The 280789-nt window shown below is 43.8% G+C and overlaps 4 protein-coding genes and 2 pseudogenes across 9 annotated transcripts; 4 read left to right on the top strand and 2 right to left on the bottom strand.

Moving 5' to 3' along the window:
• The first annotated feature begins 33398 nt into the window (after window positions 1-33398).
• LOC308515563 (putative protein BRICK1) lies at window positions 33399-33673 on the top strand (annotated as a pseudogene). The gene has a single exon. The product of its transcript is annotated as a putative protein BRICK1 (transcript).
• Window positions 33674-50110: 16437 nt separating this feature from the next.
• Window positions 50111-153955, top strand: ZSWIM5 (zinc finger SWIM-type containing 5; the record flags this gene model as incomplete). The annotated part of the gene is made up of 14 exons (XM_081085836.1): window positions 50111-50699; window positions 105883-106239; window positions 108455-108603; window positions 111270-111420; window positions 123404-123583; window positions 129548-129724; window positions 132305-132451; window positions 132997-133134; window positions 134529-134789; window positions 134992-135127; window positions 136227-136384; window positions 149692-149855; window positions 150333-150414; window positions 151095-153955. The coding sequence occupies 14 exons, from the start codon at window positions 50111-50113 to the stop codon at window positions 151955-151957; spliced, it is 3552 nt and encodes a 1183-aa protein (XP_080941962.1). The 3' UTR covers window positions 151958-153955.
• On the bottom strand, window positions 141583-142432 carry LOC308516939 (protein PIMREG-like; annotated as a pseudogene). The gene has a single exon. The product of its transcript is annotated as a protein PIMREG-like (transcript).
• A 759-nt stretch (window positions 153956-154714) lies between the features above and the next one.
• Window positions 154715-179188, bottom strand: UROD (uroporphyrinogen decarboxylase). Of its 2 annotated transcripts, none has more exons than XM_081085835.1 (10): window positions 179140-179188; window positions 157472-157584; window positions 157054-157133; window positions 156915-156977; window positions 156529-156726; window positions 156245-156406; window positions 155718-155855; window positions 155456-155556; window positions 155309-155375; window positions 154715-154977 (listed from the first exon to the last, which is right to left on the bottom strand). In XM_081085835.1, the coding sequence occupies exons 1-10, from the start codon at window positions 179151-179153 to the stop codon at window positions 154816-154818; spliced, it is 1098 nt and encodes a 365-aa protein (XP_080941961.1). In that variant the 5' UTR covers window positions 179154-179188; the 3' UTR covers window positions 154715-154815. The 2 variants fall into 2 exon arrangements, with proteins under 2 accessions (XP_080941961.1, XP_080941960.1); XM_081085834.1 differs by lacking the exon at window positions 179140-179188 and adding an exon at window positions 158207-158296.
• On the top strand, window positions 161344-171462 carry HECTD3 (HECT domain E3 ubiquitin protein ligase 3). The gene is made up of 21 exons (XM_081085833.1): window positions 161344-161793; window positions 161952-162112; window positions 162359-162451; window positions 162528-162663; window positions 163176-163291; window positions 163377-163490; window positions 163626-163708; window positions 164147-164312; window positions 164530-164611; window positions 165269-165451; window positions 165601-165653; window positions 165831-165895; window positions 166035-166138; window positions 166401-166520; window positions 166636-166725; window positions 167664-167870; window positions 168141-168270; window positions 168364-168438; window positions 168535-168616; window positions 168747-168818; window positions 168976-171462. Exons 1-21 carry the CDS (start codon window positions 161425-161427, stop codon window positions 169058-169060), a joined length of 2586 nt encoding a protein of 861 aa, XP_080941959.1. The 5' UTR covers window positions 161344-161424; the 3' UTR covers window positions 169061-171462.
• A 564-nt stretch (window positions 179189-179752) lies between the features above and the next one.
• On the top strand, window positions 179753-272092 carry EIF2B3 (eukaryotic translation initiation factor 2B subunit gamma). 3 transcript variants are annotated; one of them, XM_081085829.1, is made up of 12 exons: window positions 179753-179814; window positions 184240-184396; window positions 194773-194918; window positions 212864-213023; window positions 224662-224773; window positions 238232-238321; window positions 246190-246317; window positions 247849-248039; window positions 250075-250152; window positions 250658-250806; window positions 264217-264320; window positions 271933-272092. In XM_081085829.1, the coding sequence occupies exons 2-12, from the start codon at window positions 184249-184251 to the stop codon at window positions 271983-271985; spliced, it is 1359 nt and encodes a 452-aa protein (XP_080941955.1). In that variant the 5' UTR covers window positions 179753-179814; window positions 184240-184248; the 3' UTR covers window positions 271986-272092. The 3 variants fall into 3 exon arrangements, with proteins under 3 accessions (XP_080941955.1, XP_080941957.1, XP_080941956.1); XM_081085830.1 differs by having other exon boundaries at window positions 179780-180184; XM_081085831.1 differs by lacking the exon at window positions 238232-238321 and having other exon boundaries at window positions 179769-179814.
• The last annotated feature ends 8697 nt before the right edge of the window (window positions 272093-280789 follow it).

Raw genomic sequence — 280789 nt, 5'->3', positions numbered from 1 at the left:
AGAATAGTGCTTTCATGGTCAGGATCCTAAGTGAGCAGCTCCAATGCCTCCAGGCCTTTGCTCCAGCCAAAGGGGTTTCCACTCAAGGGTTCTAGACAGAGGGAGCAGGAACAGGACCCCTGACCCATCTTGGCTGGGATACAAGAGCACCGTTGTCCTGCTTAGGCACCGTGCTTGATCTTGACCCAGGTCTCAGACTGGCCTCTAAAGAGGTCATCTGGGGGTAGAAGTGGTCACGGATATTGGTCTCTCTCTGTCTCTCTGGGTCAGACTCAACTTCCTGCCTGGCTGGCATCTGGCAGTGACCAATATAGGATCCCTGTACCCTTGGGGTCAGGACTTTCCAAAGATGGGTCCTTCGAGCCTGGCCACAATTGCTTTCTTGCTGGGGCTATGGATACAGAGGGTGGGCATGCAGGTCGAGACCAAAACAAACTGTACAAAGCCACGGGAGGGCACGCAGGTGGAAGGCTCAAGGCAGTGATGCTGCGGGCCGTCCTGCTGTATCTGCTTCTACAGCGACTAGGTCAGCAGAGGTGGTGGCAGGGGCTGTGAAGGGCTAAGGAGCTGAACTAGGGAAACCACATCCTTCCTGCAGGTGTAGGCCCAGGCTAGCTCCTCCGAAATACTGACCCTTGCCTCTACTCAATCTCTCCTCTCCCAGAAAGCAAATCGCTCTGGGAACTCACGCCTGTCTGCTTCTGCACCTCCCAGATCCTGCCTTTTTGAAACCCCCTCCCTTTTCCCTTCTCCCAGAGGTATCCCGGAAGTTCCCAGGTTCTGGCCCTGTCCCTGCCCTGCCAAACCAGAATTCCATCCCTCTTCCAGCCTGCCCAGCAGTTGACATTTTATAAAGGGTGGCTCAGAAGACTTCACGATGAACGTGACTTTTTGTTGTGGTGGTAAAATATGCACAACAATATTTACCATGTTAACCATTTTTAAGTGTAGAGATCAGTGGTATTAAGTACATTGTTCTGCAACCAGCATCTTCATCCATCCACTGAACTCATCTTCCCCAAATGAAACTCCCTACTATCCCCTCCCCGAAGTCCCTAGCAACCTCTCTTATCCTTTCTGCCTCTAGGTACCTCATGTAAATGTCAAAGTAAGAAATATTCAAACCTATAGAGAATTTTTGTGAGTTTATTTGAGCCAAACTGTTGGCAATTGCTGGGAAGCAGAATCTCAATGGATTGGGATAATGCTCCAGAGAATGGACGTTTGTTTTTGTTTTTAATATATACTTTATTGATTTTTTTTTTTTTTACAGAGAGGAAGGGAGAGGGATAGAGAGTAAGAAACACCGCCGAAACCGGTTTGGCTCAGTGGATAGAGCGTCGGCCTGCGGACTGAAGGGTCCCGGGTTCGATTCCGGTCGGGGGCATGTGCCTGGGTTGCGGGCGCATCCCCGGTGGGGGATGTGCGGGAGGCGGCTGGTCGATGTTTCTCTCTCATCGATGTTTCTGACTCTCTGTCTCTCTCCCTTCCTCTCTGTAAAAAATCAATAAAATATATTTTAAAAAAAAAAAAAAAAAAGAGAGTAAGAAACATCGATGAGAGAGAAACATCGATCAGCTGCCTCCTGCACACTCCCCACTGGGGATGTGCCCGCAACCAAGGTACACGCCCTTGTCTGGAATCGAACCTGGGACCCTTCAGACCGCAGGCTGACGATGTTTTTAACCTATTTTTATAAATTAGTCAAAGGAGGAGATGTAGGTGTGTTAAATGAAATCCATTGGTGATAGATTAGAGAGGCGGGAGAAAGCAAAGGTGAGGGGACTTCTGGGATTGGATAAAAAGTGAAATGATAGCCAAAACCGGTTTGGCTCAGTGGATAGAGCGTCAGCCTGCGGACTGAAGGGTCCCGGGTTCGATTCCGTTCAAGGGCATGTACCTGGGTTGCGGGCGTATCCCCAGTAGGGGATGTGCAGGAGACAGCTGATCGATGTTTCTCTCTCATCGATGTTTTTAGCTCTCTATCTCTCTCCCTTCCTCCCTGTGAAAAATCAATAAAATATATTTAAAAAAAAAAAAAAGTGAAATGATAGACACATACTGAAAGATCAGACGGAGGCCTAAAACCAGGACTACAGGCTTTATTAGAGGAGAAGCACCTGCCGGGCTGCCTCACAAGGGGAAGACAGCAACACGTGCAGGGGTGGGCACGCCTTTTGAGGGGCGGAATGGGAAGGGGTGGGGGGCTTAGTGTACTCGGCGCACACTGATTGGTGGTTTACTGTATTGTCCATATAGGACAAGGGCTTAGGGTATTTGGCAGGTGTGGATTGGTGGTCCAATGTATAGTCCATATAAGGTACCTGGTTAGTCACTCAGGTATTTCTGGGCTGCAGGTTACATCATACCCCGCCCACCAGTTGGGGGAAGGGAGGATCTATCATTCCAGGCTTTTGGTAATAGTAAAAAAAAATTGAGAGTCCGGGCAAGGTCAGGGGGCGAAGGTCTGTCTTCCATAGCTACTTCCTGCTGAGAGGGGACGTCGTCAGGGGCATCTGCCCGGGGTCTCAAAGATTCCGGTGACATAGGTGTCTCTAGGTTCTGAATTCAAGGCCAGATAGATTTCTCCCACCTTCTGGTTGGCGAACGCCTGCATTCTGTTCTGCAAAAAACTAGTGAAACAGCGCATGAGACAGGGGCCAAAGAGCAAGATTAAAAGAATAAATACCAGTGGGCCTAATAGTGGGAGGAGCCATGGAGTAAATGAGCCAAAGATGACATACCCCCCTTCTAGCTGGTTATGTCCTTTGGTCAGTTCTGTCCCGGAGGGATTTAATGTGATCTTTGACAATTCCTGATTCATTTACAAAGTAGCAGCATTCTTCCCCAAGAAAGACACAGGTACCTCCTTTTTCAGCTGTCAAGAGATCTAAAGCACGCCGGTTCTGTAGGGCTACCGCTGCTAAGGAGTCTACCTGCCTTTGAAGGGATTCCAGGGAATTGCTAATGATGGAGATATCTTCTGAAAATTCAGCAGACAATTTGTGGTAGAAATGAACAGAGGAGGAAATGCCTCCTACGCCTGTCCCTACTGCAGTGAGAACTCCCGTGCCCACTAAGAGGGGAACAAGGGCCCCCCTTTTGTGGTGAGACCTGAGAAGACCAAGAGAAGATTCGAATTCTCCCTCTGTTCTGATAGAAAGGTTGGGAGTTAGGAAGACATAAAGGCAGAGCGAGTGTGACAGGTCCCGGGGGACACAGGTGTAGGCTGTAGTCCCACAGAGGAGAAAAAATACCCAGTGGAGGGCAGGCTAAGGGAGGGGGTAAATTTATAGATTGTGCACAGTAGTAAGGTGCAGGAGTAGTTGAGGTAGTGATTTGAGAGGTATTTGTTAAACAGGTAGTGTTTTCCGTATTAAAGAGAGAGATGTTGTATAGGGTGCGTTGGGGTCTGGTATAGGAGAGAGTTAAGTTAGTAGTCCAATAGGTTGGGATTGGAGTGGAAAGTTGTGTTGATGAGGGTGGGCAAAGGAGTAGGCCCAAGGTTTGCAGGGTGAGAGAAAATGCCCTTTAGTGAGGTAGGGATAGGTCGGGATTAATAGGGTTCGAGCCAGTGACAGACAAATTCAGGAGGATGTAGAGAATTGATGACTCCCTCATCATCCCAAGTCCATCTCACCTGAAAAGACCAAAACCCTTCATTGGTGCACTCATTGCTAACTGCCTGTAGGAGGATTATGGTGAGGAGACGATACATATAAAACCTGAGCTTCTTCCGGTGTAAAAAATTGGAGGGTCCCTTGCCAGGTAAGAGCCTGTGAAGAGTGAGGAGTCATCGGGTCCTGGATGGTGTCACCGAGTCTTCTTCGGGGATGGTGGGAGGCACTCGGTGAGCCTGAGAGAGGAAGGTATTGCAGTGAAAGTGGGAGGGAATGTTAGAATGGGCTGTATCCAAGGGAAAAGAAAATAGGAAGGAAAGGAGCAGTGGAAGCCGGGGACCTGGATGGTTGGATAATAAGTAAGACACTGTGCTGGCTTAACTTCTAATTTTTACTGAACCTTAATCCTTGCAGTTTTTCTGAATATTCTGGTTTAGCTTAAGAAGTATTCAGCTACCTTGTCCTGCCAGGCTTGGAGACCGAAACCTCACTTTCTTGCTCAGAGAAAAATGGCCCTTTTACACTTCTTGTAAATAGTTAATTTAGAACTTCTTTCTTTCTTTCTTTCTTTCTTTCTTTCTTTCTGTCTTTCTTTCAACAGTTCTCTTTTCCTTCTCATCACATACACAACCTTCGTAAATTTCACACTTTCAAATTAGCCTTCAAACCTTCTTTCTATGTCCTTCAAAAATGCATAACCATGCCTCAGACCTTCCATTACTTTCAATAAAGTATACATTCTAAGAGCAGGCGAATTCATTTAACCCAGCAATGCTCCAAAGTCTTTAAGTTAATAAAGACTTTGGAAAATTATGTATAGGTATATGAGGCTGGAGAAAATGCAGGGGGAGGAGGGAGCAGGCCCTGCAATCTGTTCTCAGGCCTCTAGCCGCTTGGATTTTAAAACTGCCACATTTTTCCTAGAGATAACGATCTCAGTTTCTGATAGTAGCTGGACTGTTGAGTCCTTTGGAAAGGGTGGAGTGGGGGAGAGGGGTGGGGTGAGAAGGCGCTGAGGTCAGAGGAGTTTTCAGAGCATTAAAGGGGTGAGAATGTTGGCCTTGGGATCTAAAGGCTCAGTGAGGGGGGTCCCTTCGCCATGTCATGTCATGGAGGAGCTTTGCAAGAAGACCTCAGTTGTGAACCCAGAGGCGAGAGTACCCAGAGAGCCTGAGAAAGAAGATTTCTTTTTCAGAGGAGGGGACAGTCACAGAGGAGATAAGATAAGGCATTTACAGTCCCAGGAATGGCGCAGCCTTGTGGGGTGAGACAGTGAAACTGAGGTAGGTGACTGTGGTTTGGGCTTTATGAGGGGATACATGGTAGCCTTGGCTGGGCACCAAGGTAGAAAAAGAAAAGAGGGAATAGGGGAATTTAGTAAGATGCAGTGTAGACATGAGGTGGCTAATGGCTGTGAGACTAATCCATCAACCCCCATAATAGAGACTGAGGAGTGGACAAGGGTCCCAGCGAATTCAATGAGGGCAGAATAAGTGGCCCAGTGTCAATTAAAAAGGAGATCGGCTTACCTGTCGCCACATTTGTTACCCGAGGCTCTGTCCTGGTGATGTAAGTCTGTGGGGCCCTATCAGGGCCTGGGCAGCTTCTTCAGTGGCCAGTCCCAGGAGGTCTGGGAGCTCCAAACCGGATCCAGAGGGCGGCCATGCTGGACTGGCTGAGGCCTGGACCGGAGGCCAGACTACAGTTCGATTTCCAGTGGCCTTTCCTTCCACACCTTGGGCAGGGCCCAAGCGGGGATCTCGGGTTTGAGCAGGACTTGGCTCACTGTCTTTCCTTGCTGCATTTGAAGCATGGGCCCGGAGGCGGCTTAGCCCCTGACTTACCTGCAGTTGGAGGACCAGCACGTCGTTTGGGATTTGAAAGCGGTGGCTAGGAGCTGGAAGGCAATGGGCCTCAGCCTTGGCCTGATCTCGTCTTTGATTTTGGATATGGGCTTCCTCGTCTCTATTATTAAAGACCTTAAAGGTTAACAAGGTCTTCTTGAGGGGTTTGTGGAAGTTTGCTGCGCATGTCGGGGGAGTAAAGGTGGTCAGGTCAGTGGAAAAAGAAACCTGAGGTGCCTCTCAATCTGTGAGGCTAGACACAGAGAATGGGGCATGGACTCAGACTATGTCCTCAGTTCCTGCTGCCTCCCTCAGGGGTAGAATGGACGCAGGAATAAAAGAGGCTGTTGAGGAAGGCAGTCTGTGGGTGGCCTGAGAGTGAGTGTTAGTGGGAAAAGCTGTTTTAGAGCTCACGTTCTCAGGATTTGGGCTCTCAGGGACTGGGGAGAAGGTGGCGGCTGGTTAAAGGGTCTGAAGAGAAAGAGCCGAGGTGTTTTTCGATTTAAGAAAGATCAGAGAGTGAGAGAGAAATGGCTACCCGGGTAATACCCTCCCCCCTGCGACTTTCCAGCAAAGGGAACTTGCCAGCCACCTGAATTCGGTTGCTGGCGGTCAGTGGGCGGAGATTCGGCAGAGAGCGCACAGGGGAAGGCTGGCGGTTAGAGATCTCAAAAGGTAGAGGATGCAGGTTTCTACGGCAGGGTTGTAAGAGTCAGAAGACAAAGGAGCTGAGAATCAGTTTGAGAGGGCAAAGAGGACTTTGCTAGAAGGATCTGATGAATGGAACATGAGAAGTAAAGCGAGGAGCGAGAGCAGAGGGAAAAAGAAGCCTGTTTGTAGGGATTTCGAAAGCCTTCCCTGTCCAGTGGCAAAATTATCTAGATCTCGGAGGATATTGGAATCGAAAGTGCCGTTTTCGGGCCACTGAGAACCACTGTCGAGTTTATATCGTGGCCAGGCAGTGTTACAGAAAAAAAACGAGCTTCTTTGGTTTGATATAGCCAGAAAGACCAAGGGTCGAGAGATTGGCGAGGAGACACCCTAAGGGTGTGTTTCGAGGGGGTTTGGACTGAGAGGTCCCCATGACCGGAGGGAAGGGCGATTGGAAGTTGGGGAAGGAACAAGGAGCGTCCTCCTGTTCCCTCAGCCAACCTGTAGCAAGAGAGAGAGAGAGAGACGAGAAAAGGTTCCAAGGTCGTCACCCCGAGACCTTTCCCGCGGAGTAGAAGAGAATTCCCGGCCAGGTACCTGGGCTTTCGTAGAACGCACGAAACGTGTAGCAGAGTAGACGGGAAACTCTGTAGGCCCTAATGCCCCTCCAGGTCACAGGGAGCTAGCAAAAAAAAGTGGCAGGGCGGGGCGGGGGGGGGGGAGGGGGGGTCCCTGAAACCTACCGGAGAAGGGAAGCGACGAGATCCCCACGTGTCCTGGTGCGGCAGGGTTCGAGAGGTGTCCGGAGCGGGCCAATCAACTCAGAACCGTACCACCGAGCAGAGACAGAGCAGGAATCAGAAGCTCGGGCCTAGGTTCAAGGATCGTCCACGCTCCTGTTCACCTCTCCCGGGTTTTGGCACCAAAATGAAAGATCAGATGGAGGCCTAAAACCAGGACTACAGGCTTTATTAGAGGAGAAGCACCTGCCGGGCTGCCTCACAAGGGGAAGACAGCAACACGTGCAGGGGTGGGCACACCTTTTGAGGGGCGGAATGGGAAGGGGTGGGGGGCTTAGTGTACTCGGCGCACACTGATTGGTGGTTTACTGTATTGTCCATATAGGACAAGGGCTTAGGGTATTTGGCAGGTGTGGATTGGTGGTCCAATGTATAGTCCATATAAGGTACCTGGTTAGTCACTCAGGTATTTCTGGGCTGCAGGTTACATCATACCCCGCCCACCAGTTGGGGGAAGGGAGGATCTATCACATACTTCTTTTACTTAGGTAGTTACTGGTTAGTTAACAGTCAACAATTAACATGATGACAATAACAATGAAGGAATTTGTGGTATCTGTCCTGGCACCCAGGACATTTGGTTGTGCCCTGAGGGGTCTGGAAAAAAGGGAAGTTACAAGTAACCTTGACATTTCTAGGATATGTTATCATAGATGCAAAAAGACTAAGGTAAAGATAAAGGTTAAGGTAAAGATTGACCTTGTCAGGGAAGATACCAGCCTAGGAGGTGACTACCCACCATAACTGCTTTCAGTTAAAGTGTAATTTCAGACCATCCTTTGTGGTTACTTTAGGTCTTATGTAGGCCTTCCCTGAGCTTGTCAGGTTAGCATGTGGCCCCTTTCGTCCACACAGGCTTCTTTCACTTAGAATAATTCCTTCAAGTTTCATCCATGTTGTAGCAGATGTCAGATTTCAAAAAGGTGACTTTTGAGTTAATTCCCGAAGGAAGTGAGGAAGCTAGAGAAATGCGAAAAGGCCCTGAGGTAGGAATGGAGCTGGTGTTAGATAAAAAGGCCAGTGCATCTGGAAGAAGATGGGGGGCGGGGGGGGGGGGGAGGGGGAGGAGAATAATAGTGATAAAGCAAATTTTAAATGAAAGTTAACAAAATAAAATTTATTTGCTTTGAAGATCTAATTGTCTTTTTTTTTTTTTTAAACGTGCCCTTGACCAGAATTGAACCCAGGACCCTTTGATTCTAAGGCTGATGCTGTATCCACTGAGCCAAACCAGCCAGGGTGAGCTAATTGTCTTTATTAAGCGATTCATGAATTGATTGGGCAGCATCTCCTCTAGCAACTAAAAGGGCCACTCTGAGGGGTTGTACAAAATGGAAGGTTTTTATAAGAAGAGGAGTAGGGCAAGGGGGCTATTAACAAAAGAAAAGATGATTTGGGGGTCAGTATCTTTTCTTTTGGGGAAGGAAAAGGGGAAGGGTTTTATCATGCAAATTTCCTCTTTGTGTGTGTGTGTGTGTGTGTGTGTGTGTGTGTGTGTGTGTGTGTGGAGGGCTGGGATGGGGGGTGGGGGTGGGGGTGGGGGGTTGGAGAAGGCCTCTATGACAAATTGCCTTTCTGATGCTTGACCAGAAAATTCCAGACCAACTAGTTGATTAAGATTATGTTACTGGGGGAAGTTGGAACTGTAATTAGATCAGGTATTAAATCTAGGTTTGGTATCATAAGCTTTTTAGCAGAAGTGATGCTACCCCGGTTCTGTGATTTTTATCTTTAACAACTCTGAGTGAGCAGGAAGTCATTGGAGGGTCTAGAGCTAATTCTACTGAACATTTCTGGCTGCTGTGTTGATAACAGAAGGACGGGAAGCAAGGGCAGAATAGGGAAGCCATTGAGGAGGCTGTTGCTTCTAACATTGGCTGGAAGATTTTCACTGGTACATGGTGCAACACTCAACAACTAAGCCACACCGGCCAGGGCTGAGGGGCACCTTTACGTGCTGGAGGATGGGAGTGGAGTAAAGTATTCCAGATGGAGGGCACAGCTTATCAAAGGCTCATAGATGAGAGGTGCCTTTTCATTTCCAAAGCCCCAGGGCAGGGCCCTCTACTGGCCCTTCCTAGCTGTAGAAGGAGAATTGGAACCATTTCTTATTATTTGCAGTACCCCCCCCCCCCCGCCCCGCATCCCCTCATCTGTGGTTTTACTTTTCACTGTTTGATTTACCTGCTGTCCACTGAGGTTTGAAAATATTAAATAGAAAATTCTAGAAATAAACAACTCATATGTTTTAAATTGCATGCCGTTCTCAGTAGCATGATGAAATCTTGCACTGTTCCACTCTGCCCCACCCAGCACACGAATCATCCCTTTGTGGGGCGTATCCAGGCTGTGTACATATAAGTTAGTCATTTCTCTGCCTTCTCCGTTATCAGATCCACCCTCCGGTAACGCCACCTTAAAAGGATGGCAGGTCACTAATGATTTCCACGTTGTCCAATGGGCAAGTCTCTGCCTCTCAGAAATGTTTTATGCAGTCAACTCTCTCTCCTTCCTGAAACACTTTTTCCTTGGGTTTCCTAACGCCGCATTTCCTCCGACGAGGTTAGCTTCTTTCCCCACTTTTAAGAGTTGGTGCTGCTTTGCGCTTTGGTTGCTGTTTACATGCAGACGATCCCCATGTTTATGTCCCCCTCCTAATCTTTTTTTCTTCTTCTTTTTTCTTCCTCTTCCTAATCTTTATTCAACTGTTAACTTGCCATCTTGACTTGCATGCGCCATAGGAACCTCAAGTTCAACATGCACATTGTCCTCCGTCTAGTGCTTCTATCTCACCAGTTGTCCCACTGTTCTGCAGTGGTCCTAGCTAGCAACCTGCAAGTCATTTTTCTTTTCTTTCTCATCGAACTTATTGGGGTAACACTGGTTAACAAAATTATATAGGTTTCAGGGGCGCAATTCCACAACACATCTGTGCAATGTGTTGTGTGTTCACCACCCAAGTCAAGTCTCTTCCCATCACCATTTATCCCCCATACTCTCCTTGCAAGTAATTTTTGAACCTCCCTGTCCCTCAACCTTTACCTCCAGTCATTCACCCAATCATCATGCCTCTGCCCATTTCCATATCTCCCAAACTATCACATCTTGCTTCATTCCTCCTTCTCCCCTCTCCCCCTTCAAGTCCAGGTCCCTACTGTCTCTTCACCACCTAGGCACTGCAAAGACCTTCTAATTGCCGCCCTGGCTTCAGGTTTTCCTCCCCACAAACCAGTCTCCATCCTGCAGCTAGAGTTAGCTTTGAGAAATGCAAATCTGATTATGTTTCTGTCAGGCTTAAAACCCTTCACTAAGTTCTGATTGCATTTGAGATAAAGAAAAAAAAAATTCCTGTGGCTGATTAGACCCTGCCAACATTTCCAGTTTTTTGGGTTTCTTTGGTTACACTATCCAACTCCCCTATACTATAATTAGTGTCTTGACAGTTTTATGCTCCCTCCCACCCAGAGCTTTTGTCTTTGCTGTTCCCTCCTGTCTTGACCTGGCTAACATCTTCTTCATCAGTAGGTCTCAGCATAACTTTAACTTGCTTCAGAATGCCTTCCAAGATCCCCCCGTCCCCACCCCAAGACTTATTATCAGTGCCTAACACAAGGGTTGGCACAAGTTGAGAGCTCAATACAGTAAACTTAATGAACCAACTCAGGCCTCCAGGGCCAGGTGGGTTATTACCAGACGGTGCAGTTTTTCACGTTACCTCTAGGTGTCAACCTTGGCCTCAGCTTAACCGGGCCTTGTCTGAGAAGGGCCGGAGTAGGAGGTGCCCAACCAACAAGCTCTGGGAAGCTTTATGGAAACACAGCTTCTCCTCCACCTGCTCTGGCTCAGCTGCCTTGATAGGGTGACCAGTCATCCCAGTTTTCCCCAAACTGAACTTTCATGCTCCCGGGATGTGGAACTCTCAATCCTAAAACTGGGACAAGCCCAGGCTAATTGGAGTGGATGGTTACTCAACCATGGACAGAATGGCCAAACCCCCCATGTCTGCACCAGGTGAAGTCTAGGCCCAGCAGGAGAGCTCAGTTCCAACCTAGACAAGCCCTTCAGAGCAACACCACTGGCGGGCTGGCCTGGTAGCCTGAAGATTGTAAGAATCTAGGAAGAGAAAGTATATATACTTTAAATGACTATAAAAAGACCTCCCTCTGTGTGACAATAGCTACCATTTATTGAGTGCTACTGGGTATAACACACCTATTTACATTGTTTCTCGTCCTCACAGAACCCTAACAGTACAGATTATTAACTTTCCAGAGATAAGAAAAATGAGACTCAGAGAGGTTCAGTGACCAGCCCAAATCACACAGCTGTTAAATAACATGGTAACATGGTGAAATTCCAACCCATGTCTGCCCAACTACAGGGCCCCTTTTATTTTCACTGAATCTGCAGCCTGGCCATTTCCCTCCTGCTCCAGTCTTCATTTGGGAGTCCTAGGGCTGTGAGTAAGAGGCAAGGAGCAGGTGTGGGTCGAAGCGATTGAGGAAGAAGGCCTGTGACCAGGGCCTGGGGGTGGGGTCCAATAGCATTGCCAGCTGGCCTGTCCACCCTTGAGTGGGCTCTGCCACCTTGAACTGGGACAGAGCCTGGGGACCTCCAGGAGGCCCCTCCATAGGCTTTTGTCGTGACACCAGGCTGTGCCCTCATGGCGAAGCCAGGGCTGTGTTTCCCAGCGCCCAGGATGACCCCAGCCAGCTCTTATCTGATTGCAAATGGACATCTGGACATGGGAGAGGCCCAGGGGAAGAGCCATCAGGAGCCAGCCATAAACTAGAGGGACACGGGAGGAGTGGGGGGATGGGTGGAGGCTGTGACAAGGGTCACCCTAGCACAATGCCTTGCCTGAAGTTTGGTCTCGGTGAATGGGCGCAATGAATGATGCAGCCAGCTGCCTCTCTTTCACAGAGATATTTAAGACTGAGTTTTGTTTTTGCCCAGGTGGTTGTTTAGGAGCGGAGTTGCTTTTGAATATTAATCAAGAGTTGGTTGTATAGAAGTGTGAGCAGTGGACTGACTTTGGTTAGGCAGAGGCCTGATGGGCCGGTCAGAGCCCTGGTGGACATTCATTGGTCTGACAACCAGATGTTTGTTTCACAGGAGGTATAATGACCCAGTCTCTGGGATCCTTTACATTAAGAAACAAAATGCAGACATCCCTCAAAAATTTCAAGTTCTCTGGCCGGAAGGTACTTTGGGCCACGCAGTTTCACTTTATTTCCTTGGTGATATCCAAAGACAAGGATATCACAAGGTCTGTCCTGGGCCATCTTGGCCTCAGACCTGCCCAGCCTCAGAACCTGGTGAGACCTGGTGCCCTGAGGCCAGGTTCTGCCCTCTGGCCCTACTCTGCCAGCCAAGTAATCAGGGGGATAGAACTTGAGTGAGTCCTCACCGATCCGGGCCATGTTTCTGCTCCACCCTAGCTGGCCTTCCACCTGAGAACTGGGCTGTGACATTCTAGGGCAGGTTGAGGGCCTTGGCATACAGTTAGGAAGGAGAGGAGAGAAACCATTGATTATGCTGCCTTATATACAGGACTCTTCTGTCCTTCACTCTGAAAATACCTAGTGTGTTCCAATTGTGACTAAAGGGAGGAGGAACTTGTGAAGCAGTCACCAACAATGTACTGTCACAACTGATGTGGGACCTCTTGCCAGGAGCCCACGGAAGACAGTGAGCTGATGCAGTGAAAAGCACATGACTTTAGAGTCAGACAGAATCGGGTTCTGCTACTCTCTTGCTGTGTGACCTGGGGAAAATTACTCAGCCTCTCTGAATCTTGATTTCCTCAACTGATAAATAAGGATAATACTAATAATGTCCATGTCACAGGTTTGAGGTCTAAATTTGCTGATCAATGTACACAAAGCCCTAAACAAGTATATGAAAATGATATTTATTGAGTGCTTATTATGGGGCAGACCATATTTAAATGCCTTATAAGCACAGTATGAACTCACATCAACCTATGAGTTGTGCACTTTCATTGTCTGTGATTTAGATGCAAAACTGAGACATGAGGAATTTGAGTAACTCGAGTGACTGACTTGCTCAGTCCCAGGTCTGGTAACTAGCAGAGCCTGGATTTGGACCCAAGCAGTCAGGCTCCAGCTCACACCTACTTACTACCAAGCCCTGATGCCATCTGGAGTAAGGCTGAATAATGAGTAGCTATTATGATCATAGCAATTTAGTATTAAGTGCTTTTTATATCCATGGTGCTAAGTGTTAATTATTAGCATATTTGGATGCAACGTTGATCCTTTTTGTTCCTATTTTTCTCCACAGCCATGGCAACAAAGGGCCTTGTACTCACTACAGCAGTGTCCTGCCTTTGTCTGATCCAGCCCTGTGCTTCACTCTCTGTAAACAACAAAAGATGTGTCCACCCAGCTGCCTGTCCCTGCCCCCACGAGAGCACCAAGGGAAGCTGAGGCTTCTCCGCCTGGAACCGAGCTAGGAGAGCAGCAGACAGGTACAGATCTGCAGGCGGGGAGCAGGGCTCACAAAAGAGAGGTCATACTTAATAAACCTGATTAATTTCTTTGAGTGGCAACAAAGCCAGCAGACAGACAGGGGTGAAAGGAGGGACAGTAATTCATTCTGATTCCGAAGCACAGGAGTGTAGCTAAAACCAACAGAGATTTTACAGAGATGCTGCCGGCGTCTGGCCGGGTACTGCTCACGGTGACCCAGTGAAGGGGGAACCAGAGCAGGACGGACCCCAAGCTTTCTAATCAAGACCCAAGTCTGACCAGGACACTGGCCTATTAATTCCCTTCCAACGGCTTCCCACCAGCTAAATAGGATAACAATGTGGATGATAATCCAACAATGATAGCTTCGTCTATTTGATACTTACTGTGTATAGGGTACTTTACAGAGAGGAAACGGAGGCAGAGAATTTAAGTAACCTGCCCACTCACACAGTTATTAATGTACAGCGGGGACTCCCACCCAGTCTGCTCTCAGAGGCCCTGTGCCGACCCCAGCTGTCGTTCCAGTTCATGGGTAACTGTTTAATGGTGAGCTCATCCATGCTTCAGTTCCTGCCTCCTGGAGGAGGACTGCTGGAGAAGGCGTTGTGGAGGACCCCAACCTCTGTCCCCCCCCACCCCCCCCAAGGGGACTAGTCAGAGCCCATTGTATCAATTCCATGCTCCTTGCCAGTGATTGGTTTAGGAACGGAGATATGCTCTGGTCTTGCCCAGTGTGACTAAGGGGGCATTTGCTGCTGCTGGTGGTGGTGGTGGTGGTGGTGTGTGGGGGTGGGGGGGAGTGGTTGGGAGTTCTGGGAAAGGTTTTCTCACTCCTGTGGGAGAGCCCTGGGAGACAGTGCCTCTTCTTCCTCGGAATGTTGTCCTGTAACTGTTGCCACTTTTGTGCTGACAGCTGAGGATGGAGCCAACAGCAGTCTCTGCTACAGAGGGCGAAGTTAAAGATGCAGGAGATGGGGTGGGGCTGAGAGAAAAGGATAATGGGAAGAGATTCTCTATGAAGATTCCCTCTGTCCTCTGTGAGGCTAAATGGGTTTGGGGGCTTTTGTTGACAGAGGCAAAGACAAAGTAGTTGAATAGGTGACGACCTTTAAATTTGGCCTTTTTAACCTCAAAGGGCAAACATTTGGCCCAGGCGGCGTGGCTCAGTGGTTGAGCATCAACCTATGAACCAGGAGGTCATGGTTTGATTTCTGGACAGGGCACACGCCTGGGTTGCAGGCTCAATCCCCAGTAGAGGCCATGTAGAAGGCAGATGACCAATGATTCTTTCTCATCATTGATGTTTCTCTCTCTCTGAAAAAAAAAAATATATGTATTTTTAAAAGATAAACATTTTGTAAAAGCATGAAATGACATGTAAGTCAACTTTATTGGCTTAAAAACTGGGTAAAAATCTACATATAAGACTTAAAAAATAAAAACAAAACTTCTCTTGACCAAAATTTCACCATGAGTTGATGATCCTTAAGAGTTTTTGCCTTGCCTGCTTTACTTTTAAGGCAACGAATCCTTGGCAATGTGTAAAGAGCAAACATAATTAATCTTTCCTCCCACTGAAACCACTCAGCTGAACACAGTCTTACAAGGGCTGGTAGGATGCAGCATCCATTGTTCCCTGTTGCAGCCGCAGCACAGAAGCAATGCCTGACACATGCAAGTGTTCAGAAAGTGTTTGTTGAGTAAACAAATGAGTGAATAAATCATTTTACTCATTATAATAATTCAAATGTTAAAAGTTGTTCAAGTTGCCTAAGTAGAAATGAATACATAGCTAACACTATCTGCCAAAAAACACCCCACAACAGAAATGTCTAAATTACGTAGTATCACTCTGACAAATGATGTGAACTACTGTGTTATTGTTTGTTTGCTTATGTTTACATTTTCTTCACAAAAATATAATTTTTGTTTTACAACTGTGGGACCAATTAGGGGTGTGGCAGGTTCTGTGGGTTCACTCAACATCTGTTGGAGTCTCATTATGGTGTGTCTTCCTGGAATGCAGGCACTACAAAGTTTAAAATGACATTTTCCAGACTCCTTTGCTGCTAGGGTTCCGAAAGAGACTTAGGTTCCTGCAATCAAATGCATTCACCTGAGGCCTGAAAATGAACTGAGTTAAGAGAGGGAGAGCTTGAGGCATCTGTCTTGCTGGTCTTCATGATGGTTTAAGAGGGAAGCAGTTTGGTCTGGACCTGAAGTAGAGGTAAGGCCTCTCTAATTTGGCAGGTAGCTTCCTGATGTGGAAGAGGTGGCCTGATTTCAGAGCTAGTGGCTCCTAGTAGTTACACACTGAATCAGCAGGTTGACAGACTCCCGTTCTTGGCAGGAGAAGTAGCCTTCTTCTCAGCCCGGCTCTGCAGTGTGGCTGGAGAGTTTTTCCTGGGAGATCAGCCTTGAGTCCATCTAACAATATTGTGAGCCATTTAATGCCTTGCAATAAATCCCTTTCTGTCCAAAGGATTAGTTTTTTTCTCTGCCACTGACCCTAACCAAAGCAAGGGGCTGAAAATTACTATACAACTGACAAAATGATTTATGACTATGTAGATCATTAGAATACAGAGCACTTTAATATTTATGAAATATCACATACTCTATTGTCTGGGAGATCCAGTTTCAAACAAAAATATGTGCTCCTGCAACTATCTGTACATTGATTAAAAAAAAAATAATCCTACCAAATTTGGATTCTACTGAAGTATTCTTCTGTTGTTTGCTAATGCTATTAGGACTGTGGTTTGCACGAAACAGAATTCTACTAGATTTAATCAAAAGGAAAACGAATTTATATAAGAATACAGACCCTCTCAGAGAACCCAAGGGCAAGGATGCATCTGGACCTCAGGAATGGCCTGGGGCCAAGGACTATAGAGCCACTGAGAACCCAGGAAGCCCTCTCACCACGTCTCATCCTTGTTTCTCTCTGAATATATGCTTCATTCTTTCTCACTACTAATTTTCTCTGTATCCCAATTGGCAAAGTGAGGGGGGAAAAAAAAGAAAGGGTGTCATTTCCACATACATATCCTCAGTTTAAAAGGACAGACAGACAGACTGAATCAGGAATTTCCTAGACTCAACTCCAGAGTCTTAAGGGAAGATATGAGTAGCCCATCTCAGTCAAAGTTGTGCAGCTCAAAGGATGCCGTTCCCTTGTTTTTAAGCAAAGGGCATCCCTGAGTACAACATTCTGTAGAACAGAATGTGAGTGATGCTTATTGGAGTCGTACCACCATCCTGAACCAATCAGCTGGAGCCTGAAGTCAGCGCCCTGACGTGGGAGCCTGGCAGTGGGTGCTCTGCTCCTGGAACCACTGTGTGTAGTGGGCACTGACCCATAGGAAGGGGAAGTCACCATATCTGAAGGGATTTTTGGAAGCTCAGGAGACAATCTCATTGATGTCCATTACAAAAATTATATACTGATTTCATTTCATTTTATTATTTACATTTTTAAAATTGATTTGAGAGAGAGAAAGGAAGGGGAAGGAGAGAGAGAGAGAGAGGAGAGAGAGAGAGAGAGAGAGAGAGAGAGAGAGAGAGAGAGAGGAGAGAAGAATTATATACTGATTTTAAATATAGTCAGAAAACTATAGCCTACAGGCCCAAACCAGTCTGCCCTGCTTTTTGTAACTACAGTTTTATTGGAACACAACCACACCCATTTGCTTGTGTTGTCTGTGACTGCTTTGTTCTATACTGGCAGAATCGAGCATAGAATTCATAAAGCCTACAATATTTGCTATCTGGCCCTTTACAAAAAAAGTCTGATGACCCCATATTAGACCCCTGCTACTCGAAATGAGGTCCGCAAGCTAGCTAGCAGACAGCATCACCTGGGAGCTTGTAGGGCCTCCACTCACAGGCCTTGACAGGACCATTGGGATATTTATAACATTATTTGTGGGCCATACAAAACTATCAACTTTAAAATTAGCCTGCCATATTTGGTCAAACATTTAACTAACTCACCCTAATGCCTTGGCAGGGCCAGACCAAATGATTTCTTGGGCCAGACAAGGGCTGGACGTTCCCCACCCCTGGTATAACTACTGAATCAGACCTGTATTTTTTGTTCCCTGGCAGCATTTTATTTGCATGTAGGTATTACTTCTCTAGAAAAAGAATCATAAGATTTTCTCTTCCTTTGTGTTTTTGTCTTGCTTCTTCGTGGTCCATGATGCTAGCTGAAGCCATCAGTATAATGAGACCAAACGGATGAGAGAGGAGCAGGGTATTCTGCCATTTTTGTAGATCTTCAAGTTGCACATCAAATCTGGGGCTGATCACTGCACACCATGAGGTGCACAACAATTTTCCCAGCTCTGTGATCCATGACTTCAAATTCTCCAATGTAACTGCGCTCCATTACCACAGCTAGAAATTGGACAATGACTTTGGAGCAGGGCCTAATAAGATTCTAGTGTCCACCTCTCTCATTGGCATTGTTGATGCTCTTCAGAGCATCAGCCAGGACATTCGTGCATACCATATGGTGGCACGGAAAGATGGCGATGGAACCTGCTTTTGAACACGGTCCCAGGTGACTGGGAGGCACACTAAGGTTTGAGAAGCACTATATTCAATTCCTCAATAGGGACAATCAATATTATTGAAACTTTTATTTCACACAAGCCTTTTTGGGGGGTGCAATTTCCCAGGCACATTAGACTAGTGTTTGCCCTGGGTTTGAAGTAGAGATTTTAGAGATTTTTTTTTTTTTTTTTTACCATGTCAGGACAGAGTATCATTACCACCAGCCAGAATCAGCCCAGACAACGGAATATGGGCTAATTTCTTAGGTGCCTATTTATTCATTCAATTGTCACACATACTTATTGAGGGAATACTCTGTGCCAAGCATTGGACTACAAATGGTGAACACACTGGCACAGCCTCAGGTCTCATAGTTTGTGGACCTTTCACACACCATCTCATTTAATGCTTCCTATAACCTGTGAGGGGGGCACTTTAATCCACACCAGGAAACTGAGGCTCACAATCATACGCCAGTGAGTGGCAGAGCTGAAAAATCAAACCTTTGCCTATCACACCACTGTTTATGCTCTTTTCTATGCAGCACGGCCGAACATGATTCTAGGAGATTATCATCTAAATTAGGTTTACAGCCAGAGAGCCAGTGTTTCATAGATAAGAAACCAAGAATTCTTATCTCCTGCTTCCCAGGTACAGCCAAGATGCTGCTGCAGGACTGGGGTAGGCTGGAAACTAGAGGATCCGAGCTCCTCTCCTAAGACCTTCTCTTCAGAAGTGACAGACCTGCCACCTTCATGTGTGAGAGAGACAGATGATGACTCTAGTTCAGTTATTCCTTCCAGACACTGGGGTGAGGGATTCACCGGAGGCCCTAGGATAAGATGTGAAAAGCACTGTCCTGGGGAGAGAAGGGGTCAGGGCTGACGCTCCTTCCTCCACCGGACTCTCAGGATGAACCCCATCCCCTGGGTCACCCTGCCATTCTGGCCTTCTCCCCCACCTGTTCTGTGCATCTCCTCAACTGGCCAGCCCTCCTTCCGTGCCTTGATCCTCAATTATTCCATCTTAAACTTCCATTCTGCAACCCACTAATATACCTCTTCTTTATATTTAGATCCTCAACTGGAGGAGAGAGAGGAGGTGGAGGAGACGGAAGTGTGAGAAATGGGAGGCCCAGGACACAAATTGCTTGATGGAGAGGCATGTTGGGCTGGACTCCAGTAGAGAGGGTTGAGGATGAGGTTGAGGAAGTGGCTGGTTAGGAGAAGGAGGAAGGACGTGCAGAGATGAAAGGCCGGAGGAAGAAGATGGAAGGAATGAGCCAAAAACACACAAACATCAACACTATCATCCCCATTCCCATCTCAATAACAGCAACCTTAGGAGGTAGGTACTGTTATTATCTCCAATTTATATTTGAGGTAACTGAGAAATAGAGGGGTTGGGCTCATTGCTGCTGGTCACCTGGCTGTAAGTGGTGGAGCCAAGATCGAAGCAGGCAGGCTGGCTTCAAAGTCCATGAAGTCTCATAAGGGCATCTCACTGAAAACAATAAGACATGTTTCTCTTTAGATACCTCTGGTCCTGGCTGGCCTGCTTTTGTTCATTCAAGCAACGCATTTTCTTAATAAGCAGATATTAATAAACAATTATCTCAGTTCATCTATACAACCTAAATCAAAGCATCCAACATAAGCAGGTTTTTATTTTAAAAGAAAAACTGTCAGAATTAATACCTAAATCTAATAAATTTCTGGATTTCTTTCCAGCTCATTTCTGATTAGAGCCGAGGAAGAATTTAGTCTGGATTTGTTACAGCCTCTGTGTGTTGGTTTTAGCACTTGTAAATAGTTCCAAACCTAAAGGTAATACAGGCACTCCTCACTTTAGTGCACTTGGCTTTATTGCACTTCCCAGATGTTTCTTTTTTTATAAATAGAAGGTAAGACCCTTTCCCAGCAAAAAAGAGTACAACGGCCTTTATTGTGAGACTTGTTTTATTGTGAGACTCGCTTTATTGAGGTCAATGGTCACCTAAGCTGCAATATCTCCAAGGTATGCCTGTACAAGGTTTCTCGGGAGGCGGTGAGGATTAATCAATTAAAATGTAAGAAGGACTTGCAATAATTCAGCTCATTCAGCGACATTCAATGAGCAGGTCTGGTGTGTTGCAAGTAAGAAGGACAAAGAGCCCTAACCGGTTTGGCTCGGTGGATAGAGCATCGGCCTGCAGACTGAAAGGCCCCAGGTTTGATTCTGGTCAAGGGCATGTACCTTGGTTGTGGGCACATCCCCAGTGGGAGGTGTGCAGTAGGTGGCTGATTCTCTCTCATCGATGTTTCTGGCTCTCTATCTCTCTCCCTTCGTCTCTGTAAAAAATCAGTAAAATATATTTAAAAAAAGAAGGACAAAGAACAGGGCATTGACCCTGAACTCTTCAAAATGGGCTGGTCAGACCCGCAATTAGAAAGGCTCCAGGAGAATAATTATGCAGGGAGAAACCAAGATGGCGGCATAGGTTAACACCGGAGATTGCTGCCTCGAACAACCACTTCAAAAAACAACTAACCGACGGAACGGACATCATCCAGAACCACAGGAAGGCTGGCTGAGTAGAAATTCTACAACTAGGAGAAAAGAGAATATCATACCCAGACTCAGAGGAGGCGCAGTGCTGAAGTGAAATACTCAGGTGCAGAGTGCACGCAGAGTGGGCTGGCGGCGGAGGGCGCGGTTGTTGTTTTCAATCGGGAGGGAGTTTCAGACTCTGAGCTCCAGATCTGGGCGAGTCTCTAGGGACCCAGACTCAAATGGGAGAAGCGGGACTGTCTGGCTTCGGTTGGAACTCGAAGGCAGCTTTCTCTCCGAGGCTTGCAGCGGTTGCTGGGACTCTGTGAGGCAGAGCCCCTAGGGATGGAACTGAGAGCAGCCATAACTGCTCCCTCCGGCCAGCCCTGTAGATCCCCAGGGACCCGCCCCGCCCAAGCCCTGCGCAGAGCCATTTGCCAGATAGCCTCAGGCAAACACTAGATTAGCACCGCCCTAGAGATCCAGCACAGAAGCCCTCCCACTGCAGACACAGCGGACTCTCATAGCCAGTTAGCCTGGAGGTCAAATCACCCCCGGTATTGCCGACAACAATCAAGGCTTAACTACAACAAGACTGCGCACAAAGACCGCTAGGGGGTGCACCAAGAAAGCATAAAAAATGCGGAGACAAAGAAACAGGACAAAACTGTCAATGGAGGATATTGAATTCAGAACCACACTTTTAAGGTCTCTTAAGAACTGTCTAGAAGCCGTTGATAAATGTAGTGAGATCCTCAAGAAATCTAATGAGACCCTCGATGTTATGATAAAGAACCAACTAGAAATTAAGCATACACGGACTGAAATAACGAATACTATACAGACTCCCAACAGCAGACCAGAGGAGCGCAAGAATCAAGGCAAAGATTTGAAATGCGAAGAAGCAAAAAACACCCAACCAGAAAAGCAAAATGAAAAAAGAATCTGAAAATACGAAGATAGTGTAAAGAGCCTCTCGGACAGCTTCAAGCGTACCAACATCAGAACTATAGGGGTGCCAGAAGATGAGAGAGAGCAAGATATTGAAAACCTATTTGAAGAAATAATGACAGAAAACTTCCCCCACCTGGTGAAAGAAATAGACTTACAGGTCCAGGAAGCGCAGAGAACCCCAAACAAAAGGAATCCAAAGAGGACCACACCAAGACACATCATAATTAAAATGCCAAGAGCAAAAGACAAAGAGAGAATCTTAAAAGCAGCAAGAGAAAGAAAGTCAGTTACCTACAAGGGAATACCCATACGACTGTCAGCTGATTTCTCAACAGAAACTTTGCAGGCCAGAAGGGAATGGCAAGAAATATTCAAAGTGATGAAAACCAAGAACCTACAACCAAGATTACTTTATCCAGCAAAGCTATCATTCAGAACTGAAGGTCAGATAAAGAGCTTCACAGATAAGGAAAAGCTAAAGGAGTTCATCACCACCAAACCAGGATTATATGAAATGCTGAAAGGTATCCTTTAAGAAGAGGAAGAGGAAGAAGAAAAGAAGGTAAAGATACAAATTATGAACAACAAATATGCATCTATCAACAAGTGAATCTAAGAATCAAGTGAATAAATAATCTGATGAACAGAATGAACTGTTGATTATAATAGAATCAGGGACATAGAAAGGGAATGGACTGACTATTCTTGGGGGGGAAAGGGGTGTGGGAGATGCAGGAAGAGACTGGACAATAATCGTGCACCTATGGATGAGGACAGTGGGTGGGGAGTGAGGGCGGAGGGTGGGGTGGGAACTGGGAGGAGGGGAGTTATGGTGGGAAAAAAGAGGAACAAATGTAATAATCTGAACAATAAAGATTTAATTAAAAAAAAGAAAGAAGAAAAAAAAGAAAGGCTCCAGGAGAGAGTGACAAAACGAAGGGGAAGCTGGAGCAAAGGGCGTGGCGAGTAGGGAGCATGGACGGTGCCTAGGCCCGAGGGAAGGCTTTGCAAAGCTGCACAAGGAGGGCCTCTGCCTTAGTTTGGGTCCCCTACGTGGACTCTGAGGCTAGTGGGAGTAGTTAATTTGAGGGTGATCCCAGGAAGTTTGGTGAGGGAGTAGGAGAGAGAGACAGAAAAAGGAAGAAAGCCAGTAAAGGTACATTAACAAGAGGGTTGTAGCTCTGGGCAACTGGGCTCCATCCTGCAGGATGGCCTCTGAGGAAATGCATAGAATGTTCCTCTGGATGAGGAAGCAGCTGGAGTATTTTTCACCAACTGCCACCCCATATTGGTTGAGGATTACTCCTGCAGGTGCCAATTCTCAAGCACCTCAGCCTGCCTCACCCATGGGCCTAGAGTCCTGCAGCCAGGTGAAGCCTTCAAGCCAAGAGATGCAGGTGTTTGAGGCATAAGCCATCCACAGGCTTCAGAAGCTGCAGGTGTCTATAGGCTGGGCACCAATATTACCTGTTCTACCTTCAATAATTGCGTGAAAGAATAGCCATGGGTCAGAAAATGAAGTGACATCTGAGGGCTGGGGACTGAAGTGAGTGTGGCAGGGCCAGGGTGCCATAGGCGGGGCAGGCTGCTGCAGTGGAAAGACATGTTAGGGTCAGATGGACATGGGTTCAGTATCAGCTCTATCATTTTCTGAGTGACCTTAAACATGACATTTACAAAAATATATGTTTTTAAATTGATTTCAGAGAGGAAGGGAGAGGGAGAGAGGGAGAGAGAGAGAGGGAAAGAGAGAGGGGGAGAGAGAGAGAGAAAGAGAGAGAGAGAGAGAGAGAGAGATATCAAGGATGAGCCCTAGCCAGTTTGGCTCAGTGGATAGAGCATCGGCCTGTGGACTGAAGGGTCCCGGGTTCGATTCCAGTCAAGGGCACACGCCCAGGTTGTGGGCTCGATCCCCAGTAGGGGGTGTGCAGGAGGCAGCTGATCAATAATTCTCTCTCATCATTGATGTTTCTCTCTCTCTCTCCCTCTCTCTTTCTCTCTGAAATCAATTTTCAAAAGAAAGAAAGAAACATCAATGATGAGAATCCTTGACCGTCTGCCTCCTCCTGCATGACCTCAACTGGGGATCGAGCCTGCAACCTGGGCATGTGCCCTGACCAGGAATTGAATAGTGACCTGGTTCATAGGTTGACACTCAACCACTGAGCAACACTAGCCAAGCTGAACATGACATTTAAGTTCAGTTTCCTCATTTGGAAAATGAGAATAACAAAATTTACTTCATAAGTCTATTTTCAGGATTAAATAAAATAGTATCTGTAAAGTTCCTGGCACATGGTAGGTGTTTTATAGAGCCAAGATTGCAGCAGGCTGACGCAAAGTACCCTGTATATCTGTGGTTTCATTACAATCCATGGTTTTAGACATCCACTGGGGGTCTTGGACTGTATCCCCTGTGGATAAGGAGGGACTACATTTATACCAAAATAATATATGGTATATTTTACATATATTCAAACTCTATGTAAATGCTATCATATTATACTTATCCTCCGTCACTTGCTTTTTTCATTCAACATTCTAGTTTTAAGATTTATCTGTGTTGCCCAGTCAGTGTGGCTCAGTGGTTGAGCATTGACCTACGAACCAGAAGGTCATGGTTCGAATCCCAGTCAGGACATATGCCCGGATTGCGGGCTCAATCCCCAGTAGGGGGCGTGCAGGAGGCAGCTGATCAATTGATTCTCTCTCATCATTGATATTTCTATCTCTCTCTCCCTCTCCCTTTCTCTCTGAAATCAATAAAAATATTTTAAAAAACCATTTATCTGTGTTGATGTATGTTCCTCTAGCTTAGCCTTTTCTGTAGTACTCCAAATGTAACCAATACTTTGAAAAATCACAACATTTGGGAGGACATTTTAAAGCAGCATTATTTTTGTTTTCCACTGACCTCTTAAATTTATTCTTCAGAGTTAGCTCTTTTCCCCATATAGATAAAATTTTGTGTAGGCCCATAGCTTTTCTGATTACTCTTAGTAAAATGTCTTCTGGTGTCTTTTTAAAAAATATATTTTTATTGATTTTAGAGAGGAAGGGAGAGGGAGAGATAGAAACATCAATGATGACAGATAATCATTGATTGGCTGCCCCCTGCATGCCCCCTACTGGGGGTCATGCCCAACAGCCGATGCTCTAGCCACTGAGCCAAACCAGCTAGGGCGCTTCTAGTGTCTTTAAATTACAAATATAGTCTCCACAGGCATTTGAATTTGACTTTCTATATCATGGGGTACTTTTGTGAGTTCTTTGGAGACTCTCTGCCATAATGGAGATCCCTCATGGGCACTTATCTGATGTGGGTAAAAGCGTCTTTTCCAGCCAGTCTCTAATGACTCCTGCCTTCTTCAGCCCTAGGCATCTGAGTTCTTTTACTTCTCTGGGGGTCCCTCTTGGACAGACTCTACAATGGTCCCAAAGCAACTCTCTTCCATGTCTGTGGTTCACTCATGCATCCTTGGCTCTGACCAACTCAGAGAGCACAGGCCCATTCTAACAAGACTTCCATACCTCTCCCTTTTTGGAATAAATTTAAGAGGTTAGTGGAAGACAAAAATAATGCTGCTTTAAAATGTCCTCCCCCCCCCTCCCTCTCCCTTCCTCTCTGAAATCAATTTAAAAACATATATTTTTGTAAATGTCATGTTTAAGGTCACTCAGAAAATGATAGAGCTGATACTGAACCCATGTCCATCTGACCCTAACATGTCTTTCCACTGCAGCAGCCTGCCCTGCCTATGGCACCCTGGCCCTGCCACACTCGCTTCAGTCCCCAGCCCTCAGATGTCACTTCATTTTCTGACCCATGGCTATTCTTTCACGCAATACAGTTTGTGACCGAACTGTATTTCCATTGTGTTCCCATGACACTTAGAGCGGTCATTACCTCTTACCATAATTATTAGTTCACCCAATGTGGTGTGAACTAAAATCTGTGGACTAGTATTAAAAAATCTCATTTGTAAGTCCTGCATGGTAATTTTCCATCTGAATTTGGAATGAAACTAAAATGCAATAGTTCAATTTTAACATCTTTCTCACATTCATAAATATACTATAGCTTATTTATCCAGTTCCCTGATAATGGACATTTAGATTGTTTCCAATTTTCTACTGTCATGAATAATCTTCAAGGAATAGTATTATCTTCTTTTATTCATATCTCCTCATGCACATGTACATATATTGCAATTTTATTTTGCATATGTATCTAAAAGTATAATTGCTTCACCAGAGGATGTGTCTTTATTTTTACCAGATACAGTGGGGCCTTGACTTACGAGTGTCCTGACTAATGAGTTTTTCGAGATACGAGCCGTCTCTCGGCCGATTTTTTGCTTTGAGTTGCGAGCTAAAATTCGGGTTACGAGCCACCTGCAGATACCCCACCGCTAGTTGGCGCAGCGAACGTCACAGTGAACGCCACAACATCAGCCCAGCATCACGTGTCTCACTTGTTCACTTTATGATTTGACATACGAGTAATTTGAGTTACGAGCTCCATCACGGAACAAATTAAATTCATAAGTCAAGGCCCCACTGTATTGTCAAATTGCTCTCCTAGATGGTTTTATGAGATTTTACTCTCTGCAGCAATGTATGAGAGTTCCAATTTCTCCACATCTCCAAAACTTGTTATTGCTAGACTTTCACATTTTAGCTCATCTGATTTGCATTTTAAAAAATGTCTATTGATTTCAGAGAGGGAGAGAGAGATAGAAACACCAATGATGAGAGAGAATCATTGATCGGCTGCCTCCTGCACGCCCCACACTGGAGATCGAGCCTACAACTGGGCACGTGCCCTTGACCAGAATCGAACCCAGGACCCTTCAGTCCACTGAGGGGTCTACCACTGAGCAAAACTGGCTAGGGCTGATTTGCATTTTGATTTTCAAATTTATTAACCTTTTATTTTATGGTTATAACCTTTGGAGTCTTGTTTAAGAATTCCAAGCACCATTCTGAGGTCAAATATATTCTCCTATATTGTCTTCTAAAAGATTTATATGCTTTTTTGCATATCAAGTCTTTGATCTCCGTGGGGCTGAGTTTTGTAAGTGACATGAATAGGGATCTATTTTCCCCCCATATGGGTAACTTATTGCCCCCAAACTAAATATTGAATAATCTATCATTTCTCCCACTGATTTGTAAGGCTACCTTGCTACATATCAAGTTTCCATTTAGGTGTAGATCTGTTTCGGGGCTTTTTATTCTATTTTCTTGTGGACATTTAAGTCCTTACCTTACTAGACTCCTTGGCATTGGATCCTGCTGACTCTCTCCTAAACATTATACTCTTCCCCACTGGATTGTGTGTTCCTGAGGGTAGGGACCATATATGATTCAACTTTGCAGCACTTGCCACTCAACATGGTGCCTGCCAGTCAGACTGAAGTTGCTGAGAAAATGTTTGTGACCGAACTGTATTTCCATTGTGTTCCCATGACACTTAGAGCAGTCATTACCTCTTACCATAATTATTAGTGAAAATGCCTGGCCCGCCACTGGGGAGGTGAGCTCCAGGAAGACAGTCTGAGTCTGATCACCCCACAGGCCCAGCGTTTGGAATACAATAGATGCTTAATAACTAATGATTGGGTGGATGTTCAGCGCAGGAACATTTAAAACGGAATTGCTTTTTTCATGACTCTTCAGCCAAATATCAGCCAAACCGTTCTAAGGGAAGTTTGGTCTTTGTCAGGAAGGTGTTACCCAATCTACTCAAGTCCAGAAAAAATACATGGCTGATAATGGCACAAAAATGACTAAAGAGGTAATGTGAACATCACTGGATGAAACTTAAAGCTAACTTATTTCTCATAAATATTACAAAATAGGCATCACTTTCCCTTAGCCAGCCACAATAACACACAATTGGATAGTATTCATCCTATGCTAAAGCATCGCCACTCAGGAAGAGTAAGACAGGTAACTGAGATGTTGCAAAATCCAGCAACTGGAATCAGGAGAGCTCCAAGAATCGGGACTAAAGGAGACTGAGGGCCCAGCACCAAGAGAAGCAGAGGCGGGGCATGAATGGGGAGAGAGGAGGGGAGGGGTGATGTAAGATTAAGGAAAAGAAAGTCTGGCAATTAGGAGAGAAAGGAAGTAGTTTGACATTGGAAAGTGCCTGGCAAGGAAGATGAGGACCTGGCAAGGAAAGGACAGGTGACGAATCAATTACAACAGATCTTGCCTGCTGTTGTCTGGGCTTTGGAAACAAGTTGATGAGGTTTGGATTTAATAAATATTAAAATTCTGAGAACACTTAAGAACTGCCAAGGGAGGCAGTGCAGCAATCATCACAGGAGTAGATTTCTAAGGCTAGACTAGGCATCCATCTATTATGGATGGTTTGAGACTAACACATCCATCCTTCTACCACAGAGAAAATTTAATGACCCTTGGGCCTTCCTTCCAAACTTCAGAAAGGCTGGGGTAGGTGGGAAGTGAGGTTAAATGGTGCTAACTTTCATTCTGCTATTTCATCACAGACTCCTTGCTGTTAATTCAGGTGTAATTGACAAACATTTTCTCTAAACAAAAGAAGAGATTTTATTATCTTTTTATGTACATTGCCGTCCAATCTTTATCCACCCTTATATACTAGATATAGTTAATGCTTTACATTTACATACCTCTAAACACAGTAAAATTCCATTTAATAAGTTGTTTTGAAATTTGCAATAAGTTGAACAGTGGCAACTCTCCACTTCATCTTGGGGAATGTGTCTTTACATGCCTCAGAACACTAGACCTCTGGAAAATGCATCAATGCGACAGTCTCCTTAACTTTTACGACGTTTTCCACCCTTAGCGTGTGTGTGTCTTACAAAGGCATCTAGGGTATTTGCTAAGTAACTTCTTGTTCATAACCTCTTGTTAGGTACAGTCATCAAGATGTCGTCAAGAGTGAATCAACTATCTTTGGAAGCTGATTAGGTCATGCGGAAAGGTGATATGACCGAGTCCTCTACAGTCTGGATGGCAACAGCGTTAGAGAGCTGACACAGACTTGAGGCAAGATGTGAAGGTGTACCTGCAAGTAAAAGTGCACTGCTCTGGTAGTCTGTGCACATGTGCACACACATGTACCCCCCTCCCCCGCTCCCTCCCCCCCAATGCTCACAGAGACAGAGATAGAGAGTGGGTTTATGAGCTTTTAGGAAGAATATCAGAGGGGAAGTGTCCTTCTCAGGGTAAATGTGACATTATGATGATGTGACGTTCATCACTTGGTTAAGGTTGTGTTTGCCAGACTTTGCCTCTGTAAATTACTAGTTTTCCCTTCCCCTGCTCTAGTTTTACATAGAGAGTTAGTTAGTTAGTTAGTCTAGCCTACCCTCAGAGGGGAGAGGGCAGGATTTAAGCTACATGTCCTAAATGTGGGATGTAATTCTATATACATTATCAGGAATTCTTCTGAGAGAAAGATGTACTACTGTTTTAACTATATTTTTAACACACAAAGTTTCTGTGAAGGGCTGATCTTCACTCATTTTTTATTTTATAGTCTTCCAGAAGATATTCGAGTGACCTTTAAATCATGTTTCAATTAAAAAACTAACTTGGTAACTGCTTAGAATTTTACTTAACAGTACATTAATTGGGGAAGAACTGACATCTAGGTGTATGGTACTTGGTTCCATTTAGTCAAATCTTCCTTTATATTGCTAGGAATTCTTATGTGCTGATAACTAAATTCTGGAAGCACAGAAACAGATATGCAAGGGTCTGTTTTGTAGTCAGACACTGCAGTCCTGTGGCCTGACTCTAATCTGAAGAAGATTGAAATAACATCTGGGTCGCCCCGGGGAAGACACTTGTCAGAGATAAGCTTGAGGTTGCTACGGAATGTTGCTACATCAAAGTAAAATATATAGAAAACAAGATTACGAAACCCAGAATGAGGTTTGGGGAAAGGCTGACAAAAACCACGCATTCCTTGAGGTCAGGGCCCAGGTTTGATTCCTTTTTGTGTCTCCACTAGTAGCACACACTGGCACATATGAGCACTTGTTGAATAAATGAATAAATCTGTGCCTAAATATTCACAAAGTCTTGGCCTGAAACACTTGACCACACCAACATGCATTCTGATCATCATTATGATTCACCTGCCTCCATGGATGATTCATTATACATGCTGATTATTTGAATGACTTGCCACTAGATTTTTTATTAGTGTCAATATTTCACATTCAAGTTGAGATGATGACAGAATCACTAAAGGTGACAAATATAACAACATAAAATATGTGCTTAGGATTAGTCAAACACAATGAAATATAACTCTATAGGATATTATGTTTAAAAAGCAGGATATAAAGCAACATCCAGGTCATGATTATAGTAATAAAACAAATAAAGTTTGCACCTGATAGCAGGCATATATTGCTTATGCTGCTTAGCATCTCTTCTCTTTTTTTCCTAAGAGACACATATTTTGTTTTGAAGGAAACCTCTCCTCACCAGTGCTCCGCCAGGTGTGTGGGTCCTGATAATTCAGGTCAATCTGAACTTTATCTCCACGGCCCTGGTGGTTGGTTCAGGGATAGGCAAGTAACCACAGCGTTTTGCTAGGGCTTGATGAGGTGTGAGGATGTGGGATCTAGAACTTCTGCAGCTGCTTTGCTACCACACTGATAAGGTTGCCATGTGGAGCCTGAAGATAAAGCAACACAGCGAGGAAGAATAGAGTAGATGAAAAAGACTTGGTATTTACTTGGTGATTTAGTTTGGGCTGTTGGGTCAAGCCTCATCTGAAGCTACGCTTTTCAGTAATTTCTTTATCGTTTAGTTATTTGCAAGTAAAATACCTAATGGATACACAGGCAAGGACCTGAAGGGAAGGGGGAGAAATGAAAAGAGTTTTGCTTTGTTATGGTGGCGAGTTAGAGTAATTTTTTCTTTCTTTGATTTCTACTAACGTTTACATGATTCATAGGTGGCGAGGATTTCTGGATGTTGAAAATACCTCAAAAGACTAAAGGCCTCAATAGGGATAGTATTATAAATGATGTGTATTTACAGCACAGCATCCACTGTAAATATTATGACAGTTCTCTAATTCTCTTCTGTATTAAGCATGAACCAGTAGAAGGCTCAGTGGTAGACCACATGCTCTCAGAATGGAAGCGAGGCCAGTCCACAATTCACATATATTCATATATGAATATACAGCTACTAGTGGTCTAGTTTGCAGCACTTTTCAAATCTTACTAGAAAATGTAAGAATTAAATCTGGGTTGATCCCTTTTATCTAGTGGCAGTACCCTGGAAGAACAGAATGAGACTGCACAACAGCCAGCTCGTCAGGAACCCTACTTCTTTCTTCATTTTCCTCTCAGATCCCTGTGCCACTGCCACCGCTACTGAACACCAACCCCAGCCGTGAGGAGGCAAGGGCTGAGCCTCCCTCTCTGGCGTCCTTCTTCATAAAGTAGCATGCAAGGTGGTTCCTTATCGCCATCAGTTGTCAGAGAGCTGCATTTCAAAGCTCCTTTGGTGTCTGACCTCATAGGAGAAGAGGGAGAATGCACTCCAGGGACAGAAAGAGGACTGAAAGGTGTCAAGAGCCTCTTTAAGTAGAAATGCTTAAAGTCAAGGAGACTAGAAAATGACAAGAACACTTGAAGTCTTCCCAAAGACTAAACAGTTTATAAAGGTACCACAAACATCTTTGAAATGTTATTGGATTTTGTTAACACTGTCCCAAAAGTGCAGTATCCCAGTAAGTAAATTCCACTAACAGAAGTAAACTTAGGCGTGAAGAAAAGACAGGACCTTGTACTTTCAACCACTCACTTTGTGTGTGGGCATGAGCGTGCCTTTGGAGAGCTGGGAGCAGAGACACTCACGGCGTCTAAGGGCTATGTGTCCCTCTCACTGGTGGCCATCATGCTGAGCATTGTGAGGTTACATCTTTGAGTTTGACCCTATCAATTTGATTCCAGCAACAAAGTCTTTATCATTGCTCAGTGAATCAAAATTTCTATTAATATTTGTGTTTAAAACTGTTAGATAATTAGGCTCTATACAGAAACCACACAGCAAAACCCTGCACTCTATTTGAACTAAAACCTGACTAAAATAGTGAATAGTTTTAATCATAGAATTTGGAGGAATCTGAAAACGTGAGGTTTCTTCTGGTTGTTTATAAAATTTAATGTTTAAAAAAATTTTTTTAATTGATTTATAGAGAGAGTGAGGAAGGGAGAGGGAGAGAGAGAGAAACATCAAAGTGAGAAACATTGATCGGCTGCCTCCTACAGACCCCCTACCAGGGATCGAGCCTGCAACCTGGGCATATGCCCTGTCAACCTTTCAGTGCACAGGATGACCAACTGAGCTACACCAGCCAGAGCTGAAGTTTTATTTATTATTATTATTATTTTTTACCTTTAGCTGTTTATTTTTTCCCCTTTATTGATTAAGGTATTACACATGTGTCCTTATTCCCCCATTGCCCCCCTGAAGTTTTATGGGTTTTTTTTTTATATTTTATTGATTTTTTTACAGAGAGGAAGGGAGAGAGATAGAGAATTAGAAACATCGATGAGAGAGAAACCTCGATCGGCTGCCTCCTGCACGCCCCCCACTGGGGATGTGCCCACAACCAAGGCACATGCCCTTGACTGGAATCGAACCTGGGACCCTTCAGTCCCCAGGCCAATGCTCTATCCACTGAGCCAAACTGGTTAGGGCAAGTTTTATGTTTTTAACAGCATAATCATATCACATAGATTATGCCTCCCCTCTGTTCCTTCAGCATCCAGATTTCCCCCTCAAAATTGCACATAACAGCACTTTAGATTTTACTTAGGTATTTGACAAGCTTTTTTTGAGGGATCATTTTTTTTAAAAAAGTATTTTTATTGATTTTAGAGAAGGGAGAGGTAGAGAGAGATAGAAACATCAATGATGAGAGAGTCATTGATCGGCTGCCTCCTGCACACCCCCCACTGGGGATCAAGCCCACAACCTGGGCATGTGCCTTCACCGGGAATCGAACCCATGACCTCCTGGTTTATAGATTGACGCTCAACCACTCAGCCATGCCGGCTGGGCGAGTGCTCATTTTGTCCAATCCTTAACTTCTGAGTATTCGGTCTGCTGAGAGATATGGTATATGCCCATACAAAGCGACAGAGATAAGAACCCTATGCTGTCTTAGCCCAGGAGAGGGAAGGCTTCCTAGACCAGGATAGGATAAATGGAAATTACTCAGGTAAGAAAGGGAAGAAGGACTTTTTGAGACAGAGGAAGCAGCATGTACAAGACTTGAGAACAAAGTTCACAGAACTCCTGGGGACTTGTTGCTCATGTAGCAAAGCCAGATCATAGCTGGGGGAGTGGGGGCAGCGTGAGTCAAGGGGTAGTGTCAAGAATAGCATTTTACTTATTGTTTTTAAACTGTACAAAATCCATTAATTGGTCATTAAAACAATATATTTTTTTTTTTGAAAAAGGAATGGAATAGAAAATACCAGAATGCTTTATATGCAGTAAGGGTATGTATTGGTATGTGAATGTGCTACTTTATAGTTATATATGTATGTGTATATGTGTATACCAGGCCATGATGTAAAATGCATTTCTTACTGTGGGACATGGTCCAAAAAGTTTGAAAGTCACTGTTTATAGTATAGAACATTTTATTTACAGTCTACAAGGTGAATAGTCTTTAAGTATTCCATTTTTATTATAATACCCTCTCTCCATTTTTTATTTGTCATTTACTCATTACTCAGATTTTTATCCAGTGCATATTTTATGCCCAGTGCTAAGAAACTCCCTGAAAGGAATGTACAGTCTATGGGAGGCAGACAAGTAAAGAGATGATAATAGCTACTGTTCATAACAGTCCTCAAAGTATGTTTTGTGAACCACCTGCTTTTGAATTCCCAGGGGGAAATGCTTATTAAAACACAGGTAAGAGTCGCTCTTCCTAAGGCGGAGGCCGTGGCGGGACAAGAGGATCCTGTGCAGCGGGAAATTCACCAGGACTGGGCGAACCGGGAGTACACTGAAGTCATCACCAGCAGCATCAAGAAAATTGCGGACTTTCTCAACTCGTTCGATATGTCTTGTCGTGCAAGACTCACAACACTAAATGAGAAATTGGCAGCCCTGGAACGGGGAATCGAGTACATGAAGCACAGGTGACAAAAGGTGAGACCCTCGCCTAGAGCTGTGCCAGGCTGCTGCTGGGATGTTGCTTTACAGAACACAGGCCTCTGTGGGAACGGTCCCAGTAGCCTTCACTCCTTTGTGTGTTTTTTGTTAATCCCCACCAGAGGGCATTTTCCCATTGGTTTTTAGGGAGAGTGGAAGAGAGAGGGGAAGAGAGAGAAACATCAACGTGACAGAAACACACTGATTGGTTGCCTCCTGCAAGAGCCCTGGCCAGGACCCAGGCCAGGGAGGAGCCAGCAACCAAGGTACGTGCTCTTAACCCCCGAATCAAAATCGGGACCCTTTGAGCCAAAGGCCCAGCTCTATCCACTGAGCCAAACCCACTAGGGTGCCTTTGACTCTTTAAAGAGCAACAGGGCTTATTCTTGTTTTTCTTTCTTAAAAAATGTGGCCTTGCCCTAACCGGTTTGGCTCAGTGGATAGAGCGTCAGCCTGCGGACTCAAGGGTCCCAGGTTCGAGCCCGGTCAAGGGCATGTACCTTGGTTGCAGGCACATCCCCAGTAGGGAGTGTGCAGGAGGCAGCTGATCGATGTTTCTCTCTCATCGATGTTTCTAACGCTCTATCCCTCTCCCTTCCTCTCTGTAAAAAAATCAATAAAATATATATATTTTAAAAAAATGTGGCCTTTGGGCTCTGCCACGTTCATCTGGCAGTGTGATATGGCATGTGGGGAGAAGTCCAGGGGAACTCTTGCAAATATTAGGCATTTTGCCTTTTCTGTAACATTTTGTAGAGCTACTTGTCAATGTATTTGAGGTGCTCAGCTCCAAAAGCCTGGGGCTCTGTTACGGTCCTCCCCACCTCTCTTCCCTTCTCTCTCTGACTTTCCTTACAGCTCTCGTGGCCTCTGTATCGATTCTATAAACAGTCTTTTCTTCGCCCTACCTCTGTTGGGAGGTGGCAGGCAGTCCTGGCTGGGAGACTCATGCCCTGGCAGGTGGCTGCCAGAGAATGTTGCTAATCTACCGGTTTTTTTTGTCCTTCTGGGGAGGTCAAGGCCAGGTCCCTATTTGGCTTGAAGGGACATTTTCAGATTTTTCTTTGTCACTTGGGGTGTTTACCTCAGATTTTTCCCCTAATAAACTCCTAAACGTTATCTGACTGCTGTGATTGTGGTGGGAGGAGAGCGAGAGATGGGACTCCGGTATTCCACAGAAATCTGCTGTGTGGAATAATTATTCTCACAAAACTTTCAGGTGTAGCTGCTTGATCAAAACCTAGGTGGCTTACCAGGCCAAGCCCTCATATTTGGACTTTGAGCTGACTAATTTATCCTGGGAATCATTTGGTCACCCAGCAGGCATTTGCCTAGTGCTTACTTTGTAGATACGTTATGTTCCAATAAAAGATACAGCGTTGAGAAAAAAAAAAACAACACACTACAACACAGGTAATGAATGGGCTTTGCACTAGACCTAGTGAGTCAGAATCTCTGGGTGGGGCCCAGGATCTGCATGTTTAATTAGAACTCCTCCAAAAAGTCTTACATTCAGTTTGAAAGAGATTCATTTATTTTTTAAAATTATTTTTAAAAATTAAGTTTATTGGGGTAACATTGGTTAACAACATTTTATAAATTTTAAGATTCATTTCTTGAGTTCACGCTGGAATCAACATTGTGTCCAACTCTGTGCTCAGCCACAGGGTCTGTTTTCAGTTCCTTCAAGGATCCAACACTCTTGCTTTAGATCAGCGGTTCTCAACCTGTGGGTCACGACCCCTTTGGGGGTTGAACGACCCTTTCACGGGGGTCGCCTAAGACCATTGGAAAACACATATATAATTACATATTGTTTTTGTGATTAATCACTATGCTTTAATTATGTTCAATTTGTAACAATGAAAATACATCCTGCATATCAGATATTTACATGACGACTCCTAACAGTAGCAAAATTACAGTTATGAAGTAGCAACGAAAATAATTTTATGGTTGGGGGTCACCACAACACGAGGAACTGTATTAAAGGGTCGCGGCATTGGGAAGGTTGAGAACCACTGCTTTAGAGTCTTCCCACATACTATTCCTTGGGCTGGAGTATTCTCACGCTTCCCTGGCCAATTTTAATCCGTTCCACAGGCCTTAATTCAAATGTCATTTCTTTAGGAAGTGCTCCCTAATCCCCTAGGCTTCAGTAGGCACTTTTGTTATATGCCCCCTTGTGGCAGATATGCAATGGCTGCTCCTTCAACAAAAAGTACCCATCAAGGAATAAGATCAACTGTTCGAGGAATGAGGCTCCAGCTGTTAACTCCTTCGGTTCCACCCCAGCTTAGTCATGGCCCCCGCTGACCGGCAAAGGTGTTTTTCACTTTCTCTCGGAAATGTTTTGTAGCTTTTAGTGTACAGGTGTTGCACATACTTTTAAAATTTATACATAAATATTTCATGGTTCTTTTATGCTACTGAAAATGGAATTATTTTAATATCATTTTCTGATTATTTACTTTCATCTCATGTACAGAGTTGATCTGATATTCTGAGGAACTGCGGGATTCATACTATGGGTTTGTTTCAGGATCCCATGACTGTCCCAGTTTTAGGAAGTGATTGGCTGTCTCCTGCACGCCTCCTATTCGGAATCGAGCTGGCAACCTGGGCATGTGCCCTTGACCAAAATCGAACCTGGGACCCTTCGGTCTGCAGGCCGACACTCTATTCACAGAGCCAAACCGGATAGGGCAGTAGGTGTTCTTCTATCAATTGCACGAAATTGGGTCGTCAGAATGGTGCTGGCATGATGATTTTGGGTGAATAAAATTGTTTATATTGCCAGAGGCCCTGTAAAAAACTGTGTCCAGTACCCTGAAGCTTTTAGGGGCAGCCCTGATGAGGGGCATGGTTGGCCCCCTTAGAGGAGGAGAGAAACAGCCTATCAGGGGAGCTCTCCCCTCTGGTATATGCTATCACTTATTCTGGCAAGAAGTACTACTTTCTGTATCTCTCTGAGACCTGAGGGAAGGGTAGGTCACTATTGTCCCCCACCACTACCACCAGCAAAGCCTCTGGAATGGGTCATTGTTGTAAAATCACTTATTTCAAGGTCACACTGCACCCCTGGTCAAAAATTTACCCTTTACTTCTACTTCAGTACACCTGATAGTGTGCAAAAGGCATGTCAAGGAAACTGATTCCTTACCCCTATAGCATGTCTATTGCACAAAAATGAGTTATTTATATATCTGACCTGTGGCTGGGCCCAGGTGAGTCTTGTTGTTACATCCCATCTCACTGAACTTTGGAGACTTTGAAGTCTGTGAAGTTGAGATAGGAACCATTATGAAAAGTTAATGTGAATGTTCTGTTTACTCGCGGCTTTTATATAATTTATTCATGCTGTTTTAGGCTAGCAAAACTATTCCAATGTTATTTTAATATTTCTAATTAACCAAAGGGATCATCCTTCATGACTGGCAAGGCCTCTCAAATGAAGGTTGTCTTTATGCTGAAATCAGCACCACTCTGTCAGCAAAGGAAAAATTTAAGCCTGTTCTTCTGCACTGATGAGTCGCTTTCTGGATTCTTACCTGCTTTTGTTCCCGGGAGGAATAAGACAGTGATTTTCTTGTTCTAGGTCTGAATATGTCTTCAACCTATACTTTATTCTATTTTTTAGAGAGAGTGGAAGAGAGAGGGAAAGACAGAGAGAAATATCGAAGTGAGAGAAACACATCAATTGGTTTCCTCCTGCATGAGCCCAGATATCAATATCAGTATTAGTTTCAAGCTTACAGCATTGTGGTTAGATACTATATAACTTACGAAGTGATCCCCCCAACAAGTCTAGTATCCACGTGACGCCATACATAGTAATTACAACCCGATTGACTATATTCCCTACTTCAAACTGTATTTTAAAATGTTGATTCTCATAGAACTAGTGGCTTAAAAAGCGAGTGTATTTGATATAGCTACAAAGTAATTAGCTGGCTAGATATTTTCTAGTAAGGAATCCTGATGTACTCATGGCCAGTATTCCACTAGCCATATGGGTAACAAGTTGAAAGGACAGCTGAGTGGGTAAAAATGAGAGAGTTATGGTTTGAACTTAAGAAGGATAACTAATTCATAATTTAATTATATATACCGTAGATGTGGGAAGCTGAATAACATGGTTTAAGGACCCAAAAGATGCATCCTCTAAGAATGTAACACAAGCCAAAAAGAAAGTCTGAACATATGCAATTCACAGATTCCAGATGCACTTTTTATTGTAAAAGTTTTTAATATATTCTTTGATGACTGTTACTTGTCCATTTTTCCTTCTTCAGACCTCTCACTTTAGCCCAAGAAGAATGAGAAGCTCACTGTAAATACATGATCATTCCTAGAAATTTCACATGATTTATGTGAATTGATTATGCTTCTAATGCTGATTTCCCATAGTACTATTTCCTCACCTCCATTTGGACCTAAAGCACCTGCTGCTTATCACTAAGAATGATTATCAGTGAATCTTAATAGTCGTCTTTTCTTTAAACCCTTTCCCCCAAAATTTAGCCATTAGTTCAAAATTAGAGTGTTCTTTCTAAACGGGGCAATGGAGACAAATTAAAACCATTAGGTTCCCTCTTCCCAAATAAACTCCACGTCCCCTTATATTTTCAGCATAAAAAAATGTCATAGTGGGAGCAGCATCTTCTTTCTTTCTTAGGATGTTATCTCCCTCATATGAGATATAATACATCTCTCAACTTGAGCATTAAAAACAAAGTCATATTGACTTGGGAGTGTGTGACCTAACACCATGGACAGCTGGTGAGAGTGAGTACCATGTGTTAGTGACAGCGAGAGACTGCTTGATGCTGCTGACGGCAGCCCCCCAGAGGAAGGACTAGAGAGGAGATCTTTCTGAGCAGAGATAAACCTCCCTTTTCCTCTGGTAGAGGGTGGGCAAAGCCTAAGGCCATGAAATTTTTATTTTAAATTTATTTCTTTTTAAAAACCACTTTGTTGAGTTCAATAAGTGGTTGACATGCAAAAAGTGATACCTATTTAATGTGTACAATTTGATGAGTTTAGAGATAAGTATGCATCCACAAAACCATCACCCCAATTTATGCCATAAACATATCCATCACTTCCACAGGCAGGGGTCTGTGGAAACTAGCCTTGTTTTGCTTGAAAACCTTGCAATATTTTGACTGGAGACAGATACTTTGCAAGGAGGTCCTTAAGAACCACCACAATCACTCTTGCTTGCCCCTAGAACCATAAGTAGGGTCAAATCTCTCTTTGCTATAGGGAGTTTGGTATACATATGACCTAGAAAGGAATAGCTAATGCATTAAATGAATTATTATAAGGTTGAGCTAATATATAGTATCAGCAGAAATATGTGTCAGAATAGATTCTAAGGTAAAATAGAGCTAGAAGAGGAAGAATTCACTGATATGAACTTGCTTCCTGGAGATTCCAGATTTACTGTGTTAATTTGTGCAGATGGAAGTGTCTCTAACAGCTTAATGGGTTGGCTGACAAAAATTTTGACTTATTGGTGGCCTGTGCTTAATGAGGATAAGATACCAGAGCTTCACTGGCATCAAGTAAAGAAGGGAATCCAAAGACCTAAGGAGACAGGAAGGTGGAGTGGGTTTATCGTGTGCAGACTGCACACCCACTACAATTCCTGAGGAGGCCTGGAAGGCACCCCTGTCACTCACTGAGGCACTGAGCAATACATCAGAGAGGTCTGCGGTTGCTTTCCTTTGTGGGAAATGTATGACCATGCAAGATGCTGCCATTGAGACAAACTCCCTGATTTTACTCGCAATAATGGGATCCCAAGTAGCAGAGGTCAAGAGGCAGCACTTACCCATGAGAGACAAGGTGTGTGTGTTTCCTGTAAAGGGCAGCAGGGTTTTATCAGGAGTAAGAATGCTTTGACCCACAGGGGCCTTTGGTTGTGGCTAACGGATCGCGATCTCCCTTGCAGTGAAATAGATGAACGGCCTGGTCTGTGTCTGGTGGCCAAAACCCTGACCTGAGTTACCACAATAAAGAGTCATGCCTCCTGCTCACTTTCCAGGCTCAAGCCTGTTTGCAGATGTGGAGTCCTTGATTGAATGGGAGGCTTCTTTCCCTTGAGGAATGATCCTGCAGCATTGCCACGAGAGCACATCATCAATCTTCCTCCAGGCCTGGTTCAAAGGTACCCTCACCCATTTGCTAAAGTGGCTGTGCACTGGGAAAAAATGGATTACCCATACCTTCCAGGTATTAATCCACACTCCTCTGAATTGAGGCTAATTACTGGGGATCCAAAATGACATTGTGTCTCACAATGTGACTATTGGTAGGTGATACATGCAGTCTTAGCCTAAATCAAGGTGACCAAGTTGGTCCACAGACACACTCTATGCTTGTTTACCTAGTTTCTGAATGTAAAATATAAATAATCTTGTTTATGAGAGGCATTGTGGTAGAAGGGCTAACCCTCAAAATAGTAATACTGCATCCCTGTAGGAACTGCAGATGTTAGTGCCACCACCTGAACCCTGCTGGCATACTGATTCCTATCACTTCTGTCTGGCCTCTCCAGAAGGTGGATGGACCTTGGAGAATGACTGTGGATTATCAGGTTAGGAGACAACACCATGAACCGATGAGGCTCTGTCTTACAGCAGGCAGCATATGCTTTGAATCATTATATGGTGCAGACCATTATATGGTGCTGTCTCCTCCATAACCAGAATCTGGAAATCAAGGGGTGAAAGTGGGAGTGGCTTCTCTCACATTAATACCTAGTAACTCACTCACAGGGTTTTTGCTTCCTCCTTCAGCTACTTCGAGGTCTGCAGATTTGGTGATCTTTGTTCCTAACTGGGAATACAACAATGGTTTCCTTGCATTAGAAGATGAAACTTTATTTGGCTATATGGGCTTCTTAAGTCACTGAACCATCAGGCAGATAAAAGAATTATTCTTCTGGATGATTATTCACTGATTACCATGGGCACATAAAGTGGTTGCTTTTACACAATAGAGCAAACAGAATGATTCTGGAACCAGGGGATTCCCTGGTTTACTCTTAATACTTCCACAACCAAAGTAAAGGTCATGGAAAACTACAGGGAAAAAAAAAAAAAAAAAAAGGCAGGACTATCAAGAAAGAACCCTTCCAGAATAAAGTTCAGGTCATCCTACTACTTAAAAGACCAAAATGGTTAGTGTGATTAGTGGAAGAAGGAAGTCATAGATATGAACTATGGTGACATGACCAATTACTAAAGTGAGAAAATGAAGACTGTAGTAGCTTTACCTACTTCCTTTTCACTATATATATATATATATATATATATATATATATATTCCCCCCAAATGTATAGCCACACTTTGAATAATTATAAAGGCAACGTTTATTAAAATACATTCCATTTTCAAAATTGGGCTATCAGCTGTTAAAGTATGTATATATTTTTGGGGGGACACCCTGTATTTATTTGTATATTTAGCTATTTTATTCTCCTTGCTCCATCTTCTCATTATTTTTCTATACATGTTGCTGGAGGTTAACTTTACAATTGTATCTTTAGGTAGCAGAATATTCCGTGAGATGGTAACTGAATTTGAGGAGTAATTAATACAGCCAATAATGGATATAACGACTGTTTAGACTATGTTTCTCCTCATTTGGGGGAGAGGGGGAGAATTTCACTTTTATGAGGAATAACTGTGTCTCATTGGGTGTAAGCATAGGGTTGTTTTATTGCTGTATGGAAGTTTGTGTGCAGAAGGATGCATATGAAAGCCAAAGGGGTGAACTAGACCAGTGATTAATTTATTGCTTCTCAGATATAAATCATTCTTCTTTGTTCTGATTTTGATACTGGGCCCCGTAAACCTTTCTATTGTTCAGTTGGCTCAAAATTAGATTTTATTAATAAAGAGTTCTGGAGGGACAGGACATTGCAAGGCCATAGGATAAAGTAACTATTTTTGTACCTGTGACTTGTGTACCCCTTAAGTCTTCTTTTATCATTTTACTTTTTAAAAAGTTTATTGATGCCGAAACCGGTTTGGCTCAGTGGATAGAGCGTCGGCCTGCGGACTGAAAGGTCCCAGGTTCAATTCCGGTCAAGGGCATATACCTGGGTTGTGGGCATATCCCCAGTAGGAGATGTGCAGGAGGCAGCTGATCGATGTTTCTCTCTCATCGATGTTTCTGACTCTCTATCTCTCTCCCTTCCTCTCTGTAAAAAATCAATAAAATATATTTTAAAAAAAAGTTTATTGGTGAGAGAGAAAGAGAGAGAAACATCAATTTGTTGTTGTGCTTATGTATGCATTCATTGGTCGCTTCTTGTATGTGTCCTGATGGAAGATTGAACCTGCAACCTTGGCATATCAAGTCAAAGCTCTAACAAACTTAGCTACCCAACCAGGCCCTTAACTTCTAAACCAGTTTCCTCACCTGTAAAATACAGTTAAAGAATTTAGCACAGTGTCTGACGCCCAGTAAGTGCTCATTTTATGTTAGTTATTACTATTTTCCTCCATATTTCCCATCTGTCTCCAGTCTCTTATCTGCCAGGGGATATTTGAGGACATTGAAAAATGTTTCCAGTCACTTTCTGTGGTTTGCTTCAAGTCCAGAAGTCTGGAGAAGAACCTGAACTTGGCTCAGGTTTGAGTTTTGGCGTACACATATCCGTCTGCAGGGCAGGGCTGGAAGGAGAGTTCATGGAGCTTCTAAGAGAAAAACATCCTGAATGAAAATGTCTGGCACAGGAAGTAGACTGAATGACAAGTCCTGGAGAGTGGTGGCCGCAGTAGTTGCAGGTACGAGGAAAGTCTGGCTGACCATTATTTAATCCAAACCTCTTCAACCCCTTCTGGAGCACCGAAGTGTTCTGGAAAGGAGAGGGCTGAATGGGAGAAAATCCTGCCTACGAGGGGCCTGAGCTGCTAGTCCTAGGAAACAGAATGTGTTCTCCTTTTGAATGGGCAAGGGGGGCCCTACTGGAGGTTGGGACATGGGCACTGCTGTGTGGGTAGCTGGGAAGGGGCCAGAAGTCTGAAGGAAGTCAGCTACCATGGAGACAACAGACTGTGAGCAGGAGCAGAAGAATGCTGTATATGTATATCTTCTAATACTATACACATATGCCTTGTATTGCTGTTATTTTTTACATGTCCTCATTTCTTCCCTTTCCATTCAATCCTTAAGAAAGTAAAGTCTGGCCCTAGCTGGTTTGGTTCAGTGGATAGAATGTTGGCCTGTGGACTGAAGGGTCCTGGGCTCGATTCCAGTCAAGGAAGGGCACATGCCTGAGTTGAGTGCGGGCTCTATCCCCAGTGGGGGGCGTGCAGGAGGCAGCTGATCAGTGATTCTCTCATCATTGATTTTTCTATCTCTCTCCCTCTCCCTTCATCTCTGAAATCAATATATATACTAAAGTCTGGTATATGACCCACCACAGTATTGAAACTGAATCTCTTAATGGTCAAATCAAAATTTTTTTCTATCCTTAATCTATCTTACCTCTTTAATTTTTTTGTTGTTTTGCCTTTCCTTCTTAACTTTCATTCTTCATTTGGCTTGTATGATCCTAATCTCTGCTTCTTGTATGACTTCACTCTCCTTTGCTTGTTTTTCCCTGCGTGTCTACCCTTTAATGGTTGGCGATCACTTGGTTTCATTCTAGTTTGTCTCTGTCTACCCACTTCCTCATTCTATATACGTGCCCTGGGTGATCCCATTTCTTCCATAAGACCCAAACTTTACCCTAACCCTAGTCAAATTCTCCCTTGTTCTAAGTCAGTCTCTTCAGTTTCAGTCCATTCACACCTGGATGTTTCCCATGCACCTCAACCCTAATGTCCCAAATGAACTTGTTACCCTTTCCTTTAAATCTTCTACTCCTGAATTTTCTATTTTGGTTATTGACTTTTAACTTTTACTATATAATCCAAATTAGAAACCTGGGAGCCATTTTCTACTTTCTTTGTTTTCCATCAAATTTTCTTTATTGTTCCAAGTTTGCCTTGTTTATATCTTAAATAGCTTTTAAGTATGCTTCAACAGTCTTTTCTTAACCATTAATATACTATCTAATCTGGTCATTCCCTACAGAGAAATATCTGCTAGCTCCTAAGTGCCTACAGGATAAAATTTAAGCCCCTTGGAATAGTTTAGAAGGCCCTAAACTTCTCATACTCTAGCCACTTCAAACTTTTTGCAATAGCACTTTTAAATCTAGAACTTATGTATCTCAATTCTGGGAAATTAAAAAAATTATTTCAGCAAAGATTCCCTTCCTTTTCTGGCATGCCAATTATTCTGATGTTGTACTTTTTGGACTGGTTATCTAATATTTTCTTTCTTATTTTTCATCTTTAACTTTTTTGCACTATTTTAAAGATATTTCTTCAAATTTATCTATTAATATTTGGATTTTTGCTATTATGTACTTAATTTCTAAAAGTCTTTTTTCTTCTTTTAAAAAATTTATTTATTGATTTTAGGGAGAGGAAGGTGGAGGGAGAGATAGAGAGAAGCATCAATTTGTTGTTCCACTTTTTTATGCATTCATTGGTTCATTCTTATATGTGCCCTACCCAGGGACTGAACCCACAACCTTGGTGTATTGGGACTATGCTCTAACCAACTGAGCTACCTGGCCAGGGCAGCTTTTCTCTTTTTTAATTAACATATTACATTATATTAGTTTCAAGTGTGTAACATAATGATTTGATATTTGTATATGTTGCAAAATGATCACCACAGTAAGTCTAGTTAACATTCATCAGCACACTGAGTTACATAATTTTTTTCTTGTGATGAGAAGTTTTAACATTTTCTCTCTTAGTAACTTTTAAATATGCCACCCAGTATTATTCACTATAATCACCATACTGTACATTACATCCCATGACTTATTTTATAACTGGAAGTTTGTACCTTTAGACTCCCTCCACCCCCAAGAGGAATTTACCCCCCCCCCCACCCCAGTGTTATCATTTTATTAATTCATTTATTAATGACATCCCATTCTTGTTTTTTGGATGTGTCGCTTTCTCTTCTTTCTAAGGGATTTCTTCTACGTGCAGAGGTTTGTTTTCTCAGAGATTTCTTTTCTTCCTGTTTGCTGTTTGGTTGTTTTTATCTATATCTTTCATGTCAGAGGCTTTCTTCAGAGATATGGTAATTCTTGGTTGCCTGATCATGATTACGACTTGAAAGGCTGATTAGAAGCTTGAACATGAGATGGCTGGCATGGCTGAGTGGTTGAGCGTTGACCCATGTACCAGGAGGTCATGGTTCGATTCCTGATCAGGGCACATGCCCGGGTTGCTGGCTTGATCCCCAGCAGAGGGCAAGTAGGAGGCAGCCAGTTGATGTTGACCTTGATGTTTCCATCCTCCTCTCCCTTTCCCTCTCTCTCTAAAATCAATAAAAACCTTTTTTTCCCCCTAAAGAACCTTGAGCATGAGCGAGGCTTATTGACTTTGAGTCTCCCTGTGGACAGACCTGAACAAGTTTTTTGTTGGGAAAACCCCTGATGTTAGTGCGATTAATCTTAAAACTCTACCTATGATCATGTTACTCTTCCGCTCAAAACACATTTATCGTTTCCCTCTGCCAACCTGATAGAATTCAGATTCCTTAAGTTAGCATTTTAAAGGTTTTCAGTGTCTCTCAAGTCTCCTTTAGTCTTTTCCTGCTACTTCTCACCGGGATCTTTGTGTTCCAATTAACCTAGAGTACTCGCTATTCCCAATCACATTTTACATGTTCCTCAAAGTCTTATATGCCATGTCATTACCATCTGTATTTATATATTTACACATTTATTTGTTTAATGTCTATTTCCCAAACTAGACTAGAAGCTCCACATTGTATGTTGATTTTAGTATTTAAAGCATTAGAATAATTACACTAACATCAACAAACCGGTATTATTTTAATCTGAACCAATGTTTGAGGCTAATCTTGAAAAGAGCTGGCAGATATCAACAATGGCTTCACATGGCTCTCAATAACACCACCCTCAGTGTTTACTCCACAGAAGCCACATGTGAACAAGGCCTTACTTTGGGCCTCATTATTATTCTACTTGCTGACAGTTCCAGTGTATTACGGTTTCTCCCCATAAGTCACTGCTGCTTTTCCTGTTCCTTTTCATCTTTTCCTTCACCTTCCTCTTGTTCTTGCCCCCCTTTCCTTCCTTTTTTTAAGTTTCACTATTTGACTACCGCCAGTGGGATGGTTCTCGTGCTTCACTGAGAAATCTGCCAATTCCCTTCTAAATTACACAATCTAATAGCCCATTTGTGGCCAAATTTGCGTCCCTGTCCAGGAGAGAGAACATACATCACTTTGATTCTGTCCTTACAAAATCCTTTGGTTCCTGGGTGAGACAACTATAGTATTTTTTTAAAAATATTTTTATTGACTTCAGAGAAGAAGGGAGAGGGAGAGAGAGACAGAAACATCAATGATGAGAGAGAATCATTGATTGGCTGCCTCCCGCACGCCGCCCCCCCCCCCCCCTCAGGAATTGAGCCTGCAACCCCAAAATGCACCCTGACAGGATCAAACCCGCAATCCTTCAGTCTGCAGGCCGACGCTTTATCCACTGAGCCAAACCGGCCAGGGCGAGAAAACTATAGTATTTAAAGGACGTTGAATTCTAACAACCTGGTTCTGGTTCTGTCACTCATTTTCTAGTGACCTCGATTAAGACACAACTTTTCTGGGCCTTTCTTCATAGGTAAAAATGGGGATAAATGTACTAGTCAATTAGTGATGAATAATAGGGTCACTAGGCCGCATTTAGGGTACATATGCAATTAGTATTCTTGGTCAGCACAAGTCAGTGACTTTTCTTCAGCAATGCTTTATCTCCTAGCTGCAAACTGTAAAGCACTGTATCAATTTTAAATATCATTATTATTAGACTAGGTGGGGTCCCTCGCCCTGGCCTGTGATCAGGGCGATCAGGGCTGACAGGGGTTGGGGGGATAGAGGGGGGAGGGGGAGGGGCTGCAGGATGGGGAGGGACCGCAGGAGGTTGGCTGTGGGAATACACTGATCACCAGGGGGGCAGCTCCTGTGTATTTTCCTGCTACTTCTCACCGGGATCTTTGTGTTCCAATTAACCTAGAGTACTCGCTATTCCCAATCACATTTTACATGTTCCTCAAAGTCTTATATGCCATGTCATTACCATCTGTATTTATATATTTACACATTTATTTGTTTAATGTCTATTTCCCAAACTAGACTAGAAGCTCCACATTGTATGTTGATTTTAGTATTTAAAGCATTAGAATAATTACACTAACATCAACAAACCGGTATTATTTTAATCTGAACCAATGTTTGAGGCTAATCTTGAAAAGAGCTGGCAGATATCAACAATGGCTTCACATAGCTCTCAATAACACCACCCTCAGGGGGCATTGAGCATCTGCCCCCTGGTGGTCACCGCGCATCATAGTGACCGGTCATTCGGTTGCTTAGGCTTTTATATATACAGATGCCCTTGCCTCCTTATTTTCTTGCAACTTCTTCTGTATCAATTTCCAGTCCCAGCTCAGGCCCACATATGGTTTTTTCCATTCTTAATGCTCAGACTGTATTAAACAACCTAGTATCATTCACTGTATTTAACTTACAATACCTCACAAATAATTTTTTATTTGTTCAGAAATGGCAAATATACCAGAAAACACAAAGTGTAGCTTCATGGTCTATTAAACAAAAACAAACAAACAAAAAAGCACCCTGCTACTCTAAATATAGGTAGTTCTTAATAAATATGAATTGTATCAGTTTTTAGTAACAACAGGGCAAAGCACTTTATTCAGGTTTTGTTTTCCTACTGTCATCTGAATTGAAGCCACTAAAAACTCATGACCATGTTATTGGAATAGGTACCTAAGAGGTTTCTATTTCTCTCATTTCTCCCCTTCAAATAGGTTCTCCACATCCCAGCCTGATCATTCATTTATTCATTCATGAAATATTTATAGAGGATTTATTAAATTGCTAAGTACAAAGCACAGACTAACTTGGGGAAAGATGTGAAAAAAATAGGTTATATTCACTGTTATAATGCTATACTGATGTGTAACAATTTTCGCTGTGTTGGTTTCCCATTGCCCATATTGTATATTCAGCTTCAAATTCCTTAACCTGGCATTTAAGATTATCCATAATTTGGCTTTAAAAGACCTAATATTTACTTACCACTCTTTATAACTAGATTTTTTATTTTTAAACATAAGCTTTTTTATTTTATTTATTTTACTGATTTTAGAGAAAGGGAGAGAGAGAGGTGAGAAACAGTGGCTGCCTCCTGCACTTGCCCCAACTGGGGATGGAATCCACAACCTGGGAATGTGACCTGACTGGGAATCAAACCTGCTACCTTTCGGCATACCAGACAATGCTGCAAACAACTGAGCCACACTGGCCAGGGCAACCAAATTTATTTTTAAGTTCCATAAAAATGTTTTGTATTTTCAGCTTTGGGGTTTTTGCTGAATTTGTTCAATCCCATTAAAATTCCCTCCCTAAGCTTTTGACCTATTCCAATTATCATCGTTCAAGATCTAGATGCAATGAGACTATACAGCCCTAACCGGTTCGGCTCAGTGGATAGAGCATCAGCCTGCGGACTGAAGGGTCGCAGGCTCAATTCCAGTCAAGGGCATATACTTTGGTTGCAGGTTCCCTGGCCCTGGTCGTGGTGCATGCAAGAGGCAATCAATTGATGTGTCTCTCTCACATCGATGTTTCTCTCTGTCTCTCCCTCTCCCTTCCACTCTCTCTAAAAATCAATGGAAAAATATCTTCAGGTGAGGATTAACAACAACAACAAAAAGACTATACACTAGCTTCCTCTCATAATTTCTTCTAAAAGGGATCTTTCTTCTAATTCCCCAAATAATTACTGCTTTTTCAAGTCACTTGACAATCTCTGAAGCTATTGCTTTTTTGTATTATTCTAGTCTTTTACTGTTATTTAATTTTTCATGTTTCATTTTATCTCGCTAACTAAATGTTAAACTATCAGAGGTGAGATTGTTTCTTGTTTATTCTTTTATTTATTTTTTTAAAGAGAGAGGGAGAGAGAAAAACATTGATTGGCAGATCCATCCACTCCTGCATTCATTGGTTCACCCCAACTTGTGCCCTGACTGGGGATGGAACATGGATGATGCTCCAACCAACTGAGCCATTTGGCCAGGGCCAGATTGTTTCTTGTTTAATGGTATTTTGGAAAAGATCTAGCAATCACTAGGAACACAAAATAAATGTTAACAAGATATTTAGATCTAAAAAGATTGATCCATAAGACCTAATATAAATGAAGAGATATACTATATTTATGAAGACTCATTTATAAAGATTGTCGTTGCCCCCAAATTAATCTATAAATGTAATGCAATTCCAAGAAAAACCCCTGCAGGGCAGAGGATACATTATAGTGAAGGAATCGACTAAAATAGAAAAAGAGGTCCTCGCTCCGATGGAGTTGATAGTCAGGTGGGCAGCCTGACATTATACAAATATGTAAAAATGCGTGTACAACTTGTGATAAATAATATGAAGGTGTAGACGGCTGAGCTGAGTAAGAAAAAAACGGAAGACCCAATTTAGACCGGGGGCAGGGGATCTGAGAATTCTATCAAAAGCCACACACAGTGTTTTTGTTTCCTGGGATGCGAGCTGCTAACCCCCCGGAGCTCCGCGCGGGTGCAGCCGCCGCGGCGGGGAGCTCTCGGCGCCCGGTCCCGGCTCCGGAGGGCCGCCGGCCGGGTGCTGCATCGCTGGGGTGAGGAGAGGTTCATCGCTGGACTTGGCGAGGTTTCCCTGTCTGTTCCGGCCGCTCTCTGCCCGATCCCCCGCTCGGCGGACAGTCTCCTGCCGCTACCACCGACGCCTGCTTCGGAGTTTTCTTTCTTCCCGCGCCCGCCAGCCTTGAACTTCACGGGGGCGGCTCCTCGGACGCCTCGCGGCCCGACCATCTGCCTTTGGCCACACGGCGCCCCCCTCCCCGGCCGGGCGGCGGCTGGGTTGGGGTGCGAACGGGCGAGGGTGCCCGGCGCTCCCCGCCCCTCGGTGGCCGTCCGCCCCACGCGAGCGCTCGGCGCGCGCTCCGGGCCGTCTGCGCCTGGCGCGCGCCGTCGCCCGCGCTCGCTCCCGCCCCTCCTCGCGCCCGCGGCGGCCGGACAGCGCGCGCCGCTGCCCGAGGCTTCAGGCCGCCCCCGTCGGCCCTCGCGGCGGCGCGCCCCGGCCCGGCCCGGCCCCGGCAGCCCACTCGGGCCGGCCGGCCCGCGGGTTCGCTCGCCCCGCCCTCCCCCCGGCCCGGCGTCGCAGCTGGGCGCTTGCGCGGGGCGCGTGGCCGTGGCCGGGGTCTCCGCCGCAGTCGGTGCCGCCGCGGCCGCCTCAGTCAGTCAGTCAGTCCCCAGCAATGGCGGAAGGAGGGGAGCGAGAGGAGCTGCTCTCGCCGCCGCCCGTCTCTCCGGCCAAGCGCCTGTGCTCCTGGCCCAGCCCGCGGGCTCACCACCCTCGCGGGTCGCCCGGGACGGCCGGTGGCGGGGCGGGGGGCGGCGGCGGCGGCGGCCTGCCCCCCGGGGCCCGCCCCCACCTGCAGCCCGAGTCCTTGCTGGACTGCGCCGCCAAGACGGTGGCGGAAAAGTGGGCGTACGAGCGGGTGGAGGAGCGCTTCGAGCGGATCCCGGAGCCCGTGCAGCGCCGCATCGTCTACTGGTCCTTCCCGCGGAACGAGCGGGAGATCTGCATGTACTCCAGCTTCCAGCACCGCGGCGGCCCCGGCGCCGGCGCGGCGGGCGGCGGCGCCGCGGGGGCTTCGCCGGCTGAGGAGGGGCCGCCGCCACCCCCCGGGGCCGCCGCTCCGGCCGGCTCCGCCTCCGGGGCCGCCGCGGCCGGCACGTCCCCCGGACTCGGCGCTGCGGCCGGAGCCGCCGGCGAGGGGCTGCCGTTCCGCCGGGGCATCCGGCTGCTGGACAGCGGCTCCGTGGAGAACGTGCTGCAAGTCGGTAGGTGCTCGCCGGGATGGTGTCTGGTCCCGGCCTCTTCCTCCGCAGGTGCCTTCTCCTCGCCCGAGCCCCGGCCCGGGCCCGCGGCTTTCGCCCAACTTCTGCTCCCTCCCCGCCCGGGAACGGACGACCCGCACCCAAACTTTTCTAGGCTTTTCGGTCAGGTCCGCCGCTGCGCTCGCCCCGCACCGGCCCGCCATCCCGGTTTCGTTTCCTTTGAAGAGCGAATAGGTCTCTTTTACTCTTCCATTCTACACCCACACCAAAGGCAGAAAGGACGGGGAGGAATGCCTTTTGGGATGTAATAATTTCTGGAATGCGTTCTTTTCTAATTTAAGCTTAGCGAGGAGGGAATTGTTAGTGGATCTGGAGCAAGTGGTCGTAATAGGGACTGTTTGAGGGACAGGCTGTCAGAGGCAGGTCTGTAGGCTTAGCAGATTGAAGCTGGGTATAATTAACTTTAACATTCGCGGGGGAGGGGAATCAACAAAATACAGCGCATTTCAGGCAATTTCAGTGTTCTTGCTTTAATATTTTTTCCTCCTGGACCAAATACCTGGGAGTCGAGGCTGCGGACTTAACAATAAGCGAAGATGGAACTGTGACAGCTTCGCTTCTCTGCACCCCCCACCCAAGGAGAAAAGCGCAGCACCATCCGGAGTGGGGGCGGGGTCCGTCTCCCTTGTCACATTGGGGTGAATCAAAAGCTGGTCACGTTGGGTTTTTCAGATGCGTCTCATTTAACAAATCTTCCTATTTGCTTTTTGTTTGTGGGAAAATGAAAAATGATTTGTTTTTTGTTGTTGTTGTCTTTTTTACTCCTTCGGCGCTTCTAGTCAGTTTGTTAATCTTATTAAATATAAAAATACAGTAGTTCTGATTTCTGGAATGGTTAGGAAGAAAGGGGGAAAATGACATTGTTTAACATTGACTTGCTATGTGGAAAATTAAAGCACTGATTTTTTTTTTTCTATTTGGATTATTAAAGCATTCTGGAAGTGCACATTATCTTAATGCATTTTATTGTACGATATATGCTCATATTTATTAAAAAAATATTGATTTTTGAAAAGAGTTGGAGAGAGGTTGTTTTTATTTTTATTTTTTTAAATATATCTTATTGATTTTTCACAGAGAGGAAGGGAGAGGGATAGAGAGTTGGGAACATCGATGAGAGAGAAACATTGATCAGCTGACTCCTGCACACCCCCTACTAGGGATGTGCCCGCAACCAAGGTACATGCCCTTGACCGGAATCGAACCTGAGACCTTTCAGTCCGCAGGCTGAGGCCCTATCCACTGAGCCAAACCGGTTAGGGCGAGAGGTTGTTTTTAGAATTAAGCACAGGAACACACATAAACTCCAAACATCTAGATCTCTTCTGCACGGGTAAAATTAACATATTTGATTTTTCTTTTTCTTTTTTTTTTGAAGAGTAGTACATTGTGGTGTTTCATATAAAGTAATCTATTTCTGGTTATTGAGAATCACTGAATCCTGTGTTTCTTTTTAAAACAACAGTATTCCACAATTTGTTTTGCAAATGTGAAATGTAAATTTATCCTGTGTCTGAATATAGTGACAGTGGATTGAGGAAGTTTTATTTGAAAAAGACTAGTCCTTTGTATATTTGTGTGTATTTTTTCTTCTTTTTTTTCTTTCTTTTTTATTTTGTGTGTATTTTTGAAAGAATGAATTGAGTAATAGATAATTAAGATGTATAGCTTTAACACTGAAATACTGAAACATGAACATGAATATAGGCATTTCTCTATTAGTCTGTAAACTTTTTTCTTAGATCAGTTAACTTTTAAGATTCTTGTTTACAATATTTTAAATTGAAATGTGTCAATTTAAGTGGTCATTTTATAGTAAGAGATGGATTTGAAAGAATTTTCCAACTTGAGGGGACAAATGAGGTAGAGGAAAAGTTTTAAAGAGGTATATTTTGAAAGTGACTATAATGTTAAGTTCTAAATGAAATCAGATTTTGTGGGTAATCCAGGTCATGTTTAAATCAGATATTTCTCTTTTATAATATGATAACATGCTTATTAGGGGTAATGAGGTTTTGTATGAGAGTTTTGGGGACCAGAGAAAAGACACATAAGATTTTGGATTTCATAGACGAAGGCAGGTAGAAGAATGAATTAATCACTTTTAGGTATGTAATACTATTTGAAAACCCTGAGCTATGTAATCTTTATTCTTCTGACCTTAATTTATGCTAATGAATGTGGAAGAAAGGATATGCCATTCTGTATCCTTATGAGTTCTGTATCAGGTATGAACCATCTTTTAATATGTAAAATTAGGGACTTATCCCTCATCTTTTAAATTTAAAATGTATGTGACTTAATCTAGAAGATAGATTTTATAAAAGTACTAGAGGCCTGGTGCATGAAATTCATGCATGGGTGTAGTCCCTAGGCCTGGCCGGTGATCAAAGCGTGAGCATCTGGTGTGGAAGAGCAGGTCCCAGCTGACCTCTGGGCCCTGGGCCGCATCTGGGCCCCTGGACCCCTGCATGCCCCCTCTGCCTGAGTCATGGTTCCCGAGTTCCCACGCGGAGAGGTGGTGAGTGCCGTCGGATGCCGCGGGCCGGGACTTAGCGTGGGCCTCTGGGCCACCCACTGGTGCTACATGGAAGCTGAGTGGATAGCACCCTCTCTCCCGGCTAGCCTCGCAGACCAGCTCCTCCACAAACACATAAGGAGCCCGACTGGCCCCTGCAGTCCCGGCTGCAGCCCGGCTCACTCAGAAGAGGCCGTGCAGGTGCTGGGTGGGCTCCTCATGGGTGCCCGGCACCTGAGCCCAGGGCTTCGGTGGCATGCAAGCCCTGGCGTCTCGGGAGAGGGTAGCAGGGGAAGTGAGAGGGAGCTTGGCAGACACCCCACATTCTCACTAAACCTCCATCCCCGTCACCGCTGCCCCCAGATAGTGGGTGAGAGGTTGCAGCCCCTCGCCCGTGAGCTGTGGGAGGTTGGTTGCTGCCACCCACCCCCAGTTCCTGTCCCAGCCTGGGGCCCAGCCCCCATCTAGCGATCAGGGTCTGTCGGCCTGCTGGTTGCTGTCTGCGGGGCGATGGGTCGGGGCTGGCCACCCCCTCCCCCTCTGGCTCCCACAGTGCCTGGGAGCCAGGTAGCGGCCCTGCCCCCCACTGCCACTGCTGGTCACCGTCTGCAGGGCTATCAGGCCCCACTCGCACTGCAGCCTGCTGCCAGTGCTGCATCACCGATGCCCGCCATGTTTTGTGCCGCCCTCTGGTGGTCAGTGCATGTCATAGTGAGCAGTTGAACTCCCAGTCTAGGGGACAATTTGCATATTAGGCTTTTATTATACAGGACTAGAGGCCCGGTGCACAAAAATTTGTGCACTTGGGGGGGAAGGGGGGCCCCTCAACCCGGCCTGTGTCCTCTCGCAGTCTGGGACCCATCGGGAGATAACGACCTGCTGGCTTAGGCCTGCTCCCGGGTGGCAGAGGGCAGGCCCAATCCCTAGGTGCAGCCCCTGGTCGGGCTCAGAGCAGGGCCGATTGAGGAGTTGGGGCACCGCCCCCTGTCATATACAGAGCAGGGCGATTGGGAGGTTGTGATTCCACCCTCAGTCACGCTCAGGGTAGGGCCGATTGGGGGGTTGGGGCACCATCCCCTGTCACACTCAAGGCAGGGTCGATGGGGAGGTTGAGGCGCAACCCCATCATGCACAGAGCAGGGCCAATCAGGGGGTTGGGGCATTTCCCCCTGTCACTCACAGAGCAGGGCCCATCAGGGGGGTTGGGGCTCTGTACCCTGTCATGCACAGAGCAGGGCCAATCAGGGGGTTGGGGCGCAGCCCCCTGTCATGCACAGAGCAGGGCCCATTAGGGGGTTGGGGCGCCGCCCTCTATCACCCACAGAGCAGGGCCGATCAGGGGGTTGGGGTGCCGCCACTCTCACACTCAGGGCAGGGCCAATGGGGAGGTTATGGCTCTACCCCATCACACACAGAGCAGGGCCCATGGGGGGGGCGGGTTGGGGCGCCGCACCCTGTCACACACAGAGCAGGGTCGATCAGGGGGTTTGGGCGCTGCCCCCTGTCACGCTGATCCCGGTGCCAGGAGGCCTCGCGGCTCCGCTGATCCCGGTGCTGGGAGGCATATTACCCTTTTACTATATAGGGTAGAGGCCTGGTGCATGGGTGGGTGCCGGCTGGTTTGCCCTGAAGGGTGTCCTGGATCAGGGTGGGGGTCCCCACTGGGGTGCCTGGCCAGCCTGGGTGAGGGGATGATGGCTGTTTGCAGCTGGTCACACATCCTTCAGGATGGGGGTCCCCACTGGGGTGCGTGGCCAGTCTGGGTGAGGAGCTGAGGGCTGTTTTCAGGCTGGGGGTGACTGAAGCTCCCAACTGCTCCTTTTTTTCTTTTTTTTTCTTTTTTATTCTGGGCCAGCTTTAGCTTTGAGGCTTGGCTCCAGCTCTTAGGCCTTCGCTGCTGAAAGTAGGTTTCTGGCCTTTGCTTACAATGTTGCGATCCTGCTGGCTGAAGCCCGGCAGGTTTCTGGGGTTTTGTTTAGCTTCTATGTTTGTTACATAGTTGCTTGCAGCTCAGAGGCCTGCAGCAGCAGGCGGGGAATATTGGAGTCTTCCGTCACTGAAGCAAGCAAGCCTCATGTTAGTTTCAAGCTGCCTGGCTGCCGGCCGCCATCTTGGCTGACAGTTAATTTGCATATTGCCCTGATTAGCTAATGGGAAGGGTAGCGGTCATATGCCAATTACCATGTTTCTCTTTTATTAGATAGGATAGGATTGCCAAAAGATGAGTGAGAAAGTAATTTAGAAAACAGAATAGTTATCATGTTCTTCAGTTTATAACTTCACTTCAGACTCAATTTAATTACTAATGAGTGGTGCTAATTAAAAATTCTACATATTTCCTTACTATTTCCAAGCCATAGTTATAACCTCAGAATTGGGAAGTTAGTGAAGACTGATGCTTTAGGAAGGAAGGGGAGAAAGGGTATTTCTATAACAACATTTTTTAAAAGAAAAGATTCCTAAAAGGGTTTAAATAAAGAAAACAGAAAGACCTTACAATAAAAACAAATAAGTAAATCTTAAAAATAAAAAAAAATGGCAAACACAAAACAAAAATTTTGAAGGAAAATGAATTAGACAATAAAAACTTTTTCAAAAAAAAAAAAAACTTTTTCAAAAAGGAGGTATATTAAATTCAGTAACTTGTCATTACTTAAAAAATAAATTTTTTTTTTTTTCAGAGAGGAAGGGAGAGGGAGAGAGATTGAAACATCAATGATGAGAATCATTGATCCGCTGCCTCCTGCACGCCTCCTGCTGGGGATCGAGCCCACAACCCAGGCATGTGCCCTTGACCGGAATTGAACCCAGGACCCTTCAGCCAGCAGGCCATGCTGTATCAACTGAGCCAAACTGGCTAAGGCACTTGTGATTATTTTTCACATGGAATGTGGTAATGGGACTCATGGACTGACTGAAAAGCAAGTACTCTGTAGAAAACATCAGATTTTTTAATCAGAATGAAAACTTTCCCAGCTTGATGTAAACAAATGAGAGAACTATATAGGTTGTTAAGCTCAAAGGATACATTTCTTTTACATAACAGTGTTGAATCAGAGGTATTATTCCTTTTGTTTTGTTTTTATTGTTCCTTTTTAAAGGGAACAGTTGTAAATTAGTCTTTTCATAGACATCTGTAATTTTGAAGCTGTGTGAATAGACTTAGAGCAGTGGTTCTCAACCTTCTGGCCCTTTAAATACAGTTCCTCATGTTGTGACCCAACCATAAAATTATTTTCGTTGCTACTTCATAACTGTAATGTTGCTACTGTTATGAATCGTAATGTAAATATCTGATATGCAGGATGGTCTTAGGCGATCCGTGTGAAAGGGTTGTTCGACCGCCAAAGGGGTTGCGACCCACAAGTTGAGAACCGCTTACTTAGAGTCTGATGATCTCTTAGTATTATGAAGGTAATAAAGTTCAGATGCTCTAAGCATCTGCATTTTTAAACTGTTTAAGAAGCCCATGGAAATAGCAATAGTATAAACATTGGGAAATATTAATTCAGAAGTCTGAAGATGGTACAAGAATGGGAAAACTATAATTTACTAATAATTTTAAAATGTGGACCCTTTTCCTGTCCATCATATTTTAAATTAATAATTTCCCTTTGTTTGCTAAAACTTAAAGGAGGTTTGTGTCTTTTCAAAGAAATATATACATTTTTCCTATTCATTCATGATTTTATTGGGAAGCCTGAAGAATTAATACATTCAGGAAAAGCCAGCCTGTTTTTATTTTGCTTAGATCTATCAACACCTGACAAACTGACATGACTGACAAGCTTCATCAACATACACTGATGTAGCAATATAAAATCCTTCTCCATGTTATGGTTTCCTGTGGTTAAAAAGTAATGTTGTTAATCTTTACTCTCACTCAATATTATATTACTGGAGGCCCTGTACCCTCTTACAATCGGGACCCCTTAGGGGATGTCGTACTGCCAGTTTCCGCCTAATCCCTGCAGGCCAGGCCGAGTGACCCCACCGGTACACAAATCCATGCACCAGGCCTCTAGTATGCATATAAGATCTTTGGTTAATCTCTTCCTGCCTTCCCCCCTCTCCCCTTCTCTCTGAGATTCATCAGTCTGTTCCATGTTTCCATGCCTGTATGTTAAGCATCTGCCCCCTGGTGGTCAGTGCATGTCATAGAGAATGGTCGAATGGTTGCTTAGGCTTTTATATGTATACTAGAGGCCCAGTGCACGAATTCGTGCATGGGTGGGGTTCCTTGAGGTGGCCTTTGGGATTCGGGCCCCAGCTTGTGCCCCCAGCCTCACAGCCCTGCAGCCCCACCTGGCACCCTGCTGTAGCCTGGCACCACCCCCTTACCTGCTCCACCATCCTGCCTGCAGGGCAATTGATTGGGGCCAGGCCACTGCCACTGGTCTCCGTCTGAGGGGCGATTGGTCGGGGCCAGGCCCACTACCCGGCTACCTCAGCACCTGGGAGCTGGGCAGCAGCCCCATCCCTCACTGCCACCGCTGGTCGCCATCTGCAGGATGATCAGTGGAGCGATCGGGCCCCCGCTCGCACCCGCCTTGGCCTGGTGCCGCCCACTCACCTGCTCCACTATCCTGCTGTGGTCCTGCTCTCGTTGGGGCCCATCGGGGCCAGCAGCGCTTTCACTACCACCCACTGCCAGTGCCATGTCACTGACGCCCGCCATGTTCCACGCCGCCCCCAGGTGGTCAGCGCACATCATAGCGAGTGGTTGAACTCCTGGTCGGACAATTTGCATATTAGGCTTTTATTATATAGGATAGATTGTAATCTGTATTATATATATTTGCATATATCTACCATATATATTATCACTAATATAATATCCTATATGAGAAAACCCTAGTATGCAAATCAACCAAACAGCAGAAGACCGGTCGCTATGATGCTCACTGACCACGAGGGGCAAACGCTCAATGCAGGAGCTCCCCCTGGTGGTCGTGCTCCCCCAGGGGGAGCGCCGTGCAGCCAGAAGCCGGGCTCACGGCTGGCGAGCATAGCAGCAGTGGTCGGAGCCTCTCCCGCCTCCGTTGCAGGTGGGCAGTAAGGAGCAAGGGGTCCTGAACTGTGAGAGCCCCGGACTGTGAGAGGGATGTCTGACTGCCAGCTTAGGCCCGATCCCCCCGAGATCGGGCCTAAGCTGGCAGTCAGACATCCCCGAGTGGTCCCAGACTGCGAGAGGGTGCAGGTTGGGCTGAGGGATTCCCCCCACCCCCCGCATGAATTTCGTGCATCAGCCCTCTAGTAGTATAACATAATCAGTCACATACATGCAGGGACTGTGCAGCAGGTAGTCTCAGATCCTTACTATGTCTGTTTCCTCAACTATAAATGGACAGAATGATGGTACCAATGGTAGTTTTGAGGATAAATGTAATGTATTTAGGACAGTGCTTAGCACTTATTAGGTACTATGTAAATATTTTCTATTATTATACCAAAATGGTTGAGTGTATTATGTGTTTGTTACCTTCTTCAACCTTCTTCGCAACTTCTGTATTATGAAGGTAATAGAGTTTCAATCTGACTTGTACTCTCATTGGCTATGTTAAAATTGATTTTGTAAAGGTCACCAGTGACCTAATAATTGCCAAACACAGTATCCTTTTTCTAGTCCTCATCCTTCATAACCTCTGTATAGAATTTTCTGTAGTCTACTGCACTTTCCTCTTGAAATACTTCCTAGATATTTGGTTTACTTCACAATTTTGGTTTTCTTTCTACCTTTCTTCTATCTTCTCTTACCCACAAAAGTAAGATGTACCTTCTTGCCCAAGCTTTCTAAGTTACCAACCTCATTTATTTCTATAGCTTCAATTACTTTATGTTCAATTTATGAACATAAAGTAGCATCATATAATGTAGTGGTTTAAATTTTGTTTAAAGCAATTCTGTTCATTTTCAAATGAAATCCTAAATGGTATTCCAGTTTTTCAGTAAAAAAATTTCAGCTGTTTTGGGTGTTGGAGTGGGGTTTAGGACTCTATCAGCTTGGCCATCATTTTCCCTTTGAATCCCTGATACACTTCCAAATAATCTTATATTGGAATTTGGGGTCAGGAGATCTGCTTTAATTTCTCATCTGTAAAAGTGTCAGGATTTTTGTGAGATTCTAAATAAATTAATATATGTGAAAACACTTATAAATGTTACTGTGCAAATAATATGACTGTTAAGTCTGCATCATTGTTTCTCCCTCTGGAATGCAAGATCAGCATGTATATTTGCCTGCTAGATATTTCTAAATGAATATCTTATTAGCTACTCAAAACAACATGTCTGACAAGGGATTGATGTCCAGACTATATAAAGAACTCTTAGAACTCAACAACAAAAAACTATGTGATTAAAAATGCCCCCCCCCCCCAAAATGGGCAAAGGATTTAAATAAATACTTCTACAAAGAAGATAAGCAAATGGATAATAAGCAAATGCAAAGATGCCTAACATCATTCATAATTAGGGAAATGCAACTCAAAACCACAATGGGATACCACTTCATACCCATTAATTAAGATGACTATTATAAAAAATACAAAATAACAACTGTTAGTGAGGATATGGAGAAATTGTAATCCTCGTGCATCACTAGTAGCTATATAAAATGGTGCTGCTGCTGTGGAAAATGGTATGGCAGTTCCTCAAAAAATTAAGCATAAAATTGACATATGATCCAGCAATTTCATTTCTCATTATATAACTAAAACAGTTGAAAGTAGGAACTCTAACAGATATTTGTACTCCCATGTTGATAGCAGCTTTAGTCACAACAGCCAGAACAACCTAGGTATCCATTACAGATAAATGAAATTTGGTGTATATATATATACAATGGAATATTATTCACCCTGAAAAAGGAAGGAAATCCTGATACATGCTACAACATGGATGAACCTTGAAGACTTTATGTTAAGTGAAGTAAGCCAGACACAAAAAGGCAAATATTATACTAGGGGCCCAGTGTACAAATTTGTGCACCTTGAAAGGAACTGTGGGCTGTGAGGCTATGATGGGCACAGAGGCGGGTCTCGGCCCACCCTCCATGACTCTGCCCAACCCCTCCCGCTGTGGCCCTGGTCTCCTGTCTGCCAGCAGCCCTGCTCCTGCCTCCATGGCTCCCATGTGCTGCCGCCGCCGGCCCCACTCGCACCCGCTGACAGTGTGGAGCGATTGAGACTGGCACCAGCAGTGGGTGTGAGCAGGGCTAGTGCTGTCAGTGGGTGGGAGCAGCGGCTGCTGCCCTGATCACCCCTCAGGAGCAGGGGGAGGTGGAGAAGCCCAAAGGGGCGATCGGGGCCAGTGCTGGGCGCCGGCAGCAGGTGCAAGTGGGGCCAGTGCCAGCAGCAGGTGTGAGCAATGGGCGGGACCGTGGCGCATGGGAGCAAAAAATTTTCAGTAACCACCAGAGGCTCACCCTGATGACAGTGACCAGCGCCCCACCTTGGTCTGGCACCCCCATTCACCTGCTCCACCATCCTGCTGCAGCCAATGCCCGCCATGTTCCGTGCTCTGCCTCCTGCTGCTTATGCCCGCCATGTTCCACGCGCTCCTCTGGTGGTCAGCACCTGTCATAGCGACTGGTTATTTGGTTGTTCTGTTATTTGGTCTATTTGCATATTAGGAATACATATATATTAGAGGCCCAGTGCACAAAAATTTGTGCTCTCGGGGGGGGAGGGGGGTCCCTCAGCCCGGCCTGTGCCCTTTCGCAGTCTGGGACCCCCTCGGGAGATAACGCCCTGCTGGCTTAGGCCTGCTCCCGGGTGGCAGAGGGCAGGCCCAGTCCCTAGGTGCAGCCCCTGGTTGGGCTCAGAACAGGGCTGATTGGGGAGTTGGGGCACCGCCACCTGTCATGCACAGAGCAGGGCAGATCGGGAGGTTACGATGCCTCCCTCAGTCATGCTCAGGGTAGGGCCGATTGGGGGTTGGGGCACCGCCCCCTGTCACACTCAAGACAGGGTCGATGGGGAGGTTGCGGCGCCACCCCCTGTCACACACAGAGCAGGGCCAATCAGGGGGTTGGGGCGCTGCCCCCTGTCACTCACAGAGCAGGGCCCATCAGGGGGGTTGGGGCTCCGTACCCTGTCACACTCAAGGCAGGGTCGATGGGGAGGTTGCGGTGCCACCCCCTGTCATGCACAGAGCAGGGTCGATCAGGGGGTTCAGGAGCTCCCCCCTGTCACGCACAGAGCAGGGCCCATCAGGGGGTTGGGGAGCTCCCCCTGTCACACACAGAGCAGGGCCGATCAGGCGGTTGAGGAGCTCCCCCCATCACACACAGAGCAGGGCCGATCAGGGGGTTGAGGAGCTCCCCCCTGTCACTCACAGAGTACGGCTGATAGGGGAGTTGGGGCACCGCCCCCTGTCACACACAGAGCAGGGCGGATCAGGGGGTTGGGGCGCCGCACCCTGTCACACTCAGGGCAGGGCCGATGGGGAGGTTATGGCTGTACCCCGGCACACACAGAGCAGTGCCCGTGGGGGGAGGAGGGGTTGGGGCGCCACACCCTGTCACAGAGCAGGGCCGATCAGGGGGTTGGGGCACCACAGCCTGTCACACACAGAGCCGCAGGGCGATCAGGGGGTTGGGGAGCTCCCTCCTATCGGGCACAGAGCAGGGCCGATCAGGGGGTTGGGGCACCTTCCCCTGTCACGAACTGAGCAGGGCGGATAGGGAGGTTGTGGCCCTGCCCCCTGTCACACACAGAGCCGCAGGGCGATCAGGGGGTTTGGGCGCTGCCCCCTGTCATGCTGATCCTGGTGCTGGGAGGCCTCACTGCTCCGCTGATCCCGGTGCTGGGAGTCATATTACCCTTTTACTATATACAATAGAGGCCTGGTGCATGGGTGGGGCCGGCTAGTTTTCCCTGAAGGGTGTCCTGGATCAGGGTGGGGGTCCCCACTGGGGTGCCTGGCCAGCCTGGGTGAGGGGCTGATGGCTGTTTGCAGCTGGTCACACACCCTTCAGGGTGGGGGTCCCCACTTGGGTGCCTGGCCAGTCTGGGTGAAGGGCTGAGGGCTGTTTTCAGGCTGGCGGGTGACTGAAGCTCCCAACTGCTCCTTTTTTTCTTCTTTTTTTTTTATTCTTGGCCAGCTTTAGCTCTGAGGCTTGGCTCCAGCTCTTAGGCCTCTGCTGCTGAAAGCAGGTATCTGGTTTGTTTGGGTTCTATAATTGAAACACTGTTTCAACACCAGCTCTGAGATCCCCACTGGCTGAAAGCAGGTTTCTGGGGTTTTGTTTAGCTTCTATATTTGTAACAATGTTTCAAACTGCAAGCTCAGAGGCCGGTAGTGGCAGGCGGGGAACATTGGAGTCCTCCGTCACTGAAGCAAGCAAGCCTCATGTTCCCTTCAAGCTGCCTGGCTGCCGGCCGCCATCTTGGCTGGCAGTTAATTTTCATATCTCCCTGATTAGCCAATGGGAAGGGTAGCGGACGTATGGCTAATTACCATGTTTCTCTTTTATTAGATAGGATATTCTATTTATATGCACTAACTAGAATAGGCCAATTCATAGAGAAAGTCAAATAGAAGGTACATGCCCTTTACCGGAATCGAACCAGGACCCTTCAGTCCACAGGCTGATGCTCTGTCCACTGAGTCAAACCGGTATTTTTGACAATGTCTCCAGGTTTTAATGTTTGGGAACTACTGCTCCATAGCACTTAAGTACAAGTGATTTACATAGAATGTGCTTGGTAAATGTTGGTTGGGTTGCTTTATTGATTATTTATATTAGTTTGTTCCAAACCAGAATTGGAACTTGTGGGTCAAATTGAATTAAATGGAAAGACTGGATTCAGGAAAGAGTTACATGAAAAACTCATTATGCTCAGCAATCCTACAATTTGTTGATAATGGAAAAAATCTCTAATATCTCTCTGTCTTTTTAAAAATGCTAGTTTTTGCCCTAGCTGGTTTGGCTCAGTGAATAGAGCATCAGCCTGTGGACCAAAGGGTCTGGATTCAATTCTGGTCAAGGGCACATGCCAGGTTGCAGGAGGCAGCCTATCAATGATTCTCTCATCATTGATGTTTTCAATCTCTCTCCCTCTCCATTTCTCTCTGAAATCAATAAAAATATATTTTTAAAAATGTTAGTTCTTAATATAGTTTATTCAGAATAATTCTCTACATTTTAATAGGTACATAGTTTTTGAAAAAGCATTGGAAAACCCTGAAAGAATTTACATCTCTGAAGAGAAAGGGGAAATATGTGATGACCAAGAGGAAATTTAATCTGTATTGTTTGAATTGTTTTATTGTGAGAACCATATTTATGTATCTACACTAATAAAAGAGAAACATGCAAATTGGTGTCACTCCGCTACACCCACCAGCCAATCAGGACGAGTATGCAGATTAACCCAACAAAGATGGCGGTTAATTTGCATATGCAGGCACGGAGCGAAGACTGAAGATGACTGTAGATGACTGAAGACTGAAGAGGCTTGACTTCTCTGCTGCAGCCGGAGCGGAGACGCCAAGCCTTGCTGCTGCGGCCGGACTGGAGAAGCCAAGCCTCGCTGCTGCAGCCTGAGCGGAGAAGCCAAGCCTAGCTGCTGTGGCCGGAGCGGAGAAGCCAAGCCTCGCTGCGGCAGGACCAAAGGCCTGGGTCCTGGGTGCCAGAGGAAAACTGGTGCCAGCAGCCAGGGGAAAGAAGGCCTATTGCGCAAATCTTCGTGCAATGGGCCTCTAGTTTCTGTATAATAATGTAATTAAAATAAGTTAAAGACAATATGATTTATTCATCTGCATTTTTTGGTCAGTATCTTTTTAAAATTTTAATTTATTGATTTTAGAGAGGCAGGGAGGGGGAGACAAAGAGAAAGCGACAATTTGTTGTTCTACCCATTTATGCATTCATTGGTTGATATTTTTTTTAATATGTTTTATTGATTTTAGAGAAAGAGTAAGGCAGAGGGAGAGAGAGAGATAGAAACATCAACATTGATCGGCTGCCTCTTGAATACTCCCTACTGAGGATCGAGCTCTCAAACCCAGGCATGTGCCCTGCTGGGAATCGAACCAGTGACCTAGTGGTACATGGGTCGATGCTCAACCACTGAGCAACACTGGCTGGGCCATTGGTTGATTCTTGTATGTGCCCTGACCAGGGATTGAACCCACAACCTTGGTATATTGGGATGATGCTGTAACCAACTGAGCTACTTGGTCAGGACTTGGTCAGCATCTTTTGCCTTTTAAGTTAACATGGGTTAGAGAGATGTCATCTAACCTTTATAAACCTGATTTAGGTCAAGGATTCTTAACCTGGCATCAGTAAATGGCTTTCAAGGATCCATGAACTCCTGAAATTATTTTCAGAATTTACAAAAACATTTGGACATTTTTGAGAGAAGACATTCCATACTGTCATTTGATACTCACAGGGATCCATGACTCAAATAAGTTCAGGAACCACCAATTTATGCAAAATAATCTCCTTTATTTGATTAAAAATCTACAATTTCTATTGCCTTTGAACCTTGTTATATATAATATTGGTGAATTTGATCATTAACCTTTCTTATTCTACCCATTTTCAGGTTATGGAGAGAATAGTTACTTTACTTTCTTAAAGGTTAACAGATCTACTATATGCTACTTCTGCTAGTTAAATATTTCAGGTTTGGCATCTCTGATATATTTATATATATCATCCTGTCTGCTATTTATCTAAATGCTGCTGTATAAATTGCTTTTTTGTTTGTTTGTTTCAATGGAAGTATGGCTTGACATTATTGTGCCATAGACAGCTGAGTTTTAATGATTTGTCCTAACCGAAATAAAAGAATATCCTAAGCGGTTACTGAACAGAGTAGGTCATAGCTACTTTTTTTTATTGCATTTTCCTATGGAACCGGGTTTTTTAGGTTATGGTCCCTGGGAAATAGACTCTAAGATGGAGATTTGCTTGCAGAAAGTTTATTGAGGAGCAACACTTGGAGTGAGGGAAGCAAGATTGGGAGGGCAGAGAGCCTGAACTGATGCAGCAGAGACTTTAGTCACCCCGTTTTGGAACTCTGGAGCTAGGATGACACTTCAGAGTTGTCTGGAATTATATGTGGGCTGACTTGAGGGGGAGGTGGCATAACCTTGGGTGAGGCAGTTTCTGTCTGTGTTAGAGATGGAGATGAACTCACATTTCCCCTTCCCAGCTGCAGAAGGTGCTTTCAGCAGACAGCTTCCAGCTGTCAGCTGGTTCAGCATTTGCCTCAGCTACAGAGAGCTGCTTCACCTGTCACAATTTTATAGGGGCAGCTTGCAAATGACTGAGCGAGGTGGGGGTATAAAGGTTCAACTATTTCAGTCTAACATGGAATAGTAGGCGATACTTGCTTCAGAGAGCTATACCTGGTTGTCAGGTCTGTATTGCAGTTTGACTTTTTTCCTTTTCTCAGTTCTGCTTCTGCTGCCTTCCCTTCACAGGTGTTGATTTCTAAATAAGTATCTTGCATCCCAAAGTCCATCTCAGAGTCTGCTTTCAGAAAACTCAATCCTGCCGAAACCGGTTTGGCTCAGTGGATAGAGCATCGGCCTGCGGACTGAAGGGTCCCGGGTTCGATTCCGGTCAGGGGCATGTACCTGGGTTGCGGGCATATCCCAAGTAGGAGATGTGCAGGAGGCAGCTGATCGATGTTTCTCTCTCATCGATGTTTCTAACTCTCTATCTCTCTCCCTTCCTCTCTGTAAAAAATCAATAAAATATATTTAAAAAAAAATTAAAAAAAAAAAAAAAAAAAAAAGAAAACTCAATCCATGATACTTTCATTGAGGGCAGTTTATGGAGGAAGACAGTAGTGAGCTAGCTCTCCTGGCAGAGGAATGAATGCCTTGATCCTTAAGGGAGTATCTGGTCACTGCACTCATTGTGCCACTTGGATTCATTTCTTCTTTTTTTTTATGGAAGTTTTTAAAAATATGTATTTTTATTGATTTTGGAGAAGAAGGGAGAGAGAGATACAAACATAAATGATGAGAGAGAATCATTATTGATTGGCTGCCTCCTGCACGCCCCCTGCTGGGGATTGAACCCGAAATCCGGGCATGTGCCTTGACCAGAATTGAACCTCAACTGAGCCACACTCACCGGGCTTGGATTCATTTCATACAGTAAATTCATTCCATGCGGGAACAAATGCCGGAGCATTTTGTTTTGTCTTTTTCTGGGGAATTTACATAAGAGTAAGATCAGTGGGCAAATTACGACTGATACTCTCCTAATCTTCATTCTAGATTCTTGGCCAGAATCTCTGCTTGTCTAGGTGGCTTGCGAGATGGGGTTATGAACCTTGTTACTGTGCCCTTTTTAGGCTTTGGCCACTGTACTTGCTCATTTACTGTCAACATTGAGCAGGGGAGTACCAAGTCATGCCCCAGTGATAACCTGGGTGCTAAATGTCACCTACTTCCTAATGTTACTTTTCTTTTTGTGGGTGAATCTACTTTTATTTCATAAACACTATATATTGCTAAGGTAGCACATTAAGCAACATTAAAATAACATCTATTATGTAGACTTTAAAGATCAAATAAAACATTGTTGAATTTGCTTTATTAATGTTTATTTGATACATTATCAGAGTGCTAATTGCAGAGGTTTGTAGATTTCCACCTCTTGTGTTGCCTCTTGCAATTATTATTAATATATCATCAGGATAATTAGCAACGAAAGAAGTCAATCAAAATCTTATGTTTTTATTTCTAGTACTTTAGTGTAGTTTTATTTAGAACTTTATTTAGTAGTGAGTTTCCTAGTACCTGTTCTCCATTACCTATCCACTTAGAGATTAGAATAGAAAAATGAAGGATTTGATTTTAACTTACTGCAGTTATACAATCATGTGATAAATACATCATTTAGCAAACCATCACGACAACATTGCTGGGAGGTTTTAGTAAGGAAGTTATCTTCCCTCTGCTTTGAGCCCAAGGTTGGCTGATGAAGCCTAAAGAAACTTAGTATTTTGGAACTGAGGGCTCTCCCAGAAGGCTTTCTTTCTTTCTTTTTTTCTTCTTAACACTTTATTAAGATATAATTAATATACCAGATCACTAGCCCATTTAAAGTACACAATTAAATGGTTTTTAGTATACTTACAGATATGGGCAGCTATCACCATAGTCAATTTTAGAACATTTTCATCATCTCAAAAGACATGCGGTGCCCTTTAATATCACTCCCCAATCCTCCCATTGCCTTTAGCCCTTAAACAAGCACTAATTTCTGCCTCTGTGCCTATTCTGGACATTTTATATAAATGGAGTCATATAATATGTAGTTGATTGAAGCTGGCTTTTTTCATTTAGCATAATGTTTTCAAGGTTCATATTGTAGCATGTATCATTTCTGAATTCGTTTTTATGGCTCAATAATATTCCATTATATGGCTATATTACATTTTGTTCATTCATTAGTTGTTGGGCTTTTGAATTGTTTCTTTTTGGTTATGATTAATGCTACCATGAATATTTACATACAAGCTTTTGTGTGGACATAGTTTTTTATTTATCTTGGGAATAGAATTGTTGGGTCATGTGATAACTATGTTTAACTTTTTGAGGAACTGCCAAACTTTTTTTTTTTTAATATATTTTTATTGATTTTAGAGAGGAAGGGAGAGGGAGAGAGAGATAGAAACATCAGTGATTAGAGAGAATCATTGAATGGCTGCCTCCTACATGCCCCTGTGTGGTGATCAAGCCGCAACTGGGCATGTGCCTTGACTGGGAATTGAACCGTAACTTCCTGGTTCATAGGTCAAGCTCAACCACTGAGACATGCCAGCCTGGCGAACTGCCAAACTATTTCCCAAAGTAGCTGCACCATTTTAAAAACCAACCAGTGATATATGAGGGTTTCAATTTCTCTTCATTTTGTCAACACTTGTTGCTATCAATCTTTTTCATTATTACTATCAGTGAGGGCAAAGTGGTATTTCATTGGAGTTGGTTTTGATTTCTAGTTCCTTGATGACTAATGATGTTGATCCTTTTTTCATATGCTAAGTATTCATTTGCAAATCTTCTTTGGAGAAATGACTATTCAGATACTTTGCCCATTTTTATTTTTTAAAAATATTTTAAAATTGATTTCAGAGAGAGAAACATCAGTGAGAGAGAAACATCATCCATCAGCTGCCTCCTGCATCCCCCCCTACAGGGGATCAAGCCTGTAACCCAGGCATATGCCCTGACTGGGAATAGACCAGCAACCTCCTGGTGCATGGGATGACGCTCAACCAACTAAGCTGAGCCTCACCAGCTCAGTATCCTTGGCCCATTTTTACTTTGGGTTGTTTTTTTATTGTTCAGTTGTAAGAGTTCTTTATTTGAGATACTAGCCCCTTATCTCATACTAGAGGCCCAGTGTGCGAAATCACGCGAGACCCAGACCCGCTGCACCATGAGACCCATCAATGCAACTCCTGGTGACTGGTCGTTTAGTCGTTACGGCGTTACGGTCACTGACTTTTTATAATATAGACTAGAGGCCCAGTGCACAAAAATTTGTGCACTCGGGCAGGAGGGGGGTCCCTCAGCCCGGCCTGTGCCCTCTCACAGTCTGGGACCCCTCCAGAGATAACGACCTGCTGGCTTAGGCCTGCTCCCGGGTGGCAGAGGGCAGGCCCAATCCCTAGGTGCAGCTCCTGGTCAGGCTCAGAGCAGGGCTGATTGGGGAGTTGGGGCGCCACCCCCTGTCATGCACAGAGCATGGCGGATTGGGAGGTTGCGATGCCACCCTCAGTCATGCTCAGGGTAGGGCCGATTGGGGGGTTGGGGCACCACCCCCTGTCACACTCAAGGCAGGGTCGATGAGGAGGTTGTGGCGCTACCCCCTGTCACGCACAGAGCAGGGCCAATCCGGGGGTTGGTGTGCTGCCCCCTGTCACGCACAGAGCAGGGCCTATCAGGGGGGTTAGGGCTCCATACCCTGTCACACACACACAGCAGGTCCAATCAGGGGGTTGGAGTGCTTCCTCTTGTCACGCACAAAGCAGGGCCCATCAGGGGTTTGGAGAGCTCCCCCCTGTCATGCACAGAGCAGGGTCGATCAGGGGGTTCAGGAGCTCCCCCCTGTCACTCACAGAGTAGGGCCGATAGGGGAGTTGGGGCACCACCCCTGTCACACACAGAGCAGGGCAGATCGGGGGTTGGGGCACCGCCCTCTATTACCCACAGAGCAAGGCCGATCAGGGGGTTGGGGCGCCGCCACTCTCACACTCAGGGCAGGGCCGATGGGGAGGTTATGGCTCTACCCCATCACACACAGAGTAGGGCCCGTGGCGGGGGGGTTGGGGCACCGCACCCTGTCACACACAAAGCAGGGCCGATCAGGGGGTTGGGGAGCTCCCCCCTATCAGGCACAGAGCAGGGCTGATCAGGGGGTTGGGGCGCCTTCACCTGTCACGAACTGAGCAGGGCGGATAGGGAGGTTGTGGTCCCACCCTCTGTCATACACAGACCGCAGGGCGATCAGGGGATTTGGGTGCTGCCCCCTGTCACACTGATCCCGGTGCCGGGAGGCATATTACCCTTTTACTATATAGGATAGAGGCCTGGTGCACGGGTGGGGGCCAGCTGGTTTGCCCTGAAGGGTGTCCTGGATCAGGGTGGGGGTCCCCACTGGGGTGCCTGGCCAGCCTGGGTGAGGGGATGATGGCTGTTTGCAGCTGGTCACACACCCTTCAGGGTGGGGGTCCCCACTGGGGTGCCTGGCCAGTCTGAGTGAGGGGCTGAGGGCTGTTTTCAGGCTGGCAGGTGACTGAAGCTCCCAACTGCTCCTTTTTTTCTTCTTTTTTTTATTCTGGGCCAGCTTTAGCTATGGCTCCAACTCTGAGGCCTCTGCTGCTGAAAGCAGGTATCTGGTTTGTTTGGGTTCTATAATTGAAACACTGTATCAACTCCAGCTCTGAGATCCTGGCTGGCTGAAAGCAGGTTTCTGGGGTTTTGTTTAGTTTCTATATTTGTAACAACGTTTCAAACTGCAAGCTCAGAGGCCTGCAAGGCAGGCGGGGAACGTTGGTTTCCTCCGTGAAGCAAGCAAGCCTCATGCTAGCTTCAAGCTGCCTGGCTGCTGGCTGCCATCTTGGCTGGCAGTTAATTTGCATATCTCCCTGATTAGCCTATGGGAAGGGTAGCGGATGTATGCTTATTACCATGTTTCTCTTTTATTAGATAGGATATGATTTGCAAACATATTATCCAACTTTATTGATAGTATCCTTTGAAGGATAAAAATTTTTAATTTGAGGTCTAGTTTATCTGCTTTTTCTTCTATTGCTTTTAAAAAATTTTAAATTGATTTTTAGAGAGAGAGGAAGAGAGAGAAACATAGACCAGGGATCAAACCTGCAACCTGGGTATCTGCCCTGACTGGGAATCAACCTGCAATCTTTTGGTGCATGGGACAGTGCTAAACCAATGGAGCCACACTGGCTACATCGATGTTTCTCTCTCTCTCTTCCCCTCTCTCTAAAAATCAATGAAAATGCCCTTGGGTGAGGAGTAAAAAAAGAATAAAGTGACATTTAAGCTGAGATCTGAAGATTGCAAAATGATATAATTTGTCAGTATTTTCCAATCATCTTTATAAATGAATTATAATCATATCTCAATTATCTTTCCAAATTGGAAAATGTGAAGTTCAGACTTGTCACAGAAACTTAAAAGAAACTTGAGTGACATTTTAACAACAGTAATAAGTAACTGATATTTACTGATTACCTGCTATATGCTAAGAGTATTCTGTGCTAAGGGCTTTATAAGTTTATTTTATTTTCATTTCAGTTATATAACATGGATAATATTATCCCCATTTTACAAGTAAAAGAAATAAGATTTAGAATGGTTAAGTAACTTTACTATTAAATTAAGGGGACAGAATTTGGGTCTGGAATGTGAAATTTTTATAGCAACAAATAAATAAAGGAACAGGAAACAATAAAGCAAGTTCTTTACAAGTGATACACTTGTAGTAATTACTATAACTTACATCAACTTATTTATAGAAAGTATTAATATAACTTGTACTTAAAAGTATTATTAATATGTCAAAGGTATTCCCTAAAAATGCTTTTGGATTCAATTTATTTTTCTTTTTTAATGTATTTTTTTTATTGATTTCAGAGAGGAAGGGAGAGGGATAGAGAGAGAGAAACGTCAGTGATGAGAATCATTGATTGGCTGTCTCCTGCACGCCCCGTCGTGGGGCGGGGGGCGGCGGGGGGAGTGCGTGTTGAGCCTGCAACCCAGGCATGTGCCCTTGGCCAGAATTGAACCTGGGACCCTTTAGTCTGCAAGCCGACACTCTATCAACTGAGCCAAACTGCTAGGGCTGAACCTATTTTTTTTTTTTTTTTTTTCAGAAAGGAAGGGAGAGGGAGAGAGAGAGATAGAAACATCAATGATGAGAGAGAATCACCGACCTGTCGCCTCCCGCACATTCCCCACTGGGGACTGAGCCCGCAACCCAGACATGTGCCCCTGACTGGAACAGAACCCAGGACCCTTCAGTCCACAGGCCGACGACCCTCTATCCACTGAGCCAAACCGGGTAGGGCTGAACCTATTTTTTAATGTGAATTTCTATAAGGGACAAAATAGAACTAACTTTGATAGATATAGAATTCAGTACAGTTGTTATTTGCAAAAGCATGCCATTTAAATTTTTCTTGTGCGATAGCAGATAACTGTTAACACAACACAATTTGAAATTTTCACCTTTTTTCAATTTCACCTCCATGTGAATTTCATTTGATTGACTACTTTTGGATTCAGCTTTATTTTGAATATGTTACAGAACTAGAATAAAGTAAAGATATTATTCTCTTCCCAGGAGCCCTTATTCTGTATAGTCTCCACTATTGCAGTGGTTTTACCATTGAAATTTTTATAGAGTTTTGCAGTATAAAAATTGCAGTTCGGCTGTTTAAGGCAGCTACTGCCATATTATCATAAAATGGATAGAGAAGAGTGGAACTAACACTTATTGAAAACCTTTTACATGCCAAATATGTCAAAATCCATTGTCTAAATCATCACAACAACCCTATAAATGTAAGTGTTATTCCTATTTTACTGAAGGGAAGAAATGTCTCAGAAGTTAAATACCTCACTCAAATTCCCATAGCTAGTTATAGGTGGAGCCAGGATTTAAATCCAAGTGTATTCGGTTTAAAAAAGATAAGTAAACTGTAAGTAAGGACAATAAATACTTGCCCCTTGTGCAATAATATTTTCTAAACATATGTTTAACAGAAGATTGGTATCTAAGATATGTAAAGAACTCCTGCAATTCAATAATAAGACAAGTAACCCAAGATAATATGGGCAAAAGATGCAAACAAATACATCACAAAAGATTATATTTAACGGCTAATAAACACATTAAAAATACTCAATCAGGGAAATGTAAATTAAACCACAATGAGATATGAGGACTTTCCACCAGAATGGCTAAAATTCAAAAGCCAACTGTCAGCAAGGAAGTGGAGCAATCAGAGGTCTTATACATTGTTGTTGGAAATATAAAATGGTATAACTACTTTGAGAGAAGGTGTACACACACACCTACCCTATAATCTGGAAATTCCACTCAAGTACTTATTTAAGATAAATGAAAGTACATTTCAGCAATGGTTGTTGCTGAAGCAGGAGGGGGGATAGGGATTGACTGGGAAGTGGCATGAGGGAACTTCCTTTTCTTTTTTTTAAATATATTTTATTGATTTTTTATAGAGAGGAAGGGAAAGAGATAGAGAGTTAGAAACATCGATGAGAGAGAAACATCGATCAGCTGCCTCCTGCACATCTCCCACTGGGGATATGCCCGCAACCAAGGCACACGCCCCCGACCAGACTCGAACCTGGGACCCTTCAGTCCGCAGGCCAACGCTCTATCCACTGAGCCAAACTGGTTTCAGCGAGGGAACTTTCTGAGATGTGGTTGTTATCACTCTGAAATAGTGTTGGGGCCAGCGCACTCAGCCTCTGGGGAGCACGCCCGCACTTTCCCTTCCCCCCTCTCCTTCCCCCACAGGCACCCATTTCCTAAACTAAGGGTCCCCAGGAGACTTGCAGCCTGGGGAGCAATGGGCAGCAGCAGTTCTTCCTGGGCTAACCCCCTGAACCTTCTCCAAGGACCCCTTTTCTCTGACTTCCCAGTGAGCTAAGGCAGCCCAGGCTAGGCTCTCCTGTTGCTTCTTCCATGCTAAGTCCTTCCTTGTTTTATTGTCCCCAGCTTTAGTAAATGTACCTTCATAATCACCTGTATTCTTGTTGTTAAATCTTTCCTGTACGAAGTCAAGAACCCACACACAGTATATATATATACTAGAGGCCCGATGCACGAAATACATGCAAGGGGCTTGGCCCTTGCAATCACGGCAGCTGCCTTGGCCTTCGCAGCCCTGGATTTGTCTAGAAGGTCACCTGGAAGGTCATTCAGCTGCCTGGTCTAATTAGCATATTACACTTTTATTACTATAGATATATACTAGAGGCCCGATGCATGAAATTCGTGCAAGGGGCTTGGCCCTGGCCCTTGCAGTACTGGCTTTGTCCAGAAGGACGTCCGGCTGTCCAGTCTAATTAGCATATTATGCTTTTATTATTATAGATATATATTGTTGAGGTCATTTGTTCCTTTTTTTGCCTTCAGTTTTTCAATTCCTATCCACCATCTTTGTAGATTTAATTTTGTTTTTCTAGAACATCATTAACATGTTGTGTAATGAAAATGATACAACAACAACAAAAAAGAAAATGATACATGATACACTCAGAGAGGTATTACTCCTCCATCCCTTCCACCCCATCTGCCTCTACCATTGTAGGTAACCAATTTCACTGGTTTCTGATTTATTCTTCCTCTATTTCTTTTTACAAAAATAAGCGGATACATTTATGTGTTTTTATTTCTAAACTCTTACACAAAAATAGCATACTTTATATACTGTTTTTGAAATGTGTATTATTTGGAAAATAATACAATCTGTACTAATAAAAGGGTCATATGCTAATTAGACCGGGTGACCGGCCATCTTCTGGACATCCGACTTCCGTCTGGACAAAGCCACGGTGGTGGGGGCCGAGGGAAAGGCAGTTAGGGGTGATCAGGCCGTCAGGAGAGGGCAGTTGGGGCCATCAGGCCAGCAGGGGAGGGCATTAGGCTGGTTAGGCAGTGATCAGGCCAGCAGAGGCTGTTAGCTGCGATCAGGCAGGCAGCCGAGTGGTTAGAAGCCAGCGGTTTCGAATTGTGAGAGGGATGTCAGACTGCCGCTTTATTTTATTATATAGGACTAGAGGCCCGATGCACGAAACTGGCAGTCGGACATCACCCAAGGGGTCCCAGATTGGAGAGAGTGCAGGCCGGGCTGAGGGGCACCACCCCCCATGCATGAATTTCATGCACTGGGCCTCTAGTAATCTATAATAATAAAAGCATAGTATGCTAATTAGACTGGACATCCTTCCAGACAACCTTCTGATTGAAGCCAGGGCTGCTAAGGAAGCCCGAGTCCTGGGTGCCTGCTGGCAGCCGGAGGAAAGCCTGGGTCCCAGGTGCCAGAGGGAAGCCGGTGCCAGCAGCCAGGGGAAGGAAGGCCCACTCTTGTACAAATATCATGCATCGAGCCTCTAGTCCTATATAATAAAAGGGTAATATGCAAATTGACCAAATAGCGGAACGACCAGTTGCTATGATGTGCACTGACCACCAGTGGGGAAGACGCTCAATGCAGGAGTGCACTAGTCAGTGCACTCCCACAGGAGAGTGCTGCTCAGCCAGAAGCCCTGAGCCGGGGTCACAGCTGGCAAGTGCAGAGGCAGCGCTAAGGATGTCCAACTGCGGCTTAGGACATCACCTGAGGGCTCCCAGACTGCTAAAGGATAAAGGCCAGTTGAAGGGGACACCCCTCGCCCCCCCACCCCCCCATGCATGAATGTTGTATACCGGGCCTCTAGTTAGTTATCTTGTGAAGCTCTTTATCTGACCTTCAATTCTGAATGATAGCTTTGCTGGATAAAGTAATCTTGGTTGTAGGTTCTTGGTATTCATCACTTTGAATATTTCTTGCCATTCCCTTCTGGCCTGCAAAGTTTCTGTTGAGAAATCCGCTGACAGTCGTATGGGTATTCCCTTGTAGGTAACTGAGTTTCTTTCTCTTGCTGCTTTTAAGATTCTCTCTTTGTCTTTTGCTCTTGGCATTTTAATTATGATGTGTCTTGGTGTGGTCCTCTTTGGATTCCTTTTGTTTGGGGTTCTCTGCGCTTCCTGGACTTGTAAGTCTATTTCTTTCACCAGGTAGGGGAAGTTTTCTGTCATTATTTCTTCAAATAGGTTTTCAATATCTTGCTCTCTCTCATCTTCTGGCACCCCTATAATTCTGATGTTGGTACGCTTGAAGCTGTCCCAGAGGCTCCTTACAGTATCTTCGTATTTTTGGATTCTTTTTTCATTTTGCTTTTCTGGTTGGGTGTTTTTTGCTTCTTCGCATTTCAAATCTTTGACTTGATTCTTGTGCTCCTCTGGTCTGCTGTTGGGAGTCTGTATAATATTCTTTATTTCAGTCAGTGTATGCTTAATTTCTAGTTGGTCCTTTATCACAACCTCAAGGGTCTCATTAGATTTTTTGTAGATATCATTAAGTTTATCGGCAGTTTCTAGAAAATTCTTGAAAAACCTTAAAAGTGTGGTTTTGAACTCTATATCCAGTTGTTTGCTTTCCTCCATTTCTGCCATTTGTGTCCTTTTTCTTTGTCTCCACATTTTTTGTGCTTCCCTGTGTTGATAAAGTGGTTTTCTGTGCTAAGTGTCCTCTAGGGCCCAGTGGTTCAGCCTCCCCAATTACCTGAGGAGGACACTCTTGGTGCACCCCCTTGTGGTCTTTGTGCACAGTCTTGTTGTAGTTAAGCCTTGATTGTTGTAGGTATCACTGAGAGGAATTGACCTCCAGGCAATTGTCTGTAAGAATCAGCTGTGTCTGCAGTGGGAGAACTTCTGTGCTGGAGACACCCCTCTGGGGCAAGACTTGCTTCAATGGGGCTTTGGTGCTCACTGAGTCTGCCCCCTCAGTGTGTCTTTTATGGTTCCACGGAGCTGCAAACTGGATGGTCCCACTCTGACCTCTGGGTTTCCTGGATCCTAGATCTCTAGGGAGGTGCTAATCTAGCCTTTGCCTGAGGCTATCCAGCAAAAGCCTCCCTGCAGGGCTTGGGCGGGGCGGGTCCCATGGGATGAACAGAGCGGGGCTATCAGTTATGGCTGCTCTCAGTCCTGCCCTCAGAGGCTTTGCTTCTCAATGTCCTGGTAATCGCTGCAAGCCCCTCGGAGAGAAAGCTGCCCTCGAGTTCCAACCGATGCCAGACAGTCCCACTTCTCCCGTATGAGTCTGGGTTCTTAGAGACTCGCTGGGAACTGGAGCTCAGAGCCTGAGACTCCCTCCCGATTGAAAACAACAACCGCGCCCTCAGCTGCCAGCCCACTCCACATGCACTTCCGCACTTTAGTATTTTACTTCCGTACTGTGCCTCCTCTGAGTCTCGGCATGCTTTTCTCTTTCCTTCTAGTTGTAGAATTTCCACTCAGCCAGCCTTCCTGTGGTTCTGGATGATGTCCGTTCCGTCTTTTAGTTGTATTTTTGAAGTGGTTGTTCGAGGCAGCAAACTCTGGTGTTTACCTATGTCACCATCTTGGTTTCTCTCTCCAAGTTACATCTTTAAATAAGCACTTTTATTCTTTCCAGAATTTTATGAGTTTCTTCATTCAGACTTGAACATTTCTTGTTTTTTTTAATAATTAAATCTTTATTGTTCAGATTATTACATTTGTTCCTCTCCCCCCCCCCATAACTCCCCTCCTTCCAGTTCCCACCCCACCCTCCGCCCTCACTCCCCACCCACTGTCCTCATCCATAGGTGCACGATTTTTGTCCAGTTTCTTCCCGCATCTCCCACACCCTTTTCTATGAATAGTCAGTCCATTCCCTTTCTATGTCCCTGATTCTATTATAATCAACAGTTCATTCTGTTCATCAGATTATTCATTCACTTGATTCTTAGATTCACTTGTTGATAGATGCATATTTGTTGTTCATAATTTGTATCTTTACCTTTTTCTTCCTCTTCCTCTTCTTAAAGGATACCTTTCAGCATTTCATATAATCCTGGTTTGGTGGTGATGAACTCCTTTAGCTTTTCCTTGTCTGTGAAGTTCTTTATCTGACCTTCAATTCTGAATGATAGCTTTGCTGGATAAAGTAATCTTGGTTGTAGGTTCTTGGCATTCATCACTTTGCATATTTCTTGCCATTCCCTTCTGGCCTGCATGGTTTCTGTTGAGAAATCAGCTGACAGTCGTATGGGTATTCCCTTGTAGGTAACTGACTTTCTTTCTCTTGCTGCTTTTAAGATTCTCTCTTTGTCTTTTGCTCTTGGCATTTTAATTATGATGTGTCTTGGTGTGGTCCTCTTTGGATTCCTTTTGTTTGGGGTTCTCTGCGCTTCCTGGACTTGTAAGTCTATTTCTTTCACCAGGTAGGGGAAGTTTTCTGTCATTATTTCTTCAAATAGGTTTTCAATATCTTGCTCTCTCTCATCTTCTGGCACCCCTATAATTCTGATGTTGGTACGCTTGAAGCTGTCCCAGAGGCTCCTTACAGTATCTTCGTATTTTTGGATTCTTTTTTCATTTTGCTTTTCTGGTTGGGTGTTTTTTGCTTCTTCGCATTTCAAATCTTTGACTTGATTCTTGTGCTCCTCTGGTCTGCTGTTGGGAGTCTGTATAATATTCTTTATTTCAGTCAGTGTATGCTTAGTTTCTAGTTGGTTCTTTATCATAGCATCAAGGGTCTCATTAGATTTTTTGTAGATCTCATTAAGTTTATCAGCAGCTTCTAGACAGTTCTTGAGAGCCCTTAAAAGTGTGGTTCTGAACTCTATATCCTCCATGGACAATTTTGTCCTGTTTCTTTGTCTCCGCATTTTTTATGCTTTCTTGGTGCACCCCCTAGTGGTCTTTGTGCGCAGTCGTGTTGTAGTTAAGCCTTGATTGTTGTAGGTAATACTAGGGGGGATTTGACCTCCAGGCCAACTGGCTGTGAGAATCAGCTGTGTCTGCAGTGGGAAAACTTCTGTCCTCTGGGGAGGTGCTAATCTAGCCTTTGCCTGAGGCTATCCGGCAAATGGCTCTGTGCAGGGCTTGGGCGGGGCAGGTTGCACGGGATCAAACAGGGCCGGCGGAGGGAGCAGTTATGGCTGCTCACAGTCCCGTTCCCAGAGGCTCTGCCTCTCAGAGTCCCAGCAACCGCTGCAAACCTCGGAGAGAAAGCTGCCCTCACGTTCCGACCGATGCCAGACAGTCCCGCTTCTCCTGTTTGAGTCTGGGTCCCTAGAGACTCGCCCAGAACTGGAGCTCAGAGCCTGAGCCTCCCTCCCGATTGACAATGACAACCACGCCCTCAGCCACCAGCCCGCTCCGTGCGCACCTCCGCACCTTTGTATTTTCCACACTGCGCCTCCTCTGAGCCTCAGTATGCTGTTCTCTTTCCTTCTAGTTGAAGAATTTCCCCTCAGCCAGCTTTCCTGTGGTTCTGGGTGATGTCTGTTCCGTCTTTTAGTTGTTTTTTTGAAGTGGTTGTTCGAGGCAGCAAACTCCGGTGTTTACCTATGCCGCCATCTTGGTTCCTTGAACATTTCTTAAATTTATTCTGAGTATTTTGTCTTTTTTGTTGCTGTTGTAAATGGAATTTTCTCTTACATTGTCTATTTTGTTAACTTCCTTTCAAAGAACCTGGTTTTAATTTAACTTTATAAAGTAATTTTTCTTTTTTACCTCATTAATTTCTGCTTTTATCTTTATTACTTGCTATCTTTTTCTCGCTGTTCTTTTTCTAGCTTTTTGAGATTGGAATTTAATTAATTAGTTTTTATTAATTTATTTTTATTGATATAGGTGTTTAATGCTATGATTTTTTTCTTTTGATCACTGCTTAAGTAGACGCCATAGATTCTGATATGTAGTGTTTTTGATATTATTTTTCAGAAATCCTATAATTTCTCTTTGTATTTCCCCTTTTATTCAAAAATTATTTAACAGAAGAATTTCATTTCTTGAGTCAAAGGGTCTTCTTGTTTCTTTAATTTTGTTGCTTTGTTATCAAAACATGTTTTTGTTATCTTTTAATCCTCACCCAAGGATTATTGAGTTTATTCTTCTTTGTTTTTATTTTTTTCTCTCTCTCTTTTTTATTTTTTTTTCTATTCTTGTTTTTGGATTATTGATTTTAGATAGAGGGGAAGTGAAATAGGAAAGGAGGGAGGCAGAGAGGGAGAGAGGGAGGGAGGGGAAGGGAGAGAGAGAAAGAGAGATTGAGAGATTGACTGGTTGCTTTCTGTATGTGCCCTGACTGGGAATCGAACCTGCAACCTTTCAGTGTACAGGACGACGCTCCAACCAATTGAGCCACACAGGCCAGGGCCATGTTCTTATTGTGTTTTTTAATATTTTTCAATTACAGTTTACATTCAGTATTATTTCGTATTAGTTTCAGGTGTACAGCATAGTGATTAGACAACCATATACTTTACTAAGTATTTCCCCTGATATTTCCCTTATCTCCACCTGGCACCATACATAGTATAGTTAATAATATTACAATATTATTGACTATATTTCCTATGTTGTACTTTACATCCCATGACTATTTTGTAACTACCAATCTGTAATTCTCAATCCCTTCACCTTTTTCACCCAGTCCTTCACCACTCCCCTCTGGTAACCATCAATCTGTTCTCTAGATCTGTGAGTTTGTTTCTGCCTTGTTTGTTCATTTATATTATTTTTTAGATTCCACATATAAGTGAAATCATATGGCATTTGTCTTTCTCTGACTGATTTACCTCACAGTGTAATACTCTCTCGGTTCATCGATGCTATAGCAAATGGTAAGATTTCTGTTCTTTTTAATGGCCTAGTAATCTCCATTGTATATATGTACCACTTGGCTATTGTCAATAATGCTGCAATGAACATAGTGGTGCTTATATTCTTTCAAAGTATTGTTTTGGGTTTCTTCAGATAAATTTCCATAAGTGGAATTGCTGGGTCATAGGCAGTTAATTTTTTAAGGAACCTCCATACTGTTCTCCACAGTGGCTGCACAATCTACATTCCCACCAACAGTGTACAACAGTTCCTTTTTCTCCACATCCTTGCCAGCGCTTGTTGTTTGTTGATTTATTGATGATAGCCAATCTAACAGGTGTGAGGTGATACCTCATTGTGGTTTTAATTTGCATTTCTCTGATGATTAGTGATGTTGAGCAGCTTTTCATATGTCCTCTTTGGAGAAGTGTCTATTCATGTCCTTTGCCCATTTTTAATTGAATTGTTTGTTTGTTTTTTGGTGTTGAGTTGTATGAGTTTTTAAATAAATTTTGGATATTTACCCCTTCTCAGCTGTATCATTGGTAAATGTATTCTTCCATTCAGCGGGTTTTTTCATTTTGTTGATGGTTTCCTTTGCTATGCAAAAACTTTTTAGTTTGGCATAATCCTATTTATTTATTTATTTTCTTTCGTTTCCCTTGCCTGAGGAGATATGTCAGAAAAAAATATTACTAACAGAAATGTCAGAGGGTTTATTGCTTATGTTGTCTTCTAGGTGTTTTATGGTTTCAAGTCTTATATTTAATTATTTAATCCATTTTTAGTTTATTCTTGTACATGGTGTAAGAAGGTGGTCTAGTTCTATTTTTTTGCATGTGTCTATCCAATTTTCCCAACACCATTTATTGAATAGATTGTCTTTACCTCACTATATGTTCTTGCTGGGAGTTTGACCACTTGCTATTATTAAATATTAATTTGTCAAATATTAATTTGCTGATTATATATTCACTTATTCCTTTATATTTAGTATTTCAAAATCTCTGTGTTTTAGGTGTATCTCTTGTATACAGCACCTATATATATAAAAGCCTAATATGCAAAGTGTCCCTTTAGGAGTTTGACTAGGAGACCAGGAGTTCGATTGCTCGCTATGACATGTGCTGACCACCAGGGGGCGGCACAGAACGAAGGAAGGCACCGGTTGGCAGTCGGAAGGCCCCGATTGGCTCTGATCGCTGGCCAGGCCCAGGGACCCTACCTGAATGAATTTCATACACCGGCCTCTAATAGATTTAGACTTTCTTATGAATCAATTGAAAATCTCTTTCAGTAAGTGAATTAAGCCCATTTCCATTTATAGATGTGACTGACATGTTTGATTTTCAACACTGTTGTATTATTAGTTTATGTTTTAATTACCCATATTATATTTTCTGGGAGTTTTTCCTGTGCCTTTGTTATTCTTTTAAGGTCTCTTTTGGCATGTGGAAAGGTCTGCTTTTTGTTCTAGTGCTTATCTTTATATATTTTATCATGCCCACACTCATCATTTTAAACTTAACCTAGTCAGTTAAAAAAAAAATTTTTTTTTAAATATATTTTATTGATTTTTTACAGAGAGGAAGGGAGAGAGACAGAGAGTCAGAAACATCAATGAGAGAGAAACATCGATCAGCTGCCTCCTGCACATCTCCCACTGGGGATGTGCCCGCAACCCAGGTACATGCCCTTGACCGGAATCGAACCTGGGACCCTTCAGTCCGCAGGCTGACGCTCTATCCACTGAGCCAAACCAGTTTCAGCTAAAAAAATTTTTTTAAAATCCTCATCGGAGGATATTTTTTTCATTGACTTTTAGAGAGGGTGGAAGGAAGGGAAGGAGGCAGGGGAGAGAGGGAAAAGGAGGGAGGGAGGGAGGGAGGGGGAGAGAGAAAGAGAGAGAGAGAGAGAGAGAGAGAGAGAGAGAGAGAGAGAGAGAGAGAGAGAGATGTGAGAGACACATTGATTGGTTTCCTCCCACATGCACCCCAATGGGGATCAAAACTGCAACCTAGGCACATGCCCTTGACTGGGAATGGGGGAATCAAACCTGTGACAATTTGGTGCATGGGCTGATGCTCCAACCACTGAGTCACATGCCAGGGCTACGATTTGTTATTTTTAAATGGTATTCTTTGTCCTGGCCAGTGTAGCTCAGATGGTTGAGCATAGTCCCATGCACCAAAAGGTTGCAGGTTCAATTCCAGGTCAGGGCACATACCCAGGTTGTGAGTTCAATCCCTGGTCAGGTGCTTAGGGGAGGCAACTGATCAATGTTTCTCTTTCACATTGATGTTTCTCTCCCTCTCCCTTCCTCTCTCTAAAATCAATAAAAACATAAAAAAAATGGTATCCTTTGAGTCTTACCATTACCTTTACCATAAATGGTATTATTTTACTTTATACTTTCTCTTTTCTTTCAGAACATATAACATTTATATACCATTTTAAGTCCTAATTTTTTAAATTATGAATTTGTTGCTTTTTTTTATGGAGATGAAATTCACACAACACAATTAACAATTTTAAAGTGTACAAGTTAGTGGCATTTGATGCATTCACAATGTTGTACAACTACCACCTTTCTCTTGTTTCAAAACTTTTTCATTATCTCAGAAGAATACCTTGTACTGATTAATTTGTCTAAAACTGCTAGAAACCTCTAATCTGCTTTCTGTCTATAGATTTTCTTATTCTGGATATTCCATATGATATGTGGCCTTTTGTGAGCTGCTTCTTGCTCTTAATGTTTTCAAGGTTCATTCAGGTTCTAGCATTATACCTTTCTGTGGCTAAATAATATGTGTTCAATTGTATGAATATACCACAGTTTGTTTATTCACCAGTTGATGGACATTGGGTTGTTTCCACCTTTTGACTATTATGAATAACTGGAGGCCCGGTGCACGAATTCGTGCATGGGTGCACTCCCTAGGCCTGGATGGCGATTAAAGCACGAGTGTCTGGTGTGGAAGGGCAGGTCCCAGCTGACCTCTGGGCCCTGGGCAGCACCTGGGCCCCCGGCCCCTCTCTGCCTGAGTCACAAGTCCCCAAGCAAAGATGCGGTGAGCATGGCTGGATGCCATGGGCCGGGACGCAGCATGGGCCTCTGGGCTGCCCAGCAGTGCTACATGAAAGCTGGGCGCACTCTCTCCCGGCCGCCCTCACAGACTGGCTCCTGTGTGAACCCATGGGGAGGCCGACTGGTCTCTGTGGGCCCGGCTTGCCCGGAAGAGGCCGCGTGGGTGCAGGGCAGGCTCCTCGTGGGTGTCCGGCACCTGAGCATGGGGCTTCCCTGGCGCACGATTCCTGGCATCCCAGGGAAGGGTAGCAGGGAGAGTGAGAGCGAGCTCAGTGGACACCCCACATTCTCACCGCATTTCCATCCCCATCACCCCCGCCCCCAGGTAGAGGTCGCAGTGAGAGGTCACAGTCCCCCGTCCATGCACTGTGGGAGGTTGCTTGCTGCCACCCACCCCCAGTTCCCCGTCCCAACCCAGGGCCCAGCCCCAATCGGGCAATCAGGGCCTACTGGCTGCTGGTCACCATCTGTAAGGCGATCGATTGGGGCTGGGCCCCCCCGCCTGGCTCCCTCAGTGCCTGGGAGCCAGGCAGCAGCCTGCCACCACTACTGGTCACTGTCTGCGAGGCGATTGGCAGGGCTATCAGGCCCCCACTCACACCCACCTTGGCCTGGCGCCGCCCGCTCACCTGCTCCACCATCCCTCTGTGGTCCCACTCTTGTCCAGGCCCATCAGAGCTGGCAATGCCTTCACTGCTACCCATTGCCAGTGCCACAGCACTGACGCCCACCATGTTCTGCACCGCCTCCTGATCAGCACACATCATAGCGAGTGGTTGAACTCACGATTGAACAATTTGCATATTAGGCTTTTATTATATAGAATTCTTATATAACATATGTGCTGATATGTAAAATTACTTTCACCTGTAAGCCATAAATTTAACAATGGCATAGTGTTTATGTCTTAAAGAGCATAGTCAGTCCACAAATATTTATCCTAAATTCTATATTCAATTAATGACATTTATTATTAATAGTATTGGTTTTTAGTTAGTACTTATAGGTTATTGTGTTTGTAGTGATTACATATTTTGAAGAGTTTCTTTTTGTTAGGTCTAATCAAATAATTGAATTAATACCCCCTCCCCTGGGAACTGACCTTTAGGCCACTTCACAATGGACAGTCCACTTGCTTAGACCACGTTCCACTTGCTAAGACCATTATCTCTCCCCTCTGGAGTTTCCCAGAATCCAGACCTGCACAGAGAATTCTCTGCCCAGAGAAAGCCTGCCTAGAGTCCTTTAAAAACCTCTGACTCCCCGTCTTTGGGGGCTGGCACCATTTTGGGGTTCAGCCCATTTGGGTTTCCAGATGACCTAATAAATTCATAATTCTTTACCCCTTTTGGCCTCGTGCATTCCTCCTTCGGCGATCCTAACAGTTTTCCTTTGTCACTCCCTTAGCATCTGTGATCTTGTGGTGTGTTGATACAAATTGAAGGGAGAAAAAATTAGTATAAATATTATAGGACAAGTATTATAAATATTATTTTAAAAGTGTCTATTTGGTGTATTATAAAAGGGTTCAATATCTACCTTTGGGAAATGAAGGGCCACTGAACACTAGCTATATCTAAGGGAGGCTATCACTTTATGCAGCTTTGTCTGTTCCTTTTTAGAGAAACTTAATGATGCTCTAGCAGTTAGCAAAGCTTTGGATCTCACAAAAGCCTGAATACATCTTTGATTGGTTATATTTTAAAGGAAATAGCCCACAGCATGGTGCCAGACAAGTGTAGAGCCCAACCAATTTGATCTTTAAGCAGGGAGAAGAATTCTATTCATCGTTAAGAGGTTAGATTGTAAAATGTTGTAATTATTTCAACCTAAATTGGTTTAAAGCTATTTTTTTTTCAATAAAACTTCTCTTTAAATTGTGAGGCAAGAAGACATTTTTCATTTTGATGACCTTCCTGCATTGTGTTTTTCTTCAAATCTTCTCACCCTATCCTGTGGCCTACTCTGTTTAGTGTTCAAATCTGAATCATAATGTGCATCTGGAGGGATCCTGAATCATGTGACTTACTAAAGTGTCTCTTGTCATTTATTTACATTCTTTGAATATCTAATTTTGACATAGTATTTGGTTATATCATGAAGAAAGTTGCACTTGCTCCTGATTGTTTAAGAGGTGGGTGCATATGCAAAATTATTTTTCCTCTTTTTTTGTCTATACAGTTTTTTTTGTTTTTGATTTTTAATTACAAAACGGAACAAAGAATGACAGCCACATTAGGTCTTGACAAGGATCCTTTTACTTGAAAGACCACTCATAATGAGTGATTTTTTATTCAAGTGAATATTCATATATTTCTCTGACTTAGGTATCCCTAATTTGTATGAAATGACAGCCTGCAGACCATTTTATTTGATTGCAGTTCCTTCACCTTAATTATCTTTTATGTCTATATAAACTGTGAACTTGCCATATCCATCTTGACCCTCCCCCACATCTCTCTGTTTGTATTTTCTTTCATTGTAATTTTCCTCTTTTCTCATTCAGTGGGCATTCACAGATTGTTTTTGGAGTTCATTAAAAAGGGAGTGTGTTGTCTGGGTAGAAAATTACATTTGCATGCTTGAGAGAGGCCTAAGGGTTTTTATGGGGGTTGGCAAATATCCTGGCTTTTTTATTCTTTTGGGAGAGAGGAATGAGAAAATGGGGTAGTAAGAAGGGAGTTTTGGAAAGGAGAAAAATAAGAATTGTTGAGGTGATTTCTACTGGATCCATATTTTTCTTTTCATGTTATATACACCTGATTTTTTTTTTTTTTTTTTTTTTTTTTTTGCAGCATGTATAGACCACTTGACTAACAATGGGACAGATTAGAGGCCTTTCTTAGAACTGTTTTTGAATGCACAGTAGAATTCTGCAAAGCAGAAACCTTTCTGGTAATGGTAATTGTACATTTACTAGTGAAGCTGGCAAGGTGAAACATATATAGATATATTTTTTCTTTTCCTTTTTTGTGGTAATTGGAAGGGGTATTGTATTTATTTATTTTAAAATATTTTTATTGATTTCAGAGAGGAAGGGAGAGGGAGAGAGAGAGAAATGTCAGTGGTGAGAGAGAATCATTGCTTGGCTGCCTCCTGCATGCCCCCCACTGGAAATCAAGCCTGCAATCCAGGCATGTACCCTGACCTGGAGTCAAGGATCAACCACTGAGCCACGCCAGTCAGGCTGGAGGGGGGTTTATATAGAAAAACTAGAGGCCTGGTGCACAGATTTGTGCACCGGTGGAGTCCCTTGGCCTGGCCTGCGCCCTCTCACAATCTGGGACCCCTTGGGGGATGTCAGATAGCCGGTTTTGGCCCAATCCCTGCAGGCCAGGCCAAGAGGTCCCAACAGTGCATGAATCCATGCACGGGGCCTCTAGTATGCATATAAGATCTTTGGTTAATCTCTTCCCACCCTCCCTTCTCCCCACTTCCCTCTGAGATTCATCAGTCTGTTCCATGTTTCCATGCCTGTGGTTTCCACTCCTGCATTGAGCATCTGCCCCCTGGTGGTCATTGCACATCATAGCTACCAGCCGGTTGAATGGTCAAACGGTCGCTTAGGCTTTTATATATATAGACTAGAGGCCCGGTGCACAAAAATTTGTGCATCGGGGGGGAGGGGGGTCCCTCAGCCCGGCCTGTGCCCTCTCACAGTCTGGGACCCCTCCGGAGATAACGACCTGCTGGCTTAGGCCTGCTCCCAGGTGGCAGAGGGCAGGCCCAATCCCTAGGTGCAGCCCCTGGTCAGGCTCAGAGCAGGGCTGATTGGGGAGTTGGGGCGCCGCCCCCTGTCATACACAGAGCAGGGCAGATCGGGAGGTTGCAATGCCACCCTCAGTCATGCTCAGGGTAGGGCCGATTGGGGGGTTGGGGCACCGCCCCCTGTCACACTCAAGGCAGGGTTGATGGGGAGGTTGTGGCGCCACCCCCTGTCACGCACAGAGCAGGGCCAATCAGGGGGTTGGGGCGCTGCCCCCTGTCACTCACAGAGCAGGGCCCATCCGGGCGGTTGGGGCTCTGTACCCTATCACGCACAGAGCAGAGCCAATCAGGGGGTTGGGGAGCTCCCCCTGCCCCTGTCACTCACAGAGCAGGGCCGATCAGGGGGTTGAGGAGCTCCCCCCTGTCACGCACAGAGCAGGGCCAATCAGGGGGTTGGGGCGCTGCCCCCTGTCACGCACAGAGCAGGGCCCATCAGGGGGGTTGGGGCTCCGTACCCAATCATGCACAGAGCAGGGCCCATCAGGGGGTTGGGGAGCTCCCCCCTGTCACGCACAAAGCAGGGCGGATCAGGGGGTTGGGGCGCCGCCACTTTCACACTCAGGGCAGGGCCGATGGGGAGGTTATGGCTCAACCCCATCATACACAGAGCAGGGCCCATAGAGGGGGTGTTGGGGCGCCGCCCTCTATCACCCACAGAGCAGGGCCGATCAGGGAGTTGGGGCGCCGCCACTCTCACACTCAGGGCAGGGCCGATGGGGAGGTTATGGCTCTACCCCATCACACACAGAGCAGGGCCCGTGTGGGCGGGGGGGGGTGTTGGGGCACCGCACCCTGTCACACACAGAGCCACAGGGCGATCAGGGGTTAGGGAGCTCCCCCCTATCAGGCACAGAGCGGGGATGATCAGGGGGTTGAGGCGCCTTCCCTTGTCACGAACAGAGCAGGGCGGATAGGGAGGTTGTGGCCCCGCCCACAGTCACACACAGAGCTGCAGGGCGATCAGGGGGTTTGGGCGCTGCCCCCTGTCACACTGATTCCGGTGCCGGGAGGCCTCTCAGCTCCGCTGATCCCGGTGCTGGGAGGCCTCGCAGCTCCGCTGATTCCGGTGCTGGGAGGCATATTACCCTTTTACTGTATACAATAGAGGCCTGGTGCACGGGTGGGGGCCAGCTGGTTTGCCCTGAAGGGTGTCCTGGATCAGGGTGGGGGTCCCCACTGGGGTGCCTGGCCAGCCTGGGTGAGGGGCTGATGGCTGTTTGCAGCTGGTCACACACCCTTCAGGGTGGTGGTCCCCACTGTGGTGCCTGGCCAGTCTGGGTGAGGGGCTGAGGGCTGTTTTCAGGCTGGCGGGTTACTGAAGCTTCCAACTGCTCCTTTTTTTCTTTTTTTTAAATTCTGGGCCAGCTTTAGCTCTGAGGCTTGGCTCCAGCTCTGAGGCCTCTGCTGCTGAAAGCAGGTATCTGGTTTGTTTGGGTTCTATAATTGAAACACTGTATCAACTCCAGCTCTGAGATCCTGGCTGGCTGAAAGCAGGTTTCTGGGGTTTTGTTTAGCTTCTATATTTGTAACACTGTTTCAAACTGCAAGCTCAGAGGCCGGCATGGCAGGCGGGAATGTTGCAAGCCTCCATCACTGAAGCAAGCAAGCCTCATGTTCATTTCAAACTGCCTGGCTGCCGGCCGCCATCTTGGCTGGCAGTTAATTTGCATGTCGCCCTGATTAGCCAATGGGAAGGGTAGCGGACATACGCTAATTACCATGTTTCTCTTTTATTAGATAGGGTATATATATATATACACACACACACACACACACACACACACACACACACACACACTCAAGGCCCGATGCATGAAAATTCATGCACTGAAGCGGGGCGGGGTGGGGTCCTTCAGCCTGGCCTTCCCCCTCTCACAGTCCAGGAGCCCTCAGTGGAGGGAGGCAAACTGGTGATAAGGAGAAGGCGACGCCCCATCACACCTCTGCTGCTGCCACTACCATTGCCGGCAGCGAAACCTCGGCCGGCCCTGGATACCTGAGCCTCGGGCGGCCCCAGACAGCTGGGCATCTGCCATCCGAGGCTTGCTTGCACCTCGGGCCAGCCTGGGTGGCTGGGGGGCTGAGTGGACTGGGGGACTCCAGAGGCAGGCATGCGGAGTGGCCAGGCCCACCTTGGCGTGGGCCCAGTCTAGTCACGCACCTGCCACCCCAGTGGGGCTGAGGGGACTGGGTGCTGCCATCTTGTGGCTGTGGGTGCAGCCATCTTTGAGGGTGGGGCAGTTAATTAGCATATTCCCTCTTTATTGGCTGTGGGAGCCACCATCTTTCAGGGAGGGGCAGTCAATTAGCATATTCCCTCCTGACTGGCTGTGGGTGCTGCCATCTTTGTGAAAGCGTGAGGGTCAATTAGCATATTCCCTTTTTATTAGATAGGATAGGATAAACTTGCTTAATTAGACCTGCTTTCTGATTTAGCTAAACTTCTTCCAGTCCAGTAAAGCACCCCAACTTCTCTTTCAGGTAATTGTCAGCAATACAGCAGTAAATATCAACACGAAGCAGATTATTATTGTAGATCACGCAGGGAGAACAAAGAGTAAAATATTTAACTGCAGCAGTGTTTGACTATATTTTGCTCAGTGAGAAAACCTGAAGTCATTTTCAAGGTCCACCATTTCTTACTTCTTTTCAGTCGGGTCAAATTTCTGAGCTTTCTAAATCTCCGTTTTCTGGCTAATGAAAAGAAAATAGGATTCCACCAAGTCTCCCATATACCTACTCCAGGACTTCTGTAAGGATCAAATGAGATGAGGCACAAGAAAATGCTTCACAGACATTTGGTTACAGTGTAAAGTGTTTGCACCTGGCTATAAAACACGTCGTGTATGCCGAACTGGTTTGGCTCAGTGGATAGAGCGTCAGCCTGCAGACTGAAGGGTCCCAGGTTCGATTCCAGTCAAGGGTATGTACCTTGGTTGCGGGCACATCCCCAGTGGGGGGCGTGCAGGAGGCAGCTGATCGATCTCTCTCATCAGTGTTTCTAACTTTCTATCTCTCTCCCTTCCTCTCTGTAAAAAATCAATAAAACATATATATTTTTTTAAAAAAACAAAACACCTCGTGTACTTGGGCTGAAGAAACTGCAGCTAGGGAGAGGAAGCCAGACTTTGCTATGTGATGTCATTACACGGCGCCCACAGCAACTGTTTCCAGGCTGGCCATGGAGTCTTGGCAGCGTCGGCTGTGATTTGGTGGGCTGTTGCTCCAGGGTGGTTGCAGGGCCTGTGTCCCACTTGGGGGAAGCTGAGTGTTGCTTTGTCGGCCAGATCCAAGCTGCCATTTCTCTGTAAATGGCAAGTGTGCGTCACAGCAGCTCCTGCATTGAGCATCTTCCCCCTGGTGGTCAGTGCACGTCATGGCGACCGGGCCAGTCGGAAGCTGAGGACACTTAGCATATTAGCCTTTTATATAGATAGGTAGAAATGAAACTGATTTATGTATTTTGATTTTGTATCCTGCAACTTTACTGAATTGGTTTATTAGTTGTTTGGTAGAGTCTTCAGGATTTTCTATATATAATGTCCTGTCATCTGCAAATACGGATAGTTTTACATCTTCTTTTCCTATTTGGATGCATTTTATTTCTTTTTCTTGCCTAATTGCTATGACTCAGGCTTCCAATACTATGTTGAATAAGAGTTGAAAGCGTGGGCATACTTGCCTTGTTCCTGATCTTAGAGGAAAAGCTTTCAGTTTTTCTGTGGGGTATAATGTTAGCTGTGAGCTTGTCAACATATATGGCCTTTACTGTGTTGGGTTAAACTCCTTGTATACCCACTTTGTTGAAAATTTTTATCATGAATGGATGTTGAATTTTGTCACATGCTTATTTTATATCTACTGAAATGATCATGATTTTTATTTTTCATTTGGTTAGTGTGGTGTATCACACTGATTGATTTGCAGATGTTAAACCATTCTTGAATCTCTGGAATAAATTCCACTTGATTTTGGTGGCTGATCCTTTTCATGTATTGTTGAATTCTGTTAGCTAATTTTTTTAAAAAAATATATATTTTATTGATTTTTTACAGAGAGGAAGGGAGAGGGATAGAGAGCTAGAAACATCCATGGGAGAGAAACATCGATCAGCTGCCTCCTGCACATCTCCTACTGGGGATGTGCCCGCAACCCAGGTACATGCCCTTGACCGGAATCGAACCTGGGACCTCTCAGTCCGCAGGCCGACGCTCTATCCACTGAGCCAAACCGGTTTCGGCAACTAATATTTTTTGAGGATTTTTACATCTTATGTTCATCAGAAATATTGATCTATAATATTCTGACTTATAATATCAGAAGGGCGGTTTCCTTCTATTCCTAGTTTGTTGAGTTTTTATCATGAAAGAGTGTTGAATTTTGTCAAATGCCTTTTCTGCATTAATTCCTTTTCTGCATCAATGAAATGATCCCATGTTTCCCCCCCTTTATTCTGTTAATTTAGTCTATTATATGGATTGATTTTTATATGTTGAACCATCCTTACATTCCAGGAATAAATCCCACTTGGTCATTGTGTATAATCTTTTTAATATGCTGCTGAATTTTGTTTGCTGTATTATGTTGAGGATTTTTAAAAAATATATTTTTATTGATTTCAGAGAGGAAGGGAGAAGGAGAGAGAGATAGAAACATCAATGATAAGAGAGAATCATTGATTGGCTGCCTCATGCACACCCCACACTGGGGATTGAGCCCGCAACCTATGCATGTGCCCTGACTAGGAATCAAACCATGACCTGGTTCATAGGTCGACGCTCAACCACTGAGCAACATTAGCTGGGCGAGGATTTTTTCATCAATATTCATAAGAGATATAAATCTGTATTTTTCTTATAGTGTTTTTGCCTGGCTTTGGTATTGATATTGCTGGCTTCATAGAATGAATTAGGAAGTATTCCCTCCTCTTCATAATGGTTGTGCACATTTTATGTTCCCAACAACAGTGCCCAGAGATTCCAATTTTTCTGTATCGTCACTAAAACTTATTTTCTATTCTGATAATGGCTATTTTAATAGGTGTGAGCTGATATCTCATTGTGGGTTTAATTTATGTTTTATGATTAGTGATGGGGTGAGCATCTTTTCATATGCTTATTGTAAATATTTTTTGAAGAACTGTCTATTCAAGTACTTTGCTCATATTTTAATTGGGTCATTTATTGCTGTTGAGTTGTAGAATTTTTTTAAAAAAATGTATTTTTATTGATTTCAGAGAGGAAGGGAGAGGGAGAGAGAGAGAGAGAAACATCCATGATGAGAGAGAATCATTGATCAGCTGCCTCCTACTGGGGATCAAGCCCGCAACTTGGGCATGTGTCCTTGGCCGGATTCGAATCTAGGACCCTTTAGTTCGCAGGCCAATGCTCTATACACTGAGCCAAACTGGCTAGGGCTAGAAGTTTCTTATATATTCTTAATATCAAGCCCTTATCATATGAGTTGCAAATATTTCCTCCCATTTTATAGGTTGCCTACATGATCTAATTTAATTTACATTTTAAGATCAGTCTGGCTGCTGAGTAGGAACTGAATCAGCATAGACTATATCAAGAGTAGAAGTAAAAATCAGTTAGCAGGCTCTTGCAGTAAACTAAGAAACAAATGGTCAGGGCTTCCTGGTGTCAAGGGAGACAATGGAAGGAATAGAATAATATTTTGGAAGTAGAACCAGCATGATGTGATAATAGACTGTATGTGAAAGGTCAGAGAGAAGGAAAAGTTAAGATTTCTGGGTTGGGTACGTTGGTAAATGTTAATGCCATTTCTTGAGATGGAGAAGATTGGAGGGAAGCTGTGCCAGGAGCAGCGGTAGACAAAGGTATAGGCTGAGATCACTAGTACATTGAGTATGATGTGCCTGTTGGGCATCTAAGTGGTAACATCAAGTAGGCAGTTGAATATGAGTATTTTAAATTTAGGGATGTGTCCTAAACTATAAATACAAGTCACTATTTTGGAATAGTCAATATACAACCTGGGGCTTCAGGATAAAAACACAATTCACAGCATAATTTAATAAAATACCGAGCATACTTATTTACTTCGCAGATTTCCACAGTTGTGATTTAACCTTGGCTTTACTCTGGTTTAACAAGAATTCTAACTTTTCTTTTTACTTATAGGAAGGAAAAGCTAAGAGAAAGTACTGCTCTTAGTTGCTCTTGTACTATTGGATCCCACTGGCTATTTTTTAAAAAATATATATTTTATTGACTTTTTACAGAGAGGAAGGGAGAGGGATAGAGAGTTAGAAACGTCAATGAGAGAGAAACATCAGTCAGCTGCCTCTTGCACACTCCCCACTGGGTATGTGCCCGCAACCACGGTACATGCCCTTGACTGGAATAGAACCTGGAACCCTTGAGTCCGCAGGCCGACGCTCTATCCACTGAGCCAAACCAGTCAGGGCCCACTGGCTATTTTTTATTCTGCTACCCTAGTTCAGGTTTCACTTACCTCCTAGCATCTTTTAGCATTCTGCTTTTTTCCAATTTAAACAAAAAAAAAAAAAAAAGAGGAAGTGATTCTGCTTACATATGCACTGTTTTCTTAGGTTTACCCTCTGCTGCTTTTTTCCAGCCTGGATGGAAATTCTCTTGAATTCTTCTCTGTGCTTCCTGTCCTTTGAAGGCTGGAACTGTTATAAAACCTAATTGGCATTAGACACAAAAGATTATTCATTAACTTTTTTCTAAGACCCACAGCTTGATTCTATTTTTTTAAGGGACCCATCTCTTTCTTTTATTCTGAACAGACATTTTATAATACATTTGAACAGAGCATGCACAAATTTTAAACAATTGCTTTATATGGTATATTTAGTTAGGAACTTATTTTCCCAAAGAAGCAATATGATAATGGTGCTTTGGTTTCCTCAACTAATTCCAAAGTCTTTTAAACTGTAGTTCATTTATCATTGGCAATAGCTGTACCCCTTGTTTCTTGGACACAGTGACACATCTCCCACGGTTATTTCTAATATCACATAGGGACAAGGACTATATCTATAGGGCCCAGGAATTTGTTTAATTTCCTCCACTTGCAGCATGGAATCATAGACTGTATGAGCCAGAGGAGACTTTAGAGAAAACACAGTCCAAATTACTTATTTTGTGAAGGAGAAACCTGAGCACCAAGGAACCTAAAAAACTCCCTACCTCTTCTTACCTCATATCATTGAAATTTGCATATGTTGATATATCTGTTTAGAATTTCAGAGAAACTCCTTAATAGCCATCTAGATTCAGTTTTTCCTCTTCTTTTTTTAATATATGTTTATTGATTTCAGAGAGGAAGGGAAAGGGAGAGATAGAAACATCAATGATGAGCGAGAATCATGGATCAGCTGCCTCCTGCATGCTCCCCATTGGGGATAGAGCCCGCAACCCGGGCATGTGCTCTTGACCGGAATCGAACCCGGGACCCTTCAGTCCACAGGTTGACGCTCTATCCACTGAGCCAAACCAGCTAGGGCTAGATTCAGTTCTTCTAGGAAATTTTCTGAGTCACTCCAATCTCTCTGTTCTCTCCATATCTTGTATATAACTTTTGTAGAACTGGTTATCTACAAGTTGTATGACCTTGTGGCAAGTCACCAAACATCTCTGAATTTCAGTTTATTCATCCATAAATAATAATAATACAGTCATGCACCACATAATGATGTTTCAGTGAGTGACCCACCATATATACAGTGTTGGTCCCATAATATTATAATGGAACTAAAAAAATTCTATTGCCTAGTGACGTAACCATTGTAACATATAGCGCAACTCATTCATGTGTTTGTGGTGATGGTGGTGTAAACAGATCTAAAAAGTATAGCACATACAATTATATATAGTACATAATACTTGATAACGATAATAAGTGACTATGTTAGTTTTATGTATCTACTATACTATTTTTTATTTTTTGTCAATTACAGTTGATATTTAATATTTTATATTCATTTCAGGTGTATAGCATAGTAGACACTTATATAATTTATAAAGTGATCCTCCCGTCCCCATAAGTCTAGTACCCATACCTGGCACCATACATAGTTATTAACAATATACTAGTGGCCTGGTGCACGAAAATTTGTGCACTCGGCTGGGGAGGGGGTCCCTCAGCCTGACCTGCGCCCTCTTGCAGTCCAGGACCCCTTGGGGGATGTCCACCTGCCGGCTTAGGCCCTCTCCCCAGGGGATTGGGCCTAAGCTGGCAGTCAGACATCCCTTTGGCAGCCCGGGAGCCCTTGGGGAATGTCCAACTAACGGCTTAGCGTTAGTGAGACATCCTTAGCGCTGCCACCACTGTGCTTGCCAGCCATGAGCTGGCTTCTGGCTGAGCGTGCTCCCCCTGTGGAAGCGCCCTGACCACCAGAGGGCAGCTCCTGCGTTGAGCATCTGCCCCCTGGTGGTCAGTGTGCATCACAGTGACTAGTCATTTCTTCTCCATTTCGCCATTAGGGTCAATTTGCATATTACCCTTTTATTATATAGGATTATTTACTATATTCCCTACCCTGTACTTTACATCCTCATGACTATTTGTAACTGCCAATTAGTATTTGTTTTGTTTTTTAAAGAGAGCTTGTTCTTTGGTTTTTTTAATCCTCAACCAAGGATATTTTTTCCATTGATTTTTAGGGAGAATAGAAGAGAGAGGGAAAAACAGAGAGAAACATCGATGTGAAAGAAACATATCGATTGGTTGCCTCCTGCATGAGCCCTGACAGGCCCCGGGCCCAGGGAGGAGATTGCAACCAAGGTATGTACGCTTGACCGGAATCGAACCCAGAACCCTGTGGTCCGCAGGCCAACGCTCTATCCACTGAGCAGAACTGGCTAGGGCTTGTACTTCTCCCCCCCCCCCCATTCTCCAAAAGTAATTTCTATTAATATTTTGTTCTATTTTCTTCTGTGCTGTTTTTAATATCATTGTGATCATAATTATATAAACAACTTTGCATTATTTTATACTTAAAATGATAATGTAATGATTATCTGAGCAGTATCATTGTACTATCTTTGTAAATATCATTTAATGGCTTTAATAATTTCTATATTGCTCCATTGTTTGGTATTTGACTATTATAATTAATGTTTTCATAAACATCTTTGGGAATAAACTATTTTCTTAAAATAGATTGGGGCATTGAGCGCATATATATATATATAACTTTGAAAAACTATTTTACAGAATCATAACTTTCCACAGTGACTAACTTTTAAAGGAATTCATGTCTTTACAACAACTTTGTTAAGTAGTTAAAAGCAACTCATTCCTCTGGCTACTCTGGTGGAGAAAGACGAGGTTAATTTAGAATAAAACAGTAATGAACTCACTTCTTTTTTAATATATTTCTTTATTCATTTCAGAGAGGAAGGGAGGAGAGAGAGATAGAAACATCAATGATGAGAGAGAATCATTGACTGGCTGCCTCCTGCATACCGCCTACTGGGGATGGAGCCCACAACCCAGGCATGTGCCCTTGGTCAGAATTGAATCTGGAACCCTTCAGTCCGCAGGCTGATGCTCTATCCACTGAGCCAAGCCGGCTAGGGCGGGCTTGCACTTCTTAATCTCATCTTTTTTATCCAGCTCCGCAACCCCTCTCCCATATGGCAACCATCAATTTTTCTCTGCATCTATGAGTCTTTTTCTGTTTTATTTGTTCATTTATTATGTTCTTTAGATTCCACATATGAGTAAACTCATATCATATGTCTTTCTCCGTCTGACTTATTCACTTAGCATCTTGCAAATGGTAAGATTTTATTCTTTTTTATGGCCAAATAATATTCCATTGTATGTATGTACCACATCTTCTTTATTCAATTGGCTATTGATGGGCACTTAGGTTGCTTCCATATCTTAGCTATCCTATATAATAAAAGGCTAATATGCAAATTGACCAAACGGTGAAACGACCAGTCACAGTGACTCACACTGACCACCAAGGAGCAGAGACACTCAAGGCAGGAACTGCCCCCTGGGGGTCAGTGTGCTCCCACAGGGGGAGCGCTGCTCAGCCAGAAGCCAGGCTCAAGGCTGGTGAGCGAAGAGGCGGTGGCAGGAGCCTCTCCCACCTCCGTGACAGTTGGACATCTCCTGAGGGCTCCCAGACTGCAAGAGAGCACAGGCTGAGCTGAGTGACCCCCTGCCGAGTGCACGAATTTCATGCACCAGGCCACTAGTTGTAAATAATGCTGCAATGAACATGGGGTTGCATGTATCTTTTCAAATTAGTGTTTTGTATTTCTTCGCATAAATACCCAGAAGTGGAATTGCTGGGTCATAAGATACTTCTACTTTTCATTTTTTCAAGAAGCTCCATACTGTTTTCCATAGTGGCTGCACCAATTTGCAATCCCATCAACAATACTCAAACATTCCCTTTTCTCCACATCCTTGCCAACTCTTGTTGTTTTTTGATGTATTGATGGTAGCCAACCTGCCAAGTGTGAGGTAACATCTCATTGTGGTTTTAATTTGCATTTCCCCGATGATTAGTGATGTTGAGCAGCTTTTCATGTCTATTGACCATCTGTGTGTCAACTTTGGAAAAATGTATATTTAGATCCTCTGACAATTTTAATTGGATTATTTGTGGTTTTTTGGTGTTAAGTTGTATGAGTTCTTTATAAATTTTGGATATTAACTCCTTATTGGATGTATCATTGGCAAATGTCTTCTCCCAGTTGGTAGGTTATCTGTTGACGGTTTCCTTTGCTGTGCATAAACTGTTTAGTTTGCTGTCATCACATTTGTTTTTTTCTTTTGTTTCCCTTGACCTAGGAGGTAATCATAATAAAAAATACTATCACTAAGAACATTGTCAGTTTACTGCCTGTGTTTTCTTTTAGGAGTTTTATGGTTTTGAGTCTTGAAATTTAAGTCTTTTGTCCATTTTGAGTTTATTCATATATATGGTATAAGAAGGTGATCTAGTTTTATGTTTTTCCATTTATGCTTAATTTTCCCATCACTATTTATTGTATAGACTGTCTTAACCCTAGTGTATATTCTTCCCTCCTTTGTCACATAGGCATGGGTTTATTTCTGGGCTCTCTATATTGTTTCACAAATCTATGTGTTTGTTTTTATGCAACTACAATGTCGTTTTGATTACTATATTTCTTATATAGTTTGATATCAGGTGGCGTAATACTTCCAACTTTGTTTTTCTTTCTCAAGATTGCTGTGACGATTCAGGGTATATTTGTGGTTTGATATTCATTTAATAATTTGATCTAGTCCTGTAAAAAATACTCTTGGGCCTTAACTAGTTTGGCTCGGTGGATAGAGCGTTGGCCCATGGACTGAAGGGTCTGGGGTTTGATTCTGGTCAATGGCACGTACCTCAGTTGCAGGCTTGATCCTTGGCTCCAGGTCAGGGCACGTGCAGGAAGCAACCAATCGATGTGTCTCTCTTGCATGAATGTTTCTGTCTCTCCCCTTTCCTTCCATTCTCTCTAAAAATCAATGGAAAGCACTAGCCAGTTTGGCTCAGTGGATAAAGCATCGGCCTGCAGACTGAAGAGTCCCAGGTTCGAGTCTGGTCAAGGACACATGCCTGGGTTTCGAGCTCGATCCCCAGTAGGGGAAGTGCAGGAGGCAGCTGATCAATGATTCTCATCATTGATGTTTCTATCTCTCTCTCCCTTTCTCTCTGAAATCAATAAAATATATTTAAAATAAATAAATAAGTAGACCCTTCCCTGAACCGGCCCCACACTCTTTCCACACCTTCCCCCACCCTTCCAGCACCCTTCCCACACTCCCCCCTCCCCCCCAAAAAGGAATAAAATAAATAAATAAATAAGTAAATATCCTTGGGTGAAGATGAACAAAAAAAATTTAAAAAAACAAAAGCTCAGTATTTTGATAGGAGTTGCATTAAATCCATAGATAGCTTTGGGTAATATGGACAAGTTAACGATGTTAATTCTTCCTATCCATGAGCAAGTTATATGCTTTCATTTATTTGTGTCTTTTTCAGTATCTCTCTTCAGTGTCTTATAATTTCTGAGTATAGGTCTTTTCCTTCCTTGGTTAAATTTATTCCTAGGTATTTTATTTTTTGATGCCATTGTAAATTGTATTTTTTTCTTAATTTTTCTTTCTGATAGTTCATTATTAATGTATAAAAATGCAATTGAGCCCTAGCCGGTTTGGCTCAGTGGATAGAGCATCAGCTCAAGTACTGAAGGGTCCTGGTTCAATTCTGTCAAGGGCATGTACCTCGGTTGCAGACTCATGCGTGTGAGAGGCAACCAGTTGGTGTGTCTCTCTCATATTGATGTTTCTCTCTCTCCCCCTTTTCCTTCTCTTCCACTCTCTCTCCAAAGGTCAATGGAAAATATATCCTCAGTGATGATTTTTTAAAAAAGCAACTAATTTCTGAATATTGTATTAATTTTGTATCCTGCTATTTTACTGAGTTCATGTATCAGTTCTAATAGTTTCTTGGTAGAATCTTTAGGGTTTTTACATATAGTATTATGTCATCTGCAATTAATGACAGTTTTACTCTTTTCTTTCCAATTTGTTTGCCTTTTTTAAAAAAAAAATATTTTTATTGATGTCAGAGAGGAAGGGAGAGGGAAAGAGAGATAGAAACATCAATGATGAGAGAGAATGATTGATTGGCTGCCTCCTGCATGCCCCCCGCTGGGGATCGAGCCCGCAACCTGGGCATATGCCCTGACCAGAAATCGAACTGGCGACCTCTTGGTTCCTGGGTTAACGCTCAACCGCTGAGCTACACCCGGCTGGGCTGTTTGCCTTTTATTTCTTTTTCTTGTCTGATTATTGTGGCTTGGACTTGGAAAGCAGACTTCCCTGTCTTAAGGAAAATCGTTTCAGCTTTTCCTCATTGAGGATGATGTTAGCTGTGAGTTTGTTATACATATTTGCTTTTATTATGTTGAAGTGTATCCCCTCCACTCCCACTTTGATGAGAGTTTTGGTCATAATGGATGTTGGATTTTGACAAATGGTTTCTCTGCATCTGTTGATAGGATCATATGATTTTTGTTGTTGTTGTTAATCACCTGAGGATATTTTTTCCATTGATTTTTTGAAACAGTAGGAGGAGGAGGGAGGGAGGAGAGAGAGAGAGAGAGAGAGAGAGAGAGAGAGAGAGAGAGAGAGAGAGAGATGAGTCACCAGAGAGAGAGAGAGAGAGAGAGAGAGAGAGAGAGATGAGTCACCAGAGAATATTCCTTGCCCCCACCCCGGATATTTTTTTTCATTGACTTTTTTTAGGCTGATTCTAAAATTTATTTATTTATCCTATATAATAAAAGGGTAATATACAAATTGACCCTAACAGCAGAACAACTGGGAATGACTGGTCACTATGACACACACTGACCACCAGGGGGCAGATGCTCAATGCAGGAGCTTCCTCCTGGTGGTCAGTGCGCTCCCACAGGGGGAGCTCTGCTCAGCCACAAGCCAGGCTGATGGCTGCCAGCACAGCAGTGGTGGAGGGAGCCTCTCCCGCCTCCTCAGCAGTGCTAAGGATGTCCGACTGCAGCTTAGGCCTGCTCCCCATGGGCAAGTGGACATCCCCTGAGGGCTTCTGGGTTGCCAGAGGGATGTCTGACTGCCAGCTTAGGTACAATCCCCTGGAGAGCGGGCCTAAGCCAGCAGGTGGACATTCCCTGAGGGGTCCCAGACTGCAAGAGGGCACAGGCTGGGCTGAGGGACCCTCCCCCCCCCCCCGAGTGCACAAATTTTTGTGCACAGGGCCTCTAGTTTATTAATAATTTTTTATTGAAAGTATTACCTATGTCCCCTTTTTTCCCCCATTGATCCCCTCCAGCTCCCCCTCACACCCCTCTGCCCCTGGCCTTCAGCACCCTATTGTCTGTGTCCATGGATTATGCATTTATTCATATGCATTCAAGGTCTTTGGTTGTTTACCTCACCCTCCCCCATCATCCCTCTGAGATTCCGCACTTTGTTCCATGCTTCCATGTATCTAGATCCACTCTATTCATCAGTTTGTTTTGTTATTTAGATTCCACATATGAGTGCGATCATGTGATACTTGTCTTTCTCTGACTGACTTATTTCACTTACCATGATACTCTCCAGGTCCCTCCATGCTGTCTCAAAGGGTAAGATATTTTTCTTTTTTTACTGCTGCATAGTATTCCATGGTATAAATATACCACAGCTTTTTTATCCACTCATCTCCTGATAGGTACTTGGGCTGTTTCCAGATCTTAGCTATTGTAAATTGTGCTGCTATGAACATAGAGGTGCACACATTCTTTCTGATTGGTGCTTCAGGTTTCTTAGGATATATTCCTAGAAGTGGGATCACTGGTTCAAATGGCAGGTCCATATTTAATTTTTTGAGGAAACTCCATACTGTTTTCCACAGTGGTTGCACCAGTCTGCATTCTTTAGGTAATTTTTTAATGCTTTAAAATAAATCTGAATACTATTTTGAAGACTCTCAAAAATAAATATTTGATCAGTTAATATTGTGGTTGATAAAAGTATCTACATGTATCCTCTTCCTTTTGAAAAGCAGTTTATTGTTCAATTTTTATTTTCCCCCAGTAATGTAGGCTACTGAATGGAATAGGGTAATTTCTGAAATCATTTTACAATTATATGTTGCCCTTTCTCTGTTCAAATCAATAGTCCATGTGGTAATTACTAGCCTATAACATCCATTTTGGCAACATGTGTACCTTGTAAATGTGCACATTGTTTCTGCAGAGAACTGCCTAAAGAGGGTGGTATTTTCCCCCAATCTATGTTCAAATCGGTGAACGAAGGAGCAGGTATCCGATCTGCAGTTCTAGAATAGATTGGTTACCCACCAATATACAAGAGAACTTGTTCTCTAAGCCCTCATGCTCCACAGAGTAGTTGGGGAGAGGGGTGGAAATGAAATTGCTATTTTTAAGTGATTGTTTTATGCATGTTAGATTTTTTTAATGAATTTTCCAGACAAATTCTTCCCATTTTATTTTTCTACATAAAATGTTTCTAAAATAACAAAAGAAAAATAACTCTGTCTTTTAAACTACGTACCTACTCCCTTTGTAGAGATCCAAGTAAAAGAGTACTGGAAAACTAGGTAATGCAAGGGCATCTCTGTAAGTGAATGCCTGGGCTTGGGAAGCCTCGTTGTTCTTTAACTGGTTGCTGGCACAGATGGAGAGTGGAGACCATTGCTTGCAGAAGCTGGTGCTTGAGAAGGGCCAGAGGTTAATACAAGGAAAACCTCTTGATTTGCTAGAGGAGTCTGGGAGGGGAGCAGATGGCCACTAGAAGGGCCCTCCAGCTTACTCAGCTGCTCTGAGAAGCTTAGGGTGACCTCTCTAATACAAACAAACCAAGTAGCTCCCAGGGTAATGGGGCAGCATCATTTGTATTCCTGAATAACAATACTATTCCTCACTGAAATCTCACTCACTCACACCCAGTGTTGTGGGCGCCATCTGCTTCCTGTGAACTGATATAGGTGCTGGCCCTGGCCAGTTGGGATTGCTATTGAATGATATCTCTGGGAAATGTGTTCTTTACAAATTACTTTCACATGAGTCTGATAGGTATATAAGTATTATTGTGTGTTTTTGATAATTAAGAAACTGAAACAAAGAGGAATTGAGGTATATTGGAATTAGAATGCAAGCACCCTGATTCCTCCGTTCTTTCTATCATAGTATGAGTCCCCAGAGCCATTCCAGGGTTCTTGTTTAGAGAGTAGTTATCTAGCTTTTGAATAAGGCTTTCTGGAAAGGAAATTAGTTATTTTGAGGATGTCACTATCATTGTTTATTCCTTTGTGTGGCTACCATTTTGCTAGGTGACAGAAAAGAGAAAGAGTGACTGCTGGTATACTGTTGTGGCCTTCCAGAAGACAGAAATTAAGTGAGAAAGTCTAATGTACATGATACAACATCATCAAAACCCAATGTATTCAAGAGGAAAACATACTCATTCAAAGGAGTTACCTAGTTTATATATAGTGTGTACACACACACACAGTATACTCTTAAACAGACTATAAGGAAAATAATTTTTTCTATAAACCGCAGCTCTCCTTTCCCTGCCATTGGCTGAAATTATATTCATTTTCATGCATTAGCACCTGCTCATGGGTCTGGTGAATCAAAAGAGCAATGAGCAAAGTGGTTTTAATTGCCCAAGCTTTACTAGAGCCTTTCTTGCACTCAGAAACACAAAAGACTGAATAGTGTCAGAGGGCTGTACTGAGAAGTGCTTTCCTTTAGAACTCTCTGCAGATGATTCACTCATTATGCTGAGACATTGTCTTGTACAGATGAGTTCATGAGCCCGTCATTCCAACTGTGAGTGCATCACAGAGCAGTCAGTTTCAGTTGCCTTGAACAATTGCCCAGGAAATCAGGCAAACACCAGAGTTTACAGACTTGTCATTAGTGCATTTTTGTAGAGTTGTACTTGCTAATTACTTTTATAAAGTTTTGTGTACATAATTTAAACTGCATAGTCATATTCAATATATTGTAATAATTAAGAATGAAGGCTCTGGAGCCAAACTACCTGTGTTCATATCCCAATTCTAACTTTTTTACAGGCTGTGGGGTTTTATTTTATTTTTTTAATCATTTTTTATTTTTTAATTACAGTTGACATATAGTATTATATTAGTTTCAAGTGCACACCCCAGTGATCAGACATTATATAACTTCCTAAGTGATCAATCCCGATAAGTCTCGGACCGATCTGACACCATACATAGTTATTAGAATACCAGAGGCCCAGTGCACAAAATTCATACACTTTCGGGGGGGTGGGAAGGGAGGGTCCCTCAGCCTGCCTGCACCCTCTCACAGTCCAGGACCCCTTGGGGGATGTCCACCTGCCAGCTTAGGCCAGCAGTCAGACATCTCTCTTGCAGTCCGGGGCTCTCGCAGTCGGGGACCCCTCGCTGCTTACCCTCCACCTGCAGCGGAGGCGGGATAGGCTCCCACCACTGCTGCTGCACTCCCCAGCTGTGAGCCCAGCTTCTGCTTGAGCTGCGCTCCCCCTGTGGGAGCACACTGACCATTAGGGGCAGCTCCTGCATTGAGGGTCTGCCCCCTGGTGGTCAGTGCACATCATAGCGACCATTCATTCTGCCGATCATTCCCCGTTTGGTTGATTTGCATATTAGGGTTTTATTATATAGGATTATTGACCATATTTCATATGCTGAATTTACATCCCCATGACTATTCTGTAACATCCAATTTGTACTTCTTAATCTCCTCACCTTTTTCACCATTCTCCCAACCCCTCTCCCATCTGACAACCATCAATATGTTCTCTGTATCTGAGTCTGTTTCTGTTCTGCTTGTTCATTTATTTTTTTAGATTCAATTGTTTATATACACTGAGTGGCCAGATTATTATGGCCACCTGACATTTGTAGGCAAATTAGCTATAATTTCACGCTGAAGTTGCTAGAGGGCCAGATCATTATAACTGTCTGAATAGCACAACATACCTAAGTATCGCTGCTGATCAAGTTCATCCTATCATGTTGATGGCGTATCCCATCCTATCATGGAGATGGCTTCTTCCAATAAGACAATGCGCCATGCCACGGTGCTCCTATTGTGCAGGAGTGGTTTTAAGAACATGAGGGAGACTTTACCTTGCTTAGGTGGCCCCCACAATCACCAGATCTCAATCCAATTGAGCATTTGTGGGATGAAGTTAAAAGAGCCATCAGGCAACTGGTTCCACAACCATCAAATCTCACAGGACTGGACAGTGCTATTCATTAGGCATGGTGTCAGGTTCCTCGCATAGCCTTTCAACATCTCGTGGAGTCAATGCCAAGAAGAATCGCTGCAGTATTGAAGGCAAAAGGTGGCCCACCGAAGTACTGATGGGGTGGTCATAATAATCTGGCCACTCAGTGTATATGTATTTATTGCACAGTAATCCCAGAGTGGGAAAAGAGACCAGGTATAATAATAGTTCTGCACAATATCCAGTCAGTGGCCCATGATTTCTCAAGCACAGTGATGTGGCTGAGTGAAAAGCCGCACCGAGTAAGGCATCTTGGCCTGGAGAGGAAAGACAGCTTGGAGGCAGTCCTAACACCGACCTCTGCATCTGCTCTCTTGGGACAGGGCACCACAGATAAGCCCCCCGTTACGACAGGAGGCACTCCCAGGGAATACAAACTGCATACACACACACACACACACACACACGTGAGAAGGGGAAGGCCAAACACATGAGTCCTTGCTGTTCAGGTCCATATAGCACAAGGCTCTCTATGATCAGACATCCTGTTAGTTACCATCCCTCATTAGCCAGCTACATGGCTGCAGTAGAGAGATTAAAGCAGAAAATCAGGTTGAGGGAGAAAGCACCTCTCACTTGCAAACTCTTTGTCCCCCAAACTACTGCCCAGTAGGTGCTGGTATAAGCCTTGAGATGAATAGATAGATAGAGCTCAAAATTTACTACAGATATTTTTTAACTTATTTTGGTTTCCTTATTAACCTTTTTGAGACTTGTGATGAAAGCTATGAATTATCTCCCCAGAAAAATGTACATATGTACAAACAAAAGTTGTCTTATTAGTTCAGGAGGACTCTAGGATAAAGACTCCTTCTAGATTGTGTGTTCCTGAAGAGCAATACCCATGTTGCATTGACCTATCTTTGACCATATATATAGGAGATACTCAGCAAATAGTATCTGAATTGATTAACTAAAATGCAAGATGAAAATCTTCAAGTTTTTACTACAGAATTTCTAAACACACTTTCTTTTGTTTCCTTAGGCTTCCATCTCAGTGGCACAGTGACTGAGCCAGCCACTACTTCTGAACCAGCAATGACTTACAAAGTTGCAATCAGTTTTGATCGATGCAAAATCACTTCAGTGACATGTGGCTGTGGCAACAAGGACATATTCTACTGTGCTCATGTGGTAGCACTCTCACTCTACAGGATCCGTAAACCAGAACAAGTCAAATTGCGTCTTCCTATCTCAGAAACCCTTTTCCAGATGAATAGGGACCAGCTACAAAAGTTTATTCAATATTTAATCACAGCCCACCACACTGAAGTTCTTCCTACTGCACAGAAACTGGCAGATGAGATTCTATCCTCCAACTCAGAAATCAACCAAGTGAATGGTAATTGTACAATATTTTTGTTGCTAAAAATCTACTTAGTTGCTTTATTTTATGTTTAGAGGTTGGGATATTTTTGCAATTATAATCAGTTAACCTTAATCAATTTAGTTGGGAATATATGAAAAATTAAAATTTCAATGTAAAACAAAATGCAACAAGTCTTAAAGAGAAGTAATAAATAAAGTGCTCAGAAGAGTGTTACTGCCTTTATTTGTACATATATACTTTGACAGGTGGCAATGAGGTATATGGCTAATTCAGAAAGGGGGTAAAAAAAAGTCCCTCTTGCCAAGTGAACTAAGCAGTACATGAACCTGGGCAACATTAGCCTCTCTGTGTACTTATTTTATGGTTTCCATTTCTCATTGTGGCCCTGACTCTAGATCTGAGGAAATACTGGCAATGAGAAGTGTTGTTTTTAGCCAAAGAATAGGCTGGGGAGAGAGGGAGGGAAGTAAAGAGAAAAGCATAACTAAAGTCATAAGGAAATGTTGTTGACTTCTGGGAATACTAAGTTTCTAGCTGGAACATAGCATAAGTATAGGGAAGACAGTGCTAGAAATGAAAGATAGAGCCTGTGCATGGAGGGCCTTGAATGTCAAACTCTACGGCAGTGGTTCTCAACCTGTGGGTCGCGACCCCTTTGGTGGTCAAACAACCCTTCACAGCGGTCGCCTAAGACCATCCTGCATATCAGATATTTACATTATGATTCATAACAGTAGCAACATTACAGTTATGAAGTAGCAACGAAAATAATTTTATGGTTGGATCACAACATGAGCAACTGTATTTAAAGGGCCAGAAGGTTGAGAACCACTGCTCTAAGGCATCTGGACTTAATTTAGTAAGATTCTGAATCATCATGAAGACTTTTGAGCAGGGAAGTGATATGATCAGGACTCTGGTTAGAATAATACATTTGAAGAAAAGTAGCAAATAATGGATATCGTAGTCCTCCCTTAGCAGCGTCATTTTCTATGGTTTTAGTTACTTGTAGTCAAACGCAGTCTGAAATATTGAAGTGGAAATTCCAGAAAGAAACAATTCATATAAGTTTTAATTTGCACACAATTCTGAGTAGTGTGATAAAATCTCACTCTGTACTGCTCTGTCCCACTCAGGACATGAATCATGCCTTTGTCCAGCATATCCATACTGCATACACTACCCACCTGTTAGCCACTTATTAGCCATCTTGGTTATCACAACTGCCCTGGTATCACAGTACTTGTGTTCAAGTAACCCTTATTTTATTTAGTAATGGCCCCAAAGCACAAGAGTAGTGATGTTGGCAATTCGGATATACCAAAGAAAAGTTGTAAAGTGCTTCCTTTAAATGAAAAGGTGAGTACAATACAATAACATAACTTTTATTACAGTATATTGTTATAATTATTCTATTTTATTATTAGTTATTATTGCTAATCTTTCACTGTGCCTAATTTATAAATTAAACTTTATCATAGGTATGCATGTATAAGAAAAAAACATTGTATATATTGGGTTCAGTACTATCTGTGGTTTCAGACATCCACTGGCGGTCTTGGAATGTATATCTAATGGATAAGGAGGGACTACCCTACTATAAAGTGGAAGATCGTATGTGTTAATTAGTGTTTGTGGACTAAATGAATGTGTGAACCCTCCTGATCCCTCAGGAATAAGATGCACCAGAAAAGCTTTGCTGTGCAGAACTGGATTTCATTTAAGCAGGGCTTTAATATAGAGAAAAAGAAAAATGATTAAACATGACATAAATTTGTAACCTTTGTGTGACCATACCAATACAGTATTGCCTTACAATCTATTGTCACTTGGAGGCAGGTTTCTTAAAATCTATTACGAGACTCTGTCTTTGAGAAAGTGAGATAAGATTCCATTTTCATTCCACAAACATTCACTGGGTGTCTATCACATTACCAGCACTGTGCCATAGGTGATTTAACTTGCAATTCAACTGTGAGCAATGAGCTAACAGGCTACTAGGGGAAAGGGATGTGTAAATACTAAAACTGTGTTTTAATTGGTGGTGTTGAGGTGAACCAAGATATGAAAGATACTTTGAGTATAAACTTATAAAAGTATAGGGTTTTCTATATATGCTATTATGTCATCTGCAAATGTTTTTGAATACACTCACAAATTTCCACCCCTGTTAAATGTGAAGCATATGAACTCAGGGAATTCATTTCATGGTTCCCATTTCTCACAGGTGCTCCTGACCCCACAGCTGGAGCCAGCATTGATGATGAGAACTGTTGGCATTTGGATGAAGAACAGGTGAAAGAACAAGTGAAGCTCTTTCTCTCCCAGGGTTGTTACTATGGCTCTGGGAAGCAGCTCAATTCCATGTTTGCCAAGGTAAGATATGAAAAGGGTTTTTTGTTTGTTTGTTTTTTACTTTAAGAAAACTTTATTGTTGAAAGTTGTAGAGATGTCCCCTTTTTTCCATATCCACCCTTTCTAGCCTGCCCCCACCCCAGGCCTTCACCACACTACTGTCTGTGTCCATGGATTATGCATATAAGCATACAAGTTCTTTGGTTAATCTCTGCCCACCCACCCACCCCCACCTTCTCTTACCACACTTTTGGCTTCTTGCTTGGAGCCAGCTCACTTGTTTTAGCTCTATCAAATGCTTGAAAACTATTAGGAGAGGTTCATCAGAGCAGACCTGAGCAGGTTGCATCCAGGGAACCCTACTACCTCACCCTGGTAGTCCTCTTCCTTCTGCTGCACTCTCTAAATGAGTTAGCATTGCTGGGGGTTTTAGTAATGAAGATTTGAATCCAAGACTGTCTGATGAGGCCTTGAAGAGATTTTTGGTGGTGGGGGCTCTCACAATAGACTTTCTTGCCCTGTTGTTATTTATTTATTTTTTTATGTGTCTCAGGCATGAAACAGCTCTGGCCACCAACACAGGCATCAAGCTAGGATGAACTAAGGACTGTACATCTGCTTTGCCCCTGATTGATATAAGAGCAACACCACCAATCAGGTGTCTCCTTGCCCATTGCCAGGGGGTTCTTGCCCTGTTTTTAAAAACACATTTAGTGACATATAATTCACATACCATAATATTCACCAATTTTAGTCCAGCCGGTGTGCCTCAGTAATTGAGCATCAACTCCCATGAACCAGGAAATCAAGGTTCAATTCCCGGTCAGGGCATAAGGCTGGGTTGTAAACTCGATCCCCAGTAGGGGAAATGTAGGAAGCAGCTGATCGATGTTTCTGTCTCTCTATCCTTCCCCCTTCCTCTCTAAAATCACTAAAAATATATTTTAAAAATTCACCCATTTTAAAGTGTAAAATTCAGTGATTTTTAGAATATTCAAATATGTGCACCCATCACCACAATCAACTTTAGAACATTTTTATCACCTTAATAAGAAACCCCATACCCTTTAGTTATCATTCCCCTATCCTGCATCTCCTCCCCCAGCCCTAAATAACCACTAATCTACCCTTTGTGTATAGATGTCCCTATTCTGGACCTTAGTAGGAATGGAATCATACAGTATGTAGTCTTTTGTGACTGGCTTCCTTCACTTAGCATAATATTTTCAACGGTCATCTGCATTAATAGCATCTGTCAGTATTTTGTTCCTTTTTATGGCCAAATATTCTATCATATGGATACCCTACATTTGCATATTGATGGCCATTGGATTGTTTCCACCATTTGGCTATCCTATATAATAAAGAGGTGATATGCAAATTGACCCTCACTTCGTCACGCCATCATAAGATGGCTGCGCCCACAGTGGAGGCGGGGTTCCCGTAACGAGCCGTAATGAGCAATCAGCAGGCACCTGAGGCTGCATGGCGCCAGGCCAGAGTGGGGGACCTGAGACTGCACCCCCCGCCCGGCGGAGCTTGATGGGGGACCTCATGCTGCGCCCTACATCCCAGCACCAGGCTGGGGGACCTTAGGCCGCACCCCCTGCCTCAGCGCCGGGCCAGGGAACCTGAGGGTGTGCCAGGGGATCTGAGGCTGAGCCCCCTGCCCAGCACCAGGCCAGGGGACCTGAGACTGCACCTCCGCTCAGTGGGATTTGACAGGGGCCCTGAGGCTGCGCCCCCCACCCAGCGGGGCTTGACAGGGGACCTGAGGCTGCACTCCCTGCCTGGCAGGGATTGACAGGGGTGGGGCTGGCCGGGTCTGGGTCTCACGCAATTTCGAGGTGCATGCAGGTGGGCGGGAACTTGACTCTGAGTTCCATGGCATGCCCCAGACTCTGACAGGAGGAAGATTTTCATATACATTTTACTAATTTTCTTTCTATGACACTTCCATTACAGAGAAAGGGCAAATAGCAATATTAAAATATTTACTCTAATTAATTCCCTTTTAATGTGCATGAATTTCATGCACTGGGACACTAGTTATAAATAATGCTGCTAGAAATATTCTTGTACAAGTTTCTCTGTGGACATACCTTTTCATTTCTCTCTAGGATATGGAATTGACAGGTCATATGATAACTCTGTTTAGTTGTTTGAGGAACAAGCTTGGGAAATCTAAAATGAACTCAGGCCTCCTACAAAAAAAGGTTCCCCTGACTCTAGCATTGCCTCCACCATTCCTTACTCTGCCAAACTTGTTGAGCACTTATTTTTCTTTCATTTCCTATATCCAGTCACCAACGTCATTAGTACTAGTACTAATCCATTCCAAAGTGGCTGGATATAGTACTAAAAGTACTATATCCATTCCAAAGTGGCTGCATCATTTTACATTCCCACCAACGGTGTATGAGGGTTCCAATTTCTCTACATCCTCATCAATACTTGTTGTTATCTGACTTTTTTATTCTAGCCATACTAGTGGATATGAAGCAGTATCTCAGTTGTGCACAGCAGGCTTTCTTGGTACATGCAGAAAACTTGCTTACAGAACAAGAGGACTTCTAACGGCTCTTTGGAGATAACACTTCACCTTCTCCTCCCACTCCTCTCCTTTCTTCTTATCCTACTTTTTTATGATGTGTAGTCACCAACCCCTTGCCCATCCTATGTGTCAGGTTCGAGAAATGCTGCGGATGAGAGATTCCAATGGAGCCAGGATGCTGACACTAATAACTGAGCAGTTTATGGCTGACCCACGACTCACACTCTGGAGGCAGCAAGGAACAAGCATGACAGACAAGTGCAGGCAGCTCTGGGATGAGCTAGGTAAGTCCCTATATCCCAGAGAAGTGTTGTATCTGTCCTACCAGCTTGCTCCCTGGCAACAGTGTTCATGAACACTTACCATCAATAATTACATAGACCTTGCTGAGTGAACTTTAGCCCAGCTGGTGAAAGATTTAGGCTCTACAGAGGCCACCAGAGTAATTCTCAACTCACCTGTGTAGCTTCTACTGCATTGTGCTTTGTTATTGACATCAGCATTCTGCTCCAGATGATAGCACATAGAAACCTTTGCTGAGAGAAAACCTCTTCCCTTGGCTTCTGTTGTGTGGTACTAGCCTGGCTGTCCAAATAGTTATCAGTCTTATTTTTCTTCCCCTTTTTGGATCTGTTCTTTTTCATTCTAAAACAGACATATGGCAGTTTCCAAAAGTTGGGCCTTGGACTTCTATTCTTCTTTCTCTATACTTCCTTGAAAACTTTTAAAATTTGTTTTTTATTTCGTGGCTTCAGTGTTTACCTCTATGTGATCTCAGCCTCATCTTTTTTTCATTTATGAGTTTCAGTCCCATATTAGCAGCCACCCTTGGACCTTTTCCACTGGAAAGAATCCCCTCATCACTTTAAGCTTGGGAAATCTAAAATGAACTCAGGCCTCCTACAAAAAAAGGTTCCCCTGACTCTAGCATTGCCTCCACCATTCCTTACTCTGCCAAACTTGTTGAGCTCTTATTTTTCTTTCATTTCCTATATCCAGTCACCAACGTCATTGATTCTCTAGTCTTCATAATGCAATTTAGTGTCCATTTCCACTTTTTATTTCCATCATCACTGTTCTCGTTGAGGGCCTTGGGACTTTCAGATTAAATTAGAACTGTGGCCTCCTGAATAGCCTCTGTTGCACATTCTTCTTATTAAGGCCATATCCTTTGGTCAACATTTCTTTTTATCATTACCTTGCTCCAATGCCAGCTTTGCAGCGCTAAGACTCAACTCCTCTCCTTCTTTTCAGAATCTTCCACACATTAGATTCACCATCTAATCATGGGTTATACTGAAAAAGGTCTATATGGCATATTCTAAAAGTACTAATACAGCTCCTCGGTACTTCCCCTACCCCAGAAACCAACAACAGACTTTCTACTTATACAAAACTAGAGGCCCGATGTACAAAATTCGTGCAAGGAGCTGGGCCCTCACAGCTGCGGCGGCTTGCCTCAGCCTTCGTAGCCCCGGCTTCATCCAGAAGGTCATCCGTAAGGACATTCGGCTGTCCAGTCTAATTAGCATATTATGCTTTTATTATTATAGATAGCACAAGAAATACTGCAGTTTAGGATTGTAGTAAATTCTGGATGGAAGCCCCTGAAGCATATGTTTTATAGTGTTAGGGCCAAAGCCTTGGGAAATTAGGTTTAATGACTCTGAAGCTATACTTGGTTACTTTGGGGCTGGTAAGGGTAGGGTTTTAGTTTGGGTGTTGAGGCCTTTTTATATCACCTGAACACTAATGGCTTTGCAGCTTTCATTAATAATGAATAGCTACATTATTGTTATGTGCCAATCTCCGTGTTAAAGATTGTACTCAAGAGAGAAACCAAGATGGTGGCATAGGTAAACACCGGAAATTGCTGCCTCGCACAACCACTTCAAAAATACAACTAAAAGACAAAACGGACATCATCCAGGACCAAAGGAAGGCTGGCTGAGTGGAAATTCTACTAGAAGGAAAGAGAAAAGCACACTGAGAATCAGAGGAGGTGCGGAAGTAAAGTGCAGAGGTACAGAGGCGCATGTGGAAAGGGCTGGCAACTGAGGTTGCGGTTGTCTTTTTCAATCAGGAGGTAGTCTCAAGCTCCCAACTGCTCTGAACTCCAGTTCGAGGCGAGTCTCTGGGGACCCTGACTCATATGGGGAGAAACTGGACTGTCTGGCATCGGTCGGAACTCCAGGGTGGCTTTCTCTCAGAGGTGCTTGGCAGCAATTACCAGGACACTGAGACGCGGGACCTCTTAGGGCAGGACTGAGGAGCAGCCATAACTGTTTGTTCCGCCCTGTTGATTCCCTGAGCCCCACCCCACCCAAGGTGCAGCAGAGGCTTTTGCATATGAATGCACTGGCCCTTTGCAATCTGAAAATTACCTAACAAACTGCAGCTGGGTCAGAGAGACCCAGAACTTCCAAAAGAAGGCCCAGGGCCCCACAGCAGCTTGCATTGCTTCACAGCTGGGCCTCATCTGGGCACCTCCAAACCCCAAACAAAGAAGAGGAATCTGCAGATCTCTCCATAGCTCCTGCTGGGTAGCCTTGGCCAGAGGCTAAATTAGCACCTCCTTAGAGATCCAAGAGCCAGTGTACCCAGTGGTCAGAGTGGGACCATCCAGATTACAACTCCTCAGATCCATAAGGGACACACTCAGGGGGCAGACTTAGTGAGCACCAAAGCCCCACTGAAACAAGTCTTGCCCCAGAAGGGTGTCTCCAGCACAGATGTTCTCCCACTGCAGACACAGCTGATTCTCACAGCCAGTTGGCCTGGAGGTCAATTCCTCCCAGTGATACCTACAACAATCAAGGCTTAACTACAACAAGACTGTGCACAAAGTCCACAAAGGGGTACACCAAGAGTATCCACCTCAGGTAATTGGGGGGGCTGAGCCACTGGGCCCTATAGGACACCTAGCACAGAAAGCCACTCTATCAACACAGGGAAGCATAAAAAATGCGGAGACAAAGAAAAAGGACACAAATGACAGAAATGGAGGAAAGCAAACTACTGGTTATAGAGTTCAAAACCACATGTATAAGGTTTTTCAAGAATTTTCTAGAAATTGCCAATAAATTTAGTGAGACCCTCAAGAAATCTAGTGAGACCCTCGAGGTTATGAAAAAGGACCAACCATAAATTAAGCATTCACTGACTGAAATAAAGAATATTATACAGAGTTCCAACAGCAGACTAGAGGATTGCAAGAATCAAGTCAAAGATTTGAAATACGAAGAAGCAAAAAACACTCAACCAGAAAAACAAAAAGAAAAAAGAATCCAAACATATGAAGATAGTGTAAGGAGTCTCTGGGACAACTTCAAGTGTACCAACATCTGAATTATGGGGGTGCCAGAAGAAGAGAGAGAGCAAGATATTGAAAACCTATTTGAAGAAATAATGACAGAAAACTTCCCCTACCTGGTGAAAGAAATAGACTTACAAGTCCAGGAAGCGCAGAGAACCCCAAACAAAAGGAATCCAAAGAGGACCACACCAAGACACATCATAATTAAAATGCCAAGAGCAAAAGACAAAGAGAGAATCTTAAAAGCAGCAAGAGAAAAAAAGTCAGTTACCTACAAGGGAGTACCCATACGAATGTCAGCTGATTTCTCAACAGAAACTATGCAGGCCAGAAGGGAGTGGCAAGAAATATTCAAAGTGATGAATACCAAGAACCTACAACCAAGATTACTTTACCCAGCAAAGCTATCATTCAGAATTGAAGGGCAGATAAAGAGCTTCACAGATAAGAAAAAGCTAAAGGAGTTCATCACCACCAAACCAGTATTATATGAAATGCTGAAAGGTATCCTTTAAGAAGAGGAAGAAGAAGAAAAAGGTAAAGATACAAATTATGAACAACAAATACACATCTATCAACAAGTGAATCTAAAAATCAAGTGAATAAATAATCTGATGAACAGAATAAACTGCTGAATATAATAGAATCAGGGGCATAGAAAGGGAGTGGACTGACTATTCTCAGTGGGGAAGGGGGTATGGGGGGTCGGGAAGAGACTGGACAAAAATCATACACCTATGGATGAGGACATTGGGGGGGGTGGTAAGGTCAGAGGGTGGGGTGGGAACCGCGTGGAGGGGTGCTATGGGGAGGGGGGAAAGAGGAACAACTGTAATAATCTGAACAATAAAGATTTAATTTAAAAAAAAGATTTTACTCATTTTGTTTCATTTAATTCTCATAACAACACTATGAGGTAATTGTGTGTTTATTACAAAGAAACAGCTCAGGTTAACTTCTGGATACAGAATCAAATGAAGAATTATAGAAAACTCTCTCCGCTTTAACATAATCACATTTTCTGAAGTGCAAGAATGTTGCACTATTAGTCTGTAGCTACTGGTTCAATCAGTTGTGACCAGGGTCACATGACATAATGCATGCCAACTTGGGAGCTGCTTCTAGACTCTTTCCTAAAAAGAAATTATAGGCATAGATTCCCTTCCAAGATTAAGGTATTGGCATCTCCATGTTTTTAGAGGAGAAGACTGAGCTCAGGCAAGTTAAGTATTTCATTCAAAGTCACACACTAAGTGGTGGCTCTAATACTGGAATCTCATCTGTCTGACTCCAAATCAAACATCCTTCTATAACATCTCCCTCAATTCTATCTTGTTGTATACTTCCCCCAAAGTGCATGTTTTCTGAGATTTGAAATTAGCCTTTTTCACAGTCAATTTTGTCTAAGGCCTAAACCTCTTGGAGTAATTTTTATGAAAATCATGGGATTGTGCTGTGGACTTGGGTTTGGCCTTTGGGGCAAAGGTAGGTGAGAGGAAATAAGCAGAATTGGCTCTCAGTGCTTTTAAAGCTCTTGCATGTACTTAGGTTCATTATGAAAAGCTCTTGCTTCTGACATTTTTATTTATCTAAGAAATTGCTATACCAATCTTCTAAGAAACTCTCAGCATTCTGCAAAGACAGTAATTCTCAAATTTCTCTGAATCACTTGGAGTGCTTGTTTAAACAAATAATGGGGCCTATCCCCAGAGTTTTGGATTCAGTAGGTTGGAGTGTGGCTTGATAATTCACATTTCTAAAAATTCTCAGGGGATGCTGACACCGCTATTCCAGAGACCACATTTTGAGAACCACTGCACTAAGAGAAGCCTTCTGGGGTTAGATACTAGAGCACAGTGCATGTCGTGTTTCCCCTAACTACTCTGAGGGTTCCTTCCTGGTCACAAGACCTGCTCACCTGGGAAGGGTTTAGGCAGGGTTTGTAGGAACTTAGAGAGTGGGCTCAGTAATTTCAGTTCCTGAACCAGAGAAAATAGAAGCTATCAGACATGAGCTTTTCTCATCTCCCCATGTCTGTACACATACACTTTACTTTCTTTTCTGTTGAAATCTGTAAAGTATCTCTGCTCCTATTAAAGGCCAGTCTTTATCTATTTATTCTGAGCCCTATACCATCTCCTCTTCTAAAGAATTTTGTTCCTGCTATCCTAGCTGGGTAGCTTAGTTGGTTAGAGCATCATCTCAATACGCCAAGCTTGCAGGTTCAGTCCCCAGTCAAGGAACATATAAGAATTAACAAACAAACAAAAATTAACCAATTAATTTATAAATAAGTGAAACAGCAAATTAATGTTTCTCTCTCTCTCCCTCTCTGCCTTCCTCTCTAAAATTAATCAATAAAAGCCTGGCCAGTGTGCTCAGTGGTTAGCATCGACCTATGAACCAAGAAGGAGGTCATGGTTCGATTCCCAGTCAGGGCACATGCCCAGGTTGCAAGCTCGATCCCCATTGTGGGGCTTGCATGCAGGAAGCAGCCAGTCAATGATTCTCTCTCATCATTGATGTTTCTATCTCTCTCTGCCTCTTCCTCCCTCAAGGGATCTCCTTTTTAATATCTAAATGCTTAGGAATAGGAGTTTCTTGACGACTCAAATCATACTCTTAAGTCTCTCTCAACACACCCAACCTATTTTTTGTTCCTATGGCCCTATTTATTTTGGAATTGATAAGGCCACTAGAATCCCTTTAGTTGCCAAATTTAATGGCCTCTTTTTGGTTCTCATTCTACTTATGAAGATTAAATGTGAAAATCTTTTACTTCACTATAAATAGAAAGCACTTTTTAAAATGTAAAATAAATGCATCAGACTGTCAAACCTCAGAGGGAAGGTAGGAGAGGGTAGGGGTAAGGGGGAGAGATCAACCAAAGGACTTATATGCAAGCATATAGGCCTAACCAATGGACACAGACAACAGGGGGGTGAGGGCATGAATGGGGGGGGGGGGATGGGGGATAATGTGGGAATAAGGACACATATGTAATAACTTAATCAATAAAAAATATATAAAAAAATAAAAAATAAAATAAATGCTTGTTACTAATATTGACATTCTGCCACACTAGACATTGTTAATTGATTCATTTGTCGCCAGTTTTTCCTGGTTCTTCCATCTCTCTCTTCTTTTCTTTTGTGCTTATTCCTCCTTTTCTGCTCACAACTTAAAGGTTGATGTTTTCTCAAAATTTTGTTCTTAGCATTCTTCTCCTTTTATCCTAAATGATGAGGCTTTCTTATCTTTTTTGTTTGTTGGTAGGAGGGAACCTATTTCTCCCTGCATTGATTTTATTTTATTTTTTATTTTTATTTATTTTTTTTTAATTAAATCTTTATTGTTCAGATTATTACATTTGTTCCTCTTTTTCCCCCCCCCATAACTCCCCTCCTCCCAGTTCCCGCCCCACCCTCCGCCCTCACTCCCCACCCACTGTCCTCATCCATAGGTGCACGATTTTTGTCCAGTCTCTTCCCGCATCTCCCACACCCCTTTCCCCCCCAAGAATAGTCAGTCCATTCCCTTTCTATGTCCTTGATTCTATTATAATCAACAGTTCATTCTGTTCATCAGATTATTTATTCACTTGATTCTTAGATTCACTTGTTGATAGATGTGTATTTGTTGTTCATAATTTGTATCTTTACCTTTTTCTTCTTCTTCCTCTTCTTAAAGGATACCTTTCAGCATTTCATATAATCCTGGTTTGGTGGTGATGAACTCCTTTAGCTTTTCCTTATCTGTGAAGCTCTTTATCTGACCTTCAATTCTGAATGATAGCTTTGCTGGATAAAGTAATCTTGGTTGTAGGTTCTTGGTATTCATCACTTTGAATATTTCTTGCCACTCCCTTCTGGCCTGCAAAGTTTCTGTTGAGAAATCAGCTGACAGTCGTATGGGTATTTCCTTGTAGGTAACTGGGTTTCTTTCTCTTGCTGTTTTTAAGATTCTCTCTTTATCTTTTGCTCTTGGCATTTTAATTATGATGTGTCTTGGTGTGGTCCTCTTTGGATTCCTTTTGTTTGGGGTTCTCTGCGCTTCCTGGACTTGTAAGTCTATTTCTTTCACCAGGTAGGGGAAGTTTTCTGTCATTATTTCTTCAAATAGGTTTTCAATATCTTGCTCTCTCTCATCTTCTGGCACCCCTATAATTCTGATGTTGGTACGCTTGAAGCTGTCCCAGAGGCTCCTTACACTATCCTCGCATTTTTGGATTCTTTTTTCATTTTGCTTTTCCGGTTGGGTGTTTTTTGCTTCCTCGCATTTCAAATCATTGACTTGATTCTTGCGCTCCTCTGGTCTGCTGTCGGGAGTCTGTATATTATCCTTTATTTCAGTCAGTGTATGCTTAATTTCTAGTTGGTTCCCCAATATAACATCGAGGGTCTCATTAGTTTTCTTGTAGATCTCATTAAGTTTATCGGCGGCTTCTAAACAGTTCTTGAGAGACCTTAAAAGTGTGGTTCTGAACTCTATATCTTCCATTGACAATTTTGTCCTGTTTCTTTGTCTCCACATTTTGTTATGCTTTCTTGGTGCACCCCCTAGTGGTCTTTGTTCGAAGTCTTATAGTTAAATCTTGATTGTTGTAGCTAATTCCAGGGAGGGTTTGACCTCCAGGCCAAGTGGCTATGAGCCAACCGCGCCCTCCGCTGCCAGCCCGCTCCTCGCACTCCGCACCTCAGAATTTGACTTCAGCACTGCGCCTCCTCTGAGTGTCCGTATGTGTTTCTCTTTCCTCCTAGTTGTAGGACTTCCACTCAGCCAGCGTTCCTGTGGTTCTGGGTGATGTCCCTTCCGTTTTTTGGTTTCACTTTTGAAGTAGTTGTTCAAAGCAGCAAACTCCGGCGTTAACCTATGCCGCCATCTTGGTTCTCCTCTCCCTGCATTAATTTTAGTAGAACCAGCAAACGGTGTAATATAGACACACCATAAGGGAAGAACTAGTTTTCAGTCCACAGGCAGACTCTCTATCCACTGAGCCAAACCAGCTAGGACAGGGGTGGGCAAACTTATTGACTCGAGGGCCACAATGGGTTCTTAAACTGGACCGAAGGGCTGGAACAAAAGCATGGATGGAGTGTTTGTGTGAACTAATATAAATTCAAAGTAAACATCATTACATAAAAGGGTACGGTCTTTTTTTTTTTTAGTTTTATTCATTTCAAATGGGCCAGATCTGGCCCGCGGGCCGTAGTTTGCCCACGGCTGAGCTAGGGTGAGTCTCTGACATTTTCATTATAATGTGTCTTGGTTTGGGCCTCTTTGGGTTCATCTTGTTTGGGACTCTCTGCACTTCCTGGACTTGTATGTCTATTTTCTTCACCAGGTTAGGTAAGTTTTCTGTCATTTTTTCACATAGGTTTTCAATCCTTTGCTCTCTGTCCTTGCTTTCCAGCACCTCCATGTTATAAATGTTGGATGTTGATACATTTGAGGTTGTCCAAAGGCTCCCTTAAACTTTCATTTTTTAAAATTCTTTTTTCTTTTTGCTATTCTGATTGGGTGTTTTCCAAATCTCTGATTTGGTCCAAATCTTTGATTTGGTCCTCTGCTTCATCTGTTCTACTGTTGATCTCCTATAATGTAGTCTTCATTTCAGTTATGGTATTCTTCTTTTTGTTAATCCTTGCCTGAGGATATTTTTCCATTGGTTTTCTTTTCTTTTTTTTATATTTTAGAGAGAGAGTGGAAGGGAGGGGGAGAAAGAGAAACATCAATGTGAGAGAGACACAATGATTTGGTTATCTCCGAGCCTGCAACTGAGATATATATGTCCTTGACCAGAATCGAACCCTGGACCCTTCAGTCCCAGACAGACACTGTATCCACTGAGCCAAACTGGCTAGGGTTGACTGGTTCTTTTTTTATGTTTTCTGTCTCCATTTTATGTTCCTAATCTCTTTGTTGAAGTTCTTACTAAGTTCCTCTAATCTTTCCCTAAGTTTGAGCATCCTTATAGCCAGTGTTTTAAACTCTGTATCTTATCTCCATTTTGTTTAGTTCTTTTTCTAGTTTTGTTCTGTTCCTTCATTTGAGACATGTTTCTTTGTCTCCTGATTTTGACTGCCTCCCTGTGTTTGTTTCTATGTATTAGGTAAAGCTGCTGTATCTCCCGGTTTGGTAGAGTGGCCTTATGTAGTAGGTGTCCTGTAGGACCCAGTGGCACAGCCTCCCCGATCACTGGATCTGGGTGCTCTGCGTGTGCCACCACACCCTCTGTGGGCTGTGTGCTTCCTCCTGTTGTAGTTGAGTCTGATTGCTGTTAGCATGTCAGTAGGAGGGATTTACCCCCAGGCTAATAGGCTGTGGGGACTAGTAGCCACCACAATGGAGGAGGTGCTGTGCAGGGGCCAACCCCACAGAGCAGAACTTACTTCAGAGCTCTGGTGCCCAGTGAGTCTGCCCCTTAAGTGTGTCTCTGGTGGTGGTGGTTGTGTGGTGCTACAGTGAGGTCTAAAGCTAGCCTCTAGGTGTGCTGGCTCTGGAGCCTTCCGGAAGGTGCCGGCCAAGATCAGCTGCTGGTCAAGATCAGCTGCCATCCTGCCCAGAGCCAACCAGCACAAACTACAAAGTGATCTGCAGATGGCTGCTACTTGAACTGGGATTAGAAGTGCCCAGGATAGGCTAAGCTGCATACCAAAGCCAGCTATTACTTGTGCTAGGCCTGGGGCCACTCAGAAAGAGGCATGGGGCACACTAAGCCAGGTATTGCTTGTCTGGGGTTTGTGAACCTTGGAGAGATTTTTAGGAAAGTCCTCTGCATGAGCTAAAATAGTCTGTTTGCAGGGAAAGCCCCTGGGAATGGCCTGGGTGGGCCTGCAAGTTGGTTGTGGCAGGGTCTCAAGGAATCACCAGGGTAGGGCGAAGAGTGTTAGTGGAGACTCCAATATGGCACCTGCCAGTTTATGAGGTGAGGGCTCAGCAAAGGAACAGTGGCCTCTGCTAGCACTTCTCTCTGGGAGAAAGCTGGCCTTTCAGCCCTCGCTCTGAGCCAGACAATTCAGTTCCTCCACGTATGTGCCTGGAACCTTTCAAGCTGCTGCCTCAGCACTGGTGCTCAGAGGAAATGAATCTGAGTAAGTCTGTACATGGGGCCTTTAAGAGTAACATCTGGGACTTCAGCCGCCCTCACTCTCACTCAACCACAATCCTTGCTGGTCTTCAAAGCCAGAAGTTTTGGATGCTTCTCTTCCTGGCACTGGAACCCTGAGCTGGAGGTCCTGGTATGGGGCTGAGACCCCTCGTTCCTCCTGGGGGACCTCTGCAGCTGAGATAATCCCTCCCAATTTTTAACCACAGGTGGGTGTGGGACCAGCCCATTCTGTGTCTCTACCCTTCCTACCTGTCTCAATGTGGCTGCTTCTTTATATCTTTAGTTGTAGGACTTATGTTCAGCTCGATTTCAGTGGTTCTTGATGATGGTTTTTCTGTAATTTAGTTTTAATTTTGATGTGGTTGTGGGAGGATATGATGCCATATTTACCTATGCTGCCATCTTGACTGGACTCTCTCTCACTTTTGCTTTTGAGTGACACTCTGGGTGTAAAATTCTAGGTTGGAAATCTTTTTCATGGTAGATTATAAAAATTTGATTGAGCTAATAGAAATGAATACTCATTTTCTTCAGTTAATACTGGTATTTGAAATTGAAGCTAAAATGGCCTTTTAGCCGAAACCGGTTTGGCTCAGTGGATAGAGCGTCGGCCTGCGGACTAAAGGGTCCCAGGTTCGATTCCGGTCAAAGGGCATGTACCTGGGTTGCGGGCATATCCCCAGTGGGAGATGTGCAGGAGGCAGCTGATCGATGTTTCTCTCTCATCGATGTTTCTAACTCTCTATCTCTCTCCTTTCCTCTCTGTAAAAAATCAATAAAATATATTTTTAAAAAAATAAAAATGGCCTTTTAAAACATTCTTACTTGACTTTGAGGGGCCTTGAAATAGTGTCTGAATGCACCTACATCCATAGATGTAGTGGCTCCATCCCAAAGGATGTTTCACTGAAGCCACTCTACAGTCAGGTTTATTGCTAACTTGAGATTGAGAATATATCTGGCTTAGCTACACACAAACCTGGAGAAGAAGTGGATTTGCTTAAAAAGAAGAGCGATATGATCAAAGAAACAGTAACCACTGGTTATTTGTAATATGTGATGCTCGGCTACAATGACAGAGAAGATGCATGAATGTGATCGTTTTAAGGCATCACAGTTTATCACCAGTATCATAATCCAAATCCAAATAAACCATTTTCCCTGGAAAAATGAAATACTAAAATTTTACTATGTGCCAAGTAATATGCTAGGCCCTTTACCAATGTTATCTCATTTAATTCTCACAATATCTGTAAATGTAGGTGTTTTATGATCGCAGTTTTACAGTTGAGGGATTTGAATTTTAGTCCAAGGTCAGCTAACCAAAAATTGAAACCTTTTCTTAGCACCTACCTTTTGATCCCTGTCCTTGCACTAAATGCCCTTCTTTTGTGCTACTCTTGTACCCTGAACATATCTTTATCTTGACACTTACTATATTCAAATGGCAGTCTGTTTATTTATCTATCTCCACCCCTAGACAGCTACTCAAAGGTAGGAACAGTATCTTATTCTCCAGTACAGAGCCTTGAACATGGAAAGCTCTCAGTAAATGTTTGTTGGACTATAGATTCAAGCTAAGAATTCAAGCCCAAATCTGTCTTGTTCATTATCATAGGCACATATCCAGATATCAAGATAGTCACTCTGCTTTAAGGAAGCTTTGGGAAGGAAAAATAAGCCAGTTCTGAAAACGTTAGCAGATCTCATTTTTTTATATTGAGAAACATTGATGTCTTGGAAACTTCAAAATGGAAGAAAAGAATAAGCTGAACAAGAGTAAGGCTTACACATACATTGAAGAACAGATATGAAGAATGTGGGTTGTTTTCTTCTCCAGGGGCCTTGTGGGTGTGCATCATTTTAAATCCACATTGCAAACTGGAGGAAAAATCCTCTTGGCTACAGCAATTGCAGAAGTGGAGCGACTTGGATGTCTGTCCCCTGGAAGATGGGAACTATGGGCATGAGCTGCCCAATATCACCAACGCACTTCCCCAGAATGCCAGTCACAGCCCAGGTGAGCAGATATCTTTTTAGGTCTTTGTGCCTGTAACTCCAAAAGGTTGAGGGGAAAACCGTAGAACAAAGGTAGCTGGAAAAACTATTGGCTATCAGAATTGTCATCCTAAATAAGAAAAACCAGTCCTTTTGTTTTGAAATGCAAAACTTTAGTAAAGGTCAGCTTTTGACACTGGGGATGCTGTCTTCTTCCACATCTACAGTGTCCTTATAGCACCCAGCATAAATTCCTAGAGCCCTCTGCATGAACCTTCTTTACCCTTCAAATTCTTCATGACTAATGGCTCTCGCCTCAGTTGGAACTGATTTTAATTCAAAAGATCTACCTCAATGGAAGGATGGAATACCTGTAGAAAACAGCTTTAAAAAAAATGTCATGACAGCCCTAGCTGGTTTGGCTCAGTGGATAGAGCATTGGCCTGTAGACTGAAGGGTCCCAGGTTCGAGTCTAGTCAAGGGCAAATGCTCAGTTGCAGACTTGATCCCCAGTAGGGGGCATTGCAGGAGGCAGCCAGTCAATGATTCTCGCTCATGATTGATGTTTCTCTCTCTCTTCCACTCCCTTCCTCTCTAAAATCAATTCAAAAAAATTTTTTTAAATGTCATGACAATTGCCTTTCTTACTTTCCTCTGTTTTCCTCAAATGTTTATACAGCAGATAGCTAGAAGGGTCATGCTCCCAAGTTATTGTTAGGATGCTTGCTCATTTTAAGACAAATCCAGTACAGCAATCATGTCAAACTCAGGGTGGGCCACATGCCTCATTTATTTAAACAAGGCATGTGGGCTGCCGGCCCTGAGTTTGACATGCTTGCAGTACAGTGATACTGTACCCTCTGCATTTTGAGCCCAATAGCCTACTGATATCACTGGGCATCAGCATTGGCATCAGTTTTAGTTTACCTGACTCGGGCTATTTAATGGTGGGAACTGATTGCTCTTTTGCCCATTGAGAACCTTTATTAGTGGGAGATTTTGATAAGACATTAATTTTATGTGGTCCCCTTTATTTTATTTTAATTTTTTAAAATATATATTTATTGATTTCAGAGAGGAAGGGAGAGGGAGAGAGAGATAGAAACATCAGTGATGAGAGGGAATCATTGATTGGCTGCCTCCTGCACACCCCCTACTGGGGATCAAACCCACAACCTGGGCATGTGCCCTTCCTTGGCTGGAATCGAACTTGGGACCTTTCAGTCCGCAGGCCAACACTCTATCTACTGAGCCAAACCAGTTAGGGCGGTCCCCTTTATTTTAGATGATAAATCTACTGAAATTTTTTAATCTCAAAGTGAAAATTACTTAAATTATTGTTCTTGCTTGGTGTTCATCAACTGTACCATAGTTGATTGTCAGTGTATTTAAGGCAGCTAAAGTAATGAGAGGTGAGAAGGCTGCAGTTTTGCCACTTCTTTGTGCTGCCCTTTACTGGTACTCCTCCAACCGCCACAATGCAGGAAGCCATCTTTTCAGTATTAGCTTTGGGTTGGCATAGAGAGAGTGAAGTGTATACAAACAGATGTCTCCAGCCTGGCCTTTTCTTCCTTGTCATAGTGTATTGGTGTTATTTATTGTTACTGGTTCTCACCTGAGTATGTTGCTTCCTCTGCAGTCTTTTCATGTTGAGGCTGATTTATCTCTCACATCTCTTTGCCATTGGACCTGATGGAACAATAGGCATCCTGCTTATCCTTCATTGCCATCTCCCCAACGTCCTTCACTCCTTCCTAAAATAACCCCCATCTTTAAAGTTTATGCCATCAAATATACTGTCTGCTACCCGTCTGGTTTTGGTTATTTGTAGACCTCTGTGTCAAGTTCCCCCTCATTCCCTGAAGATTTTTGGCTATTGGCTTACAACACTACTCTCTGTCACTACTTCTATCATAATTCTTAATGATTTTAGTAGCTACATAGATGATCCTTCCAATATTCTAGCTTCTCAGCTCCTTGATCTCCTCTCTTTTAATAGCCATGGAATCCCAAGATCCTCTCCTAAACCTTGTCATTACCAAAAACTTTCTTCATAATCTCAATTTAGAGCAGCTCTAATTACCACCAGCAGCTTTTACTACCTTATTTTCTTTAGTATCCCAATTCCAGTAGTTTTTGACCCACTAGGAATTTTTTCCTACTATTTTTTTCATTCTCTTGATAGCTTCATTTTCCTCCTTATCCAGGTTAGATTCCTTGGTGCATCATTATAATCATTCCCTTGCATACATACTCAACCCTCCCTCCCCCCTTTCCCTTTGTTACACTCACATAACAGATCCCTAATGTTAGTAGTTTAGTCTAACTCTCTAATTACTCAGTGCTCACAACTGCAAAGCTGAACATGGTAGAGAGAAATACACCCATGGTAACTGGTCTTAATTTTTAAGTTTATGACCACTCATCTCAAGTGGATCCGTAGTGTGTAGACTAAACATGTACTGCATTTCCCTAGTTTATGCCCTAGTTCACTCTTCTAAATTACTATTTTCCACCATCTTTTCACTAAAACTTTTTATATTCCTCTCTTTCCTCATGTTAGCTGAAGCCTTGCTTCCTATTCACTGAGAATATAGAAGCAATCAGAAGAGAATTTCCAAAATTACATTACTACATCTGCCTCAGTCTATGTCCATCTACCGTGGTTCTTCCACTGTTTTTGTTTGTTCTTTTATGTAAGTTCAAGCCTTCCACTTATTCTAGAGATCCTATTTCTTCTCTTTTATCCAGGACATTATTCTGGAATTCTTTCCTTGCTCTCCTGCATCACAAATTTTTGTGGATTATTCCTGAGAGTATACAAGCACATTGTTTTTATCTGTCATCTCAAAACAAAAACAAAAATACTTGTGGCCCCACATGCCTCTCTGGTACCTTCCTCTTTTTCTGAGGTAGTAGAAATAAGTGGTAGATATAAGAAAAATAATTCAAAAAATAATATATATTTACCATCTCTATCTCTTCTGCTCTTATTCTCCCTTAAACTCACTCTATTGGGGCTATCATCTCTCTCTCCTTGAAACATCTTTTTCATCTTATTTCCAAAACACTACAAATTTAATTTAAAACATAAAAATTAAAAAAAAAAAACAATGTCACCCCAATAAATTTAATTTTTTTTAAAAGAGCAAAACACTGCTGTTCTCTCTTGGTTCTCATCTTACTTCATTGGCCCTTCCTCCTAAGTCTTTTTTATCGTCTCCTCCCCACTTTTCAACCTAAAATGCTAGAGTGCCCAGGGATCAGTCATTAAACCACTTATCTTTTTTTTTTTTGATGTATTTATTGATTTTTTACAGAGAGGAAGGGAGAGGCATAGAGAGTTAGAAACATCGACGAGAGAGAAACATCGATCAGCTGCCTCCTGCACACTCCCTACTGGGAATGTGCCCGCAACCAAGGTACATGCCCTTGACCGGAATTGAACCTGGGACCCTTTAGTCCGCAGGCTGACGCTCTATCCACTGAGCCAAACCGGTTAGGGCCCACTTATCTTTCTATACTTATTTCATTACATTGTTTTAATAATCATCTATATACTAACAACTTCCAAATTTATGCCTCCTACTTAGAGATTTTCTCTCAGTTCCAGGCTTGTATGTTCAATGACCTTTCAGTATCTCCACTTAGATTTTAATGGGCATCTCAGTAGGATTTCTTACCTCTCAAACCCCATCCAAACCTGCTCTTCCTGCAGTTCCCTGTCTCTATATATGTCAGGTCTGTCTTAAAAACCTTGGAGTCATTCTTGATTTTTCCCTTTTTCTCTTATCCCAGATGTAATCCATAAGCAAATGCTATTGCCTTTACTTTCAGAATATATACAAAATCCATATACTCTCATCACTCCCACTGCTTATTACTCTGGCCAAGTTATCATCATCTTTCACAAATTATTGCAGTAGCCTCCTAACTGCTCCTCCTGCTTCTACCCTCTACCTTATAGTCTGTTCTCAATATTGCTTCCAGTTAGCCTTTTAAAATGCAAGTCAAGCCCTAGCCAGTTTGGCTTAGTGGATAGAGTGTTGTCCTGTGGACTGAAGGGTCGCAGGGTCAATTCCAGTCAAGGGAACGTAGTTGCAGGCTCAATCCCTGGCCCTGGTCGGGGCGCCCCGCATGCAGGAGACAACCAATCGATGTGTGTCTCTCATCTTTTATGTTCTCTCTCTCTCTCTCTCTCTCTCTCTCTCTCTCTCTCTCTCTCTCTCTCTCTCTGAAATCAATAAAAAATATATTTCCCAAAAAATTAAAATGCAAGTCACATCATATACCTTCAACAGCTCAAGGTCCTCCATTAGCTTCTCATCTTACTCAGAAAGCCAAAGTCATTTTCACTCATGGCTTGCAAGGCCCTCATTATCTAGCTCTCTGGTATCTCTCTGACCTCATCTCCTATGATTTCCCTGCTTGCTCATTCCATTCTAAGTACACTGGCCTCTTTGTTGCCCTTAAAAACTCCAGATATTTTCCCACCTCAGGATCTCAGCACTTGCTTTTCCTTTTGCCTGGAATGCTCTTCCCTTAGTTATGTCTTGCCTTCAGTTCCTTCAGGTCTCTGTTCAAATCTTACCTTATTCTATATAAAACAATTACCCTCACCTAACACCAGCTTGCCTTCTCCCTAACTCTACTCTCATCTTTTCTATAGCATTTATAACCATCTGATATGTATTTATTTAACTATCTCTCCCCATTTGAATGTAAAGGTTGCTGAAGGCAGGGACTTTGTGTATCTTTAGCACCTGGAACTGTATCTTCCATGTAGTAAGGACTCATTATTTACTAACTTAATGAATTACAGAACATATTGGGAGCCTAATCCCCACTGTGGGATAAGTAAACTCACAGTGGATTCTCACTTCAACAAGAGAGGGGCTTAGACTGCAGCCAATAGAGGGGTCATTGTACTTCTACTGAGGAATAACATGAAGGAGAAGCAGTTTCAGTAATTACTGTCAGTGTTATTCTCATTTAATTCTCTGAGCCCATACTCTGGAATATATCAAATTCTGAAGAGATGACCAGACTCCAGGGACTTTAGCTTAGTGTATGAGTATGTTCAGTCTGAATCTTTTGACTTTTCTTCCCAATATTTTTGCACAGGCTCAGTAGATGCACACCTCATTTGGGCATTTCTGGAAACATCTGTGCAGTATTCAGTTCTTTATCCCAAAATAGTTTCAACCACCCTTAATTTGGCATAGAATCCATTAAATAATCTTTTACACCTTTTTATATTTTTTAAAATGTCATTCCCATGATTCCTCTATCTGCAGTTTATAACAGTATATTGTCCATTTGGTCTTCATACACACCACTCTTAAGAAGTGAGTCTAATTTGCCTGCTGTTTTGGTTTCCTTACAGCTTTTTTCTGGAAGGGAGATGGCATGGTAAGACTCTAATGAGAAAATAAGACTATTGTCAGTATCAGTTTTTCTTATTGGAGAACAAGGCTGTAAGCCTGCAGTTATCCGTGTGATAAAGATACCAGAATACACAGGGCTTTAGCTCTTTCTTTCAGCTTTTAATATGAATTTCATGGAAGTCCTCAGTCTGATAAGGGTCATGCTGTAAATGAAACAGGATATAGATTGACCAGAAAGATTACCTCCCTACTTCTCTCTTCCTCTGACTTCTCTAGAAGCAGTTTGTATCCTCATAATTGAGCAGCTGCACACCATTGTTCCTTCTCTCTTTCATGTAGCTCTGGGTCCTAGGAGAAATTAGTTTTCTGTAAGAAGTAGAAAGGCAGCCATAGATCTCTGTAAAAAATATCTTTCCATAGAGGGCACAGACACACTAAAAGCTATCCAATAAACAGGTAACACAACAAACACCCAGACAGATGGCAGAGTGGCTGCTCTCACTAACCACATGCCTACCCTCCCACCCTGAGGAACACAAGAGTTAGAGCTTCAGATAATCCATCATTAAACTGCTGCATGCATTTCTTTCTTTCCCCAGACTCGTTATCCAGACCAAGACGAACAGTGTTTACTAGAGCCATCGAGGGCCGTGAATTGCATTGGCAAGACAGCCACCTACAGCGAATAATTAGCAGCGATATATATATAGCTCCTTCCTGTCAGCAGGAAAGTGAGAGACTACTCTTTAATTCCCAAGGCCAGCCACTGTGGCTTGGTAAGTGTATCTCTCTTCTACTCTTAAGACTTTTGGAGCCCAGTCTCACCTCTTGGCCTGAATGAGCCATCTGCATCGGTACCAGCAACACAACTATAATTGGGACGATTTTCATGCATATCTTTTGAGGCCTTGATTCAGGCCTCAATATTTATGTGAATGCTAAGCATTTGGTGTATGTACTCAGCTGAGGTACAATAACCTCAAATAGAGGAATTTATATTCTGTAATTTAAATTTTGGTAGGGGAAAGGAGTTAATAAATCTCAGAGTACTACCAAAACCATTAGACATCAGTTCATTGCTCCCTTAGTCAACAGTTACTGAGCAAGATTATAATCTATTCTGAAATTATGTTTTGCTAAAAACGCACTACATGTGAAACTTAAATTACACTGTGCTAGTAGCTAGGGTACAATCTGCATTTGTCACCAAGCTTCTTCCTTCCCACCTTTCCTTCATCATAACAGGATAAAGCTGTTCCTTTGTCAATTTAAATCATCTTCTGGCCTTCTATCATTCTATTCTTGACCTTATTAAAGGACGCCCATTACAAAAGAGAAATTATTTTAAAATAGATTTATTTTCTGAGTCTTACACTAATGATTTACATTTTTATTATCTGTTTCATTTCCCTACCTCTATCCCTTAGCCCATTATCTTTGTCTTGCTCAAGATCTTGCTGAATCTGGATATGTCCCTGTCTTTCACTCTAAAGCCTTGGCCAAACTCACTGTGGGTCACTAGCTGAAGTTCCCTCTGATTATCTTCCCTCTTCTCTGATTCAGCACTTCTACATAAATCTAACAAGTTTGGCCAAACCGGTTTGGCTCAGTGGATAGAGCGTCGGCCTGCGGACTCAAGGGTCCCAGGTTCGATTCCGGTCAAGGGCATGTACGTTGGTTGCGGGCACATCCCCAGTAGGGGGTGTGCAGGAGGCAGCTGATCGATCTCTCTCATCCATGTTTCTGACTTTCTATCCCTCTCCCTTCTTCTCTGTAAGAAATCAATAAAATATATAAAAAAATAAAATAAAATAAAATAAAATCTTTAATATTAAAAAAAAAAATCTAACAAGTTTGTGAAAAAAAGAATTACCTCATTAATAAACAAAGATGCAAATCAAAACAACATTGAATTACCATTTTTGGATTGTCAACTGGTCAAGGATTTTAAAAATAAAGACTATTGGTTTTTGGTTGAAAGAGGTTGCAGAGAGACCTACTCTCATATTACTGGTAGGAGTATAAATGTTACAGCCTTTCTGAAGGGTATTTTAGCAATACTTATCAAAAACCTTTAAAACACATTCATACCCTTTGATCCAGGAATTCTGCATCTAGGAATTTATCCTGAGCTATAATTACCTAAAAATATGCCTAAAATTAGGGGGTCTGTTAGAGCATGGTTATAAATAATATACAGATGAGAAAATTGGAAACAATCTAATATCCAACAGTAGGGAATTGATTGACTCAGTGAATAGTACATATTCAGTGGAGTGATACATAATCACTTTTAGTGTTATAGAAGTACATTTAATGACATGGAAAAATATTTACATTGTGTGAAGTATAAAAACCCAGTTACAAAACAATAATTATATCACCCCATTGTAATTAAAATTGAATAGAAAAATCTGAATATATGTATGAAAGTGGAAACAATGCTTATCTCTAATATTTATTTTATATTTTGCTTATCTATGTTTTCTAATTTTCTGCAATTATTTTTATAAATTTTAATGTTTTCTTTAAAAGAAATCACAAAATAAGCCATAAGTCATTATAATCACTTGCCCATTTACAAGCCTTTGGTAGTCCTCCATTATCCATCCCTTAGGTAAATCCAAACTCCTTAGAATGGCATTAAGCTCTTTACCTTCCAGATTCTACCTTTCCAGGCTATCTCTAGCCACATAGCCTAACTCTACACAGAACTATTTGTCATGCTGTGAAGATGCTATATAGAATACTTTTTATGCTTTTATTTATATGCCTTTGCTTATAAGTTCCCTTTGCCAGGAATGCCTTTCCCTGTTTGTCTACCTATTTTAAATCTTTGTCCTACAAAATGCAGCTCAAGTATTATTTTCTATCTGTATATATTCCTATCATGTCTTTTCTTTTTAACTGTCTTATAATGATCTATTTATGTAACATTTTTTAGCTCTTTGAGGGAAGTGGCTATTTCTTATTCATCTTTGTACTTTCATTTGGCAAATAATAGGTTCTCAGGAAATGTAGGATTAATAAATGAATGAGGCCTCTCCCTTTAGTCAGTTAGTTGCTACCTCCACTGGATTCCCATAATACATATTCACAAAGAGGTACAATATTTTATTATCCTAGTTGTGTGTCCCTTTCTATACCATAGCCTGAGACTTCAGGGTAGCTCTTTAAAGGTAATGCCTGTGACTTATTCAACTTTATATCCTTAAAAGATAACACAGTTCCTGGTACATGGTAGATATCAGGTTGAATTTGAGGAATTGAACAGAACATGAACTCCTTTTCTCAAGCATGAATTTTCCTAATTTGAAAATTTAACACAAACAAAATATTTTCTTCTCATCTGGTAGAACATGTGCCTACAGCCTGTGCTCGGGTAGATGCCCTGCATTCCCATGGTTATCCAAAAGAGGCCCTCAGACTCACGGTGGCCATCATCAATACTTTGAGGTTGCAGCAGCAACGGCAGCTGGAAATCTACAAGCATCAGAAGAAAGGTACAGTGATTAGGAGCCATTCTAACTCTAAGGCTGTTAGGAACCATCCTAACTCCTTAGGCTAAGGCTGAAGAGGATCCTCAGTGGCTATAAGTTGTAGGTCTTAATGTTTATGAAGTTTCATGGTTTGGCTTGGCTAGGGGATTCTAGGTCATGCTATATGCTATGTGGAATGTCTCACTTTACTCTGAATCTTTGTAAAATGGGAATAATAATGCCAGCATGCCTCCCTCAGAAGGCAGTTGGAAGGCCCACTAAGATCTGATATAAGACCCTTTTAAAACTGTAAAGCTGTATCTACATATGGGAGCTGCCAACTGACACTTAGGCTACCTCCATTTAGGGAGCCTAAATGCAGACCATAAGTCTTTGCAGCTGGCTGAGAAGCTTGTGACCTGTCCTATCAACCCAAGGCAAGACAATGAGGGAAGCTTTCTCTGAGTCTTAGGGCCAAGTCCTGAAAGAAACTGACGAGGAGGCCCAGGCAGGGACAGAGAGCAGTGTATCTCTATCATTCTCTAAAACTCTGCCCTGCTTCTTTCCAGAACTATTGCAGAGAGGAACCACAGCCATCACAAACCTGGAAGGCTGGGTGGGCCACCCCCTGGATCCCATTGGCTGCCTATTTCTTACCTTAACTGAGGCCTGCCGCCTGAATGATGATAGCTATCTGGAAGTGTCAGGTATGGGGGTCAGCCTGAGGCAAGCTGAATTGTCCTGGGTAGCCTTCTTCATCCTGCCAGATGTGTTCTACCCTTCCTGCAGCCTTTTTTCTCTCTTATCCACCTTCCCTGAGAGGTTTCCTTAGGCTTCCTCTCTTTTCCACCTTACTTTTGTACCCTGTGGACTAGCCCTGTCCTTCTCTCACATTTTACCTTGCCACCTTCCTTTGCTCCTCTCACTTCCCATGAATATCTAAAGAGTGTGATCTAAGGGAAATGAGAGGTAGAGAGATTTCAGGAGTCAAAGGCCAAGTCCTCAGAGCAGTCTGGAAGTGGGAAAGAACTTCCATCAAGAATGTGTGTGTCCCTTGCAATTGTATAATATTCTTCTGTTTCCTTTGAACGTTCTTCCTAATGATGTTGGTTTTATACCAGTTTTACAAACAAAAAATAGAAGGGACCTTATTCAGTCGTCTCAAAGTAGCAAGGACTAGAGACAAAATTGATTCTTCTCTCGTTTATGCCATCACTATATTGTATACATGCATCTATTATAGTATTTAACACACTGCATTACAATTTGTTTACAAGTGAGAATCTCTTACTAGGCTGTCAGCTCCTTGAAAGCAGAAACTATGACTGACTTATCTTTATGATCCCAGCACTTAGTGTAAGACCTCCCATTTAATAGTCGTTCATAAATACTTACCAGGTAAATGAAAGAGAAAAAGAAAGAAACCAAACTCTAACTTTTAAACTTTTCAAAGTTTCTGAAACTTTGAATCCAAAGGTGGAATATATGAAGTAATAGTAACATAGAAGTTATAAGTGTTATAAAAGTAATAGTTTAGCTGGGTGGATTTGGATTTCTCTGGTTCAAGATAAAAAGGGTGGCCCCAATCTAAGCTCGGGCTGCCCTTACCTTCCTTCTCATCCCTTAAAAGGGAATCATCATCTTTGGTCTGTTTCATCTGCACAGTAACACTTGCATCTGCAAAGCCTGAGGTTGCACTTGGGGTTTATTCACCACTGACATACACTTAGATCCTCCTATACACCAGACCCTGGAAATACCTAGGGCAATGAGATAAAGTCGCTTTCCTTTAAGATACTCACACTCTAGTGAAAGAGATAGAAAAACAGGTAATTACGGTATTATAATTACTAGCAAAAGATTAGTATAAGATTTTTATATTTCCCCAACTGGCCCAGCCAGTCATATATTAGGAAGAAGCTAGGAATCTTCGTGGCTCTGTGTAACTTCTTTTCGGTATATTTTTCCTACTGCCATGGGGTTCTGACTCAGCTCCCCTGTGACAGCTGCTGACCAAGCTGTATTCCAAAGTGGGAGGGAGAGAGGAGCAGATGAATCCACGGGGCCTGACCTAAGGAATCTGGTGACCTGTTGCCCTCAGATATGAATGAAAGCAGACCCCCTGTGTACCAGCATGTACCCATGGCAGCAGGCTGCCCAAACAGCAGTGAGTCTTACCTGTCATTGGCCTTGGAAGTTGCTCTGATGGGGCTGGGTCAACAGAGGGTGATGCCTGAAGGCCTCTACGCACAGGACAAGGTGTGCCGCAATGAAGAGCAGCTCCTGAGTCGACTCCAGGAGCTTCAGCTGGACGATGAACTGGTGCAAACCCTACAGAAACAGTGCCTCTTACTGCTAGAAGGTAAGGAGAAAAGAGGCTATTGTCTTATCTGTGACTCTGGGAGCTCCTCTATTATAGAGCACAGGTACAGAAACATTTTTGGCATTAAAGTGTACTGAAGGTTCCCATGGCTAGCAAACATGTGGGATCTTAGGGTTCAAGTCTAGGCTGGCAAATAGGAGCATACAGGTAAGTAACTGGCTGGCTTATCTTCTTCCTGCAGGAGGCCCCTTCAGTGGTCTGGGAGAAGTCATTCACCGAGAGAGTGTTCCTATGCATACCTTTGCCAAGTATTTGTTCTCAGCTCTCCTGCCTCATGATCCAGACCTGGCCTATAAATTAGCCTTACGTGCCATGAGGTGGGTAAATATTTCCTAGCCCAATTGTCTCCACCAAAGTAGAAGTCCTTGGTGCTCTTTTTCTTTGTTTATCTGACTTTTATCACTTTCCTTTCGTATCTATTATATTGGACCTACCACCAAGCCTGCCCTAAAATGGCTTAAATATTTTCATATGATCGAGAATTCCTATCTGGGATGTCTTGCTAGTGACCCACTTGGTCCCTAGCTCTACTCTTGGTGGGTCATCTGAAGAAGCCCCTGAGTTTTTAATAGATCTGGAGCACCCATGACCTGAGTCTTCCAGTTCTGGGGCCATTTAAGCAGGCTGAGAAGGGGTTTGAGCCTTTCCATAGCTCAACTGAGTCATGGTTCCCAGGAAGAGGTCACCAGATGCACCTAGGGAGGTAGAAATGGTTTTCTAAAACTAAACTTGAGAGCAATGAGCTATGAGCATCTTGTTCCCAAACTAGAATGGGATCTTTGGTTCAGGCAGATGGACCTCAAGGATGCAGCAGACCATACAGAAGAATTTTAGTTAGACCATAAGGTTGAGAGCTTCTCACCTCAACCAGAAAAGAACTGCTGAGGATTCCTTGGCATATATTTCTTATACTTTTAAAAATAATCTTATGGCCCTAGCTGGTTTGACTCAGTGGATAGAGCGTCGGCCTATGGACCGAAACGTCCCAGGTTCAATTCTGGTCAAGGGCACATACCTCGTTTGCAGGCTCCTTCCCGGCCCAGGCCCTGCAACCGAGGTACGTGCAGGAGGCAACCAATGAATGTGTTTCTCTCACATTGATATTTCTCTCTGTCTTTCCCTCTCTCTTCCACTCGCTCTAAAAATCAATGGAAAAATATCCTCAAATGAGGATTAAAAAAATATGACTTTTGAACTGCCTTTCAGATCCATTCACAGTGACTATTCAGCTTGAGTTCTACAAGTATCTAGGCATTCACCTCATATAGAGTACAGTACCCTAGATTTTTAAATCTTCAAAGTTCTCAGTTAACCCTTTCCTGCTCATTTACTTCACTACAAAGATAAGCATTTATAAGATGGCTCAAAATGGCAAGGGTCTGGATGGTGGCTAATGACTCTTTCTGGTTCTTCTAGGTTACCTGTTCTAGAAAACTCAACTTCTACCGGGGACACTTCCCACCCTCAGCATATGGTGTCTGTGGTGCCCAGCCGTTATCCTCGTTGGTTCACACTTGGACACTTGGAATCACAGCAGTGTGAACTGGCCTCCACCATGCTGACTGCTGCCAAAGGTAAGCATAGATAGATCACAGGCTTCAGCACCCCCACTATGCCAGCCCAGTCATGGCCCTGTTAAGGGCTTGGGCTGTAGTCTCCTGAAGAAGAGAAGCCATTCATCTTTCTTTGACCTCTTAGACCAGCAGTTCTCAATCTGTGGGTCATGACCCCTTTGGCGGTCGAACGACCCTTTCACAGGGGTCGCCTAAGACCATCCTGCATATCAGATATTTACATTACGATTCATAACAGTAACAAAATTACAGTTATGAAGTAGCAACGAAAATAATTTTATGGTTGGGTCACAACATGAGGAACTGTATTTAAAGAGCCAGAAGGTTAAGAACCACTGTCTTAGACTGAGTGATTCTCATTTTGATTGCTGTCATGAGAGTGATCACCTGGGTCCAGTCCAAAGTTTTGCCCTACTTACTATTTATAGAATCCTGGGAACATAGGATGAGATCATCTTTAAGGTAACTTCTAAATCTATCCATCCATATGATAAAGGCACTTCACCTTTCCAAACCTCAGGTTCAAAACCTATAAAACGGGGATCATTGTCAATGACCTATCAGTCTCCTAGGACCATTGGAAGATTCAATGAAATGATGGCTAAGATGGAGCTGCAAATCTCTTTACAAATATGAGAGTTTGTGATTTTCCAAGGTCCTGTTAAAAGATAGGCAGCCAAAGTGACTCTCAGGCTTTCAAGCTCACATACTCCCTGTTAACTATTGAGGTTTCACCACAAAGAAAAATGAATATAAGCCCCTGGGCCCTGCCTGTATTTCAATGGTTGACATTGACCAATGAACCAGGAGGTCACAGTTCAATTCCCAGTCAGGGCACATGCCTGGGTTGTGGGCTTGATTCCCAGGGTGGGGCGTGCAGGACACAGCCATTCAATGATTCTCTCTCATCATTGCTGTTGCTCTCTCTCTCTCTCCATTCCTCTTTGAAATCAATAATATATATATATATATATATATATATATATATATATATATGCACACACACACACACACACACACACTAGAGGCCTGGTGCACAAAAATTTGTGCACTCGGTGGGGATGGGGGTCCCTCAGCCCAGCCTGTGCCCTCTCGCAGTCTGGGACTGCTCAGGGGATGACCACCTGCTGGCTTAGGCCCACTCCCCGGGGGATTGGGCCTAAGATAGCAATCAGACATCCCTCTGGCAGCCCGGTAGCCCTCAGGGGATGTCCACTTGCCAGCGGGGAGCAGGCCTAAACTGCAGTTGGACATCCTTAGCGCTGCTGAGGAGGCAGGAGAGGCTCCCACCACCACCACTGTACTGACAGCCATCAGCCTGGCTTGTGGCTGAGCAGAGCTCCTCCCATGTGAGAGCACCCTGACCACCAGAAGCAGCTCCTGCATTGAGCGTCTGCCCCCTGGTGGTCAGTGTGTGTCATAGTGACCAGTCATTCCCAGTTGTTCTGCTGTTTGGGTCAGTTTGCATATTACCCTTTTACTATATAGGATAGAGGCCTGGTGCACGGGTGGGGGCGAGTTGGTTTGCCCTGAAGGGTGTCTCAGATCAGGGTGGGGGTCCCGCTTGGGTGCCTGGCCAGCCTGGATGAGGGGATGATGGCTGTTTGCAGCTGGTCACACCCCCTTCAGGGTGGGGGTCCCCACTGAGTGCCTGGCCAGTCTGGGTGAGGGGCTGAGGGCCGTTTTCAGGCTGGCGGGTGACTGAAGCTCCCAACCTCTCCTTCTTTTCTTTTTTTTTATTCTGGGATTTATTTACCTTCTATGGCTGTCACTGGAACTGAGAGCCAGCTTTAGCTCTGAGGCTCAGCTCCAGCTCTGAGACCTCGCCTGCTGAAAGCAGGTATCTGGGTTTGTTTGGCTTCTATAATTGAAACACTGTTGCAGCTCCAGCTCTGAGGCCTGGCTGGCTGAAAGCAGGTTTCTGGGGTTTGTTTGGCTTCTATAATTGCAACATTGTTTCTTAGAGTGTAGCTCAGAGGCCAGCAGCGGCAGGCAGGGAACCTTGGCTTCCTCCATCACTGGAGCGAGCAAGCCTCCTATTCGCTTCAGCTGCCTGGCTGCCGGCCGCCATCTTGGTTGGCAGTTAATTTGCATATTGCCCCTGATTAGCCAATGGGAAGCGTGTCGGAGGTACGGTTAATTACCATGTTTGTCTATTATTAGATAGGATATATATGTATATGTATATAAAATGAAAATAAGCCTTTGGGAAGCTATAATAAAATACTAGCTACCATGGACTCTAAGTATTTTTCTGATATGAGGTAATACATGGAGTTTTCAAAGTGTTTTTTATTAAAAATACCTTTATGTTGTATCTTCTTATTGTCCCCCCAAAATCCATGCTCATTTTAGAAAAGGTAAAAGATACAGATAGAGGTGACTAGGAATCGAACCCACAATCTTTTGATACATAGGATGACAATCCAACCAACTGAGCCACCCACCCAGGGCTTAAAGATGATTGTTGAAAGTATTATAGATGTCCCCTTTTTCTTCCACCCTACCCCTGCCTCCTCTCAGACCCTCACCACACTATTGTCTGTGTCTAAGGGCTATGCATATATGCATATAAATTCTGTGGTTAATCCCTCCCATCCTCCAGCCTTCCCTCTGAGATTTGTCAGTCTGTTAGAAAGAGTCTTTATTATGGAAAAACAACGTTATGGAGGGAAGTTAGACCCTGATTTCTTTCTAATAAAATGAAAAGGCAGAATCTACACTAATAAAAGACAAACATGCAAATTGACCGTACCTTTTGCTATGCCTTAAGCCACGCCCACCAGCCAATCAGAGTGGCTGTATGCAAATTAACCCAACCAAGATGGTGGCCGGCAGCCACGTAGCTTGAGCGAGCAGGAGGCTTGTTTGCTCCAGTGATGGAGGAAGCCAAGCTTCCCGCGGCTGGCTCTAGCCTCCGCAAAAGGCAACAAAGTTTCAATTATAGAAGGTAAATAAATCCCAGAAGAAAAAAAAAGAAAAAAAGGAGAGGCTGGGAGCTTCCGTCGCCAGGGGGCTTGGCCAGCCTGAAAATGGCCCTCAGCCCCTTACCCAGACTGGCCAGGCACCCCAGCGAGACACCCACCCTGATCCAGGACACCCTTCAGGGCAAATCAGCCGGCCCCCACCCGTGCACCAGGCCTCTATCCTATCTAATAATAGACAAAGATGGTAATTGACCGTACCTTCACTATGCCTCCCATTGGCTAATCAGCACGAAATACAAATTAGCCGCCAACAAAGATGGCGGCTAATTTGCATACTGCAGGCAGGGCAGGGCAGCGCGAGCTGCCATCCGGGCCCTGTGTGCAGCCCTGGGCAGTGGGGCCCCCATGTGCCACCTAAGCCCACGCAGCCTAAGCCCTGCCCCCAGCCGCGACCCCTGTGTGCCACCTAAGCCCCTCACGGCCTAAGCCCTGCCCCCAGTCGGGACCTCCGTGTGCCGCCTAAGCCCCGTCCCCATCAGGGACCCCCATGTGCCGCCTAAGCCCCACCCCCATCCGGGACCCCTGTGTGCTGCCTAAACCCCATGCCGCCTAAGCCCCGCCCCCAGCCGGGACCCCATGGTGATTAGAGAGCAGAAAAGTGCTGCCCACAGGCAGCACCCAGCAGGGCCTGACCCCGGGTTCCCTGGCGATCCAGTGATTGGTGAGCAGGAAAGTGCGGCCTGTAGGCAGCACCCAGCAAGGCCTGCTCCTGGGTCGCCATGGCGATCCCAGAGCAGGAAAGGGCAGCCTGCAGGCAGCACCCCACCCTGGCCACAGCTCAAGAGAGAGTACAACATGCAGTGGAGGCCAGGAGCCTGAGAGATCAACAGAGAGGGGTGCCTGCTCCAAGCCTCCACAGTGTAGCCACACACACACACACACACACACATGGCAACTGCTCTGACCCTACGTGGCGCAGCTGGGGGCAGGCCCCAGCAGACACATACACACACACACACACACACACACACACACACACACACACGGGACGCCTGCTCCGAGCCTCTGCTGCCAGACTGTGGCCGTCAGTAGGACATCCACTGAGGGCTCCCGGACTGAGGGCCAGGCTGGGCTGAGGGAACCCCACCCCCCAGTGCTCGAATTTCGTGCACCGGGCCTCTAGTCCTATATAAAAAAAAAAAGGTAATATGCAAATTGACCCTAACAGCAGAACGATTGGGAATGACTGGTCACTCTGACACACACTGACCATCAGGGGACAGATGCTCAATGCAGGATCTGTCCCCTGGTGGTCAGTGCGCTCCCACAGGGGGAGCTCTGCTCAGCCACAAGTCAGGCTGACAGCTGCCAGCACAGCGGTGGTGGCAGGAGCCTCTCCCGCCTCCTCAGCAGCACTAAGGATGTCCGACTGCAGCTTAGGTCTGCTTCCTGCTGGTAAATGGACATCCCCCGAGGGCTGCCGGGCTGCCAGAGGGATGTCTACCTGCCAGCTTGGGCCCGATCCCCCAGGGAGTGGGCCTAAGCCAGCAGGTGGACATCCCCCAAGGGGTCCCAGACTGCGAGAGGGCATGGGCCGGGCTGAGGGACCCCCCACAGTGCACAGATTTTTGTGCACCAGGCCTCTAGTTTCTAAATAATTTACAAAGGGCAGAAATTGCTGAGCAGTGGTACTCCTCCCTGCCAGCTACTCTTCCCTGCCACCCACAGTGCCTGGTGCTGAGAACATCAATAGGCTCCCGTGGGCCCCAGGTCTCAGCCTGGATATCTCTCCCACTCCTTCTTGTGGAGCAGGCACAGGAGCTGTGCACCCAGGAGCCGGGTCTATAAGGAGTCACCCCCTGGGCTGTGGCAGGTTGTCTCTGCTGGGCTCAGGAGAGCAGAGTCCCCTGACCAGCCTCTGCCTGGGCCTCTGTTAGTCAGGTCCTTGTTAGCAGTGGCCCATGGGCACTGCCAACTCCTGGGGGCTTCCTCTGGAACTCGAGGGGAGGCAAGGATCCCACATGTGGGAGCGTGGGGGTCAGGTATGGCTCACTTCCTGTAAGACAGAGCTCTCTTCTTGCCCCTCACTGTGCTGCACACAGGGGGAGTGAGGACACCAAGCTTTCCCCCAGGACAAGGAGCTGGAAGGTGGTGAGTCAGTGAGGTCAACAGTTCCAGTCCGAGCTGGTAGGAAGACCTCACTCTTCCCACTCTGCTGGGCGTCAGCTCTGTGGGTTCCTCCAAGAGACTCGGTTCTTTAATGTGCCTCCAAATACGCACACGTGCTCATATAGGAGGAGGAGAGGAGGAGGAAGAGGTTGCTGGGGAAGATGCTTGGACGGAAAGATGCTCAGGAGGAGGGTGTTACCTGAAGGGCACTGTCCTCAGTCTCGAAGGAGAAACAGTTATATCACCGCTCTCTTCAGCTGTAATGGCCTCCTCCAGCTCCTGGGACAACTTCTGGAGCCGCTGGATTCCTGACCCCACAGGCTCTTGTTCACTGTCGAATTCATGGGGGGAGCAGAAGGGCTCTGTAAAGGAGGAGTGGGTCCAGAAGGCGGCCTCCCTCCTGGACCTCCACAATGGGTGGAGCTGCAGTGCGGCTCCCGCTCCCAGGGGCCCGGAGTTGAGTGGGAAGGGCCCGTTCCAGAAATCCGGGTGCTCCTCTGGCTCAGGCTGTGCGCTGGGGGGTGCTACTGCCCTGTGTCTCTCTTCCCAGTCCTGGATTTGGGGTTTCCACCAGCCACTTCGTGCCACTTTGGCAGGACTCCTGGATTCTCTGGAACATGGCACCCAGGGCATTCTTAGCTGAGTGAGCATGCAGCCTGGAGGCCCTGCTGCTCTTGCTGGGTTTTCCAGGTGTTTCCAGGAGGGGCCTACCCCTAGGTTGAAGCTGACTGCTCTCAGGGCTGCCTCCTTTGGAACTGTCTGCAGAGGGAGTTCAGGGCTCTGCTGGAGGCCTCCAGATGGCCAGCTGCAGGTGCAGCATATGGTTCTCCTCCAGCTTCTCCTGGTCCTGGAGAGATCTCCTGTGCATAGAGGTGCTCACGCCGAGCCACCTAGAAGCAGTCTGCCTGGCCAAAAGTCTGTTCTGTTCACTAGGACCCCAAAACTCCCACATCTGCCAGATCTTAAAAATAATTTTTAATGAAAACCTTAGTCCCAAACATGTATAGAGTGCTGCTGAAACAGCTCTGTTCTGGCCTGCATTCTTTTATTTTAAAAATTAGCAATGTATTTGAAGAAATAATGACAGAAAACTTCCCCTACCTGGTCAAAGAAATAGACTTACAAGTCCAGGAAGCGCAGAGAACCCCAAACAAAAGGAACCCAAAGAGGACCACACCAAGACACATCATAATTAAAATGCCAGGAGCAAAAGACAAAGAGAGAATCTTAAAAGCAGCAAGAGAAAGACAGTCAGTTACCTACAAGGGAGTACCCATACGACTGTCAGCTGATTTCTCAACAGAAACCATGCAAGCAAGAAGAGAGTGGCAAGAAATATTCAAAGTGGTGAATGCTAAGAACCTACAGCCAAGATTACTTTATCCAGCAAAGCTATCATTCAGAATAGAAGGTCAGATAAAGAGCTTCACAGATAAGAAAAAGCTAAAGGAGTTCATCACCACCAAACCAGCATTATATGAAATGCTGAAAGGTATTCTTTAAGAAGAGGAAGAAGAAAAAGGAACTCTTACCATTTGCCACAGCATGGATGGAACTAGAGAGCGAATAAATACCACATGATCTCACTCATTTGTAGAATATAATGAACAACATAAACTGATGAACAAGGACTGATCCAGAGACGGAGAGGCATTGATTGGACTGTCGGGCCTTGGAGGGAAGGTAGGGGAGGGTGAGGGTAAGGGGGAAAGATCAACCAAAGGACTTACATGCAAGCATATAGGCCTAACCAATGGACACGGACAACGGGGGGGTGAGGGCATGAGCGGGGGGGGGGGGGGAGGGGGATAGAGGGTAACGTGGGGATAAGGACACATGTGTAATATCTTAATCAATAAAAAATTTATTTAAAAAAAATAATTGAAATAAATTAAATTGAATCAAAAAAAGAATTAGCAATGATTGATGCACAAACAAGATTTTAAGGACTCTAAGCACAGGTTGAAAGTTAGAAAAAGTCAACATTGAAGATGTTTCAAAGTTGTTTACAACTTATTTTTAATATATAAACAAAAAACATTATAATCAGAGATATTTTCTAACTGGCTCAGTAATCTTTACCAATGACATGAGCTCATTGCACACAAGCTAGAATGAAAGAAAACTATAATTAAACCAGAGGCCCGGTGCACGAATTCGTGCACCAGTGGGGTCCCTCTATCTGGCCTGTGAGTTTGGTCTGAAACCACCTTTCCAACATCCCCTGAGGGGTCCTGGATTGTGAGAGGGCACAGGCCAGGCCAAGGGACCCCACTGGTGCACTATCAGTGCCAGGGAGAGACACAGGAGGTTGGCCAGCTGGGGTGGGACCACAGGAGGGCTCCAAGGCATGTCCAGCCCGTCTTGCTCAGTCCCAATCCGCTAGACCCCAGCAACAAGCTAACCTACTGGTCAGAGCATCTGTCTCCTGGTGGTCAGTGTACATCATAGCAACTGGTCGACCAGTCTACTATCTGCCCCCTGGTGGTCAGTGCACGTCATAGCGAGCCGTTGAGCAGCCTTAGCATATCATTAGCATATTACACTTTGATCGGTTGAACGGACAACCAGACACTTAGCATATTAGGCTTTTATTATATAGGACTAGAGTCCCCGTGCACAAAAATTTGTGCACTCGGGGGGGGAGGGGGGGTCCCTCAGCCCGGCCTGTGCCCTCTCGCAGTCTGGGACCCATCGGGAGATAACGACCTGCTGGCTTAGGCCTGCTCCCAGGTGGCAGAGGGCAGGCCCAATCCCTAGGTGCAGTCCCTGGTTGGGCTCAGCAGGGCCGATTGGGGAGTTGGGGCACCGCCCCATCATGCACAGAGCAGGGCAGATCGGGAGGTTGTGATGCTACCCTCAGTCACGCTCAGGGTAGGGCCGATTGGGGGGTTGGGGCACTGCCCCCTGTCACACTCAAGGCAGGGTCGATGGGGAGGTTGCGGCGCCACTCCCTGTCACACACAGAGCAGGGCCAATCAGGGGGTTGGGGCATCGCACCCTGTCACACACAGAGCAGGGCCGATCAGAGGGTTGGGGCACCACAGCCTGTCACACACAGAGCCGCAGGGCAATCAGGGGATTGGAGAGCTCCCCCCATCAGGCACAGAGCAGGGCTGATCAGGGGGTTGGGGTGCCTTCCCCTGTCACGAACAGAGCAGGGCAGATAGGGAGGTTGTGGCCCCGCCCCCTGTCACACACAGAGCCACAGAGCAATCAGGGGGTTTGGGCGCTGCCCCGTCATGCTGATCCCGGTGCCGGGAGGACTTGCGGCTCTGCTGATCCCGGTGCTTGGAGGCATATTACCCTTTTACTATATAGGATAGAGGCCTGGTGCACAGGTGGGGGCCAGCTGGTTTGCCCTGAAGGGTGTCCTGGATCAGGGTGGGGGTCCCCACTGGGGTGCCTGGCCAGCCTGTGTGAGGGGCTGAGGGCTGTTTTCAGGCTGGCGGGGGACTGAAGCTCCCAACCGCTCCTTTTTCTCTTTTTCTTTTTTAAATTCTGGGCCAGCTTTAGCTCTGAGGCTTGGCTCCAGCTCTTAGGCCTCCGCTGCTGAAAGCAGGTATCTGGTTTGTTTGGGTTCTATAATCGAAACACTGTTTCAACTCCAGCTCTGAGATCCTGGCTGGCTGAAAGCAGGTTTCTGGGGTTTTGTTTAGCTTCTATATTTGTAACAATGTTTCAAACTGCAAGCTCAGAGGCCAGCAGCGGCAGGCAGGGAACGTTGGAGTCCTCCGTCACTGAAGCAAGCAAGCCTCATGTTCGCTTCAAGCTGTCTGGCTGCCGGCCGCCATCTTGGCTGGCAGTTAATTTGCATATCACCCTGATTAGCCAATGGGAAGGGTAGCAGATATACGGCTAATTACCATGTTTCTCTTTTATTAGATAGGATTATTCTTGGACCACTATTCCACACACTCTACTTCTGAACTTGTGACCAAGAAATTTTACTCCCAATGAAGAAAAAATATAAATGTTTGTTTGTTTATTTATTTTTTGTTAATACTTACATGAGAATATTTTTCCATTGATTTTTAGAGAGTGGAAGAAGGAGGGAGAGACAGAGAGAGAGAGACATCAATGTGAGTGAGGCAATCAATCTGTTGCCTCCTTCACACGTCCTGACATAGAGCCAAGATTGGGCCTGTAATTCAGGAATGTGCCCTTGACTGGAATTGAAGCGGGGACCCTTCAGTCAGAGGGCCAAAACTCTATTCACTGACCCACACCGGCTAAGGCTAAATGTTTATTTTTTGTTTTAGTCTATACTTGCAACAGATATATATAGTCTCATTACTTACATTGGAAGTTTATTGGATAAAAGTCTAAATAAGTCAGCCTTGCTATTCAAAGTAATATAATCAGTGGACAAGCAGCATCACTTCACCTGGAAGCTTGTTGGAAATGCAAATTCCCAGACCCAACTCCAGACCTATTGGATCAAACACTCCGTAGGTATATCCCATGAATCTGTGTTTTAACAAATTCTTCAGATGGCTTTTATGCTCACCATGATTGTAGAAGCGCTGAGTTAGAGCTAGTTTATATATATAAGAAAATATATACAATATCAAGCATAAAAAATGCGGAGACAAAGAAACAGGACTCAGATGTCAGAAATGGAAGATATAGAGCTCAAAACCACACTTTTAAGGTCTTTCAATAATGTTCTAAAAACTGCCGATAAATGTAGTGAGATCCTCAAGAAATATAATGAGACCCTCGATGTTGTGATAAAGAACCAACTAGAAATTAAGCATACACTGACTGAAATAAAGAATATTATAAAATATATATATATATATATATATATATATATACACACACACACACACACACACACACACACATATATACAATATCTATATGTGGAAAACTATAAAACTTTGATGAAAGAAATCAAAGAAGATCTAAATAGGTAATTTCATATCCATGGAGAGGAAGGCTCAATATTATTTTTATGTCAGTTCTTCCAACTTAATCTATAGATTCAATACTATCTCAACCAAAATCCCAGCAAGTTATTTTGTGTATATTGATAAACTATTTCTGAAGTTTATATAGAAAAGCGTAAGACCTAGAATAACCAACATAGTATTAAGGAAGAACAAAGTTGGAGAACTAATACTACCCAACTTTAAGACTTAACTGTAAAACTGTAATTATCAAGACAGTGTGATATTGGCAAAATAACAGACAAATAGGTAAGTGGGACAGAATAGAGAGCTTAGAAATAGACCCACACAAATATAGTCAACTGACTTTTGACAAAGGAGTAAAGAATAGTCTTTTCAACAATTGGTACTGGAAAAACTGGACATCGATATGCAAAAAAATGAATACAGACATTGACCTTACACCTTCCATAAAAATTAACTCAGAATGGATCATAGACATAAAATAAAATGCAAAACTATAAAACTTACAGACGATAACATAGAAATTCTAGGTGACCTTGAGTTTGACAATAACGTTTTAGATACAATAATACCAAAAACACAATCCATGAAAGAAAAATATTGATAAGTAAGCTTCATTAAAATGTAAACCTTCTGCTCAATGAAAAACACTGTTAAGAAAAGATAAGCCACAGACTGGGAGAAAATATTGTAAAACACTATCTGATAAAGGACTTGTATCACAAATATACAATTAACACTTAAAACTTAACAATAAGAAGCCGAAACCGGTTTGGCTCAGTGGATAGAGCGTCGGCCTGCAGACTGAAAGGTCCCAGGTTCGATTCCGGTCAAGGGCATGTACCTGGGTTGCGGGCACATCCCCAGTAGGAGATGTGCAGGAGGCAGCTGATCGATGTTTCTCTCTCATCGATGTTTCTAACTCTCTATCTCTCTCCCTTCCTCTCTGTAAAAAATCAATAAAATAAAAAAAAATAAAAAACTTAACAATAAGAAAACAAACAACTGCATTTTAAAATTGGCCAAACACTTACAGATGCCTCACCAAAGAAGATAAAGAAGTGGCAAACAAGCATATGAAAAGATGCTCAGCATATGTCATTAGGGAAAAGAAATGAAGCAAAAGTGCAATACCACGACATACCTATTAGAAAGTCTAATCAAAACCCAGACAACACCAAACATCAGCGAGGATGTGGAACAACAGGAACTCTCATTGGGAATGCAAAGTTGGAGCCAGTTTGGAAGTTGGTTTGTCAGTTGTGTACAAAGTTAAACATAGTCTTACCATATGATCCAGCAATTGTGCTCCAAGGTAGTTACCAAAATGACTTGAAAATCTATGTCCACACAAAAACTTGCACACTAATGTTTACAGCAGTTTTATTTTTAATTGCCAAATACTAGAAGCAACCAAGGTGTCCTTCAAAAAGTGAATGGATAAACTAAGATACATCCATACAATGGAATATTATCTATATATATATAAAAGGCCAATATGCAGTGTCCCCTCAGGAGTTTCACCAGGAGACCGGGAGTTCAGTCACTCTCTATGACGTGAACTGACCACCAGGGGGCGGCGCGGAATGAAGGAAGGCCCCAGCCAGCAGCTGGCCAGGCCTAAGGACCCTTCTGTGCACAGATTCGTGCACCGGGCTTCTAGTTTACCAATATAAGGAAATGAGTTATCAAGCCACAAAAAGATGTGGAGGGACCTTAAATGTATACTGCTTGGTGAAGGAAACTAGTCTGAAAATGTTACATACTATAATTCCAAGTACATGGCATTGTACTTGGAAAAACTATAGAGACAGTAAAAAGATCAGTAGTCACAGGAAGAATAAGGAAAAATAAATAGGTAGGTGTAGCATAGGAGATTTTTAGAGCTATGAATCTATTCTGTATGATGCAGTAACGGAGGATTATGAAACTGTGCATTTGTCAAAAACCATAGACCTGTACAACCACAATGGACCCTAATGTAAACTATGGACTTTAATTAATAACGTAAGAATATTGGTTCATCCAATGTACCACACTAATGTAAAATGTTAATAATAAGGGAAACTGCAAGTGGGGAAATGGGGTATATGGTAACTCTGTACTATGCTCAATTTTATTAATTTTAAAAATTGTTTTTAGAGCTGACAGAGCAAAAAGGTAATCTCTCCCATAATCCTGACACCCAAAGATAACTACCACTCAGACGTTCGTATAAATATTCTATTCATTTTCTATTCATATGTATGTACACACATACACTATACACACACTGCTACTTATCTTTTTTTATATAAAAGTTGAATAGAATATTACCTATTCACAAATTGTTTCTAATTCCCACAACAACCCTAAAAGGTTATGGTTTCCATTTTATAGATGAAGTAACTGAGCTGGTAAATGGCTGAACTAGGTTCAATTTCCACTGTATTTTATTCCAAAGCCTATATATTTTTACCACTATACCTCTTTGTAAAACGTAGCACCTACTTTTTGTTCCGTCTTTATTTAACACTACCCCTTTACAAGATACACCAATCTTCCATACACCAGACTGCCTTCATGCAGTGAATTTCACTTCTGATGGTGTACATGCCCTTCCTGTGGAGTATTCCTTAACTCTGTGCCCTCGTACTGAATAGGAAGTGCTAGCCCAGCTTCTTTTTGCTCCAGGGAGGCAAACAATGGGACTGGCATACATTTTTGGCAATAATATTGCTTTCTGTCTTCTGTATAAGCAGCTCAAAATTCAGATGTTTATGAAAATTATTTGAGACGTAAAGAGCCTGAGGAAAAGGAGGGCGAGGGGTAGAGGCAGATGAAAGGGTAGAGAGAAGTGAATACACGTGGGCGCCTTGGGAGGAAAGCAGCCTCCAGTGTTGGGTTCAGTGGAGACAGAGCTTGATTGTCCAGAAGGGGTGTAGCCTTCAGTGAATTGATAGCAGCCAGTTCAACCAGTACCTGTGGTGATCAGTGGGCCATTCGGAGAAACTTTAAAGAAACCCTATCGCCAAAACTGTTTTGGCTCAGTGGATAGAGCGTCGGCCTGCGGACTGAAAGGTCCCAGGTTCCATTCCGGTCAAGGGCATGTACCTTGGTTGCAGGCACAGAGTGTGCAGGAGGCAGCTGATCGATGTTTCTCTCTCATCGATGTTTCTGGCTCTCTCTCTCCCTTCCTCTCTGTAAAAAATCAATAAAATAAAAACTAAAAACTATTAAAAAAAAGAAAAAGAAAAGAAAACAAACAAAAAAAAGAAAACCCTATCCCTGCCCCTTCTCTCGGCACCTATAGGAGACACTTTGAGGCTCCGAACAATCCTGGAAGCAATACAGAAGCACATCCATTCCTCCTCCCTCATCTTCAAACTGGCCCAAGATGCATTCAAGATTGCTACCCCCACCGACAGCAGTACTGACAGCACCCTGCTCAACGTGGCCCTGGAGCTGGGGTTACAGGTATGGAGGAGTGGGCCTTCCCGGCATTAGTCTGGTAATTGACCGAGGGACCATGAACAGAGGATAAGATCTGAGGGGAACTGGGCATAGGCCAAATCTGGTTCTTTCTGTGTCCCCTGAACACAACTTCTAGCCTAGGCACAAGGTAAGAACTCTATAAATCGGGCTCCATTTTGAAGTTAAGTCCAGAAGCAACATAGCTTTAGAATCTACGGGGTCCGGGTCTTCTTCCCACGCACTCCCATTCCTCCAAGTCAAGCAAGGTGTGGTAAATAGCACCTTATTTGTTAGAGGTCATCAGTGAAGCCTTTATCTGTTTTGTAGGAGGTGGGGCTGAAATTAAACAAACCTGTCTGTACTTATCAAGGGAATGATGACTGTTTAAAGCACTAATAAATACTTGTTGCATAAAGAAATGGCAAATAGGGAGAGAAAGTTCATATGCTTAACTCACTGGAAATGTCTCTTTTTGCCCAGGTGATGAGAATGACCTTATCAACCCTTAACTGGAGGCGCCGGGAGATGGTGCGGTGGTTGGTGACCTGTGCTACAGAAGTGGGTGAGTCTTCCACCTCCCTCTACTCCCAGGGTAAAGGAGTTCCTGGGCCCTACTCTTGGGACAGGACAACAAATCATTAGAGCCCTCCTATTCCTGTTACTGATGACCTAAGAAAGAATGGGGCCACTGGTAGCCCCAGCTGGCCCAGGCTCTGCCTCTCTGCTTGGACTATATCCTGATGTCAGCAGCACTTTGTCCCTCTGATCAGAGACATCTGAGAGAATGAATTGTCAACCACCAGTACTCAAGTGCACCCTTGCGAGATAGTTGACCCGGTGGTTTGGTCCCAGTCCCTATCCATACTTCTGAGAAATCCCAAAACAACTTGGAGGCTCAGGACCCCATCTAGAGCCCAAAGCCCAGCATAAGACTCTACCCTGAGAGGCCCCACTTCAGCTAGAACCCCCAGGCAGATCTGGGGCTCTGCCGCTCCGTCCTTGTGATGGGCTAAGAGCATCTGCTGAGACCTTTAGTCCTCTGACCAGGGGAAGGAAGGAATGGAACAGGGTCTGGCCATCCGGGATGCTCCCCTTGCCCTGGTTTGCCTCAGATCATCTCCAGGCTGCTGAGGAGAAGGGAAAACTCATCTCTGCAGGCAAGTTCTGACCCCAAATGGTAATCTGGGCAGATGTGGATCGGGACCCGGATGGCCACAGCTGAGCTCAGGCTCTCCCTGACAGGTGTGCGGGCCCTGGTGAGCATCTTGCAGAGCTGGTACACACTCTTCACCCCCACCGAGGCTACTAGCATTGTGGCTGCCACAGCTGTATCCCACACCACTATCCTGCGCCTCAGTCTTGACTATCCACAGCGGGAGGAGCTGGCTAGCTGTGCTCGCACACTGGCCCTGCAGTGTGCTATGAAGGATCCACAGAGCTGTGCCCTGTCAGCCCTTACACTCTGTGAGAAAGACCACATCGCCTTTGAGGCAGCCTACCAGATCGCCATTGATGCTGCCGCTGGTGGCATGACCCATTCACAGCTGTTCACCATCGCCCGCTACATGGAGCTCCGTGGCTACCCGCTACGTGCCTTCAAGCTGGCCTCACTGGCCATGAGCCATCTCAACTTAGCCTACAACCAGGACACCCATCCAGCTATCAATGATGTGCTCTGGGCGTGTGCCCTCAGCCACTCTCTGGGCAAGAATGAGCTGGCGGCCCTCATTCCCCTGGTGGTGAAGAGCGTGCACTGTGCCACAGTGCTCTCAGACATCCTACGGCGCTGCACGGTGACTGCACCTGGCCTGGCTGGCATCCCAGGTCGCCGCAGCTCTGGAAAGCTCATGTCCACTGACAAAGCTCCACTGCGCCAGCTGCTGGATGCCACCATCAATGCCTATATCAACACTACACACTCACGCCTGACACACATCAGCCCTCGTCACTACGGAGAGTTTATTGAGTTTCTGAGCAAGGCTCGGGAGACCTTCCTGCTGCCACAGGATGGCCACCTGCAGTTCGCCCAATTCATCGACAACCTCAAACAAATCTACAAAGGCAAGAAGAAGCTGATGCTGCTGGTGCGAGAGCGCTTTGGCTGAGAAAGCAGACAGCCCACTGCCGGGGCAGCCTGGGCTCCCGGTACCATCCGGTCAGGCCAAGGACACTGAAACATTCGTCCACCCTGAGAGGACCCTAAGCACCTGTGGCTGAACAAAGGACCACAGGGCTAAGCATGGGGAGAGTCCAACCCTGGCCTGAACCTGCCTTGGCAAGGTTCTCGGTATAGCCCACTGTTCCTGGAGGAGCTGGGCCCTGCAGATCGATCAGAAACTCTACAACATGCCACCTCACGCCCCTATATCCTGCGTGTGTCCTGGGCATTGGCCCTCTCTCCCTTGGCAAACACAGAACACTGTTCCATCTCAGGGATTGCTTAACCAGAGAAACAGAAGCATGTATGGTACTGTAAATATTATAGTATATGTGTTGCCAATTACATTGTAAAGTTGTAACTATTTATAATTCTGGTTCTAATTTCATGGGTACTTGAAGCTGTGGGTGGGAAGGTAGACTTGTTTTCTGAGGAGACTCACACCATTTCTCAGGTTTCCATTGCAGAGTATATACTGTTGGCAGTGGCAGAGTGCAAGTGGCAGGGAGAAAAACGCCAGTTAGAATAAATCCCAAGTCTAGTCTATGCAGAAACTGCAGCCTACAGAAGGGGTAGCTGTAGCCACATGGTGAGTCAGGGGCTGGGCCAGGACTGAACTTAGACTTGGCTGCACGAAGCCATGAGGACACTGAAGCTCATGCTCCTGCCTCACCCAGCCTCCAGGAGCCTGCTGAGCTCCTGAGAAACAAGATCAGGGAGCAGGTGGAGGTCTGGGAGGCCACTGAGCTCATACTGTTCATCTGCTCTGGTCACCATTGTTAGTGTCTGGTTTCATCTCTCATTGTGTGTGTGTGTGTGTGTATCAGTATGGCTAAGTACATGTGTCTGTATGCAGATATATATATCTGTGCATACCTGTATGTGCACATATGTGTATCTGTGTGAATACATGTCTGTGTGCTGGACTATGGGTCTCTGTGTGAGGGTATACACTTTTGTGAACATGTAGGAATACTTATCTGTGTGTGTGTTCATGTTGATACATGTTTAGTGTGTATCTGGGCACACATGAGTTCATGTGCATAAACATGTTTGTGTGTATGCTTGCTCTCCATTGATGCATCTTTACATGTGTAATTGTGTATATTTCAACATGTAGGTATGTTTGTGAATTTATATTTGAGCATCTGCATGGATGTGGCTCTTCTCTTTTTGCCAGATCTGTCTTCCCAATTCCTCTTAGTCTCTCACCAGCTAAACATGTTCCCTACGTCTGTGCCTCCTTTATTCTCTCACCAAACAAGCTTCTAATCACTAGTCTATCTTAAGGGTGGCTTCTTCAGCTCCAGTTCTCTCCTCACCCTGCACTTGCTTTCTCCCTCTGCCTCTCTACCTCAAGCTTCCTCTGCCTGCTTTGGTCACAGTCCCATTGGTTACTGATTTGGAGGCTGGGGCTGGGATACATTTGGCCTTTCCCTTTCTGACTAGTTTCTAGCCCTAGTGGGCAACCCCTGTGTTAGCCCTGGCTGACCTCCACAATGTATGACATTCCTGCTACCTTCCTGCCCCTATGCTCAGCCTGAAATTAGGAGGTAGCAAGGGCATTCCGAAGAGTCATTTGGATGCCAGTGTCTTGGTGTTTACTATTTTATGTTTTAGTTCCTGAGTAGGGGATGGGGTGTGATAGGAAGGGTGGTATAGCTAGAGTGTGAACTAAGGACCTGTCTGCTCTATTTTCCTTTCTTTGACGAACTGTTTGTTTCACCTTCTTTCCCCCCCTCCACACTAACCAGTAAGTTGTATTTGCTATCTGTGGCTAATGAAGTCTTACTGTTCAGCCACGGGCCCTACAACCTCTCAGCCCAACAGGTTGGTTTAAAAAAAAAAAAAAGCCACTCCCATTTCTGTATCACGATTGCCATTTTTTAGCAAGTATGTGAACTCAGTGCTTTTCTATAAATAAATCATGGATCACAGAAAAGATTTTTGTAAAATCAGAAATTGTGTTCTCTCAATAAATGGGACTCTTCTCTCTCTTCTGCATTGTCCTGGCTGGGACAGGGAGCTGGTTGGGCCTATCGCACAGTGGATTTCTAGTGGTGTAAGATGTGGAGGACAAATGAATCGCCTGCCACACCAAACCCCACTCCAGAGCTCACAAACAGCGTAGAGCCTTGTTCCAGGAAATAGGTAGCAACACCAAGATCCTGAGAAAACTGGAGGGTATGCTCCGGAAAGAATGCAGAGCAACCCTGAGGAACACAGGGGCTTTTGTCTTCAGAGGCCCTCACCTCAGTGATGCAAGCCTAACTCTACCCTGAGCAACCTAGCTCTAAGTCTTTATGTCCTCCCATCTTTTGGTATCAAAGCTGCAGGCTTCTCACCTCTTCCCTGCTTACCCAGACTCCACCTTCCTTGATAGGCCTCTCTGAAGTATTCCAGCCATTCCTGTGCCCCTCTCTGATCTATACTCCCCTTCTCCAGACACAATTTGACCTCATAAGCTGAGGGGATCCTATTCCTCTGCAAATATCATAGCTCCAGCTATTAGGAAACTCTACCCAAACCCATGTAGCTCTGGGGCTTGGAGATCTGAAGTCAAGATGGTGGGGAGAGCCGTAACATTAAGTCCTACAGTGCACACGCTGATATCTGAGTTCCCATGACTTTGGGAGAGGATGCAGACGGAGGCCCCTGGGAAGGAGCAGACGCTAAGAAGGAACTGAAGATAAGGACACAGATCTTTCACAAACAAAACCACATGTTAGACTCCAACTCTGGGACTTTTATTCTCCTGGAAACAATCTTCTGTGTTGGTAGTACTTGAGGAGGAAAACTGTGTGCTCAGTTCTGTCGAAGTGCACGTGAGTATTTGTGCACGGCATCCACAAAGGCCCCCACATGCTCTGGGTCCATGTCCGGGTAAAGTCCATGGCCCAGGTTGGCAATGTAGCGCTGTGGCCCAAAGTCATCCAGCATCTGCTGCACCAGCCGCCTGATCTCCTCCTGGGGGACCAACAGGGCATTAGCTTCAGGGAGGGCCAGCAAGCCCCTGTCCTCCCTATACATAATAGTGACACACATATACGTAGGCGATTCTACCCAGTGTTACTCATTCAGTCATTAATTCAAAAAAATTTATTGGATGCCTAGGATGGGCCAAGCACTAAGAAAACACAAATACAACAGTGAAAAGAAATCCCTGCCTTCCTGGAGTTCACATGGTGTGTATGGGGTAGAGGGGAGAGACAGACATAAAAATACAATAATACAACCATCTCACAGCCATGGGAATGCAGACAAACTCACAGACATACACGAGGACTCTGGTTGTTACCTCAGGTGCATACAGGGCACAGGGGTCCAGATTGCCCTGCAAGGTCACGTTCTTCCCCACACGTTCCCTGGAAGCAGAGTTGGTGCTATGTTCTGGTGACTTCACATATGGCAGCTGCACCCCTATACCTCACCCTCCATTACTTACCGGGCTTTCTGTGGGGCCACTGTCCAGTCAAGCCCAACCACCTCGTAGCCAGCCTGAGCCAGTTCCTCCAGAGCAAAATGTCCATCCTTAGCAAAGATAATCTGAGGGAACAAAAGGACAGATTTCTGAGCCTACAGAGGGCCTTGCTTTGCCTACTAACCTATCTCAGCTGTACCTCGGCTGCCCTCCAGTGGTCACTTCATTTCATGCAGGACTTATTCTGAAAGTCTCAGTCCCACCTTCACTCAATTCCCATCCTTACCATGGGCACCGGTGCCAGGCCTGCCTCCTGCAGCATGGCCTTTACTCGCTTGGCCACATCACGGATGTAGGGCAGTGCAAACTTATTGAAGAGCTGTGGGCCAAGATGCCCTGCGTGGGACTCAAAGAGCTGCAATGCCTACAGTTAGGTGGTGGTGAAGAGAAATACTTAACACACAAAAAGGAAATATTTCAGGCCCCACACACAGAATGGAACTCAATTTTCCCCAAGTGACTTCAACCCCTGATACTGCCTAAAAACCCAGTTCCAGTCAAAAGGTTTTGTCTTTTCCTCCAGATCCCAGTGCTAGCTGTGGTCTTTGAACACATGAAACATTAAGCCCCCGCCCGCCCCCCTGCCCCCGCCAGTGTTGGATGGACTTAACTGCTCCAGCCAGATCACTGCAAGCTAAGCTGCTTTCATGCCTGGCATTAAGACACCTACCCTCCCTCAGGTGCAGGGGACTATGTTGCTTCTGGTCCTTATGGACTAAACCTCAGCCTATTTGTCTCTCCCTCAGGACTCACCTGGGCACCAGCAACCACTTGTCCCACCAGATAGGGTACCAAAGCATCAGTGAGGATGCGCAGCAGCTGGTGACTGGCCTTCGGTCTCTGGTAAAGCCAGTGCTTGGCCTGAGCCATGGTGCTTGAGCTGCCACCCTCAATCATGTATGTCATCAGAGTCCACTGCAAAAGATACAGAGAGAATGCAAAGGCGTAGAAGTCTACCTGACGCCTCCTTCCCTTGCCTACCCCAGACCTGCCAGAGTGACTGCCCAGGCCCAAGTGCCCGCCCTGTTCCACATTACCGGGGCACCAGCAAAGCCAATCAGGGGCACACGTCCAGCCAGCCGTTGTCGAGTGAGGGTGATGGCCTGGAATACGTAGGCCAGCTCAGAGACCGCTGCTGCTGGGTCCCGGAGGCGCTCTAAATCCCGCTCTTCTCTTAATGGTTCTGGGAAACAGGGACCTTTGCCAGGCACCATGGTCACCTCCATGCCCAGTGCCTGGAAGGGGAGAAAACACCTGTGTTTCCAACCTGTAACTCCAGGAGGAAAGGCTCTGTTCAGCTCATGCCAGGAAAGAGGAAAAGGAGAATAAAGCTCAGCCAAACTCCATCTCTTCCAGCCCAACTTTTCCCCACTGTCCAGTGAGGATAAGTGTCCATATTCCAGAGTCAGGTTTGAGCATGTACCTGAGGTACGACAAGGATGTCGGAGAAGATGATGGCAGCATCCAGAGGGAAGCGACGCAGTGGCTATAGGGAACAGAAGACAGGTTGCTAAGTGGTGAGCTGAGGGCATAAATCCCTCCCTCTTCTGTGGGCCCCTCACCTGCAGCGTCAGTTCGCAGCAGGCCTCTGGGGATCGACAGGTGCTGAAAAAGTCCTGCGCAGCCCGAGTTTCCCTGAACTCTGTAGACAAGAGAGGGAGGGCAGGGCTCAGCCTGGAGGAACCTCAAGAGCCCGCCCCTGCACCTCAAAAGCTTTTTTAAAAAATGTATTTTATGCAGAGAGGAAGGGAGAGGGACAGAGAGTTAGAAACATCGATGAGAGAGAAACATAAATCAGCTGCCTCCTGCACACCCCCTACTAGGGATGTGCCCGCAACCAAGGTACATGCCCTTGATTGGAATCGAACTTGGGACCTTTCAGTCCGCAGGACAACGCTCTATCCACTGAGCCAAACCAGTTAGGGCTCAAAAGCTTTTTGCTCTCCACGGTTTTACCCAAACTCAAGCCCTGCCCCTGACCTGGTAAGTAGCGGCCTGCCTGCCGCATGCACCAGACCGGAGTGTAGTCTGTGTCTTCCCCCCAGGCCGCTCGCAGAAACGTGTCATTCTTCAGCTCCGGAAAGCCCTGGGGCCTGGAGTGGGGCGGGAAGGGGAGCAGGTGTCAGTAAGCTCGGCTGAAGGGTGGGGAAGGCGCAGGTCCTTCAGGCGGATTCAGTCCAGCGCCGTTATCTGCTTGCCCCAGACCGGCTCCCGAGCCGAGCCGTGGCTCCGGCCATCTGCCTCCTCTCTGCCTATCAGGTGGAGCACAGGACGGCAGGCCCGCGCTGGGGCCTCTACCCCACCCACATCCCAGCTCCCCAAGCTCAAAGCCACTGGGAAGACAGGGGAAGGGGGGGCAGAAAGGAGAGGCTGAGGGTCTCTGGACCAGAAAACCACACGAACAGGGGAATATAAGTGGGCGGGTTCCGCATCTGGGAGCTGGTCAAGAAGGGATCAGAGCTGACGGTCCGGAAATGGGAGTCCTAGTTGAAGATTAGAAGGTCCTGGGAGCATCCCCTACGAAGGTCTGGGGGCGCAGTCCCGCGAGGCGGACCCTGGGACGGTCTCGGGAATCCAAGGTTGGAGGATCTTCGGGATCCCGGGCCCTGGGGTTCGGGCTGGGGACTCTCCAGGGGAACGGGGCATACGAGCAGATTCCTCCGCTACAAGTTAGAGGCCTCGCTGGCCACGCCGAGCGCGGTGCGGAGAACTCACCCCAACCCGTTCGCCTCCATGATAAGCTGTCAGTAACTGCGAGCCAGTCCCACTTGAACCTGAGTCTGAGCCGGCCCCGCCCCAGGCCCCGCCCCTTCCTGGACTGAGCCAAGGCGGTGGCCATGTTGGTAGTCACATGATCACACTCTAGCTGTGGGTAGGGCCCCTGACCTCACTTCACCGTAAAGTCTGGTGTAGCGACGCAGCAACAAACACCCCACCCCCAGCCCCCACCCCCAGAGTCTAAACTACACCTTCCCTTGGCTTGAGGCATTCCCCTCCTCTAAAGACCTAGGAATCCCCGAGACTCAACCTAAGTCTCACTTTCACTCCCACTGTCCATGATCCTAACAATCTTACCGTGGATTATGGAACCAAGCTGTACAGGAAACGTAAATCATTATTTATGTTACTAAGAGTCTATAATTGGTGCGAAAGTTACAGTGGTGAACAAGATATCCCCTTTCTTCAAGGAGCTACAGACTGATGGGGAAAAAGAGGAATCAGCACTCACAATGTGTTTTCTTAATATGCTTTTATTGATATTTAGCGAGAGAGGAAAGGAGAGGAAGACATCGATGTGAAACATCAATGTAAGTGAACATGGGTTAGTTGCCTCCCATACACATCCCAAGTGGGATTGACCCCACAAGCTGGTTACGTGCCCTGACATGGTTACCAGCAAACTTTCGGTGCATGGGACCACGCTCAACCAACTGAGGAGCCACATCGGCCAGGACACAATAATGAATGTTTTAAGAAGAAAAAGCTAGAAGCAACTAGCAAGGGCTCCTTGCTTAATTTGGGAAAGCAGTGGGGGTGTTCCAAGCAAAGGGAACAGCATGTGTAAAGTGAAGAGGCAAAAGAGCAAATGGCTGTTATTATGAAAACCAAGAGATCAATCTGTGGAATCCAAGAGGTTGGAGATATCCACAGACTTCAGGTCATGCAGGCCCTTGTGAGGTGCATTTGTTCACTTTATTCTGTAGTAATGAGATAGCATGCAAATAGCTTGAAGAGAAGGAAAGAGAAGCACTATGGTCCCAATTTTCTAGGGAGATGGGAAACTGACAAAATTACACAGGATTATTTATTATTTATTTCTTGATAACCTCAATTATTTGGAAAATATATCAAAACCAAGTTTCTGCCCTGGCCAGTGTGGCTCAGCTGGTTGGGTCCCATGCACCAAGAGGTTACCAATTTGATTCCTGGGGGAGGTGGGAGGGCATGCAGGAGACAGCCAATCACTGTTGTGTTCTGACATGGATGTTTCTTTCTCCCTCTCCCTTCCTCTCTAAAAATAAATTTTTTAAAAAGCCTATTAAAAAAAAAAGTTTCCACCTAATGGTCCATCAATAGTTGACCAGATAAACAAAATGTTGTATATACATACAATATTATTCAGCCATAAAAAGAATTTAAGTTCTGCTTGGCCTACTGACCAAAGGGTCCCAGGGTCGCAGGCTCCTCCCTGGCCTGGGCCCTGGTCAGGACTCCTGCAGGAGGCAACCAATCAATATGTTTCTCTCATGTTGATGTTTCTCTCTGGGTTTCCCTCTCTCTTCCACTCTCCAAGGAGAGGAGAGGAGAGGAGAGGAGAGGAGGGGAAGGGAGGGGAGGGGAGGGGAGGGGAGGAGAGGAGAGAGGAAGGAAGGAAGGAAGGAAGGAAGGAAGGGGAAGAAAGAAAGAGAGAGAGAGAGAGAGAGAGAGAGAGAGAGAGAGAGAGAGAAAGGAATTTAAATTCTGATACATGCTATAACATTGTTGTAACATGCTTTAGTGAAGTAAGACAGACACAAAAGAACACATATTGTATGGTTCCACTCTCATGGAATATCTAGAATAGGCAAATTCATAGAGACAAGTAGATTAGAGTTTACTAAGGGCAGGGGAAAGGAGGCAATGAAGAATTAATTGCTAAAGGGTATAAAGTTTCTGTGTGGGGTGATGAAAAAGTTTTTTTTAAATTTATCATATATATATATATTGATTTCAGAGAGGAAGGGCAAGGGAGAGGATGATAGAGACATCAATGATGAGAGAAAATCATTGATCGGGAGGCAGCTGCACACTGGGATCCAGCCCACAACCTTGGCCTATGCCCTGACAGGGAATCCAACCCTGACCTCTCTTCTGGGTTCATAGGTCAACGTTCAACCACTGAGCCACGCTGGCCTGGCCACAATTTTTAAAAATTAATGTAATATATATAAAAAACATTGAATTATAGTTTAAATGGGTGAATTGAATGGTATGTGAATTATATTTCAAGAAAATATTTTAACATATTTTTTTTATTGATTTCACACAGAAAGGGAGAAACATCAATGATGAGAATCATTGATTGGCTGCCTCTTGCACGCCCACTACTTGGGGGGGAATAGAGCCCAACCCAGGCATGTGCCCTTGGTCGGAATCGAACCTGGACCCTTTAGTCTGCAGGCCCACGCTCTATCCACTGAGCCAAACCGGTTTCGGCAAGAAGACTTTTTTTAATGGGGGGAGGGGGCAGTTTCCTTTCCTTCCATGATTGTGCTTCATCAACAGCTCCTGCCCATCTTTTTTTGCCTTCTCCCTTCCTGCCTAGGCCTTTCCTCTCATTTGGTTCAGAATTACTGCGAGAAACGGGATAATGACCATTAGTATCCTGGAGGCAGCCAATTGGCGTTGCGTTCTCACATGAATGTTTGAACGCAACAACCAGGATCAAGCCTGAGTGACGCAAGACTCTTGCCAATGGCAGGGCTGGGGTGGGGGTTATACCCCCAATCATTTAAGTCACACTGTCCCTAGGACGGGGCGCCAAGCGGATGTCTAGAAAATTTAACACTGCTGGTTGTGGTATGACTTGTTAGTGAGGAGGCAAAACGAAAGCCAGGGGACCAGAAAACGGTGGTTGCAATGATCCAGGACAGGCAGAGTGGTGGCTTGAATAAGGGTGGTAGCAGCGGGGAGAAGATGGTAGTAGAAGTGGGGGAGCGAAGGGGAGATTGGTCAGGCAGAAGCTGTTGAACTGGGTCGGGCTGCTCAGTGGGAGGCGCAGGGGTCATAGGTTGAGGATCCGCGTCCAGAGGGCACTACGGGAGGTGCGCGTAGTCCAGAACTTACGACGGAGGCCGGCCGCGGGCGGGGCGCGCGGAGAGGGAAGCGCAGTCAGCCTCCGGGGCCCCGGTTCCCGAGCCGGTCGCTCCCGGGCTGCCCTCCGCCGCCTCGCCATGGCGGGCCCGAGCCCCGGCGCGGCGCTGGAGACCCCGCGGCAGCTACTGGGTCGAATCCGCTTCCTGGCGGAGGCCGCGCAGAGCCTCCGCGCCGGACGGCCGCTGCCCGCGGCGCTGGCTTTCGTGCCGCGCGAGGTGCTCTACAAGCTCTACAAGGACCCCGCGGGCCCGTCGCGCGTGCTGCTGCCCGTGTGGGAGGCGGAGGGCCTGGGGCTGCGCGTGGGAGCGGCGGGCCCGGCCCCAGGTCCCGGCTCCGGGCCCCTGCGCGCTGCCCGCAACAGCATCGAGCTGCGGCGCGGCTCCTGCGTGCGCACCACCGGCGAGGAGCTGTGCAACGGCCACGGGCTCTGGGTGAAGCTGACCAAGGTGCGCCCGGCCCGCCCTGAGCCCCGCACCGGTCCCCGGAGCTGGGAGGCCCCGGCTGTCCCCCACCCGCCCCGCACGGAGCTGGCATTGCGTCCGGTGCCCTTTGCCTTGGGCTGGGCAGCTCCCCGACGCCTGCCCCCATCTGACGCCTCCCGCAGGAGCAGCTGGCCGAGCACCTGGGCGACTGCGGGCTGGACGAAGGCTGGCTGCTGGTGTGCCGCCCGGCCGAGGGCGGGGCCCGCCTGGTGCCCATCGACACTCCCGACCACCTGCAGCGGCGCCAGCAGCTCTTCGGCGTGGACTACCGCCCGCTGCTCAGGTGCTGCCCTGGGTGGGGCGGGGGGCGCTGGCCGCCGGTGGGCCGGGCCGGAGAGTTGGAAAGTGGTCTGGCGCCGCCCTTTAGGTGGGATCGGAGCGAAGGTCGGGTTTTGAGCAGGAAGGGGCGGGGCCTGAAGAGGGGGTGAGGCGGGTGGTGTCGTTTGGAGGAGCTGGAGCTCAGGTGAAGGCTCCAGGCCTTGGGGCATCGTCCTGCTGCGCACTGATGTCTCCCCATCCCACCCCCCAGATGGGAGCAGGTGGTGGACCTGACTTACTCCCATCGCCTGGGAGCGAGGCCCCAGCCCGCGGAGGCCTACACGGAAGCTGTTCAAAGGCTGCTGTGAGTGAGCTGGGCGGGATGGGGAGGAGGAGCCCAGGTCTGGGCCCGCCCTCATGAAGGATTTGGGATTGCTTAGCTATGTGCCCCCGACGTGGACCTACGAGTGCGACGAGGACCTGATCCACTTCTTGTACGACCACCTGGGCAAGGAGGATGAGAACCTGGGGAGCGTGAAGCAGTATGTGGAGAGCATAGACGTCTCCTCCTACACGGTGGGTGCTGGGCGCCCCCCCCCCCCCCAAGTAAGAGGCCGTCACATCTTCCTTGACCCAGAACCCTCACCTCTAGACTCGGGTTAAACCTGAATCCCCATAGGCCAGACTCAGTGCAGCCCCCCATCTGGGAAATTCTATAGGAACCCCTAGACCAGTGGTTCTCAACCTGTGGGTCGCGATCCCTTTGGGGGTTGAACGACCCTTTCACAGGGGTCGCCTAAGACCATCAGAAAACACATATATAATTACATATTGTTTTTGTGATTAATCACTATGCTTTAATTATATTCAATCTGTAACAATGAAATTGGGGTCACCACAACATGAGGAACTGTATTAAAGGGTCGCGGCGTTAGGAAGGTTGAGAACCACTGCCCTAGACAGTTCCACTCATACCGGCTTCACATTTAACCCAGATCCACTGTGTCATCTCTCCTCCCTGACCCAAAGCACACTCCCGGTGCAGGGGATGGGGTAAACACTGATTCCACCCCCCTGTCCTTCCCCAGGAGGAGTTCAATGTGTCCTGCCTGACAGACAGCAATGCAGACACCTACTGGGAGAGCGATGGGTCCCAGTGCCAGCACTGGGTGCGGCTTACCATGAAAAAGGGCACCATTGTCAAGTGAGTGGGCTCTGAGTAGGACACAGTGGGTGCGCCATGTGTCTGTGGGTGTACAGAGACCCACATGTGTACTCTGACCCCCTAGGAAGCTGCTTCTCACAGTTGATACCACAGATGACAACTTCATGCCTAAGCGGGTGGTGGTCTATGGGGGCGAAGGAGACAACCTGAAGAAGCTGAGTGACGTGAGCATTGACGAGTGAGCAAGCTGGCCTGGGTGGGAGGTGGGGCATGATCCTAGCAGTGGGGATGGCCCAGCTTGGAAGGTTGGGTGAGATCCCAGAGATCCTTGAAGGCAAGGAGTACCCAAAGTATCTAACATCTGTCTCCTCAGGACTCTGATCGGGGATGTCTGTGTCCTGGAGGATATGACTGTCCACCTTCCAATCATTGAGATCCGCATTGTGGAGTGCCGAGGTGGGGCTTAAGGTTATAAGGAGGGAAAAGGAGCCCCACTGTGTAGATGGGGCTGGAAGTGAATGTGGAGAAGGCGGTGGGCTTAGAGTTGAGATGAAGGCGATAGCTGAACTAACTCCAGGATTTGAAACTTTGGGGCCTGAGCCAGGTGTAAGGTACCAGGGTATAGACCTGCCTTACAGCCACAGAGATTTTAAGGCTCACCTGGAAGAGGCACCAAGATGGGACCCACAGGCTTTCCAACAGATATAGTGGTGGATGGAAGAACCAGCAAAGAATATAATAATTAGAAATAGGTAAGTAGAAGGGGATCTCAAAGGTCCCAAGTAATTAGGGGCAAAAGGTGACAAAAGGCTGAGCATTAAGGAGACATTCTCGAGACTGAAGGCCAAGGAGGCAACAGGCACAGCAAGTGACCTCACTGTCTCCTTCCCCCAGATGACGGGATTGATGTGCGTCTTCGAGGGGTCAAGATCAAGTCATCTAGACAGCGGGAGCTCGGGTTGAATGCAGACCTTTTCCAGCCCGCCAGCCTGGTGCGATATCCACGCCTGGAAGGCACTGACCCAGAAGTCCTATACCGCAGAGCTGTTCTCCTACAGAGGTGGCTGTGGTCCTGGGCCCGCCAGGCCCTCCCCCTCCCTTCCCCCTATCCTGTCTATGTGGAGGAGTTCCCCAGGTCTTATACTGTAAGCTGTTCAACGTCAAATGTCAGAGCAGCCCTGGGCCCTGGCTGTAACTACCTGTGTGTTGGGGATTGAGGGGGTCTGACATCCATACCAAACTCATCAGCTGCAGTTACCTTTACCCACCCACCCCAGATTCATAAAGATCCTAGACAGCGTCCTGCACCACCTGGTACCTGCCTGGGACCACACGCTGGGCACCTTCAGCGAGATTAAGGTGAGCCTAGCCCATCCAGTGCTGGTCTTGGCAGTGGGCTCCCCCTTTCTGCTCATGCAATCATTCACTCTTCAGCAGAGAGTTCTTAAAACCTAACCTAGGCCTGGACCTTTGCTGGGCTCTGGGTACATAGGAAGAAAGCCAGAGGCAAATAGTCAAATTTAGTCTTTCTGGTGCTATTCCCCAGATAGTCTGTGAAATACACAAGCGCTGGTGGAGGAAAGGTGACAGCATGGATAGAACAGGTTGCATAAAAGGTGTATACTGGTAGTTCCTAGCAACTTTAGGTGAACTGAGAGGCACACTAGCAGCATCTAGATGATGTGATTATAGCATGGGGATGAGGCTGGGAGGGAGTGGGCAGAAGTAGGCTCTGGTAGCAGAGGGCACTGAGGACCAGGCTGTGAAGCAGGGACTTTGTCCCAGGTCCTTGAAGCCACTGAAAGGTTTTAAGTGAGTTATGACAAAGTTGGAGTTTTTCTGTTTTAGAAAGCTCCCCTTGGTGGCTGGTCTAAGGGAGGGACTGGAAACATGGACAGGGATGGACTAGGCTTGGGCTGGAATGGTGGAATTGGGTCCAGGCATAGAGGAAGGTTCCAGGGCCTGGACAGAGGCTGACTGCCTACCAGTCCTGCTCTGGTTACCTTTTCTCACCAGCAAGTGAAGCAGTTCCTGCTGCTGTCACATCAGCGGCCAAGCCTGGTGGCCCAGTGCCTGCGTGACTCAGAGAGCAGCAAGCCCAGTTTCATGCCACGCCTGTACATCAACCGGCGCCTTGCTATGGAACACCGTGCCTGCCCCTTAAGGGATCCCGCCTGCAAGAACGCTGTCTTCACCCAGGTCTGGACTACCTGGGCTTGTACTGAGGGAGGGCCAGTAAGGGGCTTGGGAGGCTGGGTCAAGAGGGACCTGAGCAAGGTCTTTGGGCAAGAATGGGGCTAGGTCTTGACACAGGCTCCTGCAACTCCCTCCTCCTTCCCCTGCCCCAGGTTTATGAAGGCCTCAAGCCCTCTGACAAGTATGAAAAGCCCCTGGACTACAGGTATGGCATGAGGCTGAATGATTTACTCAGAGTAGATGTGCCCGTACACACCCACACACTGCCTCTGGCACCCCTCACACTACCCCTCTGTAGCCCTACTCCTGGCTGGTGCCTGGGTTGATGAATTGTCCTGAGCCCTAGCCCAGCATAATGACAGAGGTCCACCCCCATTTACAGGTGGCCCATGCGCTATGACCAGTGGTGGGAGTGTAAATTCATTGCAGAAGGCATTATTGACCAAGGTGAGGCCCTGAGGGAGGATAATAAGCACCCTGTCCTAGTTAGAGTGGTAGGGGCTTCTGAGGGCCTGCGTTTATTATTCCATTATGGGGGCTGGAGCTCTTGAGTGCCCCAGCTGAGGGCATCTGTCTGTCATTGCAGGGGGTGGTTTCCGGGATAGCCTGGCAGACATGTCAGAAGAGCTGTGTCCTAGCTCGGCAGACACCCCTGTGCCTCTGCCCTTCTTTGTGCGCACGGCCAACCAGGTACTCCCACCCTTACCTCCAAGTTGTTTCTGCTGTTTTGTCTCTGCAAACCTCCCAGGTACCAGGCTGAGCTAGAGAGGGAGCAGAAGAGGGTCCAAGTTGCCCAGGACAGCCTCTGGGCAGATAGGGAGGGGAGCCATTATACATTCAGAGGGATCATTCAGGGCCCCCAGGGAAAGGTGTTCAGGGAAGTCTTTGGGAAATCTCAGACAAGAAAGTAGGTCCACCCCATGCCATGCTGACAACCCTGTCTCGGGGGCAGGGCAATGGCACAGGTGAGGCCCGGGACATGTATGTGCCCAACCCCTCCTGCCGAGACTTTGCCAAGTACGAGTGGATTGGACAGCTGATGGGGGCTGCCCTTCGGGGTAAGGAGTTCCTGGTGAGTAGCCTAACCTGCACCCCATCAGATCAGCCCTGGACCCTGGAAGGAAGAAGGACCGGCCAAACCTGGGCAGCTCAGGATGAGAAGACATTAATGACTATTTGTCCCACAGGTCCTGGCTCTGCCTGGTTTTGTGTGGAAGCAGCTGTCTGGTGAGGAGGTGAGCTGGAGCAAGGACTTCCCAGCTGTGGATTCCGTGCTGGTGAGTCGGGCTTCGAGCTAGTGTTTCCTCCGCCCAGCCCCTGAAGGTTGCTGTTCCCCAGGGCTGTCCTGAACCTTCTCTTACCACACACATCCTCCCTCTCCAATCCCATCTACTCTCATTTTCTCAATTACTATCCATATTCTGGTGACTCCTAAATCTTTACCTCTAACCCCAGTTTCTCTCTGAAGCCTGGGCCATATATGCATCTGCCTGCTGGATGTCTGCTCTATGATGGCATCTCAAGTTCAGCACACACTTCATCTCCCCAGTTTACCGCCCTCTAGAGCTCCCTCTCCCAGAATGGCACTGCCACCCACCCCTTCCCTGCTGAGGCCCTCAGGCTCCTTCTTCACTCCTCTTCCCTCACCTCCCACATTCTGTCACATCTCCTGGAATCTGTCTACTTTTCCCATCTTACTACTACCCTCCAGTTCAGGCCACCTTCCATTCTAACCCAACCACTAACTATAAAGGCTAGTGTCCCTATCTACTCTTACCCATTTTATCTCTAGCAGCCAGAGTAATTTATTTCACACTCACTTAAACTCTTCAATGGCTCAGCTCTGGGATAAAATACAAAATCCAGAAAGACCTTACATGACCCATGTATAGGTGGCCACTTGGTTCACATTCAGGTTCCAACCAAACAGATTCCTTAAGCCTTTTGTTCTTCCACCTTTTTCCAATATTCTTTCCCCTGGCTTCCTTGTGGCCCAGCCAATTCCTAGCCATCCTTTGGGTCTCAGTATAGATGCCATTTTCTCCAGGGTGCCTTCCCTGATCTCCAAGCCTGATTACATGTTGTCTTGTTACTTTCACAGCCCTTGATTGATCCCTTCACTTCTCTCATGGCCTGCTTCCCTGTGAGCATCTTGAGGAAAAATGACTGTTTCCATAATGAAAAGTTGACCTTCCTGCCTCTCTCCAACCCCCAGGTGAAGCTCCTGGAAGTGATGGAAGGAATGGACAAGGAGACCTTTGAGTTCAAATTTGGGAAGGAGCTAACATTCACCACTGTACTGAGTGACCAGCAGGTGGTGGAGCTGATCCCCGGTGGTACAGGCATCGTGGTAGGATATGAGGACCGTTCCCGTTTCATCCAACTGGTACAGAAGGCACGGCTAGAAGAAAGCAAGGAACAGGTACTGCCCAGAGGCCAGGAGAACAGAGAGCTTTGGACAAGAGCCCAGAGCCCAGCCTGATAGGCCACCAGTTCCCAATCCCAAGAGCTCTTTCCCCCATCATCCCTCCGCCCCATATTCCTGCTGGTCTGTGGAATACAAAGATACTCCCAGTGCTGAGTAAAGACCATGTCCCCCATTATCTCCATGAGTGGAGACCAAGTGGCTCCACCACACACTGAGCTGGGAGTTGTGGCTCTTCCCCAACCAGTCCTTTTCCCTCCTCCCCAGGTGGCCGCCATGCAGACAGGTTTGCTGAAGGTGGTGCCGCAGGCTGTGCTGGACTTGCTGACCTGGCAAGAGTTAGAGAAGAAGGTGTGCGGGGACCCAGAGGTCACTGTGGACGCTCTGCGCAAGCTCAGTGAGTGTGGGGCAGGGCAGGGCAGCACCGGGTAGGGCTTAAGGGTTATGTCTGTTGGGACACAAGAATGAGTTCTGGCCTTGTCACCACCAGCCCGATTCGAGGACTTCGAGCCATCTGACACACGGGTGCAGTATTTCTGGGAGGCACTGAACAACTTCACCAATGGTCAGTGGTAGAGGGCAGAGCAATACCTGGGTTCGACCTCACTTGTGGGATACAGTCAGGCTGGAAGTGCGGACACTGATCTCCTTCTCCATCCAGAGGACCGGAGCCGCTTCCTCCGCTTTGTCACAGGCCGTAGCCGTCTGCCTGCACGTATCTACATCTACCCAGACAAGCTGGGGTGAGTGCGGAAGGGAGGTCTGAAGGGGCTGTGGCCAGCCTTCTGTCCAGCACCGCCCCCCCCCATACATGTCAGACCCTGCCCTGTGCCCCTACAATTCTCCCTGATCTCTGACCCTCCGTGCCTCCAGCTGTGAGACCACAGACGCGCTGCCCGAGTCTTCCACCTGCTCCAGCACCCTCTTCCTACCGCAATATGCCAGGTGGGTTTCCTAGGTTCAAGCCCAGAGAGTGGGGAGCGGGAGAAAGATGGCATCCTAGGGTGGCTGAAGTGCTGAAGTGTACGAATCGGAGCCCCATCACCCCTGGTAGTAATGGGGGCCTCTACACCTGGCACTGACAAACTCCCTGCCCCGGCAGCGCCAAGGTGTGCGAGGAGAAGCTCCGCTATGCGGCTTACAACTGTGTGGCCATCGACACCGACATGAGCCCTTGGGAGGAGTGAGTCGGCTACCTCCTGTGGGCCAGCAGTGTCTCATTGGGCCTTGCCTGGGGCAAGACACCACGGCTGGGGCAGGATGTGAGTGGATGCACTCAGAAAAAGCCGGCACGCACAGCCTCTGTGTGCAGCTGCAGTGCGGGCGGTGAGCTGACGCTGGGGGCCCAGCCCCGCAGGCGCACAAGCCCTGTGCGTGCTCGGCTTGCTTCCGGAGTTATGTTGCCTCTGTGAGAGGGAACCGTCCACAAGCCCAGCACAAGCTGCCCGGCCTGAGTTACTTGAAGGAGGCCTTCTGGTTCCCCACTCCCCATGGGCTTTGCTTCAATGTTTGGCTCCTCTCTTTTTTTATCCTTGTTTTTCTCTGGCTTCAGCCTGGACTCAAAACAAAAAATATAGAGGGTGGTGGATCTCCTCCCCAAACAAGGTATCAGGGATGGATAAGGAGTGATGGTCTTCCTTCTTAGTCACCTGCCCCAAGAATAAAGCAACTGAACACCTTCCCTCATATACTTACCTTTTCCTTTTCTCCCTCAACACCCAAGGTGTGAGCTCCCTCCTCTTCCTCCAACCCGTCTCATTGATGGGAAGTGCCACTACCTCCCCTGGTTCAGAACCTACATCCACTCAACATTAAATCTTACTGCTACTACGCCCGTATTAATCATTCTGCCTCCCCACCAGCCTGACTCCCGTCTGCTGTTTCACTCTCAAGATTTTGCATAAGTTAAGGCCAGTTATAGCCTCTCTGAAATCTTCAATAGCTCCTCTTTACCCAACTCTAAAATAAAGCCTAGACTTTAAACCTCCTTGTAGGCCTTATGGACATCTCTGCCCCACCTCTCCCTCACAAAAGGGCCTCCAAGACACTCCATCAAAGATGTCTTGCACATGGGAAAGTTGAATAAATGGGTGAATTCATTCCTTTGGAATGTGTTTATTGGGCTCTTGAGGAATGTTTGAGGAGACTTTTCCAGAAGTGGTGGGCTTCTTAGTGGCAAACATTTAGTCTGGAGCTGAGAGGGAAATAAAGACCCCACTACTCAGAAGGGAGGAAGAAAAAAGTTGTCCTAGCATCATCTGGGATGGGTGTGGTGCTGTGGAGGATAGGAGCCCTCCTTTAGGAACCAAGTGGGCAGAAGAATTTGACATAGAGGGCAAGCCCTGAGGTGGCTGATAAACCACCCAGGTCAGAATTTTGACAGAAGAGGAGGCAACAGCATTGCTGCCCACCCCCATGCTGCCTCCGCAAAGTGCCCCTGAGAGAAACGCGGATACAGTCGCCTCATTCTCACAGTGGGCAGCCACCCTCAGAGGGTCCCAAGTGAAGTGGCATGTGGGGTGGTGCTAGGTGAGGAGGGTCGTGTTGCTCCCACCCTTCCCCAAGCCCTAATGCCCCTCCCCCCGGGCTGTGTGCACCCTGAGGCCTATCTCCCCATAGCTCTGAGTCTAACACCCCAGATGAGTCTTGCAGCTGCCCAATCCCTGTGCTTTGGGTGGCCCACAGGAGACACCCCTGCTCCCGTCCTCTGGCAGCTTCTTCCATTGCCTGGAGCTAAAGGGGCTGGAGCCCTAGAGGCTTCCCCCCCACCCCCTCAGCTCTGTTCTTCCCAGCAAGTTCCCGCCCATCCAAGGCACACCTTCCTGTTTTCTGGGAAAGACCTGGCCCGCGCCATCCTGCAGGAGGCAGTCCATTGCTGTGTCTGTTACTGGCCATATGAGTCTGGTCCCTCTTTTAACAAATTGGACTCACAATGCATTATATATTTTACAGCTTGCTTTTCATTTAATCACTCAATGAATGCATCAAGCATGTATGTTAGGCACCATAGCAGGTGTAATGGATAAAATGGTGGCTAAACAGATAACTTTTGCCCTCTTGGAATTTAAACTGTAATGGAAGAGACACATAGTAAACAAATAATGGCAAAAACATTTAATCACATGTGTAAGAGCTCCAAGGGAGAAGTGGAGGGTACTGTTGTTAGAGGATGTGCAGGATGAACGTTAAATCCTGAGGGAGAACAACCGGGCACCAAAGCCAGCTGAGGAGCATGTCCAGTTCTGGGTGAAGAAAGAGAGAAGAGACTCCAGCCTTAGAGAGCCGTCTTAGGATTTTGCAATGAGCAGCCAAGAGGACATCAAGCAGGGGAGAGACAGGATTAGATTTGGGTTTGGTAGCTGTTTAGAGAATGAACTTAGAGGGAGACACGAGGCAGGGAGTAACCCAAGCAGGAAATGATGGTCACTGAGACCATTTTAATCAATATTTTTATTGACTGTATTGTATTACATTATAAGGAATTTTCATACTGTTTATTAATTTAAAGCCCTCTACAGATGGACATAAAGGTTGTTTATAAATTTTTGGTATTGGAAACTATAAATGTTACAATAAACATTCTTATGCATATATCCTTGCATACCTATTTGATTATTTCCTTAAAATAACTAAAATCCCTTCATCAAACTGCCAAATTGCCAGGATATATCAGTTTTCACTCCCTTTAGTGTCTATTTCCTAAACTCTTATCATCCTAGAGTATTAACACTTAAAAATATTGTTAGATAATTTAATGAGCTGAGAAATGAATGGTATTATTTTAATTTTCATTGTTTTGATTATTTACTATATTGAGCAATCGTTTCTCTTCTTTATGAACTGCCCTTTATGTCTTTTGTCTGTTTTTTCTGTTGGTTTGATTATACTTTTCTGGTTCATTGATTGATTGATTGATTTTGATTTTGAAAGTACGCTTATTAAAGCTGGGGACAGTGAAACAAGGAAAGGCCTAGGATAGAAGAAGCAACAGGAGAGAACCTAAGTGGGGGTGCGTTGGCTGTTTAGAAATGTGAGGAGAAAAAAGTGAGCCAAAGGAGGCCTTGGAGACAGGTTCAGGGAGTAGCCCGGGGTGAGCTGCCACTGCCCATTGCTTCCATAGTTGCAAGTCTCATGGGGACTCTTAGAGTTTAGGAGAAAGAAAATTCACTCGAAAAGGAAATTCGAGTAGGTGTGTGTTCCCAGGAGGGCACACATTTTCTTACTGATTTATAACAATCTTTGCATAGTACTAAAATAAAAAGTCCATTGTACTAAAATAAGGCAACGTGCTAAGTGCTATACATCTGTTGTCTATTTTATCTTCTGTACAGTTCTATGAAGTAAGTACTATTAGTATGTCCACTACTAGATGAGAAATGAAATAAGTAACTTCCCTGGGTCACATAAGTAGTAATTGATGAAGCTGGAAATTGGATGATGGTCTGCCAGCTCCACAGCCTGCTGATGTGGTAACTAAGGTGCTTTAACTTCTATATTAACCCCTTCGTTGTGTCAGATGTTGTCATTGTTTTTCCAGTCTGTACTTTGACATTTAATTTCATAAGTATTCTTTCCTAACATACAAAATTTTAAATTATGAATTCAGAATCTTTATGGAAGGAACCATTTATTGGATATATACTAGGGGAGACAATATAGTAAACTAGTTAAGAGCACATTCTCTAGAGTCAGCTTGCCTGTGTTCATATCCTAGCTTTACCACATCCTAGCTGTTAACCAGTGTCCTCAGCTTCCTTTTTTTTTAAGTACCTATTCTTTTACCATTGATTTGAAATGCTACCTTTTCACATACTTATCATTTTATGGTAAACTTTTATATATAAGAAATCCTCGCCAAAACCGGTTTGGCTCAGTGGATAGAGCGTCGGCCTGCGGACTGAAGGGTCCCAGGTTCGATTCCGGTCAAGGGCATGTGCCTGGGTTGCAGGCATATCCCCAGTGGGAGATGTGCGGGAGGCAGCTGATCGATGTTTCTCTCTCATCGATGTTTCTAGCTCTCTATCTCTCTCTCTTCCTCTCTGTAAAAAATCAATAAAATATATTAAAAAAAAAAAAAGAAAAAAAAGAAATCCTCATTTTGCACAGTACAGTAATGCCAAAACTGTTAAAATGACCCTGCAAGTTGAAGCCAAGCAAAGAAATCTTAATAACCAATGGAAGAAATTACCATTGTTCTGTGACCTTTAAAATTTCTTGTCAAACATTAAAAACTCTTACTATCAATTATAAATGTATAGGGAAATGGGAAAAAATAGTAAAACTAATATTTAGTATATTGTAATCTGAAGCACTTAGAAAAATTGAGAATTAAAATGTTTTTCTTTGTAAAAAACTTTCCAAGGATAGTTTGAACAGTGCTTGCCTCTTTTTTCTTGTCTTATAATATGAAGCAAGCATCTTCACTATGCCTTGATGAATTGTCATGCTCCTTTTTAAGTTTGGATCAGCTCCCAACATTTTTTTTTTTAAATATATTTTACTGATTTTTCACAGAGAGGAAGGGAGAGGGATAGAGAATTAGAAACATCGATGAGAGAGAAACATCGATCAGCTGCCTGCTGCACACCTCCTACTGGGGATGTGCCTGCAACCAAGGTACATGCCCTTGACCGGAATCAAACCTGGGACCTATCAGTCCACAGGCCGACGCTCTATCCACTGAGCCAAGCCGGTCAGGGCAGCTCCCAACATTTTATTCTTTGGACTTTAAACCTCATGAAATATCTCTGAGAATTCCTTTAATGTGAAGTTTTTTGTTGGTGTCACTTCCTCTGGGAAATTTCATCCTTTTTGTGTAGTGACTAATCACCAACAAACTGAAAGAAGTGACATGATTCACTGCTCATGACGTACATCCAAAAAAGTTGATTGACATTTTTGACAGTAATCTCATTGCTTTAAGGGAGGAGAGAATTTTTGGAGGACCACCATTTTTACTGATGTCAGCCGTTCCTTTTGTATTTGCTTCTAAATTTATTTGATAGAAAGTTGTAGCCCTCGCTGGTTTGACTCAGTGGATAGTGCATCAGCCTGCAGACTGAAGGGTCCCGGGTTTGATTCTGGTCAAGGGCGCATGCCCAGGTTGTGGGCTCGATCCCTAGTAGGGAACATGCAAGAGGCAGCCAATCAATGATACTCCATAATCATTGATGTTTCTCTCTCTCTGTCTCTCCCTTCCTCTCTGAAATCAATTTAAAAAAAAAACTTTTTTTAAAAGGAAATTCTGTGTACTTGAAAGGAAATATTAAAGTCCTAATTAATGAAGGTTCTTGCCAAGATCTCTATATAAACACTGTAGCATCATTTGCTAACTTACCATGATTCTATTAGGCAACTGCTGGGCCTGTGTACAAAAACAAAACATAAATATTTTTATGCCTGCAGTTGGTTGCCAAAGTAGAGTTTCTCTTTCCCCTCTAAAAATAATAATTTCCTGCCCCATTGACAAGTCCACAGCCAAATGGAGTAGATGAATATTGTGACATGGCCAGCAAATTCCCAAAGAGAGATCTCTTGCAGATAGACTGTGGGAAGAGTATTTCTGAGCCAAAGCCCAACTTTTGAAAGGTTTCTTTTGTCTCCCATTGTTCAAAGAGACCTTCAGAGATTGACCTTCTGAAACTGTTCCCCACAACATACAAATACATACACACAAATGCCTCTGGCAGAAGAAATGTGAGCAGGAAACAAACAGGGAACGAACAGCCTGTGTTCAGTAAGCATTTATCAAGTACTTCCCATGTGACTAATAAATAAAAATAAACAATAAGCATGAGGTTAGGCATGAGAGATAATAATATAGACTGACGTCATAAGAAGGAATGTTCAGGAGACGAGATCTCAGTGACCCCAGCCCTCAGCCCAGTTTTCCCAACACCAAATGGAAAGTCAGGAAAACATTTAAAAATGTTTAATTCATTCACTATTATTTACTTAGCATGTCCCAGGTCCTGTGATATGAAATGTCCTGTTCCGGAAAGAGGAGCAAGTAAGATATAGCCTCAAAGGGTTTCCAGTGTGATAGAGAAGACATGGAAAAGGGGATGACAGTCCTTTATGGTGAGTGCCATAGGTAAGCACTAGAAACAGTGGGAGCCAGAAAGAAGGAATCCACAGACAGCAGCTCTTAAAGTAAGACACTTGCAGGGTATCTGTCAGGTCAAAACTATTTTCTTAATAATATTAAAACACTATTTGCCTCTTTTATTGTATTGATATTGACACTGTGGTGCAAAAGCAATAATGTAAAACTGCTGGTGCTCTACATGGATCAAAGCAGTGATACCACACTGTGTTCATAGTTACTTACACACACTTGCAATAAAAATAATAAAGCAAAGTAAGTTTCACTTAAGAATGTCTTTGATAATGCAATAAAATAATTTTATTAAATTTGCTCATTGGGTACATTTCTTTTTAATATTCTGTGATGAAATAGGAAATGTACATACTAAAGAAGTATGATGATTTGTCTCCAGAAAAAGCACTTGCCTGAATGTTTGATATGTGAACTACTGCTTTTTTCATAGAACACTATATTTACTTGAAAGAACAATTGACAATATATGGCCAACAAATTATCAAAATGGAGTAAGCCAGCCACTTCAAGGAAAACCACTAACAGTGTTTGTTGCCAATGATAATAGTTGAGCTTTCAAAAGAAAATCGGAAGTTTGGAAAAGTTGTATCTGTCATTATCAGCTTGCCAGCTTTCCAATATTTAAGGACTTTTCTGATGAAATTAGTGGTGACAGTAACAAATGTTATTTTAAAAATATTGTATGGGGGGCAAGGGACTGTGGGGGTCAAGTGGGGGGAAAAGGACATATATAATACTTTCAACAATAAAGAATTATTTTAAAAATAAGTAAAAATAAAAACTGTATAAATTAAGGGCAAGAGAAATAAAGGAAAAATAAACAAATGGGACTACATCAAACTAAAAAGCTTCTGCACAGCAGAAGAAACCAGCATCAAAATGAAAAGGGAACCACTGTATGGGAGGACATATTTGCTAATGATACATCTGATAAGGAGTTAACTTCCAAAATATATAAAATACTCATACAACTCAACAGAAGGAAGACAATCCAATTAAAAAATGGGCAGTCCTGCCCTAACCGGTTTGGCTCAGCGGATAGAGCGTTGGCCTACGGACTGAAGGGTCCTAGGTTCGATTCCGGTCAAGGGCATGTACCTTGGTTGCGGGCACATCCCTAGTAGGGGGCGTGCAAGAGGCAGCTGAATCAATGTTTCTCATCGATGTTTCTAATTGTATCCCTCTCCCTCTCTGTAAAAAATCAATAAAATATATACATTTTTTTAAAAAAAATGGGCAGTCCGGCCGATGTGGTTCAGTTGGTTGAGCATCATCCCATGCACTAGGAGGTTGTTGGTTCGATTCCCAGTCAGGGCACATGCCCAGGTTGCAGGCTTGATTTCCAGTAGGGACTGTGCTGGAGCCAGCCGATCAATGTTTCTCTGTCCTTGATGTTTCTATCTTTCCCTCTCCCTCTCTGAAATCAATAAAAACTTATTTTTTTTAAATGGACTTGAACAGACACTTCTCCAAAGAGGACATACAAATAGCCAAGAGACTTATGAAAAAATGTTCATCACTAATCATCAGAGAGATGCAAATTAAAATGACAATAAGGTATCACCTCATACCTGCCAGAACAACAAGTGCTGGCCAAGTTATGGAGAAAAAAGAACCCTAGAACACTGCTGGTGGGAATGCAGACTCGTGCAGCCATTATGAAAACAGTATGGCGTTTTCTCAACAAAAAAAAAAATGGAACTGCCATTTGACCCAGTGATCCCACTTATAGGAATATAACCTAAGAATCTCAAAACACTAACCAGAAAGAATAATGCACCCCTATGTTATTTATAATAGCTAAGATCTGGAAACAGCCCAAATGCCCATCAGTAGATGAGTGGATAAAAAAGCTGTGGTACATTTACACAGTGGAATACTATGTAGCTGTGAAAAAGAAGGATATCTTATCCTTTGAGACAGCATGGAAGGACCTGGAGAGTATTATGCTAAGTGAAATGAGCCAATCAGAGAAAGATAAGCATCACAGGATTTCACTCATATGTGGAATCTAATTAATAAAAGAAACTGATGATTGTCAAGGGCGGGGGGAAAAAAGGGACACATATGTAATACCCTTTGTAAGACTGCAAGCAATAAAATAAAAAAAAAATGAAAAAAAATAAAAAATAAAAGAAACTGATGAACAAAATAGATCCAAAGACATGGAAGCGTGGAACAGACTGACAAATCTCAGAAGGAAGGGGAGACAGGGGAGGAGGGAGAGAGATTAACCAAAGAAGTTATATGCATAACCCACGGTCAGACGCTAGTGCAGTGAAGCCCTAAGGGGAATGAAAGGGGTTGATGCGGGGGGGGGGGGGGGGGGGGAAGGGGGGCATCTGTAATACTTTCAACAATAAAGATAAATTTTAAAAAATATTGTCAACATTGGGAGGATCTGCATAACTCAGTGAACCAATATTTTACAAATGATCAGTGCATCAAGTTGCAAAATTAAGCATGGGTAAAATGTCCACTCAAAGTGCAAGTATTATAACAGTACAAAATGTTCATTGATATAATGATTCTACATTGCAACTAATCTTTACAAGCTATCACTGAGTTTTGGTGTAGTATCAAAGATGAATACCTACAACTATTTGAAAAAGCTATTAAAATATCTCTCTTCCAATTACCTATCTGTGTGAGGTCAGTTTTTCATCATACAATTCAGCCAAAACAATGTATCACAACTGATGGGAAAATCCAACTATTTTCTACTTAGCCAAACTTTAAAGAGATCTGTAAAGGCAAAACCATGACATTCTTCTCAATAAAATATTTTATTTTGAAAACATAGTTATATGTTTTCATAAAAATGTTATATGTTCCCATGTAGTAGTTTTATTATTTTTATTTTTTAAATGAATAGTTTTTCTAATTTCTCAATTTAAATTGTTAATATGGTAAATGTCAATAAATATAATTCATATAAACAAAAGTTCTTTGGAGGTCTCAATAATTTTTAAGAGTGTAAAGGGTCCAGAGACCAAAAAGTTTAAAAACCACTGCCCTGAGAGAATAATTTAAAATGAGTTTAAATGCAGCGATCCCTCAACTACTTTCCCTCAACTAGTTCCCTGAAAACTTTGCTAGTTCAAACATGAGCATTTTAAATGAACACTAGATATGGAGTTGAATGTTGTCCTTTTTTTATAACTAGATCTTACTTTAAAATTATGCTATAATTTTGAAGGCTTCTGTTTGCTTGAGCTTATACTAAAGAGAGAGAGAATCTTGCTGCAGAAGGAAAAAGTAGTTAAATTTCGGGCCTTTTGTAGTCAAATCAATCACACCATGGCTCACTTTTACCAATACACTCAGTGTTATAGTTGAGTTAAAATAAATAAGTATGCAATAACGGATCACCAGCAGCATAAAGTGAAGGAGGAGGCAGTGCTGGAATAAGGCTGGTTTATGGATATGGCCTCAGGTCTTTCTTTTTAGTAGGATTGCAGCTGAGCTTCTATTCTCTGGGGACAATTACAAGTTCTGTCTTTCTCACTGACTGCTGTATCCCCACCAGCTAGCATCTAAGACTGCTTTGCACATGTTAGGCACTCAATAAATACTGTTAAATGAAGTTAAACTCCTTTTCTTTTCTTTTTTATTACAGAAATTAGACTGCCTCCTAACTGACAGAGAGCTAAAGCAACTCAACGTTTAGCGATAGATATATCTGGGCCGGTGTGGCTCCGTGGTTGAGCTTCGACCTATGAACCAGGATGTCTCGGCTGAATTCCTGGGCTTGATCCCGGGGGGGGGCGGTGCAGGAGGCTGCCCATCAGGAAGCTTCCAAAATATTGGGAAATTGCAGGAATGTGTGGGAAAGAGAGAATGACCATTGTTCTTGTAATCTACTGCAACTTAACAAACCACCCTAAACTTACTACTTAAAACAATTATTTTATCATCTCTCACAATTGTTGGAGTTGTCTAGACTCAGGTGTTTGTGCAGTTGCAGCCTCTTAAATAGTCTCCCTGCTTCCAGGGTGATCCTTCCCAAACCTGTCATATTATGTCCCTTCTATTTAATTCAAGGTCCTCACAATGGCCTATAAGGCCCACAGGATCTGAATTCTCCGCCTTTTTCCCTGTTGCCGCTCCGACCTCCTGGGCCATCATCCATCTCCCGCAGCTTACCTCCCTTCAGTCATGTTGGCTTCTTTGGGTGCTCTTCGAACATGCAGTCTTTCCAGGGCCTTTGTGCTTCCTGGCCAGTCTTCTTGGAAGGCTCTTACCCAAGATCTCCACTTGACTCGCTCTCTTCAAGCTGTCCAGTGTCACTGACTCAGTGAGGTCTCCATTGACGGACTTCCCCCTACCCCCCACTCCTTTGATGGCTCAATGTGGATGTTTTCCGTGCAATAATTCAGAAAGTCGACGTGAGTCGCCACGTTGGACCTCATGGATGTAGAGAGCCCTGTCCTGCACAGGCATTTGGTGATTTCTCCACAGGCTAATCCAAAACTGCGGTTCCCAAATGAGCTCTCTTTTCACGGAGTGGTAGTCGGAACCAGGTTCTAGAAGGAGAACTCCCTGCAGGAAGACCGTGATCTTTTCCGATCTGGGTTCCAGGAGCCCAGCACTGGGAGGGACCCTCCATGGGTGTTGGTGATTTGTGAATGAAGAGCAAGGGCGGCCCCGCCTACTTTCCCCCGGAGGTGCGCGCGCCTCTGGTCCTCAATCTACCGCTCGGCGCTCGGCCCGTTCCGTCCCGTCCCATCGATCAGCTCGGCCATCGCGCGCCTGCGCCTTCGGCTGTCAATCGGAGGCGGCGTGCGGAGTGCGGGGAGCGGCGGCGCGCCGGGAGCTGAGGTAAGTCTGCGGCTCTGGCGCTGCCGGGCCGCCTTCGAGCTGCCGGGCGCGGGCGTGGAGCACTGTGCTGGCCACCCAGCCCCGCTTCATCCGAGGGAGGCGGCCCCTCGAGCCTCGCCTGGGAGGGCCTCAGGGAGTACACGGGCGTGCAGAGCCCTAGAGTCGCCAGCTCGAGTCCCTGCGTGACCCGGCCGGCCGGGAAGCCAAGTGTCCAAACTAGAAGAGAACCTGCGGAGAACCCGCGCCAACCACCTCGTGCAACAGGTGGAGAAACTGAGTGTCAGGAGGCGGAGGATCTGCCGAAGTCACAGCGCGTGAACCCCACACCCAGGACCCGACGCCCTTAGCGCAGCGCCCGAACTCCTTCCACGTGAGCCCTTCGTTCACGATGCTCCTGTTTGTAGTTGTTTAGGTGCAAGCAGTGACATATAAGATGGAATACAGTGAGCTCCGTGTGAGAGATCGATTATGACACCGTGTTTTCTCTCACCCGGTTACAAAGGGATGAGGCCCTAGGGCTGTGATGGAAGCGTGTCTGCGCTGCCCTGACCGCCCTCTCCCACTCGAGAGGCCGCGGAGAGACGTTGCCTTGATTCCCATCCCACCGGGTCCCGGCAGTGACTCAGGCATCGACAGCCGCCTGGCGTCGCGGATAGTTATGTCCGTGTTGTCGCCCAGAGCCTCGCAGAGAGCGAGGAGCCCCGGGTCCCCCGGCGCGCGGGTTCTGCGGTCTGTCCGTCTGCACCGGTTCGCCCCCTGCGCCGGGTGGTGAGGGCCACAGACGCCCATTCCCAGACGCCGAGTGCCTGGCGCCTGGCGGGGTGGGGTGGGGATGGGGGGGTGGAGGTCCCGGAATAATACAGCGATGACACAGCCCCCGCCCTCAAGGACCTCGAGGGGAACGGACATTGAAGTCCACGGGCGTTAATGCCTGTGAAGGCAGAGGCGTCTGGACATGGTGGCGAGCAGCACCTGGGCGGGGGAAGGAGCCGCTCTCCCGGGGGTGGGCAGGGTGGGGAATGACTGCTTAGGCCAGATGGTTCGTACCACTGAGTCTTCAAGTGTAATCGGTGACTACTGGGCCCCGGGAAAGGCGCCTGGGAAACAGGAATGGTAACACAGGCCGGAGCGATACAGCAGCGTGGGTCATTGGCAGCGCTAATAATGCTAGCTTTTATAGCGCTGGCCTGGGGCTGGCGTTATTTTGTGAGCCTTACGTAGCTTAACTCATTTCTCCCCCACAACTCTGTGCCGTAGAAACGATCCTTATCCTCACTTAGACCATGAAGAAAAGCGAGGCCTAGGAAAGTGATGTCGCTCGCCCTGCTCGCACAGCTCACCTGGTGGAGCTGGAATTCACACCCAGCCCCTCTGGCTCCAGGGCACTTACCGCCAGGCTCCTTTCTGGGAACTGAGGACGCGAAGAGTTGTAAATGTCAGGCCCCTGGTCACACCACCTGTAAATGGCAGAACCAGAACTCAGACTCGGGCCTTTTTGCTCCGGAAGGACCAGTGCTCTATTTTTAAAAAAAAACACACACATATTTTTATTGATTTTAGAGAGAAAGGGGGAAAGTGAGAGAGAGAGAGAGAGAGAGAGAGAGAGAGAGAGAGAGAGAGAAAGAAACATCAGTGATGAGAATCATTGATTGGCTGCCTCCCACATGCTCCCCACTGGGGATCGAGCTTGCAACCCAGGCATGTGCCCCTGACCAGAATCGAACCCGGGACCCTTTAGTCTGCAGGCCAATGCTCCATCCACTGAGCCAAACCAGCCAGGCCAGTGCTCTACTCTTAATAACGTCAGATGTGAGGGGCGTTATAGAGTGCCAGATTGAAGTTAAATTCTAATCTGAGTCCATGCTTGCTGCCATCGAAACTACCATATCTTTAAGTCTGAACATTGTTCAAAAGCCTTCATTTTGAGTGTAAGCACTGCAGTTTAGATATTAATGCGAGGGGCCCAGGACTGATCATAATGATGGTAAAGGTGCAACATTATTTGTCAATTTTATGTTAAATAAATATCTTTTTCTGAACATTGCATTTCACACTTGTATTAAAAAGATTGCATTATTTGTTGTAAGTCAAAACGTCAAAGAATATTTTTATTTTTTTAATCTTCATCCGAGGATATCTTTAGAGAGAGAGAGAGAGAGAGAGAGAAACATCTATGTGAGAAACATTGATCCGTACCTCCCAGACGTGCTCCGACCTGGGAACGAACCCACAACCTAGGTATGTGCCCTGCCTGGAATCGAACTCACAACCTTTTGGTGTACAGGACGACGCTCCAACCAACTGAGCTACCTGACCGGGGCAAAGAGTGCTTTTATTTTTAATCAATTCGGATTTATGACCTTTCACTGTGCCTCTTTTCTGTGGTAGCTGCTGTAAAGAGATTCTTTTGAAGGTCAGATAGGTTCCTTAAATTTGGATTCCTAAAAAGGAATTCATTTGGATTGTTTCTGCAATTGAGCTTTTCAAATCTAAATCCAGATACAAGCCTACATTTGTGTTTAATATAGTTGGGGGGTAATGAGAAGATGGGAGCAATTGGCTGAATTGTTGGAGGAATCTTAAGTCATTTCATACTTTTCAGAGACCTACTATGCTTGTAGTGTGCAGTTGATTTTAGGCAGAAGTTATAGAAAGTTTCAGGGAATAGGAACTGAATCAGAAGCCCACTTCGTAAACTATTACTTCTTCAAGAGTCAGTGCAAGTATTACTTTCTATAAAACCTTCCCTGTCTTTTCTAAGAAAACTCAGGTATTACCTTCACTATTTGCCTACTTCATCTTGGATATACACTGAGTGGCCAGATTATTATGACCACCCCACCAGTACAATGAAGTGAATTAGTTATGCAAATAATAATAATAATAAAACCTTGAGCCCTGGCCAGTTTGGCTCAGTGGATAAAGCGTCGGCCTGGGGACTGAGAGGTCCTGGGTTCGATTCCAGTCAAGGACATGTATGTTGGTTGCAGGCACATCCCCAGTAGGAGATGTGCAGGAGGCAGCTTATCGATGTTTCTCTCTCATCGATGTTTCTAACTCTCTATCCCTCCCCCTTCCTCTCTGTGGAAAATCAATAAAATATATTTAAAAAATAAAAAAGTAAAAAAATAATAATAAAACCTTGAGAGTATTTGCTTAGGAAGTTTTCAATATTCACTATTTTTGGAAGTGTCAATGAAGTACTGATGGGGTGGTCATAATAATCTGGCCGGTCATAATAATCTGGCCACTCAGTATATCTCTGCAATAGCACTAATGATAGCATGTTATAATTTACTGAATTTGTCTTCTCTACTTAATTGTGAGCAATTCAAGGGCAGAGGCCAGATTTTTTAAATTTATATTCCTTCTCCAGCCTATCTGCCCAGCTGGAGTATATACAGGGTGGCGCAAAAGTAGGTTTGAGGTTGTAAGAACTATAAGTGAAACATACAGTTTATTCTTGTATTATTGTTTATTTAACTAGAGGCCTGGTGCATGAAATTCATGCACTGGGGGGTTGGGGGGTGACGGTGTGCCCTCAGCCCAGCCTGCGCCCTCTCACAGTCCAGTACCCCTCGCTCCTTACCGCCCGCCTGCTCGCTGCTCCTTACCACTTGGTTCGCTGCTCCTTAGTGCTGCCACAGAGGTAGGAGAGGCTCCAACCACTGCCACTGCACTCGCTAGCTGTGAGCCCAGCTTCTGGCTGAGCAGCACTCCCCCTGTGGGAGCGCACTGACCACCAGGTGGCAGCTCCTGCAATGAGCGTCTGCCCCCTGGTGGTCAGTACTCATCATAGCGACCCGTTGTTCTGGTCGTTGTGCCCCATAACAGTTGCTTAGGCTTTTATTATATAGATTATTATATTACTAGAGGCCCAGTGCACAAATTTGTGCTCCTGTGGGCCCCTCAGCCCGGCTTGTGGGATTGGGCCGAAACCAGCTCTCTGACATCCCCCAAGGAGTTCCGGATTGCGAAAGGGTACATGCCAGGCCAAGGGACCCCACCGGCAAGCTAACCTACCCCAGGAGCAAGCTAACCTACCGGTCGGAGCGCCTGCCCCCTGGTGGTCAATGCATGTCCTAGTGAGCGGTTGAGCAGCCTTAGCATATCATTAGCATATTATGCTTTCATTGGTTGAATGGCTGACCGGTCAACCAGACACTTAGCATATTAGGCTTTTATGATATAGGGTTTGCCATACAAAGAATTACAATTTTTGCCTCACCCTGTATTGGTAAGAGAATATGATAAAGATTATGTTTACTACAGCTAAGGAACCTTTCTTATCTGGTTATTGGACTTGGGAGTGATGCATTTGACATAGTGGGTATCAATAGCCTAGATAGAAATAGCATTATTCGTGTGTATGCTTCAATTTTTGTTACTTTTTCCCCTGTTAATTGTTTTTCTCTGTGATTGCAGTTGGTAAAAATGGAATTTCAAGCAGTAGTAATGGCAGTTGGAGGGGGATCTCGGATGACAGACCTGACTTCCAGCATTCCTAAACCTCTTCTTCCAGTTGGGAACAAACCTTTAATTTGGTACCCATTAAACCTGCTTGAGCGTGTTGGATTTGAAGGTGAGCTATGGTAATGACATGCACTTATAAAACTTTTAGGGTGTTTGATCCCAATGATTTGTCGTTTTTATGAGGGTGAGAGAGGAGGATTAATGAGAGCAGACTAGGACTCTGTTGACTGGAGACTGGCCTCTTTAAATTAGGAACATAGGAATACTCTATTGCTGTGTGAAAAAAAGGTTGAGAAATAGTGGGGATTCACACACCTCATACTCAATACTTACTGTTAATCTATATGTGCCAAGTTATATATTAGCACTGGGGTACAGAATTGAAAAGATAACTCAGCCTCTAGTGGTTCTCAGCCTTATTAATGCCACGACCCTTTTTTTTTTTTTTACTTTTATTTAAATGTTTTATTGTTGATACTATTGCAGATGTCCCCCATGTACCTTTTTTTTAAAAATTAAATTTTTATTGTTCAGATTATTACATTTGTTCCTCTTTTTTCCCCCCATAATTCCCCTCCTCCCAGTTCCCACCCCACCCTCCACCCTCACTCCCCACCCACTGTCCTCATCCATAGGTGCATGATTTTTGTTCAGTCTCTTCCTGCATCCCCCTCACTCCTTCCCCCCCCCCAAGAATAGTCAGTCCATTCCCTTTCTATGTCCCTGATACTATTATAATCACCAGTTCATTCTGTTCATCAGATTATTTATTCACTTGATTCTTAGATTCACTTGTTGATAGATGCATATTTGTTGTTCATAATTTGTATCTTTACCTTTTTCTTCTTCTTCTTCCTCTTCTTAAAGGATACCTTTCAGCATTTCATATAATCCTGGTTTGGTGGTGATGAACTCCTTTAGCTTTTCCTTATCTGTGAAGCTCTTTATCTGACCTTCAATTCTGAATGATAGCTTTGCTGGATAAAGTAATCTTGGTTGTAGGTTCTTGGTATTCATCACTTTGAATATTTGTTGCCACTCCCTTCTGGCCTGCAAAGTTTCTGTTGAAAAATCAGCTGACATTCGTATGGGTACTCCCTTGTAGGTAACTGACTTTCTTTTTCTTGCTGCTTTTAAGATTCTCTCTTTGTCTTTTGCTCTTGGCATTTTAATTATGTTGTGTCTTGGTGTGGTCCTCTTTGGATTCCTTTTGTTTGGGGTTCTCTGCGCTTCCTGGACTTGTAAGTCTATTTCTTTCACCAGGTAGGGGAAGTTTTCTGTCATTATTTCTTCAAATAGGTTTTCAATATCTTGCTCTCTCTCATCTTCTGGCACCCCTATAATTCTGATGTTGGTATGCTTGAAGCTGTCCCAGAGGCTCCTTACAGTATCTTCGTATTTTCGGATTCTTTTTTCATTTTGCTTTTCCGGTTGGGTGTTTTTTGCTTTTTCGCTTTTCAAATCTTTGACTTGATTCTTGCTCTCCTTTGGTCTGCTGTTTGGTGTCTGTATAATATTCTTTATTTCAGTCACTGTATGCTTAATTTCTAGTTGGTTCTTTATCACAACCTCGAGGGTCTCATTAGATTTCTTGTAGATCTCATTAAGTTTATCGGCAGTTTCTAGAAAATTATTGAAAGACCTTAAAAGTGCGGTTTTGAGCTCTATATCCTCCATTTCTGTCATGTTTCTTTGTCTCCACATTTTTTATGCTTTCTTGGTGCACCCCCTTGTGGTCTTTGTGCGCAGTCTTGTAGTTAAGCCTTGATTGTTGTCGGTAATACTGGGGGTGATTTGACCTCCAGGCCAACTGGCTATGAGAATCTGCCACGACCCTTTAATACAGTTCCTCATGTTGTGGTGACCCCCTACCATAAAATTATTTTCGTTGCTACTTCATAACTGTAATTTTGCTACTGTTATGAATCATATTGTAAATATCTGATATGCAGGATGTATTTTCATTGTTACAAATTGAACATAATTAAAGCATAGTGATTAATCACAAAAACAATATGTAATTATATATATGTTTTCTGATGATCTTAGGCGACCCCTGTGAAAGGGTCGTTCGACCCCGAAAGGGGTCGCGACCCACAAGTTGAGAACCGCTGGGATAGAGTGTCAGCCTGTGGACCAAAGGGAACCGGGTTCAATTCTGATCAAGGTCATGTACCTCAATTTCTGGGTCCTCCCTGGTCCAGGCCCTGATTGGGGTGTGTGCAGGAGGCAACTAATCAATGTGTTTCTCTCACGTCAATATTTCTCTCTGTCTTTCCCTCTCTTTCTTCCACTCTCTAAAAATCAATGGAAAAATATCCTCGGGTGAGGATTAAAAAGAAAAACAAAAGATAACTCAGGTCCTGATCTCCATTAGACCTTAAAGTCTAACAGAGAGATACACATATAAATCGATTATCACTGTGTAGTATGGTAAATGTTACAATGGAGGTACATTGTAAGTGCTTGGGTATACAGAGGAAGTTGCTGTTTCAACTTGAGGGATTCAGGGAACACTTCACAGAGTAGCTGACCTTGAGTTAATTCTTGAAAACATAAATTATCAGATTGACATGCGAGGAGAGAGTATTCCATGCAGAAATGATGAGATACAGACTCATGATCAGTACAGCATGTTCTGGCAACTGCTATTCATTCTATGTGGCTATAATATAAACTATAAGGAGGCGTATTATATGTAATGAGAGAGTTAAGCAGGGGTCATGCTATAAAGTGCGTTGCCTTTCGTGCTGAGGAATTTAGATTTTTTTTCCCTGAATGCAGTGGGAAAACAGTGAAAGGTTTAAACAAAAGTATAATGTGGTTAGATTGGTATTTTAGTTATTCTATGTCAAGCATGTCCTTTGCATCTTTAGATAAACTTTAGAATTAGCTTATCAATATCTACAAAAAGGGTTGATGGGATTTTGATTATGATTGAATTGAATCTATAGACCAATAGGAAGAAAATTCACATCATAATAATACTGAGTCTTCTGATCCATGAGCATGGTATATCTCTCTATTTATTTATATCTTCTGTAATTTTATAGTTTTCGTGTGTAGGACTTAAACATATTTTATTAAATTTATCTCAAGTAGTTTATATTTTTGATGCTATTGTAAATGGTAATTGTTATACAATATTCTAATTTCCAGTTGTTTGTTGCTAATACATAAAAATACAGGTTGTTTTTTTTAAATATTTTTTTTATTGATTTCAGAGAGGAAGGGAGAGGGAGAGAGAGATAGAAACATCAGTGATGAGAAAGAATCACCAATCGGCTGCCTCCCGCACACCCCCCACTGGGGATTAAGCCCTCAACCCAGGCATGTGCCCTTGATTAGAATCAAACCTGGGACCCTTCAGTCTCCAGGCCGATGCTCTATCAACTGAGGCAAACTAGCTAATGCAAAAAACCGCAGTTTTTTATACTAACCTTTTTATCCTGCAACTTTGCTTAATACATTTATTAATTCTGATAGCTTTTTTGTAGATACTTCAGGATTTTCTATAATTTGACCTAATTGACATTTGTAGAACATTTCACCCAATAAAGCAGAATATACATTCTTTTCAAGTACTTTTACCAAGATAGACTATATTTTTAGAAACAAAACAGTTCTCAATAAATGTATAAGGATTAGAATCATACAAACTATATTCTCTGACCATGGTAGAGTTAAATTAGACATCAATAACAGAAAGATATCAAGAGAATCCTAAGAATTTGGAGATTAAATCACATTCTTCTACATAATCTGTATGTTTAAGAAGAAATCACAAGGGAAATTAGAAAATATTTTGAATTTACTGAAAATTAAATACACTGTATTAAAATTTGATATAGCTAAAGTTCTGTTTATAGGAAAATTTATAGCATTAAGCACTATAGTAGAAAAGAAGAAATGTCTCAAATTATCATCAAAGTTCTTTCAGAAACTAGAAGAAGAAGAGCAAATGAAACCTAAATAAGTAGAAAGAAGATTTTTAAAAATATAAAAGTAGCCCTGGCCGTTGTGGCTGAGTTGGTAGGGCAACTTCCTGTGCACTGAAAGGTTGCTGGTTTGATTCCCAGGTTGCTGGCTCCATGCCCCAGTTGTGGGCTTGATCCCCACTAGGGGTTGTGCAGGAGACAGCTGATCGATGTTTCACTCTCACATCGATGTTTCTCTCTTCCTCTCTCTCTAAAAATCAGTTTAAAATCTTTAGCTTAGCCGGCTTGGCTCAGTGGTTGTGTCAACCTATGAATCAGGAGATCTCGGTTTGATTCCCGTTTGGGCCACGTGCTGGCTCGATCCCACGGTCCCCAGTGTGGGGCATGCAGGACATGGATCAATGATTCTCATCATTGATGTTTCTGTCTCTCTCTCCCTCTCTCTTCCTCTCTGAAATCAATAAAAATATATCTTTTGAAAAAAGAATATTAGATGATCAAGTTTTAAAAAGATAAGAGCAGAAATAAATGAAATAGAAAACAAAAGCATTAGAGAAAAATCAATAAAATTGTTAAGTCTTTAGTTAGATTGATCTGGGAAAAAAAGAGTAAAGAAATTACTAATACAGACAGTCCTCGGGTTATGTCGGACTCGATGTATGTTGTTTCGTGGTTACATCGCCATCTCCCATTTATTTATTAAAAAAAAATGTTCCATCATTTCGATGTATGTACATATGTGCTTTATTTTTTTATTATTTATTTACCACAAGTAAAGGTCAGGAATTGTTATCTTTCTTTAAAATTTTTTTTTACTGTTTCACTTCAATACTGCTGTGTATGTGCTTCATGTGAATGACGTAGGTGCTTATGTAGGTGGGTTCTGACTTACAGCGAAAATCGCGTTTAGGAACGGATCTCTGACGTAACCCAAGGACCTACTGTAACAGTAATGAGAGAGGAGACATATCTACAGATCCTATAGACATTAAAAAGATAAGGGAATACTATGAACAACTTTATAGTAATAAATTTGATAAATTAGATTTACAGGTTTTTTGTTTTGTTTTGTTTTTGATTAGTTAAATCTTTATTGTTCAGATTATTACATTTGTTCCTCTTTTTTCCCCCCCTAACTCCCCTCCACCCAGTTCCCACCCCACCCTCCTCCCTCACTCCCCATCCACTGTCCTCATCCATAGGTACACGATTTTTGTCCAGTCTCTTCCCGCATCCCCCTTGCCGGGAGCTGGTCCATGCTTGCTGTTTCAAGGGACCTGGCATATATGGCATACTATTCTTAATATGTTTGCTCACCTTCTTGGCACTATGTGTTTTAACCAAGGTCTCTGAGAAAGGTTGTTTCCCCAGGTAGGGATTTTCCCCTGAAGTTAGGAAGGGAATAAAACCTCTTAACTAAGTGCCAGGTGGGTAATTAATCACTTTAACTACGAACAATCATGCTTGAGCTACATAATCTTTACTCCCTGGAATGGAGATAAGGGACGCCCTAACCTTTGAAATAGAGATTGATAGGATTGGAATCAACTGGTATAAATACAGATGTAAGAAGACAGAGAGAGAGACAGAACCTAGGCACAGAACCTACACAGAACGTTCTCTAGAGACAGAAGAACTTCGCTGGAGAGAACATGGCAAAAGATCCTGGACAGAAACTGGCCTCAGAACCTAGAGACAGAACCTAGCGAGAGAACATGGCAAAAGATCCTGGACTGAACCTGACTACAGAAATTGGCAAGAGAACCTGACTAGAACCCGGTGACTGAACCTGGCTGGAGAACCTGGACAGAACCTGGCTGGAGAACCTAGCGAGGGAACATGGCTACAGAACCTGGCTGGAGAACCTGGACAGAACCTGGCTGGAGAACCTAGTGAGGGAACTTGGCTACAGAACCTGGCTGGAGAACCTGGAGAACCTGGCTGGAGAACCTAGCAAGACAACATGGACATAGAACCTGGCTGGAGATCCAGAGCAGAACCTCTCTGGAGATCCAGACCAGAACTTGGCTGGAGATCCTGGCTAGAGATCCTGGCTAGGCTGCTGATCAACTGAACACTGTCTCCATGTCATTCCTTCTTCGCCAACTCCGTCCACGCCTTTGGGGACCCCTGGACCCGCTGGGGTTGGACCCCAACACCCCCTCACCCCGTTCCCCCCCAAGAATAGCCAGTCCACTCCCTTTCTATGCCCCTGATTCTATTATAATCACCAGTTCATTCTGTTCATCAAATTATTCACTTGATTTTCAGATTCACTTGTTGATAGATGTGTATTTGTTGTTCATAATTTGTATCTTTACCTTTTTCTTCTTCTTCCTCTTCTTAAAGGATACCTTTCAGCATTTCATATAATACTGGTTTGGTGGTGATGAACTTCTTTAGCTTTTCCTTATCTGTGAAGCTCTTTATCTGACCTTCAATTCTGAATGATACCTTTGCTGGATAAAGTAATCTTGGTTGTAGGTTCTTGGTATTCATCACTTTGAATATTTGTTGCCACTCCCTTCTGGCCTGCAAAGTTTCTGTTGAAAAATCAGCTGACATTCGTATGGGTACTCCCTTGTAGGTAACTGACTTTCTTTCTCTTGCTGCTTTTAAGATTCTCTCTTTGTCTTTTGCTCTTGGCATTTTAATTATGATGTGTCTTGGTGTGGTCCTCTTTGGATTCCTTTTGTTTGGGGTTCTCTGCGCTTCCTGGACTTGTAAGTCTATTTCTTTCACCAGGTAGGGGAAGTTTTCTGTCATTATTTCTTCAAATAGTGTTTCAATATCTTGCTCTCTCTCATCTTCTGGCACCCCTATAATTCTGATGTTGGTATGCTTGAAGCTGTCCCATTGGCTCCTTACAGTATCTTCGTATTTTTGGATTTTTTTTTCATTTTGCTTTTCCGGTTGGGTGTTTTTTGCTTCTTCGTATTTCAAATCGTTGACTTGATTCTTGCAATCCTCTAGTCTGCTGTTGGAACTCTGTATAATATTCTTTATTTCAGTCAGTGTATGCTTAATTTCTAGTTGGTCCTTTATCACAACCTCGAGCCTCTCATTAGATTTCTTGTAGGTCTCATTAAGTTTATCAGCAGTTTCTAGAAAATTCTTGAAAAACCTTAAAAGTGTGGTTTTGAACTCTATATCCAGTTGTTTGCTTTCCTCCATTTCTGTCATTTGTGTCCTTTTCCTTTGTCTCTGTATTTTTTATGCTTCCCTGTGTTGATAAAGTGGTTTTCTGTGCTACGGGTCCACTAGGGCCAGTGGTTCAGCCACCCCAATTACCTGAGGAGGACACTCTTGGTACACCCCCTTGTGGTCTTTGTGCACAGTCTTGTTGTAGTTAAGCCTTGATTGTTGTAGGTATCACTGGGAGGAATTGACCTCCAGGCAATTGGCTGTGAGAATCAGCTGTCTGCAGTGGGAGAACTTCTGTGCTGGAGACACCCCTCTGAGGCAAGAGTTGCTTCAATGGAGCTTTGGTGCTCACTGAGTCTGCCCCCTGAGTGTGTCCTTTATGGTTCCATGGAGCTGCAAACTGGATGGTCCCACTCTGACCTCTGGGTACATTGGCTCCTGGATCTCTAGGGAGGTGCTAATCTAGCCTCTGCCTTTGGCTATCCAGCAAAAGCCTCCCTGCAGGGCTTTGGCGGGGCGGGTCCCACGGGATCAACAGGGCAGGGCTAGCAGTTATGTCTGCTCTCAGAGGCTCCGCTTCTCAATATCCTGGTAATCACTGCAAGTCCCTCAGAGAGAAAGCTGCCCTCGAGTTCCCACCGATGCCAGACAGTCCCACTTCTCCCGTATGAGTCTGGGTCCCCAGAGACTCGCCCAGAACTGGAGCTCAGAGCCTGAGACTCCCTCCTGATTGAAAACGACAACCGCTCCCTTAGCCGCCAGCCCGCTCCTCATGCACCTCCGCACCTTAGTATTTTACTTCTGCACTGCACTTCCTCTGAGTCTCGGTATGCTTTTCTCTTTCCTTCTAGTTGTAGAATTTCCACTCAGCCAGCCTTCCTGTGGTTCTGGATGATGTTCGTTCCGCCTTTTAGTTGCATTTTTGAAGTGGTTGTTCGAGGCAGCAAACTCCGGTGTTTACCTATGCCACCATCTTGGTTTCTCCAGATTTACAGTTTTTAAAAATTGCTTTAGAAGCTATATGAGGAATGAATTTTAAGGAGTCAAGACTATAAACAGGGCGATGAGTTAGATTGATACAAAAGTCCACACCAGCAATGGAGAGGGCCTGAACTAAAGAAGTAGCACTTAGGATGGAGAAGAGGGAACATTTGAGAAAGTTGATGATTAAGAGGAGGGGAAGTAGGAAAAAAAGAGAAGCGTTCCCTCTACTTTTTGCTTGTGTGACTAGGATCAGTGGTGGGCAAACTGTGGCTCGCGAGTCACATGCGGCTCTTTGGCGCCTTGAATGTGGCTCTTCCTAAGCCTTAGGAGTACACTAATTAAGTTAATAACAATGTACCTACCTATATAGTTTAAGTTTAAAAAATTTGGCTCTCAAAAGAAATTTCAATCATTATACTGTTGATATTTGGCTCTGTTGACTAATGAGTTTGCCGACCACTGGACTAGGTGATAGCATTAACTAGGAAAGGGAATAAGAGACAAGGAACAGGTTTGAATGAAGATAATGAGTTTAGCTTTGACCACAATGAGTTTGAAGTGCCCTATATGTAGTTAGATATAGCAAATCCAAGGACTGGATGGAGGTGGTGCTAGATCCTAGGGCCCAGTCTTGTGATCCATTGATCATTCCACTATGAGAACTGCCTTCCTGAAACAAACCCATAACATTTCTATGAAGTAGTCTATTTGACATTGATTTAAGAGATATGTTTTAGAAGAAATTTTGTTTTTAGAGCTCAGTTGCACAGGTGAAGGACACACCTTAACATACTTTAAAATCTCATAATTTCTGTTAATTACGTTTTTTGGATACATCATCTGTAACTTTTTTTTTTCTTTTTACTTTTACTCTAGGTATAGTTAGTTATGCTTAGGGGTGACCTTTTGTGGTATATTTAATACCCCCTACATAAAAAATTCCTTCTCACTAAGGAATGGGAGAGTGCTTACTAAACATAGTATTCTGGAGTTTAATAACCAAGTCATGATTTTAGAGAAGTTAACATAGACCTTAGCTTTTGTCTCTCTCCATACAGAAAAGTCTTGGTCCAATTATTAGACTGACTTTTGCAGTTGTTACTTCTTTCACTCTATCTACTCTACCTAAAATCTCCGCTTCTTCTCTTTGAAATCCTGAACAGCATCAATCACCTTGTCCTCTATCCTTCCATCACACTTTGGTTTTCTATCTTAGTACCTCTCAATGCCTGTTTCATGCTGTAGTTAATGGCCTGGGGGACTGATCTCTCTGAGAGCAGATACTATATCTAATTCATTTTTGTAATGTCAGCATTTTACATAAATATGTACTAAAGAAATTTTTGTAAATTACATAATTGTACACCTGAAACCTGTATAATTTTATTAACCAGTGTCACCCCAATCATTTCAATAAAAATATTTTTAATTAGAATAAATTTTTGTTGTACTTAAAATTCATCGTGTCCTCAAAGGCCATCCCTTCCATGATACCGTCCTTAACCATTTCCATGTATAATTTCTTCATGTTAGGTTTCTTAAAAATAAGAACCATGTTGAGTTCATTTCTGAATTCTCAGTGCCTATTTGTTCTGTACATATTAAATGTATTTGTATTTATTGGATGAATGAGTAAGTTAGTGACTAAAAGAAAGCAGAGTAGGGAGAGGAAGAAAGAAGAAAAAAAAGGAAGAACGAAGGTTAAATGATTTGAAAAAAAAAAAAAAGAAAGAAAGAAGGGAAGAAAATAGAAAAGAATGCTTACAGTGAAAGAGAGAGATAATTGTGACCTGGCATACTATAATGGAACAAGTGGAAATTTTTCCACTATAGAGATGCTAAAATTCAATCTTCAGACGTCAGCAACATATGTTATGTTACAGTGGATTTACATTACCCTACCCAAGATCCATGACAAAACCCCAAGTTTTCTAGCATTGGTTGATAGCTTCATGGATAAAATAAAGACATCTGTTATGTGAAAATTGCCTCTAACGAGGGTTCATTGTGGCTACCTCATAGGAAATGGTGATAGCTCTTTCTCTGTAGTGAATGAAGATTTAAAATGGGATCCCATTTGTATATGCTTTGATGAATGCTCTTCTGGGTTCTTTACATCAAGAAGCATCATGTAATATGTTAAAGTGAGGGCTCTAATTAGACAGACCTGACTTTTATCTTGAATCCATTGCTTACTAATCATGTGACCCTGAACAAAGTTAAACAACATAAAGTCCCAGTTTCCTCATTTGTAAAATGAGATTATTATTAAGAATTGAGAGAACGCAGTAAAATACATTGAAAAGGCTCAACAATATGAACTGTTAGAAACAGACCAAATCTAATTAAAATAGATAAATCATTATCTAAATGAATGAGTTTTTTTATTTTTCCTTCTTTTTTTTCTTTTGTGCTGTAGAAGTCATTGTCATTACAACCAGAGATGTCCAAAAGGCTTTATCTGCAGAATTCAAGATGAAAATGAAGCTAGATATAGTGTGTATTCCTGATGAGGCTGACAAGGGAACTGCAGATTCTCTGCGCCACATATATCCAAAACTTAAGGTGAAAAACTATTTCTTGATTTTTATTGTTTATAAAAGGTAAATGTTATCTTATGTTTTTCCAGTGCTTTATAGTTTACAATGCTTTTTAAAATATATATTATTACATCACATACTTTGTTGTGCATGTACTCTTCAACTCTTTTTAGTTTAATTACTAAGTAAATATTTAGACATTTAGTCAGTCACTGGTTTCCAATATTTTAAGGTAATAGTACATCTTTATGAAAAAAATATATATACTTCAAATTTACTTTAAAACATTCTATTTATATGAAATTAACGAATAAGCAAAATTATTAGATAGATTAACTGGAAAGAAGTACAAAGGAACTTTAAAAAATGGCAGATCCCGCCCTGGCTGGTTTGGCTCAGTGGATAGAGTGTCAGCCTTCGCACTGAAGGGTCCCAGGTTCAAATCTGGTCAAGGGCACATGCCCAAGTTGTGGGCTTGATCCCCAGTAGGGGGTATGCAAGAAGCAGCCAGTCAATGATTCCCTCTCATCATTGATGCTTCTATCACTCTCTACCTCTCCCTTCCTCTCTGAAATCAATAAAAATATATTTAATAAATAAATAAATAAATTGCAGATCCCCTCACATGATAATATTTAAACTTTTAGTCTCCTTTGGTTAAGAAACTAACAAGGACCCTAGTTGGTTTGGCTCAGTGGATAGAGCATCAGCCTGTGGACTAAAGAGTTTTGGCTTCAATTCTGGTCAAGGGCACATGCCCAGGTTGTAGGCTTGATCCCCAGTAGGGGGTGTGCAAGAGGCAGCCATTCAATGATTCTCTCTTATCATTGATGTTTCTATCTCTCTCTCCCCTCTCCCTTCCTCTCTGAAATCAATAAAAATATATATATTTTTAAAAGATACTAACAAGGGCATATGGAAATGAGTACACAGTCTCCCAGTGGCTGGTGGCCCACAAACTGAGAAACAGCCATCATAAATTATTCTAAAATTGATATTCTTTTGAAAAAGTCTAGTCTGTGTGATAACGTTGACATCTTGTTTGAATTGGGGGGCAGACCTTCTTCTGCTATTTCTGGTGACTGCAAACTGATGTATTAATATGTTCAACCTACCTATGCATTGAAGAACAAAAATTTATGCAGAAATGTACATGGCCCTCCCTTCCCTTTAGGGGGGGGGGATAATTTACACACAGTAAAATACAGATATTAATGGGTTCAATGGGTTTTGAAAAATATATACATCCAATTTACCATTACCCAAATCTAGAACATTTCCTTCACCTCTGAAATTTCCTTTGTGTTTCTTATTAGTCAGTCCCCCACCTATAGAGTCAACTGCTATTCTGATTTCTGTCAGCATATCTTAATTTTGCTTATTTATGAACTAGATATAAATGGAATCATACAATTTTATTCTGGTTTATTTTGTTTAACATAATATTTTTCAGAAACATCAATGAAAGAGAATCATTGATCAACTGCCTCCTGCATGCCCCACACTGGGGATCAAGCCCACAATCCGGGCATGTGCCCCGACTGGGAATGGAACCCTGACTCCTGGTCCCATAGGTCGATGCTCTACCATTGAGTCACACTGGCCAGGCTAATTATATCTTCTTTTTTTTTTTTTAATCATTTCAGAGAGGAAGGAAGGGAGAGAGAGAAATAGAAACATCAGTGATAAGAGAGAATCATTGACCAGCGGCCTCCTGCACACCCCTCACTGGGGATCTAGCCTTCAACCTGGGCATGTGCCCCCGACCGGAATCGAACCTGGGACCATTCAGTCCACAGGCAGATGCTCTATCCACTGAGCAAAACTGGCCAGGGCGATTATATCTTTTTTTTTTTAAATATATTTTATTGATTTTTTACAGAGAGGAAGGGAGAGGGATAGAGAGCTAGAAACATCGATGAGAGAGAAACATCGATCAGCTGCCTCCTGCACACTCCCCACTGGGGATGTGCCCGCAACCAAGGTACATGCCCTTGACTGGAATCGAACCTGGGACCCTTGAGTCTGCAGGCTGACCCTCTATCCACTAAGCCAGACCGGCTAGGGCGCGATTATATCTTTTTAGTCTCTTTTACTCTAAAACAGTCTCCCCTCCAACCACTTTTTTTCCTTATGCCACTTACTTTTCAAAGAAACCGATTATTTGTCCTGTAGAACATCCCACATCTTTGGTATGTCCAATTGCTTTCTACTGGTGTCATTTAACTTTTTTCTTTTTCCCAGATTAGATTCAATTTCAACTTTTTTGGGAATAATATTTCATATGTGTAATCTCTATTGTATTGTATCCAGATCTGAAATCAGACATTTCTTTAAAAAGCCCAAAGTTTCCTATGCACAGTTTTTTATATGTCAATCATACTTCAATAAAGTAGTTTAACAAAGGGCTTACTTTTTCCTTCGAGACAGCCCTCTTGTGAGCCATCCATTCTCTCTTCAAATCTCTCTACTGGTTGCTCTCTAGGCTGTTGCAGAGCTGTCATCCTGGGGCTTCTCTTTACCATCGTTCTGGGAATTCCCTTCTCCCTCCTGTGTTGGATGCCAGGTTCCCAGATCCCATGTTTTTCTCTTTCTTGGTTTACTTCCTCATTTCAAAGGAACCCAAACTTTATTGGCTTCTCAAAGAAAGAGCACAGAAGGTAAATATTTTGAGAACTTGCATGTTTGAGAATGTTTTATTCCATCCTTTTCTTGAATGACAACTTACCTTTGTATAGAATTCTAAATTAGAAGTAATGTTCTTCAGAATTTTGTGTCCCAAGCCCAGAGACAGACAAACCTTCTAGGTGACTCCCTGTGCTGTAGGTAGATTATTTTTTCTCTGAAGTTTACCCTTTCACTGAGGTCCCCTTTATGTAAGGTCTCAGTTCAAATTTCCTGCTTCGTATCAGCTTCAAGACACTTATTTTGACCCAATGAAGCCTTTAAAAGCCTCAGGTAAGCCCGGCTGGCATGGCTCAATGGTTGAGCATCAACATATGAACCAGGCGGTCACAGTTAAATTCCAAGTCAGGGTACATCCCCAGGTTGCAGGCTCAATCTGCAGTGTGGGACATGCAGGAGGCAGATGATCAATGATTCTCTCTCATCATTGAAGTTTCTATCTCTCTCTCACCCTCTGTCTTCCTCTCTGAAATCAATAAAAACAAAACCAAGCAAAAAAAAAAAACACCTCAGTTAGGGTAGCCAATGTTTCAACTAAGTGTTCATTTCCTTCTTCAGTTCTGGTGCTTGGTATTTTCCTTTTCTTTCTTATAAGTTTGACTATATTTGCAGTAATGTCTTATCCAAAGTTTTTAGGTGGTCATAACAGAATTTTTGGGTTCTTAGTTCACCAGTTTTCCAAAACCATAGGCCTACATGCTAGATACTTAACGTACATTATTTCATTTAATTCTCCCACTACACTCAGGTAGATACTATCTTTATCCACATTTTATAGATGAGAAGGATAGGGCTCAGAGAGCTTGAGTAACTTGCCTAAAGTTCAGGTGGAAAGAAAGACTATGCATTAGATGCCAAAGTCTCAATAAATGCATTGAGTAATCAATGGATTACTAGAATAATGTCGGCAGGTACAGCCAGATGGCACATGTTTCAGGGGACATTGAATTTTTATCTGAGGTTAGGGGCATGCATGGTAAAGTTAGAGGAGCCCTGTGTGCCCTCTAGAGGAGTATCAAGAAACACCGTTTGGACTGCTTCATAAATGTCACTTTCTGAGTCTTATAAGAAAGAATTGGAATTTGTGATGATGGAGCAATTTGTAGGAATAGTTATTCCTAGTGTGAAGGGAATAGAATAGCTCCAGAAAAAAGCATAAAAATGACGGTAGGTCCTGTGCTTTAACAGTTGAAGAATTACTACAAAGCTGAGATATGAAGGGATATTTTTAGCTCCAAATTGTGTCATCTGAAGGCTTCAGTCAGTGTAAACATAAACCTTTAAATAGGTCTGTATTTCTTTGAGATATATTGAAAAATAAGACATATCAATTAAATAACTTTATTGGTAGTCTTTTTGAGTGACAGCCTGAATTATATACATTTAATATATATTTTGATCTTTTATTGAGAGGTTGAACAATTTGGGGAAGAACAGAAAGGCAGATGAAAATGAAATTGAAAAGCATTAGAGACCTGCTTTGCAGTAATAGCTGATTATTCACACAAGATCTCTATCTATAGCCAGTTGAGCACTTCTGAGGATACTTAAATTTGCAAAAGCTTCATAAATTAGTACATTTGAGAAATTAATGAATGTACTTCAGAACATTAGTTTCTGTTCTTTGATACTACCCTAAAGTAGGAAGTTAAGTTGTTAGCTGATTATGAGGATGTAAATTTTATTTTTCTTGGAGTTACCTGGAATGTTTGCTCCGAGGATCACAAGGGAGATTTTTCATATTTACTGTGTGTGTCTGGCTTTGTAGATTTTTTTTATCCCGACAGCAACCTTAAAAGGTAGATGGTATTATTCTATTTTGCAGTTGAGAAACCTGACACTCATAGAGGTTAAATAACCTACCCCAAATTCCATACCTGGTTAGGTGTTGAGTCAGAGTTAGAATCCAGTCCTGGGTTGTGAGATGAATTTGTACATCTCAAATGCCCATGGGTTTTTCACTCTATCATGTTGCCTCTAAAAGACAAGCATCAGTAATCCTTACAATCTATTCTAATTTTAGAACCTTGACTTTAAGAACAGGTGTAATTGGTCTGGTCTAATATTTTAAAATTACTTTTTTCTTCTCTTTGTGAGTGTGTGGGGTTCATGTTTATGCAAATTTTTGTGTACATTAGATAGTTGTATGTATACAGCGTGGGGCAAACGTAGGTTTACAGTTGTGAGTGTATAAAACTGTTTATTCTTGTATTATTATTATTTATTTACTAGTAGCCTGGTGCACGAAATTCATGCACATTAAAAGGGAATTAATTAGAGGAAATGTTTTAATATTGCTATTTTCCCTTTCTTTATAATAGAAGTGTCAGCGATGAAAGGAAATTAGTAAAATGTATATGAAAATCTCCCTCCTGTCAGAGTCTGGGGCGTGCTGTGGGACCCAGAGTCAAGTCCCCACCCACCAGTATGCACCTTGAAATCATGCAAGACCCAGACCTGGCCAGCCCTACCCCCGTCAAGCCCCTCTGGGTGGGAGGCAGAGCCTCAGGTCCCCCGGCCCGGATATGAGGATGTGAGGGCATGACAACCATTTGCATATTAGCTCTTTATTATATAGGATTACAGGCAGTCCTCAGGTTACGTCGTACTTGATGTACGTCGTTTCGTGGTTATGTCGCCATCTCCCATTTATTTATAAAAAAATAAGTTCCATCATTTCGACATATGTACATATGTGCTTTATGTTTTTTATTATTTATTTACTACAAGTAAAGGTCAGGAATTGTTATCTTTCTTTTAAATTTTTTTTACTGTTTCACTTCATTACTGCTGTGTATGTGCTCCATGTGAGTGATGTAGGTGCTCATGTAGGTGGGTTCTGACTTAGGGTGAAAATTGCATTACGTCACACTGTAGGAATGGATCTCCAACGTAACCTGAGGACTGCCTGTATATTATTTTCCATATGAACAACTATAAATCTACTTTTGCTCCACCCTGTATATAGAACTCTTTTAACGTATGCAATTCTTAGTACCTATGGAACTCTTAATTAAATATTTTGGGGGGAGTGTATAAAACATTTTAAAATTAGCAAATCTAACAAGACTCAGTGAGCTATGCAGTATCCTTGTCTTGCAAGTGGACAGCTGTTGGTTGTTGATATCTTTCTCTAAGTGGAGGGAGATCCATTGTTATAGGAAGACTTTCTATCCTGCTAGAGCAATATGAGCAAGAAGCTTAGCTCTTCGCGAGTAAGAAGAACTCTTCTTGGGCAAGAAGAAAGGGATGCAGTCTGTGATCAGCACGAAGCATTGCTGGCTGACTCCTTGCACATTGAACCTGACACACCCACATTACATGCTCCTCTGCTTGGCTGAGGTAATCAGCCATTTGTGCTTTAGAAACAATGAGATTATTCTTTAGATAAATGTTTTGAGGATAGGTTAGTGAGGTATATTAAGAGGCCTCAGCAGACTAAATCTATAATCTATTTCTGTGGTCTATATTTAACGCACTTATCTTATATTGCAGGTCTCATGGCTTCTCTTAATTTAGAGATTGTGAAGCTAATAATTTTTTATTTAATCTAGACAGAAATCTTTCTTTAGCCTCAGGCAAGCCTCATTTATCCTTTGCCTCAGTTTCACAGCCAAGAAAATAGGGATAATGATATCAACACATTAGTTAGAGGTTTAGTTATTTAAATCCTTTGATGTAGGAGAACTATTGTTATCTGTCTTATGAAACACCTAACATGCTACAACAGAGAACAAACTATGCCAATGAAATCCCCATCCCAGAGACAGCGTGTTAGAAAGATTGAGCATACATGCTATTTTTAGATGTTCAAAAAGCTAAGTGCAAGTTCTTTTTAGTTGCGTGTTTGATGTCCTTATCGAATTACAAATCTCTCATTCTTTCCTGGAACCTTTCATTTTGCCCAGAGACTTGTTTTTGGCAGATTTCTATCTGCTTGAAAAGGAGTGCAATTTGGTCAAGTGAAGATCTGAGAACTTGGTCCCAACTTGCTTGAAAACTTTTTTAAGTGGCAACTTTTTTCTTATGGCTGCTTTGGTGGGCTGTGGTTGCCTAGGAGGGCCTCCATATATCCCCTATGATGCTTTCTTTGAGCCTGCAGGTGGCATAGTGAAAAGCCCAGCAGTTATAGCAGAAACAAGTTAACAAGTTGAATGAGGGAATTTTTGAAACTTTTTCCCCCAGAAATCTCAATGGAGCTTTTCTATTGACTGTACTAACCAAGTGTATGTATGCACAAGCTTGAAGTGTTTTCATCGTAACCTCTCAAAGACTGCAACTTGTTGGAACTCTGGTCTTTGGGATAGTATTTCTGCCAGTAATACTAGTTTGGTAGCCAGAAAACTTATAAGCTCTGGGTGAGCCTGATTCTTTTGATTCACTTTCCTTTGTCTATAGGGACACTTTTATGGAATGAAAGGATACAGGGTAGGACAGGGATGTGATAGCTAAGTAGAAAATCCAGGCTGCCATCACAAACTCTATCTTTGAGTGACAAGCACCCCACATGTCTTAGATTTTTGGAAACTCTTGGTTGGGCCCCTATCCTGCTCTGAATAATAAGGTAGCACTACAGCCTGACTAGTGGAATGGACCATACAATTTGTGGGAAGTCAGTAAGCATTCTGTCATTGTAACCAGAGAGTTTATTTGAAGTATCATGTAGCTACCCAATTTTTTTTTCAGCTCTTAACTTGGGTATCATCTGCTCCAAAAAGCATTCCCTGACTTCCTAAGATTAGATTAGGTACCATTTTTTTGTACTTGTACGGAGGATTAAAATTATCTGCTATCTCATCATCTCCCTGCACAAGACTGTGGGAAAAGAACTATATTAAATCATTCCCAACCTTTTCACTAGTTGTCTAATCTCCTCTTGAGATATTTAGACTCATCAGCTATTCTATCAATTACATCTTCCTGAGGAAGTTCTCCCAGAGCCTCTGACATAATTCAACCTATAGTGATTGCCTTCCATGCCTGGTCCACAGCTGTCGTTACGTCAACTGCCTTCACCATCATGAGGATTCATTTTGCCTCTTTTCTTCAGTTTCATGTCCTATTTCCTAGATGCCACGTTTTTCTTTTTCTTAGCTTCTGCCCTTGTTTTTATGGGAAACATACTAGAGCTTCCTGACAAAAGTGTTTGAGACATTGCATGACTGGAAAAATCTACTCTAAACTCATACTTGATGCATCATTTGACTAGACACAGAATTCTCAGTTGGAAAGCTGGTAGGTACCTAAGAATTTCAAAGGCATTGCTCCATTGTTGTTGAGAAGTACTAAACTTTTGTGATTACTAATCTTTTGATTGTAACCAACTTTTTTTCTTGGAAATTTGTAGCATCTTTCTCTTTCAGAAAAATTTCAAGTTTTCTGAAATTTCATGATGAGGTGCCTTCCCATGAATCTGTTTTATCCATGTGAGCCCTCCACTCAGTGAACCCTTTTAATTTGGATATTTGTGTTCTTCAGTTTAGAGAAATTTAAAAAATCATTTTGTTGATGATTCTTCTTATCTGTGTTTATTTTTTTCTGAAAACTTATTCTGATAATGGATTTCTTAGACTGGTCCTCTAATTTTCTTATCTTTCCTCTCATATTTTCTTTTCTCTATCTTTTTGCTCAAGTTTTATATATGAATGGGGCATGTTGACTGTGAGCTTCACTGTAGGGTGATATGGTAATGTGGTTAGGCTCTTTTGGTGGGGAGGGGGGAATCTCTTATATCTGCATCTTTGTTTTTTTCTCTCTCAGATTATTCAGATTCCCCAGAAAAGATATTAAATTCTCCTTTCTTTTTTTTAAAATATATTTTTATTGATTTTAGAGAGGAAGGGAAAGGAAGGGAGAGAGAGATAGAAACATCAATGAGGAGAATCATTGATTGGCTGCATCCTGCACGCCCCCCACTAGGGATCAAGCCTGCAACCTGGGCATATGCCCTTGACCGGGGTCGAACCTAGGGCTAATTCTCCTTTCTTAAAGGTAAAGACCGGCTGCTGGCATTCTAGGAAATGAGTGGGGATCAGGGTATCTCAGATTCTTGTATAAGTTCTCCCTTTTCAGTAAGGTGCCTCCCTCTCCCTACTCCCAACTGTGATTATTCTTTCCTAATTCAGATATCCTCTATTTTTTTCTCTTCAGACTACTACACAGGGTGGGACCCATGCAATAGTTGTGTTGCATAAGTGGAAAAGAGGGATCTTTTAACCAGCCTTCTTTATTTTAACTGCTCCCTCGCCAGTTTTATGCCATAAATGATTTCAGAGATAGTGCATCCCTCTTATCTTATAGATGAGGAAACTGAGACCCAAGGAGGGAGTGGCTTATTTAAAGTCACATGTGGAATTAATAGGAAAAGAAAACATACCCAATCTTAGAAGTTTCTTTTGGGGGTTAATAAAACCCTGATTTTAGTTTAGTTTTCTTTATAACTTGCTAGTTGTCTTTTTCTCATGTTGTTATAAACTTTTCTTTGTCATAGCTCCTAACTACCCTCTGCTGATCTCCTCCCAAGCTTTCTGGTTTCCAAGTAAACTGGACAATATTTCCATGTCATAATTAAGGATATAATTAAAATTCAAGCCCTGGCCGTTGTTGCTCAGCGGCTAGGGTGTCAACCTGTGCACCAAAGGGTTGAGGGTTTGAGTCCCCAGTCAAGGGTATGTTCCTGGGTTGCAGGTTCGGATCCGCACCCCCAGTTGGGTCGCATGTGGAGGTGGGGAGTGGAGGAATAGCAAGTGATCGATGTCTCTCTCTCTCTCTCTCTCTCTCTCTCTCTCTCTCTCTCTCTCGTCTCTATCTTCCCCCTCCCTTCATCCCTCCCTTCCACTTTCTCTAAAAATCAATGGAAAAAAATCCTCAGATGAGGATTAAAAGAAAAAATACTTCTTTAAAAATTCAAGTTACCGGCAGAAAATATATAATTGTTCCATGGTCTTGAAATGGACAATAATATTTTTGTCCTGTGGCGTATTAGTGTCTGACCAAAGAGAAAGAATGAAACTATTTAATTTATATTCAGAATAGTAAACTATTTCAAAGTGAAGGTTTGATTTGAGAACAAAAAGCCTTTGTTATTTCTCTATTAATATCAGTACATTTGAAGATTAAAATTAATTGCAGATATCTACATCCTGCAAGAGAAGTGACTAGCATTTTTATAAAGAACTCATTTAACAGAGTTAGAAATTAGCACATTCTCAATTACTTCTTAGCTTCACCCGGGAAACATGAGTAGAATTCCTCTATTCTTGACTTAAAAAGGAAAACTTTAGAATTAAAAAAGATGAGCCTCCATTTAAAATTATAAATCTAGCCATGCCCCCCAGGACCGTTGCATCTGATTTCTTTTCTTTCAGACCTCTCTGCCTTTTTCTTCTTTGGAATCAGCAGGTTTATTCCCTATCTCATTGCTTTAGGGAGCTGCAAAGCTACCTTGATGGCCCCTCTCCTAACTCTGAACAGTCACACTCTCTACAAAGGGGGCACTCAGCGCTGTCAGGAAGGATGCTATTCGTAAATATCTGAAATGGGATGTTTTCATCTTTGAGTCAATTCCAACAAGGAGGAGGTAATAGGAAGAGTGCTGACATTTACTGGTTCTTCTTTGCCAGCACTAGGTTGACTCTGGGGATACAAAGATGAAAGAGCTCCTTAGGAAGCACAAAGTCTGGATGGGAAAGAAACCATGTAATCCAATTTAGTGGTTTAAGGTCTGTAATGGATAAGAAAAGACTTCATCTCTAGATGAATGTGAATGAGTAGAAAGAGAGAATAGGGCATGCATTCTTGGCAGTTTACTCCAGCAAGTTAACATTAGCTATATGGAGGGGAAATTGTGGGAGAGAAGGCTGAATTAGGTAGGTGGAGTCATATTTTGAAAACCTTTAATGTCATCCTAAGGAATGTAAACTCAGTCCTGTGGAGCAGTGATCTTCAAAATGGAGTGTTCTCAAAGCCAAGGGGTGTGTGTGTAATATAGATGACAGAGGAAAATATTAGAATCTCTAGTTCTTTTAATGTTGTCTCTTCTTTTTAAAATGTCTGTTCTTGCCCAACCGATGTATGCCGACCTGGTGGAGCATCGACCTATGATCCAGAAGGTCACTGTTTGATTCCAGTCAGGTCACATGCCCGGGTTGCAGGTTTGATCCCCAGTGGAGGGCGTGCAAGAGGCCGCCAATCAATGATTCTTTCTCCTCATTGATATTTCTATCTCCCTCTCCCTTCCTCTCTGAAATCAATAGAAATATATTAAAAAATAAAATAGGTCTGGATAGGGGCTGGGGGGGGAAGGGAGAGAAAATAGGAGATATCTATAATACTGTCAACAATAAAAAATATCTATACTAATAAAAGGTAATATGCTAATTAGACTGGACATCTTCCGGACATCCTTCTGGACAAAGCCATGGTGGCAGGGACTGAGGCAGAGGCGGTTAGGGGCGACTGGGCAGTTGGGGTTGATCAGGCTGGCAGGGGAGGGCAGTTGGGGGCCATCGGGCCTGCAGGGGAGGGCAGTTGGGGGCCATCGGGCTGGCAGGGGAGGGCAGTTAGGGGGTGATCAGGCTGGCAGGGGAGCAGTTAGGGGGTGATCGGGCCAGCAGGCAAAGGTGGTTAGGAGCGATCAGGCCAACAGGGGAGCAGTTAGGGCAGGGGTGGGCAAACTTATTGACTCGAGGGCCACAATGGGTTCTTAAACTGGACCGGAGGGCCGGAACAAAAGCATGGATGGAGTGTTTGTGTGAACTAATATAAATTCAAAGTAAACATCATTACATAAAAGGGTACGGTCTTTTTTTTTTTTAGTTTTATTCATTTCAAACGGGCCGGATTCGGCCCGCGGGCTGTAGTTTGCCCACGGCTGAGTTAGGGGCATCAGGCCGGCAGGCAGAGGCAGTTAGGGGTGATCAGGCAGGCAGTCAGGTGAGCGGTTAGGAGCCAGTGGTCCGGGATTGTGAGAGGGATATCCCCCCAGGGGTCCCAGATTGGAGAGGGTAAAGGCCAGGCTGAGGGACTCCCCCCTCTCGTGCATGAATTTTGTGCACCTGACCTCTGTATTTAAATAAATAAATAAAATGTCTATTCTTGTGTGTTATATAAAGAGCATATTATATTATTTATAGTGATTCATGTATTTTAAAAGTAAGTAGGAAGAAGTGGATATGTTCAACATTTGTTTATGTTTGAAGAACACTATTTTTGTTTTGTTTCCTCCTTCCCCCACATTCCCCCTCTTCTACCTCTCTACCTCTTCTACCTCCCTGCAATCCTGGAGAACACTATTTTAGGCTGGCTTTCAGCAGGGAAATTAAATATATAGTGGAATAGGAGTATGGAACAGGAGTATGGATTAGAATAAGGGAAAACTAGAGTGAGAGAGAGACCAGTTAAGAGACTGGAAAAATATTTCAAGGCCTGAACTAAGGTAGTGGAGCTAAAAAGAAGAGGACTTGGAGACCAGTGAGATGTTGGGTAGGGGGCTGGATAAGAGAGGGAAGAGATCACCCTAGACTGTGGCCAGATTTCTGACTCCAGATCTAGATGGTGTTGATACTGTGATTAGGCTAAGGATCACAGGAAGGCTATTTGGCTCTCAGCCTAAAGGTTGTCACATTTGTTATAGATTGAATTGGTCATTCCATCCTGCACCTAATGCCCCAGACTCAGTATAAACAAAATGGCGGTTGGCTCTTTACTGTACACGTTGGGACTGCAGACTGGGAATCTTTTGCAGCTAGCCATTGGTGTTTATTAAAGCACCAAACAAACGACTCTTGGGTATCGGATTGGGATTGGACCACATAGGAGAATGTAAATTGTGACCATTCATAGTCATAACCAAGTAACTGAATTCATTAGTTCCATATGGGCAGGGGTGGAGTTACAGGGTGGTGATTTGGATCATAGCCATGGTTTGTAGAAGTGCTGGGTGGGTAAAAGCATGTTAGTTACCTTGCCCTGACAGTTTTTTCCAGGGGAGTAAGTATGTTTTCCTTTCTCCTTGCTGTGGGAAATTATTTGCCAGATTGTGTTATTTATAACAATCTGTCATGGAACAGCTGCCAGGAAAAGAAAAGAGGCTATTCCCAGTAGCTCTCCCCACCTCCCACTCTACCATTACCGCCACACACACATACATCCGGTTTTCTGATTTAACTTTTGTTTTTTTCTTCTAGTTTTACTCAGTGGTTTTTGGCTTGATTGAAAATATTCCTGTAATGAGAGAGTTCTGGGCTTTGCCCTGACTTGGTAATTGGGTTTTCTCTGCTTAATTTGTTTGCTTTAGCCAAGACTAACTGGCAGCAGTTTAGATTTGAATTCCTGGGTGTCTTGATTTTCCCCAAACACTAAAGTGCTGTCTTCCGCCTTCCCTTGAAGACCTTGTATGTTTCCACTTTGTCACAAATACACACATTTGCTGTCCTTTAGAGCTGTGCTTTCCGCCCTTGATACTGCCTTGGCTTCTCTAGAGGAGCAAGTTTGGGGTAAAGCATACTGAGGACTATTAAAATAGTGAGTAGGGAGATCTGTGGGGATTCCAGTTGGGCTCTGCAGAAGAAGAGACATACTGCTGGTGTTAGAAAAGAAGTGGTCTCCCCAAACACAAGGCAGCTGAGGGTTAGTGTGTCTGGGGCACTTTCAAGTTAATTGCATTTCATATATACTGTACAGTTGCTTTACAGTCCAAACAGTCTGTTTATTCATTGCTTGTGGTCACACATGATCAGAAACACTTCTGGTTCTTAACAGTTTTTCAGCTTTTTCTCTCTGGACTCCAGTTAGTAGAAGAACATTTGCATTTCTACACTGGGCTTTACATTTGTAGAATAAAAATCAAAACAATAGTAATTTCTTTCTCTTATAGCTTATAACTGATTTTCAACATTTTTCATCTCATCCACACATAAAGTAATTACTGAAATTCTATGGCACATCAAAAAAGTATATTATTTTTTTGCCAATCTGACAAAAGAAAATAGGTATAATTTTGATTCATTCACAGCAGACGGCTAAATTTGCCAATCTAAGGTAGAAGAGGTCAGTGCCCATGACTAAATAGTAAGGTATTGCATGCTTTAAAAATTCTTGCAGCACATTGATGTGTCTCTTGTGGCACACTGGTTGAAAATCGCTGACTTATAAAAATGTAAAGGAAAATGGATAGTATTACAAAGATGTGAAGATTGTTTAGTATTCCTTTTAGACTTTTATTTCTTCTTCTAGGATTTACAGCTTTGGAAACAAAATACATTGATCAGATAGCAAAGACTTTCCTTTGGAAGAGAATGGGAATGTGTTTGGTCCCAGCGAGTCTTACATGGTGCATTCTTGTAAGGCAGGAGAGGGCCTGAGGGGTAGCACTCCATCTGTATCCCAGACCCTGACCTTTCAGACCAATGCCTGTCTTTTCAAAATGAGAACAGATGGCAACCAAACATTGGGAGGAGGGGTCTGTTCCTTATATTCCTTGGGGATTTTGCATTCAGCTTAGCAAAAAGTCATCTAAAAGCAAAGAGAAATATGAGTTTGTGGACTATTCACAATTATGCAGGACTTGTTTGGCATTCACTGTACTGACAGATTAATTTTTTGCAGATATTGAATTATAACAGCAGTCATTTTCCAAGACAACATTGACACAATTAAGAAGCATCTGCATTGGTGTCATTTTCTTCACTTTGGAGTATACTTTAAAATTGAATTAATTGAAGAACAGTCAGCTTGCAAATCTCAGTCATCTTATTAGAGAAGCTTAGAAAAATAGAAAGCTTTTCTTCCCTTAGCAAACTGTCATTTTCATTATAATGAAATTAGGGGCCCAGTGCACGAATTCGTGTAACTCAAAAGGAACTGTGGGCCACGAGGCTGCAGTAGGCACAGGGGCAGGTCTCAGACCATCCTCCTTGCCACCACCCGGCCCTTCCCCCCGCGGGCCCTGGTCCCCTATGTTCAGCAACCCCACTCCCGCCACCGTCGCTCCCACACTCTGATGGCACCAGCCACGCTTGCACCCACACTTGCACACACTGAAGGCGCAGAGTGATTGGCAGCTGCTGCCATGATCACCCCTCAGGAGCAGGGGGAGGTGGAGAAGCCCTCAGGGGCAATCAGGGCTGCTCGCACCTGCTGATGGCACCAAGCGATTGGGACCATTGCTGGGCACTGGCAGCAGGTGCAAGCGAGGCCGGTGCTGGCAGTGTGTGCAAACAGCAGTTCCAGCGCTGGCAGTGGGTGTGAGCAGGGCCAGCAGCAGATGCGAGCACCAGGCGGGACTGCGGCGCGCAAGAGCAAAGAATTTTCAGTAACCACCAGAGGCTTGCCCTGATGACAGCGACCGGCATCCTGCTTTGGTCTTGCGCCCCTGCTCATCTGCTCCACCATCCTGCCGCAGCCAACACCCGCCATGTTCCGCTCACATCCCCTGGCGGTCAGTGCACGTCATAGTTCGGTTGTTCCTGTTGTTCCATCATTCAGACTATTTGCATATTAGCCTTTTATTATATAGGATGGAGCAACTTCTGTAATGACATGTCTTTAGTAATGGCCCAGCTCTCTGTCTTTCTAAGCATTGTTATAAGAAGTAGGATTCGCCCTTTCTGGTTTGGCTCAGTGGATAGAGCATCAGCCTATGGACTGAAGGGTCCCAGGTTCAATTTTGGTCAAGGGCACATGCCCGAGTTGTGGGCTCGATCCCCAGTGGAGGGCACGCAGGAGGCAGCCAATCAGTGATTCTCTCTCATCATTGATGTTTCTATCTCTCCCTCTCCCTTCCTCTCTGAAATCAATAAAAATGTATCTTACAATAAAGAAGTATGATTCTTCAGGCTATTTCTTCCTTAGCTTGCATGTATGTGGGCTGATTTATTAATATTTGGTAGTTCCTGGATGGTGAGCATAGCAATTTTTTTCCCTTAAAAAATAATGTTTTTAGGGACTTCTTTTTTTTTTTTTTTAATTCAGAATTAAGAATTAAGAGAGCCCTAACTGGTTTGGCTCAGTGGATAGAGCTTCGGCCTGTGGACTCAAGGGTCCCAGGTTCAATTCCAGTCAAGGGTATATATCTTGCTTGAGGGCACATCCCCCGTGGGGAGTGTGCAGGAGGCAGCTGATCGATGTTTCTTTCTCATCAATGTTTCTAACTCTCTATCCCTCTCCCTTCCTCTCTGTAAAAAATAAATAAAATATATTTTTTTAAAAAAAGAATTAAGAGAGAAGCAGAAGGGTAGAAAAAAAAATCCAAATTTGAACTTCTTAATCTTAAGATAAGGCCTTCAAAAGGAATTGTTTAGGCTGTAAATAATAAGTTATATGTAGGAAAAGAAATGATGGTTCTGGTACAGATTCTATACAGATGGTCCCTGACTTATGATGATTTCTCTTATGATTTTTTGACTTTACATTGGTGCTAAAGCAATAAGCATTCAGTAAAAACTGTACTTAGAATTTTGAATTTTGATCTTTTCCTCGGCTAGCGATATGCAGTATGATACTCTCTCATGCTGCTGGGCCGGGGCAGTGAGCCACAGCTCCCAGTCAGGCACGCAGTCATGAAGGCAAATAACTAATACTCTATAGTGTACTGTTACCAGAGTTTTTTGGATATAGTGTTCTGAGCAAGTTTAAAGTAGGCTAGGCTAAACTATAATGTTTAGTAGGTTAGGTGCATTAAATATATATATTCAACTTAATGATATTTTCAACCTACGATGGGGTTGTTAAGACATAACCCCATCCATCCTAAGTTGAGGATTACACATGTATTCAGAATAAGAAATTTCAGGCAGTAAGACAAGGCATCCTAAACATTGAGCCTTACTTTCTGAGCAAAGACAACCCTTTGCTGTAGTAGAATATGAGTTTAAATCATCCATTTTCCCACCCAACACAGAAACTTGATTTTAAATTAAAATCTTAGAAAAGTTGGAACCACTTAGAAAAATTTCCATGAATACAGATATTCACTTTATTTTAAATCTGGGATAATTTAGTACAATGTTTTTCATACTTTTAAAAGTAGCAGAACCTGTTTTCCAAACCAAAGTTTATACAGAAGCCTAGACAATAAAATTAATAAAAGAGGAGCTGCCTTGGTTGACTCAGAAAGGGCAGTAGCAAACAACCTTTCTCTGAGGTACCTCTGGGAAACTGTAGGTGTGTTATTGAGAAACATTGATGTAGTTGATTTAAATTGCAACTTAAGGAATTTTGTTTTCCAATTCATTATTTTTGGACTTGTTTTCTGTATTTATGGTAAAATATGACAGAATGTATATGTAGAGATTTGTTTAAAATATATAAATAGCTTTTCTTAGCCTGTCACATTTAATACTTTCTAGTCCTAGAAAGATCACCAAAAGTGATGATTTGTCATTAGAAACCAAGGATAAGATTATCTACACCCTTGTATTCCTAATTACTATGTATAGATGCAAAAGTTGGACAGTGAAGAAGGCTGATAGGGAAAAAAAGCTATTCATTTGAAATACGGAGTTAGAGAAGAGCACTATGGATACCCTGGACACCAGAAAAACAAGTGGGTCCTAGAGCAAATTAAACCTGTGACATTGCTGAAAGCAAAACTGACAAAACCGAAGCTGTCCTACTTCAGGCTCATCATGAAAAGGCAGGGTTTTTAGGAAAACACTAGGAAAATAGAAGGTATCAGGAAAAGAGAAAGACCAAATGTGAGATGGATTGACTCCATAAGGAAGCCATAGGCATGCGTCGAAAGGAGCTGAGCAGGGATACTGAGGACAGGACATTGTGGACAGCACTCATTCATAGGAGTCTGAGCCAACTGATGGCACATACACAGTCTAAATTTCCTCCAAGTTCCACAATAGGACTTGGTTGAGCATAGAGTACATGCTCAGTAAGTGTTAGATAAATGAATCACTACAAGCAATAATCCAGGTTCTGCCCTAGCATTTCTAATGATTCATTTCCTAACAAAATTATTCTTTTTTGACTAGCTCTGATTAACAGACACAAGTTAATATGAAAACCAAAAATACTTCTGTTCATATTTTACCTGTTTGTTCTTAGTTTTGGTCTTGGGCTATTCAGGTAAAATTTGGTTCTTCCTGAAGACTGTCAAGTATTTGAAGAGTGCTATTATCTCTTTCTTTCTTAGCCCCACCCCCTGCTCCTTGTCCTGCCCACTGTCATCCACACATACAATCTTTACAATGTTTCTAAGCCACTGTAATTTTTACTAATTTGGGTGATCCATTGTCCTTTGTGATACTGACTTTCCCCTTTTCCCTTTGACAGACAGACGTACTGGTCCTGAGCTGTGACCTAATAACAGATGTTGCCTTACATGAGGTTGTGGACCTGTTCAGAGCTCATGATGCATCACTTGCCATGTTAATGAGGAAAGGCCAAGATGGCGTGGAACCAGTTCCAGGTCAAAAGGGGAAAAAAAAAGCAGGTAAGGAGACCAGTTTGATTTATTTGTTTGTTGGGTTTTTATAATCATTATTGTCATTTATACTTCCTTTTAAAAACATTTATTGAAGCCCTAACCGGTTTGGCTCAGTGGATAGAGCGTCGGACTGCGGACTGAAGGGTCCCCAGGTTCGATTCCAGTCAAGGGCATGTACCTTGGTTGCGGGCACATTCCCAGTAGGGGGTGTGCAGGAGGCAGCTGGTCGATGTTTCTCTCTCACCGATGTTTCCAACTCTCTATCCCTCTCCTTTCCTCTCTGTAAAAAATCAATAAAAAATATATTTTAAAAAAAAATTTATTGAAAACTATCTGCAGTACAGGCACTGTGCTAGCAGTTGATGACATGTAGTCCAATACAACAGTCGCTGACTTGAAGAGATTATAACTGTTAATCAGATTCTATAAGGTCCTAGAGGCTTTTGTATGCAGAGCAGAGCATTCAGAACTGTTTGCATTGTGTTTAAGGCTCGAATAATGGAATGCATATATCTAAGAAACAAAAAAATAATAATTTAAAAACTAATTGTAAAAAATATTTAAAGTGCCCTAGCCAGTTTGGCGCAGTGGATAGAGCATTGGCCTGCGGACTGAGAGTTCCAAGGTTTGATTCCATGTACCATGGTTGTGGGCACATCCCCGGTAGGAGGTGTTCAGGAGGCAGCTGATCGATGTTTCTCTCTCATCGATGTTTCTAACTCTCTATCCCTCTACCTTCCTCTCTGTAAAAAATAAATAAAATATATTAAAAAAATAAATAAAAGCTTTAAAAAAGAGAGAGAAAAAATACTTAAAGTTTGATTGCAAATTTAATTAGATACCTTTAAGCAGTTAGAATTACTATTACAAATGTAGTATGGTTGATTCTTTTGAATGGTCCAATCACCCTAAATAAACAAGATAGTCATTAACCATGCTTTGTCTTCTTAAGATTACAAGATACGTATTTTTATATTTTCCAATGATTCTAGTAGTAGGTTATTTTTTTTAATCTTTAGAAAGCTATAGTAATCTTAATAGACCAAAAAGAAAAGGAAAAGTACTCCAGTCAATTCAAGGTTTTAGAATTTGGGTTATTAACTAATTATTGATTTTGGTTAAGGCATAGTTCCTGATTGCTTTTCCCAGAGTATTTCAAACCTGAACTACTGATTCTGTGATGGGGCTACTTTTAATAACTGAATTTATGACCAAAAGCTTTGTAAGATCACACTTTTTATATAGGTTTTAGTTGTTTCTGGAATGATGTGTTTTTACCCTGGAGCTTTTACTAGAAATGATGAGTACTTTAGATTTTGCTTATCCAGCATTATGTAACCCATTATCCTGGCATTATTATATATTGATGTAGTCTCTTACAATTACTAGAAGCTATGTATGGCTTATTAGCATCCTGCTATTAATAGAGCCACCTAGAGCTTTCATTTCTAGGATTTGAGTAATCTAGTCTGTATTTTTAGCTCTTTTCTTTAGGGCATTTGGTTAAGTTATAATTTTGCATTATAGCATTGAAACTTCTTTCTAGCTGCTTTTTGAGTTCTGGTGATCACTGGTGCAGATTAATGGTTGGATCCTCTTTGTACCTTATTATTATGTATAATCCTTATGTCAATCATTCCTTTTGTTCTTGATATATTTTCTACTTTCGCAATGTCTGGTTTGCTTACTCATAATTCCCTCTATTTAGTCTTTTCTACTTATTCAGATAGAAAAACACTGTATATCCAGACTTTGTAAACTGATGTATATTTTATAGACTTATCTATTTATAATAATTTAAAAAATCAAATGCCCTGTTATATTACTCTTCTTGGTATTAGAACATTTTAGATTTCATGTTAGCTTTTATCTCTTAAGTATTATTATACTCAGTTGACATCTTGAATATATATACATATATATCCTACCTAATAATAGACAAACATGGTAATTGACCGTACCTTCACTACACCTCACATTGGCTAATCAGTGTGATATGCAAATTAACCGCCAACAAAGATGGCGGCTAATTTGCATACCTCAGGCAGGGCGGGACATCCAGGACAGGCCAGCCGCCCAGGAAGGCACATCCACCCCAGAAGCCTCAGCAGCCAGCTCTGCCTTGCCGCCCCGGGACCCCAGATAAGACAGGTCCCCGGGCGGCAAGGCGCACCCACCCCAGAAGCTCCAGCAGCCGCCTGATATGTTAGTAACTCTATCAGTAAGCACTCTGAAAGTCAGCGGCATAAATGCACCAATTAAAAGACAGATTATGAGGGTGAATCAAAAACAAAACCCACTTTAAATATAGACACATATAGATTAAAAATAAATGAATTAAGCTTCAGCCTGTTTTGCTCAGTGGATAGAGCATTAGCCTGTGGACTGAAGGGTCCCAGGTTCGATTCCAGTCAATGGCATGTACCTCAGTTGCTGGCTTGATCCCCAATTCCTATCAAAGCATGTGCAGGAGGCAACCAATCAATGTGTCTCTCCCTTTCCCTTCACTTTCTCTAAAATTCAATGGAAAAATATCCTTGGGTGAAGATTAACAAAAACAAAGTAAATGGATTAAGTAACAGTAAAGAGTTTATAAGAAAAATATATTCCAAATTTTGTTAGTTGTATAATGGTTATTTTTAAATTATTAACACCTAAGAAATTGGGTGATGGGTACATATAATATGCTGTATTATTTTATAGTTCTTTTTACATGTATGAGATTATTTTAAATTAAAATATTAAAAAATTAAAAATTAATAAAATATTAATTGAAATGTATATGCATTACATGAAAAATCTCCTAGTTGCTCCTAGCATAATTTATTAAATTGTGCTAAAATTTACAAGGGTTAATTAAATATCTTAATTCTAAATGATATAATAGAAAATATATAATAGTGCAGTTATAAGCACTTATCTGAAAATAAAAATGTAAAGAAGTGAATTTAAAGAAGGGATTAGCTAAAGAAAATATATGCACAACCCGTGGGCACAGACAACAGTATGGTGATGGCCAGAGAGAAGTGGGGGGCAAGAGCTGGGTAGAGGGGGGAAATAGGGACATCCTATATAATAATAATAATAAAAGGCTAATATGCACATTGACTGAACGGCAGAATGACCGGTTGCTATGATGCGCACTGGCCACCAAGGGGCAGATGCTTGATGCAGGAGCTGCCCCCTGGTGGTCAGTACACTTCCATATGGGCAGTGCCACTCAGCCAGAAGCTGGCTCATGGCTGGCCAGCACAGTGGTGGTGGCAGGAGCCTCTCCCACCTCTGTGGCAGCACTAAGAATGTCCAACTAATGGTTTAGACCCACTGCCTTGGGGGCCTAAGCCTATAGTTGGACATCCCTCGAGGGCTCCCTGGCTGCCAGAAGGATGTCTGACTGCAAGCTTAGGCCTGATCCCCTGGGGAGAGGGCCTAAGTCGACAGGTGGACATCCCCCAAGGGGTCCTGGACTGTGAATGGGTGCAGGCTGGGCTGAGGGACACCCCCCCCCACCCCAGTGCACAAATTTTTGTGCACCGGGCCTCTAGTCTGTATATATAAAAGCCTAAGCGACCGGTCAACCGGTTGCTGTGATGTTTACTGACCACCAGGGGGCAGACACTCAATGCAGGAGCTGCCCCCTGGTGATCAGTGTGCTCCCACAGCCAACCTCCCACAGCTGGCCAACCTCCCGTGGTCCCTCCCTTCCTCCCCCCCTACCCCCCCCCCCCCCGCCGGCTTGCTGACCCCAATTGGCCCCGATTGGGACTGGGTGAGACAGCCCCAATCAGCCCCAGTCGCCAGCCAGGCCGAGGGACCCCACCCATGCACAATTTCATGCACTGGGCCTCGTGTGTGTGTGTGTGTGTGTGTGTGTGTGTGTGTGTGTATACACACATTATTTTGCATAGAAGTTAGTTTAAAGAGAACTGCAACTGAAATAAGTGTTGTCAAAAGTACACTATGCCAACATCAGTGAAACAGAAGTGCCTTAAATACAAACATATTTATCACTGACCATCTTGTAATCTTTCTGTAGTTCACTGGATGCAATATTTCATAATAAAGTTTTAGAATATTTCTAAATAAATACATAGCTTTTTATAATTTTATTTTAAATGAACTGTAACTGTCTATCTGCCCATCCATTTGAAAGTGTTTTGATGCTTAAATTGTCACAATCTGGCCATTGGAAGTTCCTTTAAGCTGGCTCTTCTATCCTCTTTGAAAAGTATGATGTATATTGGTAACTTGCTCTTTAACTGGAGTGTGAACATGGAGACAGGGAAGCAGGAAATGGGAGTGAAGCGGAAACAGTGATCATACTAAAGAGTTTGAACTTTATCCCTAACAGTGAGGAGCTACTGAGGAATTTTAAACAAGAGAATCTCATAATTAGATTTATGTTTTAGAAAGATTTTGTCATTCTTAACATGAAACTTTGAACTTCTCATTTTTTATATTTTGTTATAGTTGAGACGAAAGGTTCACCTAAATACCTGAGTTTTTAATTCCTCCCATGGGATGCTATGCATTTTAGTGATAAGCATTTTTTAAAAGAATTCTAAATTTCTCAGACTATATATTTGGTCTGCTTCTTGGGAGCTGTTGTGTGACAGAACAGCTAGTCCCCTCTTTCCCATATTTTGTTTAATAGTCTAGATCCCCTAGGTCCAAGTTTCCCAAATCATCATTTACTGACTTATAGGAGAATGGCTATGGTTAGATGTTTCCAGAGCCATCTTTTTCCCCCTTGCCCCTTTCTTGGAAGATTTATAGGAGATGTAGATACTGAGGAAGACAGTTCATGTTTGGATTTTTTGGACTATTTTTCCTGCTGCAGGCTGCTACACATGTTGTTCTCTTCTCCCACTACACACGCACTCTAAATCCAACTTAGCCTTCAAATTATTTTCTGAGCAAGGCCTTCCTTGACTCTCTAATGTGAAATTATATCCCCTTGTTTACCTATATATGGTAGTTCTGCCCTCTTATTTACTCTCTCCTCTACTAGACTGTAAGCTCCATGAGAGCAGGGATTATACCTGTTTTGTTCATTTTTATTTCTTTTTTTTCCCCTTAATTCTCACCTAGGGATATGTTTTTATTGATTTTTAGAGAGAAGAAGGGAGAAAGAGAGAAAGAAACATTGATGTAAGAGAAAAACATCTATCAGTTGCCTCCCATACGCCCTCCATCCCCCCGATCAGGGATCAAATCCATAACCTGGGTATGTGCCCTGAAGGGAATCGAACCCACAACATTTTTGGTGTATGGGACAATGCTCCAACCAACTGAGCCACTGGGCCAGGGCTGTTTTGTTCATTTTATCCCCAGACTCTGACCCAGATATGGCCCATGGTGAACAGTCAGTAGATATTACAGTGTTGAATGGTTTAGGGATCTGCCTATAAAGGCAGCTCTTATTGCCTCCTAGGTAAGAGAAAGATTCAAGCCTGAGCAGTTTAAATCCTAAAACTATGAGTCTGAGCTGTAGTTGGATTCATGAGTATAATTTGCATGAATCCATAGGCCATATCTGGGCCAGAGCCTGGGGATAAAATGAACAAAACAGCACTGGCCCAGTGGCTCAGTTGGTTGGAGCATTGTCCCATACACCAAAAAGGTTGTGAGTTCGATTCCCTTCAGAGCTCATACCCAGGTTGCAGGTTCGCATAAATTATAATACTTATAATTCACATGAATATTATAAGAGCGATAATTTATAATGGGGTTTTTTGTTGTTGTTAATCCTCACCAGAGGATATTTTGCCATTGGTTTTTAGAGAGAGTAGAAGGGAGAGGGAGAGACAGACAGAGAAACTCCATATGAGAAAAACACATGGATTGGTTGCCTCCCACATGAGCCCCTATCAGGGCCAGAGATCAAGCCTGCAACCGAGGTACAGGCCCTTGACTGGAATTGAACCTGGGACCCTTCAGTACGCAGGCTGACGCTCTGTCCACTGAACCAAACCAGCTAGGGCTATCATGATTTTTTAGACTGATACTACATTGTCTATTAACTTATGTTGGAAATGTTTTCAGTTTTAAAATAAACACCTACTGCTGTAGCATGGCTGTTAAGAGCAGAGGCTCTGTTCAGACTGTGTAGGTTTTAATGCCCCAAAACTGTATGATATTGGGCAGATTTTCTAACCATCCTGAGCTTCATTTTATTTAGCTGTAAAGTGTAACTGAATCCTTTCAGGATTTTTGTGAGAAATAAGATATTTGTAAAGCATTCTGTTTATTCCTTGAAACATAGCTTAATATATTGTAATTGCTATTCTTATCATCATTATCACTTCCACATGTATTTTAGAAATATTCCTATGGGAAGTAATTTGGTCCTGTAGCCTAACAAAATCACATATAATAACTTTGCGAGCATTCTACATTATTTTTAAAGGGAATTTTTAGATATTTTAGGTAAAATGGTAACCCTTTATAGACCACAAATATCAAAATGCTTTTGTTTGCATTATAGCTTCTAAGTCTATAGGGAAATTAATTGTGGCAGCCTAAATATCTAGACAAGCCTCCTTGGAAGAACCACATGTAACTTTTTCTGGTGTTTCAAGTGGGCTCTGCTTTCTGAAGCTTTTTTTAGGTATCATCTTCTCAGAAAAGAAATTAGATGATTGAGTGGTATAAGAGAGACCCAGAAACCCACCTAAGCTGTGCAGGGAAATGGGGTATATAAACTCTGGAAAATCCTATTTACTGATTTTTGCAGCATCGGATACCATTACGGAAGTATAAAATCTTCCACTTGTCAGTATTTAGCCATTGTTCTACCATTTGCTTAGTATTACTTATTGAGCAAATGGGTCAACAGATTAGTGTAACTGTTATTGGGTATGTGTTACACCAAGCACAGAACTAGGTACAAGGCCCATATAAATGGGCAAAAAACCCTCATAATATCCCTATCTAAAGGATAGACAGACAAATGTGTGTTATACCCTCCCTAATCATAGGGCATTTTGAGAAACCTGAATTCTGAAGGGGAAAATTGGATAGAAACTGTGATCTTGAGAGAACTAATGAAAGCCTCATACATGTAATTTTTGCAGTCACAAAAATCAAACAGTAAACATTACATAAAGAGAATATCAGTGATATAAAAACATACATATTTTAAACTTGTAATAATGCATAAATATCATTAATTCCCATTTACCATTCCTTGCTTGTTAGAAGCTAAAAAAATTTCCTTTTTTCCTCAGTTTCAATAAGAACATGGTATATTTGTTTTGTTGTATTACAGATAACATGTTTATTAAGGGGTTTGTCTTTTTGGTATATTCCTCTGTGCAAATGTTTTATGCTGTTATGATTTTATGACACAAATTATTGACTGTTATCTCTGAAGTTCCACTGTGTCTCTTGGGATATTTGAAATGGAAAAAATTTGTTTAACCCAGTTTACTGTAGTAGTATTTCTCATATTCCTCTCTAATTCTCAGAGTTATATAGTCTTGATCCAGACTAGAACCAGTATATATTAGTGTGCTTCAGAATCACACGAGTGAAAGCTGTCACCTCTCAATCAACTTAGTTGCCTCTACACTAACCATTATTGGTAGGCAGTTTTGAGCCTGTGTTTCTTCTGCTTCAGCTTCCTTCATTTTTCTTAAAGCTGTACTTCAAAGGAAAACTTCTACTCTGCTTGGGCTTCTGCTTGATCTATTTCCTCTTCTCAGTTCCCACTCCTCTGCCCTTTTTTTCCTAATCATATCCAACAGAAGTGATTTGAAATCCCTGCGTTATTCAAAACTGAAGTTCTGTGATGGAGGAAGCAAGTATATAGAATTATGTTCAAATGTGCCTAGAATTCATCATCACAATGTGATAAGTACAATAATAGGAGCATGTGCAAAATACAGGGAGCAATGTCTCAGTTATAGGAAAATATATTTTAAAACATGATGTTTGAAAAGAAAGAGGTGAGCAGTTTACTTTTGTGCAGACAGGGTAATGGGTATGAAATCAGATCCCTGTCCTACAAATGCTTTACATTTTGATTTAAGTCATTGCATTTAGGACATACTATATATGTATAATCTATGCTAAACTATAAGCCCTATATGGGAAACAGAGATAATCAAGATTTGCTCTCAAGCTGAAATCCAGTGACTGGAGCTAGATAGTATGTTATTGACCAAGTTTTTATATCTATTTATAGCTAATAGCATTTTGTGAATAGCTGCTCAAGATTACATCAGAGATAGGTGGTAGAATCAGAACTTGAACCCATGCCTTCCTACTCCATAGCTTGGGCTTTCTTTTTTTTTAATTTAGTTTTCACTTTTATCAAGATTTTATATGCCCATAATTTAAAGAGAGATATAGTTATCCAAAAGTGTTTCATAAGCTGAAATCAGAGTGTCATCCAGGACTGAGGATTCATCTGAAGGCTCAACTAGGAAAGGATTTCTTCTAAGCATATTTGTTTGTTGGCAGAATTTCAGTTCCCTGAGGACTGTTGAACTGAGAATCTCAATTTCTAGCTAGCTGTTAGCTAGAGGCTGTCCTCATTTACGTATATTTTTAAAAGTCACTTGGGCCTCTCTCTACATAACAAACATAATGCCTGTCACAGAAGAGGTACACAAATATATTTATTAGCTGAATAAGCAAATGGATAATGACTATGGAGGAAACAGGAGGGTTCAAAGAAGCAAAAAAATGACTAAAATATGAATAGTTGAATATGACAGATTTTTAAAATGGAACTTCATAGTTTTAACTGCTTTCTTAACGCTATTTGTGTGGTCTTTCTCCTTAGGATGAACATTCTAATGTTACCTGCTCTGCTGTCAAAGTGGAATTCACTTTGTTAACACAGAACAGAAACTTTTCCAAGTTTCCCTAATTTATATCATATTCTGAGGTCCCAGTTACTATGGTAGCTACAAAGAAGCAAATACAAAAGGTGGGGCCTGAGAGTGAGGGGAATGTGACTGAAGTGCACCAAAACTGAAAAGTGGACTTGGAAATTACTGCTCCCGGAACATTCGGGGTTTTGTGGGCCTAAGGACTTGGATAGGCTAAGCACTCCAAATTAGATCCAAAAATAATATCTCTGTGTTTCTTTTTAAAATATTGGTTCATGATCAGACCTTTGCAGACTTGGTTATGTTCTCAAGTTTCCATGTAATGGATGAATGAATGAATATTGATATATGTCACAGCTGCTGTATGGCATTTGAAATTCTCTGCAGTTTTTAGGTTTGGTTGTAAAACTTGCCTTCAGCCCTAACCGGTTTGGCTCAGTGGATAGAGTGCCGGCCTGTGGACTGAAGGGTCCCAGGTTCGATTCCGGTCAAGGGCATGTACCTTGGTTGTGGACACATCCCCAGTAGGAGGTGTGTAGGAGGCAGCTGATCAATGTTTCTCTCATCGATGTTTCTAACTCTCTATCCTTCTCCCTTCTTCTCTGTGAAAAATCAATAAAATATACTTTTTTTTAAAAAACTTGCCTTCAAATTGGCATTATTTACCCTTTCTTCTTTGGAGTTCACTAATCTTAGATATTGAAAAAAATAACATAACTTTTAATGGTAGCTTCTCCCTATTCAGAGTCAGACACTACATATGATAAGATGACTGGGCACCATCTGAAGAAATGAATGCTTTAGCCACTGAGCTAAACACATTATGCACTTGAGTAATGCATTTGGTTCTTGGTATAGAGACAGATTAAGCTGAGAGGGAAGCATGTTTTTTTGTTTGTTTGTTTGTTTGTTTGTTTGTTTGTTTTAAATATATTTTATTGATTTTTACAGAGAGGAAGGGAGAGGGACAGAGAGTTAGAAACATCGATGAGAGAGAAACATCGATCAGCTGCCTCCTGCACACCCCACAATGGGGGTGTGCCTGCAACCAAGGCACATGCCCTTGACTGGAATCGAACCTGGGACCTTTCAGTCCGCAGGCCGACGCGCTATCCACTGAGCCAAACCAGTCAGGGCGGGAAGCATGTTTAATCATATGGTAGTCATTGCCTGTCAATAGGAGGCAGATAAATTCATCTTTAGAGATAAAAATATTTCCTCGAGTTCAACTTTCACTTTCTCCTTGGTGTTAAATCATTGCTTTATGTGATTTTTGTGAGGATCAAATGAAAGCATGTATTAACTTACTTAGTCCTTATTACCCTCATTTTACAACTGAAACTGAGGAACAGAGAGGTTTAGTATCTTGCTCAAAGACATACAAATAGTAAGTGGATTTATACTCAAGTGGTGTGGCTTCAAAGGCTCCCTTAACTATATGTTATGCTGCCTCTATTTGAAAATGCTTTTGCAAGCTTAGATAGATACTATCCAGATCTTAGCAGATTTTGTTAAGTGTCCAACACTGTACTGGGTTTATATTTAAAGGAATCCTAAGCCTGCACTTGAAGAGCTTATAATGTGGTTGGGGTGAAGAAATGTAACACAGAAAACAGCAATCATAGGGCAGCCTGTAAAATCACCATCTACCAGATAACTCTGTACATTTAATAAATATGTACCTTATTTTATTTGAATGCTCCCATACACAGCATAAAATCTAGTGCATAGTAGACATATAGTTAATGTTGGTTGAATGTGGATGTCCTTAAGTAATGTTATTCCCATTTTCACAGTGAGCAGACCTAGCTGATTATTTCAAAGAAAGGATATCTTGTGTTTTCTTTTTGTGCCAGGCAGTGGGCTTGTGGTTAATCCACTTAGGTGGTTAAGCAGTATCGTGACTGCCCCTCTTTTTAAAAAACTTTTTTATCTATTTATTTTTTATAAATAAAAATTATATATATTTAAGGTTTACAAGGTGATATTTTGGTATATGTACTGTGAAGTGATTACCACAATCAAACTAATTAACATATCCAGCACCACTTTCGCTTTTTATTTTTTTAATAATTTCAAATTTACAAAATAGTTACAAGAATAGTATAAAGAACTTATATATCTTTTTTAAAATATATTTTTATTGATTTCAGGGAGGAAGGGAGAGGGTGAGAGAGAGATAGGAACATCAGTGATGAGAGAGAATCATTGACCGACTGCCTCCTGCACGCCCCACACTGGGGATCGAGCCTACAACCCAGGCATGTGCCCTTGAACCAGGGAATCGAACAGGGGACCTTTCAGTCCGCAGGCTGATGCTCTATCCACTGAGCCAAACCGGCTAGGGCAAGAACTTATATATCTTGCACCCAAAGTTTAATATTTGCTTTATCATTCTCTCTTTCATAACATATATTCAATATATATCATATGCATATATAATGTATATATAATTATTTTTTTCTGAGCTATGTGAGAATAAATTGCAGGCATCATTCCCTTTGCCTTTAAATACACAAAAGTGTGTCCTCCACCTACCTCCATAAAGGACAGATCTCTAAAAATAGAAAATTACATTGACACAATACTTTAACCTATAGAACTTATTCAGAATTCACAGTTAACCTAATAATATCCTTTAGAGCAATAAAAAATTTTTAAACATTGTAATGAGTATGTGCTACATAACACTCAGTTCTGTATTTGGTTCCAAGAGAAATGTGAGCAGGTACCCTCTTCCCTGACTTAGTCATACAGGCAAAGCAAATGTCTTTGTTTGATATTCCTTCTTTTGTATGATTCAGTGGAGCAGCGTGACTTCATTGGAGTGGACAGCACAGGAAAGAGGCTGCTCTTCATGGCTAATGAAGCGGACTTGGATGAGGAGCTGGTCATTAAGGGATCCATCCTGCAGAAGTAAGCCCTAGGGTGTTTCTTATTGGCAATTCTTCATGTCTTAAAACAAAATAAAACCACCCAGTGGATGGGAAAGAGTTATGAAAACTAGATTATACTGTGTGAAATTAACAGAAGAATGTGAATGTTTTCTCCTGAGACAGTATGAAGACTTTCTTTCACCACACAAGCTTAGCTTTTCTCTGTGTCTTTTCTTGCCAAGGTAGAGTCAGATCCTGCATAGGAGTGGGGCAAAGCAGCTGTGGGGAAAACAGGGAACAGGACTGTTTTTCTGACAATGTTATAGAGCTTCCTTTTTTATACAAGTTACTATCTTAACCGTTTTTTAAGTGTACATTTCACTAATCTTAGTATATTCACATTGTTGTGAAACAAATCTCCAGAACTTTTTTATCTTGCAAATATGAAGTTCTATATCTATTAAACAATAACTCTCCATCTCTTCTCCCCAGCCCCTGGTAAACTACCATTCAACTTTCTGTTTCTATGAATTTGACGTCTTGCGATACTTCATATTAGTGAATCATAAAGTATTTGTCTTTTTGTGACTGGCTTACTTCATTTTGTGTAATGTTCTCAAGGTTCATCCATGTTGTAGCATGTATCAGAATTTCCTTCCTTTTTAAAAAAATATATATTGATATTAATTTCTGAGAGGAAAGGAGAGGGAGAGAAACAGAAACGTCAGCGATGAGAGAGAATCATCGATTGGCTGCCTCCTGCACACTTGCCGCTGGGGATCACACCCACAACCCAGGCATGTGCCCTGACCAGGAGTCGAACCATTACCTCCTGGTTCATGGGTCGATGCTCAACCACTGAGCCATGCTGGCCAGGCTCCTTCCTTTTTAAGGCTGCATAATATTCCATTGTATGTCTATACAACATTAAAAAATTTTTTTCCATTAATCTGCACCAGAGGATTTTTTTCCCCCCAAAGAGTGGAAAGCAGGGAGGTGGTGGGGAGAAGAGAGAGATAAGCATCAGTGCAAGAGAGATACATCGATTGGCTGCCTCCTGCACATGCCCCAACTGGTGCTGGGGATCGAACCTGAAATTCAGGTACGTGCCCTTGACTAGGAATCGAACCCACAATCCTTCAGTATATGGGCTGACACTCTAACCATTGAGCGTACCAGCCAGGGCAAGAATTCATCTATATTGTATCAAAATTAATAAAAGAATGAACAAGACCCAAAAGAATTAGCATGCCAGCTGTGCAAATATACACCAAACAAAATGAAAGCAAGAAAAATGCCCTGCAAAAGACAAAGAGCCTACCCTGAAAAATAATAACTCAATGAATAGAAAGAATTTCTTTACAACTCTACAACTATAAAACAACTCATTAAAATGTAGATTTTATAAATAAAATTTCAGTGATGAGATGATAAAACAGCAAAATGAGGTAAAAGAGTATAGAGAACTAAGAAAATAGAGGACCAAGTAACTTAATTTCAGAGTTAACTAATAAATTTTAAAATAACAAATAGCAGAATAGTAGACACCAGTGAAAATCAAGTTATTGACATAAAGGAAACGTTTGAGATATTCAGTGATTTAGATGAAAAAGAAAATGGTTAATAGTTACAGAGAATCACCCCAGTGTGGCTCAGTGGTTGAACATTGACCCATGAACCAAGAGGTCACCGGTTTATAAAAATCAATAAATATTCTTTTTAAAAAAAAACATACAAGAGCTAATAAATATGATTGGAACACCAAACATAGATGAGGTTGGAGATATCACACACAAAAATGGGGAATCTATGTTGTAAGGTTCTCAGTGTTCTTCTCCCACTTGGTTCCTAAATACTAGCAATCAGGCCTGCACCTGTCAAGCAAGGACAGAAGAGAATTCTTCTCTGGTATCAGACAGTCTAAGAGGAAAGACCTTAAGATACAAACATCGGGGAATTCCCAACAGATAACCTACCTCTTAGGTAATCCTACATTAAATTTCAAAGTTGAAAAAGCCTACCACATGTTCAGTGCTCCCAATCAGATATTGCACGCGCGCGCGCACACACACACACACAAGAATTACCAGATCTAAACAGGAAAAAACAATAAATTAGCAGAGAGAAAAAAATCACCTTAAAGGGAAATATTATGAAGAGAAGAAAATGTCAAAAAAGGTAACATTATTCAGAAAGATGTGTTTATTAATACTTGAGCCATCTGAATTTCACTACTTTAGGAGCTAGGAATACAATGTGGGCAAAATACACCAAAAACCTTGCTCTCATTGAGAGATGAGAGAATATTTCACTCATGAACCCAAAAGCTGTATGCTATCTTTAAAAGAACAAAAGAGAGTCCAGCTGGTGTGGCTCAGTGTTTGAGCATCGACCTATGAACCAAGAGATAATGGTTCAATTCCCAGACAGGGCACATGCCTAGGTTGCGAGCTCAATCCCCAGTATGGGGCATGTAGGAGGCAGCTAATCAATGATTCTCTCTCATCATTGATATTTCTATCTCTCTCTCCTCCATTCCTCTCTGAAGTAAATAAAAAAATATGTATTTTTTTTAAAAGCCCAGATCTTCTGCTGGTTTCCTAAGACTAGATTGTAGTTTTTGTTGTTGGCAGATTTTTCCCTCCATTCTTCTAACTTGTAATCTACACCCCAGTGATTCGGGATTTTTGGAGTATAGTTGCAATAGGGCAGCTGGCTGGATAAATGAGCAATAAAATCTTCTTCCCCATATTCATATGACCCTCTGGGGCATTGTGCTCCTCCTGGCCTCAGTGGGATGGTGGGTAAAAGCTAATTAGATTCAGATTTTTTTAAAACATGTTTGAATATGAGAATCCAATACTTCCTATCCTTTTTTTAAACTGAATTTCCAAAAGTGAGGACTAGTTCCTATTAGTCAAACACTAAATCTTGAAAAAGGCCTTTGTGTATATATATCTGGGGTCACCAGAAACCTCTTGTTTTAAAGTTTTCTTACTTTTGTAGTGATTGTAGGAGAAAAGGACAACATTTGTTTTCTCCCTGTCTGAGAGAGGATGAAGTGTTTGCTTGATTGCAAGGAAATGTTCTGTTTTGTTGGGCTTCAGGCATATTTGGTCCTAGAAAGTGAGATAGTGTATGATGCTTGTTGGAGTAGGAATCCTGCTAAGCCTATAGTCAGGTACAGAGCAGTCTCCCCAGCAAGCTGTCTAGTCATCAGGTAGTACTTGACTCCAGTGGGTCCAGATTCTTACTACCTCAGTGTTTTTTTAAAAAGCAGAAAACCTTTTCCAAATGTTGACTTGAAGTATTACTGACTTGGAGAGACATTGTATGTAGTGGAAAAGAATGTTGCTGATAGGAGTATGGGATTGGAAATTTGAGTCTAGAGAATTTGGAATTTAGTCTTGAGACAAACCAGCTATATGATCTCGAGCAAATCACTTTGCTTCTCTAAGCCTCAGTTTTTCCAACTAAAATTGACTTAGTTCTTTAAAGACGGTCCCCCCAGTTCTAAATTTCCTGTTTTATTTCGGAAAGACATGTGTTTTTAATATTTCATAAGTTAAAGGTATTTGTGCCAAATATTTAATAAGAAAATCATGTAGCTTTTCTCTAGTGTTGTGTTGTTTTCTTTTGAATTCTAGTCAAGGGGTTTTTGTTTTTTTTTACTGGAAGAGTAATGAAAAATTAAAACAAGCTTCTAAAGGATATATTTAAAATGGAATAAAATGTTCACACATTCATCTTGGAAAGTTTAGACATTTATATCTGGGAAGACAAGGACTTGAATCAAATCTCGAAAATCATGGCCAAATTTGTATTTCTGGGATGATGAGATGATGAGAAATGGGTTTATATTCTTGATTATTTTCCCAATGGAAAGTCTTGAAATGCTATTTACTTAACATTAGTATCCCCATTGCTGCAAATCAGCCATAAATTCCTTAAGTACTTCTCTAATTTTGCAGTTTTTGGGAGGAGGCGTGTAGGGGGACTTATAGAAGTCAGGATCAAGAACTTTTCCCAAGGTATTTTGTCCAGCACACACAGTGAGACTTTTATTCTTATTTTTCTATTCTTTTAACTCTCACGTCTATAGTCATATAGATAGGTTATTTGTAAAAGAACCCATGTCAGCATCCCTAAGCCTCTTCCTTAAGCCAATTCCTGATCATTTCAGGGCTTCTGCAGTACAAATCCGGTTGCTACTCTGCTTTCTTTAGAGCTGGTTTAGATTTCAGCTTTCTTGGATATGCTAAATCTGTTACCACCATCCTTCTGCTTGCCAGATTTCAAATATTGTTTCTATCCTCTCTTTTCCTAATCTTTGTTCTTGGGGGCTATGCCTTTTTAAAAATAGTAACACCTTTACTGTCACTTTAATGAGCTTTCAAAAGGAATAGGGCTTTATGCCTATATTTAATCTGCCATGTTTACCTAGAATCCTGTTTCCTTCATTTCAGTCCCATTATATCTTTCATTCCCTTACCACCCCTTCCTGCTTGCCTCCCTACCCCCTCTCTCTTTTTATCCCTCACTTTTTTTTTCATCCAGTCTAGAATACATGCTATATTACTTCAGGCATTTCCCTCCATATCCTCACTGATTGTCCTTTTCTTGTGTCTGCCCTCATAATCTTCAACTTTGGATTACTTTAACATCTACTTTGTCTACTTCTACATCTGTTCTATTAAAGACTTCAGAAGAAATATTATGCAATGTTGCAAATTGGCACCAACTTACAATGTTGTAAATTCATATTTCCAATCTTAGCTGAGCCCTTAGACCACTCCACATTCTTACACCTGTCCTGGACCACCTTCTCAGCAACTGTTCTCAACCCATTCCACTTTCCAATCTCAGGAAATGACCCTGCCTCCTCCTTCTGCAAGAAAATCCTGGCTACCAGATGCTGATTTTCCCAGCATACTATCCTACCCATGATTTTATCTTCACTCAGACCCACCTTCAATTCCTTTTTTCTAACCTTATAGGAAGAAGTTTCTGTCCTCCTATTTAAGACCAGTCCCCTAACTGTGCCTATACCCCATTATCCTCTGCCTCCCCTGGAACTGCTCCATCAGTTTTTCCAACACTCTCCAGAATTTTCAACTTTTCTTTCTACTATTTCTTCCCCCTCTACCTACAAACACATTGCTTACAGGATAAACTACAAATTCCTAATGCCCTCAATCATCTAACCAGGCTTACCTTTCCAGCCTTATATTTCACTATTTCCCAAATGCAACCCCATACTCAGCACTCCACCATAAGTTATGGAGAGTGGCTTATAGTTCCCTGACTTGCGCATTCCTTTTTACACTTCTGTCCTTTTGCTCTCACCATTCCTAGCACTTCTTCAGCCAGTTACCCTTTTCTCCCTGGCTCAATACGTGCTCTTCTTTTAAGACTCAGCTCATATAGCACTTCTCTGTGAAACTTTTTCTGACCATTTTCACACTAGGCAGAATCGAGAATTGACCCTTCTTTCTTTGTGCCCTCCTGTATTCTATAGAAATGTCTAGATAACATCTGGAACCCTTTATTGCTCTGGACTATACATTACACAAGGACAGTGATTGCTGTCAGTCAGCCAGATCAACAATCAGAAAGGAAATCTAGATGTGGACAAGAGCAAGAACAAAACAAGGACCACATCTGTCTTTATTGCCTTCAGTCTCATTGCTGTGGGTAATCTGCGGGAAAAGCTGGTTTCCTTCACTACAGAGCTACGCAGTGCTTGGCTTAGGACCCAAGAGAAGCTGAAGGAGGATATCTGTCAGGATCTAGAGGAGCTGCAGGACTGGATACTGTTCCATGCCTACTGGGTGAGCAAGTGTATCAGTGACATCATGTGCAAGTAGACACAGTACTTGGCACCATCCATCGACCTTCATAGCATTAAAAATGTGGCTACAGCTTTACTTCTGCCCTCTAAATGTCACACAGAATATCTCTTGGGTCCATCACTGACTCAGAACCTTTCAGAAAAGAGAATTTTGCATAAATAATTCCAGCTCAACTAAATCAAAACATACAAAACCAGCATAGCGTGTATATGTATAGTTATGTGCTGCTTAATGACAGGGATCCGTTCTAAGAAATGCGTCGTTAGGTGATTTTGTTGTTGTGCGACCATCATAGAATGCACTTACGTAAACCTACATGGTACAGCCTACTACACATCTAGGTTATATGGTATAGCGTATTGCTCCTAGGCTATGAGCCTATACAGAATGTTACTATACAAAACAACACACAAGTTTTGTAAATCAACCACAAGAGAAAATGATACAACCCTAGACAGTTTTGTTCAGTGGCTAGAGCGTCAGCCTACAGACAGAAGGGTCCTGGGTTCGTTTCCAGTCAAGGGCATATAACTCAGCTGCAGGCTCCTCCCTGCCTGGGACCCTGGTCGGGGCTCCTGCGGGAGGCAACCAATGGATGTCTTTCTCTCACATCAATATTTCTCTCTGCCTTTCCCTCTCCCTTCCACTCTCTCTAAAAATCAGTGGAAAATATCCTTAAGTGAGGATTACAAAGAAGGAAAAAAAAAGAGAGAGAAAATGATGCAATCCAGAAACACGGTAAGTATGAGATGTGTGAGCCAGCTGCTCTTGTAACACGGCATACTGTTTTACAGCAAGAGTATACGCTAAAGTAATGATAAAAAGTACGGTATAGTAAACACATAAACCAGTAACATGGTCACTTACTATCATTATCTAGTATTATGTACTGTACATAATTGTATGTGCTATACTTTTATATGGCTGACAGCACTGTAGGTTTGTTTACTCCAGCATCACCACAGACATGTGAGTAATGAGCTGTGCTATGTATGACCTTACAATGGCAATGACGTCAATAGGCCATAGGAATTTTTCAGCTTGGTTATAATCTTACGGAACCACTGTTGTATATCTGGTCTGTTGTTGACCGAAACATTGTTATGCAGCACATGACTGTTTACTTAAAACAATAACTTTCCATGTTTTTTTATCACCTAAGAGACAAAATCCAAACTCCTTAACTTGACATCTAAGAGTCAGAGAAGGCTTTTTGTGCTCTGGCCTCTGCCTAGCTCTCCAGCTTTAATTTTTTACCATTTATCCTGGGATTTTTTTTTTCATTACCACTTTGCCTTTGCATATACTATAGTTCCTTGATCTGAAATATTCTTTTCCTGCTTTGACTGCCTAGCAAATGTATCCTCCTCTTTCAGAACCCACCCAAGCTTCATCCACCCCTGAGAAACCTTATCCTGTGCCTGCTTCTTTAGACATCTCACTACATCCTCTTCTGTACTGAGCTCCCTCCATTAGTATGTACCACAGTATACTATAAAATGTTTTCTAACATGTAGTCTTCCCTACTAGATTGTGAACTCCTGAGGAGCTCTGTTTATTTCAGCTCTGTGTCCCTGGTACCAAAGCACAGTACCTGGCTCATGATGGTAATTATAATGGTTATTTAATGAGTGCCCGATATACAAGTACCAAGTACACACTTCAAGTAATTTCTAACCATCCTAAGAACTCTGCAACAAGTAGGTAATATGATAGATCTCAATGTTTGTTAAATAGAATAAATTAATGAATAAATTATCTATTATCTAAGATTAAAATTTGCAATCATTTTCCAACTTTCTCTTAAGGGAGTGGAACTTTCTCTGTAACTGAAATCTTATATAGAAGCCTAAGATATAAACTTAGAACAAAGGGTTATCCTTATTCAGGCTTCCCTTAGCAGGTCCTGAAGCACCTCCACAAAACTCTAGGACTAACTGAAGCACAACACTCCATTTTATAATAAGAAACTGGCATGAAGAAAGATTTTGTCATATTTAGTGGTGAGGTCAGAACTATAGCCCTCTTAGCCATTGCTCTTTTTACTACACCAAGCTGCCTTTCAACTTTGATTTAGCTCACTATTAAGCCAATGATATCATCACAGAATATAGGTGGTCATTAGTCTCAAGATATTGAATATACTAGAGACACAAGAGATGATTTTGTGTTATACACTTCTACCTTTCCCTATACACATAACCTGAGACCTGCTTCCTTTTTTTTTTTAAATCCAAAATGTACTTATTGGGATGGTTTGCCACTCATCTTGATTCTGGGTGCTTTTAGTGCTGCTTCCTTCTGAAGGAACATCCTCTGGAAGCCTTGCTTTTCCTCCTGTAGGCTGGCAGAGGACAGTGGGACAGCCAACACAAAAGTACCATTTGTGGCCGAAACCGGTTTGGCTCAGTGGATAGAGCGTCGGCCTGCAGACTCAAAGGTCCCGGGTTCGATTTCGGTCAAGGGCGTGTGCCTGGGTTGCGGGCACATCCCCAGTGGGGGGGTGGGGAGGTGCAGGAGGCAGCTGATCGATGTTTCTCTCTCATCGATGTTTCTAACTCTCTATCTCTCTCCCTTCCTCTCTGTAAAAAATCAATAAAAATATATTAAAAAAAAAAAAAGTACCATTTGTGCATGGTTGAAGGTGGTGGTGATTTCATAGCCTCCTGGGCATTTCACACCCTTGAAGTGGGAATTGGGGCTCTGCACCAGGTACTTCTTCTTGTGTTTCCTCTTCTCTCTGGGAAGGGATGAAGGAGATCCTTAGCAAGAAGCAAGTTGTCGTGGGGAAGTTGTCACCGCTGGAAAGCAAAACCTACTTCCTTTAGAATAAAGATCAAAATCTTTAACATGGCCTAAAACCTCTCCAGCCTCATCTTGTGTATCTCCCCGTCTTGTTATCTGTGTTTTATCAGTACTGGGCATCTTTAGTTCCTCACACTCACCAATCTGCCTCAAGGTCTTGTCACCAGCTATTTTTCTCTGCCCCGAGTGCCCATCTTAGTTGCTATGCCCCTTTCACTTGGCTATCTATCTCCCTTCCTTCAGGTCTAAGCTGAAAGGGAAATTTCCCATATCTCTCAGCCTGAGTGAAGTCCCCCATTATATGCTTCTGTAGCATTCTGTGCTGCCTTTTACAGTTATTGCATACTTGCAATAATTTATGTTCCGGTAAACTAAGCTTCATGCAGGGGTCGTGTCCATTTTGTTTACTGTTACATCCCAAGTGCCTGGCATATAGTAGGTATTCAATTAATGTGAACTAAAATAATTTCCTTTTGTTTTTCTGTCAGTACAATGAAGAGAAGCACTTTTACTGTCTGCTGCTTTGAGTCCAGGGCTCTCACTTCAACACTGCCTTTCTAGGAGAGGGCCTGAGCACCGATGGTGCCAGAGCCCACGCTGCTGCATAGGCAGACCTTTGGTTTGGTAGTTCCATATGCACTCCTAACGATCAACAGCCTGTGTTCCTGCCCCTTACCCTGCCATCAAGAGCAGGCATTTGGGGTGGTATGGCAAGTACTTTTTTATAAAACAGCTACCAGGTACTTAGGCAACAGGTACTTGCCCCAAAATCTGCCTCATTAGAATTGTAGATAGCTAGTAAGTAGCCATGCTTCATGGGTTATTTTCTTTCCTCTACTTCTGAGCAACCTTGATTATTTCAAGCACACCTTGGTCTTTAATTTATTTTAAATTATAATGATTAGGTAGTAGGGAATTAGCTCTGACTCTGGGGGGCGGGGAGGAGATGTTTTTTTATTGGAATAGGTTTCAGATTGCCAAATAAAGTAGAAGGTGACTGTCTGTGGAAGGTTGTTTGTATTGTTGCATTGAACCCTTCAAGATGGCTAAGTTATCTTGGGAGGTTTTTGTCCTCATTGGAATTGTTGCTTCTGGTTCTTATGCATTATTGACCTGCTTTCATGGAGCCTTTCCTGACAAGTCACAGAAGACCTTTATGTTTGTTCCAAAATGAAACCTCCTTCAGTGATAATGCTGGAGCTCATAGCCAATCCTAGACCAATATAAGGTCATGTACTCCATGCCCCTGGCTCATTTTGTTTGTTACTTAAGAAGTTCCTGCGACTCACATTGATCACAGGACAGAAATGGTTGTGCTGGAGGCAAGATGATGTAGTCTCTATACCCTCTGCTATTCTGCTCCTGTCACCTCTGCTCACACCCTCGAACAGGCCACTTTCTCCTGTGCTCACTGGCACAGCTACAGCCTTCATCACTGTCCAGTGGAAGGTGCTAGCATGAGGGTTGCAGCCTTGTGTGCTGTTTCCTCCATGGGGGAGCACCATGGGCAGCTTGCCCTCCATCCCTCCAGCTCCTGTAGCAGCTGGTACCAGTGACCCTGCCAAGGAGCTAGGAGCATTTCTTAATATCTGCTTTCCTGCTTCCCAAGAATGTATGAGGAAACTTGAAGGCAGGTTGATAAAGAATTCTCTCTCTCCCTCTCCCTTCCAGTCTCTCTAAAAATCAATGGAAAAAATACCCTCGGGTTAGGATTAACAAAAAAAAAATTATTTTTATGTTAATTGAAGAGAAGAAAAAAACCCGTGGAAGTTTCACAAATGATCTTATAGACTTTAAAGTTTAAATTTTTATACCACATCTCTGAACTTTTATTGTTATTTTATCATTGAATGGATTCCCACAAATTTTTCACATATTTTATTTTTTATTGTAATGGGCTTTTCTTGTGCTTGGAAAATTGTTTTAAATTACTTTACAAACATAAAATTTCAAGCGTTTCTAATTATCTTATTGCTATTTACCAGTTTCTTTTTTTTATATATTTTTTATTGATTTCAGAGAGAAAGGAAGAAGGAGAGAGAGAAACATTAATGATGAGAGAGAATCAATGATCGGCTGCCTCCTGCATGCTCCCCACCAGGGATTGAGCCCACAACTTGGACATGTGCCCCTGACTGGAATCGAACCTGGGACCCTTCAGTCAGCAGGCTGACACTCTATCCACTGAGCCAAACCAGCCAGGGCTATTTACTAATTTCTTACTTTATGTTATACAAATCCAAAGCCTCTCTGGCTCAGAACTGTCTGCCAGTTACCCAGGTATTACTGACACTCTTTGAGGCTTTTAGGTTTTGTTTATTTTACTTTAAAATATCAATCCTTACTTCTCATGTAATTCAAAAATAATAGAGTGAAATAAGAAACCCACCTCTTTGGCAACTTAAATGCAATTAGTTTCCCAGTTCCAAGATTTACATTCACTACAAATTTAATATGAAAGGAAAAAAATATATCTGAATTGCCCATCTCTATTTCTTCATTGTCTTTCATATTTGTACCTAATTCTCTAGCCTTGAGTATTCTAAATTTTTGGGACATTTTTTTCCTTTAAAATGGGAGAATTTTTTTAACCTATTTTATGGGGTGAGAGTAAAAAGTTGGAAGAAATATTTATAAGCTATAAAATGCTATATGAATGCTTGTGCCATATATGCTAGGAATTGATAACAGTTTACAAGATGGTTATTCCGAATTTTAATTTATTCCTTTCCTGGCTGTTTTATAGCAGTTGACCTCTGCTGTAAAAATGAGAGTAACATATCTACGTCATGAGGTAGTTGTGAGGATTCAGTAAGTATAGGTAGAGTGTGTTGAATGATTCGGGAATTTGTAAACCAAGAGACTGAACAGGAGAGTGCAACTTTCCAAATTGGTTAGACCAAGGAAGAGAATTATCAGTGTGGAGTTCAGGGAAACCCTGGTAACCACATTCATCCTGAGGAATTTCTTAGAAATCAAGAATCGCAGAAAGTTAGGATTGAGAAGTAGCTTCTCCTTTCTTCTTCATCGTCATTGTATATATTAATTGGCTTGTGTGTGGAATGTATGTGTTATAGGTGTGGAATAATAAGTCTTGACTCCTCTGTTGCTCTTTTCAAAGAATTTTGTTTGCCTTTCTCCAAAAATAATGGAAGCCCAGGGTAGTCACCTTAATTTATTTGATAAATTACTTCTAGGGTATCTCGATCCCATGAGAATAATTTTCCTTAAAGCTATAAGCCAGTCAAAGCAAAGTAACAGAGTAGAAGAAAAATGACAACCAGGCAGCTATGATTGGAATCTTTATTTTCCACCCTTTTCTCCTTCCTCCCAGCTGTCTGTTTTTATTAAATAAAATGACCTTGGAAATTACAAACATGACCTTTCTTTTTATTACCCTCGCCTAAGGACATGCTTTCATTGATTTTAGAGAGAAAAGACGGGGAGAGAGAGAAAGTGAAACATCGATGGGTTGCCTCGGGTACCCATTGAACATGCCATATGAGCTCACACCAGAGCTCGAACCCAAAATCCAGGCATATGCCGTGACTGGGAATCGAACCACAACCTCTAAGTCCATGGGGTGACACACTGGTCAGGGCAAGCATGACATTTCTTGAGACTGAAACCAAAATCACAAACTAAAATAGACAGCAATCAGGCAGATGCCTTAAGTTGACCTAATTTATTCATTTGTTTGTTTATTCAATAACTATTTATTAACATTTAATCTGTGTGAAATACAATGCTAAGAGCTCAATCTACAAAGATAAATCTGTTCTCAGGGAATTTTCAGTCTAGTGCAGTGGTCGGCAAACTGGCTCGCCAGCCACATGCGGCTCTTTGGCCCCTTGAGTGTGGCTCTTCCACAAAATACCACGTGCGGGCGCGCATATACAGTGCGATTGAAACTTCGTGGCCCATGCGCAGAAGTCGGTATTTTGTGGAAGAGCCACACTCAAGGGGCCAAAGAGCTGCATGTGGCTCGCGAGCCACAGTTTGCCGACCACTGGGAGAGACAAATAAATAGGCAATTATCTTAGTGTATGATAAGTTGTCTGATATAGGTGGGCATAAGTGTGAGAGCACAAACTTGGGTGAAGGTTTCCTGGAGGAAGTACAACTGGGGAAAGTCCTGATGAATAAATAAGTAAGAGTGGGAGTTAGAGAGTATTCGTAGAATTTTACTTCAGCATCTGTGAAAATGGAGTAACACAAGCCAAATCCTGGAGTAAAGTATGGCCTGCAGGAAGTGGGGCAGTTGAAGTAGAAGCAGGAAAAGGTTAGTGACAAGATTTGTGTGTAGGAGCAATAGAATAGAAGGTGGCTTGCCAGTGATTTGATGGCTTATTGATTTTGGTTTAATGTCTTTAGAAGCCTAAAAGCCTCATAAAATGTGAAATAGGGTTTCTTTAAAGAAAAGACCTGTTCTGTGTTTGGATCAGAGCTAGTATCCACTATCTTGATCTCCCCAGGATGGAGTATAGGCAACATAGCTCTTAAATTTTTCTGATGCCGCCCAGCTGGTGTGCCTCAATGGTTAAGCATCGACTTATGAACCAGGTCATGATTCAATTCCTAGTTAGTGCACATGCCCAGGTTGTGGGCTCGATCCCCAGTGGGGGGCCATGCAGAAGGCAGCCAATCAATGATTGTCTCTCATCATTGATGTTTCTATCTCTCTTTCCCTGTCCCTTCCTCTCTGAAATCAATAAAAATATATTTAAAATATTTTTAAAAGAAAATGAAAAATAATTTTTTTTTCTAATGCCTACTACCTAATAATATGATAGAACCCATGTTACCTGATTGTGAGCCCCTTCTCTCTTTTCTTTTTGCAGGCACCCTAGAATACGTTTCCACACAGGCCTTGTGGACGCCCATCTCTACTGCATGAAAAAATATGTTGTGGACTTCCTAATGGAAAATGAGTAAGAAAGAGGGGGGTAGAGTCAGGTCCACAGTGCTAAAGCTACTGTCTGACTTAGTTAACAGTTTTAAACCTTGATAATGTTAGGTAACCAGTTTTTATAAATTATAATTTATTTTCACCTTTGTTCAAGAAATGAAATCATGTTATCAGCATCCTGTTATTTTGCCTGTACCACAGAGTCCCCCACTTGTATTTTTGGGATCTATGTTATAATAAACCAGAAAAATATTTTTATAAAACTAATAGTAACCTATGATGCCTCTTTCTGCACAGCTCTAAGCTGTTCTTGCTTCTGTAAGGGTGAGCTCCCCAACTCTAGTGCTATTTGTCTCTAAGTAGATGTCCTTTCCCTAGGCAATTATCCCATAGATGGGACCTCTTGGCAAAGGGCCAGAGAATTCTCTGAGAGGAGGGAAAAAAGAAGAGCAAGTTTCTCTCCAATGTTGGAAAAGAAGTCTACCTCACTGAGTGAACTTTCATGAATGCAGAGAAACAAATTTTTGTACTTTTCTGATTTTGCTTTGAAAACAGAACTGCGGGCTTTAACAATTCCCAGAGACTGTGTCTGCCAGATCACAGGACTTGGGTTTCCAGAGGGAAAAACTCCTTTGCTATTGATTTCAGGACTTTTGTTAGGAAATACAACTAGAGTCCTCAGGGGAACAGGTGGGAAAAGATTTAATAAGCATATGGGTAAGAAGAGGAGCAGCTCCTCTCCCTTGAAAATCCAGCTCCACCCATCTCATACCAAAGCAGAGAAAGTAATGTGATGAACTCCCATAGATCCATCACACCGCTTCAATAATTACCAATTCATGGCCAATCTTGTTTTATACCCATCTATACAGCATCACACCAGATTATTTTAAAGCAAGTCATTATGATATAACTTCATCTGTAATTATTTCAATTGAATTATCTGTAAATATTTCAGTATGTATCTCTAAAACATAAATAATATTTTTCTGTTTTAAACAAAGACCTATACCATTATAACCCCCCCCCCCAAAAAAAAAAAAAAAAACACACATTGCTTCCTTAATACTACCAAATGGGATTATAGCTTTTGGTGTCTGGATACCAGGATAACAATATCTCCTTTGTAACTCTTTTGGCCACCAAAAGTAGCTGTTCCCATACCTGACAAATATTGTGCAGTGATATGTCCCTTAAGGACGAGCCTGAATTTGGTGGGTTTGGGGCTTCTAATCAGAAACCCTGCCAAATAGGACTTTCTCAGAACCTGCTGAAATAGAGAGTGATTCAGAGCCTCAACTCAAACTGCCTCCCCATTTCAAGATCTGCTAAAGATACCCTCATCTCTTTCTTCCCCCCATCTACCCTTCACTTCTCAGAGTTGTTGGGAATAAAATCATTATATTGAAAATTGACAAATTTCAATATATTAGGGAAAACATAAAGACATAGCAGGACAAATTAGAATGGTACTAGAGGGAGATTCTTTATTCCTGGCTGATATAGTGGAGGTCTTGTCTGAAAGTTGTGGGAGATAGGATTGAATAGGTTGATGGGAGCAGCATGTAGAAGACCTTGAAAGCTAAGCAGGGAGTTATAGATCTTTAAACAGAATAGTCCCATATGGAATGAGCAATGATGTAACCTGGCAGGAGAACATAGATGATTCTGGGTAGGAAAGAGAATCCTCCAAGGGAAGTAGGGGTCATTTATAATTATCTAGCTATGGAGTGATGACTTATTTAGGGATGGAAAGGAAAAAGTAAATCTAGGAGATGCAACGTCAAGAAAAGACTGCTTTAGCCATCCTTTGTTATTTTTCACCTATAAAAGTTAGCATATTCTGCCCTGTGCCTTTTTTAGTTGTTGGCATGTTAATTCTTCCACCGAAATTCTTTGAAATTAGATACCTACCTGGATTTGTAAGGCATTCGGTATACAGGGGTGGACAAAAGTAGGTTAACAGTTATGCATACACGAAACACAATTTACTCTTGATTATTTGTTCTTTTTTTATTATTTTATTATTTATGTATTATTTTCCAGATGAGCAACTATAAACCTACTTTTGCTCACCCCTGTATGTTTGGTGAATGGAAGGAAAGGAAATGTACTAACAGTTCAAACAGCAGAAGTAATTTGGTACATCAGCAATGAAAAAAGAGATGAGGATTTCTGCAGTTGATTAAGTTAAAAAAAAACACTATTCTCTCTACTCTTTGCTAATGTATTCCAATTGCTTTTCAGAAAAGATTTTACCAGTTTATACTCTGACTCCCTTTGTCTGAGAGTAACTATCATCTGAAAGCACCCTTAGTAGTAATGAGAATTATTTTAAATCTGCTAAGTTGATTGGGGGTTAGAAATTGCAACTTGTTTTAATTTTTATCTCTTTAAAAATATTTTTATGTTTCTTGAACTTTTATATCTATTTAGGCTATTAATCCTTTGTTCTATTGGTAGCAATTATTTTTTCTTTTTAATTTGGTTGAGTTGTTTATTTACTGCTAGTAGTCAAGTCTGTTGTTCTTTGTGATTTCTTATTTCTTAGGGGCTTATAATTTCATGAGGTGGGTGTTTCTGGGAAGGTTGTGTACAAGAGGAAAGGGAGAGAGTGAGGTTGCCTGAGTTCAGGGCAGTGAGTGGACCCAGCTGCCAGTCTTCGGCCCCAAGGTCAGGATGTTCACGATGATTGTTCACAGTGGCCTGTCCCACTTCTTAGCACAGCTTTGAGCTGTCTCTACTTTGAGTAGGAAACAGGAAGAGTACTTTTGGCCTCCATTATGCTGCTAAGCCAACTGCATTAAGGGAATTGACCTGATGTTCAGTACCAGCAGAGGCAGGTGGGAACTGGCAGGACTGCTTCACGTCCTCTCCTTATATCACTGGCTGATCTCCTTAAAGGGCTCTGCCTAAAGGGGCTGTGTGCCAAGGCTTGTTTGCTTGCCTCTTGCAGTGACAGTTTTGTTTGGTCCATAATGTAAATGTCATGGCTCTGAAATCCCCCAGCTGTCCATGCTTTGTTATTTCTTCAAAGGGAACTGACTTGTTTTCCACCAGAGGGGGCCAAGGAACATTTGCTATCCACACTGGTTTGATGCATTGAAGGGGAGGAAAAGAGCCAAAAGCAAATGTTGTTTCATTCTTTGTATTCATATGGAAATTTTTAATCTCCATCAAAGGATCAGAAGAAAAATCACATTGAAATTCAATACAGGAGCTTCCAGCTTACACAGAATTTTTCAAAGATGTTTGACTTGATCCTTTACAAAATGACAAAAACCATGAACTGTGTAGCTTCAGGGTTCATAACTTTACTTACCCTCCTCAGCCTCTGCCTCTGTCTTGCCTTCCTACCTATACTCCATCTGTGTGGTCCTGTGTCAGCCTGAAGAGCTTCTTTGAATGGGAATTGGGGGTGGAGGGAGTATACTAGTAGAGCAGCAATCAGGTTTATAGAGCTGTTTTTAGAGTCTTGTTACTGATCTCCCTGCCTTTAGTCTCCTTATTCCAGGCCTATTTCCACTGCTGCCAGAATTATCTTACTAAGAAATAAAACTGATCATGTCATTTTCCTGCTTAAAAACTACCACAAAAAGCTTCCATGGTCTGCCTCCCTTATTACCTAATCAGCCTCAACTCCTTCTACCCTTCTCCACTGGATTACGACTTATTTTAAGTCAGAAACTATATATTTCAAAGGCCTAGCACGGTTACTGGCATATTAATAGATGCTTGTTAAATGCTAAATAAATTAATTCATGATTTAAAGTTCTAACAAGGTCACAGTGTGAGAGAGAAAATTAAAAATTATGTGCAAATCTTTCATCCCTCTGTGGTTTCATTTCCTTTGCTCGGTAAAAATCAAACATGTACTCACTGTACTAAGGATCAGGTCCCTTCATCCCTGTTACAGATTCCTGTCTCAATAACCCATCAGGAAGCACCATGCTTCCTGAGACCCAAAAAGGCCAAATGAAGGAGAGTTCCAAAGCTCTTAGCCAAAGTAACCTACTACTTGTAATGTAATGCAATGTAAAAATACTGCTGGAATTTTTTTGCTTCTGGAAGTTCTTTTATACATTGATCTTTGATCTTAATTTCTGTAAGTAATTACAGAATGTGATTACATAAAAGTAAACTGAAGTTAACTTTGTTGTAGAAATTCTTTGATAGCCATTGGTAAATAAGTATATTTAATATGAGGGAGCCCACTCTTTTTTTTTTATTGTTTAAGATATTATATATGTTGCCTTTTTCCCCGATTGCCCCCCAACCTGCCACTCCTTCCCCCAGGACAAGCCCCCACCGCCCCAGTGTGTGTCTATCGGTTATGCTAATATGCATGCATACAAGTCCTTTGGTTGACCTCTTCCCCCGTCCCCTACCTTCTCTCTGAGGTTGGACTGTCTGTTCAGTGTTTCTTAGTCTCTGGATCTATTTTTGTTCATCAGTTTATGTTGTTCATTATATCCCACATATGAGTGAGATCATGTGATATTTATCTTTCTCCGGGATCCCACTCTTAAGTAGATGGAAGTGTTACTGGACGGGACCAGCCCAGAGTGGGTCTGCCTCAGGCTGGCCTGTAGTGCATGGGTTCTTGACTTTGTACAGGAAAGATTTCACAATACAAGTTCAGGTGACTTTGAGAGTGTGTTTATTAAAGCTGGGGACAGAAACAAAGGAAGGACTTGGGGTAGAAGAAGCAACAGGAGAGAGTCTAGGCCAGGGGTGGGCAACCTTTTTGTGAGTGCGTGCCAAAACCAGCAAAATCTCTGACTCAAAATTCTTCTGCATGCCAACCCTAATTTTTTGAGAACATGTTACGCCTACTTGATATCTCTTAAGGTGTACGTATGTGAAGAACCTTGAAGAAATAATAAAATTCATTCGAGCGACAAAAACACAGTATATGATGATGAAAAATACATTTATTTTTTAATGTATACATGTTATGTACAATTATTTATCTAAGATGCACCTACACTAAATTTATCTGAAAAATATAAAAAGTCAATATTAAGAAAAAAATTATAAATGGAAGATTAGAAGAGAGGGTTTTGCGTGCCAGCAAAACACGCATGCCAGGGGTTGCCCACCCCTGGTCTAGGCAGTGTTCTGCTGTGGCTCCCTAGAAACGTTATAGGAAAGAAGTGAGCCAAGGTGGGGCTGCTGTTAGCTCACAGGGAAGTCAGAGAAAAGGAGGACCTTGGAGACAATATCATGGATTAGCCCAGGATGAGCTGCCACTACCCACTGCCTCCCTGGTTGCAAGTCTTATGGGGACCCTTAAAGTTTAGGAGGAAATAAAAAGTTCATGCCCAAGAAGAGTCATGGGCATACTCCAGAGAGAGCCCACACTGAGTCTTTGTCTTGAGGGTTTTTATCTTTCTTCTGGGGCAAGAATTTTAGGGGCTGGGGTTTCAGTAGAATATTCACTAGTTTTTCAGGTACCTTTTTAATATCTGATGCATCAAAATAGAGTTTAGGCGAGTTTGGTATTATTCTTTGGTCTGCTTTGCTGTTTTACTTTTATCTTGGGTCTGTCTGACTTTAATGGGATTTTTGTTATTTGTTCCCCTGATTTCATCTGTCCTTGAGTTTGGCTGGCACAAATGGCATTAATCGGGTCTCTGTTCTCTATCTCCCTGACCAGGGTGATTTCAGTTATGTATTCTCTGGTTAAGGAGAAGAGGTATAAACCATTTGCTCTCAAGTATCCTTGGTTCGGGAAGATAAGGTCTTGTGATTCACTATCTGGCTATAAGTTGTTCAAATTGTTTGAACAACTTATTTAATTCTCTTGTTTCAGTTTTCCCATTCCACTTGCCAGGAATTTTCCTAGCTTCTTACTATCCTGACTCAGAAGAATGAAATTTGCATGGGAAGTACTTCTAGTATTTAAATAGATTTTAAATTTATAAAATCTGAATCAAACCAGGAGAGCAGTTTCATAGAAGCTAATAAAAAGTGAGAGAGACAAGAAACTTAAGAACGGTCTAAATTTGTAGAATTCAATAATTTGCATAAAGAATAAAAGAATCTCCCATAGTCTCTCTACTGACAGGAAGGATAGAGCAGAAATCTTGTATACAGTCTTTGAATAACACAGCTGTTATTATTGGGGGGCGGGGGGAGGAGTCATCCCCAAACAGATTAAAAGATAAAAAATATGATGAGCTCCATAGATGCAAAAAAAATTTTAAAATAAAATTCAATACCCATTCATTGATTAAAACTCTTAACAAATTTAGGAATAAAAGAGAACTTCCTTAATCTGATAAAAGGGATATTTTTAAAAAGCCTATAACATGTGCCAACTATTAGCTATAAAGCATGAAGACCAATATCTACACATAAAAGACAACCAATAAATGATAGCTTTGATGATGAAAAATATAACTGTAACAATCATCAGTCTAAGTGATAAAATATTAGAAGAATTCTTTTTAAAATAAAAAACGAATAAGGATGACTGCTATCAGTGCTTTTACTCAGCCAATATGGTAAAATAGGGAAAATAAAATATATAGTGATTAGAAAGGAAGAAAAAAATTGTTTTTTTTTCATAGTTGGTATGATTGTCAGAACCTACAGATAAATTATTAGAATTAATAAGATTTTTTAGCAAGGCAATTGGCTATAAGATCAAAATAGAGAAGAAGTTGAATTTCTGTAAACCAGTAACAAGAAAAAAATAATTGTTTAAAAGAAACTGATGAACAAAATAGATCCAGAGACACAGAAGCGTGGAACGGACTGTCGAATCTCAGAGGGAAGGCAGGGTGGGTGAGTGGGTGGATGGAAGAGATCAACCAAAGAACTTGTATACAGATATGGATAACCCATGGACACAGACAATGGGGTGGTGAAGGCCTGGGGGAAATGGGGAGGCTAGAAAGGGTCAGTGGGGGAAAAAGCAGGACATCTGTAATACATTCAACAATAAAGAGACCTAGCCGCCTTGGCTCCGTGGATAGATCATCGGCCTGCGGACTGAAGGGTCCCAGGTTCAATTCCGGCCAAGGGCACATGCCTGGGTTGCAGGCTTGATCCCCAGTGTGGGGTGTGCAGGAGACAACCAATCAATGCTTCTCTCTCATCATTGATGTTTCTATCTCTCTCTCCTTCTCCCTTCCTCTCTGAAATCAATAAAGTTTTTTGTGTTTTTTTTTGAAAACGAGAAAAAGCCGAAACCGGTTTGGCTCAGTGGATAGAGCGTGGGCCTGCGGACTGAAAGGTCCCAAGTTCGATTCCGGTCAAGGGCATATACCCAGTAGGAGATGTGCAGGAGGCAGCTGATTGATGTTTCTCTCTCATCGATGTTTCTAACTCTCTATCCCTCTCCCTTCCTCTCTGTAAAAATCAATAAAATATATTTTTAAAAAAACATTTTTTTTACAATAAAGATTTTTTTAAATAAAAAATTAATAAAAGGTACCATTTATAATACCAACAAAAATATACAATACTTAGGGTTAATCTAACAGAAGATAAGCAAGGCCTTTATGGAGAAAGTTCTTTAAGCAACTTTTTTCAAAAGATCAGAGCATTCTACCTTCTCCCGCATAATTGTCGGTTAATAGTCAAGGCACCATGTTAAAATACACACACTCCTACGCACATGCATGTGCACACATGCCACGTAGATGGGGCTTCGTGAAAGACTCTTTTCTGCATAGATCACGGGAAGGGAGTCCCAGATTCAGTATACTACCTAAAGCTGATAGAGAACTTAGGTCCACTGCTCCTCATGCCACTTTTTATCTCTGTCAGTCCCAAGGTGGCCTGACAGGAAGGAATTTAGCTTTTCCTTGGATGCATAGTTTTTAATCTCTATGATTTAGACAGTCAGATTCCCCATATTTGACCACTCTTTCTTCCTAGGTCAATCACGTCCATCCGGAGTGAACTGATTCCATACCTAGTAAGAAAACAGTTTTCCTCAGCTTCCTCACAACAAGGACAAGAGGAAAAAGAGGAGGATCTAAAGAAAAAGGAGCTGAAGCCCTTAGGTCAGTACTTGGGTTGGTGCAATAAGGTTGGGGTAGTAGCACCTTTGGAAAGAGTGGCTGGGCAGCTTACTGATTTTTGTCTAGCCACCCAGCAAGACAGGCTAGCTGTCGCCACTCTCTGAGCTCTGGGTAAACTTGCTTAAGCAGATCCTGTCACTGTGCTCTTCAGGGACAAGCTAATCATGTCTCAGGTTCATTCTCTAGACCAGTCGTGGGCAAACTACGGCCCACGGGCCGGATCCGGCCTGTTTGAAATGAATAAAACTAAAAAAAAAAAAGACCGTACCCTTTTATGTAATGATGTTTACTTTGAATTTATATTAGTTCACACAAACACTCCATCCATGCTTTTGTTCCAGCCCTCCGGTCCAGTTTAAGAACCCATTGTGGCCCTTGAGTCAAAAAGTTTGCCCACCCCTGCTCTAGACCATTCTTTAGATCCTCACTAGACCATTTTAACTTTAAAATCTTCCCACCACTTCTCAGTTCCCCTGTTTTCTAGGCTCTGGGCAGCCCCACTCCTGACTAAACTCAGCCTCTCTGTCAAGGGAAGAAAGGTGTACAATTACAGTCCAACCAGAGGTCTCCTTTCCAGGGTGCAAGGGCGAGGTCTGTCTTGTTTGCTCTCATATCCCTGCCTAAAAATATATACTTATCAAATGAATTATTAGCTCTGTGACCTGAAGGAGGTTACTCAGTCTTCTTTTGTTTTTTAAACCAGTACATTTTATTTGACCTTAGACTACATACTCCCCAATTTGTCTCAGTTGTGATACGTAGATGGATTTAGATTGCTTTTGGTGTGCTCAGTCTACTAAACCCGTTTTTGTATCATAAAAGATCCCAAATGATTATTGTAAGAGTTGAAAAACTGGAGCCCAGCTACTTTGGATCTAAGTCTTGTGCAATTTCTGTCCTGGTACAACTTCCAGATATGTAATAGAGGCTAGCCCAGCCGTGGGCAAACTACGGCCCGCGGGCCAGATCCGGCCCGTTTGAAATGAATAAAACTAAAAAAAAAAAGGACCGTACCCTTTTATGTAATGATGTTTACTTTGAATTTATATTAGTTCACACAAACACTCCATCCATGCTTTTGTTCCGGCCCTCCGGTCCAGTTTAAGAACCCATTGTGGCCCTCGAGTCAAAAAGTTTGCCCACCCCTGGGCTAGCCCCACAATATGGCGGGTCACTAAAACCTGGACACTTGCTTGTGTTACTTCATGATTTACAAGAGTCACCTATTTTTTTTTCCCCTTAGTAGTGCTTGGTTATTGGTCAAATTTGCTTTAGAACCTCTTTTAAAGCATTTTTGTTTCTTACAATATTTCAAACATACAAGAAAGCACATTGCCTCTTTTAATTTTACTTAGTCTTTCAAGCTCTAGTGGGATTTTCCCAGGGTCCATGCCGCATGAGTGGGTTCCACGGGGAGAGGTGTGACCTTTGCCCTGTTTCAAAACTTACTGAATCTTTATCCCCTCTGTCACCTCTCACATTCATTTGCTCGGTTTGGATGTTTGTTCTGAAGATATTTACAGTTTTATAAAAGAAACCAATGCACTGACCTTTGCCCCTTATGACGGCTGCTGGAATGCCTGTCGAGGAGACAAGTGGGAAGACTTGTCCAGATCACGGGTGCGCTGCTATGTCCACATCATGAAAGAGGGGCTCTGCCTTCGATTGAGCACCCTGGGACTCTACATAGAAGCAAACAGACAGGTGAGAGGGTGGGTCTAGAAGAGAAGTCATGGGAGCTCCTTCCCTAGAAACAAACTGAGTCTTTTGTCTTAATTTATTCATTAGATAGACCGTGACTTGTTCAGAATCCCTTTCACTCCAGGTTGAGAAAGACCTGGACTATCAGGCGAGACCATTGGAGTTCCCAGGTACAGCAAAAGTGGCAGCAGAGGGCCTGGTCCATAGAGGCAGAGCCTCTGTGACTCTAAAAAGAGGCTAAGATCTCCAGGAAGTCTAATCTATGGCTCTGGGTTCAGCAGCTTTCCCCTATTCTGCTCAGCAGGGGTATATGTACAGTACTTCATGAACAAGCAGATAAATACTGCATAATAAGTCCTGTGGTGACATAAACACAGGCACACAGAGGAGGCTTTCCTAGGAAAGTGAAGGAACAGAGTATAGAGTAGCCAGATGGCAACACCTCAAGGATGGAACGTCTATGAGAGAAATGCCTGGAAACAGCATTAGAAAGTGAGGAGTCTTGTTAACCCCTTTTTTAACCCTGAGGTTTATGAGATATAGAGAATGAGTAACTTCTTTTGAAGGGGAAGCAGTGCCATGAAAGACAAGCGAGGTTTTAGTTTAGTTAAGGGATGCAGAGAGGGACAGAGAAGAGGCTAAGGGTATAGGGGAGCTCTTATTGTGTAGCAGTCACAGGAGGAAGGTTTTTGGAGAAGGGAAAGATGAGACCATGAAAAGAAACACAGAGCAGTAAAGGACTGAAATGAGAACAGGAGCCCTGGCTGGTTTGGCTTAGTGGATAGAGCATCAGCCGAGGGACTGAAGGGTCCCGGGTTCGATTCCGGTCAAGGGCACATGCCCAGTTGCGTGTTCGGTCATCAGTTGGGGCCTGCAGGAGGCAGTCGATTGATGTTTCTCTTCCTTTCTGAAATAATAAAAATAAAAAATAAATGAGAATAGGAAAAGATAGATGATTGAGGGACCTACATTAGAATGACATTCAATAACAGGGACGAGATGATGAAAAGATTAGCTGTTGACATGGTTCCTGGTAGAACCTTGTGAAAACTGTCAGTGCAGGTATAAGCTGGGGAGGGATGGAGAGGCAGGTAGAGTGATTAAAGTTGCTTGAAATTGGGATTGGGATTGAGTCCAAAGAAAACCTGGCTCAGGAATCTTGAGAACCCACACCAGCTCCAGACCCTGAGCTGGCTTCCACCAAAATTGGTTATAGATTTAAAAGAATCCAGGCCAGAGAGTTTATGAGAAATCACAACTAATTCCATGTTTACTCAGGGCAGTCCTGGATAAAGTTAGCCCCAATTTAGGGTCAGAGCTATTAGAAAGCTTCCAAGATTTTTAGTTCTCTTTCTTTAGACTATCATTAGTCTGTTAGACCGGTCAAAAGCAGGTCCATGGACAGCATGAGGCTGGAGAAGTATCCTCTGAAGTGGCAGCAAAGGCTGTGCAGCCAACAGGCCTGAATGGCTTTGGTTGTAATAGAGGAGATCTCCATTCTCCTAACCTTTTTCGTTTTCTCATACTGGAGAGAGAATGGTGGAAACTTTCCCATCAGCATTTTATTTTGACTGGTGAAGAACATGGGTGCTTTCTCAGGGTCTGTCCTGATTATGAAATTTGTGTAACACTCCTCCCATCCTCACCTCATGCATGGCCACAGTGGTCAGGAAGTGAGCAAGAACCTAGGATGACTGTGGTCAGTACTCAGGATGCTCCTTGCCCTCCTTAGGCCTCCTACCCTAAGTGCTGCCTGGATATGTCAAAGGTTGATCTCAACACCTCCTAGCTGAGGGACATGCATGGCATTACTTTCAGGGATGATACTCTCAGCTCAGAAACTGAGGATAAGACCATAGAAGCTGCTGCGTAAATAACCCTTGTCCCAGGGAAAATGCAAGAGCCTCCTGCGCTGCCTCATCCAGACAGGAAGCTGTGGCTGGAAACTCCCACGTCTCTGACTAGGCATTGGATTCTACCTAAGGGGCTTTCAGGTGTTTTTTGGTCTTACTTTAATGGCTAAATCTCCTTCCTCAAGGTGCCCAAATTGCTACCTCTTCTTTGTCCAGAAGAATCACTGGTTCATTCATCAGCCCAGATTGTCAACAAACACTTGGTAAGTGCTAGCTTGTGCAGGGCAGGTATGGGATGATCTCTGGGTGCATGGAGGCTTGCTCTTGGGAAGCTAGATAGGGCTCTCAAGCCCAGAACCTCATTAGCCCCAGGGAAATCCCAACAGGGTTTTGGTTACAAAATTTCACCTTGGGCTAGAATCTGCCTGGAGAGGTGCTGACCCCAACTACACAAACCCTATTAAGGAAAGTCCATTATAGTCCTGGGGCTCAGACAAAGGAGCTTTCCCTCTCTCTCCCTCTTCTTACCCTGAATTGAGCACTGTCTCCAAGAGAACATATCTATACACCCAAGTGCATGAGAGTGTAAGTTTGAGTTGGTCTCAGAGGTATTGCGTGACTTGTGACCCTAAGAAATACTGATGATGGTTTCTCTTGCTGAAGTATCCCTTGGAAAATATCCTGTTAGGCCCCAGCTCAAGGGATCTGGGGGGCTAATTTGCATTTGGCTAAGATGAATGGAGAGAATTTTATATTTGCCTTTTGCAGGTTGGAGTTGACTGCCTCATTGGGCCAGATACACAGATTGGAGAGAAGTCATCCATTAAGCACTCGGTCATTGGTTCATCTTGTGTCATAAGAGATAGAGTGACTATCACCAGTTGCCTTCTCATGAACTCAGTCACCGTGGAGGAAGGGTATGTTTCCCCTTGTGCCCACTTGAGACAAGGCCCGTGGTACCGCTCAGAGGCTTTGGGAGCCAGTACAGCCTGGGAAAGGGCTCAGCTTGGCGAAGGGAAGAAAGGCAAAAGGATGAAGGGAAGAATAGTTCCTAGGCCCTTTGAGGTCTTAATTTTGGTTCCATGATGAAATAGTCTCTGAAAGCATTCCAACAGTCTTATCATACTTATGACATTTGGTCCTAGAAGAAACTACTCTCTCCTGCTTTGATATCCTGCTTGATGGGTGGCCTCAGTAGTGAACCACTGGCAATGCGGGATGACACTGTACCGGTATCTAAGGGTCACCGTCCCATATCTTAGTATCCCGAGAAGCCCTGAAGAAGGCAGAGGCCTAGGAAGAGTGGACGTATAAGCCACACACCGTTTTTGATGGAGAGCTTCTCTGTTACTAATTATGGAGAATGTTCCCCCATTTTGAGATTCTATAGTGTCCTAAAATCTTGGCTAATGAACAACCTGTACTTGGAGTAAGAAAACATGAATGATGTTTAATAGCATTCTTCCTCTGTATTGACCTCAGATATTTTCTTATGTAAAAAGCAAGCATACGTGATAACAGAGGAAGGATACCAAATCAGTGATTTTCAGACTTCTTAGAAAGGTTCGCCCCCAAAAAAAGGTTTTCAGACTTTTTCTTAAGGCAAATCTTATGCAGAAACTCAGTATTTAAAAGTGATAAAAGCACAGTGGTTTGGAATACTGTGAGGAAGGGGTGCTTGTCCTTATAGGACAGGGGTGGGCAACCTTTTTGTGAGTGCGTGCCAAAACCAGCAAAATCTCTGACTCAAAATTTTTTTGCGTGCCAACCCTAATTTTTTGAGAGCATGTTACACCTACTTGATATCTCTTAAGGTGTACGTATGTGAAGAACCTTGAAGAAATAATAAAATTCATTCAAGCGACAAAAACACAGTATATGATGAAAAATACATTTAATTTTTATTGTATACATGTTACGTAAAATTATTTATTTATCTAAGATGCACCTACACTGAATTTATCTGAAAAGTAAAAAAGTCGATATTAAGAAAAAAAATTGTAAATGGAAGATTATAAGAGAGGGTTTCGTTTGCCAGCCAAAGTTACTGGCGTGCCATGTTTGGCACGTGTGCCAGGGGTTGCCCACCCCTGTTATAGGATGTGAAGCAGATCTATAAAACAAATTTTGAAGACCTCTGGGCTAGACCAGCCTGAGTTTGATTCTGGCTCACACATCTGTTGGTTTCTCTGTCCAGTAACTGAGAGGAGAGAAGTATAGGGGAAGACTGCAAGCCTGGTGAAAGCTGAACTACTCACAGCTGCCAGTGAGGGTTGGGAGAAGCATTTTGGGAAGAGAATAGAGATAGAGCTAAAGGTTAAGCCTTTGCTGTTTAGAAAGAATGACTGATGGAAGACAATAGGCAGGATTTAGGGAGGAAGTGCCATAATAAAAAACCAGGAACGCTGGAGACCACAGGGATGTTGCCACTAAGATCTGTCCTTCCCCAAGCCCACAACCTGGCTTGACTTCCAGAACCCTTGCAACCAGCCCTCAGCCTTCAGCCAAAAGTTAAAGAGAATCTTCTCTGGTGAATCCAACCAGCCCAATAAGAAAAACCTAAATTTGTTTACATCAGAGATTACTAACAGCCCAGTGAAATCACCCTGTAGTGACAAATTTCATTCATGTTTCTAGAGCTTCCAATCAGCTCTTTAGAATTCTCCCTTAAATATAAAGACATAATCAAAGATCACCAGAGATCTAAAGAAAGCTTCTATCATGAAAGATAGACACCACATCAAACAAATAGAAAACAGCAACTGAGAAGAAACAGAGGCTCTGCAGGGAGAGAAAAATACTTTCAAGTAACCTGTCATTTCAAAGAACAGAAAAAGAACCCTAGGCAATTAAAAATATGGTAACATATTTTCTTATTTCAGAAACATCTCCTCATTTTGATCTTAGCTCAGATTTCACCATTTAAGAAGAGGCTTTGCTTACTACCCTATCAGCAATAATCTGTCCCAGTGCTCTCCATTACATCAACCTGTCTTATATCCTTTGTAGCATTTTTACTGTCTGGCCTTAAGAAGTACACATTGGCACTGGTTAGAGTGTTGTCCTGATACACCAGTCAGGGCACATACAAGAAGAAACGAATGAGTCTATCTATATAAAAGCCTAAGCGACCATCGCAACCAAATGGACAATCGAACAGGCTGCATGGGGCAACCAGGCCAGCAGGGGTCGCAGTGAGGGGTGACCAAACAACCGAACAGCAGGCTGCGTGGGGCAACCAGGCCAGCAGGGGGAGCAGTTGGGGGCAACCAGACCAGCGGGGGCGATCAGGCCAGCAGGCAGAGGCAGTTAGGAGTGATGGGGCTGGTGTGGGGGCAGTTAGGGGTGACCAGGCCGACAGGGGGAGCAGTGAGGGGCAATCAGGCCGGCAGGCAGAGGCGGTTAGGGGTGATCAGGCTTTCAGAGGGGACAGTTAGGGACAATCAGGCCCACAGGCAGGTGAGCAGTTAGGAGCCAGTGGTCCAGGATTGTGAGAGGGATGTTTAGGCCCGATCCCTGAGCAGTCGGACATCCCCCGAGGGGTCCTGGAATGGAGAGGGTGCAGGCTGGGCTGAGAAGACCCTCCCCCCCCGCCCCCCCCCCCCGCACGAATTTCGTGCATCGGGCCTCTAGTGTATAAGTAGAACAACAAAATCTCTCTCTCTCTCTCTCTCTCTCTCTCTCTCTCTTCCTCTTCCTCCCTCTCTAAAAAATTAATAAATAAATAGCCCGGCCAGTGTGGTTCAGTGGTTGAGCATCAACATGTGAACCAGGAGGTCATGGTTCGATTCCCCTATGGCCGTGGTCGGCAAACTGCGGCTCGTGAACCACATGTGGCTCTTTGGCCCCTTGAGTGTGGCTCTTCCTAAGCCTTAGGAGTACCCTAATTAAGTTAATAACAGTGTACCTTCCTATATAGTTTAAGTTTAAAAAATTTGGCTCTCAAAAGAAATTTCAATCGTTGTACTGTTGATATTTGGCTCTGTTGACTAATGAGTTTGTTGACCACTGCCCTATAGGGATTGAGCCTGTCATGCCTGGGTTGCAGGCTCAATCCCCAGTAGGGGGCATGCAGAAGACAGCCAACCAATGATTCTCTCTCATCATTGATGTTTCTATCTCTCCCTCTCCCTTCCTCTCTGAAATCATACAAATATATTTAGAAATAAAAAAATCAATAAGTAAATAAAAAAGGAAGTACAAATTGGTAGCTACAAAATAGTCATGGAGATGTAAAGTACAAAATAAGGAATATAGTCAATAAGATTATAATAACTATGGTGCCAGGTGAATACTGGATATATTGGTGGGAACACTTTGTAATATGATTGTCTAACCACTATGCTGTACACCTGAAACGGATAGAAAATAATATTGAATGTAAACTAATTTAAGATAAAAATTTAAAAAGAGGTCCTAAACTAAGGCAACAGCAGTGGAGATGGAAAGGAGAAATAATAAGGTGATAAACACTATAAAACATGGTGACTGCCTAAATATGTGAGGTAAAAGGGCGAGAAATCAAGATGCCCAGGTTTTGCTTGAGCAATAAAGTTTCTCGTGTGCTAGTCACTAAGATAGAAATCAATAAAGGAGGAGCAAGAGATTCCACTCCTGCACATCTTCACCCCTTACCACCACCTCCCACACCCCTCCTTGCCCCTCACCACCCCCCTTTCCTCTCCACCATACCCCCTCTTCCACCACATCCCTCCTCGCCCCTTACCACCTCCTCATTAAAAAAGAAAAAAAAAGGAGGAGCAAGACATTATTAATTGGTAGGCAGGGAAATGATGAGTCCCACTTGGGACAAGTTGCGTTCATGGCAGGCAACCTTGATGTGCAGGACTGGAGTTCAGGAAAGAAGCCTATGCAAAGTAGATTTGGGAATGGTTGGCATAGAAGTGGTCACATAAGATCACTCAGGGATAGTGTGTGGCATTAAAAGAAAAACCAAGACAAAATCTTGGGGAACATCAGCAATTTTAGACATAAGAAATGGGATCTAAGGAGACTGACAAAGAATGAGCAAGGAAGGTATATAAAGGGCAAGGGAGGGGACAGTTGGTAGGTGAAGCCCAGGTTTCTCGTTGGGTAAACAGGTAGATGGTGTAGTACTCACTGAGATGAGGAAGGGAGAGGGAGCAGTATATTTGTGGGGCTATAAAGCCTGTGTAGAGCACATGAGATTGGAAGTACTTCATTCAGATGTGTGAAGGTATCTAGGTACCCACCCAGTTTGATTAAAGGTTGAGAGAAGAGGTCAGACCTAGAGACCTCTTTCTGAATTACTGTGGTCTTTTCTAACTTATTTTCCTGTTTCCATTTTTCTTTCTCTTCCAAATCCTCCTACTATGTAACCCACCATCTAAAGCATAAACTTTAGAATCAGACTGCCAGACTAAATCCTGGGTCTGTAACTTACTAGTCACTTAGGAAATTGGCTTTACCTCCTTGTGCCTGATTTTCTCACTATAAAATGGGGTAAAAACTGAGCTACCTCACAGGTTTATGGGGAGTACTAAACTAAAGGAGTTGACAGACAAAGCACTTAGAGCAGGAAGACAATAGGCAGGATTTAGGGAGGAAGTGCCATAATAAAAAACCAGTGCATGGCACATAGAATGTTAGCTGTTACTTTATTATCATCACCATTACTTTATCTCATTTCACAGAGGTAGCATGTTGCCAGCATTGTCTTTCTAAAGGATATCTTTACTCTTATCTCTGTCCTATTAAAAAAAACATTTGAAAACTCTCCATTACCTTTATAGAATAAAGTTTGAACTTCAAGATTTCTCATGATCTAGCTCCAACACCGAGTCCTAGAATGTTAGAGTGAGATGGGGCAGAGATGAGATTAGAAGTCTTCCAGCTCAAGTCCTGCATTTTTACAGATAAATAAATTGTGGCATTCCAAACTTTTTCTCCTTGCACCTCCGCCACTCCATGCCCCATTCTAGATTCCTGTGTGAGACTGACAGACCTCACCATTCTCTTGAAAACCAGAACTGCACTAGCCTTTATCCATTTGATCACCTGGTTCCAGAGTAGCTCAGGAGGCTTTGTCACTTCCACTCTGTGTATCATCTTGCCTTAGACATTCCAGGGAAACAGTGCCATAACTTTACCATTTACTCTAACCAACAACCTCTTTCTCCCTTCCTGTGGGTGGGCAGACAAAGCATCAGCTCTCTAGCTCCTCCTTAAAGTCCAGTGTTAGTGTCCTGAATTGACATGAAGAGACTTGGTGAGAAAACCAAGGCTTCCTAAGAAACTCCAGCTTGCTTGTATGAGAGAAGTTCATGGAAAAGGCCTGCATAATATCTTAGAGTCAATTACTGTTTTGGAGGAGGTATAATTCTGGATGGCCTAATAAGGTTTCTAGCTGGGGAAACAATAAAGGTTTAGATGGCGTCTGCTGCTATTTTTCCAACTAAAAAAGTTGAGCTAGTCCTGGCCAGTTTTTCTCAGTAGTTAGAGCATCAGACCAAAGGGTCACGGGTTCAATTCCAGGTCAAGGGTGCATACCTCAGGTGCTGGCTCAATCCCCAGCCCCGATTGGGGTGCATGTAGGAGGCAAACAATCGATGTGTCTCTCACATCAATATCTCTCTCTCTCTCGCTCTCTCGCTCTCGCTCTCTCTCTCCCTCTCCCCCACTCCTCCTGCCTCCCCTTTACTCTCTCTAAAAAAAAAAAAAAAACAAGTTGAAGTAAAGCTATAGCCCACATGGGTTTAATGATAAGATCAGACATCCTGAATCCCATATGAACTTTTCCCCATTATTTTCAGGTCATTTAGTCTTAATTATTTGTGGTAAATGTGGGAAAGGTAATTAAATTGCAGTCATGTGAGATTTGATTACTCTGCTGCTATTACATCTGGACTGATTGGTAGAGTAGGAACATGAATTTGTCTGGAAGATTTTCTCATATTCTTTGTTTGCTTGTCTCTACCTCAGTAGTGAACAGATGAGGCTTTCTGGACAGTGGCTTGGACACCTGCCCAAGGTCCTCAGGGCTTGAGGGATGCTAATAGGACCACCTTGGGGAAGGTGTAGGCGAGACTATGCAGAGACGGCTCCTGCCTGTCTTTCTCATTTTCTACCCCTTCCAATTTATATGACAGCTGATGCTTAGCAATCCAAAGTCTAGTGAAAAGTTCATTGTCGAGACTTTAGTGTCCGTCTGTGTTCTGCATCTTTGGCCCTGTAGTCCATCTGCATTTCCTCTTAGTCCAAGGTGAGTGACCCAAGCTGTAGTCTAGGATAGTACCTTCACATGTAGACAGGCCAGGAAGCCAGGTTTTCACCTAGATTTTCCATGCTTTCTGCAGGCAGCAAGTGCAGCCCTCAGAGCTAAACAAGATGATACTGCTGCTCATTGTTACCTTGAATGTTCTCTTCACCTACACTCAACTGACTGCCCTGCCAATTGGGTCCCTTACTTTTCTACTATCCTTCATTCCTGACATTCATTCTGCCTGAATTGCCTCTCTCTAGAGATCTTTATCTGTATAAATCCTACCCATCTTTCAAGGTCCAATACATATTCTAGCTCAGGGGTGGGCAAACTTTTTGACTCGAGGGCCACAATGGGTTCTTAAACTGGACCGGAGGGCCGGAACAAAAGCATGGATGGAGTGTTTGTGTGAACTAATATAAATTCAAAGTAAACATCATTACATAAAAGGGTACGGTCTTTTTTTTTTTTTTTTAGTTTTATTCATTTCAAACCGGCCCGTGGGCCGTAGTTTGCCCACAGCTGTTCTAGCTCCTACATGCAACCTTCGTGAATTGTCCTAGCCAGAAATTATTTTCCCCATTTCTGTGTTCCCTGGGCGCCCATAACACTTAACTTATGTTCACATGGCACTTAACTGCCTCTTTCTTTTTTCATCAACAGGACTATAAATTCCTTGAATACAGAAATACTTCTTATATGTATTTGTATTCCTTAACTTCTAGTGCTGTACATTTTCTATACTAGATACTGTGTAAGTATTTACTGAATGAAAAATAGAGATTCCTGGTTTAAATCCCTGTACTGTAATTGGCTGAGTATCTGTCAAGAGAGCCCTGTCTACTTCTAGAAAAAGAGCTGAGTGAGTACTTCACTCCTTGAAACTCAACAAAATGAAAATACTAGGTTAACTGCCACATACCCATACACAGACTAAAGAATATCTGTCAGGCCCTAACCGGTTTGGCTCAGTGGATAGAGCGTTGGCCTGTGAACGCAAGGGTTCCAGGTTCGATTCCAGTCAGGGCATATACCTTGGTTGCAGGCACATCCCCAGTAAGGGAGTGTGCAGGAGGCAGCTGATCGATGTTTCTCTCTCATCGATGTTTCTAACTCTCTATCCTTCTCCCTTCCTCTCTGTAAAAAAAATAAATAAAATATATTTAAAAAAAAAAAAAGAATATCTGTCAGACACAATAAAATCTAGATCCTACCCACCCTGGCCAGGTGACTTAGTTGGAGCATCATCTTGTAAACCTAAAGATCAAGGGTTTGATCCTGGTCAGGGCACATACCTAGGTTTCAGGTTTGATCCCCAGTCGGAGTGCATATGGGAGGCAACCGATCAATATTTCTCTATGTTTCTTTCTCCCTTCCTCCCTCATACTTTTCCTCCCTCCTTTCTTCCCTCCCTCCCTCCATCCCTCAACATCTGGTGAGGATTTAAACAAAAATCACTGAGCTAAGGTTAGGAGGCTCTGGTATCTGGGATGATATGGATGACTCAGCCATAATCTTTAGACTGAAGAAGTGAGTCAGATCTTTAGTCACATGTCTAGAAAAGGTTATGAGTAAATTTAGAAAGCCTGCCAACTAATCCCTAGAGAAGAACCTGCCTGTCCTCAGAGTTACTGAGAAGTTTCATGGCTCTTTGCCAAATACTGCCAAGTCAACACCGGAGGCAGAAGCCCGTGACACAGAGTCACCACTGTGTAAGCTTGGGCACATTGCTTAACCCCTGCGAGCCTCAATTTTCTCTGTAAAAATTAGAGTAAATACCACTACCCTACAGGTTTGCTAAAAGGACTAAGTTACATAATGAATATGAAGTGCTTTGTGTGTGGCCTGGTGTGCCTGGCCAAGCAATAATCTTACCATAGACCTCTGTGTTTCCTCATGGCCTCCTCTTCATTGAAGCATTAAGGTTAGCAGGATAATTTACCAAGACCTACAATTGTGCTTAAAACTTAACCCCACCAAGGAGAAATGAGGACCAAAACCCCATTAATCGCCCTGGTCAGTGTTCCTCAGCGGTTAGCGTACAGCCTGTGCACCGAAGGATCTTGGGTTCAATTCCTTGTCAAGGGCACATACCTGGGTTGCCGGTTCAGTCCCTGGCCCCACTTGGGGAATGTGGGGGAGGCAACCAGTCGATGCGCCTCTTTCACATCGATGTCTCTCCCCCCCCCCCCCTTCCCCTTCCCTTCTCATTTCCACTCTAAAAATCAGTGGACTTCAGGTAAAGATTGACAAAAAAACATATAGACACACACACACAAACAAACAAACAAAAATAGCATTAATCTTGGCTATCTCGGAGCAGCTTCTTAGATACCACAACCAGGCATTAGCACAGCAAAGTCCTTAGTACCCAGTTGAGAGTTAAAACTAGATGCAAAAACTGTAGTTCTGGCACCTTCCCCCACACCTTAAGCACTGAGCAGAAAAGGCAGTCATTACTGTGGATTGGCAACAATGAGGGGGCTTGTTTCATACAGTAGTATCTGTCCTTCCTCTCTACCATGAGCAAACACACACACTTCCAGTAAAATCCTTAATCTTAGAGTTTCTTTCTGGACAGAGGGAAGGGTATATTGACTTGAAATTTTTCCAGAGAACCTCAGCCTTGCTAATGGAGGTGACTTGTAACTGCAGCATGATGATGAGGAACAATGGAAGAAGCGAGCGGTAGAAAAGAGCTTCACACTCACTGAGCATTTTGTCAGGTGTTCATCTCGAAGCCTTCCACAGATCCACTGGCCAAGAGCCTCAGGAGAGCGCCCAGCTTCCCATCTATCAACCCAACTTTTTCCATCACATCTGTAGACTCTCTATGTGTCCAGAGGGTGTTACACACAAACCAGATGAGAAAAGCAATATGGGAGGCTCTGAAGACCTCATTCAGACCTGCTAAACCCAAGGAGAACTCATTGCTATGGGAATCTGACCTCAAACGTTCCGGCCTCCTCCTTTCAGAAATGGCTCCCACCTATATCCCAGATTCCAAAGTAGCCAGTTAATAGTGTCTAATTATGGCTGCTCGAGTTTCTGTTGGCTGTTTTTTGTCTGCTGACCATGTTTACCTCTTGCCTAGCTCCAGAGCATGCTGTCACAGGCTCCTAAAACCACTGAGCAGGAGCATCCCCTCTCCCACCTTGGAAAAAGAAAGGAGATTTTCAGTGACAAACTAGTAGCCAGTTGCAAGCCTGCTCTGTCCCAGGTGCCTGTGTATCTGAGGCTTTATATACTTCATTACTATTCTTTGGGGGAGAATTTTCCCCAAGGACAAGAACCACTCTAACTTCTGACTGAACTGCTTCGTCTGAAGCAGAGGGAAAGTTGGAAAGTTCTAGAAAGTCTCTTTTTTTTTTTTTAATTAAATCTTTATTGTTCAGATTATTACATTTGTTCCTCTTTTTTTTCCCCCCCCATAACTCCCCTCCTCCCAGTTCCCGCCCCACCCTCCGCCCTCACTCCCCACCCACTGTCCTCATCCATAGGTGCACGATTGTTGTCCAGTCTCTTCCCGCATCTCCCACACCCCTTTCCCCCACAAGAATAGTCAGTCCATTCCCTTTCTATGTCCCTGATTCTATTATAATCAACAGTTCATTCTGTTCATCAGATTATTTATTCACTTGATTCTTAGATTCACTTGTTGATAGATGCATATTTGTTGTTCATAATTTGTATCTTTACCTTTTTCTTCCTCTTCCTCTTCGTAAAGGATACCTTTCAGCATTTCATATAATCCTGGTTTGGTGGTGATGAACTCCTTTAGCTTTTCCTTATCTGTGAAGCTCTTTATCTGACCTTCATTTCTGAATGATAGCTTTGCTGGATAAAGTAATCTTGGTTGTAGGTTCTTGGTATTCATCACTTTGAATATTTCTTGCCACTCCCTTCTGGCCTGCAAAGTTTCTGTTGAGAAATCAGCTGACAGTCATATGGGTATTCCCTTGTAGGTAATTGAGTTTCTTTCTCTTGCTGTTTTTAAGATTCTCTCTTTATCTTTTGCTCTTGGCATTTTAATTATGATGTGTCTTGGTGTGGTCCTCTTTGGATTCCTTTTGTTTGGGGTTCTCCGCGCTTCTTGGACCTGTAAGTCCATTTCTTTCACCAGGTGGGGGAAGTTTTCTGTCATTATTTCTTCAAATAGGTTTTTAATATCTTGCTCTCTCTCATCTTCTGGCACCCCTATAATTCTGATGTTGGTACGCTTGAAGCTGTCCCAGAGGCTCCTTACACTATCCTCGCATTTTTGGATTCTTTTTTCATTTTGCTTTTCCGGTTGGGTGTTTTTTGCTTCCTCGCATTTCAAATCATTGACTTGATTCTTGCGCTCCTCTGGTCTGCTGTCGGGAGTCTGTATAATATTCGTTATTTCAGTCCGTGTATGCTTAATTTCTAGTTGGTTCTTTATCATAACATTGAGGGTCTCATTAGTTTTCTTGAGGATCTCACTACATTTATCGGCGGCTTCTAGAGAGTTCTTAAGAGACCTTAAAAGTGTGTTTCTGAACTCTATATCTTCCATTGACAATTTTGTCCTGTTTCTTTGTCTCCGCATTTTGTTATGCTTTCTTGGTGCACCCCCTAGTGGTCTTTGTTCGCAGTCTTATAGTTAAATCTTGATTGTTGTAGCTAATTCCAGGGAGGGTTTGACCTCCAGGCCAAGTGGCTATGAGAATCAGCTGTGTCAGCAGTGAGAGAACTTCTGTCCTCTAGGGAGGTGCTAATCTAGCCTTTGCCTGAGGCTATCTGGCAAATGCCTGTGTGCAGGGCTTGGGCGGGGCGGGTCGCACAGGATCAACAGGGTGGGCCGGAGAGAGCAGTTATGGCGGCTCTCAGTCCTGTCCCCAGGGGCTCTGCCTCTCTGAGTCCCAGCAATGGCTGCAAACCTCGGAGAGAAAGCTGCACTCGCTCTGACCGAAGCCAGACAGTCGCGCTTCTCCCGTTTGAGTCTGGGTCCCTAAAGACTCGCCCGGATCTGGAGCTCAGAGTCTGCGACTCCCTCCCGATTGAAAACGCCAACCGCGCCCTCCGCCGCCAGCCCGCTCCGCGCACTCTGTACCTCAGAATTTGACTTCAGCACTGCGCCTCCTCTGAGTGTCCGTGTGCGTTTCTCTTTCCTCCACTCAGCCAGCGTTCCTGTGGTTCTGGGTGATGTCCCTTCCGTTTTTTTGGTTTCACTTTTGAAGTAGTTGTTCAAAGCAGCAAACTCCGGCGTTAACCTATGCCGCCATCTTGGTTCTCCCTCAAAAGTTCTAGAAAGTCTCTTAATGCCTGTCCAGTGAGTGTATCCTGACTTTGATCCCAAAAAAAACACCCACACACTAATACTGTCTCTGCCCGTCTCTAGCCCATACCACAGAGGTGCTGTGGCTTTGGCCTTTCACTGCTTTCCGACCGACTTGAAGAATAGAGATAAAGAAGATTCTGAAATGCCATGAAGTGCTATATTTATTTTTCACATTTTACTAAAGTGTTGGCATTGGGAGGATCTTTTTAATGGCCTGTGCATCGACAGTTTCAGTACTTGGACTGTCCCTTCTCTATCCCCCCTTCCTCATAGGTTTCGTAGGATTTTTCCTTAATTGGTGTTTTATTTTTGTTTGTTTTGCTTCAGTGGATGCTCACACCCTTCTTCTCACCTCCTTCTCCCCTCCAGCTGCCCTGACTCTTTAGGGCACTGAATATCCCCCGTTAACACAGAGATCCTTCTGGAGCCATCTCAGCTCAGAAAAGCAACCTTGCCGAAACCGGTTTGGCTCAGTGGATAGAGCATCGGCTTGCAGACTGAGGGGTCCCAGGTTCGATTCCGGTCAAGGGCATGTACCTGGGTTGCGGGCACATCCCCAGTAGGAGATGTGCAGGAGGCAGCTGATCGATGTTTCTCTCTCATCGATGTTTCTAACTATCTCTCTCCCTTCCTCTCTGTAAAAAATCAATAAAATATATTTTAAAAAAAAAAAAAAGAAAAGAAAAGAAAAGCAACCTGGCAGGTCCAGGCTTCCTCCAGTCTTTCTCCCCTTGATTTATTTGTATGACATTATGGTTAAATGTATGGATTCTGGAGTCAGGCAAACCTAGATTTGATCTGCTACTTGGTAGTTATGTGGTTTTGGGTAAATGGTTTAACATCTCTGTTGCCTTATCTACAAAATGTGGTTATTATTTTTACTACATCTGAGGTAAAAATGATACTCCCACAATCATCTAGGAAGCATTTTTCCCCCTAATTAAATGCATAGGCCCTTCTTCATTCTAGACCTACCAAAAAGATTGATGGGGGCCCAGACATGGAGAGTGGTTTTGATTGCTATTTTTAACACTGCCCAGGTGATTTTTCTGATAAATGGCTAGATTTGTCACTCCTGTAATACACATAAGTATTTAGCATAGTTCCTGGCATAGAGTAGGTATGAATTAATGCTAGTGAAGATTTCAGGAGCCAGGAAGATGCTCTTTAAACACATTTAAATGTTAAGAGCAAGTGTTGCTACTCTTGAGAGTGTGGCTTGAGGATCTGGAGTAGTCTTTAATGTGGCATGGAGCTGGTTTGAAAAGCATCCATTTTTTCCTAAATGGGTATGGTTTAACCAGAGTCTGTGATGAGAGCTGTGGGGCACCCACTATTTTCCATAGCTGATCTCCTAGGAAAATTGCAGGATCTGAGCTGCAAATATATCAAATGAATCTTGGTGTATATATTCCCAGATGAGAGGGGGAGGGATGAGTCAGCCCAGGGACCAGCACCAGCTTCCACCCCCAAATAAAGGAGGAAATATTGGGTGGAGTTTATTTCTGGGGTGCCTAAAGAACTGAAGTCAGAGTGTGCTCTTTTCGGGCTTTTAAGGAGAAGGTCATTGTGAGCATATCCAAACTCTGGACTTCCCTAAAGCCAGGTCCTCCCTTGACCCAACTGAGCCATTCTGCTTCTAGTAATAAGTTCAGGCATGTAGTCATTAACTGGAGTGACCAGCTACTCCTAGCCTGTGGAGGAGCCAGAACCCACAGCCCATAGTGGTGAGGGTGGTGATGAGAGCCATAAACACTTCCTGACTTGGCTACTGTGTTACAGAAGCAACATCCAGGGCAGTGTCATCTGCAACAATGCTGTGATCGAGAAGGGAGCAGACATCAAGGACTGCCTAATTGGAAGTGGCCAGAGGATTGAAGCCAAAGGTAAACAAACCCCAAATTACAGTCATAGATGCCACTTTTTACCTATCAAACCAGCACAGATGGTGCTCAGTGCTGGTGAGGATTGGGGAACAAGCACATGCATACATCAGAGGTGAGGACATAAACTGGTAAAACTGCTCATGCAGGGGGATTAACATCATTGTCAAATTTTTTAAATTTGGCTTAACAGTTCCATTTTCAGGAATTTATCTTACAGATAAACTCATACATGTATCAAAAAAAATTAAAGCATGGGAAGTAGTCAACCAAGGATAATGCATATATGCATGGCCCTTGGAGACAGACAATGGGTGAGGTCCTGGGGCAGGAGGTGGGGACAGACTAGAGGGGGGCAATGCAGAGGGAAGGAGACATATGTAATACTTTCAACAATAAATATCTTTTAAAAAAATGTAAAACATACCAGCCCAGCCAGTGTGGCTCAGTGGTTGAGGATTGACCCATAAATCAAGATGTCATTGGTTTGATTCCCAGTCAAGGCACATACCCGGGTTTCAGGCTTGATCCCCAGGAGTATGCAGGAGGCAGCCTATAGATTATATTTCCCTCTCATTGATGTTTCTATCTATCACTTCCTCTCTCTCTAAAGATCAATAAAAACATATTTTAAAAACGTAGCCCTAGCTGGTTTGGCGCAGTGGGTACAGCGTCAGCCTGCAGACTGAAGGGTCCCGGGTTCAATTCCGGTTAAGGGCATGTACCTCGGTTGTAGGCTCCATTCCCAGCTCTGGTCGGGGTGCATGCGACAGGGTTGCATTGGGAGGGTGCTGGGGGGGGTGGTAACCAATCCATGTGTCTCTCTCTCATTGATGTTTCTCTCTGTGTCTCTCCTCCTCCCTTCCACTCTAAAAATCAATGGAAAAATCTCCTCAGGTGAGGATTTTTTTTTAATTTAATTCATTGAAGAGAAACTAGCTCACAGCTCTACAATGGCTGCCAAATTAAGCTTAGAAAATGGACTATAGCAAAGATTTGTACCCCAAACCATTCTGATGTAGACACTGCTGCCATCTCACTGAACACTGGAATAGCTCTCCAACCACCCAGCAACTCCAAAGTAGATGCTGCCTAGTTCCTACTTCTTTGTATCACTAGTTTCCAGCCCAAGATTTGGGGTGGCTGCACCTGATAGGCCAAGCCAGTGTCATATGCCTATGTTCTAGCTGCAAGGAAGGCCGGTATTTTTAGCTCAATTACTGGCAGACAGACTCCACCCAGCGTCTCCCCAGAAAACCTTTGAGCAGGAGTGTTGGTCAGCAGCAGCACCACAGATATGAGCCCAGGTAAGAGGGCTGGACAGCAGCTGAAACGCCAACTCTGAAAGCATGGATGGCACTGCCCTCCTGGAATGCTGTGGGCCTAAAACTGTTTAAAACTTTAAAATGTTCTCACATTCACTGTCTTACTGGATTCTTACAGAAGTCCTCTGAATAAGATTCGTTATTGACCCATTTGGTGAAGTGGAAACTGAGACCGGAAAGTGAAATTTACCCAGGATGCCTAACTAGTAGATAACAAAACAGGTCTTCAGCCTGAATTATTGCCAGATGCCCTTTAGAAAGGCCAAACGAGCCCTAGCCAGTTTGGCTCAGTGGGTAGAGTGTTGGCCTGCAGACCAAAAGATCTGGGGTTCAATTCCAGTCAAGGGCATGTACCTTGGTTGCAGGCTCCTCCCCAGCCCAGGCCCTGGTTGGGCTTGTGCAGGAGGCAACCAATCGATGTGTATCTCTTACATCGATATTTCTCTCTGTCTTTCCCTCTCTCTTCCACTCTCTAAAAAATCAATGGAAAAATATCCTCGGGTGAGGATTTTTAAAAAAATAGGCCAAAGGAGCCCTGGCTGGTGTGCTCAGTATTTAGCGCATCAACCCACAAGGGTCATGGGTTCTATTCCCAGTCAAGAGCATATACCTGGGTTTCAGATTTGATCCCTGGCGCCATGCAGGAGGCAATCAGTCAATGTGTCTCATTCACATCGATGTTTCTCTCCCTCTCCCTCTCTCTCTTCCTGTCCTCCTCCCTCCCTTCCATTCTCTCTCTCTCTAAAAAAAAAAAAAAAAGGAAGAAGCCACTCCTGGCTTGCCCAGCAGAATTTGATCAATGATACCCCATTTCTCCTTTTAGTCCATCTTTCCCGGACCAATAGGAAAAATGTATTTGGCCTTCACATACAAGTTTTTTGTAATCTTCAGGAACCTCGGGTCCTTGCTCTTTCCTCCTGCTCAACATATGAGCCAACCCTGAGGTTTCAGAGAAACTTGTTTCTTGGACAGCTGGGACCTGTTGGTTGTTTCTTTAAAATAGGATTCAGAGCCCCAGCCTTTTCTCTGACTCCGTGGAAGGCCTTGGAAGGGGCCCGCTGTTCATCTGGTCTGTGGAGCTGCTTTGTCATCCTGGCCCCTCCCCACTCCTCATTGTATTTCTCTGTGGTTTGTTCTCTTTTTTGGGTTTGTGACCCCCACATAGTGTTTCTTCCACCTCCTTCCTGCCTCTTTGTCTTTGTAAACTATCTCCTGCTCAATAAAAAGTAGAAACATCCCCCAGCGCTTTCTTCTTTCAGTCCCTCCTGGAGCCAGGAGCTGCTTCCTTTTGTTGTTTTTAAAAAGAGTTTACTCTATAGGCCTATTTGAATGAGTGAACTCCATTTGCCAGCACCCTAGAGGTCCCTCCTTTCTTGTGTGCTGGAACCTGGAATTTCACAGTTTCTGCTGCTTCTCCCCATTTCCAACAAAGTGATGGTACTCCTTCCTTTTAAGTTGCAAGGACCCTTTTTATTCCATGTGCAGAATGCATGAGTGCCAGGGCCTGAGGCAGGGCATCTCCTATCAGGGAGCATAGGGCTGCTTCATTGTCTTGGGGGCTTTCTGACACTAACTAACACTCTGTGCCCGTTTTTTAGCAAGGAGACTCCTTACTGGTTCTCCTGAAGGAGAGGTGACCAGGGAAGTTATCTAGACTCTAAAGTAGAGAACCCCAACACTTTCTGCTCCGTCCTCAATGCTGGGGGATCTGTACATCTAACAGTGCCGTCCTGCTATAAGGACTTCTGGCCAATCACCTGTTCCCACTATCACTTTTCTTTGAGGCTGAACTGTATGGATAAAGCAAATTCCTAGCCATCAGTGCCGCACTCAAGACCTGTTAATATGGATGACCCAGACAAACATCAATAACTCAGGTCTTCACCAGCAAAGAGCTTAATAGATGGCAAAATCCCCAGTCGGTCTTCCTCACATGGAGGGATTTCAGGAAAAAACATTCATCCTCATAAGTAATGCCCCCTCTCCAAATTCCAATCACTTGTATATCAGAGTTACTACATCTATAACAGTCTTTTACCAAAAATGTGACTCTCATAACCCAGTTAAGCCTCTCTACCTTATTCTAATTTTTCATATGCTTTTTTATTGATTTTTAGAGAGAGAGGAAGGAAGAGAGAATAGAAACATTGAAGAGAGAGAAAATTCATTGATTGCCTGTGCTTCTGCATGCCCCCCACTGGGGATCAAGCCCACAACCCAGGCCTGTACCCCAACTAGGAATCGAGCAGAGACCTCTTGGTTCCTTGGTTGATATTCAACCACTGTGCCACACTGGCAGGCTCTACTCTATTCTAACATTACCAGAACAAACTATTCTCTAACAGTTCTGGCTTTTCTCACCCAACCCCATCATGCTCAGTTAATGAGATTATTTCTGACAAAAATCCTGGTAGCCAAGTTTGACCTTCTTTCTGCTTAAGCCGTAGAAAGCCATAGCCAACAAAGTCAAAACCTGGGAGACTGATGAGACTCTGAGTCCCTTATCGCTGTCAGTGAGAGGACTTGGGTCTCTTCCCTGTGACCACAGAGATCAGTCTTTTGGCCATGAAAGTAGACCTCATGGGTGCATAGATCAGGTCCTGGCTAATAGGAATCCTTCCTAGCTTCCCAGAAGTGCAGCTCTTCATAGGTGACTTGTCATTGCCTTCTATCCCATTGATTTTTCCCCAAATCAATTTGCCATCCTCCCTTATACTCTTACCTTTGAGATCTTCCCAACCTGATTCTAGCCCAGAACTTTTCTATAGTGTGTACTGAGCCTGCTTCCCACCCTGGCCAAGCAGAACTAGAACTGCTCGTTGCTCCCCTACAGGTTCCCCCCACCTTTACTGAATCTCCATGAAAATACATCCACCCCGAAAATACCAGATCTGGTCTCTCTCTTCTCCTACCCCCAGGGTAAGAGCAGACCAGAGGGCAGAGTGTAGAGTAGGGAGGGCGAACCTGTGAAGGCTCAGGTGTTTAGAGTCTGACAGAGCACAAGAGGCTTTGTCTACCCCAGCCAAGCAGATAATTAGCCCCTCTGGTCTGGAGCACTGAGGGCCAAGAAGAATGTTAGTTGGAGCTGGGACTGTCTTCAGAACAGCCCAGTGTCCCTGGAGACTAAGAAGAGACTGGATGAAGGAAGAGCAAATGTCCGAGTCTGGATATAAGCAGATGAGGCTGACGCGTGGCTATAGAGGGATAAAGGGTAAAGTGGAGCCTTTGGAGGTGCCCTAGGAAGCTAACTAGAACGGCATCTCCTTTGTTTTTTCTGGTCAGTCTTATCTTAACAGTGGAGCCTGATCGACAGTCACACTCCAAGACCAGACCAGCCCTAGGGAATCTGGCAGCCTGAGCACTGTCTGGGTCTCCTCCCCATTCCTCTCACTGAAGTCCAAAAAGGAGCACCTCCCAGGGCACGAGTACACAGACCAGACCCAGCCCCATTCTGTAATGTCTGTTTAATACGTATCAAAGCACTGTGCTGGGCTCTTTACATCAATTATCCTACTGAACCTCCACAACTTTGTGAGGAAACTAAAGCCCAAAGACTGGAACAGTTTGCTCAAAGTCACATTAGAATTCAAGTCTGTATGACTCAAGCTCTTTCCTTTCCTGCACTGTTACCTTTTCTTTTTCTCTTTCCTGTCCTTTTCTTCTCACATGAGATTGCCCCTGTCCAATGCAGTGCCCTAACAGCAAACTTTGTGAAAGATGTAGACCTAGGTTTTTCTTCCCACTGGAGAAAGTTAGAGAAATAGGCCTGAGGATTCAGGATCCCCAAGCACCGTTGCTCTACTGCACCAGACGTGCCAATTAAATTCTCTTTGAGAAGGAGATTGGAGGCCTTCTCTTCTATACATGTGGGGGTTTTCCCCCTACATCTATACCAGCCGTGGGCAAACTATGGCCTGCGGGCTGGATCCGGCCTGTTTGAAATGAATAAAACTAAAAAAAAAAAAAAAAAAAAGACCGTACCCTTTTATGTAATGATGTTTACTTTGAATTTATATTAGTTCACACAAACACTCCATCCATGCTTTTGTTCCGGCCCTCCGGTCCAGTTTAACACTAGAAAGACTGAAATTTAGTATATACCTATATTGCCCAAAAGCAGTCAAAATGACTGCATTGTGAAAGAATAATATCGGAGCACTCTTCACTTATGTTCCTTAGCTTTTCCAATAACTCACTTCTATTCGACATTTCTTTCATGAATTTAGGGCGCAAAAGAAATAAAATAACTTATTAGAACAAGTATCACTGCATAAAGATTCGAATAACAAGTATTAGTTTAGCTTATTGAGCAACTGCAACTTATCAAGTATCGACAGTTTATCATGTACTTGTATGTTACCATGTGACGGTAATCGAAAAAAAATGAAAACTGTTATTTCAATACAGAGCCGAACTGGTCATATAAGAAATTTACTCAATTCAATAATAAGAGTCTAAAATTTCCCCAAGCAGTCAAAATGACTGCTTTTGGGCAATATAGGTATAACACATATATATATACCGGAAATGAAGGAGGGGGAGGTAACTACAATTATTAATAAATGCATTTATATGTTGTACAAAAAGTCACAAAATTCTAAGACATTGTGTCCTTATATACATAATTGTTTTTCTAATTGAAATTAAAAAGCAGTCAAAATGACTTCCTTGGGCAATCTAGTGTTAAGAACCCATTGTGGCCCTCGAGTCAAAAAGTTTGCCCACCCCTGATCTATACTCTCACTTAACCCCCAAAAAACCCACACATTCAACAAAGAGTTACAGCCTACTTATTCTAGGCTCTAGGAGGGTATCTATAAAGATGAATAAGACTTGCCTCTTGATGTCTAGATGCTCATAATCTATTATAGGGAGACAGATGAGTAAAGAAATAAATACAGCCTGACCAGCATGGCTCAGTGGTTGAGTGTTGACCTATGAACCAGAAGGTCACGGTTCTATTCCCAATCAGGGCACATGCCCGGGTTGCATGCTCCATCCCAAGTGGGCGGCATGTGGGAGGCAGCCAATCAGTGATTCTCTCTCATCATTTATGTTCCTGTCTCTCCCTCTCCCCTCTGAAATCAATTTTAAAAAAAATTTTTTTAAAGCTAACCCTCACCTTTCATCCCACCACTGATCAGCTTCAGGGCACTTCTATAAATATATTGAGGATTCACAGTATTCCTCTTCCCTCCCGATTTTTTACCAAACATCTTGGACGACTTAAACATATTCATCAGCGAAACATCCAACTTCATAATTTAGCTTCATAAGTTCCTTAACTTTTCCACCAATCTTCACTTCCTTTCAACTTTAGCTCTCCACTTACATACCTATCCTTGTCATTATCCCAAATCTCTGAAATCCTTCATGTGCCAGTAGCTGTGTTAAACACTGGGGTATGAGCATAAATACACTGCCCCAGCCCTCAAGAGCCTTACAGTGAGGTAGAGGAGAATGAAATAATGATACAGAGATAGAGACAGGTATTAGATAGGATGTTCTCACAAAGCAGAAAATGGACAGCTCAGGCGGGAAGGCATTAATCACATGGTGAAGGTGATTGATTAGGGCATTTGGGATAAGAGTGTGATGGGGAAGTAAGGCATGTTGGAATAGCATGTGCTGAGATCTAGAGCTATAAAATAGTATGGCTTTAGGTACAAAGGGAGAACAGTGGAAGATGGAGCTAAAGATGTACCAAGAGTCAGGTCATGGAGGGGCTTATGGGTTTGGACTCTATGAAAATAACAATAGCCACTATTTATGGAGCACTCAATGATTCTTTAACTCATTAGTCCTCGCAACAACCCTATACAGTTGATGCTATTATTTCCATATCACAGATGAGGCAACTCCCTTTTTCCTTTGGATATCTCCATTTAACCATTTAGTCTCATTTCTCCTCACTCTTTCCCCCTATTCCCTATCCCCAGGCCACGCCACAGTATTTCATGTTTTCCTTTCCTACATGTTTATGTTTTCCCGCATGTTGTTCTAGTGGCCTGGAGTGCCTTCCCTTTGATACACTGCCTGAGAAAACTCTATTCATCCTTTAAGACCCTGCTCCTTCCCCTCCTGTGCAGTCTCCCTGAAAGCCAGGTGCATGGAGCAGACCCTCCTGCTGTGTGGGAAGATGCTGTCCTCCTTTGGCAAGTTGTATTCCCAAGAGCAGAGCCACTTGGGAGAGGAATAGATGTTTATGAACACAGAATTAAAAGTAATTGGGTTTAAGATGACATCTTTTGCTGACAGTTCTCAAACAACCTTTTTCTTTTCTTTTGTAGCCAAACGAGTAAATGAGGTGATCGTGGGGAATGACCAGCTCATGGAGATCTGAGTTCTGAGCAGGTCAGACGCCTTCCTCTTGGCCCCCGGAACTACAGATGTTGGCTGGCCCACATGTTTGACTGTATTTATTTCCCAATAAAGAAGGGCTCCCACAGGCATGCTGGAGTCTTATAGAGTAGTGCCACGCTCACATTGGCGGGGCTCCAGTGTGTGCTCATGCGTCATGTGGTAAAGACCGTCTAGAACAGCCGTGGGCAAACTACGGCCCGCGGGCCGGATCCGCCCCTTTGAAATGAATAAAACTGAAAAAAAAAGACCGTACCCTTTTATGTAATGATGTTTACTTTGAATTTATATTAGTTCACACAAACACTCCGTCCATGCTTTTGTTCCGGCCTTCCGGTCCAGTTTAAGAACCCATTGTGGCCCTCCAGTCAAAAAGTTTGCCCACCCCTGCTCTAACCCCTGTCATTCCCTCCCTACCCTCACAGCCTGTAGCCAATTTCTCCAGCTCAACTGTTGTCCCTTAGAGACCCTTAAAGCAAGCAGAAGGCAGCCCCTGCCTGGCCATCAAAATCCTCACCGGTTTTAGTGGCAGCAAGAACAATAAAAGAAAGCCATGGTCTGAGAGCCAGACCCCTTTCCACCTCCCCTTAATGAGGTCTGTTCAACCTGGTGAGGAAGAGCCAGGAAACTATATCACGGTTTGAAAACCTTCTGACTCTTCTCCAGGTGCACTCCCCTATTCCCTAATTATACAGACGCTCCTGCCTCAGATAATTGAGAAATGAGATTTCCATACTCAGCTCTTCTGGAGTCCTAGCCACCTTCCCTTCACCACCCACTCCCAAACTCGGACACTCTGCTCTTGCCGCTCCCTGTACTGCTTTTACAACCTGAAGGAGTTTGGTGGAAGATAAAAGTGGTTCCTGGGGTGAGATTTCACCTTCTGGAATTAACAAAGTAAAGGTTTCTCTTGATGTGCTCACTGTGGGTGGCAGTAATTATAAACAGACTGGTTTCTACATTGCTTCAAAAATCTGAAGTCTCTCAAGTTAATTTGAGTAATCGTGCCTGAATCTTAGTGTTGTTCTCATTGAACTTGTGAGAGGCTGAGTAAAAGAGCATTCCTTCCCTGGGGGAGCTCCACCTCCACCAGCCTTCTTGGGAGCTCTAGAGCTTCACATTCTTCCCACTTTCAGGTCGGACAAGGTTCCTGAAAGTGTGCAGAAATGGCCCAGCAGAAGTGTTGGATTAACTGCAGCAGAAGTGAGAATAAAGAGCTGTGGTGGCGCCCAGAATGGTCCCCTTTGGCACTGAAATTAAATTCGTGGGGCCCAGATGATGCTGGAGACAGGCCTGGCCTGGATGGAGGAAGACCTGCCCTCTGTAATGCTGTTTGGCTTTGGCCAAATCACTGCCTCTCTTCTGTCCCTGAGTTTCCCCATCTGCAAACTAGGAAGGTTGGACTGGGTAATGTTTTGTTGTTAATCCTCACCTGAGGATATTTTTCCCATTGATTTTCATAGAGAGTAGAAGGGAGGAGACGGGGAGAGAGAGAGAGAGAAACATCAATGTGAGAGAGACACATCAATTGGTTGCCTCCCTTACATGCCCTGACTCTTGAACACCCTTGACCGGGAAGCAAACCCGCGACCCTTTGGTGCAGGGGCCCATGCTCTGACCACTGAGTAACACTGTCCAGGGCTGGACTAGGTAACTTTAAGGCCCTTTCTCGGGTTTTGTCACCTCTCAGAGCTTTCTGCCCCTTGAGATCTGGGTGGTCTGAGAGGCCAGAAGGCTGCTCCTTGACCACAAAAACGGACGGAGCTGGGTCGGTTCGGAGGGAGGGTGGGTGGGGAAGGAGAAAGGATTGATTGAACTGTCCCAGATCCTTCCCATATCTCTTCCCAATCTTCCCCACTGAGCCCTTGGAAGCCCTGACAGTCGGAGGAAAAACCTCTCCTCTGCCTTCCCTTGAGCACATGAGCAGCCCCGACTCCAGGAAACAGACTAGGCAAGGACTCCCCAGGGGAAGGCCTTGCTGAGTTTGAGTCCCAGGTGGGAGCAGCCCCCAGCTCAGGACACTGCTGCTATTGTCTCTGTAACTCCAGGACTGGCCGGGTGCCCAAGATGCTTTGATTTCTCTTCTCTTTGCTCTATTTGTCTGCCGGAAGGCAGGGACAGTTTTTGTTTCTTTTTGGCAGCAGCTACAGAGGGTTTGAGTGTGTCTGAGATATAGTGCACAACGGAATGTCCACGGGCCGGCCACCTCTCCGTGGACAGAAGCCAGGGGAGCCAGGCAGGAAGCGTTGATAGGATCTGCCCTGCCTCTCCCAGCGATGCTCCCTGCGGGGAACTGGAAGAAAGGGACCTTCTGTGCCAAATCAGGGAGGACTGGGGAGGTGTGGAGGAACAGGGCTCTGGGACCCTGCCAGTCAAACAAAATTTGATGGATGGCTACCACTCCAGGAATTTCTCCTCCACTGTCCCCTCACCTGCTGGCAAGAGCTCCCTGAGCCTGTAAGGGAATTGTTGCCCTCCAAGGTTGCCCTCCAAGACCAAGGCTACACTTCCCAGTCCTTCCCCACATTATTCTTCCTTTTGCATTCCCATCCATGGGGGGGAGGGGGGGCGGGGGGGGCGGGGGTGGGAGGGGTTGTCTCTACCTGGAGCCCCAAGAGCAATCCAGGGGCCTGCACAGCCTAGTTTATAAGCTGTTTCTATTTCCAGAGAATTTGCAGAGAGCATACTTTTATTCATAGCCATCCCTACCCCTAAGGAGGTACATAAGCCAGGCCTTTGTATGCTGCATTCTAAATAGTTAAATGTGTTTGAGGAAGGGGGAGAGGGTGTGGGAAGGGCCACCCAGATAGAAGGTCTAGAAAGCTCAGCTATGAGGGAGCTGACAGGGAAAGGCTGGGCAGGAGAACACATTCTCCTGGAGGCCAGGATGACCTGTCCTTGACCTGAGCCGTCTGCCACCACCCAGAAGGATTGCATCATGGCTTTTCTGCCATGGATAAATGGGCAGATTCTCCTTGGATTCTTCGCCTCTCTCCTTCCCCCACCCTCAAGGGGAAAGGCATTCTCTGATCTCTGGTTGCAGCCTCTGGCACTAGAGACTTGACAGGTACAATTGACCAAAAGCTACCAACTGGGAAGGGGCATACATTCCCAGGCTTGGCCTCTAAACGTAATGGGTGTCAGTAGGGATTGCCAGGCCCCTCCACACCTCAAGGTCATTGACTCTGCCTGGCCCAGATAACAGAAGCCAGCCCACAGCTAGTGAGTGAGAAGCTTGGAGAAGCTTGGGGGAGTGCCAAGGAGAGAGGCCTACCCTGGCTTCTCCCACATGGACCCTACCCTGAAGCCACACTTCACTCAACCTGTGTGTGTGTGTGTGTGTGTGTGTGTGTGTGAGAGAGAGAGAGCGCTCCCATTTCCTGGCCATATATATTACCTCATTTAATCCTTATGTCAATGTCAAAGATTATGTGACTTACCCAGTATCTCACAGCCAGTAAATTGAAGATTCAGACCTTGAATCACCCCTTCCTTTAGATCCAGTCCTCCTCCCACTTCTGATCCAGTTCCTCACTCCTGGAAACCTCCCTGAGGATTCCAGCTCCCCCTTACGCTATGAACATCCAAAAAGCAGGTCCTCTGCAACCCCCGAGTTTAGCAAAGGACACATGAGAAACCCTGAGGGATGTTGGTCTCATTAATCAGTAATTGGAGTCATTCCTTGGTAATTATGAATTTAATTAGATTGCTTTTCTCTTGTTATTCTTGGCACAACTTCTTCAGTTTGAGCCCAGAACCCATGCCTAGGTCCAGTAGAAGTGACAGTGACCCAGGCTGTTCCACAGGGAAGGGGCTGCTTTTAGAGAGAAGTGTGCTTCTACTTCCCTTCCTGTTCCCTGGGGTCTGTGCTTCAGCTCGCCCTGGCTGAGCTCTGCTGCACTCAGGAAATCACTTGGTTGGGGAGAAGAAAGTCATTTCGGAAGCCAGAGAGCTCTAGGCTCTGGGTGGGAATGGTTGGAACTCCAAACCAATTTCTCCCACTCTGGTCTTTGAACTACAAGGCAAAACGTTTCCTCACCAGGTAGGCCCTACCCTGGGAGGACCCATAAACATGCTGGCCTTCGCCACAGTTGTTAGCAATGGTGGGCCTGCTGTGGAAGCAGAGTCCCAAGGCCCAGGCAATTACAAATCTATTTCTCCATGGACCTTATGTCTTGCAGAGTCTGATTAGAAGGAAGGAGGTCTCAAGAGCTACTTGCAGCATATTTTCTCCACTTGCAGTCCTGGTGACACCCAGCCATACCCATCTTTGGCTGTAGTCCATGAACAATGTAGAGGCCCATTCAGCCTCCTTCAGGGGCTGTTTCCATTTCCAGAGAATGGCTCAGGACATACTATTTTTATCCAGAACAGGACCCACTCACTGCTCCATGACAGGGAGGAAGAAAGTGCTATGAACATATGCTGCTTTTAATGTGTAGTTACTACTTGGCCAATAGCATCAAAATGTGCCATAGGCATTTTGCTACATGAATGGACCAGTGGAAGCTGCAAACCTGTTAGCTGTTCACCCCCTCAGCCTAGATTCCCTTCCCCAGGCTCTGGAGCTGATGGTAATTGACACAAGTTTTCAGAAAGCAGTTTGGCAATCTGTAACAAGACCCAACCCCAACACCCGCACTTCTGGGAATCTGTCCTAAGGACCGTCTCCAAATGGTTGATACAAAGACTATGTAGTCACACCAAATATATTTATGATGTAATGATAAACAAGTCTAGAAGAACCGACCAAGAAATTGGCCGGAGATAGTAGTAATTGTGTTTGAGTAATGAATTTATTGGAGATTCTTTTTCCCAAACTTTAGAATATTGATTTTACCCTCCTCTGCAGTCATGGTTAATCGAGTCAGGAATCTGGCAGGAACCGCACGCTCAGATGGGATAGTTGATGAAAGTTTAATAAAGGGACTATTTCCTGTTTCCAGGCCTTTCCACCCTGATTTCCGCAACTCTCAGTGACTCACTCAACAATTATTGAGCCTCTACGTGTCGTCTTGTGAGGGAGGCAGACTTTCAAGTACATGAATGATCACAAATGCAATAATAAATATGTAAGTTGAGTGCTATAAGGAGTGCAAAGGGAGAAGCAAACTGTCGGAGGGAGGGGGGAATCGAGGAAGGCTTCAAAGAGGTGACTGACGCATGTTCAGTTTTGAAGGTTGTCTGCCACGACATGTACAAAGGCAGCAACGCGAGGCGGTGCTTTTAGGAAATTCCATGTGGCTCTGCGGGGCTGGAAGAAACGGGATGGGTGTGAAGAGACGATGGGAGGAGAAACGGCTAGAACGCTGAGCGCTGTGCTCCGCTGGGCTTTGTGTTTTGGAGTTAGATTTGCTTTTGAGAGAGATGACTGGCCTCGCGGTGCAAAGAGTGGACTGAACGGGGCAAGACTGGAGACAGAGAAGCGTGGAAAGAAGGGTTTGTGTCTTGCCTTTCTCAGCATTGGCCTTTCCCTACTTTACTTGGCCCGCGCCTCGCTCTCCGGGATCTCCCTCCCTCCTCCTCCCCAGGGCCCCCGGGGCAGGCGGAGAGGCGAGGCCAGGCGAGGGGTGGCCCTGCCTGGGTGGTCTCCTGCGCTACCCCCCGCGGCGCCGTTGCCTAGCAGCAGATCCGGGCCGCGCGGATCTGGGTAATTTGCCGGCCCCTCAGCCAATGGGAGAGCGTCGCCCCTGCCCTCGCCCTTTTTCTGGGGCTACAGACGCTTCCTCGGCACTGCGGTCGCCACCTCGAGCCGCGCGGGCGTCGCGGGCTGTAGCTCTGCGGGCACGCGGGACTCAGTCCGCCTCGCACGCCTCTGGGTCACGGCCCCCGCGGCGCGCCTGCCCCCGACCCTCTCCCACGCCCCGCGCCCGAGCGGTACAGGGGGATCGGACCAGCCTATGGGGGCTCCCAGATAACGCGGGCTGGGGGCGCCCAGCCCCCCCACTCCCGCCAGCATGGCTCGGCGGCCACCCCTCGGGGAGCTGCCTCCGGACTACACCCCGCCAGCTGGATCCGCAGCGCCCCAGGTGAGTGGAGGGGAAGCCGGGAAAGGAAGATTGGGACCCCCGGGTCTGGCACTCAGGTCAGTGCAAGGTGGGGCGTCTCTAAGTGCCTTGTGTTACTGCCTGCCTGGGAAAGGGGTGTGTGTGTGTGTGTGTCTGTCTGCAGCCAGTGAGAGTGTCTGTGGCTTCACCCCTTTCTACCTGAGAACAGGTGTGTATATATGTATCCTACTCTCAGAAAACAGGGCTCTGCCTTCCTCAGTGTGTATTGGGTAGGAGAACAGGAAATGGAGTTCAGTCTTACTCCATGTTTGGCCCTGTGACTGTCGGTCCACCCTGTCCTGCACCCAGAAACCAAGAAGCTAGGGCTTGGCAGAGGGTGCACATAGGGAGGAAAGGGAAGGATTCCGTGCCTTGTTGCAGTAATGCCGACTGACCCTTCTCTTCCCATCCCAGATCCTAGCTGGGAGCCTGAAGGCTCCGCTCTGGCTTCGTGCTTACTTCCAGGGCCTGCTCTTCTCGCTGGGCTGCAGGATCCAGAGACACTGTGGCAAAGTGCTCTTCCTGGGACTGCTAGCCTTTGGGGCCCTGGCACTGGGCCTCCGTGTGGCCATCATTGAGACAGACCTCGAACAGCTCTGGGTGGAAGGTGAGTTGTAGACAGAGCTCCTGGGGTATGGTGAGCCCCAGACAAGAACAGAGTGAGGCCTGGCCCAGGTGACTCACTGGTTGAGCCTTGACCTGGGAACCAAGAGGTCGTGCAGGGTTCGGTTTCCTGGCCATTTCCAATGCCCAGGTTGCTGGATCGGTCCCCAGTAGGGGGCATGCAGGAGGCAGCCCATCAATGATTCTCTGTCATTATTGATGTTTCTATTTCTCTGTCCCTCTCCCTTCCTCTCTGAAATCAATTTTTAAAAAAGAAGAGCAGAGTGGGGAGCTGGTACTGAGTTCTAGTGGACTTCGCTCTGGGTCTGGAGGGGACACCTGCCCGCCGGAGCCCCGGCACCTGGCAGCACTGCTCCCGCCCACACCCGTAGTGGACATCTGATGGGGTCTGTGAATACGTATATAGAATAGTCATCTGTGAGTGTGTGTCTAGCATTCATTGCCTGCCTTTTATGTGTATTTTTGAACTGCATGGCAGGATTTGCAGAGGCAATTTTTTTTTAAAAGACCCATCTTTTAGTAGCAAAGTAAAACATGTACTGGAATATAATACAATGCAGAATATGATTATGTTGTACAAGAGAAGGCAGGGAGAGATCCCATCTGACCTGGAGACCAGCAGTTAGAGCTGGGGGCTGACTAGGCTCCAGGGAGTGGTCCCAGGCCCCAGGCCTCCAGCCCCCTGCAACCATTTAGTCAGTCTGCACTTCCTGGAGACCAAATCCTCACTTCCTCATGGAAGTATTAGATTAAAATTATTTCTTAGTAATAATTTTGCCATAACTATCTCCTTTCCCGGGGCCTGCTTTCATATGGTAGCCCTTTAACAGAGTCAAACTCCCTTCTGTTCTTGCCTAAAAATTTGCATTTGTAGGTTCCCCAAACCTCCCCCAGCCCTGGCCCACACCCAAGGGCAGGGCCTAGGTTAGAGTCTCACACTCTCGAGTTACTTCAAATGCTGGCAAGCTCTGGGATCCAGAGCAGATGTTTCTTAGAGCCTGCCTGCCTGCTTGCCTGGCTCCCACACCCCATCCCCACCCCACCCCAGCCCTCTGCAGACTCACACACATACACACTCCAGGCCAGCCTGGGGTTGAGGGCAATGTTTATGCGTGCCTGCCTGCCCCCAGCCCCAGGACACACATGTGCATACACGCACATACACACATCCCCACCCACACCACTGCTGCCTGGGTGGTCCCAAATTACTCTTGGAGTTCCTGCCACAATGGAGGCTGTCTCCCCCCTCTTCCTCCTCCATTCCGCAAATCTTCCTCATCTCAACATTGCTTGCACCTCCACGTTTCTTCATTCTCTCCCCTACACCCCAGCCCAGGACAGGCTAGATCCCACCAGATTTTTGCTGCTATTGCTGGGAGAGTGGTGTAAGTGGTGTAGCCAATTCCTAGCACTTTTTCCTTTATTTAGAATACCATTCTGTCCTGTACTGGCTTGGGCTGGGGGAGAGGTTAAAGCAGTCATCTTGACCTGATCTTTTCTCTGTATTCTGTAGTGAGGCTTCTCCCAGCAATGCCCTATTCCAGTGATGGTGAACCTTTTGAGCTCGGCATGTCAGCATTTTGAAAAACCCGAACTTAATTCTGGTGCCGTGTCACATATAGAAATTTTTTGATCTTTGCAACCATAGTAAAACAAAGACTTATATTTTTTATATTTATTTTATATATTTAAATGCCATTTAACGAAGAAAAATCAACCAAAAAAATGAGTTCGTGTGTCACCTCTGACACACATGTCATAGGTTCACCATCACTGCCCTATTCAGTGAGGAGCTAATCTAGGTGAGGATGGAAAGGAACGTTCTATTCCTTTCCATGTTACTAACACAGAAAGCAAAGAAAGAAGCGAGACATTGGCTATCCGAGTTCTAGACCGGAGTTCAGGGTCTTCTCCAGCTCCAGCTTTGCCTTGGTGAGAGCTGGAATGTGACTTGTCCTTTCTGATTAATTTAAAGAAAAAACGAAAGGTCTCAGAAATAGATCTTTAAAATGAAAATCACAACATATAGCCCAACTGGTACTTACAGAAACAGTGATAGAGATGGTTTGAAATTGGAGCTGTCCCTGAAAATAAGAAATACATCGCCATTCTATCT

The sequence above is a fragment of the Myotis nattereri genome (genome assembly GCF_964212035.1).
Source record: "Myotis nattereri genome assembly, chromosome: 3".
Taxonomy (NCBI): Eukaryota; Metazoa; Chordata; class Mammalia; order Chiroptera; family Vespertilionidae; genus Myotis; species Myotis nattereri.
This window is presented reverse-complemented; position numbering and strand designations above follow the sequence as displayed.

What these genes read in the sequence shown, in the direction of transcription:
- UROD (XM_081085834.1), bottom strand. Translation starts at nt 158,226, where the DNA reads ATGGAGGCGAACGGGTTGGG. An exon ending in GGCAGGCCGCTACTTACCAG is followed by an intron (nt 157,134 to 157,471) that starts GTCAGGGGCAGG and finishes TCTTGTCTACAG; the next exon opens with AGTTCAGGGAAACTCGGGCT. An exon ending in GTGGCCCCACAGAAAGCCCG is followed by an intron (nt 155,376 to 155,455) that starts GTAAGTAATGGA and finishes CTCTGCTTCCAG; the next exon opens with GGAACGTGTGGGGAAGAACG.
- HECTD3 (XM_081085833.1), top strand. Translation starts at nt 161,425, where the DNA reads ATGGCGGGCCCGAGCCCCGGCGCGGCGCTGGAGACCCCGCGGCAGCTA. An exon ending in GAAAAGCCCCTGGACTACAG is followed by an intron (nt 165,654 to 165,830) that starts GTATGGCATGAG and finishes CCCCATTTACAG; the next exon opens with GTGGCCCATGCGCTATGACC. An exon ending in GGACGCTCTGCGCAAGCTCA is followed by an intron (nt 168,271 to 168,363) that starts GTGAGTGTGGGG and finishes TGTCACCACCAG; the next exon opens with CCCGATTCGAGGACTTCGAG.
- EIF2B3 (XM_081085829.1), top strand. Translation starts at nt 184,249, where the DNA reads ATGGAATTTCAAGCAGTAGTAATGGCAGTTGGAGGGGGATCTCGGATG. An exon ending in TGAGCGTGTTGGATTTGAAG is followed by an intron (nt 184,397 to 194,772) that starts GTGAGCTATGGT and finishes TTTGTGCTGTAG; the next exon opens with AAGTCATTGTCATTACAACC. An exon ending in ACATAGAAGCAAACAGACAG is followed by an intron (nt 248,040 to 250,074) that starts GTGAGAGGGTGG and finishes TCCTTCCTCAAG; the next exon opens with GTGCCCAAATTGCTACCTCT.